Below are 288,358 nucleotides of genomic sequence, written 5' to 3'. Positions count from 1 at the left end.
GGTTGGTGACCACCTGCCAACCCATTCTTTCGTCGCCGTCTTACATCTCCGAGGAGAGTTCGTCGGCCATGCGTATATCGGCCATGCCGGCTTAACGGGCTCGCTAGACCTACGTGGCGTTAGGCCGCGCGTGGCGCCCACTTGCGATGCACAGAAAAGAGGCTATAGAAGTCCAAAAAATGCTGGCCTACCTTGTCCAAAGCTATCCACCGATTAGGGTTAACCTCACGAATCCGATAATGAGCTTCAATGCGTGGTCCTGCCAAAAGTGCCTGCAGAATCATTCAAAAAGACGGAGCCGATGCGGGGCACGTCCGCTTTCTTCAGCTTCTTCTTCTTGTCCCCGTCCAGTGACAGTGGCCCCTTTTCCATTTTAGTATGCTTCACCGCAGTCCAATGCTTAGGCTTCACCGCGAAATAATAGTGTATTGCGAGAAAGATAATCGTAAAAAGCCTAATTATGCAGTTTCTTTTGTAGCTTGCTACACCGCAATACAGGGGTGTAAATAAGCATCTTGCAGTAAAGCATACTAAGAGTGGAAAGGGCACATTGGTTTACACTGTGCCCATTATTTTCAATTGTGACATAATTTGAAAGTGCATCTATGCTCGTGGTAAGCTTCATTGACAATTCTTCGTGCATTACAAATTAATATTGCAGGGAAGCTTACTAAAGCACATTCGCCATTATGGTACGTGTTATCCACCTTTAATGCAGGAGCACAATGCGGATTCTTGCCCCTGCTTTTGGCTGGACTGCACATGCTCTTTGAGAATTGATTCATTGTTCATAAGTGCACTGGTACGTTACTCTAAACTGGAGGGCTCAAGTTGATATGAAAGCACAACTTTTATTAAGGGGACAAGATGTTGCCGAGATGGTTGCAGCACAGCTTTTTGTTTTTCTTCCAGGCACCTTTTCTACTTAAAGCTTCCATTGCAGTGTTTCGAGCCTGTTTGAAGCAGCACATAGTGAATACAAATATTGGACACTGATTGGGAACATCACCTAAGTTCATGCCTATCTGTAGTAAAAAGATGTAGCACGATCAGACAAAATAAAAGAAGGGGGTGAGCTGCAGCAATATTAAGTGTTAAATGGTGCTTTATCCTTTCCCTTGAGTTTTCTGTTTTTGTGATTTTTATGGATCCTTCGTAGTAACCACGCGAGTGCCGAACTTGAGCTTGTTGGTTTCAAGTCTCATGGTTGTTACTAACAGAACAGTGTGATAAACAACAAGGGCTTCGAGGCATCCGTTCACCTTGCTTGCCTCATGGTGCTGCTTCATAAGCACCGTGAGCATCCAGGCCAACTGGGAAGGGAGGTTTGTTGCAATCGCTTCTGAACTGTATTACCACCAAACCAAGAGTGCTCTCAATGACAGCTTTTGGAGAATAGAATGCTTGCACCCAGCAAAGTCGTAAGAAGGAAGCATTCAGGATGTGCAAAGTGGGCTTTTGAAGCTGGCAGCATTGCTAAAGGGGCTTTCCCATCTGCCCTCTTTATGGATACACAAAGATGATTTCCTCATTAAGAGGGATTGTTTCAGAGGTTGTTACGTGGCAACAGTGTTGGGTGTTTAGTAGCTTGTCTTTGCCCACTGTTAATAATCTGTTCCTTCTACAGTGTCCCCGTGAAGTGCCTACTTTTTGGACACAATGTGCTCTCCATGCATGCATGCATGTTTAGCTTGTAAAGACGTCTATTACCCCTTGCCTCAAGCTGGTCCTTGCTGATGTCACCCAAGAAGGCATTGGGGAGTATAACAATGTACACTTACAAAGCACTCTTGATACAAGTGAAACCAAATTAATGGAGCTGCTGTTCTTTTTTTGTCCACTCCATCCTTGTTAGTTACAATGAGCAATGTCCGAACAGAAGGCATATGTAGTTGGTCGTGCATAGCCTGCGCACTAAGACTTGTTGGCATGTTATGATCTTAGCACAGCGTTTATATGTAAAAACCTTCTGATGTGTTGATGACTTCCTTCTCTTTATCATACTTTGCCTGATGGAGCCAGCAAGTGGGTCAACGAGATGTTCAACAGGCTTCCCACTAGTTTTCCCAGTCTCCTTTACCAGGGTGCTGCTCATACATGTTTTTTGCACTGCACTTCAACCATGGCCACACCTGCTAAACATATAGCATGCGATCAAAAAAGTGCTATAAATCATGTTGCTCTAAACTCGCGACATGTGCTACAAGGCCTTGAGGAACACCCTTATTTATTTACGCCCTCATCATACTGTACGAAGCTTCGCATGGTAAGGGCGACAATTAACATCTGCTGGTTTTTCAGTGTTATTCCTGTCCAGCTTGCTGAAAGCTATCCTGAGTGATTCAAAAGCAAACGACCGCTGCTGAAGTGCTTAAAACAAGGGTCGTTATAACCACATATGTCACACGAAATGAAGAAGGCCACTGAGTATACAGGCGGTTTACTTGATATCCAACAAGCTTGGTTTTCCCTTTGCTAGTGAGTAAACTCAACTTGCCCCGAATACATGGCTTGTGACAAACTATGTGCCAGATGCTGTGTCCCCTGCAAAGCTAAAGATGTGTATGAGATCCTGACACCCTGCAGCGGCTTCTACACTGGGCAAACAGGCTACTATGAAAACGACTGCCTTTACTAATATGCTAATAACATGAAAACGGGCAGAAATTTGGCTGTTCATTGAACCCAACTGCAGGTGCAAGCCACTCTTCCACCAGATGTGTGTTCACAGAAACTGGAGCTATACAAATGCACATAAAAACAATGATGTTTCAAGGTAGTAGAGTTGAACTATATTCTGCACATCAGTGCTACCTGCAGCGCTGGTACCATGTAGCCACAATTCATGGCTGCACTATTCTTGAATTATTAACTTCTATTATATTTATGGTGGCCATATATTGCAAATACGTATCATCCACATTGTGTGCAATATGGTTAAATGTCAATTATGATAGCCATTCCTAATCTGAAATCCAACAAAAGAGCAAATATAGGCAACAAATTGCAATTCAAAGAGACAAAAGACAACCAGTGCACAGGTTAAGTGACAGACTTCCTTTTATTGAAAAGAAATGTCGCATGTGTCATGCCACCAGCAGTGGGTAGGAATCTTTCAAGCTTGGGTTCCACGTTGTAAAACGGCCTTGGACACAAAAAACCGACATCATATTGTACAGAATGAAAGCGCAAGACTCCATCTAAGAACAGTCTATGGCACCACATACTTGACATGGTGTAAAAAATGTTGACATGCCCTACCCATAAATAAAAAGCAACAAACACAGAAAACACGCCTTAAAATGCAATGTGCAGAGTCTGAAACCAAGAAAAAATAATCCGAAAAAGGTTTTGCTAAATCTTTCAACGATTAAAATTGTCAAACTGTCTCATCACTTCTTAATGAACTTGCACAGCTGAAAAGGAAGGAAAGCCCAATAGCGGGGCTGCAGAAAATGTCACCGAATAAGTATACCTTGCTTACCAACTTGTGGCAAAGAAAATTGCAGCTTCATAATGTGAAACGATGCAGTAGCTGGTGAAATATGTGCAGAAAGCTTGCTTCATGCAGTGTTTCTTGAAGTGAACACTTGCCAATGGAAGTCGGTAATCTCCTTAAAAAGTCAAATAAGTAAGAGTCGTATTTATTTGTGGGAGTTGTGCCTCCCAGTGTTGAAGTGGAAAGACTCGGCTTTTCTTCCTCCTCTTTCATATCCGGACTTGGCCACTGGTCTACACCAAAACAACCCTTTAGCTTCTTACAGCTGAATTCGTTTTGGTTTTCTCAAATGTATATTTGGGCTACCCATTGCTAGTTCTCACGCTTAATCAAAGAATGAATCGATTCTCAAAGAGCATGTGCAGTCCAGCCAAAAGCAGGGGCAAGAATACACATTGTGCTCCTGCATTGAAGGTGATTAACACGTACCATGATGGCGAATGTGCTTTAGTAATCTTCCCTGCAATATGAATATGTAAGGTACAAAGAATTGTCAATGAAGCTTACCGCGAGCATAGATGCACTTGCAAATTATGTCACAATTGAAAATAAAGAGCACAGTGTAAACCTATGTGCCCTTTCCACTCTTAGTGTGCTTTACTGCACGATGTTTATTTACACCCCTGTATTGCGGTGTAGCAAGCTACAAAAGAAACGTTGCATAATTAGGCTTTTTACGATCATCTTTCTCGCAAAACAGTAATATTGCGCGGTGAAGCATACTAAAAGTGAAAAGGGGCCACAATCACTACATAATAAGAGTTCTTTAATTATACACTCGCGCACCCGCCGCCTCTCAGGTCGCCTAAGTGGACATACTATGCTTGCTGATAGCGGCCCCCTCTTACTTTTAGTATGCTTCACCGCGTAACTAAAATGTACTGCGGCGAAGAAGCCCTACATTTGTATTGAGTGAATAAACAAATGGTTTTTACAACAGTACAGAAATAAACGCGCACCATGCATCAGTCTACCGCACGGAAGAGCGTAGCAACATACGGTAGCTGATTCACACAGGCCGTGTAGCCCACTTATCAGTCGTAAAGGGTATTATGGGCAATTCAATATTTCAGACACACATGTGTTTATGTTTACGTTCGCATCCTTGCGTAATAAGACTCCCAGAACTTCCACAATACAAAATAATTTACAACACACAAACGCAAAGAACACAGGCATATGTCTCGTTTTCAACTCGGCCGTCATGCAAATGACATATAGCGCGGAAAAACGTGAACATGCTGTGTGTTAGCGTCAAACTTCATACTAGGCAAGGAGCTAGCACACCACAATCCCGCGACAGCCGCTAATGAGACCATGACGGGAGCACATGTCTGTGAACGCTCAAACGAAGCCCCTAAGCCACTCTGCTCCTCCGCCACCCCTGCTGCACGGCTGCACCACTCGTTTTAAGCACAGCACATCAAACACACATTCAGCGCTGAACAGTGGGCGGTCGACGCAGTTGCATTTACATGACTTGCAGCGAGTAGCACATCCCTCGATGTCCGTTAAGCAAAGTCGGACACGGCGACGCCACATCGCGGTTCGCAGAACTTCGCTGCCGAGGCGCTAGGCCAGTTCGATATTTCAATTGTCACCACCGCCGGGTTCTCAAGAAAGCACGGGCGACACAACGCAGATTCTGTACTGCCAGAGCTCACCGAGGCCAAAGCCGCACTGCCGCACCGCCACTACTCACGGCTTTACGCCAAGTAACACAGAACCTACAACCAATACACAAGCAACGCAAGCATAATCAAATGTGCAATGTTGAACAACGCGCGGTCCCGAGAACGATCACGCCGAGGACGAACACGCCACGGCGTCGCTCGGCGCCAGCATCGTGCCTTCTCAAAAATCCCTAAACGATGCTGCAAGGTAAATATACCTGGTAGCGAAGCTTCCATAGGAGCCCATACGTACAAAACATGGCGGTCCATCGGCGGTTCATGGGGCTTAGCGCCATCTGTATGTGGTGAGAACACTTCCGGCGGAAGAAAAAATAATGTGATGCCATGTCGGTTAAAAGCATAAGTGACGTCATGTTATTTCCGAAGGCGCGAAATTTGTTTTGTTGTCCTGCCTTTGGAGCTATATATTCAAGTGCCCCGCCATTCGACTTGATGGGCGTTTCGAGCTTTCAGCGTGGAAAGCGATGCAGGAAAAGGTCAGCCGTACAGTTGTCGAAATCGCATCCATGCCCAGAACATACTTTCTTGGATGCCGACGAAAGCTTTAGGTGTAGAGTGCTGATCCTATTGTCGGATGCGAAACCCGTCGGCCAGCGCAGTCGCGCGAAAACTACACAATTAGCTGGCGGTCGTAACTCACTACTTTTGACTGAACAGATTAAGAAGCGATGAAGCTACCCGCGTCACCAAATTCAGACAAACTTCGACAAGCAAGAAAGCACAAACAGTGAGGGCGGCGTATTTCAACAGGTGAACTTTACGAGTGCGCCTTTCTGCCCATTTCAAGACGTGCATTGCATTGCGAGTGATAGTGGCGTCAACGCCCCCCGTAGCGATGGCCGCTGTAAAGAAATGCATTTATTAATAATAATAAAATTAAATTTGTATTTTCTTAACTATTCACCAATATATAAAATTGACTAGGAATTTTATTTTCGTTGAATGAATCTAACTGTGTCTCGCTTGAATTGAAGAACGCGTTTTTCTGTCCCAATTTTTGTTCCCTCCAAACATAGTCGCGCTTCAATCGCTGCTCCCATGCTGATGTCGGTGACAATCTGTACTGAACCGCTTTTCGCCCGAAGCTTCGCGACCTATTTGAATCGACCTTGGTGTGTACGTATTTGGTAAAAAGAGAGCGTCCGTAAATCTTTCTGTGCTTTCTGTTTGCCCAAGATTAGTATTTTGACGGTAAAGAATTTCTGTCGTTTCGAGAATACTTACAGAAATGTTCAGCAAGCTCCCACGTGGTATTTTTAATGAGCGCCGACAGTCAAACCGATGAGGAGCGCGTCGCTTTTATCCCTCATATTACGCAAGGGAGGTGCTTCCAACAGATGGCGACTCCGTAAGTCCTCGCCGCCAATAGTATTACAGTGGCTGTGATCATTACGCTGCACCCAGCGGACTTTGATGGTGAAATGCGATCACACATGTGAAATCTATGCATCTCATCACATATAAGCATTGTTTTTATTTACATATTTCAACCGGTAGCACCAGTTTCGGCCCAAGCATACAGCGTCACCTACTCGCTATCGTGGGACATCGACGGAGCGAAGCATTATTCGTCTATGTCCAGCATTTTAAGGGTGGCTGCCTGTTTCCCCTTAATTCAGTGCACCGACTTCGGGATCGGCTACCGTCATGCCGGCGTCGTGGTGCCGTAGCCCGGTAGATGTCACCGTCTTTGTCGTCATCTAGGCGTTTTCACCACGCCGCTGTCGTCGCCGCCATCATGCCGTCGTCGTGAGGTCATCGTCGTGCCGTCGTTGTCTCTGCATACACAAGCCCACGTCACACACTGTTCGCCTTTAGCTGGAACCGCATGGCGCGATTTTTGGCGTGGTTGACGCGCGGCGGAGGCGCTTGGGTGTCGTTTCGACGAATGCGCGCACGGAAATCGCGTAGCCGCGTGGTACTGTTCGGAGTAGAAAAGCGCCGCGTCGCATTGCCGCGCCCGCGTCCACCAATGAGAGCGCTGCGCAAGTGTTGCGTCATGCTATTCGCCACGCTTTAGTTACCTCAACACCACCAGACGGTGCTGCCGTCCGGGCATCTCGGGGGCGAGCTCCACCACTGGAGAAGCTGGCGCTGCCGTCGGTGTGACATGCTATGAGGGATCACGTGGCCCCGTCGGCTGCTTCGGAGGCGCCGAAGCAAGCTGAGAACTAAAGTTTAATGTCTTACCTGCGCTGCGGCTCTGATTAATAAGGTGGGGAGGTATTCCTGCTTCAGTTGTCTGCTTGACAACACTTGAAACACTATAATAGGTAGCGGCATGACGACGGGACGCCTTCGAGGGGAACGCCAAGCTTTAGAAGAACTTCAGTTTGGCCTTGTTGGTGTTTACTACATATCATATTGACCACAAATAAAGGCGGGGATAGCGGAAGAGAACACATAAACAACACGAGCAGTAACTTTCAACTGGTTTATTCACGGCAGCCCGTGGACATATATCGACAAATACAACATGCGCAGAACGCAGCAAACAAGATCACTCATCAGCCTAGCGGGGCAACCAATTATCAAAAAAACCTATTTCCGATTGAAACAACCTGATGGAAGTGTCACTAACACAGTCTTGGCCTTTCTTTTTTATGTGATAAGCCTCCATCAGTCTGGTCCTGGCTTCTCCCTAGAATATTTATCTCCGTACAAAGAGGTGCACAGCGACAGGCATTGCAGTGCGCAGGCAAGTGCACCAATTCATCGTTCGTTAACTTTTGTTCGTGTCCCCTGGCTCGATCATTCAGGCACCGTCCTGTCTGCCCTATATAGGACATGCCACACGCCAGGGGGATTTGGCACACGACTCCTACATTGCATATTGCATACGGCTTGGTATGGTTCTTGCCACAGCCTTGCCTTCCTTCTTCTTTTGGCCTAGTTGGTGTTTACTGCATATCATATTGACCGCAAATAAAGACGGGGACAGCGGAAGAGAACACATACACAACACGAGCGGTAACTTTCAACTGGTTTATTTCACGGCAGCCTGTGGGCATATATAGGCAAATAGAATATGCGCAGAACGCAGTAAACAAGAACGCAGAACCATACCAAGCCGTATACAAAATTCAATGTAGGAGTCGTGTTCGAAATCCCCCTGGCGTGTGGAAAATCCTACATAGGGTAGACAGGACGGTACCTGAATGATCGAGCCAGGGGACACGAACAAAAGTTATCGAAAAATGAATTGGCACACTTGCCTGCGCACTGCAATGCCTGTCGCTGTGCACCTCTTTTTAAGCAGATTGTGGCAACGAGCGACCACGTAGACCGGTCAAGTCTCGGGCTCTTGCAGGAGAGGAAGAACCGACACTCGATCTCTTAGCCTAGCATTCCTTTAATAATAATCTCTTTCGGAACGCTAGCCCGTGCCGGAGCGTGCCAGCCGCTCGAGCCTCGTGTAGACGCGAGCGTTTACGTCATCTCACGTGCGACGCCGATGCTGCTGCCGCTACAGAGGGCTCCCCGCCCCCATAGAGAGGAGGAAAGTTCGACGAACGATGAAAAGTCCACGTGACGTGGCTTGTCTTGGCATTGGTCTTGGGTGCCACGGGCGCAGGCGGTGGCGAAGGATGCAGCAGGGTGGCGTCGCATATTGGTGGAGCTGATGGCGCGGGTGCTTCGATGTAAGCGGGTTTGAGACGTTCCAAGGCAATTGTCTGATCGGCCGTTGACATTCACAACAAACGTCGTCGGACGACGCTCTAGAACACAATATGGCCCGGAGTAGTGTGGTTGCAAGGGCTTTCGCACGGCACAGTTACGCACGAAAACGTGGGTAGCAGAGGTGAGTGCGGGAGAAACGTACGGGGACCTTGCTTCTTGTAAACGTGTAGGCACGGGGCGTATCTGGCTGAAGAAAGCTTGCAGTTCGGCAACGTAGTCGGCAGGTGATGGCATATGCGTTTTGGGGGTGGCGACAAAGAAATCGCACGGAAGGCGTAGGTGAGTGCCGTAAACTAGCTGAGCACAGGAGCAACCTATGTCGCTCTTGAGTGCAGTTCTGATGCCAAGTAAGACGAGGGGCAAATGTAGGACCCACTTCTCCGGCGATTCATGTGCCATAAGGGAGGCCTTGAGATGCCGGTGAAAACGTAAAACTAGTCCGTTGGACTGCGGGTGGTAAGCAGTTGTGCGAAAACATGTCGTTCCGAGTAGTTTGAGTAGCTCGTTGAAGAGTGCTGAGTCAAACTGTCGACAGCGATCTGTGATTATTGTGGATGGGCAGCCGAACCTTGCGATCCACGTAGACACGAAAGCTGCTGCAACAGTGGGAGCTGAGATGTCAGATATAGGTGTAGCTTCTGGCCACCGTGTATAACGGTCGATGCATGTCAGTATGTAGCAGTAACCTTTCGAAGATGGGAGAGGGCCGACGAGGTCCAGGTGTACGGTGTCAAAACGAGCATCCGGTGGAAGAAAAGACTTGGCAGGCGGAATGGGGTGACGCTGGATCTTCGAACGTTCACACGACAAACAGCAGCGAACCCAATCGCGAACTTGCGCGTTTAGCCGAGGCCAAACGAAACGACTGGAAAGAAGCTTCTGTGTCGCGCGTATGCCAGGGTGCGACAGGTTGTGCACGGTTTCGAATAGACGTCTTCGGAGGGATGCCGGAATGTATGGTCTAGGTTTGTCGGTAGAAGTGTCGCAGACGACGGACGTACCATCTGGGGTCACAACGACGTCTTTTAATTTCAGGGACGTTGAAGAATTCTGGAGTGTACGAAGTTCAGTGTCGTCACGCTGTTGACTGGCGAGTAAGTGGGCCTCGATGATGAAAGGTTCCGATGTCAACGTGGAAATGACATTGACACGACTCAGAACGTCAGCTGGAACGTTGTCGGTGCCCTTGATGTGGCGGAACGTTGTTGTACACTCGGAGATGTAGGAAAGGTGTCGAATCTCGCAGGGCGAGTAACAGGACGCCGAGCGATTCGTTGCGTGCACAAGGGGCTTGTGGTCAGTCAAGACAGTGAACGCACGGCCTTCGAGGAAATGGCGAAAATGCTTGATAGCCAGGTAAACAGCGAGTAATTCACGGCTGAACACGCGGTAGCGGGACTGCGCAGGCTTCAGTTTCTTGGGAGAAAAAAGCGAGTGGATGCCACGCATTGTCGATGAATTGCTGCAGAACGGCACCAACGGCGGTGTTTGAAGCGTCGGTCATGATGGCAGTGTGGCTTTGGGTGTCTAAGCAGCGTGGCGTTGGCGAGGGCAGACTTGACTCTTGCGAAAGCGTCGGTGGCCTCTTCAATCCACTGAAGCACTTGTTTGCGTTTGTTTACCAGGAGAGTGTCTAGCGGAGCCATAAGTCATGCGCACTCGGGAATGAATCGGCAGTAGAAATTGACAAATCCAAGAAATTGGCGAAGCTTGGTGAGTGTGGTCGGTCGGGGAAGGTTTTCGATGACGCGAATCTTGGACGGCAGAGGTCGAATGCCGTTAGCGTCGACGATATGACCGAGGAACTCGAGTTCGGTTTGACCGAATTCACTCTTGGCGGCGTTGATGACAATTCCTTTACTGGCAAGGCGTGAGAACAACAATCGCAAGTGGTGAAGATGTTCTTCTACTGAAGAGCTTGCGACGAGAAGGTCGTCAATGTATGCAAAAACGAAAGGCAAACCTCGGGTGACGGAATAGATGAAACACTGAAAGGATTGGCCCGCGTTCCGTAAGCCGAAAGGCATGCGGAGAAATTCGAAAAGACCGAAGGGTGTGGTGATGGCGGTCTTGGGAATGTCTTCTTCAGCGACCGGTAGTTGATGGTAGGCGCGAACGAGATCGATCTTAGAAAAGATCGCCGCACCGTGCAACGCTACCGTGAAGTCCTGAATGTTCAGTAGAGGGTAGCGATCAGGAACTGTGACGTTGTTTAGTGCCCGGTAATCGCCACATGGGCGCCAGTCTCCCGTCTTCTTAGGCACCATGTGAAGTGGTGATGCCCAGTTACTGGAGGAAGGGCGGATGATGCCAAGTTGCAGCATGTGTTCGAATTCCGCGCGATCGATCTTGAGTTTCTCCGGGGACAATCGCCGCGGTCGGAAATAGACCGGTGGGCCGGAGGTGACGATGTGATGGCACACGTCATGTTGCACCGGTTGCGTCCAGTCCGGCAGGCGCGTCAAAGTGGGAAACTCGCGTAGGAGCGCGGCGAAAGGTTCGTCCAACATGGCAGAAATGGGCGCTATGGGCGATGTGCCTGATGATGGGACGCCGGGAACGGATAGCTGGGTCACGGAGTCGATGAGACGGCGTCATTGGATGTCCACAAGAAGTCCGTAGTTATGCAAGAAGTCTGCTCCAATGACTGCATGACGGACGTCTGCAACCAGGAAAATCCAGCGGAACGCTCGTCGAAGGCCAAGGTTTAGCATGACGAAGCGTGACGAGAAAACTGGAATCCTGGTACCGTTGACGGCTTGCATAAACGAGACAGGTGTCGCTTTTCGGTCGGAGTGCTTTGCGGGAAGAATTCTGACGTCAGCACCTGTGTCGACTAAGAATCGTTGTCCCGTAACTCTGTCCGTCACGTAGAAAAGGCGACTTGTGTGCTGGGCCGGACCACTCCGTTAGAGGTCGGCCGGCCCGTTTCCCTGCCAAGCGCAGGGTCGCCGACAGTGACGAGCGTCGTTTCCAAAACGGCGGTGGTAGTAGCAAACGCCAGGCGTTGTAGTTGAGGTTTCATTTTGGGTGCCCGTGCGTCTTGATCTGCGTGAACTACGGCTGCGTGGGCGATGAGACGCGCGGCGATGTTCCGCTCCACAGATGATGCGTTCCAGGCGTTCGCACAAGGAGTCGAGCGGAGATTGCACTGCGGAAGAGCACGGAAGTTTGCTGAGCGGTTGTATTGTCACCCGGAGACGGTGCCGTGGCTGCGATGGTTGGGGTGGCTACTTCCATGACTTTGTCGGCCAAAGCGGCAAGTCCGGTAAGGTCTATGGTAGATGGTCCTGGCTGTCGCCAGGACCATCTGCACGTTAGCCGGGAGTCGTTGCAAAAACAATTCGCGCAACAGCGTGTCGTCGATGGATCTCGCGTTGTTTCCGAGCAGCTGGCTCATTCGGCGAAGAAGTTGACTAGGGCGTCGGTCGCCGAGTTCTTCAGCGGACAGAAGCTGCTGGATGTGAGAACGTTGTGAGGCTGCTCTGCGCTGTAGCAGTGCTGCCTTGAGGTCGTCATAGGCGGCGGCAGACATTGGGGAGTTCAACAAATCTGCTACCTCGTCAATGGCGGCGGGCGAGAGCGCTGCGACGGCGTAATGGAACTTCGAGGCTTGAGAGCGGATACCAGCGACTTGAAATTGCGCTTCGGCCTGAAGAAACCACGCCGAAGAATGCTGGTCCCAGTACTGTGGGAGGCGGACAGCGACGGCGGAACAGGAGGGCTCACCGCGTTCCTCGGAAGGGTTCTGGCCTTGAGCTCTAGTAGCGTCGGTCTGGTCCATGGTCGTCTCTACCACAGGAGCGTATGGCAGTATCACGTCCGGAGTCACCAAACTGTGGCGACGAGCGACCACGTAGACCGGTCAAGTCTCGGGCTCTCGCAGGAGAGGAAGAACCGACACTCGATCTCTTAGCCTAGCATTCTTTTAATAATAATCCCTTCGGAACGCTAGCCCGTGCCGGAGCGTGCCAGCCGCTCGAGCCTCGTGTAGACGCGAGCGTTTACGTCATCTCTCGTGCGACGCCGATGTTGCTGCCGCTACAAGATAAAGATTCTGGGGAGAAGCCATGACCAGACTACATGCGAACTGATGGAGGCTTATCACATAAAAAAGAAAGGCCAAGACTGTGTTAGTGACACATCCATCAGGTTGTTTCAATCGGAAATAGGCTTTTTGATAATTGCTTGCCCCGCTAGGCTGATGAGTGAGCTTGTTTGCTGCATTCTGCGCATGTTCTGTTTGTCTATATATGCCCAGGGGCTGCCGTGAATAAACCAGTTGAAGGTTACCGCTCGTGTTGTTTATGTGTTCTCTTCCGCTGTCCCCGTCTTTATTTCCGGTCAATATGATGTGCCAAGCTTTAAGCACCTACCTTGAGGCCACCAAGAAAACAGGAACGCATGGGTCAATGCCCCTAGTCAAGTTCGAATGACGCGGACAAGGACAAAGGGAAGCGGGGAGAGGTAAGAGAGAGTGAAATGGTGATTACTGCCGGCGACTCAAACCTGGGTAGGTGCTCAGAAGTAATTGTGGAAAGGGTGAAAGACGATAAAAAGCGGCGGCAGGGACATTTCCGGGGCGGACGCTGAGTTCTCTCGTGGAGCGAGCAAAAGCAAAGCTCGCGGAAAATGCCCACGTGCGCAACATTGCCGTTGTAGCAGATGGGCTAAATGACGTCTTAAACAGGAAAGGGACAGGACTAGCCCAGCGCTTGGCGAAGGATGTGGACGACTTGCGCGAGCTATCCCCTCAGGTACAGATCGTGGTGTGCACGGTGCCGGAGGTGCCTGTGCGTGACTGTCACGTACAAAGAGCCGTAGTGGCTGCTGATATGAGATTGATATGGAAAAAGAGCCGAGAGAAAGGCTTCGAAGTTGTCGAAGTAAACAGGGAAGTGAGAAGGTGTGGTGGTTCTCAACGAGACGGGATCCACTGCAATTACAGGCTTGCACAAGAAGTGGGCTGGCGACTTGCTGGTCGCGCTGTTGCTTTTTTAGGGGGCCCACGGGCGCTCAGGGGGCCAGACTAGGTAGTAATGAAAAAGGTTCTAAGGGAACCTCAGTATAGCATCGCCGTCAATAACAGAAAAAAATGAAAGCAAGAAAGAGAGCTCGCAGTGCAATAGGCTACATAAACATGCAGGGCGGCAGAAGAAAGGGAAAGTGGGCAGAGATTGTGTAGCAGTTAAATAGAGAACAAATACGGGTGTATGCGGTTACATAAGTACACGTTAGAGACTCGGAAGAGCCACCAGTGATTGAGAATCATGTTTGGGAAGGGTGCAGCAAAACTAAGTCGGAAAGAAAAGGAGTAGGAGTCGGAATGCCCATCCTTCAGGGAGCTAAATGGAAGAGAGTAAATTCAAAATGTCAGGAGCATCTTTGGTTATCAGGTACAATGAGTGGGGAAAAAAAACTTGGCTGGGCGTTACATATTTGTGGGCCGCATATAATTGCACAGAGAAGAATCAAGAGTTAGTGAAATGCATAAGTGCTGATGTTAAGGGTTTCGGGAATGATGCTGAAATTATCCTAATAGGTGACAAATGCCCACATACAGGATTTAGATGGCTATACCGACAACGGGAAGTCAATGCTAGATCTTTGTGAGCAACATAACCTCGTTAAAGAGAATACAGGGCCTAAGTGTGAAGGGTAGATCACGTGGGAAGTAGGAAACCGGCAATGAACCATTGATCACTATCTGATGACAGAAGGAATTCATGATAAGTTGAGATAAGTGGTCATCGATGAGGAAGGGTTTAGCAGCATAGGGAGTGACCATAAACGCATCATTTTGAAAATTGGATATGTACTTGGGAAAGAGAGCAAGGAGAGCAAAATGGCCAGTCCAAATTTGAACGCTGAACAAATAGCAAATATAGTCACTAGAGTCGAGGAAGAACTTGGCAAATCGCCAAATAAAGAGTGGGAATATATAAGCTTCTAAGTGTAATAACAACAGAAATACGGAAAGAGAAACAACATGTTCGTTGGAAAGGGAAAAAAGAAACCGAAAAGCTGGTGAAACAGGGAGATACGAGAAGCGATCGCCGAACGACAGAAAGCATCTCGAGAGCACAGGCAGGCAAAGAAGGTTCAGTTGCCGCAGGATGAAGCAGCCAGTAAATGGGAAATATACAGCGAGAAAAAGTTTAGAACAAATACTGGTGCAAGCACACATAAAAGGTGAAAGTGAACGTTGGTTGTCAGAAATAGGTGAGAATAAGAAGACCGCACGTAGAATATTTCGGAACCACATAAAATTATCAGACAGCAAGCCTGCAACAATATAACAACATATCCTAGGCGAAGATGGAAGCAAACTGGAAGGGGACGCGGTATTAAATTACTTCCGAAAAATAACAGCCAAATCTTTCCAAGGCAATGACGAGATTGTATTCGAACAAAAAAAAAACATGAAAGAGAACCAGATGGAAAAGGAGCTGGTGCTGACAAATTTCAACTGGAAGAAAGCCGAAGAGAAAATTCCCAAGCGCACAGCCAGTGGGCTAGACGAGGTTCCCGTTAGGCTGATTAATAAACTAGGACCAAGAAGTAAGGAAGCTCTGGTGAAAAGTGGAAAAAAAAATTTAGAAGATAGACGAATACCAGACAGTTGGCGACAAAGTAGAATGAATTTAATTTATAAAGGTAAGGGGGAGAAAAATAGAATTCGCTCGTATAGACCGTTGGTCATTACGTCGGTAATCTACACGCTAGCAATGCAGGCAATCAAATTAAAGCTGCAAACATGGGCAGAGATTAATGGCATTTTGGGAGAACTTCAGAATGGCTTCAGAATGGATGATAACTCATTTGTTCTTACTTAGTGTATTGAAATATCGAGAGTAGAAAGCAGACCGTTATATGTGGCCTTTTTAGACATTACAGGAGCCTATGACAACGCAGACCGCAACATTTTGTGGGATATTCTGGAAGGGGAAGGATTAGGTGATGATCGTCTACAGCTTTTGAGAGAGAGCAGAATTAGCTAAAATTCGGTTTGCTTTGAATGGGAAGGGATGAGGAGCGAGGAGAAAGTTGATATCCACAAGGGACTGAGGCAGGGGTGCCCTTTATCCCCGCTGCTGTTTATGATGTACTTGGTAAGGATGGAGAGGGCGCTAGAAGGAAGTAATATCGGGTTTAATCTCTCATACAAACATGCGCTTACAGTAGTAGAGCAGCAGCTCCCAGGTTTATTTTATGCGGACGACATTGTATTGCTAGCTAACAAGCTAAGTGATTTGCAACGTCTGGCTAATATCTGTGGACAGGAAGCAACAATTTAGGTTTGACATTTAGTGTTAGGAAATCAGGTGTTATGGTATCCAATGAAAACAGTGAAGAGACAGTGGCGATACAGGACAAGGGAAAAACCTCTGGTAAGAGAATATAAATACATTAGTGTACGGATAAACGAAGGCAATAGATGTATGGAAACACAGAAAAAAACCATAACAGTAAAGGGGAATAGAAATTCAGCCATAATGAAGCACTGAGCACTAAGGGGATACAATAGGTACGAGGTCCTCCGAGGTATGTAGAAAGGTGTAATGGTTCCAGAACTTACTTTTGGAAATGCGGTTGTTTGCGTTAAATCAGGGGTACAATTAGGACTCGACGGCAACCAAAGGTCAGTGGGTCGCCTCGCATTGGGCGCTCACGGGAAGACTATAAATGAAGCTGTGCAAGGTGATTTTGGCTGGACTAGTTTTGAAGTGAGGGATGCTCGCAGTAAAATTGAGTATGAAGAACGGCTGAGGAATATGGAAGAAAGTAAATGGACTGGGAGAGTATTCAGGTATCTGTACAGGAAAAAGATTTATTCACAGTGGAGGAAAAGAACTAGGAAGCCTACTAGCAAGCACGCGGCCTCTATGGTGAGCAACACAGCAACAAAGAACCTCAAGCGGAAAGTCAGAGAGGTTGAGATAATCTCATTGGTGGCGGCAATGGAAAGGAAATCTGCCACGAGTAGCTACTTGAGAGGTAAAAAAATTACCGACGATTACGTTACTTCCTAATGCGAAATTTGAGCGCAGCAAATAAGCTGTTTCACCTTTTCGATAGATTGAGGCAAAGAAATCGAGCAACACATGTATGCGCTATCACAGAATTTTTTTTTTATTTTTCACACGTATTCCTTTAACAAAGACTCCACTAGGTAAGCTTCTGCTTCGGCGGCACGCACCTCTGGATTCTGACGGCGACGGCGCTGGGCCTCTGCTCTGGCAGCTCGTTTAGCAGCAGCAGCAGCAGCAGCAGACGGAGGACTTCCATCGGTCGTCTCGCTCATGGCTCAGAAAGAACTGGCAGATAATTTCGCAGTGGCGAACGGCAGCGGCAATTTCGGCTCGGGCGGTGCACATATACAGATCCGCCGCCACCGATCTGGCTCTCTGATTGCCACCGCACAGGGGTTGCATTGGAGGAGGAGCGAAGAAAGGAATTAAGTTCGAGCCGGCGCTTTGACAACCGGAGACTCGCAGGAAGAGGGGGGAGGGGGGCGGCGTGTACACCCAGCGGCAAACGATGGGGGCAGAAGCGCGCGCAGCAAGCGGACAACACGATAAAGGGAGGAGGGAAGAGATAGCAGCGACTGACTGATGCCGCTGAAGCCGATAGTGAGTCAACCCCAGCTGCGGAGTTGGTTTCAGGGACAACGCCGCCGATGCCGACACAAACAATATGATACCCTCGCTTCCGCAGCGCTAAGAACCAGGTCTAGCCGTGGGAAGGTGGCCACGTATTCGTCGACGTGCCGGGGCCTACGTGAAATAACCGGCGCGTCGGCAACTGAAGAGCACCCTATCCGCCACACAAGAACAGGGGGGGGGGGACCCTTTCCTCCTCTTTCTGCATGGCGGCGACGGTGTTCTATGCAGTCACGTTATCTTGACTCTCTAGCGGCGTCAGCGGCATCCAGCGGTATCAGTCGGTCGCTGCTAGCGCTGGGGGGATGAAAGGGGGGCGGAGCTGGTTACGAGGCCGACGACAACGCCGACGACGACGCGAAACCCAGGAACGGACGCCAAAGAGCTGCGCTCTAAAACGAAATTAGGGAAGAAACATTTATAATAACTCAAAGGAACGCGCATTACTTTTCGAAGCGAGATCGGGATGCCTTAGAACACGCACCTATAAAGCGAGATATAAGGCGGAAGAACAAGCATATGCTTGCTGCGCTAAAGCTAGGGAAGCGATAGAGCACGTTTTATTAGAATGTGTAGACATCTAGATGCCGAGCGGTCGATTTAGGCACCACTGGCCTTCTTGAAGTCCTTGGGTTCAGCGGGAGCAGGGAAAAAGTAAAGATGTCCTCGATAGAGATTAGTAAGAGGCGACTGGAAGATTGGTGTAAGTAGGGAAACAACAAAAAAACTGAAAAGTACAAAAGCAAAGTTCGCAATAGGGGATCTGAAAATTTGGTTGTGGGGGTTCATCGCGTTTATTTTTCTTTTCTTTAAATGTAGGTGGGGCATTAGGCAGTATAACAAGCAAAAGCTTGGTGGCGCAACCGACCGCCCCGTTGCAGAGGGGACGCTCGTAGCATCCGTCCATCCATTGGCGGAACAGCCGGACTGGCAAAGGAGCCCGCCGCGCCCCCGCTGTCGCGTCAGCGCGGGCGTTCGACGCGCGCCGTGCTTTCGCGAACGAAAAGCGCGCCACGGGGTTCCAGCTTTACGCGGACACAAGGCGCCACTGGGTGACCCGCTACGGAGAAACCGAACGCGGCTACATGAGCAGCTACCCGCAAAATGGCGCCAAAAAGATTTAAATCCTGGGTTTTTACACGTCCAAAGTACGCTATTCTTATGATGGCACGCCGTGGTGGGGCGACTCCGGGTCAATTTTGGCCACTTGCAGTTACTGAACCCAATGCACGATGCACGGGCGTTCTTGCATTTCGCCCCATGGAAATGTGGCCGCCGGGGACGGGATTTCAACCCGCGACCTCGCGCTTAGCAGCGCAACGTCAAAAGCCACTACGTCACTAGTACGGGTGAAAAATAGCTTCGCATGACGTTGATTACCGCAGTGCGCAAATGTGTAAATTTTTGGCATTCGACATGTATTGTAAAGCACCCATTTGCGTGTGTTCATTGCGTTTATTTTTCCCTAGTTTACGCGGCGATACGTTGATGAAGCCCTGAAAAAAGGAGAGCAAACAAAACTGGACAGCTTCAAGCAGTCAGCAGAAGTGCCGGCACTCGTCCAGCAGAAGCAAGGCGCCCCGCTGTCACGGCCCGGGTGCGACAGGTCGCCCACTGACTGCTGTGGAGCGTGTTTCGAGGGCGCTGCTTTCTGACGCGGGCGTACGGTGAGCCACGCGATACGTCCTTCATTTCTCTTTCTTTATCAGCCGAAAGAAATAAACGAAAAAAAACGTGCCTTAAAACATGCCAGTTCTAGCTTTTCTTTTTCACCATTGAAGGTAGCGATTAAAAAATAGCTAATTGCAATTACTTAATAAGTTCAATGGCATGAACAACAAATCAGCGTGTGCTCTACTCGACTGCGAACAATATGCACATCGTTATTTTCCCGTATAGAACAGCCCGTCCCTTCTTAAAAAAAACGCAATGCATGATAGCTGGGGCACCCTGTATACAAGACGTTTCCTAAAATATAAACCTCGTTTAGTTGAAACTAAACCACACGTGTCATCCGATTGCTTGTCCTTCCATCGATCCGCGGTGTTTGGATGTAAAGAATTCCAAATATCTCTTGGTACGCCTAATTTTGAAACGGGAAAGAAAACAGAGAGCGGCGGCTTTTAGTCTTGCTTTTCGGTACATTGGAAAACCAACACATTTCATTATTTTTTTTTTTGCGGTGTAGTAAGAACGTGTTTATGGCGATGACCTCAAGGTCTGCTAGCGGATAGGGTAAAAATATCACCGCACTCGACCATTCACAATAGGGAATCTAGGCCGGCCTCCCACACGGAAAAGACGAGTGTGTGATACGCGGTTCCGGTCAGCCACGTCTGTAAGCCATCTTCGTTTTGCAGGCTGACTATGGCTTGAGCGGCATGACAACGTATATTATTGGTTTTAGCTGTGCAAGTCCACAGCAAGTGAGACGTGCCACGGCCTCGTCATTTCTATGGCAGAAGGCGCAGCTGTTGGTCGATTTGCTGACTTCACCAGTACTGCTGTTTCCCTTCCAACTTTCCCGTGTCGTGAGGTGTTAGGGCGACACCCAAGCAAAACCTGCGTAGCATCACCTCATCTTCCCTGGTCTGTCCTCGAGGGATGGCCACAGAGCAAGGAGGAATTAAGGCACGTGTCTGTAGACGGAAGTGATTTTTTGCGGGCTAGGTGTTTGCGGTCAGTATATGTACAGGGGCGAAGCGGTAGGTTCCGTTTGACTTGCCTGGAGAGTAAGTCTGCGGCATTCTTTCCGGGGATGGCGCTGTGGCCCGGAACCCACTCTATGCTGATTTTGCACTGGCGTTGTCGGCTGAGCTGGTGGACCTCCTGGGCTATACGCAGCGTGGAATGTAGGAGCTTTAATTCCGCTAGTGATTGCGTTGAGCCTATTTTAAGCACAACTGCTCCTCTGTTGTTTACTACTGCAAGTGAGATCGCTTGTATCAAAGCCGCGGTATGTCCCGTTGTTCTTCCCTTCTGTCGACGTCAGCGTTTCCTGCTGGAAACATTTTCTTAGTTGCAACGCGAATCGAAATTACCCAGGCAGACACTATACGAAAAAAAAAAAAAGAAGTCGCCCCGCAAGAAGTCAAAGCGAGTCCAACGCACCGAGCAAACCAGTGCGGACGGCGGGCGCGCACCGTCACCGCGGCGTGGGGAGCAGCAGCCTGCCGGGCTCCGGCTGGCGCGATTCGAGGCGCCCCCAGCGGCTCGGTGGCCAGACCCGGTGCGACGCCCTGGCCACCAGCAGGCCCAGGGCCACGGGGCCGAACCGGTTGCTGTCCAGCGAGTGGGCGTGGTTGTCCCCCTCGAGCCAGCAGTGGCCCCTCGGGACGGTCATCAGCCGCTCGTGGTAGCCCATCGTGCGAACCGTGTCGCCTTCCACGGCCACCACACGCTTGATCAGCCGCTGTGTCGGGTCACGTGGGGACCTGCCAGAACAGACGACCTTCGCTTTACTCCACGTTGCGGTCATTAACTGCAACACTTTTAAAGCAGTACTGCTGACATAGTATTTTCAACGTACCATTTTTACCCTTAAATGAAAGCCCTCGGCCTCGAAACCCCGAAAGAAACGTACCGCCTATCCTCAGAGCGCCATAAGTATTTAATTGTAATAACTTTTACACGAGCCAGTTTCGATTTCATTTCGCAGGCAACGAATGCGTAACGACGTCACGTGGTGCTGGACGAGGGATGTGGTCGTTGTGGCGGACGGACGTGTCTTTCCAGGCCTCGGCAGCGGCGACGAAAACGTAAGTGCTTTGAGCTTGCTTCTGCTTTTGATTTGCTGTTTTTTTAGCCGTTAGATAATAATTATCTAGCTTTCTCTTTTTATTTTTCATGTGCAGGGGTGTGTTTCATGTATATTTGGTTTTGCAGAATAGTCGGAGCGTCCTTTCGCGCCACGTACTTCAGCACGTGTAACCGTATGGGACGTTAAATGTTTATAGCCTTTAAATAGTACTTTGGAAGTGGCAAGATTGATAGCTATTAGTGGTTTTACTGTTGAGCATTGGTATCGGGAATATTGCTGTGGTAGGACAGTGAGAGTGTGGCCGCGTGCTTGTACACATGCGAACACGTGTCTGTGCGGCGTTTATTGCTCCTAAAACATTGGTGATATATAATTTGCGGTATTTTAAGGAATTAGATTCTGTGCGTATCGGCTTTTGCTAGAAAGCACGTGCTCTGGAAGCTTCGGCGTTTGCATTAGAAAGAACTACGTGCAACACACGGCACAAAAGACGGCAACGCGTGCAGTGCGCGGGGGGCACCACCTCAGGGCGGAAGAGGCGACGGATGAGAGCGGAGAGAAAACCGAGTCAATCGGCAGTCACTGTGATGTCGATGCTAGGCTAAAGAAAATGGAGGATTTCCAGCATGAGCCTTTGAAACAGGTCGAAGAGCTCAAAAATGAGCTAAATATGCAGCATTATGCACGAAAGGCAGTGGAAAAAAGGGCTTCAAGCAGCCGACGATAAGCTGAACAGGGCCGCCATCGTGACAATGGAACGCAGTCTCCCGACGTGACAGGGCAGGGATTGTCAGCAATGCACGTGGAATGCGTACAACGTGGGGTGGGAGCAGCTGGAAAAAGCTGCACCTACCTTGAGGACGTCACAAAGGAAAAGCAGGAACGCAGGGGCCAACGCGCCTTGTCAAGTCCGAATAAGGAGGAAAAGGAGAACAAAGGGAAGCAGGGAGAGGCCTCGGCAGTAGGAGAGCATAAAGGGGTGATTACTCAAATGACATTGCGCAACAAAAAACGACACGGATTACCAACTTGCGCGGAATGCTGCTCTCATTAAGGGGTGATTATCGCCGGCGACTCAAACCTGTCTAGGTGCCCAGAAGCACTTGTGGAGAGGGTGAAAGGCGATAAAAGAGTGGCGGTAGGGACATTTCCAGGACGGATACTGGGTTCTGTCAAGGAGCGATCAAAAGCAAAGCTCGCGGAAAATGCCCACGAACGCTACGTTGTCGTAGTCCCAGGTGAGCTAAATGACGTCCTAAACAAAAAAGGGATAGGCCATGCCCAGCGCCAGCGAATGAGCGTAGATGACTTGCGCGAGATGTCCCCTCAGGTGCAGATCGTGGTGCGCACGGTGCCGGAGGTGCCTGTGCGTGACAGTCACCTACAAAGAGCGATAGTGGCTGCTAATGAGGTGGTATGGAAAATGAGCTGAGAGAAAGGTTTCGAGGTTGCCAAAGTACACACAGAAGTGAGGTGTGGTGGTTTTGAACAAGACGGGATCCACTTCAATTACGGGCTTGGAAGAGAAGTGGGCAGGCGACTTGCTGGTCGCGCTGTTGCTTCTTTATGGGGCCCACAGGAGCTCAGGAGGCCAGACTAGGCAGTAATGAAGAAGTTGCCCCAGGGGACCCTCAGAATAGAATCGCCGTCAATAACAGAAAAAAGAGGAAAACAAGGAAGAGAGCTCGCCATGCAGTAGGGTACATCAACATGCAGGGCGGCAGAAGAAAGGAAAAGTGGGCAGAGATTGAAGAGCAGTTAAATAGAGAACAAAACAAATAGTGGTGTATGTGGTTACAGAAACAAACCTTAGAGATTCGCAAGAGCCGCCAGTGATTGAGAATTGTATTTGGGAAGGGCGCAACAGAACTAAGTCGGAAAGAAAGGGAGGGGGAGTCGGAATGCTCATTCATCAGGGAGCCGAATGGAAAATAGTAAATTAAAAATGTCAAAAGCATCTTTGGCTATCAGGTACAATGAGTGGAAAGAGAACATGGCTGGGCGTAGCGTATTTGCGGACCGGAAACAATGGCGGAGAGAAGAATCAAGAGTTAGTGGGATGCCTAAGTGCTGATATTAAGGGTTTCGGGAATGATGTCGAAATTATCCTATTAGGTGACATGAATGCCCATATACAGGATCTAGATGGCTACACCGACAACAGCAGCAAGCAAGTGCTAGATCTTTGTGAGCAGCATAACCTCGTTATCGTGAATACATGTACCGGCCTAAGTGTGACGGGCAGACCACGTGGGAAGTGGGAAACCGGCAATCGACCATTGCTTACTGTCTGATGACAGAAGGAATCCATGATAAATTGAGAGAAATGGTCATTGACGAGCAAGGTTATAGCAGCATAGGGAGTGACCAAAAACGCATCATTTTGAAAATGGGATATGTAGTTGGGAAAGAGAGCAAGGAGTGCAATATGGCCAGTCCACATTTGAACGCTGAACAAATAACGAATATAGTCACAAGACTCGAAAAAGAACTTGGCAAATGGCCAAGCAAATAGTGAGAATTAGTCAGATTCTAAGTGTAATAACGACAGAAATACGGAAAGATAAGTAACATGCTCCTTGGAAATGAAAAAAGAAACCGAAAAGCTGGTGGAACAAGGAGATACGAGAAGCGATCGCCGAACGATAGAAAGCATCACGAGAGCACAGGCAGGCAAAGAAGGCGCAGTCGCCGCAAGATGAAGTAGCCAGAAAATCAATCAATCAATCAATCAATCAATCAATCAATCAATCAATCAATCAGCTTTATTTCCTTGGAATAGGAGGAGTACGGGACTAAAAGCTTGAGCAGCTTGACGAGGTCCCGACCCCTTTACAGTTGGCAAAACAGCAGGATGACGGTCAGTCATGCACAAAGAGTTCAAATAAATCAACGAATATTACATAAGGTCGAGCAACAAAAAGAAGTTTTGTAACAAAGCGCAAGAACAATACAACCCAATTGCATAGGCTTGAAATGGCATGAACATGAAAAACAGCGATCGACAAGTAGAGGGAAAAGAATTCGAAAGGATGTACCAATCCTGAAAATAAATGGACTGGGCAAAACGCTTAATGAGAGAATTTTGATTACACGAAGGATCAAAATCATCATGGTTTAATAGGTTCAGAAGGTAAAATAGCTTATAGGACAAAGATTGTTCATCATAAGAAGTTCTAGGGGTAGGTACAGTCCCACCCCTAAAAAAAGGGGGGGGAGGGGGTAATATACCGGGACAAAAAATCTATGGCTCAAATACTGGTGCAAGCAAAGATCAAAGGTGAAACTGAACTTTGTTTATTAGAAATACGTGAGAAAAAGAAGACCGCACCTAGAATATTTTGGAACCACATAAAATGATGAGACAGCAAGCCTGCAACAATATAACAACATATCCTAGGCGAAGATGGAAGCAAACTGGAAGGGGATGCGGTTTTAAATTACGTCCGAAAAATAAGAGCCGAATCTTTCCAAGGCAATGACGAGGTTGTATTCGAACAAAAAAAAACATGAAAGAGAACCAGATGGAAAAGGAGCTGGTGCTGACAAATTTCAACTGGAAGAAAGCCGAAGAGAAAATTCCCAAGCGCACAGCCAGTGGGATAGACGAGGTTCCCGTTAGGCTGATTAATGAACTAGGACCAAGAAATAAGGAAGCTCTGGTGAAAAGTGGAAAAAAATTTTAGAAGATAGACGAATACCAGACAGTTGGCGACAAAGCAGAATGAATTTAATTTATAAAGGTAAGGGGGAGAAAAATAGAATTCGCTCGTATAGACCGTTGGTCATTACGTCGGTAATCTACAGGCTAGCAATGCAGGCAATCAAATTAAAGCTGCAAACATGGGCAGACAATAATGGCATTTTGGGAGAACTTCAGTATGGCTTTAGAATAGGTAGGGGTTTGGATGATAACTTATTTGTTCTTACTCAGTGTATTGAAATATCAAGAGTAGAAAGCAGACCGTCGTATGTGGCCTTTTTTAGACATTACAGGAGCGTATGACAACGTAGTCCGCAACATTTTGTGGGATATGCTGGAAGGGGAAGGCCTAGCTGACGATTGTCTATAGGTTTTGAGAGAGATTTACCTAGAAAATACCGTTTGCGTTGAATGGGAAAGGATAAGTAGCGAGGAGAAAGTTGATATCAACAAGGGACTGAAGCAGGGGTGCCCTTTATCCCTACTGCTGTTTATGATGTACATGGTGTTAGGAACAGCCGGACGGGGTGGCAACGTGCCAGCTATTTCAGCCAGCTGCACGTGTTCCAATCCAACCGGGACGGGGCGCACTTCAGAGAACTGCGGATAACCGGCAGCCACGTGGCGCGGGGTCAGCTCAGGGGAGTTCTCGAGGGGAGGTAATTGGCGTAACCTCCCCATGAGCTTTTAGAGACACCAGACAATGTGCTACCCGGCGCGCCACCAGGGACGGAGCTGAGTTCTACGAAGCCCCTCTGACGTCGGCTCCGTACCTTTGCACCAGTGTGTGTGTGTGTGTGCGGCACGTGTATGTTAGCCCTCACCCTCCTCCAAGTCGACAGCCCTCATCCTCCTCCAAAAGGGCGGGTCATCTTGAATGACGTCGAACTATGACGTCGAGCGGAGAGATTATAAGCAGCGATTGTCGGCTGCTAGGGTGTGCTCGTCGTCGTGAGCTGCGTGCTCGTTGTCGTGCTAGCTGTATGTTAGTCTTGCGGGCTCCATATGGGAGTCACGCTAGACTGTCGATGTATGTCTTGTCTAAGACGTAAATAATGGAAATAAATCCTGCTCTCCTAAGTCCCGACGAAGAGTCAAGCTCCTTCCTACAGCTACGACTGCCAAATCTGACAATGGTGAGGATGGAGAGGGCGCTAGAAGGAAGTAATATCGGGTTTAATCTCTCATAGAAACAGGCGGGTACAGTAGTAGAGCAACAGCTTCCAGGTTTATTTTATGCGGACGACGTCGTGTTGCTAGCTAACAAGCAAAGGGATTTGCAATGTCTGGCTAGTATCTGTGGACAGGAAGGCAAGAGTTTCGGTGTGAAATTTAGTGCTAGAAAATCAGGTGTTATGGTATTCAATGAAAACAGTGGACACGCAGTGGCAATACGGGGCCAGGAAATACCTCGGGTAACTTGGTATACGGTTAAACGAAGGCAATAGATATATGGAAACACAGGGAAAAACAATAACAGTAAAGGGGAAGAGAAATGCAGCTATAATGAAGCACAGAGCGTTATGGGGATACAATACGTACGAGGTGCTCCGGGATAAGTTGAAAGGTGTAGTGGTTCCAGGACTTATTTTTACAAATGCGGTTGTTTACTTGAAATCAGGCGTACAATCAGGACTCGATGGGAACCAAAGGTCAGTGGCACGCCTCGCATTGGACGCTCACGGGAAGACTACAAATGAAGGTGTGCAGGGTGATATGGGCTGGAGAAGTTTTGAAGTGAGGGAAGCTCACAGTAAAGTTCATTATGAAGAACTACTGAGGAATATGGAAGAAAGTAAATGGGCTGGGAAAGTGTTGAGGTATCTGTACATGAAAAACATTGATTCACAGTGGAGGAAAATAACTAGGAAGATTACCAGCAAGTATGCTGCCTGTAAGGCGGGCAACACAGCAACAAAGAACGTCAAGCGGAAAGTCAGAGAGGCTGAAATAATTTCATGGGTGGCGGCAATGGAAAAGAAACCTGTCATGAGTAACTACTCAACCCTTTCGGCCCTGAATTTTTTATTTCGACAGCAGATTTCTTTCAGCTCTTTCTTGTTTTTATTAGTAAAATTACATCCCCAGAAATAATGAACCTTATAAAAGAAGTAGTTACCGAGTTAGCGATATTGCGTCAAAATAGGACATCGGAGCTCAAGGGTTGTAAAATGAAATTTTTGCATGCTTACACCACGAATGCAGCAGTGAAAAGTGGACAAAATTGCCGAAAGTTTGCTACTTTCAATCAATATTATTTCGTATAAGCGCGTTCTTTTAAAAAATGATTGCCCCAAACACAAATGCCAACACCACCCGAGAACGATGCAAATACTATGAGCACGCGTTATGAACAAAAGATTTTTATGGCGCCAAACGACGGGGAAAATGTGGCGATACGCATTCCTCTCGGCTGCCATTGCATATGGCTGCTCATTAGCATAATTCGCGCGGCTCGTCACACCACAAATTATGGCGGAAAATCTCAGCAATGGCGGCCCAGCGCAACGTTACGCATCGTCAAAATTACGTTTACGAAGCAGCCCCTCCTGTGACGCTCCTCACGGGAGATTCCTTCAGCCAATCAGCAAGCTGACATGGCGGCTATCTTGGATCGCCACCACATATTCGCGAAATTACAGGTGCATTGCACTGGTTCTGTACGCTACCGCTCACTTTATTTTTGAAGCGCTAACGTCGCAATATAGCTTCCAAGGACCAAAAAAATGTATTAGTCGATGAAATTTGCAGCTCCACGTCACGTTTCGTCATCTTGATAACAACGCAAAGTTGCATTTCGCAAAACTTCCGTTTCCCGGAACAAATTTCAAGGCACGTGAGCTCTCCACAGCCAATCAGAGTCAACATGGCGGATAATGGCGGCCGTGCAGCCGCCATGCGTGTCGAGAATAGCGCCCTTTGTAAAGGTGGCTAGGATGGGGAGGTGTGAAGACCGCGGCGCCTCCACCATTGCCTAGCGAGGCACCGCTGCGCGTTCCTGCCGCTGGGGGAAAATCTGACGCTCCCGTCGAGGGCGCCGTCAGCCTGTCAGTCTCGTAGGCCACGGTACTGCGCAAGGTAGCTCTCGTGGTCTACGTGGTCCAGCTGTTTTGAGCTTTTACAGCATGGCAGGGAAAGAGTAGCACGAGAAGAAATGTGTTCCCTGGACTTTTGGAATCCCTGCTAGCGGAGTAGCAGCTGCTTCGAGAAAATGAAGAAACAGCCCAGGACGACAGTGCACTACCTGCCGAAGCAGTTGCCTTGGACCATGTGGACTATGTGGAGAAGCACAGTGATTCGCGCCTGGTTTATTCCATTGCGGTGTACGTAGCCAGGAAGCGCATCATTTTAACTGATTGCAAGGCATGCAGGGATGCCTGCCTTGCGACACGAGAAAGTGTACCCCACCAATTGCCAGCAGAAGCTTGCAAACGGTGGGACATGGGAGTAGGGGACGTCTTGTGCACCCATCATTCTGTTTCTACAACCTTATTTAGACCCTCGAGGACAGACTCAATCGTGCATGTTGCAATACATGACTACATGCAAAAGTGCTCAAGCTTGTTCGGTTCTAGCAGCTAATGTGCCACAGACTGGCTGCACCGAGCATTTCACCACTGTAACAGGATCGGTGGCTAGGTTTTACTGCATCACGTGTTCGCTTTTTTCTCAGAAGGCTAATACAGTGGGCTACTCACAAGAACGTCTAGGGGGTTATAAGCCACGTGTTTTCTAAAAATGTGGTGCTCTGCAATTACTCTGCTATTTGCAATAAACTCGCATTAAGTTATCAGCGTACTGTACTTTTTAGAATTTTTTCCCCATATTGCTGATATATTGCATTAACTTCCTCCCTTTAAAGTGCTATTACAATCGCAAACATGTGACTAATCTGCGGGCGACACATTCAAAGTTGTTCCAACGCGCTGTCCTTCCACGGTGATTCCTATGAAACGTACTTTGGCAAGGCATAAGCGCGCCAATCTCGGCAAGACGTGGATGCAAAAAAAATATACTTGTCAGCATGAGAGCTTTCAAGCGCTAAAACTACGCGCGACCAAATCATTTACCCGCCCGGAGGTATGCAGACTCCGCGAGAAACTACGGCGCCCTTATGCAAGAAAAGGTGAGGCGTGCAGACAGGACACAAGAGAAGTGGACAACACGAACGCCGTTCGTGTTGTCCACTTCTCTTGTGCCCCGTCTGCACGCCTCACATTTTCTTGCATAACGAATCCTTACCAACTTGCTCAAGCTTTCTGTCGTTCTACGGCGCCCCTGCCAGCAACGCCGTCACGCGGCAGGAACGCGTTTTGGGGCCAGCCTCCAGAAGCCGGCCTTCACACCTCTTAATTCTAGCCCCCCTATCTTTGTGGCCGTTAGCGTGAAAACAGGACGCCATCACTCATGTCGATGGCAGTAGGGATTCCTGAAGGTCATCACGGAAAAAAATGCGCGGTTTTCGTTTCAGTTTCGAAGCGCCAAGGTGCATTTTTACTGGTGGCGTCAATTGACGCCAACGAAATCAGGAAAGAAACAATTTATGATAACTCAAAGGGACGCTCAATACTTTTCGAAACGAGATCGGGACGCCTTAGAACGCGCACCTATAAAGCGAGATAGAAGAAGGAAGAAGCATGTGCTTGCTGCGGTAAAGCTATAGAAACGATGGAGCATGTTTTATTAGAATGTGAAGACATCAGCCCACCGGTAGGCACCACTGGCCTCCTTGAAGCCCTTGGGTGCAGCGAGAGCAGGGGAAAAGTAAACATGTCCGCAATAGAGATTAGTAAGAGGCGATTGGAAGATTGGTGGAAGTAAGGAAACGAGAAAAAACGGAGACGCACGAAAGCAAAGTTCGCAATGGGGGAGTCAGAAAATTTAGTTGTGGGAGTTCATAGTGTTTCTTTTTAACCTAGGTGGGACATTAGACAGTATAGTAGCAAGAGCTTGGTGGCGCAACCCACCGCCCCCGTTCCAAAGGGGACGCTCATAACATCCATCCGGCGGCGCCCTCAATAAAACGGTCTACACGTGTGCGTGTTTTCATTTCGCGACGCGGCACATTCCAAACGGAGCAATGTGTTCCACCTTTTCTCATAGCGCGACGGCGCATGCGCCATAGTCGCGCGCGAGAGAGAGAGGCAAACAACATCTATTTGCACCCGCCAAAAAGAGTCCCGAGGAGTGAAGAGTCCTTCTGTCTCTTAGGCTTGCTACTCCCCTTTCAGCTGGCCGATGCTTCTTGGAGCTCAGCGGTGTCCAGGGCCATGCGGATGCCTTCTATTTGATCCTCTTCCTTCGAGCTGGTCATTAAAGTCTCCCAGGATTGTCTATCCCTACCTGGTTTATTGTATCTAGGACATGCCCGTATTATGTGGATCATGTGCGCCTTTGCCCCGCAGTGTTTGCAAGTCATGTTCTCCAGTGTTACCGTGCTATCTCTTCAGAATGTAGGGGTTACGATCACCCCCGCTTGGAGTTGCCTCCATGTTATATCTTCTTGCTTACTCAGTTTCTTATGCGCCTCTGGTAGTGTTTTCCTTCCCATTCTGTTATAAGTAAGAATTTCGCTGTGTTTATGGCTTCTTTTTGTTGGGGCTCCCTGGCTGGAGGGACTGCATTGGTGTACCGGTAAATAAGCTAGCGGGTCAATGCGTGCGCTTTCTCGTTGCCGGGCACGCCTTCGTGTGCAGGAGTCCACATAAGGTTTACTAATTCTTCTGGAATTGGTCCTTTCTCCAATATGTTGAGTGCCTCTTTGGTGATTCTCCCTGCGGCACAATTCCTGGTGGCTGTTTTGCAATCTGACACTATGATTTTGACCCCTTTTTGAGTCAAAGCTAGTGCTATGTATGGCCACCTCCTCTGCAACCTCCACTCGCGAAACGTTTTGAATGGGTCGCACGCATCGCTGTGCGCCGCAAAGTCCCCGAAAAAAAAATTAATAAGCGCTCGGACGCATGCCACTGCAAACACTCCTGTAATGTACCGCGTTGAAACTCCAGTCGTAACTCAACGTCGTTGCGGTGCCGAAACGTGCGTAGCGTAAGACTGCAGCTCCCCTTTAAAACAGAAAGCGGCCACGTCCGAGTGCTCCGGACTGCACCGTGAGCCAGGTAATTGCCGCCTTTCACTGATGGCCATCAGATTTACCGAAAAACGCGTGCGTTACACTTGGGCGACACTTAAGAACACCTCGTTGCTGATGAGGTCTTCTTGCAGTGTCGGTCCTCACTTGCTGATGTTGGCAGCGCGTGCCTTGCTTCACGCAGTCGTTTAAGGCGCGGTAACACTGGGTCGATACGAGACCGACAAAACAGACGCTCATGTCAACGATTGACCGACTATTCAGGACAGTGCATCACTGAAAGCATTTTATCACACCAGGCCGACAACGACGCAACCGACGAGCGCGAGTTGCCGCACTGCCACGGGCTTTCTTGTCGACTGCACCGGCAAAATCAGCGTACCGACCATCGTTCGACCGAACCGGCCCTGCGCGATCGGCCGTCGAAATGACATCGCGAGAGCGACAGCGCCTTCGCTTGTATATATAATCATTCGCGCTAACAGTGAGTGAAAACATGCCCTACAAAGCTGAAAAGCACAAGCTTCAACCCTATCAAGCCGTGCACATGAAGTTTGAGTAAATGTTGATCCTGTTCAGCGATGGTTAAGCCTGGCGCCGTCGTGTTCGTGCACCCGCTACCGGCGGACTTGGACCGAAATGCAAGCAGTTAGAACGAATGAAACTGCTTTTATAGTTTAGTTTTGTCCTTAGCGATTTGAAATCAACTACACCTCACGAATTCGCACGGCGCGTACACAATAAGCGGCGACACAGCGGTGAGCCAACATCTGTACGTCACCGTATACCCGACTGCCGGTCGCATTCGCTATGGGGAACCAGCGCTGGATAGGCGGCGCGTCGAAAAGAGTGCGTTGCACGCCGCCCTGGCGACGAAACGCGGCATATTCCAGCCACACAACCAGACGACACACGCATACGCAGCCGTATTATAGTTCGTATGTTTCCGTTTTCGCGCCGCTTCAAGTGGAGTTTTTGTAAAGAAGCTAGCGCCATCAAGTGAAGAAATGACGAAAGAAGCTTTTTAAGCTTTATACATTTTTCACAGTGCGTCGCGGCGAGCACGTGTGTTTCTTTAACGGTTGCGTCGTGTATCGATGCCATGCTTGCGTGGCTGCCTGCCTCGCAAATCTAGCAGTTATGGCTCCGGTCGTGCTGCGCTATGGTTTCGGAAGTATTAGTTGGCCTGAAGATATTCCATATTTCTCTGGCTAGACATAAAAAATTCTGATGTTACTTCGCCACAGCAGTCAATGGAGAAGAAAGCTTTATCGCATCAGCTGACTCGCGCAAGCAAAGGTTTGAGTGCTCGGCTGCTTGATCCGTAACAATTCTGGCTACATTTAGCACTAATTACATTAATTTGCCGGATGCATCTCAGCGCCGAGTCCTCATCCGCATGCGCATATTTATAAACACATAGGTGGCTTAGTCGCGCGTGCGCCGGCACTATGCGCATACAACTCGTATTACAAGGCAGCTTCCCTCCTACATAATTCTTGGCAATGAATGGATAATTTTTACCTTTCGTATCGTTCACTTGGTGCGGTGGCGTTGGAAGGGGCTTGGCGGTGGCATTGCGAAGGAAAAATGGTACATATGCCGGATGGTGCATGCTATTGCTCATTTTGTTTCCGACGAAATACCGACAGCAGATTCTGCTGTTTGGTACTGTCTGCCATGGCTGACCGTCTTCACTATCGAATAAACCAAGGATACACACAAAATTTGATTTAGAAACCAGCCCGACACCGCTTGACAGGGCGACAAGACGGGAGCTTACTCCGCTCGCCTGACTGCTTGGATCCAACGCCGCCTCCGTTTTTGTTCGTAGGGTTTAGATGGAAAGACGCAGAAGGATACATCCTCCCTCATCCCGACTTAGTTGTGGCACTTGTATACGCAACAGTATCGTCGGCGCCCTTTTGTTTTCCTTCGACTTTAAGGGCACGCAACGCAATTTTCGTCCGCGGGGGAGGCTGCATTGTGCACGTTCAGACCGCCAGGGCGGCGCTTCAGGCGCCGTGAAAACTCCAGCGCTGGTTCCCCATACGTACAGGCGCAGACAAAAGTGGTATACTCCACGCAGCGGGAGCCGGAGCAACGGATGGATGGATGGATGGATGGATGGATGGATGGATGGATATTATGAGCGTCCCCTTTGGAACGGGGCGGTGGGTTGCGTCACCAAGCTCTTGCTACTATATATACTGCGTAATATCCTACCTAGGTTAAACAATGAAAAAAGAAAAAAAAAAACACTCGACTACCACGCCCGAATTTTCTGATCCCCTATTGCGAACTGTGCTTTTGTATGTCTCCGTCTTTTGTCGTTTCCCTACTTTTCTTCCACCAATCCTCCAGTCGCCTCTTACTAATGTCTATTGCGGACATGTTTGCTTTACCACTGCTCCTTCTGAACCCAAGGGCTTCAAGGAGGCTAGTGGTGCCTGAATCGACCGCTGGGTAGACGTCTTCACATTCTAATAAAACATGTTCCGTCGTTTCCCTAGCTTTACCGCAGCAAGCACATGCTTCTTCGTCCTTCTTATATCTCGCTTTATTGGTGCGTGTTCTAAGGCATCCCGATCTCGCTTCGAAAAGTAATGAGTTTCCCTTTGAGTTATCATAAATGGTTTCTTTCCTGATTTCGTTTTTTCCTCTTAAGTAGTTACTCATGGCAGGTTTATTTTCCATTGCCGCCACCCATGAGATTAATTCAGCCTCTCTGACTTTCCGCTTGACCTTCTTTGTTGCGAATCCCGGCCACGGCGGCCGCATTTCGATGGGGGCGAAATGCGAAAACACCCGTGTGCTTAGATTTAGGTGCACGTTAAAGAACCCCAGGTGGTCAAAATTTCCGGAGTCCTCCACTACGGCGTGCCTCATAATCAGAAAGTGGTTTTGGCACGTAAAACCCCAAATATTATTATTATTATTATTATTCTTTGTTGCTGTGTTGTCCACCCTACAGGCCGCATACTTGCTGGCAAGCTTCCTATTTCTTTTCCTCCACTGTGAATCAACGTTTTTCCTGTACAGATACCTGAACACTCTCCCAGCCCATTTACTTTCTTCCGAGACAGCCAATGGGTGCCCTTTATTATCTGCAGGCATGTCGATCCCAGATGCCGCATGTAGATGGCGTCGCGATGCAGTGTGCCGCTAGAGTCCCTGGAAAAAATGGGATTTTTCCAGTGACTCTAGTGTGCCGCTGCTCCGGCTCCCGCTGCGTGGAGTATACCACTTTTGTCGGCGCCTGTACATGCATGGGTGGGTCTGTACGTGCTCTTATGCTGTTACATTTCTCATATCCAGAGTACTGTTTACCTCTGCGTCAAACAGGAAACAAGAGCATTCGGTATGCAGCAGTATAAACAACCGTCTCGCTCAGTTATACCAACGGTATCTAATGGTATCCACGTTTCCGGGAAAGAACAATACGGCTTAAAAATGAACACTTAATTTATGCGAGCACAGTTTTCTCTAATAATGTCTTATGGTACGCGCAAACTGTAAGTATGATGGAGTTAAAAAAACGCAAGAATCAGAAATAAATAAACAGCCCATAATATGTTATCTGGATCACGGTTGCCGTTGTTTAAGTGGTTCGGCCGCTCATATTGACTCGTCTCAGGGTGGAACAACGCGGCACATATGCACTGACATGCACGTTTTGCTACGTTTTGACATTATTTCATATCAGCGACGTATCTTTTTCCCAATATTAGACGCTAACAACGATCAGTGTCTTTAGATGTCGATGTAAACAAGTGCACCGCTTCGATAAATCCGGCGCGGAAGGCTGCGCTCGAAGACTTCTTGAATATGCGAAATGTCTAAATAACGTTTAAAAAGAATACAAAAAGCGAGCTCCAAGTGCATAAATCAGCGACAACAAACTCCAAGACATCTGTGCCGGCAAAGGGAACTCAACGTGCCATTATCGGCCGCAATGTTTGCACAACAGCGCATTCGGGCCGTCTCAGCCAGCAGTCGAGTGCTTCGGAGTGCCCGGAGAAGCCATTAACAACAATTCGCGATCCACGAAATGCTAAACTGACGCGCACTCAACGTGGGCGCAGGTATACAAATTAACCGGCGAAAGCCCCGGCCCCCTTCAAAACGTTTCCAACGGCGTGCGGCAGAGGGCAGCACATGAAATTGAAAAAAGGAGGAATCGCGAGAAGCAGCGCGTGTGTGACGCGTGCGTGCGATTCACAGCAGCCGCCACAGAAAGACCTCTGCTCATGCAGCGCTTTGTTTCCATAGTGACAACGCGCGCTACTCTGGCGCCATCGTCACAGCCCACCTTGCGCGGCACTAGGCTTTTCTTCTCACGCTGTCGTTCCACCAACGACGAGAGCGGCCCTATGTCGCGGGCAAGTCAGCGGCGACAACACCCAATGGAGCATCACGTCGAGCCTTACTCGCAGTCGCTCACCATCGCCACTCGCAGTGATGCCCGTCACACACGCTCGTACCGCGGACGAGCGGCGCTATCCCCACCTTACGGCACCATACACCTCCGCCCCTCCTCGGAAGCGCAGATGAGATCGCCCACGCGGATGCCTAGGCTGCCGGTAACTCAGTGCAGGCCATCTCCCCTTCGCTTCTCCGCCTCATGGTTCCACGGCACCCTCCTCCTGCGCCGCCACCTTTCTTTCATCTCCCGCGGCTCTTGTTCGCTCAGTTACACCGTCGGACAACGCCGACGCTCGCCGCAAGAACGGGCGCACCGCGCTCTGAAAATATTGGTAAGCGAGTGTTCACTTATTCTGCTAACGTTTGACTGCACTGTCCGCTAGTAGCACTATCTTGTCCGTATGCATCAGCCCAGGAACCCTCTGTAGTGCTTCTGTGCGTTGTCGGCCTGCCCAGGCGGTGTGTACCATTACCCCCTGATGCGTGTACCCGCTTGTCGCTTCCCTACTGGCATCGTGCACTACCGATGGCGGAGCTGCGAACTGCGCCCCAGTGACGTCAGAGGGAGGACTCGTCTTTGTCGCCTGCTACGCTCAGGCAGGGATAGCTTCATTTTCATGCCTTTACTCGCGCTCTGACTGCGTACTCGCGTATGGCGGCGCTCTCCAATTACTATCTGTATTCTTTCTCAGTGTTAGTTTTATTATTGGAAGCATTATGAGGACACCAAATCTTAAATATTAAATGTATCTTCCATATAACCACGCGATGTGATCACCCAGTGGCTCTGGCGTTGTGTTGCTTAGCACGAGGCCGCCGATTCGACCTCTTCCGCGGCGGCCGCATTTCGATAGGTGGAAACATGCACGCTCGTGTGCACTTAGATTTAGTTGCACGGTTAAATGGACGCTAAAGCGAAACAGTAAGTAAGTTTAGACTAATGAAGCATTGTTTGAGAACCCTGCAGGCAGTCATTCAAAAAGAAATAGTTTGATTATTACATGAGAAAATGAAGGTCCAAGTATCAGTATTTGAATTTCGCGCCGAAACCCCAGCGCCGGTACGTCAGCGTGACGTCAGGGATTCCAACGTGTTTTCGCATTTGGGCCGCGTTGGTTGAATAAAGGTTCCCGAAACATGCCATGTTTAATATTTGGTTCCTTTAGAACACAATGTAGTCAATCTGTACCGCTATGTATAATTAGCATGCCCTAGGAGCTGCCATCAAAATCCGAGACGTCACGGCCCGCAGGTGCGGGACCTAAGTAGGCGTCGCCACCCGTATTTCTTTATTGCGCTTTTTCTGCGCTTACCAAACGTCTTAGCGTTGTAAGAGTGGTGTTTTTGGTGTTTTAGAACGGTAATTTACTGATGCAGAAGAAATCAATTTTCACTTTAGTGTCCCTTTAAGAATCCCAGGTGGTCAAAATTAGTCTACTACATGCCGGATAATCATAGGGCGGTTCTGGTACGTAAAATGTGATATATATATATATATATATATATATACGCAGGAAAGAGACGACGAACTTTTTGGGAGACTTCTTTTTCTTACTTAACGTTTTCGGCTGGTGGACCAGCCTTCGTCAGAGTACAGTGTATATATATATATATATATATATATATATATTGGTTTCTATGATCCCATCTCTCGCGGGCAGGGGCAAGATCTCGTGAATAAGTCATAAAACTTCCCACCGAGCGAGCAAATGAGTCTACTCAGCTTTGGAAATAAAGCACGATCGCAGGGCTCGTGCGCAAAATTTGACAAAGCGACATTGTAGTTGAATGCGAATTTCACAGTGCGCTCATATTTCCAGCCACTTGGTGTTGCAAATATTAAACTTTTTCTCACAGCAAAGGTATCATTATTTTACTGCGAAGCGGTTTACCTTGAAGATTAGTGGAGCGCCACGCGCTATCGTTCGCAATTGTCAAGCATGTTTTGCAGGGGTTTCTCAATTTCTCTACTCCAAAGCGTTCGACAAGGTATGTCATACTAAGCTACTTATGAAACTTGAGACTATTTTCAGAAGTACACACGGAAACCAATTGCTTGGCTGGATAAGAGACTACCTGCATCTGCGGTCCAAGTTGGTTTCATTTAATCAAGAGCACTCATCTTCAGTCGGTATTTCCTCCGGTGTCCCACAGGGCTCCGTATTAGGAGCACTTTTATTCATTGTTTACATTAATTATGTCGTGAATTTTCTTACTAACACTGCTGTTAAGCTCCGTTTGTATGCAGACGACTGTGTCTTGTACTCTAAACATTACCAGTGTCAATCACAAGGAGATGCTGAATAATGCGTTCTATACTTTGTGTAACTGAAGTAAGACCTGACAAATGGAAATTAACTTCAATAAACGGTATCTGACCTCTTCGAACAATAACAACCCCTGAATTTCGCCTACAGTAATGACGGGAAGATTTTGACTTACGTCAGCGAGTGCAAGTACCTTGGCTTAACTTTTTCTTCCCTCTTAAAATGGCACAGGCACGTCGATTTGTTCCAGAACACTAAAGCGACTTCGACATTTAGAAAGAACACTAAAAACAGCAACCAAGGAATGAGAACTAGCACCTCGAAAATCCCTCGTGAGGCCCACTCGAGAATACCCACCTGTTGTCTCGTCACCTCGCATCCAACGTTATCAAAGCGTGAGGCTGTGCAGAACAAAAAGCTGTTAGATTTATTTCCAACTGATACTGTCACGTGGTAGTGACGGCGAAGAAAGCAAAACGGCGAATGGCGAAACTAGCGTTTTATTGGGCGAACTTGTGCCCACAAGAGCAAGTCACACTCAAAGGAGGGCAATATAGCGGCGAACACGATCGGCGGTCGTCGAAATCTGATCAGCGGGTCAAGCGCGTCGGCCTTTACACATCAGTCGTCAAATGTTCCAGAGTAATCGCTGGAACCCGCGTGCCTTCCACAAAGTTCTACACAATTCGCGTCGCGCATACATGCCATCAGATTACACGAGGCTCGGTCACAGACAGCGGACGGGGCCATCGATAACATCCCAGAAACCTCCGATACATGCAGGCGCGCCCTGAGCTGTGCGATAACTTGTGTTAGGCGGTGAAACGTGCTCACCCGATAAAGATAAACAAGTACACGTGTCAATATGATCGCAACTTCTCCCCTTCTCTGCATGTTGGCCTGCTATTGCATTAGCCGTTGGTACATAGACGCACGTGCGAAAGGATTATAATATTGCACAAAATTGTACATGCTTCTGTTTTCATCGATGTACTGTGACATTTGTTAGCTCTTCTGCGCGAAGAACACAAAGAGCCAATCCTTTGAATATTCTTTCCCTTCCGATCTTACTTAGATAGCTTAAAATTTTATTTCTTGCCTTTTACCATTGAATTGTGGAATAACCAACATACTTATCTCCGGGAATTGCCACACGAGCGCCTTGTAAAGGAAGTTTCTTTAGATGTGACACGTTGATTGTATGAACGAGAAGGGGGTTAACCGAGGAGCCTGATTTTTATTAAGCATCTCATAAGAAGCCAACAAACACTGACACTAAGACAACATATGGGGAATTACTTGTACTTATTAAATGAATTAAAGAAATGATAAATTAATGGAAATGAAAGTGGATAAAAAAAACAACTTGCCGCAGGTGGGCAACCATCCCACGTCTTTGCATTAAGCGTGCGGTGCTCTACCAATTGAGCTACCGCGGTGCCGTTCTCGTTCCCCACCTGGGCAAAGTTTTTTTTTATCGACTTTCACTTCCATTACTTTATCATTTCTTTAATTCAATTAGTAAGCACAAGTGATTTCCCCTATGTTGTCCTTGGTGTCATTGTTTGCTGGCTTCTTATGATATGTTGATTGTATATTGTATGAATATACTTACATCCTCCTGCTACGTCTCAGATCTGAGATAGCACTATTAATAAAATAAATAAATCGCATTGCTACTTTCTAACGCAGAAAAAGAATTGGTTGTTTAGGTTAGCGTGATACTATATGTGTTCAACATACATTCCGACTACCGGAAACCAATCGGAAAACATTACTTTATGAGCGTAATAACAAAAATATGTTCAAAAAAGCGCAGAGAAGCCTGTGAACATTTCGCATTTATACGTCCCCCCCCCCCTTCTTCTTGCTTGTTTAGCGCTCCAGCAAACTTAAACTTATAATTTTTCTTGTTTTCATTGTAAATAGGCATGACCCGCTTACGGAGCAAAAAATAACGGAAACGGTGATGTAAGAAAATGTAGTCGCCTGTTTTTGTTACGCGATAACGCTAACTATCATCGCTGGACGAATCTAGCCCAGGAAATGCGCACGCTGGCCACGGTCAGAGCAAGGAAATAAAGGGTTAACCTGACCTGACTAGCATGCAGGGGCGAGCTATGTCACGGTGGAAGTAATCCATTTTTATTTTTAAAAAGTTATGCGAATGACAGCACTGCAGCACGAGACTATGTAATGTTGTTCTGCTCACTGGGGAAACTATTTCTGGCACTACTCTCTAATTACTGCCGTTATGTGCGTCCCGCGTGTATTACCGATGCACGATCCTCGTGGGAAACTGCGATGAGTCTGCTGTGCGTGTTCAGATAAGGACAGTGGCAGAAGGGTTCCAAAATATTATTCATTTTCACCATATTTGTATTAGGCCGAAGAATCCTTACACATAACGAAATTGAATCTTTTGGCCAAATCTTGACTGAAACAAGGTGCATAAATCTCGTTATCGAGTTGCAAGACGTTGCAACATTAAAAAGCGTGTGATATGGACAGTAGTTTTCCACGCAGTAAACGTTTTGCTGTAAATCTATACAAGCTGTTTCAGGGCACATACAATACCTACAGTACCTGTACGCCAGCCTTGGGTTACGGCTTATGCCACCAAAGGTTTGGTTGCATAAGGCCAGCCTAACCAATTGGCCCAACCCATAGAGTTTCTCACTATAACACCTAGAGGGTAATCGGGCGCCACCGTCTGTGGGAGGAGTTTCTTAAGGGAGCACCGTACCGTCATAGGAATGACGGTATATGCGTCTGCGAGGCTCGTGTTGGCTGGTGTTGTAAGAGGCTTCGTCTAATACGTGGATATGGCTACGCAAATAACGCGTTCTCAAAGTAAAATCTTCATGAAATGTTTCCATTCACGCATATTACATCTTTACTCACCTACAATGCATGACCAGGCGAAGAAAAGCAAGAACAGACGACCAACTGTTTCAAAGCGAGCGCGAACCTTGTAGTCTGTTTTTCAACTTTAGCGGCCCGCTGATACTTTTTACGTAACATGAAGTCGCACACACAATAACAAGTTCTCATAGCTAAACAAAACATGTTTTCGCGTAATAATAAAGCTAAAACAGCTTTTCACGTGCTGTTCTAGTAGAAAATGAATCATTGTGACAGACGGAACGGTACTTGCCAAGCGCGTCTTCAAGATGGAAAGTGTCTGCGTTCACCCGGTCGACGGAACGCAGGCGTTAGGTTCACCCAAACGTCACGTCCGGGATGTCGCATTCATTCTTTGTTTTTCGCGTCCGTGATGTCACATCCGTCTTTGGTTTTTGGCGGCAGAATGGCAAGCTCAAAGGTGAGCTACGCTGAAACAACTGGACAAAGATGTGGATCGTTTATTTTTCGGGGCTTGTGCTAGCGTAAGCTATCGTAAGTACTTCACTTTTCCATTCGATGTGCCTCTACTATGCAAACCTACGCTTTCGGCTGCCTGATACTTCATTTCCAGGTTCCTTACCAGCTTATTTTCCTTGTGACGCATCCCGCGGACCGCCGCACCGATCAGCCAGTGCTACAGCGTTCGTTTACATAGTAATATGAGCCTTTACATAGCAATATCGCTGCGCTGTCAACAGCCATTCTCTGGTAACCTTTCTCCGCAGCGTAACGCTCGAGTGCTCTGTGCAGATGTGACAAAGGTTGTGTATGCGGTCGGTATTTGTGATTTTCTAGAAAGAAGCTTCATTACAAAGTGCATGATCAGGCTGCGTGGTCGTCCATTCTACTAGAGCGGGACAATCAATAAACGATACAAGCATGGACATACATATGCTGTTGCCAAATAACCCTTATGGTGGGTCCATTTAATACTGGTGATTTAATCGTGGATGAAGACTGGGATGTTCTCTTTATGTGCTTGCTTAAAAGTATGATAAATCGAAACGTGGCCAACAAATTTTACTAGTGTTATAAGGTTTTGTGAGAAAGGGTGTTGTGTATTGCTTTGTAACGAGTGACTTTTAAGAGTGTGACATTGTCTCCCATCGCACGTGTATATCCCGGCTGGAAGTTATGTTCATGTGCTCAACAGTGCTTCAGGAACCCTCTGAGCGCTTACACATTGATATTACAGCCACTTGTGAATTCTGGTCCTAATGTAAGCATTAAGGGGTTTTAGCACTCCTCTTAGTGATAACCTTAGACGTTAATTCTATAGTGTATATTGTTAACTGACAAGCTGGGTCTGGTAAGTTTTACATCTTGACACTAAGAACCTGTGGCATGATGAGTTTGCGCAAAAGAACAGTGTAGGTGCCATCATATATACATTCATTGGCATTCACGCACACTATTGAAGGGACTCCAATCTACATTAAGTACAGCGCAATCGGCGCCAGTACCAGTGGTTGCTCAATGTGTGGTTTGGAATCTACGCCAGTGCAATAATCAGTACCATCTTCAATCACGCACTGACTGGACAGCGTTATGTGAACGATATCCTTGAAGGAGTGGTTGATGAGTTTCTCAGCGAAGTCCCGCTGTCACATCTTCCACTTCTGCTGTATCAGCAAGATGGGCCACCTGCATGCAGCAGCAACCGAGCACGAAACTGGTTGGGTGCTACTTTTCAAATAGATAGGAAGGCACGAGCCTGTAAATAGGCCGGCTAGGTCACCTGACCTCTCTCCGTTAAGTTTCTTTCTTTGGGGTTATCTGAAAGATTGTGCCGGACGTCAGATTAGACGGATGTCAGATTGGTTCAAGGTAAGGATAATGGATGTCTGCCATGGAATTCTGGCATCGGTCATCAAGAAAGCCACTAAAGGTGTGATAAAATAGACAGTACTGCGTAGCTGCAAAAGGAGACCTATTTGAACACGTCCTGTAGGCTGATGTTCAACGGGGCTTACGAATTAATAGATAGTAAAAGCACACAGTTTTTTTTTGTCTGTGTGTGTGTGTGCCGACATTCTGATTGCCAGTTCGGCTCATAGAAGCGGTATATTTAATTTCGTGAACGCATTGGTTTTGCCTTTTCTCTACAAGTTGGTCGCTTTCCAGTCTGTTTATTTCGCTTTTATTTGTTGACACGAACCTGTTTTTGCAGCACGTATACACTTTCATGAAAAATAAGATGCTCACTTTATATTGGCTTTGGTCCGAAGCAAGTTTCTGGTGTGAAATATAACTTCGCCCGCACTCTTTCGATGCGGTGCGAGCAAAGTCTGGATTTTGAAACATTCTGTGCCTATTACATTGCTCTTCACATTTCGTGTGTGGTCAGAGCTGCACTTTGGCTGCGTTATCAAGGTGCTTTTGTTATCATTTATCAGTCAACCTTGAAAGAGAGATAATAAGTGTGACGTAGAGAGAAAGGAGAAGCTGCGAAACCTGCTGTTGGGGCTCCTTCCGTACCATTATCAAGGTGGTGCGCTGTCTCTTCAGGTTTGCGATAGGCAATGCAGTTACTTTCAATCAGCTTATTTGAGGGCACTGCTTTATGATGCGGGTGAGAGTTCACTCACATGGTGTTTTTCATAGTTCGTGAGGTTATTTTCCAGTCGGTAAAATTGTACGCAATTAGTATGTGGCTGAAAACACTGCAGTTAGATGTCATTTTGGGATGCCAACAAATGCCTCATTGACACATTGAAAATTATGAGAGTACTTCTCGAGTTAGATAATTGTAATTACCAAATTAAATCTCAGTAACGAAAGAATTACTGGCTACTACTCCACTTTACTGGAAACAATATGCACTAGGTTTTCTTCGAGTAACGGAACTGTTTTTTTTTTTTAAATCTTAGTGCATGATAGCTGTGGAACACTCTCTCTCTTCATCCCTATACCCCTTTCCCCAGTGCAGGGTAGAAAAACGGACATGCGTCTGGTTAACCTCTCTGCCTTTCCTCTCTTCTATTTCTCTCTCTCTATAATTCACTCAGTAACCGTAATGAGGCCAAGCCAGATTCACTCGAAATCAGAATCAACAGCAGTCATGTGCGGCAGCACTTATGCTCGGACTAGCAGAAAAATAAGAGAGGCTGCAGTTTTGCAGAAAGGCGAAGCAGTGTTAGTGATAGCCAAGTATGCGACAATTACACGAAGGAAGATTACACCAGCAAGGGGACTCAGGCTGTGAAATTGAACTGTCTCCTACTATGAGGTCTTGTATATACTTAGCGCCGTCACTTCAGCGCTGAAGTCTTCGAGGTCAAGCGAAATTTCTTGAAGTGCAAGAAATATATATAGATGTATGTATCATAAGGAACTGCTTTATTCCAGCCAAGCTCGGACTACTACCTCGAGGGTTAAACTGTGCTGCTGGTGATGATATATGCAGATGGAAAAGATGTGCAGATGATGAAGTTGAAAGTCAGGCATGTGTTGTGCCCATGCTAATTCTCTGTCGCTGTGGAAGCGGCCGCCTGGCAGCGCGTAAGTACTATAAAATGCGTCGAGTATTTGGTTTTAAGCGGGAGACATGCACTATCTCTGTGCCACAGCAACGGGAATCGGGTGGCGTTCTAACAAACGAGACATGGTAATTGACAGGTGATGTCTGCTCAATGACCGTGGAAAGTCGAATAAAACACGAGAAATTTTTTGCATAAGCCAGGAATGCACACAGGAGTCCAAAGAACTTCGTCACCAGGAGAAAAAGTCACAGCACAGTGGGTCCAGTCGTAACGAAACTTGCGAGCGTCCTGGGAGACGCCGGTGTTAAGCGGGGCGAGGCGTCTGCACTCTGCGAGGCGAGACACAAACTGTTCCAAGAAAGGAACTGATGGGGGTACAGGAGTCGAAAGGAATGATATATCAAGAATGAAACTTGGTGAACAGCCATAGATGAAGAAAAAATGTTAAAAGCCAGCAGTACGTTGCGTAGCCATGTTATAGGCGAATGTCATGAACAGCAGGATTGCATCCCCCTTCGTGTGGCCAGGGTGGATGTACGTACATCGCAATCATGTCAGAGAGGGTATGGTGAAAACACTCCGTCAACCTTTTTGGTCTGCGGATGGTAACTGGAAGTCGTCTTGCAAATTGTGTTAGAGGCGCACAGAACTTCGGTAAGGATAGAAGAGAGGAAGACTGCTGCGGTCACTGAGGAGAACGCGCGGAGCGCTGCAGTGTAAGATAATGTTGTGTAGAAAGAAATCGGCGATTTCAGCAGCAGTCCCGGATGGTAGAGATGCTGTCTCCGCATAGCGTGTTGGTCTATGGCCGTTGCAATCCAACAATTTCCATGTAAGGTCATGGGAAGAGGACCGTACAAGTCTATTCCAACTACTTCAAAAGGCGAAGCGGGACAAGGCAGAGGTTGTAAAGAGCCAGAAGGAGCTGTTGGGTTTGCTTTGACAATGAACGCAGGGTGCAACATACTTTGCAACGGCTGAAGATGGGCCAGGCCAGGAGCAGCGACTTCATATTCTGTTGTAAGTCTTGTGGTAGCCTAGATGACCAGTCGTCGCATGATCGTGAAAGGCTTCAAGCACCTCACATTGCAGAGAACATGGTATGACCGGGACCCATTTGTTGCCATCGATCTGATAAATGTTGCGATGTAAAACCCCATTGTGCAGCTTGAATTGATTAAGTTGTCGACGAAGTCTGGCATTTGGAGGCGACGAAGAATCTTCCATGCGTTGGAGAATAGTTCAGCAGTATGGGTCGACGCGTTAGTGGGACACAAGGACAGATGGGCTGTCGTGTCTTAGCCATTCGAGGGTTACAATGGGTAAAGCCGATGAAGAGGACTCGGGACGTACACAATCACGGAGAGGTTATGGTGAATTGTCATGATTCGGCAGAGGGTAGCAAGAGAGAGCATTGGTGTCTTGATGCTTCTTTGCAGCCCTGTAGGTGACATTGAAATCGTACTCCTGTAGGTGAAGCACACAGCAACCCAGGTGACCTGATAAATTCTTTAGCAATGAAAGCCAGCACAGTGTGTTATGGTCGGTAACGACTGTGAAATGGCGGCCATGAAGACATGGGTGAAATTTTTGCACTGCCCAACAGCAAGGCACTCCTGCTTGGTTATGGTGTAGTAATTTTCTGCACTGGTTAGTGCACGACTAGCATAAGCAATTACTCGTTCGCGGAATGTGTTGTCACATTGCAATAGAATGGCACCGAGACTGACTGCTAGCGTCGGTGTGAAAGATGGTGGGCGCGGTCGGATCAAAGTGGCACAGTACTGGGTCTGACGTCAGGGCATGTTGCAAAAGCAGGAAAGCATGTTCACATTCGTTGGACGAAACAAAGGGCGCATTACTGGCGAGGAGTTGATGGAGCGGGGACGTAAACGTAGCGAAGTTGCATATGAAGTGCCGGAAGAAGCAAGTCCAGGAAAACTGTGCATGTCTTTTTGACGCAGTGGACACAAAATTTGAGGATGGCAGTAAGCTTCTCGGGGTCCGGTCGAATACCTTCTTTGCTGACTATGTGCCCCAGAACTTTGATGGCCTTGCTGGCCAACCTGCATTTGTGTGTGTGTGTGTGTGCGTGTGTGTGTGTGTGTGCTGAGCTGCAAACCAGCATTTGCAAAACAGGCAAGGACTTCATCAAGATGTTGCAAATGTTGTGAGAACATGGTTGAAAACACAATGTCGTCGAGATAGCACAAACAGGTTTTCCATTTCAAGCCACACAAGACTTATCGATCATGTGTTCGAATGTGGCAGGCACATTGCAGAGTCCAAAAGGCATCGCACTGAACTCGTAGAGCCCATCAGGGGTAGCAAATGTCGTTTTTGCTTTGTCGGATTTGGACGTCGGTATTTGCCAGTAGCTTGGTCTAAAGTCAAGGCTAGAAATATATTCAGCACCGTGGAGTGAATCTAGTGCATCATCCATCCGTGACACGGGGTAAACATCTTTGCGCACGATTTTGTTCAGCGCACAGTAATAGACGCAAGAACACACTGAGCTGTCTTCGTGACAATTGCAACGACATGAGTGTCAACAGCTCAAGTGACAGTTGATCCACGAGGCAACAGTTGGGGTTCGATTTGGTTTATTGCAGTAAGCAATGCAGACCCCTCAGAGAAGCGAATAAGGCCAGGGGTAATCAGAATTGCTCGAGATAGGGTATGGTTATAGGGTAGAATGAATACGCCGCCATCCACAATGTTACAGGAGTCGACACCTATAATCTCTTCTCTAGGTGGCCAAAGAACGTAATCGGAAGAGGTGACGAGACAAATGTGTTCTTCGAGGTTAGGAAGAGAACTGCCAGTGGCATCCAGTTGTGTGAGGCGCTGACGACAAGAGATAGAAGCGAACGCCAAAGATAAGAAGTCCCACCCCAAGATGAGTTCATGGGTCACTCACGAAATACCGCAAAAGCAATGTAGTGAAGAATTTAGTCTATGGACACACGAACAGTACACGGTGCGATTGGACGAATAATAACGTTGGCCGCTGCACAAAGAGAAAGGCCGGAGTAAGGCAATTCTTGTGTTTTATAGAGTCCCGAACAGTCGCATGGCAATAATCGCCAAGCGTCTTGTAACAGGGAGCCACCTCAGAATTGCACCAAACAAAGATGATGGATGCAGCCAGTCTTGCCAGATAACTACATTTTCACTATTCTGTATTGTTTGCATTTTTTGTGCAAAAGGAGTTCTCGCAGAGAGTTTTATCTTCAGTGGCCTTCAGTTGACGTCATCTGCTACAACTAGCACATAAGTTAACTCCATAGCACCACTAGGATGGAGACATTGTGTCATGGGATGCTTCCTTAAAAGTGGATAAGAAGATTCTAAAGGAAAAGTGTGAGATGGTCACAGCAATAACCAAGGCATTTGGCATGGGAATGACCCAGCTATGAAGGTATTATCAGATGTGGACAAGCATATAATACTAAATGGCGCCTTGCACGAGCCCCAAGTGTCAAATGTAATGAGTATTGTGCATTGAAAGGGCCAAAAATGTTTTGTACATGCAAGGGAACACTATGGGCATTTGATAGCAGTTGCTTAGATGTACCACATTAACAGGAACCAAACAAACTCCCTTAGACATAAGCATGCAGCAAATTCAAGGACTAGATGAAGCTTCAAAGAAGTGACTGCATTTCATGTAGGATAGGTGTGAATGACTTTGGGCATGAGATCAGTGACAAAAACACTAAATGAATGCAGTACAGTGTCTGTATCATATCTTGTGCAGACCAAACTAGCCTGGAGTTTCAGCGTTCCTTGTCAGTTCATTTAAATAGGCACTACATTGTTCAAAGTGCAATATTGTTCTACAAAACATAATATGCAAGATGTAGCATGCTAACCCTCGTGGCTCAACAACTACTGAGCCGAAACCTCAATGAGCAGTGAAGCTTCCTTGTAGTTTTCATCGTAACCATACTTTTGCTCTTGAAAGTGAACCTCTTTAGTGAATTTGCTTGTGTATTAATTTTTCTTTAGGCAAGTATTTTTTATACATGTTAATGTCTCAATCCTGCTTTCTCTTTCCGGAGCTAAACAAAATGCCTCTTATTTCAATTTGATCTTTTGACCTAGGAAGCCATCATCTGGTGCTGTGTACAGCAAGCACATGCTTCGGGCAAGGAGGGAGCCAGCACCATATCTACATCAGCAAGAACCTCGGTGCTCAAAATAAACATTTTCTGTGCAAATAACTGTCTTTTTATACTTCCAGCATGAATTAATAAGTTTCTTTTGCCTTCACATGCAGGAAGGTTTATAGGAATAAATAGTGACTGTTGAATGCCCAGGAAAAGCCTTGAAGCCATTTTACTTGTACAGTGATAAAGTACATGTGTACTTGAACTTGATAGTACAGAAACGAAAGGCGAAGTAACAGGCAAAATGCTTGGGGCAGCAGTCGTGTAAATGGTAGATGAACACAGCTAATTGTGCTGTCCAGTTTCATTCAGTTTGATCAAGTGTTGCAAGAATTGCCTTCAATATGAATCATTCAGTTTAGCCAGCTAAAGTCGAACTCGTACAAACTTTGGAATGTCTGCTGAGAATTTTAGCATAAATGGTATGTGTGCATCCTTCAGCAGCACTACAAGCCCAATAAGGTTTTTGCGTTACTGTCCCCCCTCCCTTGGTATTGTGGCAGTGTCTACTTCAAGTGCTTGAGGGTATAATGGAGAATGACTCCAATTTGCTATAAATATGTGCAGTGTTGATGCAGAAATGAGAAGGCTATATAAATATGCAGGACAAGAGCTGGTAGGCCTGGTTATAAGCATGAATTAGAAATTTATAGACCAAAGGCAATATGAATACAATATGTTAAATTACATCCATACGTGGGAACTGCCCACATGAAAGGAAAGAAAGTGCAATACTTGCAACCTACCAACAGAAACATCAGTCTAGGGAAGGATTCTGTAAGGATCCACTAAGTGCACTATTTCAGCACACACTGATTAGGTAGCACTCTAAGTTGGTAGAGCAAGCAGCAATCGTCACCGTGGGCTCTTGTGCTCTATTCATTCAGCGTGTACTGGAATGGACAGTCCACTTAGTCAACACTTACAGACTAGCCCCCTAGGGCTGTCGAAGCAAGCAGTATATTAAGCTTAAGTCTGGAGTGCTACCTCCTACTTATGTGGCAAGTCCTCCTGTTTACCTGTTCCTTTCAACTGAGAGCTGAGCACCACCTAGGTTAAGTCAGACAAAGCAACCAGCGTCCATAGAATTCAAACTATTACTATTTGCCCTATAAAAGGGGACAGTGGAGCCTAAAATGACACTTGACTTGGGCCATATTTTTCGCGATATGCCCGAGAATATTGGGATTTCCCATAAATTTTACCCTTCCTACATCACATAGCGAACAACCTGAAAACTTAACACTGTTGCGCACAGCGATGAAGGGTCAGGATTTGAGCGAGAAAACAACACACGACACCTGAGCGCAAACTATGAACTGTTTTTTTTTTCTGCAAGTGAAGCGTACATAAAGCCTACACGCATGCACAGGAGTCCTCTTCCCGGTCTACCTACACCCTCTATTGTCAGCGATTATGCTAATCTCTTTATTGCTGAGTGAAATAGACGGCGGGCTGACACATGAACCCTGTGGGTCCACCTTGAGGTTTTATGCTTCCACGACTTCTCTTTTCCTTTGGTTCCTACTTTTCAGCAGAATCATTGTCTTGTGATAATCACCAGTTGATAGTTTGTGCTCAGGTGTCGTGTGTTGTTTTCTCGCTCAAGTCCTGTCCCTTCGTCACTCCGCACAACAGTGTTAAGTATGTCGAACCAACTAGCCCACTGCACAATTTTCCTGAACTTGAAAACAATTGTAAACTAAAGTCCGTGAGAAACGAAGTGTTCTGCCATGACATACAGATTTATGCATGATCACTTTGCTATATGAAAATACAATTTTAGCCAACGTTAACAAAGAGCTTCACTTTTGGAGTTCACTTAAATAATGTCTGTGATGCATTGTGACAGTACGAGGTCCTGGAGATGCTACTGTGGAGATATGTCAACATTGAGCCTATTCCTGTTTAATCTATGGATAGATGCCTTCACGAAGAGTTGGAGAAACTGCACAATACAATGTTTTATATCACATGTAATAATTATGCTGTGATAAAGTGTACACGCTGAGCTTAATGTTTTAGGAAAGCTCAAGAAAAGGCTCCAGAATAGGTATGATGGATAGGCAACCTTTTATTTGGCTCTCTTCATAGTGAAGTCTGGACGCATCACCTCAGCCACACTTAGTAAAATTTGTGGGCTCGTACTGCCCATGCCTTTACTGCACAAGTTGCCTTGGTGCTCCCAGTCTTGACAGGTAACACTTAAGCACCCTCTCATGCACATGTTTGTTTCAAAGCTACAGTTGCTATAAGTAACTCCCACATGCGATTCTGTAACTCTAGACCTAACTGCAAAAATGCATGCAGTACTACGAGTTTGGCATGGAGTTCACATGACATGTGCACAACTTCAAATTTCGTATAGGCAACAGATAACTAACTGGTAACCTGTTAGAGTAACAAAATGGATGCCAAGGAAAATTCACCCAAAGCCTTAGGCAGGAAAATGAGGTGTTGTGATGAGATAAATAGCAATCACATTTGATCGACTGACTAAAAGCTGGCAGGGGTATTGCATTTGACATGATTGAAATGAGCTGCAGCATGGCATGGTAACTGTGGCAGCCTTTACAATGCCGCACTCTCTGAATTACACTTGTGTGCACCCATATGCTGCAGCGACCAACTGTTTTTATTCAAGAAAGCCAGGTTTGTGGTTCAGCACACATCATACCCTGGCAAACTCACTGATGAGTCAACTCCCTCAGATCATCCCATGAGTCTGAGTGAGCCCAGCTGAGCAGTATTTTGGCGAGTTCGAGCCCGAGTGAGCTCGGCTGAGTAGTATATTCTTATGAGTTCAAGTGAGCAGCTAAGTATAATTTTGGCGAGTCTAGATAGGGAGTTCCGATTATTTTGCCAACATATATATGGTCCGTGTACTTTCGAAATTCAGGTACGACACTTGCGCATAGGTTGGAAATTAAGCTTCTCGCCAAGTGACTACTGCAGAAATGATCATAGAGCTAGAGAAGAACGATACGCCTTAATGATGCAGCGTGCCGCGCGGGATCCATGTGTGCAGCGTGCCAGTGGATGGGTGCGTGTTTGGGAAATTAAGGGGTTTCGACCCATCCACAGATAATTTCCATAATACCTTTCTCCATAGTGTATTATTGCGATAGCAATTTTTGGACACCCCAAGCGAATTTTCGCCATCGCCCTGATGTTTGGTTTAAAGTCCAAGTGTGACAAAAATTATAGTGCCCCCTTGCATCCCACATGCTGGGGTTAATTGCGAATGAAAGGGTGCGAGGTTGAGCCGAGAAGGATGGCAGCTTTATGCGCGCTGTCCACGTCCCGTGATCAAGCGCGCGCTAGGGTAGGAGAGCGCGCGACGTCTCTTGCCCGGCCGTGCCCGTGCATATATGGCTGTCCGCGCGCAGCAGAGTGGATATACACGGCCCGCGCGTGCCACATTTTTTAAAGTAATTTGCGGCCGGTGTAAAGGCGGCAAGCCGACGTGGCTGCTGGTTTCAAGAGTGTTGGAAGTAGCGTTATCTAAGTTTCTGACGAAACTTAGAGAACAGTGACTTAAAACAGTGACTTCCTTAGAGGGGCCAAAATTTTGGGGCGTATGAGCGGCACGTATAGTAGAATGCAGTGTTCCATTGTAAAAAAAATTTTGATGTAACAAAGTAGAGTGCTGAGTGTTAGGTCTTTGTTACATCAAGGTTCAACAAAAATTAAGCGCTGGAAATCAGCGCTGGACGCATATGCAACTCCTTACTCCACACTGAAAACATTTGAGAAAACATTTTTTAAAAATACTTTGTACATTTGTATAAATCCCTACCTGCAGATATTCCTCTGGTTTAGCCTAATTATGTGCTGCCTACTTACTGACGCAGCATACGTATCATTGCGAAATTTATAATTTTTTGCTTTTAGAAAAAGCATCGAGTTATTGAATTTTGCGAACAGAAAAAAAATTGCAACTTCCAATATAGCGCGCTTCCTAGGCTATTAAATAGCTACAATGTTCAAGGAACGTACTGTTTCCATGAGTGGTTTACTCATGCAGTAAGATGTACTGCTCCTACACCTTGTAATAAAAAGCATATGCATCGACACATAGCAGCTGATATATTCTTGCTTATTTTCTCATCACAGAGGTAGATGGGGCACATGAACCTATATGCTCACACAAATCAACGTGACCAACTACTGCGGAGACATGGCAACGAATTCTTTGTTTACGTTGTACACCACAAGTGCGAGGTTTGCGCATTAATTTGACTTCATGAAACCCTATTTATACTACAGGCTTTACGGCAATGCTTGCATGCAGTGCGGTGAAGCGCTCGACAAAACTGCACATATTATATGGTTTGTTTGATATTAACTCGAGATGCAAACGTTTGTGCAGGCAGGCAAGCAATGTTTCCATTCACGCAGCGCACCAAAAGAGCGTGGTATATGCATTGATCTGGTTTCATGACATCGTACTTTTGCCACTAGCTTTACGGCAGTGCTTGTGTATAGTGCTGCGAAGCACGACGGAACTGCACATTATTATACGGTGTGCTCGAAATCCACTCGAGATGCAAACGTTTGTGCAGGCAGGAAACGAATGATTTAATTCACGTAGCACAACACGAGAGCGCGCTCTATGCAGTCCTTTGATTTAATAAAACTCTATTTCTGCCACAGGCTTCACAGCAATACTTGTGTAGAGGGCTGTGAAGCTCGACGCAGCTGTAACAACATCCCACGGTACACCCGATTTTTACCGAGTTTGTTTTAAAGGGCCCCTCACAGGCTACATAACAAATTTTGGTTATACGCTGAAAGTTGTTACGTGCCCTCTAAGAAGTGTTCTACCGCAAGCATTTTTCAAATTGGTTCATTAACAGCAGATAGAGAATGATTGAAGTGCCGCGAACACATGATTTCAGGAGGCGAACGTCGCCGCCTATACAAACACTCTCTCGACTTTCCCCGTTTCGCCTGTGTAAGCAAATTTCCTTCACTGCGTTCTCCCATACCGGAGCCGAGGGGTCGCGCGGCGGGTATACCCTGCCGTCTTCTTTTTTTCACCGTCACCGGCACACTTCCGGTGACGGTGTCGCGCGAGCTCTTGCGCTTGTCTCGTTTCCTGTAGCGGACGATAATGCGCACTCTACACGAGAACACGTGATTAGCGGTATAAGTCAGTGCCCCAGCACTGAGGCAAACGCGAGAGGATGAAAGAGCATGATCGCAATGCTGGAACACAGTAGACAATGACGTATAGTTTCGTTCTCTGCGCGCGTGCAAACGTCGGAAAAAGGAGACGAAACGGAAATTCATCTCTCTTAATTGCTACAGTGCGAAGTAAAACAAAAGCACCCAGACATTCGGGTTGTATTTTTCATTATTTCTCTAAACTTTAATTAGTCCACTGAAGCAACAGATTCAACAAATAACTGATGCTGCCTTGAATCTAAGTCACGTGTTACTCTGAGTGCCATCACAGCACAGCCTGTGCTCCTATGCAGCATCAAAGTTACGGGCATTCATCTGCTTGCTGCTGCGATAACATTATGACACTTGAACTCAGAGGTACGATTTTTGTTGTGTGAGGTTATAGATAGCCAGTAGGCTACTTGTCTGATGTTAAATGCTATGACCCACTGGCAATCCACGATGCACTCAATGAAAACGTTTTTATGCTGTGTGCGGCGTGACTCACCAGTGACCCACACGCAAGAATTCTCGCTCTTGTGTTGCCATCTAAGGTTTGAAATTGCAACAAATATATCTTTTTACTGCACTGGTCATGGGGTGGCATGTTTGTTTCGGAGGGTGGAGTGGCGGCAAATTTCTCAGTTGGGTTTCTTGCAAACTTTTCGCCGCAGTTCTTGAAATACGTGCCGTTGGAATAAGTACCTGCATTTTTCTTGCTACTCCCAAACTTTTCAGCGTGTCTCATAGATAGATCCTCATGCCCCTTATGGATGCAAAAAAAAAAAGCACAATGCAGACGAAACAAATAAACTTCGTTTTGGGCCAGAAGAATGCACCAGCAACTTCGCGATCACCAGCGGATGAGTCAAGTGCTTCAGTGTCAGATGTTCAGCAGTGGACAGACAGTGAAATCAGTGAGAAAGATAGTGTTTACGAACCATCACAGACCTCAGCCAGCATGTCGAATGGAGAGCCAGACCTGACTGATGATTCTGAGGTGAATGATTCAGGATACGATGCTCTCATTTCTCTCAGCCCATCTCTAGAGAAATGGACACCAGCAACAACCACTTCGCCTAGTGTGACACCACACTCTAGGCCGCCCACTATCATTCAGTTGCCATCTAGCCGTTATGCCCCATCTTTATGTTCACTGTTTATTACGGATGACATTTGGCAAATGATGGTCAATGAAACAAACAGGTTTACACAACAAGTGTTGAAGTCAACTACTCCTATATCTAAATCACGGTTGAAAAATTGGACGGAAACCAATGCCAAAGAAATTAAAGCATTTATTCGAATACTGATTTGTATTGGTCTCCTCTGTCTTCCTACTCCCAAATCTAAATCAAAGTTGAAAAATTGGATGGAAACCAATCTCCAACAAACGAAAGCATTTGTTGGAATACCAATTTGTATTAATCTCGTCCATCTTCCTATCTGAGTCACTACTGGGCAAAAAGTAACCTGTATGGTGTTGAACTCATTCGTCAAAATATGAGCCGTGACCGCCTTTTCCCTACTTTTGAGGTTCCGGCATTTTACGGACAATTAACTGGTTGCAGAGTTGCAGGATCATGTCTTTAAGATTCATCCTCTGGTAGAGAAATTGAACCAAAATATTTGCCACTGTGCTTGAGCCGGGAAAGGAGGTTGTGATAGATGAAACAATAGTGCCATGGCGTGACAGAATTTCGTTCTTACAGAGTCAGGCTGTTCAAGGCATGTACCAAAGACGGTTACAGGCTAAAGGTTGATGTATATGCCGGAAAGTGTGACTGAACAGTTGGCATCGGACATGCCGAAGATGTATGCTTGAAACTCCTGCAAAATTACAAGGAAGTCGCGTGCCCGCTGTACGTAGACAACTTCTACATGAGCTTGCCGCTCACTCTTCACCTTCTAAAGGAAGACACTTTCATTCGTGGCACAGTTCGCTCAGTGAGGAAAGGGCTGCCAAAAGATCTCACTGAAGTAAAGGTTGCAAATGGCAGTGTTACCGGACTTCAGTCCAAAAATGGAGTGAAGGCACTGAAGTGGATGGACAAGAGGCCTGTTCTGATACTCACACCTGTCGCCAAATATGAAGCAACTTTGGTGGACAGTGGGAAGAAAACAAGGGACGGCGCACCAATCATGAAACATCAGGCCGGTCTCGATTACAATGCAGCAAAAAAGGGCGTCGACTATAGTGACCAAATGACGTTATACCACAACTGCTTTAGAAAAGGACTCAAGTGGTACAGAAAGGTAGCTGTTGAGTTGCTTGTTGGAAGTGCCATCATAAATGCGTGGAACATTCGTGGCATGCTTGAAGGAAACTCTACGCCAATTATAAAATTTCAGATGAACTGGCTCATTCACTGTTCGGCCCTCGTCAAGACAACATCGAAGAAACTCATGGGAGAAGTGTCCACATGCTAAGAAAAACTGGCACATCGGCACACGACACTCAGTGGCACTGCACTGGCTGCTATGCGGCCAACAGTACCAGCAATAGCCCAAACACTATGGTGAGAGTGAGAAAAGTGACCACTTTCTGTGAATAACGCTTCGGCAAGCCATTCATCTGTTTGTTGTGCTTTAATTCTAAGCACAAGTAACCTGAGAAGCAAGCTAGCTTCAACTGTAAAATGAGTAGGATGAAAACTTCAGCACATGGCTAATGTTCATACTAAATTTTAACCTTTCTCTGACTAATAAATATTTCTAACACAGGAACTGACTTCTTGTCTTTTCTAATGGCAAGCACTTTGTAGTTCAACATAGGTTTCTAGCATCTTGAATCCATTGAGGGGCTACAGAATGTATTAAAGAAAGATAAAAATGCATAATGTTGTGCTGAATGTGATCAAGACACATGTACAAGAAACTATAGTTATTAGTTCGATGAGGACAGTAATGTGCTTTAGCAAGTTAGAAATTTGTTACCAACTTGCCCACATTCACATCTTAACAGATTTAACAATGTTTCCACTACGTGGAGAACCTTGATCTACAGTGCTTTTATCATCCTGAAGAAGGTTGGTGTTCCTATTATAACACGTGTACTTAAGAAGCTCAATCTCTCAGGATTTCATGTTGTTTTACTTGACATAAGCTTACGAGGCTTACAGATTACGTGGTCGTATCTCAACGTAAACACTAACTTCCTTTTCAATGATTTTCATTTCTGTAAAAGCACAGTAAATTTCGTCAGACGAGAAGTGCAAATGCGTTTTTTATTCTTTCATACTTGGTGCTTGCTATTATACAACTTACTTATATTACAACTTGCTTGTTTAGAAAACTCATAAAAACACTCCCCCCACCTTTTTTTTTTCTTCTTTTACTTTCAATTGACTCTGACTTTCATTATGTTAATAAACTTCAGAAGAGCTTGCTCTCAGGCTAGTTTGTACACACTGCTAAGAATGAAAAAATGGAGAGAAATTGGGACAAGAAAGAAAGGCCTACAGAATGCTGATTTGCGCACGGCAATTTATATCAAGGATGGGGTGCTGGACTAGGGAAGCTAAGAAGCCGCCACAACAAACTAGGGGAGCTAGGTAAATGGCTTCAATGTCCACACAGAAACATAAATATAGGCATGTTAGAGAATGCTGTGTCATTCAACAACCCAGTGAATGTTGAAAAGTGGGACAGTGATTAGCTGAAAAGAGTTTCAGAGAGCTCCAGGGAGTGGGGAGATGGATACGGTAAGGGGGCTAGGGTGGTGACGCGCATTAAGGGCATCAAGAATGAAGTGAAAAATTATGGAACATAGGGGGATTGTCTCATCACTGCTCGATCGCTCTACACCAGATAGCCGTGGCCAGTTGCCTTAGCCGAGATTCACCTACCCTGTCATAGCATGTGCTGTGCTTGCTGCTCTGCAGTCTTTAAAATAGGCAGGTGTCAGGGAAGCATGCCCATAATGCCTGCAATTAAGTAATAGGCGACTTGCAAAATAGTGCCCGCTCTCTTCCATACACAGCCATGGCTGAACCACTCACTAGCAAATCTGGTAAGAAAATAACGCTGACCTCCACTGTTACTTGGGCTGCAACAAGTCTGGGCGGCAAACAAGGAGACACAAGACAGAGCGCTGTCATGTTTTTAGCACAGCTCGCTTTCCTAAGTAATGTACCAACAACGTCATAATATACATTATATAAATACATCAATTTGTAAACAAAACATTATTTTTAATATAGTCATTTTTAAAAACAGCACAAGGATGATAGCATAATTTTAGGCGTAGTGGCTGCATGCCTTAGCAATGAAAAACTTTTGTCAGAAGTTAAGCAAAGTTGTTTTGGCAACGTAAAAATGTGCATTCTCATTGCTAAAGCATTCCTGTCCAGGGAGTGCTAGGAGTTTGTCTTGGTGTGATGTAAAACCCTCCACACATTTATATAGTGCAAGAGAGAGAGGTGATGGGGGAGTGGTAGTGGCCAGTGGAGAATCCTTCCCTGAAATAAATTTCTGGCTACGTCACTGAATGTCTGCAATGCCTTGTAATAGCAATAGGTCTTCGATGGAAACACTATAGATGATACCAGTGAACCTATTGAGCCTATTCCTGTTTAGTGAGATGATGGATGTTTTCCCAAAGAATTATATAAACTGTACAATGGAATGTTTTGTACCACCTGTAATAACCATGCTGCAAGAAAAAACAGAAAGGCTGAGCTTAAATGTTGTAGGAAATCTCTCAAGAGGCTCGAGGATAGGTATAGATGACTAACTCCCGTATTCTCCACTCAACACTCCACCTGGATTCAAATGCACAGCAGCCCCGCTCCTTGACAGAGGCGGTTGCTTAGCTTTAATTAAACTTCATGTCAATTACTGTGAAACACAGCGTCGTCTTCAGTCTAGGGGTGGCACTGCGCTCAGCTCAGTGGAATGAAGCTTCCAGCCATAGATGGTTTCAGAATACAGGGTAAGTGACCTCACATTTTACTCTCTTCGTCGTGAAGTCTAGACACCAAAGCCTCGGTTTGAACAAGTAATGCTTTAAGCGCTCTCTCATGCATATGTTTGCTTTAAGGCAGAGTCAGCTTACTATTTCCTGCTTCTCCCACATGGAAATGACACAAAAATATCTCAATAAAATGATTGTGATTTAAGTGGTACACACTCTCTGCAATGTGATTAAATGTTTGTAATAAAAGAAGCACTACTCATGTGCTGGTCAGCATCTGCAGCAATATGTTCACCAAGATATTTTTTTTGTCTCAATATATTCGATATTGTTGCAAATTTAAGAGGTTTTGCAGCTAACATGTAGCTGTTTACTTGTGTCTCAAGAACATACAGCTTTAGGTGAGAGGAGAGCTATATTGCATGAGACAAAGGAACATTTTTAGACTGCTTGTTTTATTTTTGTGCGAAAAACAATTGTGAAGGTTTTAATTGCAAAGTAATACAGTAGGTGTTGGCAACGCGAACAAGCCATGCAAAGTGTATGCATTAGAAATGAACTATCCAGATGAGGACCCCCCACCCACTGATATATGTCAATGCTATAATATCAAATGCTGTGACATTTAACACATATGGTAACTAAAAAAAAAGGATAACTAAAGCAAGAGCAGCATTAATAAAACAACAATATCAACTGCAAAATTTATATAATTTTTCTCAAAACTTTTATCTTCACATAAACTGTGGCCTCACACACTGTGGGCACCTTTGCTAACAACCTTCACATTTCACTAGTGCTAATTCTAGCTTCCCTCTAGCTTCTAGCTTGATTCTAGCTTCTAGCTCAACTGCAATGTTTTGAACGTCAGGGCATGTGCAAGTGAAAATTAGTTTGTGATGGCCATGTGGATCTGTTTCTCTGCCTGAATAATAGGGAGAGGAGGGCAATATAATTGCCTTGAGAACTATTAAGCAGAAGCAGCATGGTGGATGAGGAGCAGTGGCTGGGATAAAACATTTCAGGAGTTCAATGTAGTAAGGATACAGGAGTAATATGATTAACTTCGCAAGAATATGAGGCCATTATAACACTAAGGGAAACAGACTGGCCCATTACAATGAATATTCAAATATTGTAACTGATCTAGAACACCTTGCACGGCTGCTGTAATTAGGAAAAAAAAAAGTAGCATTGTCTTAAAAAGACAGCTTTTTTGTTTGTTTACTCTGCTATGCCACTGCACACATTATTACTATTACTTTTTTTTCTTTTGGAACAGAAAGTCACCATATGCCTGGAGGTTTTAGATCACCTTATTGGTGTGCTCCCGATATATGAACAGTTCGAAAACATTAACATTGTTGCTTGGTTTATTGCCCAAGTAGACTGGCACGGAACGACTGACTAAGGAAGCAGGCATGTGAATATGCACACCCTGTATCCAATCAACCCCTATATCAATCAATTTTGTACAATTAGACCTCCATATATTGAACTTTAATGTAACAAACCGTTTTACTTTGCAGAACTTATTTGGTGTGCATATAGAAATCTTCAATTTATTGTATTAATTTCTGTTTATCTGCAATTTCAATTTACTGAAATTATAAATTCTTCTAAAATTTAAATGAGCATATGTGTTGCATTTGAACTGTAAATTCTATAGACGTACAAGCGCTTTTCGGGAGTAAAGCTTCACGATTTCCTTCCCAAGTTTAGTCGACTTAAGGACAAAATTCTGCAGCAAAGTTATAAAACGACCACAGGTGACAAGCAGCTGAATGCGAGGTATCTGGTACAGACCGACGGGGGAAAACTTACAAATCACAATAGCACACATTCAGGCGAGTATGTAAACAGGCGAACTAAGCAGGGAACAAAAACAACACAGCACTGCTTTCATAGGTCCCGAATGATCAGAGTTTCGTCAGAGTTGGTGCAAGCACGCATCCGCAGACAAAACGGTTCCCACCGTGGATTGCCCAATACTTCGAGAGCTGACGCCTACACAACCACCGGGGTAGGTTATAGCACTTGTTTCTGCTCTGATCGTATAGTGTTCGAATGATGTCGCGACAACGCAAGTACTTGCAATAGGGGCGACGACCTTCCACAACTCCAGAACATCACAAAAGACCGTTTGCACATGTACTAAACAGCCAAACAAACTAACCACGGCAGCGAATACCACTTAAATCGAAAATACAACGCAGAAACACCTTGAAAAGGTTTCATCATAGAGAAAGGTTACGCCCTGTTTCACAGACGCCCACAAGAAATTCAAGAAATGTCCAAAGCGCACTACCGCCGCCTTTTAAAAATCCAACGGGAGCCAAGCCAAATCAGTAACAAGTTGGCTATTTGGGTGAACGCAACGCACCCGTTCGAACCACCGGGTACGCGCAACGCCGGCCCTTCAAGATGTCTTGTCTCTCCGAGAACGATGCCAATCCGAAGTCACAATATACCGGCATTCCCATGCATACCACAGCGCAGCAGCGCCAGATTTCCCTCTAGGAAATGTCTATGGTAATGTAGTGAGAAACTCATAGAGTTTCTCACTATAACACCTAGAGGGTAATCTGGCGCCACCGTCTATGGGAGTTCCTTACGGGAGCACCGTGCCGTCATGGGAATGACGGTATATGTGTCTGCGAGGCTCGTGTTGGCTGGTGTTGTAAGAGGCTTCGTCTAAAACGTGGATATGGCTACGCAAATAACGCGGTCTCAAAGTAAAATCTTCATAAAATGTTTCCATTCACGCATATTACATCTTTACTCACCCACAATGCATGACCAAGCGAAGAAAAGCAAGAACAGACGACCAACTGTTTCAAAGCGTGCGCGAACCTTGTCGTCTGTCCTCCAACTTTAGCGGCCCGCTGATACTTTTTACGTAACATGTAGTCGTACACACAATAACAAGTTCTCATAGTTAAATAAAACATGTTTTCGCGCTATAATAAAGCTAAAACAGATTTTCACGTGCTGTTTTAGTAGAAAGTGAATCATTGTGACAGACGCAGCGGTACTTGCAAAGCTCGTCTTCAAGGTGTCCTGTCTCTACGAGAACGATGCCAATCCGAAGTCACAATATACCAGCATTCCCATGCATACCACAGCGCAGCAGCGCCAGATTTCCCTCTAGGTAATATAGTTAGAAACTCTATGGAGAAACTTTATGCTATGGCCTAGAGTCACTGGTGACTCTACTATGGCCCAACCAACAGCGCCGCCGACTGCGACGGTGCTGCCACAAATCTATGCGGATGTCGTCAGAGATCTTGGAGGCCTAGCATCCGTTTTGTAAAGCCCATGACGACGGCAGACCTACCGGCGAGATTGTCCAGAGCACCATACAGGTAGCTACGTCAATTTTTCGAGTCAGACAAGCATCTCCTTGAGAAACTCTGGAAGCCAGAGATCTACGCGCAGAGAAATTTCTCTGGGCCGTTGGAGCCGCATGCAGCACTCACTTGATGGCGACTACTTCACCACGCTGCACCTCACAGCTTCGCGACGCCCACCGGTTGAGGAGCACGTAGTCGGAGAATGCCTCGGGCTCCGGGTTCAGCTCCGGCTGCATAGAGACGCCTTCGACCTTGGCGACGTACGCGACGCAGTCAAGAAACGCCACGGCCACGGGAAGGCCGAACGCGGCGCGACGGAATACCAGAAAGAACCGCTGACCCCACATCGCTGCCTCTCGGAGATCTAGCTGGGGCCACGAGGAGCTGTTCGGCTCAGCATCACCGCTGTGCTCTTCGCGGAACGAACGCCTGCTGCATCCCGGTTTTGCTGCATCAGCCGGCGCTGCGTCAGCTGGGAGCTGCCATTTTGCTCAACGGCGCTGCTGCGGTTGATGCCGATCGAGCTTGTGCATCTCCGAAAACGAAACAGCCGCGTATAACCGCAGCTACCCCACAGAACGCTACCCCGTCTCATGTTGGTCCCCTCCGTGCAGCGCAGTCAAAGCTTAAATCATAGAGGGAAATCGTGTCAGACAATGCATTTCTTTCTCTATGGACAATGCGGGGAATGAACACGTAGCCTATGGACATGACCGCCTGGTAAACTGCCGTTGAACGCGGTTAAACTTCCGTGCCATCTTAATCGTATGCTGGTGCGCCGTTTGAAAGTCGGCTAGCTGGAAGCTACCAGAACATTATTCCGTTGAATGCGAGGCTATCATGAACACTCTTCAAAAAGTTTGCACCTTTTGAGACTTGCCTTGTCCCGCAACAATAATAGTCATTTGTCTTGCGTTTCCTTTCTTGAGGAAACTGCGCTCGCTACTTTCCTGTCGAAAATATGCCATGTTACGCTGATAACCTGGAAGTACCGGGCTGGCAGCGTTAAAGGAAACGCAAGCTAGGCAGATGAAGATTATCGTTGTGGGACAAGATACGCCCCAAAGGATCTATCTAAAAATTCTACACCCTTTGCAGCTTGTCCCACAACGATAATCGTCATTTGCCTTGCCCGCATTTCCTTTCAACGCTGCGAGCCCGGTACTTCCGAGTCACGAACGGCTTGCGCGTTATCGACGTGACACAGCATTCTCGACAGAAAAGAAGCGAACGCCGAGCTTTCAATAAAGGAAACGCAAGCAGGCAAATGATTATTTTTGTGGGAATAGAGTGCAGCACTTTTAAGAGTGAAGGACTTATTTTTCTACAGCAAAGCTGCAATGGGGAGTTCTGCAACGGCTTTCGTGTGGCAGCGTAGTCGATATGGGATGTAAATGCAACTCTTAACGTTTTGCTTTAAAATGTAATGTTCAGCTATTTCTTTTTTAAATAAAGGTTACCTTACGTACACGTTTGAATAGACAGCAACTTGAGGCGCATTTTTTTTTAACAAGTAATCCATTGTTCTTTCTCACGTTGTATTATACGAGTTCCACACTGTAGGTCAGCCAGGAGTTCGTGCAGGCAGTTGCAGCTCCAACAGGGCAACTGTTGTGCCGCAATACAGTCTACGTGCGAGTTGCCTTTTTTTTTTTTTCAAACAACCAGTCATGATATACACATTTCATAGCATCACCACAAAATTATGTTAAGTGCCTGGGTCACATCATCAATGCATATAACCACTGTGTACATTGTATATACTTATCATTTGATATATTATCACAATTAGTTTATGTGTAACAGTGCATTTCCGTTTGTCTACATTGTTATATGTGAGGCCATGTGGACACGGACATTTCTTTGAAGACGTGCCGTGCATAGAATGCTTCGTACTATGCACTTAATTGTTATTGTCCTGGTGGAATTGTGTGGTCACTGTTACTCAATGTTTGTATTGTCCTTTGTTGAAATAAAACTTTTTCCAAGCATCAGCCACAACTGCACTCAAACACAGCAGCAACGGCTGCTTCAAGCGAGGTCGTAAGCCAGCAGTGTTAGGATCGGCCTGCAGCTATTTCAGCCCGCTGCAGGTGCGTCGATCAATCCGGGGTGGCGGCGCCCTTCGGAGAACGAGCGAGGACGACGAGGCTAACCGGCCATGCGCTGCGTTTGGAGGATCGGTGACGACAGCAGGGCTGGCCACGTTTGGTGCCCTGTGCATTGTTGGTTAATTTGCCAGATCGTCATGGTCTCTCTGTGGCACGGGGAGCTACCTTGGCAAAAGGATGCTTTGCAGTACGGGGGCCCCAGGATTCGTCACAGTCTGCCGACACACGAGGCGACCAAGGAGAAAGGCAGCTCTGGAATGTAGAAGCGCCGAATGAGTTCGGCGGGCCGACTATTGTTACCCAACTCCCCAACGCGGACCTGATCTGCTAAGGGTGAGGGAGTTGCCGCGGGAACGTCGTCGTAGGCTCCTTCCCACGCGCCGACCAAGACGCAAGACAATGTGCTACCCAGGCGCGCTACCCGGGACGGCTCCGAGTTCTACGAAGACCCTCTGACGTCGGCTCCGGACCATTGCACCTGTGTGTGTGTGCGTGTGTAACCCGTCCCGGGGAGAGACGGCCTGTTTACAATGACTGGACGAACGTTTCCGTCCCCTTGGAATCAAGGGGGGACCAAGTGCTTATAAGCAGCGATTGTCGGCTGCTAGAGGGTGCTCGTCATCGTGCTCTGTGCTCGAAATGTACTCGTGAGCTGTGTGCTCGTTTGCTGTATGCTTCGTCTTGCGGGCTCCATTTGGGAGTCACGCTATACTGTGTAAATGCATCTCATGTTCAACTGTAAATACTGTAAATAAATCCTGCTCGTCTAGTTCCTCCCAAGTTCCTCTCTACGACCTTCCACTCCTTCAAATGGTGGCAGCGGCGAGATCTTCCGACAACTCCTACAGCAGATGATAGCACTTCCAGAGGGGAATGGTACCTCCCTTGTACAACTGACCACATCAACACTTGCTATACTTTCTCTACGTATCATTTGTATAAATCTTGTGCTACAAGCATAATTAGTATGACCCACCAACTAGACCAAACTTTAATTGCTACAGAATGGTTTACGCACATATTTTAAGAAGACGTGCTCGTCCGAGTGTGAATTCAGATGAAGCTGATTGTTTAGAGATTTAATGCTTTGTGTATTGGAACTTGCTCTGCATAAGGCAATCAGTAAAGTACCTGAAATATGCCTGTCATAACTATTATTCTACACAACCTGTTAACAATAATTGGTTACAGCAATGACAATTCTCTGGAACCTCAACCTTGTTTTAGATGTGTATGTCTGAAAAATATCTACTTCATTCGGTGGCCTCCAAAATACATTCACAGAGGCCACCAATCCTAAAGTTTATGTGGTCCACAAAGCCCCTAAAATTGCACAAGCTGCATGACAGTGCAGTGGTTAGTGTGCCCGGCTTCCAACTGCCCACTGCTGTAGATGCACAAGTTCACAGAGACTACACTCGGATCGCGACGCGGCAGATGAGGAGGCCTGATGTACAAGGACAATGGCATAACAGAAATAATGGGCCGACACTCCAAACCCAGTTCAGGCCCATAGTATAACAGAGAACAGGAGATGCACTGAAATGCATCGAAGGAAATAGTCAAGCAATTAAAGAACAGTTAAGATGGGCTCCACGAGAGGCAGTGAAGTGAGGCTGGTGCTCAATAGAAATTTTTCCCAAAGAACTTCAACTGGAAAATGTCGAAAGAGGAAGCACCAAACGGCAAACAGGAATGGATGGAATGCTGACGAAGCTGGTCAATAAAATGGGGCAAAAAATCCAATTATTCCTGAAATCAAGGGGCAAAAATCATACAGGACAAGAAAATCCCAGATGGCTAGAAATGTAGAATTAGTTTAATTTACCAAGGAAAGGGAGATATATACAACATCCATTCCTGCAGACTGATAGCAATACGCTCAGTAGCATACAGGTTAACAATGCACACTGTAAAGCGTAAGCTTCAAACACTGACAGAACAGAATGAGGTACTGAGAGAATGACAGGGCAGGTATATAATACAGATATAGAATGGACTGCATGGAGAAGGCTAGATGCAATCTTAGTAGACAATATTCTCTCATATAAACAAGATGATCTAGTACAGAAGGAACATCTCGCAATTTGTTGTACACAAATGACATTCTGTTTGCTGATAGTTGAAAGATATTCGCCTTGTGGTAGATATTTACGGAGAGGAATAAATACAGAGTTTGAGGTTCCGTCAAAATAAACCAGGCTTCACAATGTTAAATGAATGATGCAACTGATGAGCTGGTCAAAATAAAGGGGAAACGAAATGCACAGGGTTGAAGAATGCAATCACTTAAGAGTAAGGATTGAAGAGGGAAAGAACAGCAGAATAAAGCATGCACAAGTACTCCAAATGAAAGGAAAGAGAAATGCAGCCACGAAAAAAAAAGTGTTCAGGAGCCACCACAAATTGATATTTGTGGTGGCTCCTTAGCACTTTTTTTTTTTGTACGAGGCATGTGGAAAGGAGTCGTGGTTCCCAGAATTACAAATGGAAACCTGGTGTTGTGTTTAAAACACAAAGTTCAATCTGGACGAGAGATTAATCAAAGGGCTTTAGGTGCACACAAGAAAAAAAAAAAAGAACGTAGCACAAACAGCTGGGCATATCCTTCAAAATATGGGAAGCGCTGAGAAAAATCTGCCTAAAAAGGAAACAGAAAAATGAAGAAAAATAAATGGACTCTCTTAAATCTTAAGCACCTATATTTAGAAATCACCAAACCCTGCCTGGAAGCTTACCGCTGTAATTGAATAGTCTACAATTATTGCACTCTACTGGTGCTACCACGAGGCAGAAACTTGGAGGATACCTGAAAAATGTTAGGTGTAACATTGAGACAGGAAGAGAGCGGAGTGGATCAGTGAGCAAATGGGCATAGACGATATTCTAGTTGACATTCAAGACAAGGAATGGAGCTAGGCAGGCCATGCAATGCATAGCCGGTGCACCATTGGAGCTGCAGACTGGAAGTGCAGTCGAGGAAAGCAGAAAACTAGGTGGGGTAACGAAATTAAGAAATTTAGAGATGCAAGTTGGAATCAGCTAGCGCTAGACAGGTAACTGATCACAGGGAGAGGCCTTCGTCCTGCAGTAGACATAAATAGGCTGATGATGGTCCCCAAACTGTTGTTATTCTGGAAATTGATTCCAATTAGATATGCCTTGAAATCTCACCAGCTACAACTTTTAAATTGCATTATGTGCAGTAAATTAATTGGGAATTAGTGCATTTTTATTTAGTCAAATATGTCTCGATTTCTCATGGAAGGAATGTCTGCCTTCGTTGAATAACCCAGATCAAGAACTACAATTATCTGCAGCAGCCGATTAAAACTGCAATTCAAAGAGCAGAGCCCTGCTGCTCAAAGCCAGCACAGGACGTGATGGTTCAATGGCACAAGGGCCAGGTTTGGACAACGAGCATCAAGACGTCCGAGAGCATGGTGTTAAAGCAGAAAATGTGCGAAAGATTATTATATGCACAAGGATCGTAGAGCATGCTTTGTTAGTGTATTGCAGCATCCATCAAGCAGTAAATGATGCAGTTCGCCTATCCAAGACCACTGGCTTCAAAAATTCTTATTAGAGGATGAAGGAATGAATCTGGCAGTGAATATTACTACAAGATGGCTGGTGTACTGGTGGCGTAGAAGCAAGGAACACAGTGAGAAGACATCACCAGTCAGGGAAATATATTTCACTAAGATTGCATGGCTTGTTCACAGGAGCCACCAACTCAAAGACAATGCCACCTCAATTCAAAGGGGATGCCTGTAAAATTCACCCAACTACTTGCAAATTCGTCCATTGCCCTTTCTGTATGCATTTTCGTTTTCGTACCATGCTCTTTTGAAACACTAGACACAGAACAGGACACAGGAGTGAGAACTAACAACTTTATAAATAGAACAGAATAACCCACCCCCAAATATCATGCTTGCGCATTGGTTTCCTTTCCGGTGCCATACATTCAGTCGATTGCAGTATGTGCATGTGTGCGTGTGTGTTGTTAAGGAGTGGGTTTTGTCTCATACCTATTTATATAAATTAATCTAATGCTAACATGTGGGAAATAAAACGATTAGTTTGCACTCCTACCCATGTCCTGCTCAGCATTCTGTGTTCCAAAACAGGGTGGGTAAGGAAAGCAAGTAATATGTACAAACGTATAGCCCCCAGTTACAGCACTTCCATATGTCTTTCCCAGCAATAAACAAGGATTTTCCAAAAACTTCTGAATTATGCATTATTTCTTTTAATTATGAGGTTTTATGTGCCAAAATCACGTTCTGATTATGACGCACGCCGTAGTGGGGAGGTTCCGGAAATTTGGACCCCCTGGGGTCCAAATGGGCGACTTCAATGCAAAAAATGCGTGGCAAAATCAGGCTGATGAACAAGCAATTGGCAACTACCGCACTGATTCTAGGAACGCTAGAGTCAATGCTGATAGAATTCTCGGAAAGGAATAAGCTGTGAATAATGAACAGCTTCTTCAGAAAGCATACCGACAAAAAGTGGACCTGAAGAAGCCCTAATGATGAAACAAGGAATGAAATTGATTTCATACTTTCTGCTGATCCCAGTATAGTGTAGGATGTAGAAGTGTTAGGTAGGGCAAAGTGCAGTGATCATAGGTTAGTGAGGTGTAGAATTCACCTCAATTTGAACAGAGAGAGTAAAATTGGTCAAGGAGAAACAGGCCAACCTAGAAGCAGTATGGGTAAAAGCGGACCAATTCAGGCAGATACTTGCAAACAAATATGCAGCCTTAGAACAGCGAGACGAAGATGACATAGAGGTAATGAATCAAACTAACTAGGGGTGTGATTGAAGATGGTTGTTCGGCGCATTCGTTCGGTTACCGGCGCGCACGAGTAGCCTACTCTGCGCCGACGTCGCCAGCTGCAGGGTGGGGCGACGTTTTTGGTGACGTTAAAATGACACTCCTGTCAATCATCCTCCCACCGAGCATCTCGTCTGCTAGGCGCCGAACCCGACGGGAGTTGGGAAGTTTGGAGCGATCATATGGCTTCGCATGGCGCTTCTGGTGGATTGGATTGGATCCAACCGGCGGCTGCGGCATGGCACGTTTGGATCCAATCTATAGTTTAATTCTAGAAAATGGCGCTTTCGTTGGGAATTTAGGTTGTTGCGCTGGCGTTTCTAGAGGAAGGAGGAGAGCGGGTGGCTGTGTGAAACGCGTTTGAAGAAATGGCAGAAAGTGAATTCCGGCGTCGTTCTCGTTTCTAGAAACAAATAATTCGTTGGTTGTACAGCAAAATCGACCCCATCATCGGATCCAGCGAGCCACTGGAATGTTGTCGCTACCTCTTGAAAAGTGCGCCACTCTTCCTGTCGTTTCTTTTTCTTTCTTTTTCTCGCTGTGCGCGACACCACCTAGAGACGACGCAAAGAAGCTAATAGTTATAAATTGCAGTAGTCACACGTACTACTATTTGAAAAAGTGTTTGGGCTTGAGAAGAAAAATACATTTTTTTAGATAAAGATTTCATTCATTTGAAAGACGAGAAACATTTCGTTTTGTAGTATACTGCCTGCAAGCAGATGACAAACGAGGGAAGTAAACTTCCGGGGAAGTCACCGCTTCCTGATTGGCTGCTCTCTCCGCCCTGTTGTCACAAATTTTGCATACTGCCACATTGTGACGTTGCAGCAACCGAACACAACGCGTATCGAACAAAATATCTCCGATCGCGCCCCAGGCTGGCTTCAGAAGCAGCAACTGATGTGGGAGGCAAAGCACCGAGGCAACCAGTAGGTAAGCTCTCCCAAGTAACAAAGTACTTAATAAAGAAATGACAAAGAATGAAAGTGTCCAACTCGAGAGATAAGATAGAATTCACAGAATGTTCAAAACTAATCAACAAGGTGGAAATAAGTGATATTCAAAACAATAACATGAGAAAGACTGAGGAAGCAGTAAAAAATGGACGCAGCATGAAATTTATGAGAAGAAAGCTTGGCATAGTACAAGCCAAGATATATGCACTGAAAGATAAGCAGGGTATTATCATCAGCAATTTTGAAGATATAGTAAAAGCAGCAGAAGAATTCTATACTGACCTGTACAACACCCAGCAACCAGGGTATCTCCACTGTACACAGTAATCAACAGGCTACAGTAGCTCCTTTTATAGCTTGCGATGAAGTTCGAAGGGCCTTGCAAGGCATGGAACGAGGAAAAGGGGCAGGAGAAGATGTAATAACAGCCGATTTAATCAAAGATGGAGGAGACATCATGCTTGAAAGGCTTGCAGCACTTTATAAGAAATGTCTCACGACTTCAAGGGTCTCAGAGAACTCAAAGAATGCAAACATTATACTAATCCACAAAAAGGGGAGACGTTAAAGAATTGAAAAATTAAAGGCCCATTAGCTTACTCCCAGCACTATATAAAATATTTACCAAAATAATCTCCAATAGAATAAGGGCTACACTGGACTCTAGTCAACCAAGGGAACAGGCTCGCTTCAGGAAAGGTTACTCTACAATGGATCACATCCATGTCATTAATCAGGTAATCGAGAAATCTGCAGAGCACAATCAGCCTCTCTATATGGATTTCGTAGATTACGAAGAAGCGTCTGATTCGGTAGAGATACCAGCACTCATAGAGTCATTACGTAATCAAGGAGTACAGAACACTTACGTAAATACTTTTCAAAATATCTACAGAAGTTCCACAGCTACCTTAATTTTACACAACAAAAGCAGGAAGATACCTATACAGAAAGCGGTCAGACAGGGAGACACAATCTCTCCAATGCTATTCACTGCATGCTTGGTAGTAGTCAAGCTATTAAACTGGAAACAATTAGGAGTAAAAATCGATGACGAATATCTCAGCAACCTTCGGTTTGCCAATGACATTGTTCTCAGCAACAATGCAGACGAGTTACAACAAATGATTGAGGACCTTAACAGAGGGAGTGTAAGAGTGGGGTTGAAGATTAATATGCAGAAGACAAAGATAATGATGAATAGCCAGGCAAGGTAACAAGAGTTCAAAATCGCCAGTCAGTCTCTAGAGTCTGTGAAGGAGTACATTTACCTAGGTCAATTGATCACAGGGAACCCTGATCATGAGAAGGAAATTCATAGAATAAAAATGGGTTTAATCGCATACGGCAGACATTGACAGCTCCTGACTGGAAGCTTACCATTATCACTGAAAAGAAAGATGTACAATTAATGCATTCAACTGGTGCTAACATATGGGGCAGAAACTCGGAGACTGACAAAGAAGCTTAAAAACAAGTTAAGGACCGTGCAAAGAGCGATGGAACAAAGAATGTTAGGCGTAACGTTAAGAGACAGGAAGAGAGCAGTGTGGATCAGAGAGCAAACGGGGACAGCGAATATTCTAATTGACAATAAGAGAAAAAAATGGAGCTGGGCAGGTCATGTAATCCGCAGGTTAGACAACCGTTGGACCATTAGGGCTACAGAATGGCTACCAAGAGAAGGGAAGTGCAGTCAAGGATGGCAGAAGACTAGGTGGGGGGATGAAATTAAATTCATAGGTGCTAGTTGGAATCGGTTGGCGCAGGACAGGGGTAATTGGAGATCGCAGGGAGATGCCTTCATCCTGCAGTGGACATAAAATAGGCTGATGATGATGATGAAATCTAAGTACACCAGATGTTTTCACATTTCGCCCCTAATTAAATGTGGCCGCCGTGGCCGGCATTTGATCCCGCGACCTTGTGCTTAGCAGCCCAACACCATAGCCACTAAGTAACCACGGCATGCAATTATGCGTAATGTCCTTTGGCTCTCGATAGACATGGCAAGCAGAGAGATCCAGGAAGTACTATTTAAAAGCAGCCGTGGGGAGCTGGACTCCATGTGGCATTTGAAACTTCAGTTTCAGTTATGCATTATTTCAATAAAAAGGTGGCAAAAAAAAAAAAAAGATTAAGGAGTTTTATTTGTCAAAACCAAGATACGATTATGAGGCATGCTGTTGTGGGGAACTCCATGTTAATTTTGACTGCTTGGAGTTCTTTATTGTGTACTGAAGTCTAAAAGTACATGAACGTTTTGGTATTTCGTCCCCAACAAAATGTGGCCAGCACGACCTGGAGTTGAACCTGTGACCTTGCACTTAGCAGTGCAATGTCGTAGCCACTAAGCCAGTGCAACGGGTACAGCGCTGCAGGAATATTCGAATTATCAAGCAGGTCCAAAATATCAGTCTGCAACCATAAAAAAATTTTGTCTTTGGCTTGCCTTGGTCACGAGCCATGTTAACTTCAACAAGACTTGCCTACCGAGACTGAAACTGTTGATTTTACATTTCAATATTATTCACTTGTTTCTAATTACTCCAAATATCCAGAATACTGAAATTCGAACCAAACGGAATATCAATTAGCATAATACTCTACCGACCATTGGAAAATATTTATTATTCTTACAACTCTAGCAAATAAGTGAAAGGGACTCCCATGTCATCTTAATATCCTACTTTCTTTAGAAAGTGGAAATGATCAAGTATCCCAATGTGATATTCAAAGCTTTTTTTTTCCCGAATATTCGTATTCAATTAAAAATTTTGGCATTCCAACCCCTCTATTTTTAAGCTAACAGAATAAATGGATATAATCCTGTCCAAAATTTTGTGCCACTAGTAGTGCAGGTAGCAAGCGGCTCTGTTGAACTCTATCTACCCTTGTCACCTGCAATACAAGGTCTTGTTGACCTGAACACGACACACACGCAAAATGGTCCAGCCAGTGGGCAAGGCAAACCCTTGTGCTCAGGTCACCAAGAAAAGGAGAGGGATCCCAGCCTGCACATACATTTCACTTTCACACAAGTGCTGAAAATCCTGCTTTATAGCACTGACACACGGCCAAGTTTGTCAATGTAATTCAGAGTTCCCACGCAATTTCATTTGTTCTCCATCGTATGAAACAAGCACATCTTCAGTTGGGTCACTTCATAACTTCGCCACCCAAACAGCACTACCGTGTAGCCACGACAGACACGGCAAGCACCCTGGACAAGTCATAGGGCCTACGTGCACTGCTGTTCCTCAGTCTCGGCTGTCGTGTTCCACTGAAGATGTGAACTTGATGAGGGCTGAGGGCACAACAGCTAGAGTGCAAAACCAAGGGGAACAGGTGGACACAATATGGGGGGAAAAATGCTCTTGCAATACAGTCATTACAGACTTGCACTTCACACACATAATTGCACTTATCACGCACACATTGCTTAACAATTTGCAACATGCTCATTTTGTATGCGGTACAACTTGAGTTGCCACAGTTAAGTTTTGCCACTGCCTTCCGACAATATTAGGTGACAAAGCTAGACATTCAACTGCCAACAAACACAGAGAACCAGACAAAAGACATGAAACTCTGAGCACTAGCCCAATGCTTTACTTCGTCCCTTAACACGTGCTGTTACTTAGACACCAGGCAAAGACAACAATCACAAACTTCATTGCTGATAAAAATGACAGGACTAGCATCAGTCAGCTGTGCTTGCCTTTGGCCTCCACCACATGCACTGTGGGGGTAAATTCTAGCACAAGTTCTATGCCCATGGCTTGTAGCAATTCTTCAGCTTATGCATAAACTCTCAACAACATGCTCTTCAAGAATCTGCTAACTGCTTCTGTAGCTTCTCATGATAGACACATGCATGAATACGAAAGCGCGGATACACAGAATGGCAATGGGGTATCACGTCCAGGTACTGCTACAGGATGGCTGAGATTTTTGTTTAAATGCAAATATGTGAACACACATGAAACACACATAAAAAAAGAAAAAAGAAAGCTCCTACTGCTCAATCACAGAAGCCTGCCATGAAAACATCAACATTGTGCTGGATGGCTTGTCAAAGGCACACAGCAAGTGTAGGAATCAATGGTAATATCCTTCCAGTTCTAATCACATTTCCGCAAGGCATGCACAAGGTACAAACTCGAACGCACTTTAGTTCTGGCTAACTGCACTGTTTGTGGCAGAGAAGCTACGGCATGTGGAAGCTGCAAGGTGCAAGTCCGATGACATGAAGTGTTTGTACACCGCTGTCAAGAGTTCCTGGCAGCCAGAAAAGCCTCGAGGAACTGGCTGCGCGAATCTCTCACTTGGAACCGTGCCTCAAACTGCTGCCCTCCTTCAAAGCTGATCCTCACGCCGAAGCCACACTTTCTGAACTCGTCCACGGAGGCCACGGAGGCTGGCCAGTGCTCGGGAAGCTGCACGTCCACCACAGGCAGGGCGACATTCCACGTCTGCTCCACTCGAAATGGCTGCACTACGCCGAACGTGTCCTCGACCACCACCACTATCTCTTTGCGCACCACAAGCACATAATGTATCATTCCTGCATCAGCACCATTCGAGAGCATGCGTCCACAATACCGAACATCGGCAGCTGACATTGCACCTGCAGCCACACACTCCACGTGCGCCGGGGCAAACTTGTCTCGGCACTCCAGGCCAAACGTGGCAGCAAACTTGCGCATCAGATCATCCGCCTCCTCGGCTGTAGCAGGCAGCAGGAGCGTACCACTAGCCCTAGACTGTAACTCTGTCCTCAGCTCGATGTAGCTCCGGTGTGGGCCCCTGAGAAGACGCTCTATCCGTGAGGGTGCAATGGTTGTGCACTGTCCAAACTGTGGCACCACTGCTCCGCTGCTGCCTTGCACTTGCTCCAGCTCGAGCAGATTCAAGCCGGTGCAGTTGGCCACGATGCAGACCACAGTCGTAGCCACAGTTGGTGCCTCAACCCGTGTGCACCAGGCAACCCATTCCGGAGCAAGGCCCTTGGCCTGAGCCTGTAACTGGTCCTGGAAGCTTGGCTGCTGAAGACCGGTCCGTAGAAGCCAGTCTGGAAGGGCGAGTTCCCCAATGGGCTTCTCGCAGTCTGAGCCACTCGGCGCTGCTGGCAATGACTGTGCTGGCTGTACAGGGTTCAGCTGCATGAAAAAATCATGTGGCATCATTAGTATTTTTTAAAGGTACAAGCATAATGCGAGTTGCTTCAGGCACTTTGCATTACATTTAGGTCCATGACAAAATAACACGTTTGTTTGTTTTCATGCTTCAAACCGCAATGAGCTCAACCACTATGCACCACCACGATTGCTGTGCCTATGGATCTAGCCCCTTTGCACATGCATGCGGTGGGCACCACCGCAGCAATTAGGGATACCAACTGTCGCAAATTTAGCGGGACAGTTGCGACTTTTCAGAATGTTCCCTGTCCAAGCTTGACTCACGTCAAGATGGCCAAATTGTCATCAATGACATTGTCAGCGTTATGTAATGTAACAGTATTACTGCCACAATCAGGAGAGGTAGCTAGCCAAAACTTTCTAGGGTTAGTGCGTAAAAGTGAGGGCAGATCGGTGGAAAAATACTTCTTTTTTCGCTTCAGATATTGCAAGATTATAAGATTTTAAACAATCTTTATATTTAGACCATGACCAGAAACATGATAGCCGTTTAGCAGAAGCGTATAACCTTTATTTAATTTCTGAGTGATCTAAGCAATTTAGTAAACCATGGGTTATGTTTGTCATTAGATATAGCGACTAGTGGCACATATTTATCTAATAGAAGTGACATAATATTTCTAAATGAATTCCAACTTACTTCAACAGACCTGTTTGTAAATGATGGAAGAAATGCTTTCTGAAAGAAAACCTCAAATTCATCGTTCATTTGTTTGTAATTTGCCTTGTTATACAGTAATCTGTGATAACATTATATTCAACACCAGCAAATTCACAGTACACCTCTACCCATATTGGTAGCCATTTTAGATAGGCAACTACCGCAGCTTTCTAATAAAGTACATGGTAGGACTAAAAATGTTGCATGTGTAATGAGATTTATTTACAGGTGGTAATTAGTCTAGCAGCAGTCTAGCAGCAGTCTAGCAGCAGCCTAGCAGCAGCGAACAGCCTGAGCTCTCTTGCAATCACAGCACAAGTCGTCGTCTTCGAGCTAAGCACGTGTACACTAAGCACGTCTGCTTCATTACATTGGCCGCGGGTGTGAAATGGAGCCACGCTGGTGACTTGGGGAACAGACAAGATGAGGGGGTTGCAATATGGCTTTAGCCGTCTAACATGCACTGTCTCACGACCCCAACAATAAAGTTCCAGCGATGGTGTGACAGGCTCCACAATATAGTTCACAGGTAAGGTGGCATTGATGATATGGAACAGACCGTAGTACTGAACAACTAGTTAAGAAGAAAGGCCAGGGGTGTGAGGCGGTATCCGTAGCCAAAGAAGGGAACCAGCGGGGAAAGTGGGCACAGCCTGATGACTATCATGTCTTCTGAATTCCCTGATCCTCACTGGTCAGTGAACGAGCCAGCTGGCACCAATCTTCAGTATATTGGGCAACTTCTTAAATTGTAGTGCACTCAGAGGCATCAGGTCTGCAAGGCAAGACAGTATCCAGTGGACACGAAGGCTCACATCCGTACAAGAGAAAAAAAGGTGAAAAACCGGTGATCGCTTGCTTTGCGGTGTTATACGCAAACGTATTGAACAGGAGTATGATGTCCCGATTGGTGTGGTCGGGTGAGACCTACGTCCTCAACATGTCTCCGAGTGTTCGGTTGAACCACTCCATGAGACTATTCGTTTGCGGGTGATATGTGGTCGATTTCCGGTGTATGACCTTGCACTCGTGATGGAGGGATTGTACTTCTTCTGACAAGAAGACATAACCCCTATCGTTGAGTAGTTCTCGAGGAGCACGGGGCAAAGGACGATGTTACGAAGAATGAACATTGCAATGTTGCGTGCAGTCGCAGCAGGAAGGGTCACGGTCTCGGCGTAGCGAGTCAGGTGGTCAACACCAACAGTAATCCAGCAGCTTCCACATCCGCTGTAAGAGAGCAGGCAATAGAGGTTGATGCCGAAACGGTCAAACGGTCGAGTAGGACACGGTAGCAGCTGTAGTGGGCCAAGAGGACACTGTGGAGGGGTCTTTCTTTGTTGGCAGGCAGTGCATGGTCAAACGTACTGCTGGACTAGCCAGAACATTCCATGCCAGTAGTATCATTAACGCAGCCTTGTGAACATTTTTAGGCGCTTTGAGGGTCGGCTTGGAAGTATGGAAGTATGTGCAGATATTGGAGCGCATGTGACGAGGGATAGCCAGAAGCCATTCCTGACTGTCAGGCATATAATTGTGGTAGTACAGAGTGTTGTCTCGCATGGCAAGGTAGGCTGCTTAATGGCGTAGCATCCACGTTGAAGGAACGACTGATAGAATGGAAAGGTAGCTGAGCAGCAGGGCAAGTGATGGGTCCTCGCACTACTCTGAGGGCATATCAATGGCAGTCAGCAGTGGAGGGTCTGAGGTCGTAGAGGGAACGAAAAGAGAAGCCACATAAGGTGTCATCAGAAATCAGAAAAGCGCATCAGCGCTGGAATGCTTTCGACCAGAGTAGTATAAGACACGAATGTTATAATCCTGCAGGCGAAGTGCCCAGCAGCTGAGGCGGCTTACCAGGTCTTTCAAGGAGGAGAGCCAACAAAGAGCATGATGGTCAGTGATGATGTTGAAAGGACGACTGTAGAAGTAAGGATGAAACTTGCCCAATGCCCAAATAATGGCTAAGTATTCTTTCTCTGTAACCATGTAATTCAAGCCAACTGTCTTAAGAGTACGGCTCGAATCAGCCACAAGGTATTCTACGTACTCTTCATTCATGGCTTTCCATTGGGCCAAGACCACACCAAGGCTGACACCACTGGTGTTGGTGTGGACCTCTGTCTGTGCAGTTGGATCGTAATGCCGAACAATATGCAGTGAAGTCAGCAACCCGCGTAACTTTTCAAAGGCTTCATCGCATGCTGATGACTATGCGGAAATGCCTTTGCTAACAGCAACAGCGGCTTCGTCAAGGGTGCAATGATAAAGGCGAAGTTCCAGACGAAGCGTTGAAAATAAGAGCACAGGCCTACAAAACTTCACAGGGCCTTCGAAACTTGGCGACTGTGCAAAGCTTGTTGGTATTGGGAAGGATGCCATCTTTGAAGACAATGCAACCCAAGACAGTTAATTTTCTGGCAGCGAAATGGCACTTCTTAAGATTGAGCTGCAGGCCAGCTGAAGTGAGACAGGTTAGGATGTCATGCAGATGGACGACCTGTGTCTGAAAATCCTTTTAGAAAAGCACTACGTCATCCAGGCAACATAAACAAGTCTTCCACTTTTGTCCACAAATGATGGCAGCGCTCGAAGGTAGCGGGCGTATTGCAGAGCCCGAATGGCATAACGTTAAAACTTGTAAAGACCATTGGGAGTGATGAAAGCCATCTTTGGGTGGTCAGCTTCAGCCATGGGGACCTGCCAATAGCCAGAGCAGAGATGTAAAGACAAGAAGTGTTCGACACCTTGCAGACAATCAAGAGTGTTGTCGATTCGAGGGAGTGGGTAAACGCCTTTTCGAATAATCCTGTTCAAGCGATAATTGATACAAAATCGGGTGAAGCCATCTTTCTTTGTGCACTAGAGTGATATGTGATGACCAAGGGCTTTGAGAAGGCTGAATGATGCCACACTGCAGCATGTTTTCCAGTGATAACTTGGTGCTATTCTGTGAAAACAGGACATGCACACTGTCACAAGAATTGCAATGTGGGCTTGTTGGTAATGCATCTTCAACGGGTGTACTGCAGCGCAATTAAAAGATGGGACAAAAGAAGACACACAGGAACACACACAGCGTCTTCTTTTGTCCTGTCTTTTAATCGCGCTACTGCACACCCCTTGAAGATGTCACAAGGAAGCAAGGGAACTGGTGTCGATGGTACGAGGGACACCTGTGTGCCCCAAGGATAGCTGGTTGCAGTCGAACGAAGAAACAAACAAACTTGTTAAGGAGAGTAAGAAGTTGGATGTGATGAGACGGCGAAAGGTCTGCAGCGATGGTGCAGTCAAAAACTGCTGAAGGTGATGTTCATTAGATGGAAGTTATGGCGCCCAGTTTTAAATGGCTGGCGCCACCGTGAACGTCAAGGTCTTCAATACATGTGGCAGCTTGCACAAATCTTAAGGTCTCACCATTGGATACCAGTGCAGATTACATGTGGGTATCAAAACAGATTCAGACCTAACAATGAGGACAGCAAACAGGAGAAATAAGTCCTTGAGGTGAGCAGGCATGTCAGATGGTGTACACGCCACAGCTGAGTCTGGCACAGCAGCACAGAACAGGGTCAAAGCACCGATGTCCCCCGAGGTAGATCAGTATGAGCATCAACGAAGACCTTGCAAACACTGCGGTTGGCGCCGAACGATGGCCAGTCACATAGCAGCGAAAGAACCACTTGCACATGAGAGCAATTGATGATGGCACTATGATGTGACAGGAAGTCCCACCCAACGATGAGATCATGAGAGCAGGATGGCAACACAAGAAATTTGATGTTGTACAAAACATCTTGGATGACTAGATGGGCAGTGCATACAGCTGTAGGATGAATGCGTTGTGCATCAGCAGTGCAGAGTGCCATGCCAGATAGAGAAGTTGTGACTTTTCTCAGCTTGCGACAAAAATTTTCACGGATGACGGAAACGGCGGCCCCTCTATTCACAAGCGCCTGTGCGGATGCTCCCTTAACATAACGTCAAGATATTCTGTGGTGAAAATTATGAGGTCTTGGAAAGTTCAATGAGCTTGCAGTTCTTGCCTCCAGAACTGCACTAATCAGTTTCCCTCGGCAATAGGCCACCAACGACGCATAGGTGACAGCGACCATCGACGTGGAGAAGGCGGCGACTGTCTGAACCGCGGTCAAGATCAAAGGGTCTCAGTGGTGAGTCAGTGGCATCTTGGCAAAGAATCTTGGTGGTATGCTGTGGCACATAGCAAAACTAGTCGAAGGCACCTCGGTTAGCGGACATGTTACGACGACAGAAGTGCGCAATGTTACCAGCAATTCCATAGGCAATGCAAATAGGACTGTTGCCTGCCGTCCACCACGTATCGGCTTGACGAAGAAGCTGGGGTGACTGCCGAGGAACGGGAGCAAGGGAAACCCGGTGCATTTGTGGTGGGATGGAATATGACGGTGGGTGTGGCCTTGCTGTCGCGGCGCCATAGTTGAGTGGCGAAGGTGCGACCCGAAATGGGTAATCGGCACAGGAGAGCGATGCCATCACAGAAGCTAGTGGGTGAACGGGGGAAGTGCACAAGATATCTGGGCACGGATGGCTTGTTGCACTGCTGGAGTCGGTGTTGGGGCAGGCTCCTGGCTATGAGGGAGCGGCGATACCTGGCGGGCCACTTCCTCTTGAATGAAATCTTTCAGCTGAAGTAGGAGAGCAGAAGGATTGGCATGGCCATCGGCAAATGTAATGGCCGAGACGGAGTCAGCCTGTGGGATGTTTTGGCAGGTGATGTTACATTGGCGGCGCAATTCGTCAAAACTCTGAACACAGATTGAAGAGAATGACACTGGTTGGTTGGAATCTTCACAGCTGTATTTGAAATGCATCGTCCACAATACCCTTCAGAATATGTCTGATCCTCTCATCTTCCGTCATTGTTGCATTAACATGGCTGCAGAGATCCCATACATCTTCAGTATAGCTGGGAAAAGTCTCGCCCAGCTGCTGTGCTTGCTGGCACAGACTCTGTTTGGAGTGTAGCTTGCAGGCAGTGGGGCAGCTGAACACTTCAGTGAAACGCATCTTGAATGCAGACCAACTCGAGTTGTCAGATTCACGATTTTTAAGCCACAGGTCTGCGAAGTCAGCAAGCTACCATATGACGTTATTCAGTTTTTCCTGGTCACCCCACTTACTGTGAGCGCTTACACGTTCATAGGAGGAAAGCCAGTCCTCAACGTCATGTTCACCAGTCCCACTTAAGATGGCCAAGTTGCGCTAATGGAGGACACCGGCGCAAATGACAGGGGCAGCCATGGGTTCAGTCGGTGCACTAGTCGCAGTGCTGGTGGGCAACATATGAGTGCGGAGCTTCAAGGTGACTTGAGGGATTCTAGCAGCCTTCACCAAATGTAATGAGATTTAATTAAACGTTGTAATTAGTCTAGCAGTAGCCAACAGCCCGAGCTCTCTCGCAATCACAGCACGGGTCGTCGTCAAGCTTCTAGCGAAAACACGAGGCATGTCTGCTTCATTACATGTGTACAGACTGGCAGCTCCTGGTACTGACAGTGTTGGTCGTCAGGATGATCGAGTGCTGAGAAGCTGACTGCGCATCTGTCAGCAATGCATTGTGGCATGGCTGGGCTCACAATGAACTGCCAGTCACGATCACAACCGGGCCTTCATCATGCTTCAAATGCTTCCTATTGACCGAAGACAGGAAATTCCCTTAAAACTTCCATGACAAATTTCGAACGAATTTTCAAAAGCGCAGAATTTTTTTTAGTACTGCATATCTCGTGCCCATTTTTTCTAAAAAGTATGATACCGGGAATGCCCATTGCATTTTTACTGGTCTTGTAAAATAAAATAGTGACAGTTATTCGGTATATTTTTAGCAATTACAAAAACTGTGCATGTACACACGTGCAAAATTGTGGAAAGTTCACGAGTTAACTCGTCATCAGCAACACAGGAAGCTTGTTGTGAATTACCTCAAATTCATCTCAAATTGAGCGAGTCAACAATTCGAAGACGAAAGAGGCACCGTGATTGGATCTTTAAGCAGCAGCTGCTTGTAAAGCATTTTATTAGCTCAAGCGTGGCCATTACCCAGCAATCAAGGTGGACATGGCATACTTTGCCCGTACATGTCTCAACCAGTCATTGTCTATCTATGCATGCCGAAGTCATCCAGCTCAAAGCAAGAAAGCTCGCACATGACGCCATTAACTCGTAAGTGCAGAAGTTTATGAATCATGCTACATTCTCACTTTACCATAGCCCATTAGTTTGTCAAAAGCTCCCAGTAGTGTACGAGCTAAACTACAGCAAAATGGTTAATCTGAATTTCATGGGGACGCTCACCAAATTCGAATTAAACGTAATTGGAAATAACAAAAGTGATAAACAGAAAGCTATATTTCATAATGAAAGGAGCAGACACACATAACCATCACCTTTTACTTATGAAAGAAATATGTGATAATTTTCTTTTCTTTCTCTGAAAGCAATCACTGTAAGCTTATCTTCAAAAGCCCGAGTGAATTTGAGAACATCTTCCTCATCCTCTTCAAAACTGAAGAACAACAACACGTGATTCACTCCTTGCATCACCTACAATGACAAAGGCTGCGCCGGTGCTTCCTTTGCCTCATCTGCATCACTGTCATGTTCCACCGAGTGGTCATTGCCAATTACTTGGCCAATGATGTCATCCGCGACAGCATCGCATACCACAGCGCAGCTGTCGACACTTGCATGGTCTGCGAAGTCCAAGTCACCCAACGCTTCTCGTACCTGAAGAGGAACGTGACTGTGCTCATCTGACTTAGTTTGTGGGAGGAAAGAATCGGTTATTGTTTCTGCTTGTTTACTTTGTTTCAGGCATGGACAAGCATAGGCAGCGCAGTAAGGAGTGTCATAGCATAGACCTTCTCATTGTCAGCGCACATAATTATATTCTCTAGATCATCTTCTCCTAAAGGCCCACACATATTACATTACATATATAAATAAGCTTGCTCACCTGCTGTGTCGTCTGTTGCTGCTGGCTCATGCGGTTGAACAGTCGTAGCCAGTCAGTGCCCCCAAGGGTCCGCATTGTGGCCACCTGCTTCCGGAATTCGTCTGCTGCTGCGTCTGGCCGTTTGTCCATGAGTGGCCCACTCAGCTCGGGGGCACCGCCTTCTACTTGCGCCAACGCCATGCCACATGTGAGAAAGGCGTTCTTCTAATTGTCACACATATCAGCACCACAACAGTTCAAGTTCCCACTGGAGGAACTTATGATATCCTTCATTTCATTCCTCCTCCTCGTCCTTAAAGCAACTACTAGTGCTACTATTTCCCGACACTGTGCAAGGAACACTGTGGCCCGTAGAACCAGCGTTCAATGCAGAATTATTGCACTTTTGCAACCTTGAAATGCTACGAACTGCTTTAAAAACAACTGCTCATACTTCTTGCATTCCTGCTGTTGCCTGCTAGCCATCAGGGTAGCCAATGAATGCTAAGCTTTGTGCATAATTTAAAATTAAATTCTGGGGTTTCATGTGCCAAAATCATGGTATGCTTATGAGACATGGCATAGTGGGGGACTCCGGATAACTTTTGACAACCTGGGGTTCTTTATTGTGCACCCAATACACATTACACAGGTGTTATTGCATTTTGCCCCCATTGAAATGTGGCTGCCATAGTCAGGATTTGATCCCACACCCTTGGGTTTGCAGTGCAAGGCCAGAGCCACTACTCTGCCACAGTGGATTGCTCTGTGGATGAAGAATTCAAGGAACGCAAAGCGTAATTACATAGAATGGATTATGCCCGAACAGGATGCCACTGGCATGCAGTCTACATGTGGAGGTAGATCAATCTGATGCTGTTTTATGCATGGGGAGGCTAGAAAATTGAGAAAAGGTGCCAATCTAATTTTTCCACCAGCCAGGCCTCCTCAACATATTTGGTGACTGGTGTTCCATCCGTCACAACTGCTTAGTCTACACCAGAACAGTATGTAAGGTGGTGTTTAGCTACATTATTATTGTATGTTGTCACATGTACATTGTTTTACAATTTCTCATTGACAAAATTTCACTGGATTAGTATACCTGTTATCAAGTTATTGCTTAGTGCAAGCTTATGTCACTGTATCTGAATTTTGTTGCTTATACCATGGTGAAAAAGTCCTGTCTAGTCAGATAGTGACACGAATAGTGTCATTCTCAGATATACACACATAACAGCAAATACTCTTGAATGAATGGCGATAGATGCGTAAATACAGCAGGTAGACTTGACCTGCACGTTCAGATTCGATGACCAATGATTGAGCTTGCTGCTATCATTCTCCTTTGAGTATTGCTTGCCTTCATGGGCACAAGTCTGGCCAATAAAGAGAATTTCTTTACTCAAGGTCTTGGCAATGTTTTGCTTTTTTAGCGTTATTGCAACATGATAAAGAAAATTGGTTACCGAAAGAAATTATTCACACTAGAATACACACTTATATTGACTCAACAGCATCAGACAATTGCTAAATTTGGAGGAAAAGGTGAGGCCTGCCAAAATCCTGTGACCCTCATCAGGCTGAATGAGAGAAGTGATGTGTTTGGGGCACCAGGTTCAAATCTATACAGGCGGCTGAAAAGCCTAAGTGTGTATTGAACTCTGTGCTGCTGCCAAGGATGTTGACTTAGCATTTTGCAAAGCAATTCTTGGGCACTATTTGCCATGACGAGATCTCCTCCCTCCCCTTGCAACTAAGAAAGAGCACACGGCGTCATCTACTAGAGTGAGTGTGATGGTGGGAAGGACTTCCCTGAAGGGCCAAGGAAACCCGAACAATGCAAGCACAGCCAGTGGAGTGCACACACAGCAAAGTACACCTGTGAGCAAAAGTATACAGACTACAGAATTGCTGAAACAGGGCGTCTACCAAGCTGACATTTCCAAATTCCCTGAGCACTTTTGCTAAATTCCCAGAATGAGCCAGAACTTTGTTTTATGTTAAGACAGGCTGACACCATGTTGCCCGATGCTGTCACTCTAGTAAGCATATTGAAAAAAAAAATGACTTGATCCAGTTTGAATAGTAAGGAGTAATATCTATTTTATTCAAAAAGAAAACAGAAGGAAGATGTTAGTAAAATGCGCAGCAAAAAAAATGGTAAAAGCCATTCCAAATTGAGTCGAACATTTTCAAATACGAATGAAAAGGAGATGCATACGTAAGTAAATATTTTTGAACATGAGCTATTTCTATCAACTGATAGCAAGCTCATCGGTATGAAGCCTGAACTTTGTCACAACTAAGATTCTCTCTCAGCAGCCGGCAAGTCAACATCAACTGTCCTGACATACTCTCAGCCCGTACACGACATCTCAGTGTTGGGTTTCACTGCTTTAAAGAGTTTATTTTGGTTTGGATGAGGGACACCTGTATCTCGGCGTCAGCCAACACTTCGTTTTTTGAGCTCAAGCTCCTTCAAAAAGGTAGCGGCACGCTTCCTTTCCTGTAAATTCCTCAGTGCGTCGATCCTTTCTGTTCTCATCCTCCTTCTGCCCCGCTTTCACCAAATGGATCATTTGAAGCATCCTCTTGGTCAGTTGCACAGTCCACGTCCGATTTTTCGGACTCACTAGGGGCCACAAAAACATCCGAAAAATCGGGCAGTCCGAAAACAATGAATGCATGACTTTAACTGCCCCTAAGGGCTAAAATTGCCACAGGCACGTCCGAAAAAGCTTTTAAGGCCTGCCAGTACACTTATTAGGCATATCAGTGCTCGCACTGTGACAGGAGATGGGGGAGCACGCGTGTATAATTATGGAATACATACTGTGTCCCGTGACAATTGCCCCTTCCTACGCTTGTTAAGCTTCACCGCCTAACACAGCTGTACTGAAGCGAAGCGAACTTTCGGAGACCGGCATTACGCAACGCGCTGTGCTCTGCGAGCATCGAGGCCAATGGCGAAGATTACAAACCTGGTGTTGGTGCCATTGCTGACAGCGGCGAATTCTTTCAATAAAAAACACGGCACCACACGGCAAGAAGCTTAACAGCGAACGTAGAAGCAGCTAGGCCTAACGTCTGCCGGCGGATCTGCGTGCCAGTTCGAGGCGGCGAGATAATCAACATGGCGGCGGTGGCGGCTCTGATTAATGCCATTTCAGACCTGCAGTCAGGGCAATATACATTGACTATATGGAGTACGTGGTGGTGCCGTAAAGCCGTGAAAATTATCGGGCATGTCCGAAAAAGCGTCTGGAAAATCGGTCGTTAACTACTCTGGCAATACATCGTGCCGATGACACGGCGTCAATGACGATTCGTTGCGATTCCTCTTTTTCTGGAGCCAGCATTAACACGACTTTCGTTCCCTTTCAATAAAGTTACAGCTAATTTTCCCTGATAGAAGCACAAATTCCCTGAGTTTTCCCTGAGTTTTTCCAGACTGTTCAAGTTCCCTGAGAATTCCCGGTTTTCCCGGTTGGTAGACACCCTGTGAAAGTATTTTTTTAAAGTGAAGAGCTTTCTTTGCTCCTGTTGCCCGTTTTCGTAGTTGGTCAGTGGTCGATGGTTGATAGCCAATGGTTGGTATACAGACTCGGCAAAGAAAATATTTGTTTCTTCGTTTGCTTGCTTGTTCATTTGGGCTATTCATTTATGTGCTGACCTAGCAACACATCGAAAACGACAGTGACGCACGTTCAAAATATGGAAGCATGTGCACCGTTTCCTACAGGATGACACCTTGCTGCACGTGCGCTCGTGACATAGCGAATAAATAAAGATGAAAACAATGGATCTAGGAACACCATAGAAGAGCACGCAGTGAATTTGCAAATAACGTGTGGCTAAAGCAGCCTACAAATGGAGCAGAGACCACGTCAGCGGGAGAGATGGAGCTGAGAGGCGGAGCAAAGACGCATTGGCTTGGGTCGGACGCCAACGTTCGGGAGGCCAACCGCTGTCAGAGGAACTGGGTCGAGTGCGAACGCACGAGCAAATGAATATTTTTTCAGTGGGCTTGGTGGTACTGCCCGGAGCACTATGACCTACTTTGTGCTGTTCTTTGTACAGATCCAACAGGGCTTATGCGGATGCAGCACTGGTTCCTTTTCTGTCTCGACAAAGGCGACGGCGTCGATCATGCAACAATCCATTCCTGCTGCACTGGGCATATCGCCGACATTGATACCGATGTGCTCACGTCACGTTAATTCCGTACCAGCTGAGTCACACCTGGATCGTTCTTTTGGCTTACCAGCGACCCCTGGAACATCGGTGGACCAGCTCAAAAGAAAGCCCAGCAGTCACGCGCGACTCAGTGGGCTTGGTGGCACTGCCCAAAGAACTACGACTTACTTCGTACAGGTTGGTAACAAATGGCGTTCTTGTGCCTGCGTTAAAAGCAATGATGTCTGTCTAGTAGTGCTGCCAAGCCCACAGTACGTACTGCTTTGTAGTTTGGAATCATTTCACATTATTCTCAGGCTATTGCAGCTGAGTGGTGACCTACAGCAATATCCTGGCCCCGATAAATTAGATGAAATATTGCGCACTGTAACTGAAATTCGAACTTCACACCTGGCCTTAGAATCCGGTTTGCCAAATGTGCAGCAGAGTCTTTCACAAATTGAAACGACCCTCTCGTCACTCGAGCAATGTCACGAGACAGTTGACGAGTGTGAAGCAACTGTGCACGCCATGCACGGCGAAGTTGCCGAAATGACTAGAAAAATGGATGACTTGGAAAATAGCAGCTGATGCAATAACCTTGTCATATATGGCGTGAAAGAGCCCGTTAAAGAAAAATTCTGCAGCATTGGAATCGCTCATAACAAAAGATATATTGCATAATAATCTAGGCGTACATTTGGTGCACTGTGGAACCTGTGCACCAAATTGGCTTTAGTAAGACAGGTTGAGATCGACCAATCATACTACACTTTTAGGACTTTGCAGACAAAAAATGACAGTTCTTCACAATTGTTTCAAACTGAAAGGAAAGAAAATTTAAATTTCTGAAGATTTTTCTGCAGACATTCCTGAAAAATGTGGGAAGCTATGGAAAGCCTCAGCAGGTAGTCGGGATAACAGCGATAAAGTCACACTGCTTTTTGACAAAGTGAGGACTAATGAGGACCTGTATGTCTGGGATAGCGATTAGAACAATATGGCCGACCCTATTACTACACTCAAAGCTCAATGCTAGCACTTCCAATGAACGACCAATACAAATACTGCATCACTGACGTTATTGTGCTTTAATGTGAGAATCACTGTCAATAAACTTGAAAAATTTGGAGAACTGCTGCTGTTGTGCAGCCCAGATGTAATCATTATTACAGAGACAGAACTCTGATATCCACGATTCTGAAGTGGTTCCTCCATCCTATGCATTTTTACGCACAGATTGGGACGATCGTGGTGGAGGAATTGCCATTGATTTTAAGCAGCATTTGTCTTTTCACAGAGAAACTGGCACTGCTGATCATGAGAGCGCATGGTATACAATAAAGGTCAATGATGTTACTTTATGAATCGACGGTGTCTACAGATGTCCAGGTCCTCCGGACAGCTACCTTGTAGAACTGTACAACTTCCTGCATAACTGCATCAACCAAAGAACGAAGTTAATTCAAGCTGGAGACGTTAACCTGGGAGGAATCGATTGGGATAACTTGTTAATTGGCAATAAAAAAGTCAAAAGTTGTGACCTTTCTGATATCATGCAGAGTTTCTCGCTAGCTCAACTCGTGCACCAGCCAACATGCGTTCAAGGGCAAGCGTGCTCAGTGCTACTCCTTGTCTTCGCATCTTTAACCCCCGAGGTTGGCATAGAAGAGGGTATATCCAACCATAAAATGATTTTATTGACGGTTGACAATCTTGTCATGGGTGCAGGGCACCCTTGTACTGACACCAGAATTATGGTTAAGGATTACAAAAGAGCAAATGATGAAAGTGTTGATTTTTTAGAAATTATGCAAGATGATTTTGATGACAACACATCAAATGCCAACAACCTATGGTTAAAATTAAAAGGTGGGATTTCACATTGTGAAAATAATTTTATTCCTACCAAGCAGAAAAGGCTATGGGTTGCAAGAACTATCATACACCTGAAAAGAAGGCTACAAAGGATGTGCAAAAAAAAAAACATAATTCCACTATGATTAATCAGCTTTCGCGAGACCTAAAAGAAAGTTTAAGAAGCCCGAGAGATAACCTCTTTTCTAATACCTTAATTGAGTTCATGACAAATCAGTCTCAGAAATTTTGGCAGTATCTATCAAAGCCGGAAAGTGCTCCAGGCAAATTGGAAATTGATAGTGTAGAGGTTGAGGATGCGCACACTATCGCTAACTCATTCAATACATATTTTCATTCGGTCTTTTCCCATGCTCATGTCACTAATATGCCCTTGCCAGAGTACGAATCATCCATGCCCAATATCTTGATAACAGAGTCCAGCATACTTGCTGCTACAAAAAGACGTTAGAAAATCTTCTGGCCCTGATAATTTATCAAGCACTTTCCTCAAGCGATACACAGGTCAGCAGCTCCCTGCACGAAATTTTCAGTGTGTCACTTGAAATGGCCGTGCTTCCCACGGAGTGGTTGTGTGCAAGGGTCGTGCCAATTCGCAAAGGTGGAAACAAGCAGCTTCTAGACACATACAGGCCAATATCCCTAACCAGCACATGTTGCAAACTAATGGAACATAGAATAAATAAGGCTATGGTGACTAATCTGGAAAATAACCTATTATACTTCAGACAGCACAGCTTCAGGCAAGGGCTTTAAACTGTTACTCAACTTTTAGAAATTATACATGACTTCGCTACCATAATCGATCCAAGAGTGCAAGCTGACGCAATTTGTATCAATTTCTCAAAGGCTTTTGACTGTGTTCTACATACTTTGCTAATATTCAAACTCAAATCAATTGGTATTAACTACAACATTATTTCATGGATTTAAGCATATCCCTCGAATCAGGCCCAGTTTGCATAAATAATGCTGAATCAGACCCTCTTGATGTTCTTTCTAATGTGTCACAGGGATCGGTTCTGAGGCCAGCTCTGTTTCTGGTGTATATTAACATCTATACATGTGTAGAACCAGGGATTACAATAAGGCTTTTTGTGGACGACTGCATAATTTACACAACTGTTAAAACGGTCGAACAGACAACGTTTCAATGTATTACGTAACATGAACTTAAATTTCACATATAAATTAATGAATACATGAATACTTCTGTGGAACGAGTTGATTCAGTCAAGTATTTTCGTGTAACGATAACAAGATCATTGAAATGGGACTTGCATATCAATAACATCTGCACACACGCCTTCAGACAACTCGGCTCTTTATGTAGAAAACTAGCGACAGCCCCCACCCTGGTGAAATTAACTGCTTATAAGATTCAGCTTAGGCCCATGTTAGAGTATGGCAGCATAGTAGAGAACCCGCATCAAAAATATTTAAACTTGGCATTAGAAAAAATTTAAAACAAGGTACTCCGATTCATATACACAAAATATTCAAGGTACGACAGTGTAGCTGCGCTTTGCACCCAAGGAGGCCTACGAACACTTACACTTGTTGTCCGGAGGAAGTTGGCATGTTTCAAGTTTCTTTATCTTTACCATGACCTCATAAACTTAACAAAATCCCTCTACTTGGTGCCCTCTGGACATCACTCAAGTAGAACTAACAATGCGAAATGTACCAGACAATTTTTTTTTTCGCATTGTAACATACTAAAATACTCTTTTTTCTTCAACAGTAGAGCTTTGCAATTCCCTTCCAAGTGACATTGTTTGTTCACAATCTGTGCACTCATTCATGTTGGCACTCGCATTGCACTTCTTTTTTTTTTTTTTTTTGCAGTGGATGTTGCGGCGGTCTGAACAGCGTCTAATTCTCCTGCAATCTATTCCCAGGCTGACTTCTGCATGCTTTCGTGGCCATCTTCACGTGCGCCCATATCAACTGCACAGCACCACCTAGTGTGGGGCGCGTCACAACCAGCTGCGTCTGTGTGGTCTAGCTCCCGGGACAAACTATAAAGAACCGCTGCAAGGCACCAGTCTTCATTTGACAGTAGCAGTTGCGGCGGTCTGAACAGCGTCTCATTCTCCTGTAATCAGTTCCCAGGTTGGTTATACGATCTTTGTACACGACTCCAACATTTTATTCGAGCCGCAACTGCTGCCCAGTTATACTTTCTTGCTGCCTAGTTCTATTGGCTTGCGCTAAAGGATGCCGTCAAACGTAGAACTAGCGAAAAAATTTATATGCTTTAATCATTGTTCAATGCAAAGATGGAGACCTTGGTAACCGACCTAGCATCGAAAATCAAGGATCCACTGTCCAGCAAGGGCTTGATCCAGCATATTACCCTCAGGGTGAGTGTCGAGCACCTGAGCGACATCTTCAATGAATTGACGACGAAACAGGACAAGCTGCTTGCAGCGAAGAAAGCCCTGAAAGCACACAATAACGAGCTTGAAAAAAAAATTGCGCATTTCTAACAGTCTTCTCGAACTAATTATGTCGAGATTAAGGGTGTCCCGTCCACCTATGGGGAGGACTGTGCCGCAATTCTCAAGTTAATGGGTGACGTGATTGAATGTCCTGTTTCGCCCTATGACCTAGACACCGTACATCACGTGGCTACGAAGTCTGGCGAAAAAAAACATAATTGCCCGCTTCTGCTGCCGTGACAAGAAAAACGAATTCCTGCACAAAGCACGAAAGGCCAGCCTACAAACCAACCAAATTGGTTTCTCAGGCTCCGTTCCACCCCCAGCTCCAGTCTTTGTAAATGACCATTTAATTCCCAACAACATGAGGCTTTTAGCGAAGGCACTCGCCCTAAAGAAAGATAACTGGCAGTTTCTGTGGACAGATAATTGCCTCGTTAAAGCTAGTAAGAAGAGTGACAGCAAAGTATTCCGCATTTCATATGAGGCTGACCTGCGCATTTTCACCTAACCATCTTTTATTCATCTTTTCCGTGCGCCTGCACACCTTAATCTGTCATGTCTTTGATGTCCCAGGAAAGATCTAAGTATCAACTTTCGAGTAACAATCGTTCACTGATCCATTTTAACGCTCGAAGCCTTAGGAGGAATCATGATGGCATTAGTAACTTTATCACCATTCTTGATCACTCCCTCGTTTATTTGTATTTCTGAGACCTGGCTTTCTAACAATGATTTTAACTTAATATGGTTTTCCATCTTACAATTCTGAATACTGTCATAGTTAATCTGATAGTCATGGAGGTGCTGCCATTTTCATTGCTCCGGACGTCACTTACACCTGCAGGCATGACCTTTCAATAAATGTTAGTTCCTGTGAGGCTATTTGGATCAGGGCTGAGCAACTTTCTTTGCACATAATCGTAAAAATCTTATTCTTGGTTAAATTTATCGTTCCCCATCGTCTTCTGTCACTGGATATAACAAACTAATTGAAATAGCAAAGCAATCGTGATTCCCTTTGAAATTACAATAGATGCCCATGTATTAAGAACATCATTTTAACGAAGCTAAAATTTCCTCACAATGGGCATAACGAATCTTTTTTTAAAGCGTAGCTCTTTGGGGCCCGTTCCTGCGTTTCGCGGCACCGTTGTCCCTCGCCATAACCAGCTCCGTAGCCGGGGCCAGCGCACTGCTCTAGCTGAGCGCGCTTCTGGTGCCAACTCTCACACACGACGCGAGCTTTGCTTTCTTCGCTCCTCCTCCAATGCCACCCCTGTGCGGTGGCAATCAGAGCGCCGGCTCAGTGGCGGCTGATCTCGATGTGCTGCTGCCCAAGCTGAAACACATAGCTGTCGTCGTTTGCCACTGCGTATACCCCTTCCCCCCCTCTCCTCCGTGGCGCGACCGCGCGATGTTCTCCGGTTGCTGAAGCGCCAGTTTGGCATCAGCAGATCACGGTCTGCGCTTCCCCAACCAAAACGCAGAGCCTCCTTCAGCTGACTCGCTAGCAGCATCAGCGGCGTCAGTCAGTCGCTGCCATCTCTTCGCCGCGCAACGTTCCCATGCGCCTACACGCTGTTTCCCGCAACCTCTAGATAAGCGAGGCAGCTGCGTCGAGCTACGCTCCGTTTGCGGCGGCTGGTGCGAAACGCTCCGCAACAGATGGATTGTCCGAGGCTCACAGACGGTTTATATTATTATATAATCCGTGTGCCTATATAAGTAGTTTATTCTCAGCCAGTTCTTTCTGAGCCATGAGCGAGGCAACCAGTGGAAGTCCTTCATCTGCTGCTGCTGCTAAACGAGCAGCCTGAGCAGAGGCGAAGCGCCGTCGCCGCCAGAATCCAGAGGTCCGCTACACCAAACCAGGGATTGGTGCAGCAAGTCTAGCATATATCCATCTATTTCTCTGACCATAAAGCTACCTTCACGACAATCAAGAACTGGGAGTGGAGTGTTTCTTGAAGAGGTGAAGAATAAAAACTTGTAACTGTACATACATGCCTTGCTCGAATTACTTGCCTCAGTATATAGAAAAGGGGAAACAGCTGAAGAGCTGTGCTCAAATTTCGCATTAGGAAGTAACGTAATTGTTGGCAATTTTTTTTCCCCAATGAGCATTTACTGACTATTTTGGTACCCATCAGGTCGATGCCTTATAGCACGCAATGCTCACGTCCCTCGTGCGCGTGTCCCGGCCTTCCCCTTTCCCATGGAACTGGTGGACCCACCCGCTCTTTTGCTGCGTGCGTGGGGCGGCGCCGACTGCGCTTTTTTGTTGCTTGTCGTTGCCTCCGCGCACATCAACAATATCGGTGTTTCTATCGGTTTGTTTGTGCGAGTTCCCGCCTACAGAAAGGAGATGGCAAGCAGAAGCGCAAAGTGGCATCAATTGAGCAGAAGGTGGCTATACTGGAAGCCGTCGAGTCCGGCGTGAAGAAGGAAAAAGTGGTCGAAGATTTCGGTGTAGTGTTGGGCACGCTGTTGACGATTTTGCTCAGCAAAGAAGCTGGCTGTCACCAGTGCTGCCGCACATGGTGCAAAAGGCAACAGAAAGAAGCTGCGAGCCTCTGCTTTCGAAGCTGTAGAGAAGGCTGTCTTCCAAGTGGTTTCTGGACACAAGAGCAAGTGGTACTGCTGTGAGCAAGGCACTGTTGCAGCGCAAAGCGAGATACTTCGCGGGCGCGACGATTTTGTGACGAGTGTTGGCTGGCTGCAGCATTTCAAGGAGCAACACAACATCGTCGGCAGGGCTGTCAGCGGGGAAGTGTAGTCTGTCAACCGCGAAGCTGCAGTGGCGTGGGTGGAGACAAACGGACAGCTGCTAGAAAAATGCAGTGCCAAGGATTTGTTCAATGCAGATGAGACAGCCCTGTTCTACCAGATGCTGCCGCAAAAAACCTTGGCCCTCAAAGGTGAACACAGCCAGGGCGGTAAGCTGAGCAAGGTCCGCGTAACCGTGTTGCTCTGTGCCAACATGGATGGGTCGGAAAAGGTGCCAGCCCTTGTGGTCGGCAAAAGTGTGTCACCACAATGCTTCAAAGGCAAATGAAAGCTCCAAGTGAGTTATGTGTCCAACTGTAAGGCTTGGATGACGAGAGTAATTTTTGCAAAATGGCTGCGGGAGTGGGACGAGTGGCCAGGCAAGCTGAACCAGAAGATATGCCTCGTACTGGACAACTGCGCAGCCAACCACACTGCCGCTGTGCTCAAAAACATCGAGCTATGCTTCTTGCCACCAAACTGCACTGCAGTTGTGCAACCCTTCGACCAAGGAGTTGTCATGAACTTTAAGTCGGGCTACCGCAAGCGTGTGATTGACCGGATTCTGCTCAATATGAGCATGAAGCGCGAGTCCATGATCAGCTTGTACATGGCGATAGAGATGCTACAGGCTGCTTTGATGGCTGTACCGGCAAGCACAATCACCAATTACTTCTGGCATGCCTCATTTGGCGTCAGCGGTGGCGGTTACAACAAAGATCTCGGTGCTACCACCACAGGCCACAGGCGACCAAGCCCTAGCGTCGTAAAATGCTCTCTTTGATACCGGTGTTGTGCCCGACTGCGACATCTTCTGCACCTATGTCAGTGCCGATGCTGATGCGGTGACGACGGAAGAGCTAACGGAGGCGGAAATTGTGCGCGCGGTGACGGGGGTGCCTAATGACGACAGTGACGAATGTGTCGACAGCAGCCTGGAGCCTAATATTGGCGAACCTGATGTGCTGATGCCCGCACAAGTGCTGGATGCAGTAGACCTGCTGCGCCGCTTTTTTGGTGCTCACGATGACGACGAGGACGCACTCAAAATAGTGGCTGCAGCTGAAAAAGTCATCATTCGCTTGAAGAAGACTCGGCAAAAATCGATCAAGGACTTTCTTTCTGCAAAGTGAGCCGCCAGCTGGTGTGCTATTGATCCATCAGTGATGAGCCGTTTGGTGTGAATAAAGTAACAGTTTCTTGCTGTCCTTTTCTGCTTGTTTTCTTCCGCGTGATGGCCATTTTCTTTTTCGCGTGGCAGGCTGCTGTGAGGTTTGATGGTGAGTACATCCTCTCTTGCTTGCTAATTGTGGATCGAAATGGGTAGTGGCTATAATGAACTAATGGTTATAACAAAGTACTTACGACCCCCCCTTCAACTTCGTTGTAACAAGGTTTTACTGTACATAACTCCATAAATTGCATTCCGCACTTTGGCTAAATGTCTGCTCTGTCCTTTGATGTTCCATATTCTAGTGAATATTCAGTTTAATGAATGTTCAGTTAAGTGAACTATTTCTTTAGTTCACTCAAGTGAGAGCTGTACATTACAGACGTCAGCACACATCGTATACACTGTGCCCGTCTGTTTAAAATGGCCAAACCTGGTGATGGGCCCTATAACAGCATGCTCACAGTGAACTCATCATAATGTCTTCCACCTTTACTAAATGATGCACAAGACACTGCTCAGCTAGAAGCAACACTGAGCTCTCTCTCTCATCTTCCATGCACAGCATCAGACAGAAGCAATTTAATCCTGTCACTGAGTGACTAGTATTGTACAATGTTGACTGCTTTTTTGTATGCTTTATCGTTCTGAAACTTGTAAACCGGTAATACCCACCTGCATGATCCAGCATTGAGTAAGTCAATAATCACTGAAGACATGAGAGATGCTCAAGTAGATAATGAAGTAGTAGTACTGACGTTTTCAGCGTGGCATTTCTTTCTTCGTTAAAAAACATCCAAGTTCATTTAGCTAAAAAAAAAACAATGGCAAACGTTGGAGCTTGCTTTAGATATTTTACTATCGCAGCACTTGTTTTTTTTAGACAGTTTCGGTACACAGGAAAAAGCTCATTCCCTTCCTGTGATCACTGCCACATGCGAGTGCAGCCAGAATTAATGCACAGAGCACTGCAAGTTTATTTATGAGCAACATCATGTTGTCAAGCATTACTGCTACATGATGTCAGCAGATTTTTCTGTGTCGTGACATCACAATTTCAATGATCACAGTTCGGCATTTCAAGAACATTAGAATAAAATTAAAAATAACAGACTGCAATGGTGCAAAATGTGTGCACATATTTTATCGCTGTTCCCACGTATCGTATCGACACGGCAGGATGTCAAAAAGCCATCAAAATGTGCAGGAGACCCATTGTTGGCACACTTGCGTTTCTTTCACACAGACCAGATGCCAATTTCTTTCTCTCGCTGATACTGTATGTTTACGTATAATATATACTGAATATACCGAGGGTATTTTTCTGGCCTATGCGTCTCCAACTTCGTTACAACAAGGTTCGACCCTGTTTTCTTGTATGGGGGCAGTTCTCACTCCGTAAATGTCCTCGCAAGTTACAAACTTGTCTTTGGGTCCGTTTGAACACAATGTAGTCCATCTTTACCAATGAAAAGTTAACTAGGCATGAGAAGCCGCGCTCAAAATTCATGGCATCATGGAGACCTAGTGCGACACCTCCAGGTGGTGCCACCGCCTGCCGTTTTTGCAATGTTGTTGGCTAATGAAGCCTCCTCTCGTTGTATTTTTATGTTACTCTGATGCGTCTAGTTCACTTCGATTCTTTTATCGACAACTGTCTGTTTTCACCAACTGTTTACAATTCCTTTACAAACATACTTTACATTAGAGAGTTTTATCTTGTTCGGCGTTCCAACAAATGTAGGCAGACTGGGCATATCACCAGATGGGCGGGAGGCATGAACGTGAGCTGCTTGACAGGTGCCCCTGTCACCTCATGAGGCAGAGCTGAACCAGGCAAACACAGAGCTGACACTGCATCAACCAAGTGTATTCTATTTTGCTGCTGATGTAAACTTTTGGCAGCGGGAAATCATGACCAAATTGCGCCTTTGCAAAAACTTATACTAGCAACGAAAAAGAATACACTTGGTTACTGCAAGGCTAGCTCTGTGTTTGTCTGGCTGAGCTCTGCACTACCAGGTGCCTGCACCACTCCGGCCGCTCACGTTTGCTCCTGTGCCCCTCCGGTAAAACAACAAGTCTGCCTGCATTAACCGCAGTACTGGACAATCTAAAACTCTATCTTATCTTTCCTACCTTCCATGGAAAACCTCCCGACAAAGGGGCATTTCAGATGTCGAAGTACAGTAATTTACAAACACAGCTCAACCTATTCTTGTTTTTGGTCTCTCTCGAATAATCAGAACTGAAAGCTTAGTACACAAGCATTATGCATGGCACCCCCACGAGGAGAATGCAGCTGGCTGTGTCCGGGAATCGAGCCCGTGACCATGCACCGAGCCACTGTAGGCGGGTAGCAGGAAGGAGGGACCAGTACCTGGGGCACAGGGCTGCAGGTTGGTGCTGGGGCAACCCTTGACGTCGGACCAGGGTGTTCGGAAAGCAGGGAGAGAAGCAGTACAAGTACTACAGTCACACTTAATGCCAACAGCAAGAGCACGAGCGAAGAATACAGCAGGCGCCCATTAAGGCGGACCTGGTTAAATATGAGGAACAATGTGTGAGCTTGGTGGTCCAATAGAGCCAATACAGCATTATCCACCTAGCACGAACCTCAAGTTCAGTTTCTGCAACGACCGCTAATGCCTGTTAGTTGGCTCGATTAGAGGTCCAGCTAGCAGACTTGGGAGAAAGCATCTCTGGCAGCTATATAATATAAGCAAACGGCATTCCTGTAGGCATAAACAGCTATACCAGCTGAAATGCTGGCTTTTGTGACAGTGCACAGGTATGTACAGCGCCACCAAGCAGGAAATACTCAATAGCTTAAGAGTGCACAAAATGTGCTTTTTGCCAAAGCATCATAAAATGTTACTTTTTTACTTATGTCTTCAGGTTTTAATGATTCATTTGTTCAATTGAATTGTGAATATTTGGGTGTAGCAGCAGACATTGACTTTTGTGGAATACTTCGAGTAGGACAAACAATTTCTGTGGTCCCTTGAAGTTTGTCTTAACAGGAGTCTACTGTATTTTGGCCACAAGTTCGTCAGGAAAACTGCACATTAGGGTAGCCTGCCTAGTAGCAGGCTTTGCTCAAATTATTTCACGAGGTGCATTGGACATACATGTTAATCACCAGAAATAATAACTACAAACAAGTGATATTTCAGCTTGCACACAGACTCATCAGAGAATTATTAGATGTGCCATGCAACTGGTTTTACTGGAATGTGTGCCTGAATTTCAAAGGAACTACTACCCCATTTACTAGCATAATAGATGCACTCAGATAATAAATGCCATCCCCACTTTACGAATAAAAAAAAAATTTCGGAGAGACACTTAAGGCTGCTTACGTGTGGGAATGAGGAAGCGTTATACTGTTTGTTGATCGCGGAATGTCATGAGCATGCTCATTTTGTACATGCATGACGCGGTGCCACCTACTCCCCATTGGCTGCGCCGTCACACGCCCAATTACGCACACACTAGGCCGCACCTTTAGTCGGCCAGAACAGCGGAGTTGCCGTGGCATTGGGGAAGCGTGCTTGCCTCGCACCCCGGATGGCCAGTTTCGATTCCCACCCAGACCAAAATGTGCCCATTTTTCTTTCCAAGCCATTAATTTACTTGCATTAATTTTACAGGAACCTCCCTGCAAAATCTGACATCAATCCGAGTATTTTTTGCAATATGTTTTTACTCTTTGTGCCATTGGCCATTTTTGGTACCATCTTTCGGTCACGCCAGCTACATTGGATTTTCCCTCAATGGGGCATATACTGCTTTCACATCAAAGGCACGTATCTTTCTTTTTCTCGCATGACTATTGCACCCTGAACTTGCTGCCATGAGGGTTGTCGGGTCAGTCCAGCTGAACATCGGGTGCCATCTTTCAAGCACCATGTAAAACTGCTGTGCGCAGTATGGCTTTCCTGAGATTTTACATACCGCCACTCTCAGAGAACACTTTCCAATATTTCTTAGTGCTACCTAGCGTCGCTTACAAAAAAAACAGTATTACTTCATGCAAGTGCTTCTTTCCTTTATGGTCCCATGTTTTCTTTGTCGATTTGATTGGCCCGTTCATGATGTTTGCACATGTGTAAGGTAATTGAATTGCCCGTGTTTATTGCGTGCTGCAAATGGGGTGATATGCAAGCTGTAATGTCTGCTTCAAGTTTAAAGCTGTCAAATATGCTTTGGGGAATGGCTACTATGCATCGAGAAGGCAGTTCAGCACCTATGAAGTACACATCCACGACTGCAGACAGCAATATGAAAAGTTTTTTTATGTGCAGGCGTCCAACCCGACTTGCGCTATGCATGCTCCAACATTTACTGGAATATGGCATGTGACGACTCAGGACACAGGACATGCATCACAACGAGCGAGTGGAATGTAATACCGGTGTCACACGGCCATTTCCGATCATGATCAGAGCCTGATGCGGATCGAAATTCGCGACCACTACTGGCTCCCTCCTGCAGGTTGCACAAGGGAGCCAATCGCGACTGAAAAAATTCCATCCCGACCAGGCTCGATGAAGGTGCACCGTGCGACGCCTGCATTAGCTCTAGCCTAACCCAGCGTTTTGGCTTGGACGCTCAGAAGGTTTCATATCCTCGTCGAGAAGTACAAGAGAAACAACTTTGCACAATGCTGCATTACTTTATGTGAACACTGTCAACAAAATCACACCAGCCCGAGTCCCAAGCACTTCACAGTGGCGCATTGTCTACTGACTGCTCTGATAGGCCTAGCTCGGCGGACACCGTTGGCAACAATGCCTGCGATACAGCCCAAGCTCATCCAAGGGTGCTTATTTTTGCCAACACAATTATAAATTGTACGCTTATGTCACACATAATTAAATACTATTGGTTTACTCAATATTGTCGACTTGAAGAGCAAACGTGCAAGCCTAGCAAGCAACCTTGCTCAGAGTAGGGTCAATGTGTGCTAACGCATTACGGCTCCCAATCTCACCAATGGCTAAACGCAGCTTTACACAACAGGTGAACTTTCAGGATAATTTTATTAAATTAGTAACTACTTCGTGCCAGAAAATTTGTAGCAGATCTTTACGACGGGTTAAACAAGAAAAATCTGTCCAGCTCATCACACTCCAGGCGTCCAATTTGACACTACGGCATGACAAAATGCCTCGAATCTGGCTGCCATTCTGGCGCCACAGAAGCCATATCAAACACTAAAATGGACCGTGTGTCTCCTACTTTAGAGGCAGCAGCAGAAAAAGAATCACTAAAAATTTTACCCTGCATAGTGAATGCACCTCCCAACTTTGCATAAATTTTTCAGGAAAGAAAGTGCCTCCATAATGCGAGTAAATATGTTAATAGGTGGAACAATCCAACTTAACTTTCCAATACCTAGCAAATGAAGCAAAACTTATTTGAAAAGTTGGAGCTCCCCCCTATCGTTCCATCGACATCCAAACATGCATGACCACATTGCAGACCTTGAAAGCATTTGAATTGTGTCATTTGCATGAATTGCACTGAACGTTACAGCTTTAATATGCAATGTGAAAATGAATGGTGACAAAAAAATGAATGTAAATGTGACACTACCAAGCTTAGCGAGTGGCATAAAACATTGAGCATCACTGCCAGGGGAGCCACCTAGATATAAAAAAGTGTGGTGTGGTCGTAACCTACTTGGTGCACAGTATTGCACACAAAGTAGCTTATGCGCTCTACTAGGGGTCTACAAACAATAAATAGTAGATTTCAAATTGCATCAAGAAAGAAATACCCAACATCGAATAAAGCATTGAATGCCACACATACTCACGTAATGCACACTTTGCCTAACAAATGCACCCCCAACTTAGCTCTTGAAAATTTGTCTTTTTGTTTTCCCTTGCGTAGCAATCCCACCCCCAACTTTGCTACTGTGCATTCAAATGATTGAACGGCCATGCTGTAGTTTTCCATAGAGACTAGAATCTTTCCCCTTCGCCCATGTGTTTGAAGCAAGCACACTCAAACTCAATGCCCGTTGCTCTGTTGGAAATACTTAATAATGATGCCACGTGAGAAACGCCGGGATCACACGAATGAAATTCTGCAGCCAACACATCCGCACTAGCGGCAAGCGTGCCGTGGTGGCACAGGAGCAGGGGGCAGGCATGCTTGAAAAGCCGAGGGAAAAACACTGGCGGTGAGCGTGTGACAAGAGCAGGCTGCACACTGGCACAGTCCTCACTTGGGACCCGACAGACGCTCAGCCTGTCCTCACAGCAACCTCGCCGCCAGTGCCAGGGCAAAGGCACCTCGCGGACTCTAGACAGAAGAAAGAAACGCAAATGGCTCTCTGCAACAGTTATCAATAGATGAAGCGCCAATAGTGACGGCACACAGGAAGGAATACAGACAGGACAAGGCGCTTTGTCCGATTACTTTATGCAGTTTACAGATTTTGCACTGACATAATAGGAAAGCGCGCATAATGCATGGCCAGACGTGATGCACGGGAGAGTCCAAACGCAGAAGAGGCGGCCGGCGCTTGGTCGACATAGTTGGGCACAGTGCCAAATGTGTCAAACAAATACAGTGCCTGCCTGTATTTGTTTTCAGTGTGCACAATGGGCCCCAAGTCGAGCTGTACACCTGCTGCGGGAGAGAGGGTTTATCTGCTCACGGACTGGAAACTCTGATCAGACACCTGTAACCTCTGACATGCCGATAAACAGGACGGTTGAGGAAAGAGAACGCACACAGGGTGGTTGTCAAAACAGGTGCCAAAAAGGAGCAGTTCAATATAATGATTGCGTTAATGGCAGACGGCCGGAAGTGGCTTCGAGGATCAGCTGTTGTGAATGCAAGATGTGAATGAAGCAGCCAGCAACTTGGATGACAGGTCTGGTGGTTTCAATGCAGAGTGAAGTGCAATAAAAGGTTGTTACGGTTTGCGCATAGTTTATGTGTATTTTTACTACAAGGATAAGTTATCTAATGCATTTTCAAATCATTACCAGGTTACTTATCAATTTTGGCTGTTTAGAAAAAATTTCCATAATATTTACCTCACATAACAAATGTACCTCCAAGTTTGCTTCGGTTCTTTTGCAGAAAAAAGTGCGTTCCTTACACGAGTATGTACAGCATAAGAAAATTTCAAGAGGTCACACACCACATTTTTGAGCAACAATTATGCGTTGCATATGTTCAACACTTCGAATACCACGGCAAGCGGGCAAAATTTGAGTGTATTTGGAGCAATAGAAAACTTACATTTGAATTTCTTTTATATATCACATATGAAGTGTAAGCAGTGTCGCAACAGTGACAGAGTGATAAAATAAAGAGCACTTCATGTTGTTAATGAGTGGTGTCCAAATTACGTGTGTCCAAGGGCCCAATATTAAATTTTTGCAAAAGATACTTAGGCCTACTGGCCACCCCTACCCTCAGTTTATAAACTGAGGTCAGTTGGACAACCGTGCCATGCTGTGCCACTAAAACCACCAGTGCTCGACACAAGCCACTTAATGCTGCCTGTGAAAACACTCGACCAGCCTATCTGCTTAAGGATGGTAGGCTGTAGTATACTTGAGAAATCGTGAAAGAATGCAGATTAAAACGTCGGTATATAACTACCGCCTCTGCAACTACAAATTGGGACACCCAGGCACTGCAAAAGGCTTTGGAGTTGGTTTCAGCCGCATATCAATGATCGACGTTGCCCCGGGCCATCTGGTGAATTGGTTTACCTTTGATTGCATGGCCACAATAAACATGACAAAGACTAGTGGGCTTGTTTACACATTACATCTTTTTGAATTCAACAAAGGCTTCCTCAACCTCCAGAGACCCAAATACAGCTATCGGATGTAATTGCTCTTCAAGCTGCTTTTTTCTTGTCTACTGGTATGTTACAAATGTGAAAAACATTTCTTACAGCAAAAGTTGTATATGACTAACCTTCCGTAGTTTTTTCGGCATCCGGCAACAGTAACGAAGTTGGCGATTTCTAACAAACCCATATGGGTGCAGTGCGGCGGCACAGATGTCAAAATGCAGAACAAATTAGAACGCTCGCCGTGAACAATAGTGTGACATCAAAGTTATCACAGTGCATAAGCAGGAGAGGTATTGGAACTATAAAAACAGCTGCGTTATCGATGGGGTGGACACACATAATTCATACACCCGAAGTACAACATGCGTATGAGGAGCGCCAGAGAGAACAGCAATGACAATGTAAACGGCGCCAGCGCGTAACGACCACCGACGAAAAACGTTCCCACAATGCTGAACGAAATGACAACCACTACACTCTCTGAAGATGGAATGGCAACGAAAGCACTTTGCTTTTTGTTTGAGACCTTTGATTGTCGTCAGCGTTCACTGCTATTCCATCTACACAGAGTGGAATGATTGTCATATCTTTATTTTAAATACTGCGGTTAGATGGCAAAAGCTGCACCTCCATGTGTATGGAAGAGGTAACCATTTCCTCATGTTTGCTACGGTAAAGAGTGCATTTCACTGTTTTAGCGGAGACATGAAGATGGAACTACATTGTATTACATTGGATACACTGCTGCTGCATCCTGAATTTTCTTGCAATCTCAAACAATTCGAAACACACTTCAGGGTTGCGCTCCACAGTCTACAACAACACAGAGCTCTAGATCAATTTAATGTGAAATTTCTCAAAAGCAGATGACAAGAATATGAGTAAACGACTTCTGTACAGCTAAACACGAACCATAGAATTCATATCCAGAATGAATATTTTGTGTAATTTCTACCAAATAATTTTAAAACAAAGTTGAATGCAATGTGCAATAATTTATAAAAGGGGCCTTAGGAGTTAAAGGGGACACTAAAGAGAAAATCTAAATCAGTTTAGACTGATAAGAGTATTCTTTCAAAAGTCCTGTTTGTTAATTTTATGATAAGAAGTTGACTGCTAAGATAGAAAATGAAGGTTAAAGTTTTATTTTTTGAACCTCATGCCATATCCACAGCACGTCAGTGTGAAGCAATGGATTTCAAAATATTCTCTTCTGCAGCTCCGTAAAACTCCCCGAAAGTTGCCAAGTTCAGTCTTTGACACTTTTGTAGCACTCTGAAGTCTATACAGTCGAACCCCGCTACAACGAACGTCGCTTCAACGAAATTTTCGCTTCAACGAAATATTTCCAATTCCCCGTCAGCTCGCTATACAAAGTAATGGAACAAATTTCTCATCACAACGAACCATTTTTTGGGCGCGTTTCCGCTTCAACGAAATTTTTGCTATGCGAAGCTCGATTTAAAAATATATCTTACAATAAAACAAGCATATCGCCGCCCATCTATGTACTTCCATAGGCCCACGCTGCTTTGTTTCGCTAAACATTCGCTGGACCAAACTAATCCACTCACTGAAACGCACATGATCACCGCCATAGCTTGGTGTTGATGACTATCGGGCTGGCTGCCTTGCGACAAGGCGCGGGGGCAAGCTCCCGTTTTCTTCCAATCCAATTCAGAGCCGCAACCAATCCGTTGCCAAAGGACGCAGCAGCCTGGCAACAGCAGCGCGTTTGCCCTAGTTTTTTTCACTCGTGCTTGTGCTGCTAGTGCGCTGTAATGAATGCGAGCATGGCGACTTCATCTAGAAAGCGGAAGTTCCTCCCGCTTGAAGAGAAGGCACGGATTATCAGCGCGGCATCCAGTGGCAGGAAAAAGGGAGATGTTGCAGCGGACTTCGGCATCTCACAGAGCACGCTGTCAACGATCTTGAAGTCGAAAGACGCGATAGCGCAAGCTCTTTCTTCGGGGACATCCGCGAAGCGGAAAAAGCTGACGCAAGCGGCTCATGAGGACCTTGAGAAGGCTCTGTACACGTGGTTCCTCGACGTGCGCGCAAAGAAGATGCCGGTCAGCGGAAACATGTTGCAGCAAAAGGCACTTGGCTATGCCTGTATGCTGGGCATCAATGATTTCAAAGCCAGCTCAGGGTGGCTGACCCGTTTTAAGGCCAGGCATGAAATCGTCGCTAAAGTGCTGTGTGGGGAGTCGGCCTCATCAGACGCCGACGCTGCATCTGCTTGGGCATCAGCTACTGTGCCGGAATTAATGGAGAAATATGCCACATCAGACATATACAATGCCGATGAAACGGGACTTTTCTTCGAGCTCCTCCCCTCCAAGACGCTTCACATGAAGGGCCAGCCATGCAGCGGAGGGAAGCATAGCAAAAAGCGTGTGACTGTGCTCCTGTGCTGCAACATGGACGGGTCTGACAAGCGCTGCCCACTGGTGATAGGCAAAAGTGCGAAGCCGCGGTGCTTCAAAGGTGGCAAGAGCCTGCACGTCAAATATGTTGCCAATAAGAAGTCTTGGATGACACGGGCCGTTTTCAAAGAGTGGCTAACCGCTTTCGACCGTGACATGACGGCAAAGAAACGTAAGGTTTGTTTGATCATCGACAATTGCTCAGCGCATAACGTTGAAGACGTTCAGCTTCAAAGCGTGGAAGTAAGATTCTTCCCGCCGAATTGCACGGCTTTAATCCAGCCGCTGGATCAAGGTATCATCAATAGCGTTAAAAGCGCTTATCGACAGCGACTGATTCAGCGGCTGGTGTTAAACATCGACACCGGTCGGGCAATCGAAGTGGATTTGTACATGGCTGTACAGATGGTCTCAGCAGCGTGGACGGCAACCAGTCGCAGTATCATCTACAACTGTTTTGTGCACGCCGGCTTTCACTCCGATGCTCAACTGGCAGCGAACTCCACGTCGGACGAGGAAGGCTGCAGTACAATTGCTCCACCCTCCACAGAGGCCAATGCGGCATGGGCAGCCCTTCAGGACTCCGGAGATGTGCCGGCCGATGTTCACATCGGCGACTACATCGCTGTTGACAGTGAAGTGCTAGCTCACGAGGAGCTGAGTGACGAAGCTATAATTGAGGGCGTTCGCCACAACGACGCATCATCGGATGATGACAGCGACGCGGAGGACTTAGCGCCACCACCTGCAATAAAAGTGATGGATGCTTTTGATGTGATCCGCAGATTTTTCGGTGCTCACGATGACGACGTCGCGATGCAACTGTTCACCGAGTGCGAAAGCCGCGCCACTGCACTCGTGGCAAAAAAAAAGAAGCAGAAGAAGCTGACCGACTTCTTTGGAAATAAATGATGTTTTGGGACTATGTGGTCCAACCTGACAGTGTTTTTGGCCTGTTTTCGCCTCAACGAAATTTCGCTTTAACGAAATTTTTCGCGCGCCCCGTCAGTTTCGTTGTAGCGAGGTTCAACTGTATATTAGAAGTTACACTAAGCCCGAGCAGAGGCCATCAGAACCTATAACATAACGGTAAGCTGGTGCAAGAACCTGCAGGTAGCGTCGCCATCTGTACTTAATTTTCTAGCGTTTTCTGGCTTACGAAGCTTTTTCCTATATGGCAAGAGTGGCATTTGTGGTACTGTAGCAGCGTAATTCATTATACTTCTCTTTAGTGTCTCTTCAAAGCACAGTACAACAATGCAACTAACACATCCCATAAATGAACGCCACCTGGCCCTTCAATGGGGCTCTACAGCGAGTGCCGCACCCACTAGAAGCCGCACGTGGGATAGCAGGCAGGTTATGACAGAGGCATTCAGCTTGTGTCCTATCACTTTCTTTGTCAGCTGCTTGTCTTCATGGTGCTACCGATCATGGACGGTTACTAAAATCTGCATTTTCTGCATCAGAAGAGCTGCAATTTTTGCAGCTCCTGTGTTGGAAATAAAGGTTTCTATTGCTGCTGACGGCACCTTTACAAACATTTATCATGATTATATTTCTTTAACTATGCAGAATAGTTCAACCAGAAGTGCCAGCAAACGAATTGAAATTTACCACATTCCGTTAAACCTCGATATAATAAATTTCAATATAACGAAGTTCTTGGTATAATTAGTTATTTAACTTTTTATAACTTCTTGTGCATACAACACCATGTATTTAGAACCTCAATATAACACAATTTGTTTATACAAGATTTCAATATAATGCAACTACACTGCTGCCGCAAACAGAGAGACAATAAATGAAAACTTCCACGGATGCAGATGGTCAAATAGTTGAATTACAAGTGATTGCCTTGCGAAATCGTGCGCTCCATGAACGAGAGTGACAGCCAAAGTGGAGCAGCATTGCGTTTCCTATAAAGTCCGAGAGCACTAACATCACGTCTCACCCCCCCCAACACTGTATGCTTTGGGTGCGAGTGAAAATGCAAGGATCAGCTGAGAAGAAGGGCGGCTCGATGAGCGCAGTCTTCCTGTAAGAGCAAAGGGCGTCTGCTCGCAGTAATGCGATTAGGAACTCGCGTGGGTGAAAAGGAGGGGGGGTGGCAGGCTGCTCTTTTTGCAGTTGGGCAATGGCTGCGCACGGCTGTCAGTGTGGCCGAGTGCATACGTAGCGCACGCACCCTGTTCTAGAGACAATCTGCCTTGTGTGCAAAGAAGTGGGCATACCGAGATCGCGTGGCATTATGCTCACCGTCTTCCCTTGCGTTTAGTAGTGGAGGTCGCATAATCTCGAGTTTCAGAGACGCATCAAAGTGAGAGGCAGCTGAAGCATTCGCTCCCCGCTGCCAGCACTTTTCATGACAACATCGTCCCGCTGCAGGCAACACCATGAACCACGGCAATAGGTGCAAAAGCGTGGCTCACTTCACTTGGTACTGTCAATGTGAAGGTACTGTTGACACAGCATGAAACCGTACCTTTTGGCGCCAACTCCCAAATTCAACATAATTTTTTTCTCATTGAAATTTGCCTTTTTCAACTGCCTGATAATTTGGGAAGTTTTTCCGCCCCGTTGTGTAAGAAAACTCTACAGGCAACTGTGCTTATTTGCATAAAACTTCTAATTTCAATATCATGAAACAAAGTGCTGATATTACAGACTGCATAATATCGAGGTTTAACTGTAGTTTCAACAACAGTACACAACATGCAATGCATTTTATTAGAGCAATATTATGAAATTCAGTACCCTTAGAAATAAAATTGCAAACAACTTTGCCCTCTCTAAAATGGTTTTATCTTACAAGAACTGTCTACTTTTTTCCTCTTTGTGCAGTCCTCTAATAGTTCCAGATAAAATATGTGATAGTTTGATGCCATTGTAAATGTTAATTTGCGAATAGTTTGCGAATAATTGTCAAGCCTGTCATGCCACCTATGGACCAACGCTATCGTGGTCGTGAAACCGTCCACATACAACGCCTGAAGCCGTATTACGACCCCATGATTCTGTGTTCACCATGAGTTGCCAGGATGGCTCTTTTTCCTATGGGGGGCGATTGTAGTGAAGAGGAATGCCCAGCGCTGCAGACACATCGCCAGTCGTCCGGGAGGCGCGGGCTTGAGATTGCCTGAGCTGCTCTGGTTAGGACACGCTGCCTGCTGCTCTCTTGGACCGTATTCATATTAGAGTTACAATTCCTTTACATGTGATTTAGTCCGCATATGTGAAGTTAATGCTTCCCAATTACTGTGTTCAAGGTAATAGGCAGGAATGAGTTTCCATTAGTTATGGCTATTGGCTCAACTTTCTTGTGCGATCTCTTGTGCCATCTTCCCATTCGACTGGTTCCTACCACCTTCTGACTCAGTATCCAGCAACATGGAACCCTCTCGAGATTGGAGCCTAGCCAAATGTTCAGCTACTCCTAGAGCAACTGGAGGAGCCACGTGATCGGAATTCTCTCTGATCTCAGCTGCGTTCCATGCTCGAAGCTGAGAGCAACTCAATCGGCTGAATGTAAAGCGCACTGCTACAGCACCTTACAGTACTTAAAACTGACCAGTTGAGTGCACCGCATTAGCCACGCACGAAGGAACCCAATCAAAAACAGCCCTCCACAGCTACTTGATGACTTACCGTGGCCGCTGTATTGGTGGGGGGTCGCCTATCCTTGGCTACTTGCAAGGCACGCAACACGTTGACAGTGTCCAGTTCCTTCTGCGTTGCTTTCTGCCCGTCAAGTACAACCTGCATTAAGGAGTGCTCTCAAGTCGGAATGTGCTCAGGTCTGTTTGGAACAAACTTTTCAGTTTGCGCTGGCAAGAACAACTCTCGAAAGAATGCTTTCAGAGAACAGTTGGCACTATTGCATTCGATGCGAGCTGCAATGCCCGAGCTGTGGCCACAGCCATGCTCTTGAGAAAAAAAGTGAAGAAGCTTTTCACCTTCTTGCACGCAATGCGCATACCCTAGTGATTTCCATCTGCTTTGTTTGTGTAACAATAATACACTGGTCCACCAAGCAGCACAGTTGTCCTTTGCCTTTAGCGCAGAGTGGCGAGTCACGGCACACCGCTGCCCTAGTTTCCTAACTATTCCTTTTTTTTTTTCGTGATAGAGTGATAGCTGCTCGGTGGACAAATGTATTATTGTTCTGCGAACAAAGTAGATAGTAGAATCTTGATACGAACCTTCCGGGATGGCGCAAAAATTCGTGTCATCCATCCCCCCCCCCCCCCAAATAAAAAAAACAGGCAAATTAAGGGGGAACACGGTTATGAAATGACCAAGTTACTAAAAATTTCCTTAAGATTTTCTTTTATGTCATGGCGAAACATTTGGAAGAAATCCGCTGCACAATTTGAGAAAATTTGACTTTGTAGTGTGTTGTCTTTGAAATCGGGGAATTGCACCACTGATCACGCGAGCCTGGCTTTCCATTAACGCAGTGTCACCATCGGATAAAAGTTAACGGGGAATACCTTAGTAACTTGCGATTCGCTGATGATATTGCCTTGCTTAGTAACTCAGGGGACCAATTGCAATGCATGCTCACTGACCTGGAGAGGCAAAGCAGAAGAGTGGGTCTAAAAATTAATCTGCAGAAAACTAAAGTAATGTTTAACAGTCTCAGAAGAGAACAGCAATTTACAATAGGTAGCGAGGAACTGGAAGTGGTAAGGGAATACATCTACTTAGGGCAGGTAGTGACGGCAGATCCGGATCATGAGACTGAAATAATCAGAAGAATAAGAATGGGCTGGGGTGCGTTTGGCAGGCATTCTCAGATCATGAACAGCAGGTTGCCATTGTCCCTCAAGAGAAAAGTGTATAATAGCTGTGTCTTTCTTACCAGTACTCACCTACAGGGCAGAAACCTGGAGGCTTACGAAAAGGGTTCTACTCAAATTGAGGACAACGAAACGAGCTATGGAAAGAAGAATGATGGGTGTAACGTTAAGGGATAAGAAAAGAGCAGATTGGGTGAGGGAACAAACGCGAGTTAATGATATCTTAGTTGAAATCAAGAAAAAGAAATGGGGCATGGGCAGGACACGTAGTGAGGAGGGAAGATAACCGATGGTCATTAAGAGTTACGGACTGGATCCCATGGGAAGGGAAGCGTAGCAGGGGGCGGCAGGAAGTTAGGTGGGCGGATGAGATTAAGAAGTTTGCAGGGACGACATGGCCACAATTAGTACATGACTGGGGTTGTTGGAGAAGTATGTGAGAGGCCTTTGCCCTGCAGTGGGCGTAACCAGGCTGATGATGATGATGACCATCTTGGTGTCACCATCTTGGTGTCACCATCTTGGTATCACCATCTTGGTATCACCATCTTGGTATCACCATCTTGGTATCACCATCTTGGTATCACCATCTTGGTATCACCATCTTGGTATCACCGTAAACATGAGATTAGACATTCAGACAGCCACCGTGCTGCATTTCTCCATGCAGAAATAAAAGTAACAAAAGCGAGCGTGAAAAGAAAAAACTAGCGTTGCAATTCCTTGCGGCAGTCACATGGCACACAGGGAACGCTCCTGCTGGCTAACGTGAATTTGAATCACTGGCGTGCTTGTTTCACACACATTTTGGCAGAAGCAAGGTGTGCACTTCGCGTGTTCCAAGGACAACATTTCAAGATCTGCCTCGTAATCTCGAGTTTCTTTTCGTTGCTGGGCCCTAGATGCTGAAATATGGTGATAAGGACATGCTTTGCGCAAGGGAATCTTTTCTTTCCGGATATGAAGCTACTTCATATGGTGTGATCTGGCTGGTAAAAGGTAGAAAAGTTTTGAATTGTCATTGAATGCGGAAGACAATAGTGTAGCATGGAATACAGAGATAAGGCTACCCATGGCAGCGGATGTCACCAATCTTGCTTGTGTGGCAAGACTGGATTGCATGTCATCGCTGGCTGCTAATAAAGTATGATATAATAAAGAATGGGTGCCAAGAGAAGGGAAGCACAGTCAAGAACGGCAGATGACTAGGTGGGGTGATGAAATTAAGAAATTCGCAGGTGCTAGCTGGCATTGGTTGGCACAGGACAGAAGTAATTGGAGATCGTGGGGAGAGGCCTTCGTCCCGCAGTGGACATAAAATAGGCTGATGATGGTGAATAAAGTTGCAAGGTGTTTGAAAACGGTCGACAAGTTGCATAATGCTGCACAAAGAAAAATTTTTTTCTTTTTAAATTTTGGTTGAGGGGGGCAGAGGTAGGCCCGCCGATGAAGTCAAGGCTAAGTGGCATAAGCCACCCTGGCGATAGGAACTTGACTGATCTGCTGGCCTGACAACAGCCAGCGTCTGGCGCTACCGGCGCACTGGGTATTGCTGCGGCTCAATTGTCCGCATGATCCGCCCTGGTGTGAAAAGCGGTTTACACCATTAGAAATTTAGCATGTTATAAGCTAATAGACTTGGGCCGGGACTTTGGAAAATTCACATCATTCTGGAATTCCAGTTTCCAGTTGGAATTCTAGTTCCAGTTTCCGAGATTATAATAAAAAGAACGAAGCAAGGTTTCAACTGCTTTAGGAGATGGGTGAGCGAGCATTGCGTAATGTACTCTATCCGGACCAAGTGCTGTTTTTCATCAGTGGCGAGTACTGTAGTGATTTCCGAGAGTGTTAAGGGGGCATTATGCGATCTCTCTGAATTTCCTGTGGTTGGAAGCTTTAGTTTTTCTGCTGATTGCTTATATCTTTAATATGTAGCAGAATAATTCAGTGAGCTTGAAATGTCATGGAAATGCTGTCCTAATACGTCTGCTTGTTCTTCTAAATTTGTTTGTGTGCCTGGGGGTGAAAGTATGGGGATAGTGTAAGAACCGTAGTCGCCCCTAAACTTACAAAGCTGGTTCCACATTCTTTTGGATGTTATCAAGCTATTTATTGAAAATACATTGTTTTTCCAAGACAGTTTTTCGGCATGTCTGCACATGTACCTAGATTTCGCTTCTGCTTTATTGAAAGAGTAGATTATCTTGTGTTGGATATCGCCGAAAGATACCCCAAGCTTCGCTTTGTAGTTTTTTTTTAGCTTTTTGTACATTCATTAGTCCACCAGGGTTTTAATTTTTTCCCTAAGAAGATGGAGGATTGCAGGATCGTCTGTCCTGCTGCAGCAAGTATAGATGCAGTAATATCTTCATTCATTTCATCTATCGTTAGATCAGCGGATATGTCACCCAGACTGGCCTTTTCGCTGAAGAGAGGCCAGTCTGCTACATGCAGTTTCTAACGAGGTGATCTTGACAGTGTTTTCTGGAAAGGAGATATTCTTTTTAAATAATACCTGGCACATGGTCACTACCAGAGGGATTGTCGATAACAACATTTAAGATCGATGAGGAAAGATGGAGAGCACAGCACCAGATCTAGACAGCTCATAGATCCTGTGCTTGGGGAGCAGTAGGTTGCCGCATCGGTGTTTAGAAGGCATATGTCATTTGTAAGGATAAAATCTTCAAGTGTTTGTCCCCTGGTGTCAGTTTTGCTACCCCATATCGTGTTATTTATTTAGTTATTTATTTATTTATTATACATACTTTCAAGGCCCTAAGGCACTACAGAAAGGAGTGGTACATAACAAGCAATGTAATATGCAGACAATGGTATGCAGGCAACGTTAAGCGATAGCGTGGTAGACTGCTGTTTTGAATGAAGTTACATCTGTGATCTGAATGATGGAAGCAGGAAGGTGGTTCCAGTCGACACTTGTGTGGGGTAAAAAAGAATCATGATACTTGTTCATTCGGGAGGATGGGACGGCAACTTTATATCTGTGGTCTGAACGGGATGAAGTGTAGGAAGGTGGGGTGATAAGTTGATTCTTGAGCACCTGGTTTGAGTGATAAACCTTGTGAAATAGGCAAAGACGAGCACATTTGCGGCGTAAAGAAAGATCTGGCAGATTCAGGGTTATTTTCATACATGTAACACTGGAATGGCGGGAATAGTTAGATAAAATAAAGCGAGCTGCTCGATTTTGAATTGCTTCAAGCGTTACGGTTAGTGATGCTGGATTGTTATCCCAAATGGCAGATGCGTATTCAAGTTTTGAGCGAACTAGGGTTTTGTAGAGCGTTAGTTTTACCGAAGTAGGAACGGTAGAAAAGTTACGACGAAGATATCCTAACATACGATTAGCATTAGCAGTAATATAATTAGTATGCAAATTCCATGAAAGATCATTAGTTATGTGAAGGCCAAGATATTTGTGAGCGTTAACGGATGCTAATGAAGTGTCATTCAGTACATATCGACACTGATTGCTATTGCTGGTTTTACGTGATATGCGCATTGATTTACACTTGTTAGCGTTAAGTTTCATGAGCCATTTTTTAGACCAGAGTGATATATTGTGAAGATCTCCTTGCAGTTTATCTGAATCATCAGGGTTAGTAATCTTTCGGTATATTACGCAATAGTCTGCGAACAAATTAATTGATGATGACTTTACACAGTTAGGTAGATCATTAATATAAATCAGGAAGAGTAGAGGCCCCAAGACAGAGCCTTGTGGCACTCCGGATGTAACTGTTAACAATGCAGATGAAGAGTTATTGGTTGTGACATACTGAGTTTGATTAGAAAGAAACTGTTTAATCCAAGACAACACATTTGGGTCAATATTAAGCTGATTAAGTTTATGGATAAGTAGGTTATGACATACGGTATCGAAAGCTTTGGCAAAATCTAAAAAAATACAGTCAATATGGAATCCTTGATCGAAGGCGGCAAACAAATCGTTAGTGAAGCAAAGAAGTTGAGTATCGCAAGAAAAGGTTTTTCTAAAACCGTGTTGAGATGGATGGAAGAACGAGTTGCTTTCCAGGAAATCGATGAGGTGAGAATAGATGACGTGTTCTAAGAGTTTGCATGGAATGCTGGTTAATGAGATGGGTCGGTAGTTCTCGGGACATAATGCGTTACCTGATTTATGGACTGGAACCACCCTCGCCGTTTTCCAGTCTGAAGGAAGCGATGAGCACTGTACTGACTGAGTATACGTTTCAGGTTCCATGTGCTTTCAAATCACCCGCTATTAAAAAAGGTTCAGCTAGCTGGTTTAAAATTAACTCCAGATCTCTTACACTAAAATGCAAATGTGGAGCAATGTACATAGAACGAATGGTGATGGTTTTGTATGCTAAAACAGTGACAGCAATGGCTTCTATGCGACTATTAATGGCAACTTCTCTAGCTGCAATACCGCTTTGCAGAACAATGGCTACACCACCTGAAAGCCGGTTCGCCGAGCACGGTCGCACCGTACAACAGTGAAGCCTTTTAAAATATTTTTGTGTTTTTCGCGTAGGTTTGTTTCCTGTAAGCACAAGGTCACAAGAGAAGTTACTGAACATGTCTTTGATGTCACCTAAGTTGCACAAGAGACCTCTACAATTCCAGTGGATAAAAGCCATATTGAACCCGAAACGTAAAAAATCGCATTAAAAGTGAATAAGAATAAAAAAGATGTTAGGTGACGCAGATCTAAAGAATGCTAACATAAAGGAGCCATAACCTTTAGGTTACCGCCTTTTTATTTGACATAATTATCGGGACTTTGTCCCTCTTTCCATGCTCGAGAGAACGCTTGTCCTTCGGCGTTGACGACACTGGGGTTTTTGGGTCGACCTCCATCGCTCTCTCTGAGGTGCTGGAGGACCGAGAATCAGGCGCCGAGACACGTGTTTTGGGCCTAGGGGTTCGTTTGATTTTAGGGCCCTGTGGAACTGGTGTCTGCAGGCCCTTTGAAGAGGATGGAGCAGCGAATAAAGGGAAAATCAGGCATCCACCCGTTCGTAGCAATTGTGGAGCAGCGCTGGCTACTTCCACCATGGGGGCGGGAGGGGTCGCTGCGGCACCACTGCGCGTGGGCTTGGAGGACTCCCAGGGCCTCTGTAACGCTGCCCCCACCTGCTTCACATCGACATAACTTCTTCGCGAAAGGTACGATAGTCACTTTCTGGCTTCAAAGAACAAGGTTTCTTTTTTTTTCACAGTTAGTGCAATTACCTTTTTCCAGCATGGGCAAGACCGCGAGTAAGTTGGATGGTCTCCTTTATAGTTAATGCAATGTGGGGAAGAAGTGCAGTTGTCAGATTGACGATCATTGGAGCTGCATCTAGCACAGGTTGTTTGGCCTCGGCATGCACGTGAAGCATATCCGAACCTTTGCCACTTGAAACACCTTCCGAGGTTCGGGATATATGGTCTAACCTTTACTTTTATGTACCCTGCACCCAGCAAGGTAGGCATTACACTTGTTCAAAGGTTCGAAAGGTAAGTATGACATGATTTGTCGGGATTTCTTGGCAATTTCTGTGGATGACAATTCTTTGTACTTTGGTCACGTTTTGTTCCTGGAAACCCTCAAGCAGTTCCTCATTGCGTAGGCCAAGAAAGTCTTCCTCTTAGAACACTGAATACAAGCAGGGGTGTGCTATGTGTGGTGAAATCGTCACTGTCGCGTCACCAATGCTGGTAAGTTCCGAGAGCTTTTGTTCTTGATCTTTGTCATTTAGTTCTAAGAGGAGGTCCCCACTAGACATTTCTGAGGCTTTGTATGTCGGTTTGATTTCGTCTTTCAGAAACTTGGCCACTAGAAATGGAGAGAGCTTTCTTACTAGTATGTTGTTTTCACTGTGCACTACATAGTACTTGGGAAATGGAGCATTGCTCCGAAAGAAGAACTGGAATGGTGCTTCGGTGCGGCACCTTTTCAGATGCTGATCATAGACAACAGAAGTTTGCGCTGCCATAAGAAAATGTGTATCTTCGGCAACAGTTCCGACCGCCCACCAGGGAGCCTAACTAGGGGATGCAGCAGAGCTTGTGTACAAGTCTGCACACGACACAAGTCGTACGCTGTCACTATAACTAAATATGGTGTACCCTAAGGTAGGATAGCCACACAGGGTTAACCTTTGCTGCCAAGGAGAAAGGAAGTAAATGGAAGAGAGATGAAAGGTAAGGCCAAAAAGTGAGAGAGAAAGACGAAGATTTGAGGAGAGACAGACAGGAAAAAATGACTGCTAATTTCCCCCGGTTGGGTCAGTCCAGGGGTGCTGTCTATGTGAAGCAGAGGCCAAAAAGGTGTGTTGCCTCCGCCGAGGGGTCTTAAAGGTCCAAACACCAGGCATCGGCTCAACCCCAGGATCCCACTTTCCCCAGACACAGCTAAGCTGCACATGGCTACATGCAGGAGGGTCCAAGCCTCATGCGCTCAGGTACGTGATGTACCCAACTGTAGGCACCAAACGCCTGCTGACGCAGATGCCACTGCGGGGCTGTGCTCGTTGGTGCTTATTTGGCATGGTGATCAATGTTTTCCATCGAGCCTGGCGGGCCACTGAGCCTGGCGGGCCAACCAAGAATATGCCGAGAAGGCGTCCCAAGCTCGTCACATCTCTTACCCCCAGTTTGTTTGTTCAACACAAACAAAATACGTCCAGGCTCAATGTATATGGGGGGTCGCCACTAATAACAGGTTCATGCCTGGTCGACGGTGCCAGAGCCTCGACCACTTCATCTCCCTTTGAAAAATGGCTGGGGCTGAGGCCACGCCAAATGGTAAGCCCATGTACTGGAAGAGCCCCACAGTTGTTAATATCATGACATAGTTCCGGGAGACATCCTCGAGCATCACCTGCTGGTAAGCGTCTCCAAGGTCGAGCGTCGTGAACTTCTGTCTCCTGGACAATGCTGACCATGAATTTTCAATCCAGGGCAACGGGTACTTCTCGACGGGAGTGATGGGGTTGATGATAACCTTGAAATCCCCACAGATCCTGACACTGTCATCTGGCTTGAGGACTCGGAACAATCAAAGTGGCCCACTCAGACGGTTTGACAGGCACCAGGATGCTTTCTCACTGTAACCATTGTGGCTATCGGGTGACCCCGTCCTTCAGGGCTAACGGCAGTAGACGAGGCTTGAAAAAAACGAGGCCGGGCTCCCTCAGGTACATAGATGCCGACAGTCGTGCCGGCAAATATGCCAACGCTCGGCTGGAACAGGGACTTGAACTCTGTCAGGAGGCTTGGGATGCTTTTCACCACATACAGGTAGTCTTCCTGTTACTCTGGCAGACAAACATCCAGTGCGTGTGAGTTCAGTTTCGGCCCAGCATAGTCGGCGAAGACCCCTTGGACCTGAGAGATGCGTCTGGAGTTGCTGCGCAGCATGACGCCTGAAGCCTTGATGGACATGCCAGGAAACGTACGCTTGGTACGCTTCAACAGTTTCCCACCCATGACCGACACGCTGGCCCGTGTCCAGCTCGATGGAAATGGGGTACCCGCAGACTTCGACGGTCAGCATGTATGGTGGCACAGACGATGGAACAAGGCCTGTGTGCCACATGTCGAAGATCGGCAGGCTCGGAGGGACCCGAGCCTGCTGCTGCACGTCCCCACCACATACCCTTGCAATGGCTACCCTGGTTGCAGGCCGCTGTTCGTCGTCCTGCCTCGACATACCCGTTCCAAGGGCCCAGTTTTCCCGCACATGAAGCATTGTGCTTGGGAGAACTGGCACTGTGAGGGGGAGTGGGAACCACCACAGCAACCGCAGGTACCACCCTTTGTTGCCAACTTGTTGACTACCGTTTCAGCCGATGGCAAGCCAGCTGCACGTGCAATCTTGTTTATGCCGGAGACAAAATGGTCCCAGAGCAGCGAGTACAGCTGCTCCACAATAATGCAGCCCCTGGCTAACCCTCGTAGCGCAGCAACGAACCGCCCAAGGGTTCCCAATTCCCAGTGGCTCCTGTTGTTAAAGCCAAACCGCTCCATTAGTGTAGATGGTAACAGGCTGAAATGCGAGCGCAGTGTGGTGAGCAGCTCACTCGGCATCTTAACATGCGGTGTGGCCGGCTTGAGGAGGTTGAGCAGGAGACTGAATATGCGGGCCCCACAGCTGGCCAGGAAAATGTCCCGTTGTTTCACCTCAGGTATGTTGTTTGCTTGGAAGAACATGTGAACTTGCTCCTCGTAGACTGGCAGCCAGACCCAGCTCGCTGAAACGGCTCAAGCGTCTTGTATAGCGGCATGGCGGCAGGAACAGGGGTGGTGTTTCACCACTCACGGTGGTGTGGGTCAATCCGCGAGTTGTATTCATCACCAATGTCATGATCCAGCTGGGTTCGTGGACAAGTGAGGGGTCAAGGCACCTTCCGTCAGAGAGATGCTCTGGAGCGTGGTGGTGGTGAATGACGACTGACTCAGAGCAGCTGTGCTCGTCAGTGTTTATTTGGCATGGTGATCAATGTTGTCCAGAGCCTGGAAGGCCAGCAAAGATTATGCCGAGAGGGCGTCACACATACATCACAATGTGCACACTGTCACGTTCAACAACCACCATATGACTGTTAGAAGGACACCCGAAGCACTTGGTTTAGGAAAGTCATGCCTTCACAGTATGCTGGCAGAAGATTTGGAAGTGAAAAAGGTTTGCACTAAGATGGTACCATGACTGCCGGAGCAAAAACTGAACATTGGTTTCAGTAAAGAACTTGAGACGAAAGTGATGAATTCTTGCAAAGGGTCGGTACCGACATTGAAACTTTGTTTGACTAATACAGTAAGAACTCACAATAACGATGTTGAAGGTGGAGCCAAAATTACTTTGCATAGCTGTTGCTGGTGAGTTAATGCTGGGTGAGGCAAATGAGTTCTGCCCTCAAGATGGAGCAAGTTTTGGGAGAGGAACTACTGTCAACCACCGAACAGCAGCACAAAGCTACAAAAGAAACCCACAGGTTTATGAGAAAGCTTCGCAGAAGGTTGGCACAGAGAGAAGGACAATGTTGGCACAGGAACTGTCAGTCGTCTAAGATGTATCCTTCCAAAGCCTATACAACTACTGCTACATAATTCCCTCTTCTGCTCCCACTTAAATTATTGTTACTTAGTATGCAGCACAGCAACACTTGCCAGCACTTAGAAAAAAGAATTATTCGCTTATATGCTAATTAGTATGGCAGTCTTTCACCTCCAATAGTAGTGCCACTATTCCAAAAATATGCATATGCTATGCTTGGACAGGATATGCTATATAAGAATTTTTCTAGAAATAAAAAGAAAAGAACGCTGGCACACAAGGCAATGAACAACATAACCTCTCTAGATACTTCCTACGACACAGCACAGAACACACATCAAAAACAGAGACCAATTACGAGAAGCATACGTTTGTCTATCAGTCCACAAAAATAATGGGCAGATCCAGTGAGTCTGTGTCGTTAAATATTACTTTAAGGACTTTATAAAGAAGTAAGAGATTAGTTAGATGGAAACGATATACCCTTTAACATTGAATAAATGAGCTTATAAAAGGAAGAATGTTTCTGCCATGAATTACATATATTTTCTTTTCAGGATCTGCATGACATGATTTCATTTATTACAGTCGAGCCCACTTATAACGATACCGGTGTTAACAATATATCTGTTATAACAATAAGAAGCTGCTGCACTGTCAACATTTGTATGTTTTCCACGATGAAATAACCCGATTACTACATTGCCTCTATCTTGCATTATCGGTTATAATAATAAAGTCTGGTTGTTGGGTGTCCAAGCCGACAGGTAGTGAAATTCGATATGCTTGAAAAGGAAAACAAGAAAACCAGAAATTCGAGCTACTGCACGATGGTCCGCTACTCCAACAGCCTCCGCGCGCTAATTTTCCAGCCTTCTTTGTGCGTCTCTCTCCTGTTGCCCTTCCACCCCTCCGAACACGAATGGGCTGTGCCCATAGCTCTACGCCTTGACACCCTCCGAAACACGGATGAATTGCGTGACCTGCGCTGCTCCCAGATTGCTCGCATGTTGCTCGCTGGCTCCTCATTCAGCGCAGTTAGTTCTGCAAACAGCTTAATCGCTCGCAATCGTCTTTGTTGGTTGCGTCGAAATCGTTCCTTGCCACGTGGTTTTGCAGGCTCATTTGACTCGCTGCCGAAATGGAACATGGCTGATCCACCCTCTGATCGTCGGCAATCCATGAAGTTGCCACTGAAAGAAAGCGCATGGCTATAGTTTTGTAAACAAAGTGCTTCTAACCGATGATGCGATTGTTGCGAACATGCTTGCATTGGATAGGGACGGTGACAACGGAAGCGATGGCGCGGTAGGGCAGGCTGCCTCAACGTTGTCCTCACAAGAGGCCGGGCAGATGATTCAGTCCCTCCGGGGCTTCGTTTTTGCAAGGAACCTTCCACTGCACTACGTGGACTATCTGGATGCCTTGGAGGAGGATGTTGGCAAGCTTCACGTAAAGCACGCAAGGCTGACTGACGTAGGGTTTTTTTGTGCAAGCCAGTGAGAAGTATGTGGCGGGATGCGTTTGGCGATTTTGCCTCCACATTGCTTCTGGATTTCTCAAGCTGACAGGCTGCTGCGGCAACCTTCTCGCATATTTTAATAGGCCCTTTTGGGGCCACCTAAGCAATACTTCGGCGGTGGTCGCATATTGCTTGCCCCCGTGACCCCTCGTTGAAGTTGTCATAGCAGTGCCGTTCTTTCACACCGACAGCCGCGGCTTGTTACATGTGATCGGTGCAGCCAGGAAGTAGTTAAATGAGTGAACACAATCAGCAGCCGGATGGAGGAAGGTGGTGTGGAGGGGCACTGGGCCTCCCCGCCATTTTAGTTTTCTCACATCACCTCTGCCTTCCCTCTAGATGGTTTCATGCAACCCGGTTATAACAATTATTGGTTATAACAATAGAATTTTCGTGGCACTTGAATATCATTTTAAGTGGGCTAGACTGTATTTATGTTTTTGCATTTTTGTATTAACCCATTAGCACCCACTGTACTAGAACTAGTACACTCGGTTTTGCACCCTTACCTCTAGGAGAGCTCAATATTACTGTCTTTTGCGTTTCCTTGTACCCAGAGGGTGCGCACACACATACACACCCTAACACAGGGTAGAATCTACTGTTTATTCCATATCTAAATATTCTGCGTCAATTTCAGCAAAACTCCAGACTCGTGATGAACTGGGATGCATACTCACTTTTCATTTATTTCTGCTTGCCTGCTTCATATGTTTGCATTGTGCTTTTCAGTGTTAAACTGTCAAATCTGCGGCTTTATTTTGAAGAACAACATGTATTCAATCTTTGGTGTACTTGATACATATAGCACAGTGGGCATTAGCAGTTAAAAATCGGCACTTTTTTTAGTCGTGCTTCAGCATAGATATATAGTTTTTCTTCAAAAGGAAGCTATTTTGTTGTTTGCGCGATGCTTTGGGTGCAGTTGAAAGTGCAGAAAACATACAAGAGAGCATTGATGTTGTGATTGTGCCGCCAGAATCAGCTGAAGATAAGGATGAGAACGAAGGTGACGACGACAACACCGACACTTTCGCGGTGAATGGCGTCTGCAGTTAGTGTAGGTTAGCAAAGCCTGCAACACCAAAAATGGTTTAACTGAAATAGCACTACTGAGGACACCTTGGCCGCATTCGCGATGTCTGCGTTGCCGTTGCCATGCCTTCTGCACGTTACTATATGTGTATTTGGACGCTCATGATGGACGGTCACCGTCACTATCCCCCCCAAAAAAGAAGGAAAACAGCTGCAATGCCGCTTTTGTCAAGCCTGAGCATCATGGAGATGCGAGAAGTGCATGGCTACTTTGTGCCTCGAAAAAGAGTGCTTCGAAAATTTGACACAAGGACGTAGGAGTGCAATGACAAGCCCCTTGGCCATTGAAACCCCATGCACCCAGTGTACTCCATTGTAACTACAGAAGCAATAAATATTCCTCGGAAATATTTTGAACAAGTGATACTTGTGTTCTTTCATCATTTGCAAACTTTGAGAAAAATTGCACTGGCAATTTTATCATGTATCATAATGGATTAAGACAGATATATCTGCAGGAATTCATGTCCTGTTTCCAGTCTTTATTTCATTTTATTTTGGCAAACAATTAGGACTGTGAGATATTGTGTGTGTGTGCATGTGTGCGAGTGCTGTTGCTGTTAATGCTGTATAAATTTCACGATACTTCTTTTTAAAATTTTTCTTGTGTAATTTTAGTGGTCAGACCTGTAACGCAGCAGAGGGTGCTAAGAATCTCTGAGCCTGGACAGGTTGTCAACGGAAACTGACCCTGTCAACCTTTGATTGCCGAACTCTGTCAAGTGAGGCTAGCTAAGCAGGACTCATTGAGGAACTATCAGACATGGTTTGGGATATCATTGGCTTTAGTGAGGTTAGAACAGGTGAAGCTTATACATTGCTGAATAATGGCCATGTCCTCTGCTATAGAGGTCCCCCACATAAGAAACAATACAGGGTAGGATTTATAATCCATAAGGACATAGTGGGCAACATTGACGAATTCTACAGCATTAATGAGAGGGTAGCTGTAGTAGTAATGAAACTTAATAAGAGGTATAGATTAAAAGTAGCACAAGCCTAGGCTCCAACATCCAGTCACGATGATGAGGAAGTAGATCAGTTTTATGAAGATGTTGAATTAGCAATGAGAAAAGTGCAAACGCGGTATACTGTAGTAATGGGCGACTTCAATTCAAAATTAGGGAAAATTCAGGCTGGTAAACAAGCAATTGGCAACAACGGCATCGATTCTAGGAACGCTAGAGGATAGATGCTGGTAGAATTCGCAGAAAGGAATAAGCTTCAAATAACAAACACCTTTTTTAGGAAGCGCAGCAACAGAAAGTGGACCTGGAAAAGCCCTAATGGTGAGCCAAGAAATGAAATTGATTTCATACTTTCTGCCAATCCCAGCATAGTGCAGGATGTAGAAGTCATAGGTAGGGTAAAGTGCAGTGATCATAGGTTAGCGAGGGCTAGCATTCACCTCAATTTGAACAGAGAAAGGGTAACATTGGTCAAGAAAAAACAAGTCAACTTAGAGGCAGTAAGGGTAAAAGCAGACAAATTTAGGCTAGTACTTGCAAACAAATATGCAGCCTTAGAACAGAGAGATGATGATGATGACATAGATGTAGTGAACGAAACTGTAATGAGGCTGGCTTCAGAGGCAGCAATTGAAGTGGGAGGCAAGGCACCAAGGCAACCAGTAGGCAAGCTCTCCGAAGTAGCAAAGGACCTAATAAAGAAACGACAAAGAATGAAAGTGTCCAACTCAAGAGATAAGATAGAATTCGTGGAAATGTCGAAACTGGTCAACAAAGCGCAAATAAGTGATATTAGAAATTATAACGTGAGAAAGACTGAGGAAGCAGTAAAAAATGGACGAAGCCTGAGATCAATGAGAAAAACTTGGCATAAGACAAACCAAGATGTATGCACTGAAAGATAAGCAGGGTAATATCATCAGCAATTTCGAAGATAGAGTAAAAGCAGCGTAAGAATTCTATACTGAGCTGTACAGTACCCAGAGGACTCAGGAGTACTCTATTCGAAACAATAATGAACAGTGTACAGAAACTCCTCCTATAACTATAGATGAGGTCAGAAGGGCCTTGCAAGGCATGGAACGGAGAAAAGCGGCAGGAGAGGATGGAATAACAGTCGATTTAATCAAAGATGGAGGCGACATAATGCTAGGAATACTGGCGGCTCTCTATACGAAGTGTCTATCGACTGCAAGGGTTCCAGAAAACTGGACGAATGCAAACATTATACTAATCCACAAAAAGCAAGACATTCAAGAATTGAAAAATTATAGGCCCATTAGCTTACTCCCAGTATTATATAGATATTTACCAAAATAATCTCCAATAGAATAAGGGCTACACTGGACTCTAGTCAACCAAGGCAACAGGCTCGCTTCAGGAAGGGATACTGTAGAATGGATCACATCCGTGTCATTAATCAGGTAATCGAGAAATCTGCAGAGCACAATCAGCCTCTCTATATGGATTTCGTAGATTACGAAGAAGCGTCTGGTTTGGTACAGATACCAGCACTCATAGAGGCATTATGTAAGCAAGGAGTACAGAACACTTACGTAAATACTTTTTAAAACATCTACAGAGGTTCCACAGCTACCTTGATTCTACACAACAAAAGCAGGAAGATATCTATAAAGAAAGCGGTCAGACAGGGAGACAAAATCTCTCCAATGCTATTCACTGCATGCTTGGTAGAAGTAGTCAAGCTATTAAACTGGAAACAATTAGGAGTAAAAATCCATGGCGAATATCTCAGCAACCTTCGGTTTGCCGATGACATTGTTCTCAGCAACAATGCAGACGAGTTACAACAAATGACTGAGGACCTTAAAGTATAAACCCTATGCAAGCGATCTTGCACGCGACAGCGACAAGCGACGCGATGGAGATGGCTGTCGTGTTCGCTCGTCGCCTACAAGTCGTACCCCATGCGAGCGACAATTTCGAGCGACATCTCCCCAGTGTTGCCGGTATGAGGGCAGCAATATAGGCACCGAAACTAGCGTGCCGCGTGCTTTATTAACTTAAGTTGATGTGTTTTACTGTAAAAAGCAGCATAAAATATTGCTGAAGGTCTTCCAGTAGGTTCTTATCCTTGCACGTATGAAAATTCAATCGTTTCCTTGTTCCGTGTGACAATTGGAAGTACTTGGGTTATGTACATCCAGTTCCGGCTTTCGCGCTATTGGCTAGTCGCTCATAGCACTTCTGGGCGATGAGCGAAAGATTCTAGATTTGCAGAACCGAGCGATTGCACGACAAGACCGCGCGATCTGTTCAAGCGACATTCGATCCGTCGCTCGAAGCCGTCGCTCATCGCTGTCGCGCACAAAATCGTGCTCATGGGGTTTAGCCTTAACAGAGAGAGTGTAACTGTGGGGTTGAAGATGAATATGCAGAAGACAAAGATAATGATGAATAGCCGGGTGAATCCATCCAAAAATGATGAATCCCATCCTCGTCGCCAGTGTCACGATCCACCCCGGGTCGTGAACAAAGGAGGGCTTGTGGCACCCGCCGATAGACGGACGCTCCGCAGCGTGGTGGTGCTGAACGATGACTGACTGGCGAGCAGCCGTGCTCATCGGCATTTATTATGGTGCGGTGACCAATGTTGCCTGCCGAGCTTTAGCAGGCCACCAAGCTTGGCGGGCGAACCAAGATTATGCCCGAGGGGGCGTCACATGCTTGCTACAAGTTCAAGATCACCAGTTGGCCTCTAGAGTCTGTGAAGGAGTACATTTACCTAGGTCAGTTAATCACAGGGAACCCTGATCTTGAGAAGGAAATTCATAGAAGAATAAAAATGGGTTGGATCGCATGCGGCAGAGATTGTCAGCTCCTGACTGGAAGCTTACCATTATCAATGAAAAGAAAGATGTACAATCCGTGCATTTTACCAGCGCTGACATATGGGGCAGAGACTTGGAGACTGACAAAGAAGCTTGAGAACAAGTTAAGGACTGCACAAAGAGCGATGGAACGAAGAATGCTAGGCACAACATTAAGAGACAGAAAGAGAGCGGTTTGGATCATAGCGCAAACGGGTATAGACAACATTCTAATTGACATCAAGAGAAAAAAATGGAGCTGGGCAGGTCATGTAATGCGCCGGTTAGATAACTGTTGGATAATTAGGGTTACAGAATGGGTACCGAGAGAAGGGAAGTGCAGTCGAGGACGGCTGAACACTAGGTGGAGCGATGAAATTAGGAAATTCGTGGGTGCTAGTTTGAATCGGTTGGCGCAGGATCGGAGTAATTGGAGATTGCAGGGAGAGGCCTTCGTCCTGCAGTGGACATAAAACATGCTGCTGCTGATGATGATGAAATTCATGATGAATTTTAGCAAACCATTAGGATGTGAAATTTCTAGTTGTATGTATACTGTTTCTGTATACTGCTCTATAAATTATTTGCAAATACTTGAATATAATGATAGTAGAAATTGTTAGCATGACTTTTCTAATGATCAGTGCTGTTGTAACTTGCCAAATGGTGCATATGTATGTAATGTGCTGTCAGGCTGAGACCTTTGTCAAGCTTTATGCCTTTAGTGTCAACATACCCTCTTTTCGGGTTACTTATCTTACTTAATTTATCTTACTCTTACTTATCTTACTTTATTTATCTTACGTTTCGGGTTACTTAATCGGGTTACTTATCCAGGGTGTTGAACTGAAACTTTTTCGACTTTAGTTTGGGTTCATGCTTTTTGGTTCAGTTCAGGTTCAGCTCCGGAGTAAGAATCATAATGGTTTGAACCAGTTTGAAGCTTTTAGAACCGATTAATTCGGGTTCAAGTGTGGCAAAAAAAAGCATTGGCGTGCCTCCACTGTTTGGGAAAACACATAGTATATTTAAGGAGACAAGTTTGTTTAGGTATTGCATAGAACCACTGCAAACTGTTTTATTTAGCACGGGCAATAATTTGAAGAACAATATAAGTGAAAAACTTATTGAATTTTGCGCAGCGACTCCAGCATTGGCACATCAGTATGACGTCCCTAATTTCAATATCTTTTTTGAGCATTTGGGCTAATGTACCTCAGTAGAAGTTATTTAAACCTGCCATGTTCAGTCTTTGGTTCTTTTAGAATGCATTGTCGTCCACCTTGACCGATACAAAATTAAGTAGACTCAAATAGACTGTCAAAATCAATGACGTCGCAGCAAGCTGGCACAGGATTTCAAGGTGGCGTCACCAACCACTGCGTTTACGTAGATTTCTTCTTCCACTGCCGGTTCCGTAATCATGGCACGAGGCCTCAATTCCTCGGACGTTCAACCAATGATGGCAATTCAAAATGCGCGCCGAATGGAGTGCAGCTTCTTGGCCTGCAGTTTTGCTTGTAAAGGTTCGTCTAAGACCTCTTGAAAACAGGGGTGAGGTGGTATCACTGATGTACGAGTCGGTGTGGTGGAAGCCACATTAAAAGCTTTAGATGAGAGCATGTGCCCTGGGAAGGAAGGCGAGACTTCAGAAGACCAAGCTTATTATCCAATAAAAGCACAGAGTGAAATAAGGAAGGAGTGGCCTGTGCAACGTACATCCACCTTTTAGCGATGTGTTCATTATGTGGCCTCCACACCAGGAAGACTGATGCATGCTTCAGTGGTTTCCAATACCACATGACCACTACCTGCAGTTATTGTGATGCGCAGAGAAGCCCTTGCAAACAATCTTTACGCCAAGAAGCCATGCTCCATTTATTGCAAGTTTTGAACAGATCACACTAAAAGAGGAGTTTAGTGATTTCTTGTCCATTCAAGGAATTCTGGCACCATACTGTAGTTGCGGGATCAATAGATATCTAATCCAGCAAAATAAGCAATGCTAAAAAAATTTGCATCAGTTCTCGACTACATTTGCTCGCACTCGTCCGCAATGACCTGCAGAAAATATAACTAAGATACCTCACCTAATGCTTACCTTCCCATGAATTTAGCATTCGTTTTTGTAAAAATTAAGGAAGGTGCCTAGTTCTAAGAGAACACGTAATATCATTTGGCAAAAGTGAGAACTCGTAACTAACACAATTTTATAAATACTTCCAGCATCATCAAATAGTATTTAAGGGGGGATGAGAGTCATTAACTCTTTATTATTTTTCAGCATATGTTGCTTAAATTTTGTATGCAGATATATTGTAGAATGCCGATTTCAAATATGTATTTAGATTTCGAATATCTCACTTATAAGGAAAGATATGACAGAATACAATAGCCTTAATGAGGTCATTTCTTACGGGCTTTTGTAGTTATTTTTCATTAAAATAATGTGTTTTTAACAATATGCAGACATTTCCAAAGGCCCACTGCACATCCTAAAGCTAAGCAAATACAGTGAACTCTCACTTGAGTGAACTTCAAGGGACCGAAGGAAATGGCTCACTCAACTGAAACTTCACCAAACCGAACATTCACTAGACCAACATGGCATACAGAGTCTGAAGTGCAATTCATGGAGCAAAGACATGGCATCCATAGTGTTAGAAATGTGTTAAATGGAATTTGTACATATCAACAAGTACAAGGCTCATAACAGTTATAATGCTTCCTTTCTCACTTAGAAAAGAAATCTGTAATCTTCTACTGCACTTGTACTTTTAAAGCACAGAAAGTAACAAAACTGTCCAAAGAGTCAATGTTTTTGTACACTTCTTCTGGCACAGCTTGCTGTTGAGACACAAAGTCGCTCAACTTTCCAATGTACCCTACAACCTCAGCTAGAGTTATAGGGCTTGAAACTGGCTTGGCGATGTTACTTTGTTCATGGCCTCCGAGATTACATGCTTGCTTGTTTTGTGCAGACGATCTCAGAGGCCATGCCTCGTTGCCGTTCGTTCTCAGCGCCGCCGCTTTGCCACAGGGGCACTGTAGCGCCAGCGACGTTACATTGCTGATCGTAGCCTTGGTCCTCTGAGTGAGTTCGTTAAACTGAAATATTGACTGTTCCGAAACTCGTTTAAGGGGGGAGGCTACCCTGGAGACCGAACTTTCTTATTTTTAAGATATCCAGATGAAACTTTCAGGCTACGTTCACACCACCGAACTATGAGGAACTGCGAAGTTTCATGAAGATATGTTTATTAGTTCCAGAGTTATTGAGGTCTAACTAGGTGATTCATGTATATGCCTGAGGAAGAGCCTGGAGAAATTCCAGGACATCGTAGGAAGCTGAAATTCACTGTGATGATCCCTTGATAGATATCCCAGAGGGCTAAAGAGCCCTTTTCTTTAATTTCCCCTCCAAAAAATTTTAAGACAACTTTGAATTTGATGTAGCCAGTAATGACCAACATTCATCAAAAATTAATTGCTTAATATAAATTAACTGCACCAGCTTTCAAAAAAAGAAGCCTGTTACCCCCTGGCAAAGTCATTCAGGAACAGAATAAAAAAAAACGGCATGCAAATCTGAAAGCGGTTCTTGAGATATCGCCTTCCCCAGCACCACTACTAGCGAAAAAATCCATTCCGAGAAAACAGGCCTTAAAGTTGAACCCATGTGTTTTTTTATTAGAAAGCTCCTGCGGAGCTTCTAATTAGCTCATGCGGCTCCAGGCACACTCAGTGTGTTGGATTTTCGACTGGCGACAGCCGAAAGCACAGTTCCGCCGCTGAAAAGCGTCTACGCAGTCGGCACTCGCTGCGGGAGGTCGGAAGTTCGATGCTCGTACAAGACGCATATCGCGCTCCTGTGCACCGAACATCTGCACTGTCTTGGGCTTTGCCGACATCGCGTACAGCGAAGAACTAGCAAAAAAAAAAAAAAGAAGCTGAGCAAATAATCTAAAAGATAGCGCAAGGCGATGAGCAGCGCGCAAGCCCACGTTGAGGCGGTCGGAGCAAGGGGCAACAGCGACACGAGCGCGGCATCAAAGGGAGCAGCCGCCGCCGCCCGCGCAGCAGCCAATGGCAGGCACGCTTTAGCCCGCGGGATTTGAACGCGCTGCTCCGGCCAATCAGCGCTCCGCATCACATCGCGGGAAAACGCCAATAGCGCCTCAACCGCGCCGACGGTGCCATTTTGCAAGGCGGCAAAATAGAGACAAAGAATCCACGGTCAAAACGACACCAAGATGGCGCGGGCAGGCCGCATGGGCCGGGAATGGCGCGCCCGCGAAGTTTGACTTCATTTCGGCATTTGCGCGTGTTTTTTGGGCCGCGGTGGCCTCAAAGGTAGCGTTATTGTTGGTACTTTACGGTTGAATTAGGTGCTGATAATTACGGAACAGGTAGTTTATGAGACATACAACCCAAAAATATGGTTTTTCAAAAATCGACTTTTTCGCAATTTTTCGGTTTTCAAGGGCCGCGTCCCCCCTTAAGTGAAACATTTTTGCATAGAATCTATAAGAAAACTGCCGGGTATTTTTAAAAAGTTCGTTATTTTGAAATATTCGATAAACCGACGTTCGTACAACTGAGAGTTTACTGTACCAATAAAGTATAATTGTAATTATCACAAATAAATATCAAAGTTGGAAAGAAAAAATGTGGCAGTAATTAGCCTGCATTTGATTAATTAATAACCTGTCACATTTAAGAAAAAATAGGAAGCTTTAGGATGTAGCTGTGATATTACTAAAAAAATGATACCTAGTTCACTGAAATGAGTGGATGCAAACATTATTAAAACTTCCGCGAGGCAAGAGCACTTGACGAAAAAAAGAAAGTTAAGAAAATTGCATTCAAAGTTTTACTGCCACTACCTTTTTTGTCTATTGGACATATGGAAAACCTTTAGTCTCTAGCATGTTGCCCAGGTTTTCCTGGGCACAAGAACACCAAATTTACTGAAATCGATTCATGAACTTTATGAAACCTTTCATAAGGCAAGGGCATTTGAAGAAAAAACACATCCAGAAAGTCCCTTCCAAGTTTTCACTTTCAAGCGTCGCTCCAACTGCTGCTTAAATGAAACACCAGCCTCATGATTGGTTGGTTTTGTATTCATGCAATGTTCTTGAAACATGAAACTTTCAGGACTAATCTTGTGAGCTCCTTACAAATATGGAATTAAGATTTTTTTTAAAAGTCAGTAAAAAAAAAGTAGTTACAATTTTTCTTGTGTTAAAAATTTGGCATGCGACTTGAAAAAAATATACTGCAACAGGATAGCTAAAACTAAGCAGGTCTGTTCCTGGATGTTCAAATACTGCAAGTTAGCACTTGCATGTTTGTACCTGTACTTTAGCCAAAGTTATGAAATTCTAAAGTTGCATGCAGCTTTATAAATGTGAATTCTTGTTGGTGATTTCTACAAGATTTCAATATATTTCAGTGTCCTAAGACACTATATCACAGTTCTTGTGCGCTCTTTGACTCGCCTGCATTCAGCGAAAAAAAGAATGATAATTGAATGAGTAGAAGGAACACAGTACTAGTCCCAAAATGTGACACATTAAAAAAGCAATACTTAAAAAAAAATTTAGAAAAAAAACTAGGAAAATATAAATTTCAAGCTTCAAAATCGGGAAATAATAATTACAATATACTTAACGCAAAATTATTTCGCTGATGTAGACATTAGGTGCACGTATAAGGCTCCTAACGGAATCTGGAATGCACCAGCATGAACCCGCGTACGTGCGAGAGGTACGTGAGAAGGCATTGGCATATCATCTGCGGTCTCCAAAGCAAAGCTACACGCAGGGATAGAGGGCAATGGTTAGCTTCGCGGCTGCGTTATTGCCGATGCGGTACGAGATTGCACGATGCAGTGACTTATCTCCGGCGCGATCGTGTCGGCTCATCTGAACCTTGGGATCACCACCTCCTCTTTCTTGCCGTAGGAAGCAGAGACGGCTTTGCACTTTGCTTTTCGCTGCTGTGTGTTCTATTCTGAACTTATTTTTTAGTGTGGGTCGATTTGCCGCTTACGTTCGTAATACCATGAACAAAGAAACGGTGTATCAGCAGTTTTCGAAGCGACCCACTGCCAGGCCTAGCAGACAAGCTCGTCTGCTAGGCCTAATTGCCATAACGGCCAATCAGAAGACGCCTCAGCGCGTTGGCAAACTGAGCCAATAGGAGGGCTGCGTGTATCATGAGCTTCATCAGACCAGCCCCCGATTGTTTTACGTTTGCACTTTTTCTCTGCAGCCATCATCTGCGAGGGTGTGGGGAACTGAAAGGCAGAGCTTTGAGCTTTTGAATGATACCAAGATGGCGGCGCTCAGTGGCGGCGAAGACAAGAAATAGTTCCGTGAACTCCGGTGTTTCGGCACGATTTTAGGGTCGTTTCTCGCCGTCCGCACTGACAAAATAATATTTTTCTGGCACTTAGGGTGTGTTTCGGGGCTGATCATTTTGTTACGTGTAGATTAGGCATTACAGATGCCAAAACAAGTAGTTCCGGAAAATCGATTTTTATTTCCTGCGATTTTCGGTTTATAAGACCTGCGTCCTCCCTTAACTTAGATGCAAAGTCATTACAGAAATAGAAAGAAAAAACTATAATTCATGAAAAATTCACTTAAATTAGTAGTGTAGACAAAAAACCATTACATAGCACAGACACTGAGCAGTGCGACATCTGTTTTAGCCTGGATAAGTGGAGATCTCGGACTAATACAACTCTTTTTGGGCATTCCATAATGATACATGTTCTAACCTGGCTTCCTCCAGAATACTCGCGCAAACTGCCTCACAAACAAACAAGAACACCAACAAAAACCTATACAAAGAGCCAACAAGTACATAATTTCACCATATAGCCTATTAATAGCTGAGCAGAGCAAAACAAAGTCTGCACTCCCTCTTACTTTACTGGTTTATCGCTGTCTGCACTATGCCCGGAAAACTTCTCCGAGGCCTTATCGAGCTGCAGGAGCGAGAAGCCACTGAAAGTGCAATTAACCACCTGCAACAACATGCTTACAGGGCAGCACAACCAATATGCTGCTGTGCCTGCACACAACAAGTGCCACGAGCACAAGCAGTGCTCTCCGCGGTGACGGTGCGTTGGCGATGCTCTGTGTAGACAGTGTGCACGGACTCTGTGCACAATGTACAGTTCATCCGATCGTGCGTGCAGTTGGGCGAGCCAATGCGATTGCTGAGAAAAGCCACACGAGCGTTTCCGATCAGCACTGGACTGTAATGGGGGAGCGGGTAATAGCAGTACACTGCGTGCCGTGCCGCACGGACACAAGTATTGTCCACTCTCGTCAATTTGGAACAAACACTACCTTGGGCTGAACCTGTGGTAGAACCGGTCAGAACGGTTCCACCAAAAATTCCATTTCGGGTTCGGTTCCAAAATGCCGGAAAAAATATTGGCTCGGTTCGGTTCCAGTTCAGCTGAAAATAGCAATTCAGATCTGGTTTTCAGTTCAGTTCCTGCTTGATTCGACACTCTTTAACTGTCACAAGTAGAACTATTTTATCCCCCCGCCATCTATTCATTACACAATTTTGTGGAGACATTATATAATGTAGTCCCTATTCCTGATGCAGTCATCCCGTCCTTTTGGTGCTCGTTCTAATGCAATTGGCATTCCTCTGGGAAGCTCTCCCAGTGTGTCTGTGATGCGTCTCTTGCGCCACTGGGTGTGTGCCACTCGTGCAATATAAATCCTCTGAAATTTATCAGGTGCTACAGGCAGAAACAAACCCGTGTAACATATATACTCAGACATCTGAATGCACAGTCGCATGTGCACCACGAGCGGACTTTGAAGTGGCGGTGCTAGGTGGCGCAGCGTGTCTAGAAGGAAGCACGAGAGAGGCGTCTGGCTGCGAAGCACCCCTCATACGTGACCAACTTAGGTGGGGGCAATACGGTGCGTTGCTACACTGCTTCAACGCTGTAATACAAACATCGACGATCACCCAGAGGTGGCTGCAGCTAGATTTTGTTTTTGCAATTGCAACCACCCAAACTCGGCTGACCGCACGTCTTGCCAATCTATCTTGTGACGAGATGTGGCACAAGCTCTCACCTCGTTTGCGCGACCCCCAAAGAGGAGCAGCGCATGGGCTCGATAGTCGATCAGCTGGTTCACAGGGTTAGCACGCAGATCGAGGCTCTCGAGGCACGGCAGCGCCCCCACGTGACCCACCTCGGAGACGAGTGCGATGGCATTGTGCGACACGTCCAGCTCCACCAAGGAGTACAGCCGCGACAGCCCTGCCACGCAGCAGAGACGACAGCCACAACATTTTCAAGGGCCATGTCACACATTGCGCTGCAGCAGAGCTTTTCTTTGAGCAAAGTAGTAAGACACAATGGTATAGTACAGTTGAAGATCCATATAACAAAGTTGGCAAAATCAGTAATTTGCTTCGTTATATCCAAAGTTCGTTATATTAAAATACAATGTTTAATGCGAACAAATACGGTCGCCAACAGATTTTTATTGCACAGAAGGGGCCGCGAAATTTTCTGAATTATCGGACAAGTGGGAGAAGCAAATGGGAAAGAGAAAAAAATTTCTGGAATTTGAGAGTTGGTGACAAAAGATATGGTGTCATGCCACATTGAGATATCTTCATGTCCGCGGTACGAAGCGATGCCATCCCCGCTTTCACATTGCCCCCGCTGCCGATATTGTTACCTGCAGTGAGACAATGCTATCATGAAATGTGTCGGGGGAGCGAATGTTTAGCCTGTCTCTTGCTTCAACGCGTCTCAAACTTTAGATTATGCAGCCTCCAGTACTGAACGTGTGGGAAGACAGCACACATCATGCCACATCATCTTGGCACACCCAATTGGTTAGCCGAGAAGGATGGTGGTTTTACAAGCACTGTCTTCCTGCATGAGCAAGGGGGGGAGGGGGGGAGGGGGTTGGCGTTCGTCTCCGTTTTCTAGTGTGGCCGAGCCCTTAGATTGGCTTTAAAATGGGGCGCGTTGGCCGTGTGCTCAGCCGTGCTACAAAAAGACCCGCAACAGCCTGCCCCCCACCTCATCCTTTCCACTTGCTTGCGTGAGAAGGCAGCGCTCGTCAAACCACCATGCTTCTTGGCACACCCTCGCATGCCTTCTTTCGCACCCAAAGCATACAGGGCGCTATAGGATCTTATCGCACTAGGACTTTATAGGAAACACGATGCTTATCTTATTTAGCAAAGGTGTTCTTATACACAGAATGAATGTATGCCACCACAGAGCCACTATCGTTGAAAACAAGAATACAACGAGAGATATTAAGATATACCGTTTGAGATGCCAAATGACCCCAACTTGTTTTTTTTTTCTTTCTTTCTTTGATAACACTAAATAGACCAGATTTCGATTTTAATATGTCTCAGTGCTTGTTTACACATTTTTCTTTTGTTGTCATAAATCTAAAGGTGGTTACGTATTTGTCATAATTCTAATTCAGTTTTAGGCCTTCGTCTTTATATTGCCATAAGCCTACTTGTATTGGTAGTCACGTTTGTCAGTACTGCACCTCGTTGCAAATCGCGACACGGAAGGTTCAACTTTGTTCACTTTGCATTGTTCGACATTGTTGCACGTACAGACTGATGGCTCATGGCACTGATAGCGTTGGTCTTCTAGACCCATGTTTAATGGTCGTGGTAAGAAAAAGAGTTAAACCATGCAGTGCATGTCCTTGTGCTGTTTATTTCCTTAAGGGACACAGACCTAGTCAAGCCGATTTTGTGGCTTTTTGTCTGTGCCTGTAACCTGTATGATGTATAGATACGAAATAAAGTTCGAAGAAGAAAATCAGCAGATACGACCAACTTCCTTTCGTTTTATTGCCTTAAAACATTTTATTATTTCTGCACTGTAATCAGCTCAAACACGGCTCTGCTAGGCAACACTGGTAGAAAAGAGGAATGCATGCCAATATTCACTCCCTATTTGTATTTTCTGGCTGATCTCTCACCACCATTGCAACTTTGGGCATTTTTCAATACAATGGAAATAAAAGCTCAAGGGGACACAATGCCAAGAAATTTTGATTACAACAAGAACTGTTCGCATGCTCCAAGTGTTACAAGAAGTATCCCGTATGTACAGTGTTACACACTGGCCACACACCCCTTTCGAGACCTCAGCTCCCTCCATTGCGGAGGCCCTCCTCCTCTATGAACTAGGAGCAGACAAAGTATCAAGTTGCCTCTGGCCTGCCTGCTCCTCTTCTGCTCGTCGACCGCCCCGTCTTTAAACCCACTACTCTCTGTACCTCCACGTAACCACACCCTTTCCTGTGTACCTCATGTTTAATAAACCCAGTTGACCACCATTAACAAACGTCCAGTGTTCTATCGTCCACTATACAAGACATAACGAAACACCATGTGCCATTACACCTCAGTGTAACGAACTTCTCAACATAATGAAGTATAACTTTTATAACTTCTCGCCTATAGAACACCATATGGTGTATTTGGAACCTCAATATAACGAAGTGTGTTCATACTGCAGCCCACTTATAAAAATATCAAGAAGAATGAAAGATCACATCGTCATAACCGATCATCGCTATATCTGGACTGCCCTAAAAAATGTTTAAGAAAAGCTGCTGAACATACCTTTGTAGCTCCGAAACCAAATTTTCCACCTAAGATAAAGAAACTGATGTTGTAGAAAGAAGGCTGTGAAAAATGAAACATTTATTTATACCTCTAAACAGCATGTCAAGCGTTAGGCACACTGAAATAGTCAGAAATCTGCACTTGCTTTCGTGGAAGTTTCAGGTTCACAACAGCGGTGTGCATCGCATCCAACGATGGCGTGAACACTGGCGGCTATAATTTAGCACACATGAAATCAATGAGGGACTCTATCGACAACAGTACGCTTTGCATGTACACTGGAATCGGTGTGACAGACGGGTCACTGTCACTCTCGTCGCCTCTGTCACACAATGCTGCCGTCTGTCGCGACAACGATCGCTCCATCGGACAGTGCTATCTGCACTCAAAAACTCCTCCATTGAAGCACCACCTATTTTATCGCCAGTAGCGACGTGCTCCCTGAGTTCGGCAATGTCAGCGGCTGCCACCATGTTGGTTTCACACATGGGATTTTCGGCCGGGCACAAGAATCCCGCCGGTTCCGTTTATCGGCACGGTCACTGGTTCTAGTGTCCATGAACGTAGCGCTCGCTGTTTTCAGAATCGTTGATATCATCGACTGCGCGAGCTAGCACTTTGAGTCTTGCAAAATTTGCAGATTCACCTCAAGCAACACAGCTTTGCACTTTCTCGAGGCACTTACCGCTGCTTTCGCGGTGTATTTGCACACTCGCTGAGGGAGAGAAATTTCGTAGAAAGAGAGCGCAGGCGCAATTCGCCTCTAGGTTTTTTGTTTTTTTTCTTTTTCTCTGGACGCTTGCCGGCGACGCAGACGCGAAGACTGGTGCCATCTTGCGGCATGCTGTGCCAACTTTTGATGCTCTCCATGGCTTTTGCAATTGGCGCGCTGGCAGGACGCGCTGTGCAGTAATGGTGGCAGATACGAACTCACATAAGCAAACTTTTCGCCCCATTTCAGCTAAGGGTAACTTAGCAAAGCAAATTTCTCTATTATTCTGCATGGAAAACGCTGCCTAAAAGGCAGAATTTCGATTGTTATATCCAATATGTGGTGAATATCATTATGTATGGGCTTTTTTCTCATAGCCCTAATGCATAAGTTGATGCTCTGAACTCATCGTTATAACCGATATATTGCTATATGTGGTGTCGTTATAAGTGGGCTGCACTGTACATGACTTCAATATTACGAAATTGCACTGCCGCCGCAATGAAATACTGAGACAATAAATCGAAACTTCCACAGATGCAGATGGTCAAATGGTTGAATTACGTGTGGCTGCTTGCGAATGCGTCTCTCAAATTGCGCGCCCAGCGACCAAGAGGGACTGCCAAAGCCAAGCCCCATCAAATCCAAGTACGATAAGATCCTATCATGCCCCGCGTGCTATATGTTTTAGGTGATAGTGAAGGGGTGTGAGGATGAGATGAGGAAGTATGCTGGCTGGTTGAGCACAGTGTTCTTGTCCAAGCAAGAGGATAGGGAGGAGGGGAGAGAGCTTGCACAGATTTGTGGAAGGGGTGGGGGGGGGCAAGTTGGCACATGCCTCCTCTTGTAGTGCGGCAGTGCTGCGTATGACCTTTAGCATGGCTGAGCACGTATGCAGCATACAGACCCTGTTTTAGAAGTAATCTGCCACATGAGCCGTGAATGGGCAAATTGAGATGGCGTGGCATAGTGCACGGCATTCCCGCACGTTTAGTGCTGGAGGTTGCGTAATCTTGAGTTTCAGAGAGGTGCTGAAGCGAAAGATAAACGAGGCATTCGCTCGCCCCTGCCGGCGCTTTTCATGATAGCGTTGTCCCACTGCAGGTGACACTGCAGGTGGCATGGCTGGTACAGGTTCACGGCCCTCCAAGGTAGGAGTCCGTCACAGTGGCAGGACCAGGGACAGCGGCCTTGTGGTCCGCAAGACTGGTGGCACAGTGGGATTAGGCGTAGCAAGAAGACTCGACGACGCTGGGGAAAGGACAGGAAAGCCCTCCGGCATAGCCGGCTTGCCAAAAGGTGCCCAGCCGGCCGATTGCCCAAGAAGGGGCGTTTGCCACACTGAGCCTTGGGCAACACACATAAGGAATACTAGGCCACAAGGGTCTGTCACCACTTCGATGTGTGCCCTCGCACTGTAGCAGCATTTATCCGTTCACCTGCCTGGTAGGGAATGAAGTCCAGGTACCAGCTGGTGGGAGAAAAGCTGCCTAGGTGCGTTTCCACAGGGTCTATCGGTGGTGTGGGGCCAGCCGTGTCAAGGTTTGCCTGCGGTTCGTTGACAGCCTGCCCCTCTCCCCAATCACTGCTTCTGGCAACGAAAGGTTTAAAGTCCAAGACATGAGCTGGACCCCTGACTGGTCTCCCTTGGTAGTCAGCCAGCTTGTATACCAGAGGGGACATTTTGGTCTCCACTCAGAATGGGCCCGACCATTTGGCCGACAGGGAGGCAGAGATGCCTTTGGCAGCGTCACTCAAGACATGGCTGCGTGTGAGAACAAGGTTGCCGAAAGCATAGTGCCCATCCTTATGTGACTGGTCGTATTGGGCCTTCTGTCCAGCTCATACTTTTGCCAGGTTGGAACGGGCCAGGTCAAGGTCTGTGTCCATCCGAGAGCGCAGTTCTGCTATGTAGCCGGAAAAGCCAGCTTTCATAGTGCCCGCCCTGCTGCTGGTCTGCAGAACGTGGTCCATGTGGTTTGGCAGCTCTCTGCCGAAGCTGAGGAAAGCGGGCGTGTACTCAGTCGAACGATTCACCGTGGATCACAAGGAGAAGCCTATCTCTTTAAGAAAGACATCCCACTCCTTGTGTTGCTGGGCAAAGGCCGCGAGCAAGGGCTTGAGGTTCCGGTTAATCCGCTCTGTCGGTTTGGCCTGTGAGGGATACATGGTTATCTTGCGGTGCCTAATGCCAAAGGCAGCGCACGCATCCACGAACACCTTGGCCGTGAAGCAGGACGCGTCGTCCAATATCAGCTCCACGGGAAACCCGAAGCAGTTAAAGACCTCAGCCCGCGCGAGGCTTCCCGCATTGGCACATGCGGCATGAGCGGGCATAGTGAAGAGCGTCACACTTCGTGCCTGGCCAGGTAGCAGAGCAGCACAACTTTCGGAAAGTCTTAAGGCCACTCGCATGTCCGGCCAACCGCGAGTGGTGGAAATAGCTCAAGGTGGCTTTCCTTGGACTGTGGGGTATCACCACCTTAAAAGACTCCTGGGGAGCCTCCTCAGATGGGATATAGCGCAGAAGAACTCCATCGGCATCAAGCAGATACGTATCCAACCTGCCCGCAACACTACCAGCTGCGTCGCACTCGGTGCCAACAGCAATACCAGCTGTCCGTGTGCGCCCAATGGCTTTTCCACCCCGCTCCTCTTTTGGGAACTCTGCTCTTTAATCGTTGACAAAATCGATCGCTATGCTGTGCCTTAAGTAATTCTTGCCTGCTGAAGACGATACCCCAGGAAGTAATGGGGTCCACCAGGTCAACATCCTCTTCTGAGGCTGGCAATCTGGGGGTTGCTTTGCCATTGGGGGTCGCGCCATTCGAGCCATTGGAGACACAGGTTCGGGTCTCTACTTCTTGCGAATGCTCATGGGAGTGCGGACAAAAGGGTCAGACGCCGAAATGGGGGCGCGCGACAGTGCGTCAGCCACAACGTTTGAACTCCCTTTCCGGTAACGCACAACAAAGTTGCACTGCTGCAGTGCAACACCCAGCGCACGAGGTGGCCTGAGGGCTCACGCAAGCGCTTAAGCCAGGTGAGTTCCATGTGGTCCATCTCCATCACAAACGGCACTTTGTCGACGTAGCAGTCGAACTTCCGGAGAAGAAAAACTATAGTGAGACACTAACTTTCGGACACGCTGTAGTTGCGCTCGGGGACAATAAGTGACCGGCTGGCGAAGGCGACTGGTCGGAGAACGCCGTCGTGCTCCAGAAGCAGCACAGCCCCAAGGGCCAGGTCGCGTCAGCTTGGTCAACGAACTCCCTGTTGAGGTCGGGCAGCTTCAGTTCGGCTGTGTCCACTAGAGCTTGGGATAGTGCATGAAAGGCGCCCTCCTGCTCAGGACCCCAGCTCCATCGTGCCGACTTTTTCAACAGTGCGTTCAAGGGAGCTTGGAGAGCGGCACAATTCGGGATGAACTGTCTGTAGTAGTTCACCATTTCCAAAAAGCTCCTAAGGACCTAAATGTTTGCCGGCATTGGGTATTCGAGCATAGCTTGCACCTTCTCATTGCATGGCAGAACATGACCCCTGTCAATGGTAAAGCCGATAGGGAAACGCGAGTCTCAGCTCTTTGGATTTTCTTCAGGTTTAGAGTCAACCTGGCGGCACGCAATCTTTCAAGGATGTTCTCCAGGCGGCGGAGGTGCTCCTTGAACATTCGAGAGAAGATGGCAACGTCATCAAGGTACGCCAGCGCATACCACCCCTTAGCATCCCCCAGAATGCGGTCAATCAATCTCTGGAACGCAGCTGCAGCTCCAGAGCAGCCAAATGGCATACGGTTAAATTGGTAAAGGCCTAGAACGACAGAAAGCTGAGCTAGTTGGTAAGGATTAATTATGCAAAAAAGAAGTGAGGCGTGCAGACAGGACACAAGAGTAGAGAAGTGGACAACACGAACGCCGACTATCAACTGAAGGGAGCACTGAGGTGAAAAAAAGAAAGAAGACACAAAACTCATCTGCGCATGCTCAGGAATGGTAACACCACATGTCAATCGGGTACACGTGCCGGTCTACGTGAGAGATAACTGTCAAGGCACTTAATCTCTTCCTTATGTAAAGTAATCGAAGGCTGACTCACGCACGCACATCCACCATTAAAGATATGCCATGCCTCTACCATAAGACGCGTATCTTCATTCTTATGCCTGTATGATATCGCGCATTCATCTAACTCTGGCGTGCAGTTACAATCTCGGCAATGTAGCGAAAGATCAGAAGGCGACCCACCGGTTAACGACCTTTTATGTTCCATTAGCCTCTGATTGATACACCGTCCCGTTTGTCCTACGTAGAACTGGCCACAGCTAAGGGGAATTTTATACACCACACCCATACGACACTCATAAAACTGTTGTTCTTATTGTGCTTCACTGGACAAATATCTGTTCGTTTTTTGCTTTTTACCCGCTCCTTTTTATTCTGTATGGCAGCACATATCTTACCTAGCTTATTGGGAGCAGTGAAAGCAACATTAACATCATATCTACTTGCAACTTTTTTAAGCCTGTGCGACACTGAATGAATATACGGAATAGCCACTACTCTTTTTTTGCTACTACTGCTTTCTGTAATCACATCCGTCCCTCTCGAAACCGACTTCTTTAGGCGCTCAGCCACAGTGGCCACCGCTACACTAGGATAACCTGCTTCTAATAGGCACTGGACCTGCGCATTAAAACTGGCGCTCATTTTGTGCATGCAGGATCTGGTGAGGGAAGACTTAAGGCACGACATGGCAATTCCGTTTTTTACTAATTTAGAATGCTTGGATTGAAAGTTTAGCAACGACTTCGAAGATCTTGGGGAGCACTGCCAACAAACATGGTTTTGTTCGAAGATCAAGGAAATGTCAAGAAACTGAATTACGCGTCGCTGAGGAAATTCCTTGGTAAACTTTAATCCTCCCCCATAAAGTTTAAATTGATCACTTACTGAGGTAGCAGCGGAATCGAATTCTTCCCTATTGCAGAAAATCAGGTAATCATCAACGTACCGAAATATTTTGATAACGCTATCACCTAAGGCTTTCTCTAAGCAGTTGTCAACCTTACTTAGGTAAATGTTGCTAAGAATAGGGGCGACCTTTGAGCCAATACAAATGCCTGATTTCTGCAGAAAAATGCCATCTCTCCACCCAATCAGCATCGACTTCAAGTACATTGAAAGAATTTCTAGAAAAGCTCCCGTGGAAACACCGCATCTGTCAATAAAAGCCGATTCTTGCACTTGTTCTTTAATGCACTCATTTACAGAATTTAGTAGCCCGTTATGCGGCAAGGAATAATACAGGTCTTCGATATCCATACTAAAAGCTGTACAATCACCAGGATTTTCCTCTCTCAAATACTGAACTAGTGCCTGAGAATTACGTAAGCAAAAGGGGACTGAAAAAACTAGTGAAGCTAAGCAGTTCTGTAGGCAACTGGCGACACGGACTTGCCATGTCCCTTTCTCTGACACTATAGCACGAAAAGGAATTTCTTGTTTATGGGTCTTGGCCGAGAAAAACAGTTCTAAGGTGAGGGATTTAGCTTTCTTGACATTTCAGACAAGCCTATAAGATTATGTCTTGACAAGAGGTCAACCGCACGTTGCTTAACTACCGAAGGCTTGAGTTTTACTGGCTGTAAATTCTTTTCTATGGCTGAAATCGCTTTTTCTGAAAACATGTCATCTGGCATAATTACGAAATAACCTTCCTTGTCAGATATTACTGGTGTAAGTTTATGCTCCACAAGGTAATCAACTAACGGTCAGACAGGGTCAGGCGTCTTAAAATGAGCATTTGATTGTTTAATGCTAGCAATGCAATCCGAAATACAGCGTGAGCGTTCTTCTTCCGGGACGAACCTGGTTATGCAGCGCGGTATGCTTAAAACGCTGATGGGTTTTATGTCAGGCTTAAAACAGTGCTTAGGACCTAAAGCAAGGGTTTTTCTATGGTTATCACTTACGATGGCGTCTCCAAGAACCAGTACGTTATTAGACGGTGAATTATTAGAAAGGTATTTCCTCTTACTTTGTTGAAGCTCCGGAAGTTTCATCCTCCATATTCCATATTTCCATATTCCATATTTGTCCAGTGAAGCACAATAAGAACAACAGTTTTACTGACTGTCGTATGGGTGTGGTGTATAAAATTCCCCTTAGCTGTGGCCAGTTCTACGTAGGGCAAACGGGACGGTGTATCAATCAGAGGCTAATGGAACATAAAAGGTCGTTAACCGGTGGGTCGCCTTCTGATCTTTCGCTACATTGCCGAGATTGTAACTGCACGCCAGAGTTAGATGAATGCGCGATATTGTACAGGCATAAGGATGAAGATACGTGTCTTATGGTAGAGGCGTGGCATATCTTTAATGGTGGAAGTGCGTGCGTGAGTCAGCCTTCGATTACTTTACCAAGGAAGAGATTAAGTGTCTTAACAGTCATCTCTCATGTAGACCGGCACGTGTACCCGACTGACACGTTGTGTTACCATTCCTGAGCATGCGCAGATGAGTTTTGTGTCTTCTTCTGTTTTCGCCTCAGTGCTCCCTTCAGTTGATAGTCGGCGTTCGTATTGTCCACTTCTCTACTCTTGTGTCCTGTCTGCACGCCTCACTTCTTTTTTGCATAATGGTAAAGGCCTGCAGTGAAATTAGAGGTGAACACAGTTTTCACCGCATCAGTCGGCTCCATCTGAATCTGCAGGTAGCCGCGGCTAGCATCCAGGGTGGTGAAGTAGCACACATCGCCTAGGTTAGCCACGATAGAGTCCACATTAGGAATAGGATAAGCATCCTTCCTCGTGACCTCGTTCAGCTGGCAGTAGTCCACACAGAGTCGATAAGAGCCGTCTCTTTTGGGGACAATTACCACCGGTGAACCCCACGGACTGTTCGAGCGTTGGACAATACTGGTCTCAATAAACTCATCCAATGCCTGGTCGATTGCCTTCCTCTTGGCCACACTAACGGGGCAAGAATTGCATTTTCATGGCTGTGTGTCGCCTGTGTCGATCCGATGTCGCACAATAGAGGTGCAACCTGGTCATTCAGTGAACAGTGTGCTGAAACGAGTCAGCAGCAATGACAGGGATGCCTCCTCTTGCACTGACAAGCTGTCAGAAAAAGGCAGCAGCGAGCAGTCGGAGCTGCTGCTTAACAGGGTGGTCGCCGGGATAGCCGGCACAGCGACCGTCATAGCAGCATAATGCTCATGAGAAAGCAGTTCGCACCGACCATTTTTTGGCATGCCGGCCAATGGGCCAGTATTGGCAGCGGAGTGAGGGACACGAGCTAAGGGGGCAGCGCTAGGCCTCCTCTCCTGCTCTTGCGTGGCTTCCGGCATCTGAGGGGCCGCCGTGGCCAGTGGGAGTTTAGCAAAGAGTTGCAGGGGATCAGAAGGACCTGCCCTGAGCCTATACTTGCGACGTCAATCACGATACCCATGCGTGCGAAAGACCCAGGAGCTGCACAAAGTGCTGATGGCACACGCGATTCTCCCAGTGCACAACCAACTGCACAGAGCAGCACGAGGTAACCGTGCCACTCGCAAGGTGAAAGCCAGTGTCGCAGGCTCTAATGCGGACAATACGCCTACGCAAATCAGCAATAACCTCCTCGCCGAACAGTTAGACCGAAGCCCCGCTATCCAGCAGCGCCACAAACTGTCAACAAGCACTCGTGAGGGCGATAAAAGGCGCCGGCGTGGGGAAAGAGTCAATTCCAGCGCGACACGCCATTGGAGCCAGAGTTGCGTTTCCCCACCATGCACTCTTGCTTTCGCTGCCGACGAGGGGGAACTCACTGGCGGCTCACTCTGTTTCCCGACGGGGGAGGAGGCTCTTGCCTCGGGCGGCGCGCTTTGCATGTTCAGGCAATATGACCACGTTCATGACAATGGTAGCAGACAGCTCCTCGGTTCGACCGAGGGGGCCTGGGCGCGTCTCGAGCGCTAGGTAGCTTCCGTTCACTAGCCAAAGGGGCACTGCGATCAGATTTTCCCTCGAGCACAAGGACACGGGGTTTGCGTTCTCGTTGGCCATGCGAGGCAGAATAGCATGCCCGGGTGTGCAAGCAGGTATCGAGAGCACGGTCAGAAAAGCCACGCACCTCTCCGTGTTCTCTCATGGCCGAGGCCACCTCGTATTTCAGGGAGTTACGGGACGACGTGTCACCACCAGTTCACGCACATCAAGGTTCAAGAGAGGCGGACGGCGGTGGCGATGGACGGTAGGCTCTTGCTGCCAGTATGTCGCCCTGAATCCGCTTCGCATCAGAGGCTAACTTGTTTATGTCACGATAACAGGCACTCTGAAGGTAAGCGGCGAAGGTTGGTTGGGCATGACGAATGGCCAGCTCCACCTTCTGGGCGTCAGATGCCAAAGGGTCAGCAAGGAAATAAAGCTCCTGCATAGCCGTGACCAACATTACTAGACTAGCTTCAGTTGTAAAACTCTCCGCCTGTGCACTTACAGCCGCTGTCGCCACTTCTGTGACAGCCACCAGATGGCAGCGCCGTTCCATCGAGCTCTATTGCAAACGCCTCACCGCAGCCTTGAGCTCGTGCAGACGGGCAGTTTGCGCGTGTTTCACGTTCGCTGGCTTTCTCCTTGTCCGAATTAGTGATACCACGAGAAAGTGGTACCACCTATAGCAATAAGGTTTATCGGGCCAGTTGGTTTATACTGAAAGAAGGGTAAACTGCATGAAAGTAAGAAATGCACACAGCGAAACACAGGAGCTGCGTTTCTAAAGGTCGTGTGTTTTTTCCTGTCGTCTTAACCTTTCGCTTACGTTTAGGCTTACGAGCCTGAAGATCTGGCCAAAGTGCGTGATTGTAGGACGATTTTCATCCCTAGTGAAGCTTCTCACCACGCCAAAGAAGCGCTACAAAAAGAAAGATGAGGTCAGTCTTTGAACACGCAAGCCAAAAAAATTAAAAAATAAAAAATCGTCGGCTCTTCCACTCCGTGAAGATGGTTAATCAGCGAAGCTGAAACGTGCAGCCCATGTGTTTATCCCTGGGTTAATCCCAAGGGTTGATTGAAGTATTTCTCAATTATGTGGTTACACACAATCGGCTGCGATGGAGAGAACGACGTCACTGACGGTATGCCCGCAGTCCGCAGTTGTCGCTTGCGTTCGATGTCTCGAGTGTGCTCGGCGGCGTGGTTGCAGCCTTCACCCGCCATTTGCCACTTGTGATTCTTCTAAATTAAATTTCTTCAAAATTAAATCTGTCCGTTACATAAGACAATGAGTGGCTCATACTCCATTGGGCAATGGCTCATACCCTCGTAAATGCGGCCTCCCCGTTACGACGACAGAAGAGAAGTGAATTTCTATGCTGAAATGATGAACGGCAACGCAGCCAGCTGTGGCAGACGACGACGAACGCAGGAGCAGTGGCACGAGCGCGTGCAGTGGATTTCGCAGAGAGTTCCCGGTCAGCACGAGAAATCGCTCTGTACCACGTCGAGCAAAGCGTCGCATTGCTGGGAGCATACAAAAAGTGGTGCGCCGAACTGTCGACATCGTTCCGAAAGCTGCCTATGCAGCCAGGTACGCAGCACGTCGGCATCGTCTGCTGATATTCTTAACAAACTCGACGAAGGCTACAGTTTCGCGGATGATATGCTTGCTGAACTTCGCCGTCAACAACGAACCACAGAATACACTAATGCTGCACCACGTGCTTAGTCCCACCCACGTAGCCGGCTAGTGAGGAAGTGAAGCTGGGCGCGACTGCAGCGCCATGAAGGCGCGGCGGGTGGCGGTTCCGCACAATGGCGCCGAGTTTGAAAAGTGAAGCTAGTCTAGCAACGTTGGTCCTGACATATTCGAGCAGAGATTGTCGGGGTGTTGGGTGCGAAGCTCTAGCTCATGACGCATGCAGCGTTCATAGTCAGGAGGGAGGAATTTGCTGTGGAAAAGCGTCCTAAACTCCTCCATAGAACGAGCTTGGTGGCCGACAAGTTGGTAGTACCGTGCCGCGTGTTCTGTTAGCTAGACGGGCAATACAGTGCCTAGCACCACGCTGTCGTCTAGACACATCGCCTGTTGATAGCGGTGCAGCGCCTCGAGGTACTCTGTAGCACTCATGCGGTCCGAATAACCGCCGTCCTCCTGGAGAGGTACCCGTAGGCCACTTGGCATGCCTCGCTGAGAAGACTGGAGGCCTCCCTTCAGAGCACTAGGCTGCGAGCACGCCGCTTCCATCAGGATTTGGAGAAGCTGTGCGGCTGCGGTGTGCAGCGGCATTTGCTTTGGGCCAGGCGCGGCGGTCTGAGAAGGGCCAACCTGTGCCTGATCTCCCAAATGCACGCCCGACCCTGAGGGGCTGGTTTGCCACTCCGACAGATGCATGAAGCCTCACACAACCGGCAAACAGATCCACAGCGGAGCACGGATCTGTTTGCCGTCGAAAATGTTGCCTAGCTGCGCATGAGGCAAGTGGTAGTCGGTAAGCGCAGCGACGCTGTCGGCTAAGCGGGGTGGCTCGCGTTCGACACTGCCTACCAGTTGCGCTCGGGACAAGGAGAGGCCAGCGAGTGGGTTTGCACCAACAGCGACACAGGCAGGCTTCGCTGCGGCATACCGGGCATCAAACTTCGCTCGGTGCAAAGATGGTCCAGTGAGCAAGTTAGCGCCTACGGCAGAACGAGGGTCTGCTCTGCAGCGAATTCATCCAAGAAAGGCACACGGAACAAAGAGACGCCGGCGAGCGAGTTTGTGCCAGCACCTAAGCAGGGTGGCTCTGATACAGCACATAGGGTACTCACTGCACTCGGGACGAAAAGGGGCCAGTGAACGGGAACAGCACGTTGGAGGGGCCAGTAGGCAGCTGCCTCGTGCGCATCTCAAACAGTTGAGAAAACCCAAAACAGGCATGGCTAGGACTAGGTTACACATCCGAGCGGTCAACATCACCGAAGGGCTGTCCAAAGAAGGGATCGCTCCCGGTGGCCGAAAGCAGAGGGTCGCCGAGGCGAACGTACCTCAAGCTTTCGGTGTCATCCTTGACGAAGGACATTGAAGTCCCTAGCCATAAAATCAAGCAAGAACAAGGGCCATGAAGGGGCCTGCTCTGATGTCATGCCGAAACAGAGTTGGGCGCCAGTTATGTAGAGATGGGTTTGCACAAGGCTCACCCTATGAGCGACAGTCAGGAAAGGGCACGACGCTCCTCCACTCCGCAACGCATAAAGGCGCTACGGCAGGGTTCATCAACTCTCGGACACGGCACAGAGAAGGCTCCAAAGTCAGATCGCCAACAAACGCAGGTTTATTTACCCAAGATACAGCACAGTGCAACAGTCACAGCGCTTACCGGCAAAGGCTCACCGCAAGACCAATCAAGTATGCGCGCCCGCTGCGCTAAGGCTAACCGGTAAGCAGTCCACCAAGCGCAAGAACGAGGAGTCGCGAGGAAAAAATCCCATGTAGCAAACTTGTTGCGGGCCTGCGAGCATCTGCCGCGGTGATGCGCTCAGTGGAAGAGAGCTCGGGTGGAGAGGACACCCGGGGGCTGCCACGCGAGAGGTCAATCAGGGCGCGTCCCGGTGACACTTACTCACGGGGTGATTCGAGCTGGCAAGAGAAAAGCACGTTTGTGCGGGAAATTAACTCCGGTGCAATAGCCGCATCCGCCATGTTGCCGTTACAGTGGTCGTTCCTGGAGATCGAGCTAAGCACAATGCGCCTTTCTGGGATGAGGCGCAGGAAGACACCTCAATCCCCACAACTGTCAATAGCTCTCGTTGAAGAGCTCAAATTTTTGCGCATGGCTTGAGATATCACTTATAAAAATGTTTCACTATGAATGTTTATCTGTTGACGTGGCTGTGACTCATGTAGGGTGAGCGTATCAGTACCAACCTGGTTTTCGATTATAAACATTGTTGGAAGTTAGCACTGTGTGTGTCCCTGTGTGTCTTCTTTCATCTTGTCTTTTAATCGCGCTACCGTACACCTATTCACAATGCGTTACCAACAAGCCCACATTGCAACACTCGCAGATGGCGAGGCCTCAGCAAGGAACTCCTGTGCAACTACTCTGGACTATACAAAGCACTAAGGTGTGTAAGCGACATGAACTATGAAGGAATCCCAGATGGAGACGTGCCATCACCCAAGCACCGATACCACACACAGAGATTGTACATGTTGTGACTCATGTTGGGTGAGCGTATCAGTACCAACCTGGTTTTCGATTATAAACATTGTTGGAAGTTAGCACTGTGTGTGTCCCTGTGTGTCTTCTTTCATCTTGTCTTTTAATCGCGCTACCGTACACCTATTCACAATGCGTTACCAACAAGCCCACATTGCAACACTCGCAGATGGTGAGGCCTCAGCAAGGAACTCCTGTGCAACTACTCTGGACTATACAAAGCACTAAGGTGTGTAAGCGACATGAACTATGAAGGAATCCCAGATGGAGACGTGCCATCACCCAAGCACCGATACCACACACAGAGATTGTACATGTTGTCCGCATAAAGCCATATTTTACGCGGTGATGCAGTCGCATCCCCCAATGAACTATGAAAAGTGTTTTTTTTTTCTTTTTTTTTCCAACTAGAAGACGAATTTTTTTGTCTCGTGTGCATGACCATATAGCGTTTCTATTTTTCTTTCTTACCTAATTTGTGTACCTTCCGTGTATGCCTTGTGTTTGAGCATCAAGTCGATGCTCATAGGTCTGCATAGTGTGCCCAGTAAAAATGGCGAAGAAGAAGACAACATAGAAAAAAAGATCCCGCACCAGCTGGAGAACCGTTCCTTTGTGTCTGGCATTCGTGTCTGGCTGCTGTCTGGTTGAAGCCAAGGCAAGACCAAGCAATGTTGCTTGGTCTTGCCTTGGCACGTGACAATATTGGCATTCTTTGCGGTTGCTATACACATCTGTGGAAATGCGACAACTCGTACAGCTCATTACATGGATGCACGAAGTGCTTGGTGAAACTGTCGACAATGGCTACACACGAGCTGAGAGGCGCAACATCGCATTAAAATGTGTTGAGGGACAGATGCGCTTCCAGGCCCCCACAATATAGCAGCGAAAGCACCTGTGTTTCTCCTGACGCGCTTCTAAGTCCAGAAATTGCGGCGCAGTCTTTAAAGCGGTTTTTCCACTTCAGCCGGCTCCTGAAGGTTGACACAAAACCACTTCAGGTTGGACTGCTTGGCGGACAAGTAGGCGACACTGGCTAAGCTTGGAGATTGTGTTTCACTGCTCCTGACACCATGTTAGGTTCACAGCCCTCGGAGGGCCGTATTCGGAGTGTAGCCTCTGGGGACTCGAGCAAGACCACCAGCCCCCGCCGAACCCAGACAACCACTGTTTAATCAACTATGTGCAAACACCCAGATCATCTAGATGGGGGCGCCACCAACTACCACATTCTAGAGTGGTGGCCTCTACACCATGCATGATACTAACTGTTCTCGGTGTTTATTATTGCAACCATAACGCTTCTGTGCAGTATTGTTTACTTTCGTGCACAAGCCAGATAGTTTCGAAAGGGTGGAAAGAATGGTGTCCAACGCCAACACGTTTCTAAATTTTCTTCAGATTATGGCTAGCTTGGTGCAAATATAGCATGACAACCACATTTTTGCCTCTGTTCGATTGGGCAGCGCAATCTAGACCATCATCGCATTTTCTTAACATGCTGCCAGCCACAGCCATCAGCAGTTGCAAGGGGTAGACAGCTGCACTAAGGCGTGTAACTTCGAAGCTTCCGTGCACAAGCTGATGGCAGAATTTAAAAAGAGTGTTTTTAAAACAAAGGTTAATGAGGCCTTGGTTAACTGAATGATAAAATGGCCTTCTTTCCTCAGGGCTTGTAGCAACAACACACACCACTACGAAGCGAAAGACCTAAAAAATTATGCAGATCCCACGCACTGTGTGAATCTATGCAAGCGAAGCTTTCTGTGCTGGATGCTTTCATAGACGATAATTAGCGGAGATGTTGACGGCAAAAGCTTAATTTCTTCAACGTTTAGGCTAACACGAGAGTGGTGAGTTGATGTTAAACGTTACCTTACGTGCACCACTGCTGTTTGTCTGCGTAGTACACAGAACACACAGGGAGAGCTGTTTGCTTGAGGCATTGTTGCGCGCCATGTTTTATAACCTCTGAGAGGGTTGAGCATTGTCATTGCCTCACATGGCACATTGCATTGTGGCAGAAGTATTACACTTGAATTGGATTATGGGGCTGTACGTGCCAAAACCACACTCGGATTATGAGGCAAGCCACAGTAACGGACTCCGGATTAATTTTGACACCCGTGATGTTCTTCAACGTGTCCCAAATCTAAGTCCACGCGCGTTTTCTATTTCGCCCCTGTCAAAATGCAGCTGCCGGGATTGGGATCAGATCCACTACCTCTAGCAATACCATAGCAGCAAAGCTAATGTGGCGGGCACAGAAGTGTTGATTTAACGGTCGACTGCTTCCGTGGGGTCTCCTGGAGCCTGCGGTGCACTAATCTGGCTCTGCTTCTACACGCCCTGCGTAAGTTGCCCGCTTGACATATTTGCATGGCGTTCATTTTTCAGAAATAGCAGCAATATACTGTACCGTGCCTTGAACTTAAGCTTATCCTGTTTCCCCTAAACCGCTGTCGTACAGTAGTTTGGTTTCCTTGTCTTCTCATGTCACCTCCTCACCTCTCGTGTATGGGAACTGCCTTCTGCCTCTCCTTCTCTTCTCTGTACAGTTCTATTTGCGTCCCCTCTGGCCTCGCACATTAGTAGAAAGGGAAGTGCTGTAGCTTCTGCAATGCTTCTGAATGGAGTCATGGATAATTACAGCTGTCAAGCGGCTAATGTGGCGACAGCCAGGGAGCTCCAGAGGGCATTGTGCACATTCGACGCGGTGGGGTGAAAACAAGCTTCTCCTGTTGCCTTTCCTCTCTGACTTGTGCCTGTCATCTATGTACACGCTCTGAACCACCCCCCGAGGCTGTGTGCGCGACAGCAGCAGCCACAGCAGCAGCAGTGAGAAAGTTGAAGAAAGAGGCAAAGAAAGCTTCGCTTTAAAACCTAATGGATATGTTAACAGGCTCTTCACATGTCAAGATAAGAGGTTGAGGTGCACATTGGAGGAAAATCGAGCAAACTGCAGATGTGGGAGAAACCAAGCACTTATCGTCACACATTTATTTTACACACAAACACTTTTCACACATTTTTTTGCACTTTACCTCAAGTTATGCAGTACCAACTAGCCAACCAGTCTGTTCTTTTGGCTAGTTGTGACATTCTATAAACTTTATCTGTATTGGCAAGCACCTACAAAAGGCCTCTAGACTGATGCCAGGCCTTATAATAACAGTGCAACAGACATAAGTTTCACAGGAATGGTAAATTCTGCTGAAAAACGGCACATGATGACTGCGTTAGTTGGTGACTGCAGATCACCAACTAGGCCAGTTTCATACTTTGCTACATAGTGACAGCGAGATTCATCAAAAGAATAGTTCTGACCAGCCAAAGAGTCGATCTGGTTTCCCGCCAGGATGAGTTGTCGCACATTTCCTAGGCGGGTGTGCAGCGGAGGCAACTGCCGCAGGCTGTTCTCAGCCATGTTGAGTGTCGACAGGCGTGACAGGCACTCCAGGTTCTCCACCTTCGACAGCTTGTTGCCCAGCAGCTCGAGGTGCTCCACTGATGTCAGCAGACGCTGCAGTCAAGCATGCACACTGAGCAAGGCGTCACTGTCGACCAACACTAAAACATCCCAGACGTTTGGTGGTTTCACAGTCGGCTACTACACTTAAATTTGCAGAGTGTGTTTACCTAACCCAGTGGCATTCCACTGAATGTTTGAGGAGTTTTACTGTTCTGCAGCAGAGGGTACATCAACCAGATAAGGCAGCACCTTAATGATAATAAAAAAACACACCAACTTGCCTTACTGAATGAATTACTCATGCAAACTGAAATTAGTTCAATCGTCAATCGTACGTTGTAGCAAGGACACATGTCCAAAGCCACGTCACCATGGCTTTGGTGTCCAGAGCCACTGTGATTAGACCGTGACTGTGCTAGTATGCATTCAATACCTCTACTGGCGAAAGAAGTTGCTCTCCTCAAACAATCTGCACATGGAAGCATTTGCCTTTTTTACAATACGAATTTTAAGTTATACTCTGTGTGCTGTGTGTAATTTTTCATGTAATGTGGTCTGTCTATCACTACTAAAACCTTTCCGAACATTTCTATCAGCACAACAGGTAGAAACTAGCCAACCAGCCCAGCCTAAGAACAGGATAACTTTTCTGCTGTGGCAAACCAACACCAATGCCAAGCATCTCAAGCTGTGCAGTGGCCTTCACTTCAGCACATACCATAGCCATTCACAAGCAAAATTAAGTTGCTTGAGATGTACAAGCAAATGAAAGTAAAAACTGAAACATAAAACTAAAAACACAAAGCCACTGGCAGCAGCTGCAGCAATAGGAGCACACACTGAACAACATTCTTTGCATTTGCAGGTGAGTGGCGTCTCCAGCTCGCCATGATCAGCATCCAATTATGAATGAATGTGTGTGGTTTAGTGGCGCAAGGGCCAGATATGGCCAAAGAGCACCAAGACAGTGTTAGTGATTTCGCGGTGATGATGATGAGTTCTGTGAAGATGTGACTTGGCTGTAAAGGGGCCTAAAAATAGTCGCTGTAAAGTGCGTAAAATCTACGTGCTATAAAATTATGGCGATGACTAATGACGAATACTATGAACATTAATATCCATCGTAGAAGAATGATGCATTATCTAAAATATGCGAGATGCTAAATGGCTTACAGCACTACTGCCTCGCCAGAGCCCTTGAACCACAAGGGCCTAGAGGTATGTGCTATTCAAAATAATTATCACAGTGGCATCCTCTGAAGAGAGGAGGCGCTATGAACAAATGGGGCTAAAAACATGCAACACAACATCTTTCAAAAAACCTAGGACTGCGTTGGTGTCAAAGAGTGGTTCTGGACCATGTAACATAACAGGATGAAGGGGGATGTGCTGCCGGTATGCTAAGAGAAAATGTTTCTTTCAGATTCGGCTTCCCGACACTCCAGTAGGATGTGGAGGATGGTCAGCCTCTCCCCGCATCTACCACAGGTTGGAGGCTCGTTTCCCGTTGAGTAAAAAGTTATGTGTGCCAAATGTGTGTCCTATTCTTAGACGACAGAATAGGACATCTGTCCGGCGGGATTTTGTTACAGGAGGCCAGAAACCTAATTGTGGCTTTATTACATGCAGCTTATTATTTGTTTCCAGGTCCCACAAGCGTTGCCAGTAGTTTCGCAGTTTTCTTCTTAAGAAAGGCTTCAGGTCTGTGACAGAGACCGAAGCAGTAGGATTAACTGCATGCAATGAAATTGATGTGGCCATCTGGTCCACAAGAATGTTACCCTCGATGCCCCTATGTCCAGGCACCCAGCATATAATCACATGTTGTTTAGATATATATGCTTTACACAGTACGGAGTAGAGTTCATTAATTACTGGATTTTTGTGGTTACAGAAAGACATCAAGGCCTTCATAACACTAAGGGAGTCCGTATATATAACTGATTTCTGGAGTTTTGATTTATTTATATGCTTTACGACCGACAGCAGTGCGTAGGCCTCAGCCATAAAGATACTAGTTTCCGGATGCAGTACATCGGTTTCCGAGAAGGATGGACCGACGGCTGCATAGGACACCCCGTCGTGTGATTTTGATGCATCTGTGTACAGTCGAACCCGGCTATATCGAACTCGCAAAAAAACGCCTATCAGTTCGATATAGAGCATAATTCGATATAAGCCTGCTAAATAATTGGATGCCATAAAAGCACATACCATTTATAAAATCACTTTATTGATTAAACTAGCTTAGTTTCGCACGGAATAGTCCTGCATTTTCTTCTGCTTTGGCAATTTCGCTGCCTGCGACGCACGCACTTTTCCACATTAAGGAGTCGGAGCAGCTGAGGCCGCAACTTTCCGCATTTGCGCAGAAGCACCGGACTAGTGCGAGCGCACCAATCACTTCGGAGGATGTGGGCCAAGGACCGTCGTTGCTTTCCTCATTGTGCCCACTTTCACTTGTGCTCGGTACGATGTTGGCAATGTAGTCTTCGTTTTCGGGCTCTCCCGTGGTCGCGACACATCATTTGCGCTCACAAACTCATCCACCGTTGATTCGTCAACAGCTTCCGAAAATTCTGACAGTTCGCTCCAAACTTCGGCAACACTGGCAACAGCTTTGTCGCATTCATAAGAATTTACGGTCATCACCGAGCACGCGGAAGTCGGCACGGCTAAAGCAATTTCAGATTAACCACTCGTACACGGCCGTGCGTACGGGTCGGGCGCCACGGGCACCGGGTCGCGAGTTTGGACGCTTTAGCCCTAATCTCCCCCTTATTCTTCAAGATCGTGCCGAGAGTGCTCCTCGGAATCTTGTGCTCTGCGGGGACATCCGACTTCTCACCGCGTTCGACACGATTTATGATTGCGAGCTTCACGACGAAAGGCAAATTCTTCCGCTTCATCACGGCAACACTGCGAGAGAAGGCCTACAAGGCGCACACAAAAACGGCGAGACAAGTTGCACTTTCGCCATCTTGCATGATGAGGGCACAAGAGCATCTGATTGGCTGTCTGAGCAAGCGCTCTGGACGGGCCAGGATCATTTTTTGCAGGGGGGGGGGGGAGGGGTGCCAACGGCTCGTCCGAGGCAGCGCGGTCGGGTGCGGTCACAGTAGGGAGAGCGGTTGGATGGAGCCGCACAGCCGGGTTTTCTCCGCCACTGCGAGGGAAAGCCAACTTCCGGGGGCACTTTCCGCCGCTTGACGTTCGATATATCGGGTGTCGCTGCTATTTTTGTTCGATGTAAGCGTAATTTTTGCGATATATACTCATTGTAACTATATCGTGTCCAGAAATTGTTCGATATATAGAATAATTCGATGTAAACGGATTCGATATAGTCGGGTTCGACTGTAGAACTCCATACAGGAGTCTTTGTGCTGGAGTTCCTGGAAATGCATTTGGATTTCAATTTCTGAAGCGTGTTTTGTAACTTGCATGAAAGATATATCGCATTGTATCAGCTGCCACTCCCAAGGAGGTAGCTGCTTGGCTGGACGCATTAGGCAAAGCTCGAGGAGTGGGACATGCATTTCATGACTAAGCTCCCTCACACGTAGCAAGAAAGGCTGTCTTACGGAGGGACAATTATGAAAGAGTGTAGCATATGTCATCTCGTTAGCGGTATTAAAACACGGACCATGAACGGATGCTGAGGATTAGAGTGGACTTTCAGAGAATATGTTTGGCTGATGTACGTTCTCTGCAGATGAAGTGACCGCTCATTTTATTCTACATATAAACTTTGTATGGGACCCGTTCTGAAAGCGCCAGTGGCCAGTCGGATTCCTAGATGGTGGACTGGGTCTAGCATCTTTAGTGCGCTCGGGGTGGCAGAGTGATAAATCACGGCACCATAGTCTAGACGTGATCGAATGAGGCTTATATAGAGATACATTAAACACTTCCTGTCACTACCCCATGTAGTCTGGGATAGAAGTTTCATTACGTTCATTGTTTTTAGACATTTTTCTTTAAGATGTTCAAGGTGGGGGACGAAAGTGAGTCTGTAGTCAAGTATGACACCTAGAAATTTGTGTTCTTTGTTTACAGGTATCTGTTGTCCACGCAGTTCTATCCAAGAATCTGGGATAAGTCCTCTCTTTCTTGTAAAAAGAACACAAGAGCTTTTGTTAGGATTGATCTTAAATCCATTCCTGTCTACCCACATTGACACTTTATTTAGGCCATGCTGTACCTGTCTCTCGCAGACTGCGAGGTTACAAGATTTGAAAGCTATTTGAATGTCGTCCACGTAGACAGAGTAAAAGATGGCCGGTGGTAATGAAACACGAAGCGTGTTCATCTTCACGATAAAGAGCGTGCAGCTGAGCACACCTCCTTGGGGTACACCCGTTTCTTGCGTAAAAGGACGTGAGAGTGCATTGCCGACTTTTACCCGGAAGGTATGGTTGGACAGATAGCTTTCTATTATATTAAGCATATTACCGTGGATGCCCATTTCTGACAGGTCTCTTAAGATTCCGTAACGCCACGTTGTGTCATACGCCTTTTCCATATCGAGAAATATCGATAGGAAGAACTGTTTATGTATAAATGCGTCCCGGATATTCCCTTCAACGCGTACGAGATGATCGGTTGTGGAGTGCCCTTCTCGGAAGCCGCACTGATAAGGATCAAGCATTTTGCTCTGTTCAAGGAAATGAATGAGTCACCGATTTGTCATTTTTTCAAACACCTTACAAATGCAACTTGTGAGGGCTATCGGGTGGTAACTTGCCACTGAGGAAGGGTCTTTGCCTTGTTTCAAAACAGGGACCACAATGGCTTCCTTCCATGCGGTTGGAAGGTACCCTGCATCCCAGATGGCGTTGAAAAGTGTGAGCAGTGTAACTTGCGTGTCATAGTGTAAGTTTTTGAGCATTTCATACATGATTCTATCAGATCCTGGTGCGGAGCTCTTGCATGCGCTCAAGGCAGCTCTCAATTCGGCAATACTAAAAGGACTGTTGTAAGGCTCATTGTCTCGACATTTTCTTGTTAATGGCGTACATTCTTCTATATTTATTTATATTTCAGGAAGGATTGCGAATAATGATTTGAACTTGATACGCTCTCAAAGTGCTCCCCAAGTGAGTCTGCCTGATCGTGCAGTGTATCGCCCTGTGTATTTACTAGAGGGAGTGAATATGTTTGTCGCCCTCTAATTCTATTTACCTTGTTCCAGACTTTGGCCTCATCTGTAAACGAGCTAATACTTGATAAATACTTCTGCCAGCTTTCTCTTCTGGCCTGTCAGCGGGTTCTCCTACCTTGGGACTTTACTTTTTTAAAGTTGAAAAGATTTTCTGGAGTGGGCGAAGCGCATAGCAACCCCCACGCTTTTTTCCGATTCCTACGTGCGATTCTGCATTCATCCTTCCACCACGGGACATGCCGTTTGCATGTCGAGCCACTTACTTCACATATGCATTTAGATGTGGCATCTATTATGAAGGCTGTGAAGTACTCCACAGCAGCATCGATTTCTAAAGAAGACATGTCTTCCCATGATATACTAGTTAAGTTTCGGAATTTCTCCCAGTCTGCTGTGTCAATCTTCCACCTGGGAGCCTGTGGTGGATATTTGTTTTCTTTAAGTGTTCTTAATAGTATGGGGAAGTGGTCGCTTCCCTAAGGATTGTTGGTAACTTCCCATTCGAGTTCAGGCAGTATGGACGGGGAAACTATGCTCAGATCAATTGAAGAAAAGGTATTGTTTGCAAGACAGTAATAAGTGGGTTTCTTCTTATTCAGAAGGCACGCACTGGAAAAAAAAAGGAACTGTTCAACAAGACGACCTCGCGCATCTATACGGGAGTCGCCCCACAGGGAGCTGTGCGCATTGAAATCGCCAAGAACAACATAAGGTTCTGGCCATTGATCTATAAAGGATTGGAATTCATGTTTCATTAATTTGTAGTGTGGGGGTATGTAAAGAGAGCTAATGGTGATGAGTTTGTTTAGGAGAACAGCTCGAACCGCCACTGCTTCAAGGGGCGTTTGTAGCTGTAAACACTGACAGGAAATACTTTTATGAATAAAAATGGCAACACCGCCTGATACGACAGCATCATTGCAATCTTTGCGGAACTTGACATACGGTCGGAGAAAGTTTGTGTGTTGTGGTTTTAAGTGTGTTTCTTGTAGACAGAGCACTTTTGGATTGTGTTTATGGATAAGCTCTTGCACGTCATCAAGGTTCCTAAGAAGACCTCTGACATTCCATTGAATAATTTGTGTATCCATATTGAAAGTAAATAAGTGCTGTGTGTATGGAACCGGAGGTGATGCCTTAGGTTACAGAGCTCTTTCGAGGCCCTGTAACGGGGGTTCTGCCCTTTCTGGAGCGTTCGAGGGAGCCTCACCGCTCCTTAGGCGTTTGGTGCGCCTTGAGGACAGGTGTAGTGTCCATTGCCTCTTGTGAGGCGCCGAACACGTGCTCTTGCAAGCGAGAAGTTACAAGAGAGAGTCCCGCCTTGGAGGGCAAGACCCCTGCGCCCACCAGCCCGAAGGTCGATGGGGCTCCCTGAGGGATTTGGCTGTGCCGGCTGTTGCCAGCACTGGAAGGGGCCGAGGAGGTTGGGGCAGCCTCAGCTGCGCCCACCTTCGGGGTCGATGGCCCCGTCTGCTGTGTTGGCGTAGCAGCGTTAGCTGCAGCCGCCACGGGGGCCGATGGCGTCACTGCTGCCTCACTGGGTGTGGGACGGACAGCCGCCGGAGACTGTTGTGGCGCTGCCCCCTGATGCGTCACATCGGCAAAACTTTTCTTGGGCAGGTATGAAACCCGCCTGCGTGCCTCCTTGAATGAGATATTCTCTTACTTTGATAGTTACGATTTCTTTTTCTTTCTTCCAGGATGGACACGACCGCGAGTACGCAGCGTGCTCCCCATCACAATTTACACAGTGGAGAGAATTCTCACAAGCTTCAGATGAGTGTTCATGCGTGCTGCATTTCGCACAAGTTCGGCGGCCTCGGCAGCTCTGCGAACTGTGGCCAAAACGCTGGCACTTGAAACATCGGAGGGGATTTGGCACGTACGGTCTTACACGGAGCTATATGTACCCGGCCTCGATTGACTCGGGCAGGACACTTGAATTGAAGGTGAGTATTAGGTGCTTGGTCGCAATTTCTTTACCATCTCGCCTCATCTTAATTCTTTTGACATTCATAACATTCTGTTCACTGAAGCCCTCCAAGAGCTCAGCCTCAGTGAGCTCCAGCAAATCATTCTCCGAGACAACGCCGCGGGAGGTATTCATCATGCAGTGCGGAGTTACTACTACTTGGGTCTCCCCAAATGATACTAGCCGAGGCAGTTTCTCAAATTGCTTCTGATCGCGGAGCTCTAAGAGGAGGTCACCGCTAGCCATCCTCGACACCTTATATCCTGGACCAAAAACTTCAGTAAGAGACTTAGATACAAGGAACGGGGAGATTGTTCGCATTTGTTTAGCTGGTTTTTCTGCGTGGATCACATGAAAACGAGGAAAATTGTGGGCTTGGCGTCCGAAAAACTGAAAGACCTCTTTGGTGCGCCCGAGTTTCTGAGGGCAATCAGGGAGTTTAGTAAAAGCGTTTTCCATAAGTACAGTTGGGTTTTCGGCCGCGATGTCGACCACCCACCATGGAGCCCAACAGGGGGACGTGACAGAAGTTCCTGCTAGAGAAACCCTGCCAACGCCAGCCGTACATCGCTGCTATAACCAAATACAGCATAACCAAGGCTGGCTAGCTACACAAGGTTAACCCTTGCTGCCGGGAAACTAGGAAGTGATGAGAAGTGATGAGAAGACAGGAAAGATGAAAAAGGCGAGAGAGAAAGACGAAGATTGGAGAGGAGGACAGGAAAAGGCGACTGCCGATTTCCCTCAGGTGGGTCAGTCCGGGGGTGCCGTCTACGTGAAGCAGAGGCCGGAGAGGTGTGTTGCCTCCGCCGGGGGGCCTTAAAGGTCCAAACACCCGGCATCGGCTCAACCTCCAGGATCCCCCTTTCCCCGGACACTGCTTTACGCGGGAGGGTCCAACCCTCGTGTGCTCGGGTACGTGGTGTCGCAACACACCAAACGCCTGCTGACGCAGACGCCCCTGCGGGGGAGCATCCAATTATCAGCTTCCAGATAGTACTGCTGAACTTGTGTCAACTTGTACTGCCAAGCGTGTAATTTCGCTGGGCCTTCCAGGTCTGATCGGGCAACAATACCTGCAAATGCAGAACTTGCAAAAAAAACCAAGGAAATTGAATTCAAGCTTGCTTGGAAACGTGCGCAAAGGTCTTCTTGATGACATCCTTTGGAAATTGCTGCTGAAAGCCAGCAATTAGGCATAAATGTCATTGAAATGAAGAACTAAGAGTTTGGAAACTAGTGTGGAATTCCTGAACAAACTTGTCGAAAAGCTGAGTGCCAAAAATCATGAGCTAAAGGCCAAATACAAAGGTCTACAATCTAATAACCACACTCTCACAAACAAAATTATCCAACTCAAACAATACTTGAAACTCAACAACATCGAGGTTAAGGGCATTCCTTGCACACAAGTTGAGGACTGAGTGTCAGTTTTACAAACTATTGGCAACAAAGCTGGTTGCCCAGTAATGGTCACCAACCTCATCATAGTTCATTGGGTTCCTAACAAAACAGAACATAAAAAAATCATCGCCGGCTTCTGCTTGAGAACGAAGAAAGCTTAGTTTGTGGCGAAAGCATGAAAAACAAAACACTGCCTGGATATTATCGGCCTTGCAAACAATAAAAAAGAACCCTGTTTTTGTGAAAAAGCATTTAGCAACTGAAAATAAGGCTCCTTTCCAAACCTTTGGGCCTGAAGAAAATGAAAGACTGGATATTTGTGTGGACAGACAACTGTCAAATCAAGGCTTGAAAAACAACCAAAAGGCGCATTTTTTGCATCGTAACTGAATCCGACCTTTCAGTGGTAACTATAATCCACCCATGCACCGTGCCTGTCACCTAGGCAACCAGTTAACCAGTTAATTGATCTTTCAAATCGTCAACAATCTCTTGTATTCAAATGCGTGCACTCTGCGTAAACACTTCAAAAAATTTTCTAATCTCCTTTCTACATTCACCTTCCCATTTTCAGACACTGGAATATCTGAAAATTGGTTAAGTGACCCTGATAAACCGTTTTCTGCTTTTCAAATATGGTTGCTGAATACTGCAATCATCCGTTGAGCAACCGTGGCGGCACAGCACTATTTATCTATGCTGACATTACATGCAAAAGAAGGCGCGATTTTGCGCTTAATGCAATTATGAAGATGTTTGTATTAAACTAAAAATGACTTCCTTAACATAGACAACAAAAACCTAATAACTGGTTGCATATATCTTTCAATTTCTTCATGAGCAATGGATTTCTGTGCTGCTCTCCATGATGTTATGGGAATCCTAGCAAATCAAAATGAAATACTTGTAGGTGACATCAACATTAACCTCGCTGACAGTACGCCTTCTAGTGCTTTACTTTGTTCCGAATCTTTTAAAAGCTTTGGTTATGAATGTTTAATTAGGATACCGGCACGATGTGTTAACCACCCCGTAGGTACATTAATTGACCATGCTCTATCAAATTTGGAATATATACCAGATGCAGGTGTTCTAATGAATGCCATAACAGTTCACTATCCTATATTGTTAAATTTTCACTATACTCATGGCTCCAAAAATGACATACTCGAAATTTATGCTAGACAAACAATTTTTTGAAGCAGTGTCAAATCTACAGAAATGTCCGAATAAACAGGTGTCCGAAAAAGCAGATTGGAGAAAAAAAAAGAAGTCCTTTATTTCCATGCACTTATTCGGGCTCGGCAGTAGGCTTGAAGAAATCGTGAATGCGCCATTGCACACTGTTCCGTGATCTTTTTTGGTCACGTTCTCGTGATGCCTGCGGCAAAAAGGACGTTCCACGTCTGCCACCAAGGTCTGTGAGTGGTGGCGCTGGCTAACACTCCCAGGGTTCTACTAGGGCACATAAATACCCAAGAAAGTGGATGGGAAAACAGCGCTGCGGTAGCTCAATTGGTAGAGCATCGCACGCGAAATGCGAAGGCTGTGGGTTCGGTTACCACCTGCGGCAAGTTGTTTTTCCATCCACTTTATTTTCCATTAATTTATCTTTTCTTTATTTCATTTATTAAGCACAAGTAATTTCCCCTATGTTGTCCTTGGTGTCAGTGTTTGTTGGCTTCTTATGATATGACTAATAAAAATCGAGCCGCTCGGTTAACCCTCTTTCTTCAAGTAGTGTCTATGTTATTCAAAAAAGGAATAGAAGGTAGGGGTTAGTAAAATGCACAGAAAATAAGATGTCTTTGAAAGAAATTGCAAATCGAGTCAGACATTCTCAAATACAAATAAAAAGGAGATGCATAGAGAAGCAAATATTTTCGAATATGAGCTATTTATACCAACTGATAGCAAGCTCAGTGGTATGAGGCCCGAATTTTGTCGCAATTCAGAGCCTCTCTCAACAGCTCGTAAGTCAACCTCAACTGTCATGACATACTCTCAGCCAGCACATGACGCCTCAGTGTTGTGTTTCACTGCTTCAAAGAATTTATTTTGGTTTGTATGAGGGACATCTGCATCTCGGCGTCAGCCAAGAGTGTTTTTTGAGCTCAGGCTCCTTCAAAGAAGTGCTCGCATACTTCATTCCCCGTTCATTCCTCAATGCATCGATCCTTTCTCTTCTCATGCTCTTTTTGTCACGCGTTCGCACTACGGACCATTTGAAGCATACTCATGGTCAGTTTACAGTCAACGTCCAATTTTTCGGACCCCCTAGGGGCCGCGAAAACTTCCAAAAAATCAGGCAGTCCGACAAAATAAATGCATGTCTTTTACTGCTCTTAAGGGCTCAAATCGACACAGGCACGTCTGGAAAAGCTCTGAATGCCTGTCAGTACACTTATTAGGCATAGCGGTGCTCCTACTGTGACAGGAGAGGGCGGGTTCACGCGTGTAAAATTAAGGAATACATACTGTGTCCCGTGACAATTGCCCCTTCCTACGCTTGTTAAGCTTCACTGCAATACTTTTGCGAATGCTTCACCGCGTCACACGACTGTACAGAGGCGAAACTAACTTTCCGGAACCAGCATCATGGAACGCGCGGTGCTTTCCGAGCTTCGAAGCCAAAATTATTGCTGACAGCGGAGAAATGGAGAAACACGGCATCGAACGGCAAGAAGCTTAATGGCGAACTTCGAAGCAGCTAGGCGTAGGGTTGCCGCAGTGGTGGCTACGGCTGCCAGCGGATCTGCATGCGATAGCGCCGGTTCGAGGCGGCGAGGTAATCAAAATGGCAGCGGTGGTGGCTTTGATTAATGCCGTTTCGGACCTGCGGTCATGCAGAACGTCCGGAAAATCGGACGGCAAGGAGTTCTTGCGTCCGAAATTTCAGACGTTCTGATACATTGACTCTATGGGGTACGTGATGGTGCCGCGAAGCCGTCCAAATTATCGGGAATCCGGAAAGTCGGTCGTTGAGTCTACACTGGCAACTCCTCCAGCAGACGACAGGGCGTCAAAGACGATTCGTTACGATTCCTATCTGTTACTCGAGCCAGCATCACGGCGACTTTCGACCCTTTCAATAAAATTACAGCTAATTTTCCCTGATAGCGGCACAAATTCCCTGAGTTTTTCCCGAGTTTTTCGAGACTGCTAAAAATCCCTGAGAATTCCCGGTTTTCCCGGTTGGTAGACACCCTGTATTTATTTATTCAGTTTACCGTACAGGCTCGGAGGAGCATAGGGTAGGGGGGTTACAGAAAAAATTATAAATATTTTAGGAAAAAATAGGAACTACACAATAGGAGAAATAAATAAGTTTGTAACATTGGAAAAAAAGGAACGCTGGTAAACATTGAAAAAAATATATACAAAGTCAAGGGAATACAATGGAAAACAAAGTCGAAAACGATACAAAGGCGAATACAATACAGTCATACAACATGCCATGCTGATACGATCTAGTGCAAGCAAATTTTGGTAATAGTGCCAGTAGATTTTATGTAGTGAGAGCAATGACAAGAGTAAGCATTCTGCAATAGTGATTCCAATATTTCGAAAAGTAGCTGAAGATATTTTTTATCAACACATTTTTTTAATGTACCGAGAGTATGGGCGAAAAGCCTGGAAATGCACTTAACCAACAGATTGCATGGAGAAGCCCGAGTTATGAACTATGGTGGTTTATTATTGCAACGGTAACTGTATGGACACTCCAGGCGCACTTATGCCAACGTTGTCAGTGCCACCGTGATGTTCCCTAGTTCGTGCTGAAGCGAGAGGCAGCATGAAAGTCAATTCACACGCTGTTGCTGCCGCACTTCCTTACTCCAGCGAGTGCACGTGGTGATCGAGCAAGATGTGTTCACATTTGCTTGTGTGCGCGTGACACCACGCTTGTTAATTTAGTTAGCAAGTGAACGATTACAAGTTTACGCGACCAATAAAACTACTATTTTTACTTGGTATAGCTGTCTACTAATTTGATATCGCAATCGATTCTTCGCCTTTTGGCTGAAAATACAACTTTTTCTTAAAGCCATTTTGCATAATAGACCAGGGTGATTCCAAAGCACCTAATGCTCAGCTTTCTGATACAACATAAGTCTATTCCAATCTGTTTTTATTCCAAATTCGCTATTAGCCTTTCCCGATGGCTCAAGATGGCTCAGGCCTCATCCATATGGGTATAAAGACAGACTGGGATTGTTTTACATTACACCGGCCATCGGCACAGAGATGCCTGCCTACTGAACCTGCTGTGGTGCGCACCTCCCTAATATCTAGTTTGCTCGCAGCGCCCTTCGCATGATTTTTGTTGTTTTGCACGCAAGCTATGAAGCGTCACGCTGCTCGGCCCGCTCAACTGCATTTTGGCGCACTCTAAGATGCAGCCACCCCGTTTTGATGATACATTATGATGATGCTGATGATATGATACATTGTATGCAGGAGGCGCCTTCGCACGGTGTGCGGAATGTGAATGACTGCACTCTTTTTCGGAGAGCGAATTCACTGGTTGATCGTGACCACTGCTGGAGCATGCATGCCGAAGCCGTTCTGGCACAGCGTGGCGTGCAATTTTGGCAATTCTTCAATGTTTGGCACAGCTTGCCGCGGGAATTTGCATTTGCATCAAAATGCTGCAATTGCCATAAGATTCCCACCCCTGAATGCGGTACACAACTTGAAATTACAAATTGTAAACTCCTTCTTAAATGGGACAAATAATCGCCATACAATACCAGAAATTGCTCATCAAGGCATGGTACTTAAAAACACCAAGGAAATTGCCGATTCATTCGCTGGCTTATTCTTCAGCAGTGAACTTGAGAAACCTGCGCTTGATAATACCGTGCCCTACCGCGTGTCAATCTTTTTTTCTTTTTATTTCCAACCACATCCCAGGAAGTCCAAATGTTATAAACATCAAGATAACTGGCATTGGCATTGATAAATCACACTCTTCTAATGTAAAATTAATTGTATCCTTTATAACTGATATCCTTGTGGACAAAATGAACATCATGTTTAAATGGGGCAATTTCCCGCAGGAACTTAAACAAGGCAGGATCACTCGAATTATTAAGGTGACTGCTCTCAAATTTCTAATTATCACCCTGTCTGTGTACTACCTTTCTTTAGCAAAGTAATTGCTAAGCTTATTGAAACCACTTACCTAATTACCTTACAAACTTTAACATTCTCTCACATTCCAATACAGCTTTTGTCCAAGTTACTTGACTAAGCTTGTTGTTGCACTAACCGATCAACTAAAACTCACTATCGATGAAGGTAATTATGCAGCATCTGTATTTGTGTGTATTTGTGGACTTAACGAAAGTGTTTGAGAAAATAAATCATCATAAGCTTGAATCATTAGGAATTACTCTCCCAGCACTACTGTTACTAAAAAATTACTTAACAGACAGATTGCAGGTACAGTCGAACTCGGCTATATCGAACTCGCAAAAGAATGCAGTTCGATATAGAGCATAATTCGATATAAGCCTGCTAAAGAATTGGATGTCATAAAAGCACATACCATTTATAAAATAGCTTTATTGATGAAACTAGCTTAGTTTCCCCATGAAATAGTCCTGTATTTTCTTCTGCTTGGGCAATTTCACTGCCTGCGACTCCACATTGTTCAAGGAGTCAGAGCAGCTGAGGCCGCAACCTCCCACATTCGCGCAAAAGCACCAGACAGGTGCACCAATCACCTCGGAGGATATGGACAGAGGACTGTCATTGCTTTCCTCATTGTGCCCGCTTTCACTTGTGCTCGGTATGATGTCGGCAATATAGTCTTCATTTTCGGGCCCTCCCATGGTCGTGACACCATCATCTTCACTCACAAACTCGTCGACCACTGATTCGTCAACAGTTTCCGGAAATTCCAACAGCTCGCTCCATACTTTGGCAACACCGGCAACGGCTTCGTCTCATTCATCAGAATTTACAGTCATCACCGAGCACGCGCAAGCCAACATGTCTGAAGCAATTTCGGATGAACCACTAGCACACGGCCGTGCATACGCATTGGGCGCCACAGGCACCAGGTCACGAGTTTAGCCACTTTAGCCTTAGTCTTACCCTTTCTTCTTCAAGCTTATGTTGAGAGTGCTCCTCGGAATCTTGCACACTGCGGGGACATACGACTTTTCAACATGTTCGACCCGATTTACGATTTCGAACTTCACGACGAAAGGCGAATTCTACTGCTTCATCACGGCAACACTGCGGCAGAAGGCCCACAAGGCGCAAACACAATGAACCAGAAAAACAGCGAGACAGCCCGTACTTGTGCCATTTTGCACGATGAAGGCACAAGAGCCTTTGATTGGCTGTCCGAGCAAGTGCTGCGGGGGCCGGGCCAGGATCATATTTGCAGGGGGGTGTCAACGGTTCGCCCAAGGCAGCACGGTCACGGTAGGGAGAGCGGTTGGATGAAGCCGCGCTGCCGGGTTTCCTCACCACTGCGAGGAAAAGCCAACTTCTGGGGGTACTTTTCCGCCACTTGACGTTCGATATATCGGGAGTCGCTGCTATTTTTGTGCGATGTAAGCATAATTTTTGCTATATATACTCATTGTAACTATACCGTGTTCAGAAATTGTTCGATATATAGAATGATTCTATGTAAACAGGTTCGATATAGTCGGGTTCGACTGCAGTAACTATTTCAGGCATTTATTCTAAAACCATGTTTACTAATACTGGTATGCCTCAGGGTTGCAAACTGGGTCCACATTTATTTTTTAATATGTCAATGATCTGCCTAACTGCCTTTCTTCATCGAAATGTATCGTATATATTCGAATCTAGGCCGATAGTTCTTTTTTTCAGATAATCATATACCAAACTCTAGGGTCAGCTTAGATTTGAGGATTTTAAGAAGTGCGCCAGTTTGTAATTGAAAATGATAAATATGGTGCATAGCTAGCGCCATCTAGAAAAGTCAGTATCGCAGCCGCTACTAGCCATGCCAGTAGCCAACTTAAGTACACGAGCAATGTCACCATTTTGACCTGTGGCGTATCAACGTGTGGTGTGACGTTATCATAATGGCACCAAACAGGCGATGCCCCAAATGAAAAGTTTTGCTGGCCACAGAGGCATCATCAAACGTTCATGCCGGGTGGAACTTCAGTATCGATGAGTGAAATGTCTGTCGGTGGTGGGGGCAACGGGAGACGCTTTTTGCCTGTGCTGCAACAAGGAGATGATAGCGATAAGGAAGATAAGCACATGCGAACAGTTCACTGAGATCCCGCCGCACTGTCTGCGCATGCATGGGCATGCATCTGCAAGCGTACGGGGGTTAGCAGCGATGACGACATAGTGAGTTTGGCACGTTCATATTAAATACTATATTTACACGCACAACGATCGCACTCGCGTAATGATCGCACCGCTGAATTTTGTCATCAAAATTCAATTTTTTTAATTTCCCATGTAATGGTCGCACCCCGAACTTGCCGCAGCGATCTGTCCTGTGCCAAGTCTAGCTAATAATGATCGCGCTTACCATCTGTCGAATGCTACGCGAACGACTCTTCAAGACAAACCAAGCGGCCTGCACGCACCAAACCTTCTTAGGCAGATGCCCATTTCATTCCTTTCATCACTTTCCACACTTCTATGACAAAAAGAGGTACAACCAAACTTGCCTTTATTATGTGTAGGCTTTATAATGGTTGTGGTCCACAACAACAACAACAAAAAAGGCATCTTTCGATTCTTCTCGCCTGCACTCGTGGGCACGCAACAAACCACGAGCGGCAACGATAGCAGCCACGTTTACACTGATACGTTAGAAGTGTACCCTATTCACACGCCAATGCTTGTAACACAGCTAAGATATTCGCCCACCCTTAGCGGAAACGTGCCATATTAGGATATAGTGAAGACAAATGCCGCAGTTTCCACAGCAGGCCCGCCATGTGTTTCTCTGTCACAGGCAGCTAAGCACGCCCATCTGTTTCTGTCCCCTCAAAGTGGACATGGCAATGTCATTGCCGCAAACTTGCCAATATCAACAATATTTTTCATTACTGATATGGAAGAAACTGTTTCAATGTACGTTATGTACTCATGAGAAGAAAAAAAAATCGCATTCAGTGCAATTGGTTTCCTCCGCCAGCCGCCATTCTTGTTTTGGTGTTCCGCACTACATACAGTGGCAGCTGCCTATTTGTTGACCTGTTGTCATCCCGCAGCAAACGCGGGATGAAAAAAATTTTTTTTTTTTGCGGGAAATTTAACCCGCGTAATGATTGCACCCCTGAATTTGTGTCAATTTTTTCTGACAAAAACGTGCAATCATTATGCGAGTAGGTAAATGCTGTTTTCATTTTGTGTATACTGCCCTCTCTTTTTTGTTCGGCTTACATTCGAGGTAAGTTTTTTAATCTTTTTCTGGATTCGGACATTCGGGGGTCGGCTTAGATTAGGGGCCAGCCTAGATTCTAGTAAATATGGCATACTTTATGCAGACAATGCTACTGTCATCAACTGATAAATGTCTTACAACTCTGATATCTAACCTTAATGATGATTTGTACAGCCTGCTGGAGTGGTACCATACTAACTAGCTGCAAATAAACCTGTTGACAACAAAATTTGTTGTATTCACTTCACACCAACAAGCACTTCACTCCATTTCTCCTATATTTCTTGGCACCAGTCCTATCCCTGCAAGTTCTTCCTGTAATTATACGTAAACCTCATTATAATAAAATAATGAAAAAACGAAGTAAATGAAATTCCCCTTGAAACCCCTTTAGAGACGTGTATTTAAAGCCTTGTTTTAATGAAGTGAAATTGTCTTCGCAATGGGTATACCGAAACAGATTCTTCTCCAAAGCCAAAATTTAACTGACCGTTGCGCCCCAAGTGCATCGCTTTCCGCGTGGTTCGACATTCTTTCACCGTGGCAGTTCAAAGCTCCCACTTGCCCATGTTGAATGAAGAGTCGAGCAACATTGGTCTTTCTCACCACCTCACATAGCTGCACACCTGCGCACAAACAGCATATCACTATAGACGTCCGCACGCCAAGTTCGTTTCTGCGGAACGATTTCCCCTCTCACAGGTGTACGTTCCTGCCGCTTCACTTCAAGGTCGCGCTCAAACTTAGTTCACGCCGAGCGCGAACTCTCTCTGGTTTATGACTGCGCCTCTTCGGATGACTGGAAATTATTATTGTGCTAACTGTCACGACAGCTATGTAAACATGAAAGCATTGATGCCACCAGTGAAATTCTGCCGATTCACAAGACAATGGTATGAAAAAAGCAGACGACACATGGATTACTGCGGTGCACTGAATGAAATAAACAACTAGCAAACGAAGCGATCTCGTTCATTGATCACTCGTGAGTGCATGACTGTTTTTACGTGTAATGCACATGAATTTCATGATTACTGGTTATATAATCCTTTTATTCATATAAGATCTTTCAGTTGTTCGACCAGCGCTTGTCCTGTCTTCTTTCTCAAGTTTCGTTTGTGCGCTGCCCAAGAATGGTAACCACTTTTGTTACATGCGCTAGCAGTGGCCAGAGCTCACGCATGCCGAGAAATTGAATATGTGCACAATGTACTGAACATGACCGGAGTAACGATAGATCAAGTTACTGGACGATACACGCCCACGTCTTGGTCGCGCCGGCATTACCGAAGCAGAAATGATTACTAATACAGTGAAACCTCATTAAACCGTAGTTGGCCGGAGCTTGGAAAAAGTATGTGCTAAATGGTAGTACTGTTTAGCGGTAGTGTTGTGACATCATCAGTCATTTGCGTGGCATATTTGTGTGCTCGCAAGCTACTGCTCGCTCCGCATGTGCCGAGAGATAGTGTGTGCTTATACACAAGCCCAAGTATCATTACGTGTTCTCTTCTTGTTGTCGAGTTGAGACTGCCAACGTGCACCTCTATAATAAAGTATCTTTGAACTTGTGCCTGGTGTCAAGCTACAACAGTCTATTGACCTGCGAGTGATACGGAGTGGCATGGTGGAACTGGCAGGCAGACAGACGCAGGATCGTTTCAATGATTGCGATGAGTGGACGCCCGCGGTAGATCATGACGACCCGTAGAGGACCGTGACATAGAATTACGAAGCGAAGCATAAACTGCGATACGGGGAAGGCCGTCACTGCAGGTATTGCAGCAGTTTCTGCATAGCGCGTCGGATGGTCGACACAGATGGACGACCCATCGATTGGCATTCTGGCATACTTTTATTGCATAATGGGCCGAGGAGATCGACACTAACAGCCTCAAAGGAAGAGTTAGGGAGCGATACAGGATGAACAAGTCCGCTCGGCATAGAGTGAAATCTCATTAAACCGTAGTTGGCTGGAGCTTGGAAAATACTTACTAAACAGTACCGTATTTACACGATTGTAAGTCGACCCCTTTTTTAAAATTTGAAAGTCTGAAGCTGGGGGGTCGACTTACAATCGAAACCAAAACATGGCCCCGCCAAAAAAAGCCATACCAACGAGAGCTACAACCTAGTTACAATTTTATGTTTACTCTATGGCCCTACCCGTATCTTTTCGCTATCCCGCGTGTTTGTTCGCTTTTCGGAAGAGTTTTTCAACATTTTTGAGAGTCTTACAGTGCATGCAACACTCATGGGGGGGTGTCGATATTTGATAAAAGCGCCGCTGTTCCCATTTGCGGCGGCACCCTCAGAACAGCGGCGCTTGCGGGGAGTATCGGTAGTTCATGGAAGAGCAGACACCGGTTTCTCTTTCTCTGTTTAAAGGCATTGGTATTGGTTTGACTAACTTCTTGACGCGCTCCACTTCGGCTACGTGCTACTTCTACGCTTCCCCAGTCGTCATGAGTGCTGCAGGCCCACTAATCTTTCGGCACTCGTTCACAGCAGCGTTCAAGAGGGCTGCCATCCTTTACACCGAAGAAACAAATCACTGTGCAGCGGGCCGCAATTTCGATGTTTCTAAACGGGTGGTGCGAGAGTGGCGACTGCAGCGAAGCGAAATTTTCACCTGTGTGACGGCAAGTGAGAAATTTCCCACGTGCCGAAGTATGGACGCTTTCCGGAGCTGTAGGCTAAGCTTGCAGCGTACGTCGCTGAAATGCATGATCGGTCCCTGCCAGTGAAGTGCGACGTGGTCATGAAATAAGCCCGGACCTCCGCCTTAATTTTAAGGTTCTGCTCCGCCGTGAGTACAACGAGTGGCTGGCGGCAGAAGACTGCGAAATTACGCCAACCGGACCTGTCAAAAGAGCCTCCCTGACGGCTGAGTGTGGTTGGGTGCATTTGGCGTGGGCTGCTGTTCTGCAAGATGTCCTGGTGCGGTCGTTTGCCAAATTTGAAATTTTGCTGGACCACGACGAGCTGTGGGACCGCAGCAACGATGACGATGGCAGCACTAGCGAAGACGAGTAGTCCAATGACCATGTCAGCTACTAATAAATTTTCGTTATCAAATGCGCCCTCGGGTTTTTTTTTTTTTTTTTTCGATCAAGCGATATGGGGGGGTCGACTTACATTCGAGTCGACTTACAATCGTGTAACTACGGTAGTACTGTTTAAACGAAACAGCACGAGATCGCCAACTTACCTGTCAAAAACAGAACTCTGGGAGAGTGCGATGAAAGGGTAAAAAACAGGCAGTATTTATTCACTCTGCGCGACAAAAGTGTTATTTTCGTTTGATGTTGCGGCGTCCTAGCAGCGACGACAGCAGCCTCAAACTTACTGAAGCTGCGAGCTACCAGCCCCCTCTTCTCGGCACACACTCGCATGGCAGATTCCTCACTGGCATTACGTATTCTCCGTGCACGCGCGCGGTAGCGCTGCAGAAGTCACGGGGCACCTTTTTCATTGAGGGGTGCTGTTCTCGTTGCGCCGATTGCATTCATGAGGCTGACGTAACGCGCAGCTTCTACCCCTGTCGGGCCTGAATCGCCCGTGCAGACGCTTTCCGTGTCCTCCTCATCACTGTCGCTAGTTAACACTTAGGCAACAACAGAGGCAACGATGGCGAAAAGTTGAACCTTGTAGCCGACATCTCTTCACGGTCGCAGCAGCACCGCCGAGCAACTTCTTCGCATTCCAAACGCCACACACAATAGTCAACGGCAGATCCCTGTCGCGTGCTAGCACAGACTTCTTCGTGTCATGTTCGATAGCACGAACTATGTCTAATTTTTCTTCTGTGCTGAGCACCTGTCGTCTTTTTTTCTTTAATTCGAGCATCGGCATGACACGAGTCCTTGGTTGCACGACATCACAACTCTCTCTAGTGCGGCGCCGAAATGATGTTGATGTGGCTTCATGCGCAAACACGCAGGGCGCTTGGAGGCCGTTCTGATCTCTCAGGCTTGTTGTTCTGCCGGGCCACCCGATGCAGACAATGCACCGCCGTGTTTGCGCGTCGAAATGTGGAAGCACTACGCGTTAACCGATATGTATGCAATGAGCTGGTATGGTTGATGATGATGATATGTGGTGTTTAATGGCGCAAGGGCCAGGTGTGGCCAAAGAGCGCCATCTGGTATGGTTTATGCAGATATAAAACACATTATGTTCAATGGCCGCTGAGTCGGGGATTTGACTTTACTACTTTTTACACGGGTACGGTTTAAGCGGGTACGGTTTAACGAGGTTTTACTGTACTTTCAACTTCCGTCTATTGAGCACTATTAAAAAATGGCCAAGATTTCTGCATTGCTGCCTCTATTATATATATTGTAGGGGACGTACTAGTTAAAGTTGCGTGCGCATGCCGTATTTGTACTATGCGGCGATATATTTTGTATATTTCCGCACAGTGTCGATGGAAGTTGGTTGTTGCGAACACGCATATGTAGCAGACATTTTGCGGAGAACTGCAAAAATGACTTTAGCTAACACGCATCGTATAAGTCGACGATTCTTCCGGCGGCACATACAATGTCGTTTCCAATTACCTGCTCAATGTCACTTACATAGCTAAGCAGACGCTGCCCTTTCACTGCATTGCAGCCATGAAAATGATCATCAAACGTACCGATCTTCTTAAAGGCAAATAGAAGTGCATACATCGTCCTTCGAATAAAACGTCCACACACACACGTAGGCACACACCGCGCGAGGTACGAAACGTGCCCAGACACATGCAGTGCAAGAGGCAGTCAAGGCCGTGTGAACGAGAGATGGGAGACGTGTACACCCACTAGTTGAATTTTCACCACTGTTGATATTTCTGGCTTGTTGTACACACTCATTCTTGATTATTTAATGGTAGCATGACTGATATTTGATGACGCTTCTCGGGGGGTCCGCTTCTTTTTCTGGGATGCCAAGGATGCTGGAGGCTGAAGAAAGGTGCATGGATTAGCCTCTGGATGAAACCTAGGTTTCTTTCGGATGGTCCACGATTACCTCTCCTCTAAGCTCACCGTAGTATTTACCCGGTTTTATTATGTCGCCCGTGAAATGCTTCTCGCAGACGTAATCTCTCAATGTGAGCTCATGGCTGTCCCCAGGAATTGCCAAAGCCCATGCTTGCAGTCGTTCAGGATCATTCGGAGCCTTGAACATGCTCACCTTTTCCCTCTAAGATTTGTACCCACTTTTTCAGTTTTCAACGAAACACCTGTGTCCCATCTTAGGCTAGCAAATTACGAAGAAAGGCATTTGCACGTAGCAACTGTTAGTATTGTGGCCCTATAACAGACACTGACAAGAACTGTTGCTGTTTGAGTTAAGGGCACACAAACAACGTTACGGCGTGCCCACAGAAGTGAATGTTCGTGTCTTCTGCTTGTTGTCTGCTTTGAGCGGAAGACATGGGTGCCGCCTAAGAGAGCACGCTTAGGCTGTCTGTTCGAGTGTCTGTTTCTCACCTCCTCCCGCTGTGGCTTGCATGATGCACCGCAAGGCGTCGCCACCGACTGCGCCTCCGTCAGCGTATGCTATTTTTTTGTGACGTTATCTGGTTGCCCACATGCGCCTGCACTGACGGGAGTTTCAACTAAATATTCTTCGTCCCTGCCCTGCAGCAAGCCGGGCAGGCTGGCAGCTGGGCGTGGCCTTCAAGATTTCATTGGCATCAGTGCACTCTCAGAGGTCACGAGCCGGCCGAGCAAAGCCAGTTCAGCGACTCCTCGATCAAACAGCGCCAGGCTGTGTTGTGTGCCACGTGCTGCTAGACCACGACGAGTCAAATGAAAAGCAGGCATGAAAGATCACCACACTGGAACAGAAGACACCTATCTAAAGACTGTCACGTATGGTGCTAAGTCATGTGTTGCACACAACGAAGAGTCTTTTGTGTTTTCTTCAAATGTCATCGCATGTGTGGCTGTGTAGCAATTCCACAGGCCACTAAGCCACCTTCTTATTTCCATGTTTACAATTGTGCACACCATTGGACATATATTGCATTAAATGGCAATGATGACTATAACGAAGTAATGGATATAACAAAGTAATTTAAGCTCCCCCTTCAACTTATTATAACGAGGTTCGAGTGTCTCTTGGTGTATGTTATGTTGTGTGGGGTACTGAAATGCGGTGAGCGGTGTCCGTGGTGCTGTGCGGTGCTTATATGAAATGACATGAGGACGACAAAGAAGACAAAGCAATGAGGCTGCCACATGGCAAACGGAAGGAAAAAAGAAGATGAACGAACAAATTCGACCAATAGCAAACTAACTCGCGCAGAACGAGACAAAGGAAAAGGAAGTGCTGGGTGAGCTTCATGGAGCAGCACAGGAGCACGCAGTGCCAGGCTGCAAGAGCTCATCTGGTCCCAAAACCCAGCTGCTGCCTGGCTACTCCATTTACCTGGCAATCCCTTAGCCGACCCCGGTGCGCTGCTCTCGGACAAGGATGAATTCCAGCCCTGGGCCTTCCATTGGTTGTCCGGGACCAGACAGTGCCAGGCCTGCCCTGTCATTCGTTCCTAGGCCTCCTGTGACCCGTCCGCCCATGCCACACTTATCCCTGCCATCATCGTGAAGCGGAATCTACCAACAGCAGACCGATGTGCACAGGGTGAACGCTCACAAACATTATTTATCGCGGCGTGAGATTATATTCTGTGGGACTTCAGTGGTTGATTTTGAGTGATATTAGGCAAGTGTTTAGTACTTGCATGTTTTTCTAGTGCTTCTCTCGCTCATTCTTGTATTAAAACAGTCACTAAAAATGCAAATGGCCTCGTTCTTCTCGGCAACGAAGGTTTCGCCTCCATTACCGTGATTTTTGAGCTATCCCTCACAATGTAGAACTTGACAGAAATTTTCAATTTATTGAACAAATATTATTTAAAGTCAAGCAAAAGGTTATCTGTGGATTCAGCACACTAAAAGTACGAAACATATTTAACCATCAAACATTACTGTCCTCTACTTGTTGGGGAAACACTTACGCAACCCATATAAACTCATTGCAAAGCCTACGGAACCAGGCTGTTATGATAATTATTTTTAGCGCATACAACCACAATGCCACATCTTTTACAAACTAATCACAACCTTTCAATTGCAAAACTTGTTAAACAAAACTTTGATACCCTTTTGTTCTGCCAAATCAATTTCACTTGATGCGATAGCTTGATAAGCTAATCTTCGCTAATAAATACCAATGTTACCAGGTTTGCAACAGACAGAAACTTGCTTTTACCCAAAATACGTACTAGTTATGGTAAGCAGAGCTTGTATTTCTCCTATGTCGCTTTCTGGAACACACTAGCATTAGATATAAAAACATAACATTCACAAAACTAAGAAACAACTACTAAAAGAGTATATTCTTTCAAAGCTGATGCTTAGTTTACACTCAGAACAATTCTTTCATGTGCCTTCATTTAGTTTTCATTGTGATACCATTATGTTGTTGTTTGACGTCCTTGTTATGCATATATATTGTAGTCTGCCAATGATGCACATCATGTCATTGGTACTGTTAATTTGTTAGTGTATAACGAGATTATGTTAGTCTTCTTTAGTGCGCTTATTATTTATGCACATTAACTTCTTTAATTACACTGTTTATGCTAAAAAACCTGTAATTGTTCCTTGCTCGCAACTTGTTGCAACTGCTGTAATCTGTGCTTTATTATGTTTAGTTTAGAAAGAAGGTCGCATTGCAGTTTTTTATTCTGAGTTGTTCTGAATTGCTTGTTTAATAAAGAATCTTAATAATATTTGGGGTTTTACGTGCCAAAACCACTTTCCGATTATGAGGCACGCCGTAGTGGAGGACTCCGGAAATTTTTACCACCTGGGGTTCTTTAACGTGCACCTAAATCTAAGTACACGGGTGTTTTCGCATTTCGCCCCCATCGAAATGCGGCCGCCGTGGCCGGGATTCGATCCCGCGACCTCGTGCTCAGCAGCCCAACACCATAGCCACTGAGCAACCACGGCGGGTTAATAAAGAATCTTGTCACCAAGTCTCGTAGTTATCGGAGCAGTAGAAAGGAAGAAAATAAATTTTTTTCACAAATTGGTGGCGTGCATTTCCCGTCGAATGCGACTCTGAACGCTGTTTTTCCAGACGCGGCCGCAGTGGGCAAGAAACGAAACACAAAGTGAATGCCCAGGTTAGGAAGTTTGTTTTTCACGCTTTTTTGGCACGGAGGACCTTCTATCGAGAGTACACCGGAGCACTAAGGAATAGCAAAAAAAGAAAGGCATATTTTTTGCCGCGGCAACTGCAGAGTGGCTGGGAAACTGAAACCGAAAATCCGATTGGCGGAAACGTGCCACGTGACCCCGCAGCACTGTTTTCGCACCGTTCAGTATCTCTCTCGCTTTGGATGCATTCTGTGCTGGTTGTAGGCGTCTTTTTTTTCCTCCTACGACTGTTGGAATGTGCGGGTGGTTGATGGCTGGACAGAAAATGCCCGTAACGAAGTCGTCTACATGGAGAAGCTTGGGAAAGCGTAAACGCACCGCAACAGTGAGAGGCCTAAAGAGCACTGGGCTCCGCACTTGCAGGCGCTCCGCCTGCAAGTGCGGAGCGCCTGCCTGGGCATTCGCAAGACCTGCCGCCGGCGATCAAAGCGAACTCTTCAGGCTCCGTTGATGGTTCGTCATCTGTGGAAACTACTGGTCCTGCCAAAGGTAATGAGTGCCAATTGACAACATTTGAAAGGAAGGTTGCGCTACTTTGACAGTGTCCCGATTCTGACGACAAGACGGAAGAAACGGCGGAGCTGAGCAGGTACCGTCTCGTGAAAGTTACAGCAATCAAGGCGTTAGTAACATCACTTCTGTGTCCGCGTTGTCATGGAAATTCGTTACATTTACAAGAAACCGTGGTGGGTGTGAATCTTGAATTTGTCGTGATGTGTAGCAGATGTGGGGAAGTCAAGAAGGCTCCACCTGTGAAGTCTAGTGGCCAGCCTGAGCTTTCAATTCGTCTCATGGTTGCAAGCCGTAACTGTGGCATGAACTACAGAAGCATGGCAAACTTTTTTGCGGGCATGGTTCCTATGCACCACAAGACATACCAAACAGTAGCAGAGAAGGTGCACAGAGCTGCTATGGAAGCAGCAGGCAATGTGATGCGTGAAACCGGGGCTGCTGTGAGGGCAATCAACTCCATTGCTGCCCCCACTGATCTTTTGGATGTGTGTGTAAGCTATGACGGAACTTGGCATAAACGTGGCCATACTTCGAACATTGGTCTCGGCATAGCTATTGAGCTAGAAACGGGCTTGGTGCTGGATTTTTCTGTGCAGTGCAACTATAGTCATGGCTGCAACTACGGTCCAAATGAAGGCGAGGATGGACATGAAGATTGGAAAAAAGTTTACAGTGAGGTCTGCCTGAAGAATTTCGCTGGCTCATCTAATGCCATTGAGGTTCAAGCTGCAGGCACAATATTCAGTCACTCTAAGGAGCGTCACAACATGCAATATACCACAGTGCTCTGTGATGGCAATAGCAAATCATTCCTGCATGTCTCCAGCCACAAGCTATATGATAAAGAGATTCTGAAAGAGGACTGTATAAACCATGTTGCAAAACGAGTGTACGCTGGAATTGAGAAACGAAAGAAAACGACGAAAGGTCTAGGAGGCAAGGGGAAGCTGACACACAGTGTTGTAAAAAAACTCACTGCTTGCTGTGCATGTGCCCTGAAAGACAAAGCTCCAGATGTAAAAAAAAAATGCAACGAGGAGTATTTGCGACGCTTTTTCACTCCTACTCAACAGTCCCACGACATGACGCTTGCCCAGTTGGTGAGCACTCTTGGTGTCCCTACAATCGGCACAGAGCCCTAGTTGCAGCGGACAAGTCATCAGGGCCAAGATCCCATCGTCCAGCTTTCAGCAGAGACGTTGCCAAAGAGCTGGTGCCTCTCTACAACAGGCTCAGTAAGCCAGAGCTTCTTGCACTATGTTTAAGGATGCAGACACAGAATGCAAACGAGTACTTCAATGCTCTTGTATGGAAAAGGCGCCCAAAGACAGAATTTGCATCACTGAGAACAGTGGAGACTGCAGCAGACCTGGCTGTGCTAGAATTCAATGAAGGCGCACGTGGCATCAAGAGAGTTCTTGACAAGCTGGAACTTGAACATGGAGTCCAGACGAATAAGCACGTTTGGGAAGCAACAAAGCAAGCCATTTCACGAGCGCAGGCAACAGCGATGGATAGCTCTAAAGCTGAAAAAAAGACGCCTTGAAGCGATTGCCGCAGAGCAGCGTCGTGTTGAAGAGGAGTGCCCAGCATATGCAGCAGGGCACTTTGAATGAATGAATGAATGTTTGGTTTTTATTGGCGCAAGGGCCAGGTATGGCCAAAGAGCGCCAAGCCAGTGTTGATGAATTCGCAATGTAGTTATGAGTTCAATGAGGTTGATGTGGCGTGGCTGTAAAGGGGCCTTAAAAATAGTCGCTCTAGAGTGCGTAAAACCTATCTGTTATAAGATTATGTCGATGATAATGGCATGGTCTATGAGTAATAGAATCCATCGTGAGAGAATGATGCACTATAAAAGATATGTGAGATGGTAAAATTACCTGGAGCACTACTGCCTCGCCAGAGCCCTTGAAACACAAGGGCCTGGAGGCATGTGCTATACAGTATGACTGTCACAGCGGCATCCTCTCAAGAGAGGAAGCGCTACGAATGTATGGGACTAATAACGTGTAGGACAACATCTCTGAGGAAACCTAGGCTAGGACAGTCTTTGTATTAAAAAGCGGTTCTGGACTGAGAAACATTACAGGATGAAGAGGAATGTGTTGACGGTATGCTAAGGAAAAATGTCTCCTTCTCTCAGATTCGGCTTTCCGACACTCCAGGAGGACGTGGAGCACGGTCAGCCTCTCCCCACATCTGCCACAGGTTGGAGGGTCATTTCCGGTGAGTAAAAAGTTATGGGTGCCAAATGTGTGTCCTATTCTAAGACGACAGAATAGGACATCTGTCCGGCGTGATTTTATTGCAGAAGGCCAGAACCCTAATTGTGGCTTTATTACATGCAGCTTATTATTTGTTTCCCTGTCCCACAAGCGTTGCCAGTAGTTTCACAGTTTCCTGCACAAGAAGGGCCTCAGATCTGTAACAGGGACAGATCTGTAACAGGGACTGCTGCGGTAGGATGAACAGAATATGAGGCAATTGATGTGGCCATCTGGTCCGCCAGAACGTTACCTTCGATGCCCCTAGGACCCGGCACCCAGCATATGATGACATGCTGGTTACATATATACGCTTTACATAGGACGGAATATAGTTCATTGATTATTGGATTTTTGTGCTTACAAAATGACATCAAAGCCTTCACAGCGCTTTGGGAGTCCGTACATATAACAGATTTTTTTAGTTTTGTTTTCCTTATATGCTTTACAGCCGACAGTAGTGCGTAGGCCTCAGCCGTAAAGATGCTTGTTTCCGGATGCAGTACATCGGATTCTGAGAAGGATGGGCCGACGGCTGCACATGACACCCCCTCGCGTGACTTCGATGCGTCTGTGTAGAACTCCATGCAGGAGTGTTTGTATTGGAGTTCCCGGAAATGCATTTGGATTTCAATCTCTGGAGCGTGTTTTGTAACTTGCATGAAAGATATATCGCATTGCATCATCTGCCACTCCCAAGGAGGCAGCAGCTTAACTGGAGGCATTAGGCGATGTTTGAGGATGGGGACATTCATTTCAACACTAAGCTCCCTCACACGAAGTGAGAAAGGCTGTCTTACAGAGGAACGATTACGAAAGAGTGTATCATATGTCATATCGTTAAGGGTATTAAAACACGGATGTTCAGGATTAGAGTGGATTTTCAAGAAATATGTTTGGCTGATGTATGTTCTGTGGAGATGGAGTGACCACTCATTTGATTCGACATACAAACTTTCAATGGGACTTGTTCTGAAAGCGCCAGTGGCCAATCGAATTTCTAAATGGTGAACCGGATCTAGCATCTTTAGCGCGCTCGGGGCTGCAGAATGATAAATCACGGCACCGTAGTCCAATCGTGATCGAATGAGGCTTTTGTTAAGATTCATCAAACATTTTCTGTCGCTGCCCCATGTTGTATGGGATAAAATTTTCAGTAAATTCATTGTTTTTAAGCATTTCACCTTGAGATACTTTATGTGTGGAATAAATGTTAGTTTAGAGTCAAGTAGGATACCTAAGAACTTGTGCTCTTTGTTCACAGGGATTTGCTGGCCATACATTTCGATATTGGGATCTGCAACGAGGCCTCTCTTTCTTGTGAAAAGCACACAAGAACTTTTGTTCGGGTTCACTTTAAATCCGTTTTCGTCTGCCTATTTAGATACTTTGTTCAAGCCCTGTTGTACTTGCCTCTCACACACTGCAAGGTTGCAGGATTTGAAGCCTATTTGTATATCATCTATGTAAACAGAATAAAAAATGGCTCGCGGTAATGAAGCAAATGGCTCGCGGTAATGAAGGTAATGAAGGTGTTCATTTTCACGATAAAGAGTGTGCAGCTAAGCACACCTTGAGTTACACCATTTTCTTGTATAAAAGGTCACGACAATACATCGCCGACTTTCGCACGGAAGGTACGTTTGGACAGATAGCTTTCTATTATGTTGAGCATATTTCCACGGATGCCCATCCCCGACAAGTCTCACAAGATCCTGTATCACCACGTAGTGTCGTACGCCTTCTCCATATCGAGGAATATCGATAAGAAGAACTGTTTATGTACAAATGCATCGTGGATATTTGCTTCAATGCGTACAAGATGATCAGCTGTGGACCGCCCTTCTCTGAAGCCACACTGATAGGGATCAAGCATATTGTTCAGTTCAAGGAAATGTATTAGTCTACGATTAATCATTTCTTCAAATAGCTTACAAAGACAACTTGTAAGAGCTATCGGGCGATAACTTGCCGCCAAGGAAGGGTCTTTACCCAGCTTCAAGATGGGAATAACAATAGCTTCCTTCCATGAGGATGGGAGGTATCCGGCAGCCCAGATAGAGTTGAAAAGTGCCAGAAGTGTCATTTGTTTGTCTTCGTGTAAGTTCTTAATCATGTCATAGATGATTCTATCAGCTCCCGGTGCAGAGCTTCTACATGTGCTCAATGCAGCTTTAAGCTTGTCAATGTTAAAAGGACGGTTATATGGTTCATCCGGACAGCATTTACGATCAAGTGTCTTAAGTTCAGCTAAGTGTTTATATTTGAGGAATGATTTTGTGTAATGTGTGGAGCTTGATATATGTTCGAAGTGTTCGCCCAGAGTGTTTGCCTGGCCCTCCAAGGTAGTCCCTTGGTCGTCCACTAAGGGCAGAGGGTGAATTTGTTGCCCCTTTATCTTTCTTACACCATTCCAAACTTTACATTCTTGAGTGTAGGATGTGATGCATGAGAGAAACCTCTTCCAGCTAGTTCTCCTTGCCTGTCTCCACGTGCGCCTCCCTTGTGACTTTGTCAGTTTAAATTCTATGAGGTTTTCTGCAGTCGGGGAGCGACGCAGCAAACCCCACGCTTTGTTTTGTTTCTTTCATGCCAGTCTGCACTGTTCATTCCACCAGGGTACCCGTCTTTTATAAGAGAGGCCTTGTGTTTGGGGAATGAACTTTTCAGCTGCGTCGATTATAAAACAAGTAAAATATGCTACTGCATTGTCTATGTTAAAATCAGTGATAAGATCTCGTGATAAGTAAGTTGCTTCCTTAAAATCATTCCATTCGGCGGAGGCTAGTTTCCACCGGGGTGTGTGTAGGGGGCATTCATGTTGAGGCATTGAATTTAACATTACAGGAAAGTGGTCACTTCCATAGGGATTTTTTATTACACGCCATTGCAAGTCTGGGAAAAATTGAAGCCGAGCCAATAGACAGGTCTATTGATGAATATGAATGATTATGAATATTATAATAAGTTGGCTCCTTGTTGAAGAGGCATGCACCGGAGTTCACAAGAAAATTTTCAATGAAACGGCCTCTCGCGTCACATCGCAAGTCTCCCCACATGGTGTGGTGGGCATTAAAATCGCCTGCGAGTATGTAAGGGTCCGGAAGCTGGTCAATTAGGCTATAAAAAATCACTTTTTTCCAGATGAAAATTAGGGGGTATGTATAAGCAACATACAGTGATCAATTTATTAAAAAGAATTGCCCGAATCGACACTGCCTGACAGGGCGTCTGAAGGGCGGCGACCTGGTGACAAGCTACCGACTTGTCTACAACTATTGCTAATCTGCCAGACGAGGTATTCGCCTCGTTGCGGTCTTTATGGTAGATGGCGTACTGACAAAGAAAGTTTGTTTGTGTGCATTTAAGATGTGTCTCCTGAACACACAGCACCTTTGGGTAATGTTTGTGTAAGAGTTCGTTAATGTCATCGAGGTTGTGTGATAAGACCTCTAACGTTCCAGTGTATTATTTGTGTAGCCATATTGTTCGTGTTTTTATGCTGTGTGTCAAGAGGAGTCAAGTCAGAGGAATGACTTACGGAGCCTTTTCAGGCCCCGTGATTATGGTACGAGTTTTGTCTTTTTTGGAGCGGTCGCGAGACTCGCACCGCTCCCGAGGTGCTAGATGCGCCTTCTGGCTCGGGGTTGTGTCCATCGACTCTTGGGAGCCGCTGGACTTCCGCTCACATGAGCGGGGTGTTTTCCCTTTAGGCCTTGCCTCGAAAAGCAGGGCCTTGGAGGCCACCAACCCAGAGGTCGATGGGCCCTCCTTCGGGGACGGCACAGCAGCGCTGGCTGCTGACGCCAGGGGGGCTGGTGGCAAGGCCGCAACCACACTCGTTGTGGGCTGGGCCGGAGCCGGAGTCTGCTGCGATGTTGCCCCCTTGCGCACTGCACCAGCATACCCTGAGGTATGGAAAAAGGAAACACGTTTCCGCGATTCTTGAAATGAGATGTTTTCTTTGATTTTCATTGTTATTATGTCTTTTTCTTTTTTCCACGAGGGGCAGGTTCGAGAGTATGCTGCGTGTCCACCATCACAGTTGGGACAGTGGGGTGTGCCATTACAGTTGTTGGATTCGTGACCGTGTTCGCCACACCTTGCACAGGTCAGTCGGCCACGGCAGCTTTGCGAACCATGGCCATATCTCTGGCACTTGAAGCATCTTTGGGGGTTTGGGATGTAAGGCCGGACTCTAAGTTTGGTATATCCTGTTTCTAAGGTTTCTGGTAGAACGCTGGATGCAAAGGTGAGGATGAGATGTTTAGTTGGGATATCTTAGTTGTATCGCTTGATCTTTATTCTTTGCACCTGAATCACATTGTGTTCTTTCCAGCCCTCCAGGAGCTCTTCCTCGCTTAGGCTCAACAGATCTTCATCAGAGATGACTCCTTTAGACGTGTTCAGTGATCGGTGGGGGGTAACAGCGATTTTCACATTACGGAATGCTAAGAGACTGGAGAGTTTGCCATGTTGTAGAGTGTCGCAGACCTCAAGAAGAAGGTCGCCACTGTTCAGTTTCGTCACTTTGTAGCCAGCACCTAGTGTTTCAGTAAGGCATTTAGCTACGATGAAAGGTGAGATAGTTCTGACTGTCTTTTCAGGATCTTGACTGTGTATTACATGGTAGCGGGGGAAAGTTTCTTTGCGCTGGCTGAATAGTTGAGAAGTTTCTTCGGTGCGCCCTCTTTTTGAAAGAGGACGATCAGAAAGGGAGGGGAATGACGTGTTAGCCATGCAGAATTCATTTATTTCAGTAGCTGTGCCAGCTGCCCACCACTGATCCCAACAAGGGGACGCCACGAGTCTGGGAGGAAATGCAGACGCCAGCTGTACGTAGCCACTGTTACCTAATATAACATACCCAAAGTTGGATACATACACCAGGTTAACCCTTGCTGCCTAGAAATTTGAAAGTGAGAAGAAGTGATAAGAAGACAGGAAAGAAGAGATAGCGAGAGGGAAAGCAAAAGATTGAATAGAGGGACAGGAAAAGGCGACTGCCGATTTCCTCCAGGTGGGTCAGTCTGGAGGTGCCGTCTATGTGAAGCAGAGGCCAAAGAGGTGTGTTGCCTCCGTTGGGGGGCCTTAAAGGTCCAGACAACCAGCATCGGCTCAACCTCCAGGAAGCAGGGCACTTTGATTTTTTCTGATCATAAGAATAAATGCCATGCTCTGAAATAAAATCTTTGAACTGATTTTTCTCAGTTCGCACTTTTTGCAAAAAAAAAAAAGAGCTTTAGGAAAAGTATAATTTCTGAACTGCTTCACTAAATGCTGCTTCTAACGTTTTTTCCTGACTGAAACATTGTGAGGAACAAGATAAAGTACTTTTTCAGATGCCTAAATTTTTTCCAACATATAATATTTAGCAGATCTTTGACATGTAATGGCAGCGAAAAAAATAAACTTCATTTTCAGAATGATGGCATTTTTACAGAAATAACAAAAAATGTGCAACTGACCTTATCCTGCACTATAAACCATCTATAAGGTATCTAATCACAAATAATTTGTATATTTTCATTATATTGTAAACGATAGTTTTCCTAATTTTACACACAACTTTTTTCTCGTTGCGCTAGGGTGCTGATATTTGGAAGATATTCTAATGACAACAAGATCAACTACCTCTGAAAATTTCATGAAAATTGCTTGAGTGCTTCAAAAGTTGACCCTTCAGCCTAGCATCCCCCCTTAATAATCGAGAAATTGAGGTAAATGCAGGACATGATTAGGGACTCCCCCGGGGCATTCAAGCATTTGCCCGATGACGAAGGCATTCCTCAGTTAAATTCTGTCACTAGTACTCAACTACTCATTGCAAAAAACATCCTCGTATTGTATCGTATTGTATAAGAAGATGAAATAAAATGCTACTTCTCCAGTTCCATTTCATGCTCAGAAAAATGAACTCATTGAAATTACCCTTGCAATGACGTGGGCAGTTGAAAGGTTTCGTTTTCACTAGACTCTGTGCCGCCCATGCTATTGCGTTTCAGTACTTCCCTGATCGCGTAGTGCTGGTTTTGCTGGCTCGCGAAACTTGCACAAACTGCAAGTAGCAGAGAATTCAGCTTCCATGTGATGTCGCGGGATGCGCGAACGGTCTACACCACTTGACCAAGAAGCAGGTGCAGCGGCTAATCTGACACTCTGTCTTGGCTCAGTGCCGCTGTCTGTCGGGCGCCGTTTTACTCACCGACGGCACCAAAGCGCGGTAATGGCTTATGAAACGTCACCACTCCACCGGTTGAGTGCCGGGATATTTGAATTTTGAAAAAGGTATTCAGACCCTTCAGATACAACTTTCTCGTAAGCTAAGTCTCTTCTGGGCACCAAACAAGTGTTTTGAGGTTTCTGGAATGGCATTTAAACAGTCCAAGTCAACTTAGTATTTGCCTTTAGTGTCCCTTTAACATCCTGTAATCTTTATAACCACCACAATAAAAACGATTCTTATTGTGACTGCAGGAAACGAAAATGATGCACAGCCTCACAGGTAATGGCTCCAGATGCCACACCATTCGAAGCTAAGCAGTAAGGGCTCATTCAGAGACTGGTGCATATGACAGAGGAACAACATGCACAGGGAGACATCACTAACAGATGGCTAATTGTGTCATGAACAGAGCACACACAATTTCATCAAGTGTTCAGTTCTCCCTTTGATAACGCAGCAAGGAGTAAGAAGGGTAAATGAAACTGCTCATGAAACATGGGTAGCATGAGCCGGGTGAGCTCTCTGAGCCAGTTTTATGGAAGGTACAACAATGGAGTTTTTTTTTTAACTAGAGCAGGAGCTCCAGCTTTGAATGAAGCACCTTAAGGAGCACCACGAGAAATCTGCCCACACATGATCCCTGCTTATCACGATTGGACTGGCCTGCCAGGCCTGGAATCTGATAAGTTCAACCATATGTTCCATCAGATGCAGACACAGCTCAGGGTCTTAGCGGAGGGCAACCAGTTTGCCGACCCAACATAGTTGGCCAAGGCAGCAGATGGCCTCATGGAGTGTGCTTGGAGCTGGTTGCAGTACAGGCCAGCAAAAACTGACCAAGTGAGTACTGACTACTGGCTAGTTGATTTATGATGCAGCAAGTGCGCTGTGTGCCCGTTTATGCCTCACTTTGTCCCATTGTGCGCAGCAAGTTATTCATCAGCACCAGGCTTAGCCCCGCTCCTCTGGGACGGCAGCCATAAATATGCAGTCCTCGTGCCACCGAGACGAACGGCACAGTCTGGCCGTCCAGCCGTCCAGCAGTCGACATCTTGCCCCAAGGACAGCCATGCACTGCCAGAGAAATACCTGATGACCTCTGAACATCACTATTTATAAAAATCTTGCGCACTGGACAATAGGGGGAAGAAGGCAAGAAATAGCAAATACAGTTAAACCTCAATATAACAAAGCCGGTGAAATCGGCAATTTGCTTCGTTATGTTGAAATTTCGTTGTATTGAAATTCGACCTATTATGCAAATAAGTACGGTCACTGACCAATTTTTCTTACACCGAAAGGGGCTGCAGAATTCTCCTAATTATCGGGCAATCAAAAAAAGCAAACTTGAATGAGAAAATCACTCATTTTGATAAATTAGTGAGTTGGCGACGAATGATATGGTTTCATGCCACGCCCGTCGACGATATCTTCGCATCGGTGGTACGAATTAAGCGAAGCCAGCCACACTTTCGTGTGCACTCTGCTCCCATGACCGATAGCGTCGCCCACACTGGGACGGCACCATCAGGAAAAGCACCCGGAGTGGAAAGCGAATGCTTCGTCTGCCTCTCATTCTAACGGGTCACCGAAACTCCAGATTATGCAATCTCCAATACTAAATGCACGGGAAGACCACTTACATGGTGCCATACCATCTCAACATGATGCCCACACTTAACACATGTGGCAGATTACCTCTAAAGCAGGGTGTGCGGCTGCGTATGCGCTCAGCCATGCTTAAGCCACGCGCAGCCACGACCGAAATGCGTGCCAGCAATCGAGACACGCACCAACTTACTCCCCACTCCACCCACTCCGCCGCATCGAGCACGCCTGATACACTACCGCGAGCTTGCTTCCCTCCCTCTCTTTACCTCTGCTCGCGCAGAAAGAAGTCACTCGTGAAGTCATCTTTCTTTTCTCCCCCTCGCACACTTTCGCATGCACCTAAAGCCCTCAGTGCGTGGAGAGTGATAGGATCTTGTCGCACTTGGACTATATATGGAATATGATGTGGGTCCACTTCAGCGGTTGCTCTTGTCGCGCAGCACACCATTTGAGAGGTGCACTTGCAAGAAGCCGCTTGTAATTCAATCATTTGACAATCTGTGTCCGCGGAAGTTTCCATTTATTGTCTTGGCATTCCTTTGTGGCAGCAGTGAAATATCGTTATATTGAAATTGCATACAAACACACTTCATTATATTGAGGTACCAAATATGTGGGGACAAGATGTTATGAAAAGTGAAATACTTCGTTATATTGAGAATTTCGTTATATGGAGGTTTGACTGCACTTTTAAAAGGTTTGTAATGAGACCACTACATGCATACTTTAATGACAAGGATTAATTTTTAGACAAAGACACCTGCGGCAGCAAACTTGAAACTGACATGCAACACACTGCCTTTAGATTAGTGACTTTTTTTCAGCAACTTTACTGTCACCATGGTCTGAATAATTTTTTTCAAAGCTAGTTACCCTGTGGAATATGACGCCTTGTGCTGCCACAAGAGGGCGGCGCAGGTATCATCACCATTTCATTTCTTGTAGGTACACTTGGCAACCTTGAGCCACCACCCTATCTTTCAACACTTTTAAAAGATTTTTTTGAACAGAATAAATTTTTTTTAACTTGACAACATTTGTAAATTCGTAGAATGAGTTGCAATTTGTAAACGATGAAAAATTCGAGAGTGTTCGTGCATATGAATAAATTGCCACTGCAGCAGAGCAGGGGGCAGCTGGCTCACCACCGTGCTACAAGTCAATGCACCAGTTAGCCTCGACGTCTGTGATGTCGGCAGCATGGCCATTCCCACTACAATGCCAGAGAAATGGCAGATGCTTGAAAAGTTGGCATTTAGTGAACTTGTGCCCTTGCCCACTTCTACAGCAGTAAGACATGCCCTGTCGACCAGCCTCACTGGCCATTTACTTGAGCAAAGCCCCTTGAACTCACCACGCTGAGGTCAATCGTGTGGAGGCCGTTGCGGTTGAAGCACGCCCTCTGTACCTGGGGCCACGCTGCTGCTTGCCAGATGTCTCCGGCGACCAGTATACACGACAAGTCCGCCATGGGTGACAGTGCACTTTCGACAGCCAACTCCCGCAAATGTGGCCGCAACACCTCCAGCCCTGACAGCTGGCCACGCACCTCGCAACCTTGTAGCTGCAGCGTTCAAGCACATCCCTTTAGAATCAAGAGGCAGCCATGGGACTTCCTTACACTGTAACAATCTTGCCACACTTGCAGCATGCCTGGTTTCCACTGCCACGACCATCACTGGTGGTTCTCAACACCTCGCCACTGTTTCGGGTAATTCTGAATGCCAGTGGTGTTTGTTGGTACTGTGGCTCTCAACGCAACTTGCAATAATGATGCAATAAAACCCTAGGGATTCTTTCGGATTTCACAGGACCAAAACGCAAACAAAAAATATCTGATCTGGACTCCTGAGTAATTGCATGAAAGTTCAATGTGTAAATGCTAAGCAGCTGGTTTCCAAGCAAACAGTACTGCAAAGTGTACAATTTGGAGTCTGAATGGAGCCACTGTCATGAATTCAGGCAGACATGGAAACGCAACAAACCATTTAAGCCGTTTTTGATTTGTTATTGTTTGAAATTATGTTGACAGCGCATGGCATGCCACTAGGGTCTTGGCTGCCATCACATGACAACAACACCGAGGAATTGCACCTCTCTCGCCTAGCAACAGAAAAATCGTGCTTTCTGGTTCGTGTCCTGCTGCGCTCTTGTTATAGAAGGGATGCCATTTCGGAAGCTCACCCGGAGTGTACGGAGGCTCCGAAAAGGGGACAGGTCGAATGGCAGGCAGCTGGGGCGCACACTGCTGGCGCCCAGGCAGCCTGGCTCGGCCACCACATCGAGGTGCCGCAGCTGGGACACAAAGTCCAGCACATGGGCTAGGTCTCGCCGTTTGTCCTCTGAACCTGCACCAGAAACACCCTTACCTCAAACATGCAGTTCTACAGGGATAAGGAGAATAAAATTATTTCAGTTGAGTTAGTAAATTATGCTTCTGCAATACCAAGAACTGTGAAAAGAAACTTGGCAAGCCAGAAAAGAAAAAAAAAAAAGAATGCCGGTGTTGAGGGCACCTTCCCGCGCCAGTTCGTGCCTCATTAATTAATCGATAAAAGACTGACTGTATTGCACTGAAAAAGAGCCAAAGATCAAACTTGGCAAGTACAAAGAACTTTTACGGAACAAGAGCCAAACTGCAAAGAAATACTTACCACTCTGTTATGTCACGTTGACATACAAGTGCCAAGGTTTCAGAGCAAAATTTAAGAAATGAAACTCTCACCTTAATTGGAGAGAAGAAGAAGAAGAGCCGACCAGTGCGGACGGCTGAATATCGGCTCCCGCTTTGTTAAATGTTTTTGGCAGGTTCTTTGATCTGCCACGTTACACAATTGCATTATTCGACGCGGTTGGTCACAAGGAACCGGAGGACACCGAACTTTCACCGGTGGGTGCTTTTGTGACTTTTCTCCTAGCTGTTTTCTGGTGGACCACGCTGGCGCGCCGCTAAACCTAACACACTCAGCCTAACGGCAGAGTGGTGGCCGCTCGGCAAGACGCTCGCTCAAGACGCTCGGCGAGTCGCAGCGAGACGTGGTGTTATGGCCTCCAATCCAAGCGTGGCAATTGTTGAAGGCATGGATATTAGTCCAGAGGATGCGGAGTGCTCAGGCTGGGTAACAGCGCTGGGCAAAAAGAAGAAGACCGGGCCGGGCGAGCCAAGAATGCCGGGGCCCGAAGTGACGAAAAAAGGCGAGCCATGCGGCAGCCGCACTGCCGCACCACGGAGCGCGTTGAAGCGTATCGTGGATGCCTCGAGGCTCCCCAGATTACCGAGAGAGCAATTCGAGATCATCGTCTGACCTCGAGGGGGGCTGGACTTGAAGTTGGATTTGATACAACTCGCCCGGGCGCTGGCCATGGCGGCGGCCCTGGCACCGACGCAAGTGCGGGATGACACGGTGTGCCCCAATGGCATCCAGAACATCCTAGTTGTTTGCACGCCGCATGAAGCGAATGCGCGCGCCTACGCCATGATCCAGAGGATCCACACGAAGGTGGGCCCCTTCGACGTGGCAGCATACGTGCATACTCCCTGCAAGGGAGTGGTGCGGGGGGGGGGGGGTGGACCCCGAGATCAGCGACGCCGATCTAAAGGCGCTCATTGTCAACCACCGAAACCCCGAGGCATTAGAAGTACGAAGGATCAAGAAGACCCCCACGATCGTTGTGCTCTTTGAAGGACAAAGGGTGCCGAATCACGTGGTCTGCGGGACAGTCATGTTGCCTTGCGCCCTGTATCGCAGGCAAGTAGACGTTTGCTACATGTGTGGAGAGCTCGGCCATAGAGCAGACGTCTTCTGCCCTAACGGCGAAGACAAAAGGAAATGTCGCGGCTGTGGCATGGTTTCCCCACCAGAAGATCATCAGTGCGAACCAAAGTGCGCCATCTGTGGAGGCGCACACCCGATGGCCGACCGCAGGTGCAGCCAGCGCTTCCAGGTGCCGTACATCGTGCATCGGAGGCGGCGGCGCCGGCGGCGCACTCGGGAGGCGCAAGTGGCTGCTGGATCACGTGATGCCAGCGTGGCAGGCGTGGGCGTGGCCCCTTCCCGAAGCCTGTTGGCAATAAGAGGGCGCTCCCGATCCAGGGAGCACGCCGACAGCAGAGCGCGCTCCCGATCCAGCAGGCGCCCTGTCAGCAGAGCGCGCTCCCGTTTCAGGGGACGCTCGCGCTCCAGTGTTCGCATCCAGGAGAGGCCTACCTGGATGGACAAGGTCACGGAGAGACGACGACTGGAAAGAAGGTAACACATGGTACACTGCCAGAGCAGATGGAGGATCCGCGTCTTGCAGCTTTAAAGCAGAACGCACAGCTCAAGGCAGAAATGCGTAAGTTGAGGGCAGACCTCGAATTGATTTGTAAAGCACAGAACGGTCATGGCAGCACGTCGCCCGCACCAGCACTAAAACCAGTGCTGGGTCAGGCAAAGCGTAAGGCGCCCCCTCCCGAGTCGACCGAGGCTGTGGTGGTGCTGATGGAGGAGGCGTCCGTGTCAGCTTCCATGCCCACCACGACCATCGCAAAAGGATCGCTTGCGGAACTCCTCGATCAATTAGCAGAGGCGATTAAGACACAGTCTGAAGCTATCGAGCTGCAATTCGAGACCATCAAGAAACAGTCTGAGGCCATTGCTACCCTCAACCACAGAATGGGGATAATGGAGGCTAAACTTGATGTAAGCAGACTGAAGGTGGCCGGTAAGGTTAAGAAAGCACACCAGGATTCCGAGGCGTCGGGCAAGTGCACTGCGCTCAAGGGGATGCTAACTAAATAGAGACACGATGGCGGACAACACAGACAAATTATTTGTGTGGCAATGGAACTGCGCCAGCTTCAAGAGGCGCAAGGCCTCGCTACAACAGTTTGTGAAAGCACAAGCGGACAAACCCTTTGGAGATCCTTTGTCAGGAGGCGACCTTCTCGGGTTACCGCGTTGTCTCGACGAAAGAAGACCGTAGGAGAGGGGTAATCACGATGGGTAAGAAGGCACTTTCCTTCCAGGAGCATGAGATCACAATAGGCAGAGCTGATGCTAGCACTAGACTGGAGGTGCAGCTGGTTGAGATAATCTGTAGTGGCAGGATCAAACAGAGCATATTCGTCCTCAATGTGTACAGCTCTCCGACAGATCAGCGGCAGAGTTTTCGCGGACTCCTAGGCAGGGCAGTCGCCACAGTGGGTGACAGCTCTCTGATAGTGGCAGGGGACTTCAATGCCCCGCACATGGCCTGGGGTTATAATAGACAAACGGCGAAGGGAGTCAACTTAGTGAGCACGGCAGAAGACTGCGCGTTGACCCTAGTGGCAGACCCCCGCTTTCCCACGAGGATAGGCACCTCGGTTTTGTGGGACACGATGCCAGATCTGGCTTTTGTTAGAAACACAGACGCAGCCTGGACTAACTTGCAAGAAAATTTAGGGAGCGACCATCACATTGTAGCGTTATCAATCAGGATCAGAGCGGCCCCACTTAGTATATTTAAGTATGTTGATTGGGATCTCTTCTGAAAGATACAGGACGAATATGAGTCGGAGTACAGTGCACTGGAGATCTACTCGCACAGGTCAAGAGAGACGTTGAAAGGGCCACCAAGGAAATATCCACGGATTTTAAGACCCCCAGGATGAATGCGCGCCTGGCGCATCTCCTAGAAGCCAAGAGGTCTGTGCTGGAGAGGTGGAAAATGCAAAGGCTAGACTGCAGGCTGAGAAAGAAGATCGTGGAGTTTAATCGCAGCATAGAGGCACACTGTCTGGAGCTCAACAGACAACAATGGAACAAAGCCTAGAACGACAGAAAGCCGAGCTAGTTGGTAAGGATTCATTATGCAAATAAAAGTGAGGTGTGCAGACAGGACACAAGAGTAGAGAAGTGGACAACACGAACGCCGACTATCAACTGAAGGGAGCACTGAGGCGAAAAAAAGAAAGAAGACACAAAACTCATCTGCGCATGCTCAGGAATGGTAACACCACGTGTCAATCGGGTACACGTGCCGGTCTACGTGAGAGATAACTGTTAAGGCACTTAATCTCTTCCTTATGTAAAGTAATCGAAGGCTGACTCACGCACGCACTTCCACCATTATAGATATGCCATGCCTCTACTATAAGACGCGTATCTTCATTCTTATGCCTGTACAATATCGCGCATTCATCCAACTCTGGCGTGCAGTTACAATCTCGGCAATGTAGCGAAAGATTAGAAGGCGACCCACCGGTTAACGACCTTTTATGTTCCATTAGCCTCTGATTGATAAACCATCCCATTTGCCCTACGTAGAACTGGCCACAGCTAAGGGGAATTTTATACACCACACCCATACGACAGTCAGTAAAACTGTTGTTCTTATTGTGCTTCACTGGACAAATATCTGTTCGTTTTTTTCCTTTTACCGGCTCCTCTTTATTCTGCACGGCAGCGCATATCTTACCTAGCTTATTGGGAGCAGTGAAAGCAACATTAACATCATATCTACTAGCAACTTTTTTAAGCCTGTGCGAGACTGAATGAATATACGGAATAGCCACTACTCTTTTTTTGCTATTACTGTTTTCTGTAATCATGTCCGTCCCTCTCGAAACCGACTTCTTTGCGCAGGTCCGGCGCAGCGGTAGCCACTGTGGCAGAGCACCTAAAGAAGTCGGTTTCGAGAGGGACGGACATGATTACAGAAAACAGTAATAGCAAAAAAAGAGTAGTGGCTATTCCGTATATTCATTCAGTCTCGCACAGGCTTAAAAAAGTTGCTAGTAGATATGATGTTAATGTTGCTTTCACTGCTCCCAATAAGCTAGGTAAGATATGCGCTGCCGTGCAGAATAAAGAGGAGCGGGTAAAAGGAAAAAAACAAACAGATATTTGTCCAGTAAAGCACAATAAGAACAACAGTTTTACTGACTGTCGTATGGGTGTGGTTTATAAAATTCCCCTTAGCTGTGGCCAGTTCTACGTAGGGCAAATGGGACGGTGCATCAATCAGAGGCTAATGGAACATAAAAGGTCGTTAACCGGTGGATCTCCTTCTAATCTTTCGCTACATTGCCGAGATTGTAACTGCACGCCAGAGTTAGATGAATGCGCGATATTGTACAGGCATAAGAATAAAGATACGCGTCTTATGGTAGAGGCATGGCATATCTATAATGGTGGAAGTGCGTGCGTGAGTCAGCCTTCATTTCCTTTACATATGGAGGAGATTAAGTGCCTTAACAGCAATCTCTCACGTAGACCGGCACGTGTACCCGATTGACACGTGGTGTTACCATTCCTGAGCATGCGCAGATGAGTTTTGCGTCTTCTTTCTTTTTTTTGCCTCAGTGCTCCCTTCAGTTGATAGTCGGCATTCGTGTTGTCCACTTCTTTACTCTTGTGTCCTGTCTGCACGCCTCACTTTTATTTGCATAATGAACAAAGCCTGCTTGGCAGCAGACGGGCGAATGCGCACGGGGGGAAAATGGAACCTTCTTAAGCACCTGCTCGATGATAAACAGACCAAGGGTAATCAGAGACTCGCCGTAGATAGACTAGTACATAAGCAAAAACAGGAGGGTCATTGCGATGTGTCCGTTCTCCGAGACCTGGCAATGAAGTATCTTCGGGTAGGGAAGGATGAACTACGGGAATGCCCTGAGTACGTGGGGGAGGACGCCCCAAAGCTTGATGATCCGTTTTCTGAGGCAGATATTAGGGAGGTGCTCCACAATCTCAATGGCAGGTCGGCCCCTGGGCCGGATGGCATAACCAGCCGGGTTTTGAGGAACCTGGACGACCGGTCCATTAGCACCATTGCAAAGGAAATCAACAAGGTATGGGAGGAAGGTAGTGTTCCGGACTCGTGGAAGCAGGCGACGGTGGTACTGATTCCTAAGCCTGGAAAGCCCCCAAGCCTGGACAACCTCCGGCCCATTTCGCTCACGTCATGTATAGGTAAGGTTGCCGAGCACGGTATACATAACAGGATCTCAAAACACATAGAGCGCGAGGGGTTGTTCTCGTACAATATGGTAGGGTTTAGACCATCTCTTTCCCCGCAGGATGTCCTGCTACTGCTAAAAAGACAGGTTATTGACAACAGGACTAGAGACGTCAGGGACATTCTTACACTAGACTTGCACAAAGCCTTCGACACCGTGTCGCGCGACTTCATTTTAAGTTAGATTTCGGCATTGAACTTGGGAGGTAGATTTTTCGCGTTTGTGGAGTCCTTCCTGAGGGGCAGGACGGCTGTCGTCAAGGTGAAGCAGACCAAATCAGAACCATTCTCGCTAGGAAACAGGCATGCCACAAGGGGTGGTGATCTCCCCCCTCCTGTTTAACATTGCAATGCACGGATTCTCGAAGCGGCTGGTCGCCGTACCAAACGTGGGACACACGCTGTACGCCGACGACATTACAATCTGGTGTCCGGGAGGCTCGGAGGCGGCCGTGGCACAGGCGCTCCAGGAGGCCTTGGACGTGACCCAGTCCTTCCTGGAGGGCACGGGTCTCCAACTCTCCCCGACCAAGTCAGAGCTCATGTTATACAGACCGGCAAGGCAGGGGGTTCGGGGGCTCGTGCCGCTCGAGCAGATTCCCATAGATGTCTATACGCGGGATGGTCAGAAGATCCCCAGGGTTAATTCGATTAGAATTCTAGGATTGTTGCTCAATGCCAGAGGCTGTAATGCCAAAACCATTGTGCATCTGACTGCCAAAACCGAGAATATTCTCAGATTAATCATAAGAGTCTCCAATAAGAAGGGGGGCCTAGGCGAGGACAACCTACTTAGGGTGCATCAAGCTTTTCTTATGAGCCACATCAACTGTGTGGTCTCGGCCCTGCAGTGGACTAAGACTGAAAGGGAGAAGCTTGACACAATGCGGAAAAGCGTCAAGAAGGTACTGGGTATTCCGATCACGGCGAGCACGTACAGGCTAATGCAGCTCGGTGTTCATAACACCACCCTTGAACTCATAGAGGCGCAACGAGCGGCGCAGATCACGAGGTTTTCGGGCTCCTCTTGGAGGTGGCGCCTCTTGGAGGTGGCGCCTCTTGGAGGCGGCGAGCTTGCAGCCGCGTTACAGTCACAGCGAGGCGGTTCAGCTGGACGAGAACTCCAGAGGGACTTACGTCGTCGGTCCCTTCCCTAGAAACGTTCACCCACAGCATAATGCGGGCAGGCGAGCAGCTCGTGCCAGGGCGATAATGAAGAAAACGGTCGGCATGGAAGCCTTCATGGACGCAGCTCAATATGGGTGCTCCGGTAAATTCACGGTCACGGTGGTCAGCAAAAAGGGCGAGCTCCTATCTGCGGCCTCGGTAGGCGCTGTGACGGCCAATGTGGCAGAACAGGTGGCGGCTGCGCTGGCGATGCAGGATTCAAAAAGGCCGTATATCTACAGTGACTCACGCGTGGCCGTCAGGGCTTTCGCTTCGGGAATGGTTGCGAGACAGGTGGAGGCAATTCTGAAAAGCAAGTCCAGAACTAATTGTGACCCCGTGCATTATATTATATGGTTCCCCGCTCACATGGGCGACAACATGCTGCCGGGCCGCCCGAACCCAAATGAGATTGCTCACTGCCGTGCGCGAGAATTAATGTGCCGCAACGGCAGTGGGGCTACATTGGATCCGGAGGAGCTCGGCCACAGCGATCCCTTATTAACCTTTCATGAGATCGTCTCCCATTATAAAGAGGAACACAGGCGCTTCCCGCCTCCACACCCGAATCAATGCAGATCTCAATCGATCACGCTTAGGATGCTTCAGACGAGGTCATATCCCTCGCGAGGTTTCTTGAGCAGGATTTACCCAGAAACTGACCCACAGTGCCCGGATTGTGGGGAGGTTAGCACTCTACCTCATATGCTCTGGCAGTGTCCTGCGTTACTGGATACGTCCTTCACCAGCGAACGGGACTGGGACGAGGCCACATCTAGTAACGAACTCAAGCTCCAGTCCATGGCCGTCCAGAGGGCCCGTGAAAGAGCGGAGAGGCTAGGCCTCCCGATTCCAACATGGGAGCAGCCAGCGGTGAGCTGGGGGCCCCAACGAGTCTCCGCCGGCTAGTCCCTCAGGACCTCAATAAAAGTTCATTGTCTGTCTGTCTCACCTTAATTTTCTCTTCTTATAATCAATGTATTGTTACCATGAATGAACAGAAATACAGTTCAGTTTTTAAGGATTACTTTATCTGTCTAAACTGACTTCATGTTAGCCGTTAGTGGCCTTTTCCCCAATTAAATTTTTTCTTAGCACTAGAAATATGCTCATTTTCGGTGATAGCATGCACTAGTTGGAATCAGTTGGCTCAGGACAAGGGTAATTGGAGATTGCAGGGAGAGGCCTTCATCCTGCAGTGAACATAAAATTGGCTGATGATGAATGAATGATGATGATGACACTTTAACATTTTATTCCAGAATGTAGTAGTCGCAATGTATACCGTGACACCATATTTTCAATACTACAGGTCACACCACTGTTATTCGAGAGGGAAGAGAGGCTCACCCGGAAAACTGTCTTTCTTCGATGTCTATCGCTGTTGAGTTGGCTCAGCTACTTCTGTGCAACCATGCCCTGCTTTAGTACCACCTTACAATAGAGCCCTTTACTTAACCTTGACCTTACTTTGTAGGCTGCACTACTTTCTGCAATGGCCCACATTTTTAGACTGCACTATCTCCAGGATCAGCCCACACGCTTTGTTGAGTATAGCCACAATTCTGGTTCCAGTTTTAGGTGCGCGCAGTTTGAACAAGCGCATCCGAGTGTCATTTTGGTCTTTTTTCGCTAATTGTACATTATTACTGTTTCATGCATAGTTCTTGGTGCATGTCTATTTCATTCCAAACTTCATTTTGATGACTTTTTCGTTGTCAACGGCCTTATATAGACTAATTTGATGGCACAAAAGTGGTTGATCTCAACACACCTTACCTTCAAAAAAGACGTCTTCAAAAAACGCCTTGTCTTCAAAAACTTGGGTAGACACACTGAAGGTATTTGAGTACTGTACTGTTAGCTAGAGAAGGTATAGAAAGCACATCAAGCAATAGAATGAACAAAGCAACAGCCAAGATTCTTCATTTGTTTTGCCGACTCAGGCCCAGCAAACATTAACAGACGTCTCTTTGTAGCTTCAAGCAACCCATCACACGACTAGCTTTGGATTTACATGGCGGGCATGACAGTGTCATGTCCCGGTTGCATATGTTGGAGATTCATACAAAAGAAGACAAAGAATACTTGCTAACACTCCTGGCACATGCCCTTATTCTTCACTTTATGCTACAATAAACACCGAACGAGGAGTAGAAGGGTCTGCGACTTCTGTCATTTCTAAAAGTATGGTGCTGAAAACATTACTTCCAACAACGACGACCTCACTGAAGGGGACCTCTGAAGAAGCTGCCCTCACAAAGATTGACTCAGCTACGTCCACTAATGTCCACACCTGGCACCTTCTACCACTACTATCCGACCCTGGAACAGCAACTAGGCCTACAATCTGCGCTCACTGCAAATACCGCCACGAGCCTATGCAAGAATGGATCGCCGTAAGAGGAAGCGGAGTGCACTGCAGGCCGGCGTGACAAAAGTCAACAACGACCTCACCTTGCTAATCTCATATGCTCAACGACTGTTGGAAAGCTGCAAGAGAACTTGAACATTCTACTAATGAAAGAGGGAGCTCTATGAGAATTAGATAGCACAATTGAACAATTGGTAGAGGACGAGCAATTTGAATCAGAACTCGAAAGCGTGGGCCTCTACTAATCTATATGTTTGGCAAAGTCTAAATTTATCAGACATATAGAAGAAATGCAAAAATCAATAAGCGATACTCAAGCACTTGGGCTAAGCAGTGAATGCAAAATTTGTGGACAGAACAGAGAATTTTGAGCTACTATGAAGCTTCAAAAACTGGAGATCAACAAATTCAATGAAAGTGTTCAAAGCTGGTGCTCTTTTGGGACCAGTACGAGTGTTCTATACACAAAAACTGAGCATATGTCCAGTGTTGATGTATTTAAGTACAGTGAACTCTTGTTAAGACGAACTCAGTCTAGCTGAATTCTCACATATAACGAACAAGATGGGAACATTTGTTTCGTTTTCCACAGACTCAATGCAAAAAAAATCCGCTTAAGACGAACCGACTCAAACGTGCTCTTCGGTTAAGACGAACATTCGGAGTGACCACCACCACTACTGATCCCGGAGGCTAGGGTGCCTCGATGCGCTGCACCCAAGGGCGCGCAAGTGGAGGCACCATACTGGAGGCCTGCAATGCACATCGCCCATAGACGGAGGCAAAAGCAAGAGGAGGAAACAGTGACGTTTCACTTCGTCAATGCGAGTGACGCGCAAGCGTAAAGGTGCTATAGCACATACAAAGCATTCGGCCCTTGGTGCGCCTAGATTGTCCGCATCGCAGAATGTATGCAAGACAGGGATCATGCAGCCGTGCCAACAGAGCAGCCGCCAGAGTAGAATGTCCCCTTGTAAACATTCGCTTACTAACAAAACGACAAGCATGGTGTAAGCGCGTAGCTGCAAACATGAACACATCACTCGATGACCACAGACGCTCGCTGTCAAAACGCTGGCATGAGGAATCGCAGCAGTAGCAGTGAGCGAAGTTACCTTCGCACTGTCTATCACTTCAATACAAATTGAGCAGTGAGAACACAGTGCACGTAAAGCTATGAGCCATCAGCCCACCTAGACTGTGTCCCTAAAGCAGATCACGTTTGAAATATAAAGCCCGCAAGACCGCACGCGGCCAATGTACAACGCCCTCCTCAGGTGCCATGCGCATGACGGAAGACAGTGCGCTTCCTCCCTTCCCCCTTTTGCTCCTTTGCGCATGCGAGATTGAGCAGTCATCGTCGGCTCACTGTCACGCTTTCACTCATACACACAGCGTATCCCGTGCGAGGACGATGTTATCACGAGACGAACCCGGTACATCCATATCACAAACGAAACCTCTAGCAACTGCCAGAAGAGTTCAACACAGCGCACCTCCGCCTACCTTTCTCCTCCGCGATGCTTGGCGCTGAGAAAATGTACGTAACGCAAACATCACAACGAGGTTCTACTGTATTTGAAGAGCTACCGTATTTGAAGGCAAGGCAGAAGACAACGTAACTGGTCTATCACTGACAGAGAGCAATTATGAAATTGCTGTAGACATGCTCAAAGAATGTTTTGGAAGCAAGGAAGTTGCCGTGAATGATTACACGAGTGAACTGCTTCATTTAAAGCCTGTGGTTTCAGCTGACCGCGTGATTTCTTTGAGACTTCTTTATGATGAAATATTCAAGAATGTTTGAAGTCCTGAGGCCCTACGTGTAAAGCAGGAAGAGTACAGCACCCTTTTGAAGGTTGCTGTAGAAAGGTGTCTACCACCGGAGACTGTGCTTCGCTATTGCCAAAACAAGTCCAACAATGTAGATGAAAGTAGCAGTTTTCCTGAGCTTATGTTTTTGAAGAGGGAAGTGACTAACAGACTAGAAGCTTTCCAAATTGCTACGAGATTTTCAGGCCAGAAATTCAAGGCAAACAAGACGGAACTTACTCCACGCCGTGGAGCCTCAGCTGCTGTGTTAATAACCATGTGACACTTCCAAAATTATGCAACTCGTGGCACCCATGGCAACCACAAAAAGGAATGTCTGAAAGACAGCAGCTCAGTATGACCCATACAGCTTTCTTTTTGCATTCACAGTGAAAGCCAAATTAATTTTCCAACAGTTGTGGAAGAAAAAGCTGCATTTGGATGACCACCTTCCAGTTGAAATTTGTGGCTCTTGGGGAAGATGGTGCAAAGATCTTCATCTTTTGAACGTGATACATGTCGCAAGTATAATCAATGCTGCAGAACTGTCGTGCAAGCCCATCTTCCATGTTTTTTTCAGATGCCAGCACATTAGTATATTGAGCTAGCCGCAGTTTATGCATGAACAGAGGCAGAGAATTCAGAAATAACGACTGGTGATCGTGAAATCAAGAATGGCACCACTGAAAAGGTTAACGCTTCGGCAATTAGAACCATTGGGAGCTCCTATGGCAGCACGACTCATGCAGACCGTGCATAGAGGCACATCGACAGACTATGAAACGCACTTGTGGTCTGACCCAATGGCTGTACTTGGGTGGATAAATTTACTCTGATAAATGGAAGCCTTTCGTATCGAACAGGGCAAAGGAAATACAAGTCCCAAGTTTACCAGGTCAATGGTGATATTCTCCATCAGAACATATCCCAGCAGACTGACAAGAGTCTTCAAGAAAGCACACTTTGGTGGAATGGACCTGAGTGGCTGATTAAGAAAGCCTTGTTTTGGCCAATTGAAATTTTCAAGGCTCCTGAGAAAACTGGAGAAGAAACAAGAATATTACAAGTGACAACCAAGAATACATCTCCTTTGCTCGGCCTCTCCCGCATTAACAATCTTACCCAATCCCAATGGCTTGGACATCACTGCTTGGATTTCGGAAGCAAGGATAACAGGGCCACTGTTAACGATTGAGACAGAAAGAGCAAAGAAATTTTGGATCTCTAAGATACAAGAAATTACGTTTGACAAAGGTTATTCATCTAATACAATCGCAATGAAAGTTGCTCTTTACAAAGATGAAAACAATTTGATCACAGTGGGCGGAAGAGTTGAGAATTCACGAATGACAAGAAGCATCCTATCGTTCTTCTGGTAGAGCAAGAATTCACGAAACAAGTCAGAAAAAGAGAACGCCGACGCCTTCTACATACTGGAATCCTTGACCACCAACTCAATTAAGACAGAACTACTGGATCATTAGAGGTTGACAAATGGTGAAAGAAATTATTGGTCATTGCAGCGTATGCAGAAGACTTGCAGCTGAACCAATGAGTGAACCGTTTGCACCTCTACCCAAAGATAGACTGACAGAATGCAAACCATTTTCCACTGCAGGCATAGACTTTGCAAGTCCAATGTACTAGTACCATGCAACTACTTCCAGCCCAATGCTAGAATATGTTGTTATCTTTACTTGTGCTGTTGTACAGGCAATTCACCTCGAACTTGTATCCCGCCTCAGTACGGCAGACTTTTTAGTTGCATTCAGACGGTTCACAGCAAGACAAGGTCTCTCTGCAGGACAGTATTCCGACAACTGTCTCACATTCAAAAGAGCAGCAAAAGAACTAAAGGAAATCAGGGAGCCAGTTCGAGATGAACGTGTGCTGCAATACTTCAGAGAACAAAGGATTAAGTGGAAGTTTATAGCAGGACGTTCACCATGGCGGTGCGGTTTCTGGGAACTACTCATACACACAGTCAAGGTAGTGCTACGAAAATCTTTACAACTTTTCTGAACTTTGTTGAATTAGAGATTGTACTGACAGAGTTGAATCACTGGTAAACTCGCACCCATTGACAACAGTATCGACTCAGCTGGAAGAGCTGCCACTTACACCAGCTCATTTTCTGATCAACCGAAGGCTAATCTCCATTCCTGACAACAGTACTACGGAGAAGGAGCCAAATTCTACAAAAGAATGAAGGGACGATGGAGACAAAAAAAAAAAAAGAAGAAGAATAAGCTTGTCTCGATGCCTTCTGGAAGAGATGGCGCATAGAATATTGTTACATTGCAGAAGTCGCATATAAAGATATATTTACAATATTTAGAAGAGAGATAACGACAACATGGCTGTCGTGTCATCTAATCGTCTATCAGCTATTTTTGCCATTTTCCAACGTGCCGGCCTGCAGTTGAACTCATCCAAGTGCCACTTAGGACATCGCCAAATTACCGTTCTTGGACATCTCATCAGTGCCGCTGGCATTCAACCCAACCCTGACGAGGTTTACACTGTCCTGAACTTTCCTGTTCAGTCTTCCACTGCAGACGTAGAAGCTTTGTTGGGCTACGCTCATATTTCATTGTTTTATCAAAAATTTTGCCAAAACTGCATGCCTACTCATCGACTTAAGAAGGATGTTGCTTTCACGTGGGGCCTTGCTCAGACCAAAGCCTTCTCCGCCCTTGTTCACTTGCAAACGGCTCCCCCATTGCTGGCTCACTGTGATCTGTCTGCCGTCACTGAACTTCCCACAGATGCCAGTGGCCATGGAATTGGGGCTGCACTTGTTCAATGGCAGCATAACACAGAGCACGTAATTGCATACGCCAGCTGCCTCCTGTCACCCGCCGAGAGGAATTTTTCAGTTCCAGAACAGGAGTGCCTGGCTTTAGTTTGGGCAGTCACCAAATTCTGCCCCTACTTGTACGGCCGCACATTTTTTCGTGGTTACCGATCACCACGCCTTGTGCTGGCTCTCCTTGCTTAAAGACCCCACTGGACGATTGGGTAGATGGGTGCTACGGCTCCAAGAATATTAATTTGCTGTTTTATACAAGTTGGGCTGTTTGCACAAGGATGCCGACTGTCGACTGCTGACTGTCCTGTCAACTGCCCTGAATATGATGCGCATGACCCCCAACTCTTGTGTCCGGGTCATCTGCACGACATCCGCACTGAACAACGGCATGATGACTGCTTACGTGTTATCAATCGTCTCGATTCTATACATCCGGAGCCCATGCTGCGCATGTTAGTGCTCCGCGATGACATTTTCCATAGTTACAGCTTATACCATGAAGTACCAAAACTTTTACTCGTTGTGCAATGCCAGCTCCAGACATCAGTTTTTGAGCAGTTGCATGACGCCCCTACTGCAGGCCACGTCGGCATTTCGCAAACTTATGAATGAGTATGGTGCCGCTTCTACTGGCCAGGCCTTTAACGCTCTGAATTGCTACGTTGCAGCCTGTGTGCTCTGTCAGCGCCACAAAAAAACCTGCTGTGCTGGCCGCTGCACGCCTTCACCCCATCGATGTGCTCTCAGAACCATTCTTTCGCATCAGCCTTGATCCTCTCAGCCCTCTTCAAACATCGAAATATGGCAATAAGTGGGTCATTGTCGCAACTGATTACATGACCCAGTACGCAATTATGCGAGCTCTGCGCACAAGCTGTTCAAATGAGGTGGCAGATTTCCTTTTACAGACATCCTCCTCCATCACGGCGCACCCTGGCAGCTCTTCACTGAGCGCAGCTGCACTTTCTTGTCCTGAGTAGTTGAAGACCTACTTCGCTCCTGTTCTGCCGAGCACAAGCTTTCCACTGACTACCACCCACAGACAAACGAACTGATGGAGCGGCTCAATCGCAAGTTGACAGGAATGCCGTCTATGTAAATTTCCGACAACCACAGTGATTGGGACAGCATGTTACCCTTTGTGACCTTCGCCTATGATTCGTCCCGCCGGGAGATCACTGGCTTTTCAACCTTTTACCTTCTGTTCAGGCGCCACCCATTTTTGCCCTTTGACGCGCTGCTTCATTTGTCGACGAACACTCCCACTGAATATGCTCAAGACATCTTCACCCGAGCTCATACAGCATGCCAGATTGCTGGCTCCCAGCTCACTGAGTCTAAGGTCATGCAAAAGACCCGGTACGACAGGCAACATCAGGACGTTCGATTTTCCTCCTGGCTCCGTTGTCTTCCTATGGACTGGACGCCATGTCACTGCGTCGGCTTGTGTGAAAAGCTGCTGCCTTGCTACACAGGCCCCTACACAATACTGCATCAGCTTGGTGATGTGAATGACGAGATCGCTCCGCTGGACTAACGTGTCCCCATGGATGTTGTGCATGTGTCACAGCTGAAGCATTACTTTGCCGCGAGTTCACCTCCCTTATAGTAAGCACCGCGATGGCGCCTTTACAGGTGGGGTTATGTTACAGCGCCAGTCAGAAGAAGACGATTAGACGTGTAGAGGTGGAATCAGTCTCGACAGCCGTCTTGCTTATGCATCGTTGTCTCTCTTGTAAATATTGTAAATACATATTTGCATGAGACTTCTGCAACGTAACAATATATTTTGCAGCTACTATCAGCTCAATACGTCAACGGCACTTCTTGCAGTACAGCAAAAGTAGGCAACGTCATTCTTATTATGGACGAAAAAAATTCCACAACTTTTGTGGGACCTGGCTGTAATCAAGGAAATTTCCTGGTCATAATAATTATGTTAGTCGATGTCTCTTGAAAAAGTCTGACAAAAATAAATATGTCGGACTGTGCAGCATCTCTACCACTTGCAGGCTTCAAACTAACCAGTGTGCCGGTGAGAAGGTGCTTGAGATTCACATAAAAGAAGACAAAGAATACTTTTTAACGCTCCTGGCGCATGTCCTTCACTTTACTGTTACAATAAACACCGAGCGTGGAGTGGAAGAGTCTGCGATTTCTGTTTTTCCTTAAAGCATGCATTTGCACACAGATGGTGGATGAACAAGGAGACGGAAGGCGGGAAGGTGTTGTGCGAGCTTGCCGCAACCCACCATATTTCAGAATCTTTTACAGGTGACAAATCACGCTGAACCTGACAATGAAATGTCGCGCATGGCATCTGCTCTTTACCAGCACTCCTGGCTATGCCTGGAGTGGTGATGGAGTCACATGATGCGTGGTCCTTTCGTCTGTCACAAAGGTTGGCCTTGCGATAACCACCTGATGTAAAGTTGACATAGCTCTGCTGTATTTTGGAGCGAAACTGAAAAGCAGACCTTTCTATGCAATAAAAGATTGCTGAAATACCCAGGTCCACTATTTAACTGATAATTTCATTGGTGTTCAGTACAATAGAATATCACTAATTCATTAGCTTCAGAGGGGGGGAAAAAAGACTTCAATAGACATCCTATTGATAAAAAATTATTTTCCAGACTTTCACACACTACAACTGAGCTGGCTGTAATCGGCATTGGCATGCTCATCAGGAGTTCCTCTTAATAAGAGTAGACTGTACTCTATACATATCTTGATTTCTGTGAGCCTAAGTTACCGATAGCTTGCTAGATTCTTGTTACACAATGCTAGGAGACTTGAGCATGTGAAGCAACACATTTCTTGCTCAAAATTTGCAAGCATTAGATTAAGAGAAAAATTTTCTGATACTCAGTTCGATATTTCGATTCTTTTTTCTTGATTCCATTCTGTATCTGATTTGAAATTTACTATTCCGTATCTGCACACCACTAGTTATGTCAGACTGCATATTATTTGCGCCACTGTGTACTGGCCATAGGCGATGCACAATGTTTCGGTCATGATTGCAAGCAGTGCACTGCGTCACTCCGTTCCTTAGGTAGCAAACAAGTTCAGACATGTGCCTTCCATGTAATAATTAAATCACATTGTGTGACAAATTTACATTTCACATCTAATTACACAATGCATTCCAATCTCTTTCATAACTGACACTATTTTTTTGGTTCGCAAATGTGAGCAGTGCGAGGAGTCCCTCCTGCTTGCCAGTTGAAATGGAGCGTAGCCTTGAGGAGGTGTGACAGCACTCACTGCAGGTGGGCTCAGCCAACTTGAGCCTCTCGGTGAGGCAGTGCAGCTGCAGTGGGGTGGTGCAGAAGCGGGAGTCACCAGCCAGGGTCTGCTCGCCCGTCTCAAACAGCTGCTCAGCCAAGTCGGCTACAACAGTGCGCACCTCCTGGACCACAAACACAACACAGCCACCACTGTGACACAAGGCAATCAAAATAACCTGAACGGTTCAAAACTGCAAGGAAAAGCCTAGATGGGAGACAAGGAACCAGCAGCATTCTTGTGCTATCTCCCTAAGGTTCTCTGTTTGCAGTGCAGATGCTAAACAGTGTACTAACATCTTTGATGTCATTATTTTGTGATAAATGAAAGTCTGAGCCCTCTAAGCATTAGAAAAAAATGCTGGCAAGCTCCAACGCTAATTCTAAACAACTCGACAATATTTGTTTGTATGACTCACTTTCAGTTTTGATAATCAGCCGATGCATGTGTCATGACATGACTCCATGGTTGGCTTCGTTCCTGTGATTGCTGTGGCTGCCCCACATGAGCATAGGCATAAGACATGCATGTAGCACTTGTGTTTGTTTATTAAGGTGAAAGCCTTAAGTGTCTATGTTGGCTTTGACCTTGGCAAAACTGCCCCGCGACGGAAAATGGCCGACGTCGGCAAGAGTAAAAACACGTCAACAAATGCTCGGATTGAAGTTGCATTTCTTAGGGAGTTTCCTGCAAACAAAGCAAATTAGTGGCTTTGAAAATAAAATGTGGTACATTTCAAAGTCTGGGTGGGATTCGACGCCGGGCCTTCAGGGTGCAAGAGAAGCACACTTCCCTGAAGGCACGGCTGCCCCCCCCCCGGTTCTGACTTACTAAAGGTGTGCCTAGTGTGTGCATGATTGCACAAGTCACAGGGACACACTCAAGCCACTGCTCGCACGTTTGTCATCATCGTCTTCTTCCCCACATCATGCCAGCATTTGCGAGGACATGTAATGCATAGGGTGGATAATCAGTGGTCTGTTATGGTATTATAGTCACAGAATAGGTGCCAAGAGAAGGAAAGCGCAGTCAATGACGGCAATCGGAGATCACTGGGAGAGGCCTTTGTCCTACAGTCAGCCAATGACTGCAGGAAACCCCCCCCCCCCTTCGTTTCCCACGGAACAAAGTTTCAGGAGGTAGGCTCTGAAAGAATGACATGGATGAAAGGGAAAGTCCGAAGGGGGAGAAGGGGGTTGTCATGTCACCGTACCTAAAACAAGTTCATCCAGTTTGCCCATGACCACTGTCGTGTCTATAGCAGCAGCATTTGGTTGCCTTCTTATGTCACCTTTTCTCTATCCCTTCCCTCCCTCCCTTGTGTGAGAACTGCGAGCAATGAGTGGCAAGGCTGTTAATCACTCATTTCATGACTGCATCAGTTCTACCCATTCTCTGCCTCCCCTTCCTCCCTCTACCATTCTATTTAGCTTCTCTCTGGACTTGGGTATAGTAGAAAGGTAAGCTCTGCAATTTCTAGTGGTTTTGCGGGGGGGTCACGGATAATTACAGCTGCCAAGAACCCAATATGACGATCAATGCCCAGGGAGCTCCAGAGCGCATTTTCCATATTCGATGCGGCGCAAAGGTTCAAACGAGTTTCCCTAGTCTTCTTTCCTCTCTGCCACGCTCATTGCATGTACATACACACTCTGAACCACCCCTGTGGTGGGCAAACTTTCGAGAAAAAAAAAAGCTTCGCTTTAAAAGAACGCCGATTTGCGCACAGCAAAATATATCAGTGAGAGGGGTGCTGGGTCAGGGAAGCTAAGAAACCGCAACAAAAGATAGGTGGGAAGGCAGGTAGGAGAATGGCCTCGAAATCCACGCAGAAACAGAAATATAGAAATGTTAGCAGCCGCCGCGCCGCTCACCAAACCGGTGAATGTTGCAGAGTGTGAAAGTGACTAACAGAAAAAATTGTTAAGGGGAGTCGAGTGATGGATCTGAGGAAAGGGGACACGCATAAAAGGCATCAAGTACGAAGTTGGCAGAGAATTATGGACATAGGGAGAGCGTCTCGTAACTGCTCGATCGCTCAACACCAGGCAGCCATGGCCAGTCACCTAGCTGAAGCTCACCTAGCACGTGCTGCTTGCTGCAGAGAGCCTATCAACCTAACTAAACCCATCGGCCGGGTCTCAGGAAACATGATGCTTTCAAATCTTTCAGAGCTATTGGCCCTTGTGTTACTGCAAACAACGGCTGCCGTAATTTCCACAAAGGCTTCTAAACAGCATGCAACCCTGCTTCGGACTATCTCCCTCATCAGTCCCCTAGTGTGACCAAATAACAATATGCGTCGTGTAATGACTGCAATACCATGATCGCATGTTACTTCCAAACATCTCTTATAACAAGTCAGACAGCAGGTCACCAAAAGTGAGTGAAACTTGGATCATATGATATTGAAACGTGCAAGCAGAGTTTGGATGAACAGGAGGACGAAGCTGCTTTGCTGGCTTTTGTGCAGCACTGTGAACTGCTTTTGCTGAGCGATACCTTTGCATAAAAAAATTATGGGGTTTTCAATGCTAAAACAATTTTATTATGAGGCATGCCGTAGTGGGGGACTTCGAAAATTTGGACCACCTGAGGTTCTTTAATGTGCACCTAAATCTAAGCACACGGGTGTTTTCACATTTCGCCCTCACCGAAATGCAGCCGCCATGATCGGGATTTGATCCCGCAAGCTCGTGTTAAGCAGCCCAACACCATAGCCACTGAGCAACCACAGCAGGTGAAACTTTTGCCTTCTTCATCTTGTAAATAAACATGATCCATTGTCACAATTGTGGTGGCAGGTGCGGGGTAAGCCAGCTACTACCTAGTGCTACCTGAGGGACACCGTCTGCCAACGATGAAAGCCCAACAGTACGAGGTTCGCCGCAGCCGTTCACTTGCAGGCTTGGCACTACTACCTCAAGAAATGATTGGTGATTGATTGATGATTGATGTTTAATGGCGCAAGGGCATATAAGGCCAAAGAGCGCCAGGACATGTGTTTTTGTTTAGTAAAATTGTGGGTTTGGTACTATGACGTAAAATAGAGGCTGTATAGAGGCCTACACGTAAGACAAATCTATAAATACTAGTGAATGAATTCTAAAATTATGAAGAGAAATATAAAGTCTTAAATGCATTGGTTATAGGCACACATGGTAAATTGTTGCAGATTGACCGAGTCCCTTGCTGTACAATTCTTGCTCACGCAAGAAGTGCAAGAGAGCTCAGACATACTTATGTGCATCAGATTGTACTTCATCTGTGAGGCACAATCCGATGGTTAGCATGGAATGAGATGATATCTAGAAAGTTAGCTTGAGCAAGATAATTAAGCACTCTTTTAAAGTTAAAAAGAGCCTCCTCTGATAAGAACATCGAGGGATGGGGTGGTATATGGTGTGTGTAGAGTTCCTTAAAATGAGCTGCTCGCTCTTAGTGAAGTTCGGGACATTGAATGAGGACATGTAGGACGGTTAAGTTCTCACCGCAGCTTGTGCATGTCGGTGGGTCAGTTGCAGTCAATAGGTGTTTGTTTGTGCCATAAGTGTGTCCTATTCTGAGTCGTGCTAGGGTGACTTCGGTGTGTCTATCAAGCTTCAGTGGGAAAGGTTTGGTTAATCGCGGTTTAAGCAGGTGCAGGTTATTTTCCACTTGCTTGTCCCACTCATCTTGCCAATGGTTATGAAGCACCTTTCGTACCGCAGCTTTCATATCTACACCAGGTACCCAGCTTACATCAATAATATCCCGATGAGCCGCTTGTCCAGCATTTTTGCCTGCCATTTCATTGCCTGCGATCCCAGAGTGTCCTGGCACCCAGCATACAAGACCAAGGTTTTGTTTATATGCCACATGAATGTGTTTAAGGAGCATGTTTAATACAGGGTTTCGGCTTGCTTTGCCACAGGACAGGGCTGTGACAACGCTTAAGGAATCTGTGTATATTATGGACTTTTGTATGTCGAGCTGCACTATGTATTCAACAGTGATCAGGATACCGTACGCTTCGGCTGTAAAAATGCTGCTATGGTTATGCAAGGTTTTAGTGTTGGAAAAGTTTAGGCCATGGGCTCCACATGATACCGAAGTTGCAGACTTTGAAGCATCAGTGAGAAATTCCATCGATCTATACTTGTCTTCAAGGGCCAAGAAATGTTGCTGGATAAGGGCACTTCGACAACTCTTTTTGTTCAGTTCTGTAAAGGACAAGTCACAGGTAATTGTACATTGCTCCCAAGGTGGGATGGGTTCAGCATTGTCGCTTTCCTGTAGATCTGTGAAAACTACCCCGAGTTTTTCCGCAACAGATTTTACTGCCAACGGGAATGGCGGGGCGTGTGAAGGCCTGTTTAAGTACAATTGATTTGTGGACTGATCACTTATGAGTGCTTTGCATGGATGTTGTTTTAATGACATGATTCTTATTGCATAGGTGACTCCCAGATATGTACGTTGATAATTCAGCGGCCACTGATCCGATTCTGCATATAGACATTGGACGGGGCTCGTACCAAAGGCACCAAGAACTAGGCGGATACCAAAGTGATAGACAGGATCGAGTAGCTTAAGTGTTGTCTTTGAAGCCGACTGGTAAACAATGCATCCATAGTCTATGCGTGACAACACAAGGCTTTTAAAAAGAGATAGGAGGCAATACCTATCTGTTCCCCACGACTGATGAGATAAAATCTTTAAAAGGTTCATGGTTTTAAGACATTTCAGCTTCAATTGTTTTATATGCTGCATGAAGGTTAGCTTACTATCGAAGATTACACCTAGAAAATTTTTTTTCTTTTCTATTTATCAGGTTTTTCCCATGCATCGTAATACAAGGGTCAGGACATACCCCTCTACACCTGGAGAACAGCACACAGGAAGTCTTTTCTGCATTGAATCTAAACCCGTTTCCATCTGCCCATTTCGCGAGCCGGTTAACACTGAACTGTATTTGGCGTTCACATATGGACAGGTTGCAAGATTTAAAGCTGATTTGGATGTCGTCCACATAGACAGAATAAGACACCATTGGTGGTATAACAGAGCGGAGAGAGTTCATTTTGATTATAAAAAAGTGTGCAACTTAGTACTCCTCCCTGTGGTACTGTTTTCTTGAACAAAGGTGCGCGATAGTACATTGCCAATTCTTACGCGGAACTTTCTTTCAGATAAGTAATTTTGCAAAATATGCAGCATACTACCACAAATTCCATAGGACGACAGGTCTTGCAGAATACCGTGTCGCCAGGCAGTATCATCTGCCTTCTCAAGACCAAAGAATACAGATAGATAGTATTGGCAATATACAAATGCATCACGTATATATGATTCAAGGAGAACTAGATTATCGGTAGTAGACCTCACTCTTCGGAAGCCAGATTGGCGAGGGTCCCAATATATTATTATATTCCAAAAAAAAAAACACAAGGCGACGGTTAACCATCTTTTCAAATACTTTAAGTAAGCAGCTAATGAGTGCAATTAGTCTGTAACTATTAACTAAGGAAGGCTCTTTGCCGAGTTTGAGTATTGGCTGCTTCCAAGATGAATGTATATGACCAGTTGTGAAGATCTTATTGTAAAGACCTAAGACGCAGTTTAGGGTCTCATAAGGGAGATTCTTGATTATGCTGGCATGCTACTGACTTTTGGGCTATGATTGCCACACCACCTGAAGAAGAATTACCATTATTTCTATCTTTATGGAAAATTATGTACTGTCTTAAGAAGTTCTTGTGTGTAGACTTTAAATGTGTTTCTTGAACACAGAACAGTCGTGGCTGAAATTCCTCTAGTAGATCTTTGACCTCATCTAGATTATTAAATAGGCCTCTGGAATTCCACTGAATTATTTGAGTAGCCATATCGAGGAAAATTTTTGTTGTCTGTGTTCAAGAGCACATGTTAAAGATGAACAGCTACGTATACAAGGACGGTAACCGTTTAGGTTACCGGTCCCTTTCTTTGAGCAGTTACAGGTATTTTATTTCTTCTAGCGTGCTCGTGAGGGCGCTGATCTTTCGGCGTCGATGACGCCGGGTATTTTCCATCGACCTCCATAACCTTCTCGGAGGCGCTGGAAGATCGTGAACTAGGCCCTGAAACTCGCGTCCCAGGCCGTGGAGTTCGGATTAGTTTTGGGACCTGCGGAACGGAAGTCTGCAGGCCCACCTTTGATGTTGATGGAGTAGCACTTGCTACTGCCACCAAGGGGGCAGGCGGAGTGATTACCGGACCACTATGAGTGACCGCAGTAGACTCCTGAGGCATTTGTGATGCTGCCACCTGTCGCGCCACCTCGGAAAAGCTTGTGTCATCTAAGTACGAAAGACATTTTCTTGCTTCGTGAAATGTTATATTTTCTTTGACTTTTAGTGCAATTACTTCTTTTTCTTTCTTCCATTTAGGGCACGTCCTAGAGTAAGCTGGATGGCTTCCATCACAGTTCACGCAATGTGGAGATAAGTCACAAGTGTCTGATGGATGATCGTTCGAGCTGCATTTCGTACAAGTCTGCCTTCCTCGGCATGTCTGGGATCCGTGCCCATACCTCTGGCACTTAAAGCACCGTCGAGGATTTGGGATTTACAGCTTAACACATACTTTGATATAGCCTGCATCCAATGTACTAGGCAGCACACTAGTACCAAAGGTTAGTACAATGTGCTTTGTTGGAAGTTGTTCATTGTTCCTGCAGATTAGGATTCTTTCTACCTTGATCACATTTTGGTCCTGGAAACCTTCAAGCAGCTGTTCATTACTAAGGTCCATGAAGTCGTCTTCAGAGATTACTCCACGGCTCGTGTTCATGGTTCGATGTGCCGACACAGTTACTGCTACATCACCAATGCAATTCATGTCATTAATTTTATCATGTTGAGTTTTATCCTTCAATTCAAGGAGCAGATTTCCATTGAACATCTTTGTGGCATTGTAGCCAGGTTCGATAGTGTTTGCGAGGCATTTCGCCACCAAGAAGGGGGAGAATTTACGCACGCTCTTGGTGCCTTCACTGTGGATTACTTGGTACTTAGGGAAGTGTTCTTGATTGTTCTTCAAAAAAATCGAAACGTCGCATCGGTGCACTCTGTTTTTAGAGGACGATCAAGGGAAAGTGGTTTCCTTGAAGCCATATAGGAGTCTTGAGTTCGGCAGCAGCGCCAACTGCCCACCACCGAGCCCAACATGGGGATGGAGCAAGTCTTACGAGTAAGACAAGCCCTCGCCAGTTGTACGGTGCTACTATAACCCAATCTGGAGTACCCAAGGTTGGCCACCCACACAAGGTTAACCCTCGCTGCCAGGAAAGTCGGAAGTAAATAGAAGAGAGGAGAAGGCAGGAAAATTGAAAGGAAGAGAGAAAGACGAAAAATGGAGAGGGGGACAGGAAAAGGCAACTACCAATTTCCTCCGGATGGGTCAGTCCGGGGGTGCCGTCTTTGTGAAGCAGAGGCCAAAGAAGTGTGTTGCCTTGGCCGAGGGGCCTTAAAGGTCCAAACAACCGGCATCGGCTCAACTCCCAGGATCCCCTTTCCCCAGACACGGCTAAGCCGCACACGACTACACGTGAGAGGGTCCAACCCTTGTGTGCTCGGGTACGTGGTGTCGCAACACACCAAACGCCTGCTGACGCAGACGCCCCTGCGAGGGCGGACAGACAATGTTACAAACAGCGGTTTGAAGGACCAGTTGTACAGCCGTGCGCACTCAGAAGCAGGAGACCAGAAATACCATTTTGCCAACAGCACCCGTTAATTTACAGGGAAAGTAGCAGCAAAAGAAGAAACACAACATTAAAGCCTGGTGACATAACGCCGTGGGTGGGGCATCACCATAGGCTCCGCCTCCCTCCGTCGAATCGGAGGACGTTGAAGACAAATGAGAGATATAAATATTCCTCTCATGATATCTATGCTCCTGCTAGGTCTTCTTAAAAAATTATTTCGATCATATATTCCTGGGAGGTACAAAACTTGTCCGAAGGTGCTTTTGAGGCTTCAGAGAAAGTTGGTTCAGGGCCCCTTTAATAGAACGTTCCCTGTGGGGATGCTGCCTCGAACAACAATAGCGATACTTCCCAACAGACTGCTCAAGCGCTCACGTTCCTTTTTTAGGACAGTAAAACCTTTAAGAAAATGTGTATTTTTGGGGCCTAAATTTGTTTCCTGAAGACAGAATGCCACTGGCGATAACTTATCTATAATGTCTTTGATGTCACCTAGATTGTAGATTAGACCTCTGCAATTCCAATGAACGATGAAAGCTATATTAATGGAATTGAAAAAATTTACTTATGTGCATGAGCTTATATGTTGTAGGTGACATTAAAAAGTTGATTAATCTCATTAAGGGTGGTAACCCTTCAGGTTACCTGTCTTTTTTTCGGTGCAGTTACAAGAAGCTTGTTTTTCTTGGCATGCCCCAAGGAGCATGCATCTTTCGACATCAATGACGCCGGAGTTTTCGGGTCGACCTCCATCACCTCCTCCGAGGCACTGAATGATCAAGAGGCGCCAAGATGTGCGTCTCAGGCCATGGAGTTCGATTCAACTTTGGGCCCTGCAGCACTCCAGTCTGCCGGCCCGTCTTTGATGATGATGGAGCAGCACTGGCTGCAGCCACCAAAGGGGTGAATGGAGTTCCTACAAGGATGCCAGACGTGGACCCTGTAGACTCCTGAAACCGGTGTGGCGCTGCCCCCTGCCACGTCACACTGGCATAGCTCACTTGAGGTAAGTGCCCTATCCTTTTTCTCGCTTCATAGAATGAAATATTTTCCTTTACAGTAATTGTGATGATTTCTTTTTCTGTTTCCAGCAAGGGCAGCTCTGCGAGTAAGCTGGATGATCACCCTCGCAATTGACACAATGTGTGGGAGCATTGCAGTTTGGTCATTGGCACTACACTTCGCGCATGTTTTTTTGCCTCTGCATGATTGTGATGCATGCCCGAACCTCTGGAACTTGAAACAACGTGTCGGGTTCGGTATGTACAGTACGACGTTAATTTTCAAGTATCCTGCATCGAGTGAATTGGGTACAGTGCTTGTTCCAAATGTCAATATCGTATGTTTCGTGGGGATCCGTTGGTTATTTCGTCGAAGTGTTATTTTTTGCACTTTAATTACGTTTTGCTGCTGAAATCCTTCAAGGAGCTCTTCATCACTGAGGTTCAGGAAGTCTTCTTCCGAAATAACTCCCCTGCTTGTGTTGAGCGAGCTATGTGGAGAGATTGTCTCTTTAATGTCACCGATACTGGCAAGTTCAGCAAGCTTTTCAAGTTGATCTTTCTTGGTCAGTTCGAGGAGGAGGACTCTGCTGGCCATCTTTGAGGCTTTGTAGTTAGGTCCAGTCTCATTTACTAGGCATTTGGATACTAGAAAAGGTGAATTTTCTTACAGTTGTGTTGCCTTCACTATGAAGAACATGGTGTTTTGGTTTCAGAAAGAACTGGAAAGTTGCTTTGGTGCGCCCTCTTTTTGGAGGGAGAGGGGTAAAGCGTTTGCCATCTAATCCTTGGGAAGTTCGGCGGCAATGGTGGCCACCCACCATTGAGCCCAACAAGGAGATGCTACAAGGTTGAGAGAATACCTGCAGATGCCAGCCATGTATGCAACAGTGCACTATCTTGTTTTTGTACAGCCCCATTTTTAGCACCGTTTGTTTTTTGTAAGTCATGTACCAGCTAGGCCATTGACATACATTATATAAATGCATAAATTTGTAAACAAGATTCTAGTTGTTTTTATTAATAATACTGTAATATTTAAACATAGCATAAGGAAAGTGGCTGCAAAACGTGCATCCTCGTTGTTAAAGCATTCTTATTCGGGGAGAGCTAGGAGTGTTTGCATGGTGTACAACCTCCACTATATATATATATATGTAATCGAGAGCTACAGAGAGGGTGAAGGAGGGGAAGGAGTGGTAGTTGTGGAAACACCCCCCACTTCTCCGCCACCCTGAAAATAATTTCTGGTTTTACCATCATCATCACCATCATCATCATCATCAGCCTGGTTACGCCCACTGCAGGGCAAAGGCCTCTCCCATATTTCTCCAACAACCCCGGTCATGTACTAATTGTGGCCATGCCGTCCCTGCAAACTTCTTAATCTCATCCGCCCACCTGACTTTCTGCCGCCCCCTGCTACGCTTCCCTTCCCTTGGGATCCAGTCCGTAACCCTTAATGACCATCGGTTATCTTCCCTCCTCATTACATGTCCTGCCCATGCCCATTTCTTTTTCTTGATTTCAACTAAGATGTCATTAACTCGCGTTTGTTCCCTCACCCAATCTGCTCTTTTCTTATCCCTTAACGTTACACCTATCATTCTTCTTTCCATAGCTCGTTGTGTCGTCCTCAATTTGAGTAGAACCCTTTTCGCAAGCCTCCAGGTTTCTGCCCCGTAGGTGAGTACTGGTAAGACACAGCTATTATATACTTTTCTCTTGAGGGATAACGGCAACCTGCTGTTCATGATTTGGGAATGCCTGCCAAACGCAGTGGTTTTACCACTGCAACATAAATAGGATGATGATAATTTCAGACATAGGCCACTCACAAACTGGTCAAAGTGGAGGAAGCGTGCCAGGGGCAGTGGCAGGCCGTCCGCAAAGTGGTGCACCAGCGTGACGAGGTAGTGCTCGAGCTCGGCCTGACGCTGCTGCACAAAGCTGGCCGCCTGGCGCCCTAGGACCTTGCCGGGCGGCAGAAGACTCCGCTCCACGTGGTAGTTGCGCCGAAGCTGCACAGAGGAACACCTCTGTACTGAGACGTCAGGTAGTACCATAGAAGCCTGTGTGGCAGAGACAGAGAGATACCTTTATTTTGCCCAAAATGTGGTTAGAGGAGGGAGCAATGATAGAACTCTCCCCCTCCTGCTTTCAGACGGCAACCAGCAGCCCCTGGGCAGCGGCAGTGTCTTCAGCCATTTGGACTAGTCTTGCTTGAACATCCAGGTCCGAGCTGAGCAGCACGGTCTCCCAAGGAATTGAATCTCGTACTATTAAAGTTGGTTGCTGTGTTTTTGACTTGTTATTGTTATTACAGAGTTTCTTTGCGCATGTGCAGATTATCTGTTGAAGGCCTTGCTCTGTTGTTACAGTGCTTACACATGTCTGTGTATGCACCTGAGTGATAGTGACTAAAGGCAATGAGGTTGGGGAATGTGCTGGTTTGTATTAGCCACCAATTTCCACTTGTTTAACGAGCAGTGCACTGCTGGGTATCTAGCCTTGGCTAGCCTGTAATGATTTATGATTTCCCTATAGGACACCAGCCTATCTTTGCCTGGCCAGTGGATTGCAAATGCGCCCATGCTGATGTAGGTGATGCCGTCTCAGTCTGTGAAACGTAGAGCCACATCGTGCGCATTCGCATTGTGACAGTGCAGTGAGGAAGGCCAGAAGTGAACACGTTGGGTGCAGAAGAGCCACCACAAGAACGACAACAGGTGACAACGGAGTGCTACCCCTAACTAGTTCTAATGGTGCTTGGTCAGTGGCAATATATGTAATAAGCTAAGGGCTGAACAATAAACAAGCTTAATTCTCGAGAAACCTAGCAGGCAGCTGACGGTTCAGGTTGCGAGCTGCTGTGCGACGTCCCACGGCATTTTTATGCAGTTAAACCTCTATAGCAAAGCATGTAAAATCAACAATTTGCTTCATTATGTCGAATTTTCTTTGTATTAAAATTCGATCTTATATGCAAATAAGAATGGTCACTAATGAATTTTTCTTACACAGAAGGGGCTGCAACCTTTTCCAAATTATCGGGCAATCATCATCATCATCATCATCATCATCATCATCATCATCAGCCTGGTTACGCCCACTGCAGGGCAAAGGCCTCTCCCATACTTCAACAACCCCGGTCATGTACTAATTGTGGCCATGCCGTCCCTGCAAACTTCTTAATCTCATCCGCCCACCTAACTTTCTGCAATAAAACAAAGCAAGTTTGAATGAGAAAAAATTTTGTTGAATCTGAACGTTGGCAGCAAAAGATACAGTTTCATGCCATGCCAGTGACATCTTCAAATCAGCGGTACAATGCGAAGCCAGCCATGCTTTTGCATGCACTCTGCCCCTGTGACTGATAGTGTTGCCCACAGTGGGATGACACCATAATGAAAGGTGCAAGCAACGGGAAGCAAACGCTTTGTCAACTTCGTGCTTCAACGTCTCTCCAAAGCCTGGATTACGCAACTTCCAGTACTAAATGCAGAGCAAGGCAGTGCACGATGCCATGCCATCTCACTTCTGAAATGGAAATCACGGGCTGCATACGTGCTCAGTCCCGCTGACAGCCACGCGCAGACATGACTGTGCTAGAAAAGGAGACGCGCCAACGCCCACTCTCGCACACGCTTGATTGACTTAGAGAGAGCGAGCTCCCCGCACTCCTTTAAGAAGATGGCGCTCATCAAGCCACCACCCTTCCGAGCTCAACCTGCTTTCACCTGCACCCAAAGCATGCAATGCAGGACACGATAGGATCTTATTGCACTTGGACGTTATAGGGAACATGATGCTGCTCCACTTCGGCAGCCGCTCTCAGTCGCGCGATTTAAGAGGTGCGTTTGCAAGCCGCCACGCGTGATTTAAACACCTGACCATCTGCGTACGCGAAAGTTTTTATATATTGTCTCGGTATTCCTTCACACCAGCAGTGGAATTTTGTTATATTGAAATGGTTTATAAGCACACTTCACTATATTGAGATTCAAAATAAAGGTTGTTCTATGGAAAATAAATTTTCCATAGAAAAGTTCATTATACTGAGGTTTAACTGTACAGGCCATGCCTCTCTGCCACTGGTGTTGCTTGGACATTGTCACGTCTGACAACACAGACATCATCTACTACGTCAGAATATATATTGGTGCTGCAAATAGAGCGGCTTATGTCTTATACACATTTGCCAACTTTCCATTTGTCTGAGAGACTCCAGAATTCTGAAAAATCCTTCCAATTCCAAGAACACGGACCTAAATGTTCTGCAAATTTGGCCCAACTTGACCGTAGAAAAAAAGGACATCATGCAACACGGACACTTTGTAATTGTATTATGTGCTACGTAGCTACTTGAAGTCAGATTTAAATCCAAGTTATTTGTGTGTAGGCAGCGTAGGCTTAACTCAGTTTACTTCAGATCAAGACATGCGTTGAGGAGTGTGCACGAGGCAAATGTCTAATCTGCATTGCATCCATTCCTGGGCAGCACACATCAAAAATGAAACACGAGAAAGAATGCAGGGCAAGTGCATGTACTGTATTCTTTCTAGTGTTTCGTTTTTATGTGTGCTCGTCCGCTTTGGAATCCTTATGCGCTGCAAAATGTCCAGTCTCTAAAGTTGGCTTTGTTACTTTACAGCCATGTCTTGCAGTGAGGCACATCAAGAGAGGAAAGTGGCCACTGTCATAGGACATACGGTACGTATTCCTTAACTATACATGCATGCACGTGCTGCCCAGGACCACAGTGCGAGCGCCGAGATGTCTAGTAACTGCACTGGCAGCCACTGAGAGTTGTTTCCGACGTTGCTCTGGCGACTGGAATCCTTATTTCGCCCATTTTTCATGCCTCATAAATGAGACTGATGGGGCCTAGTACACATTTCTAAATTATATGCGCATGCATGCTGTCTCTGGTTAGAGCACGAGCATTGAGACATCTAATAACTATACTGACAGCCATTCAGAGCTGTTTCCGACATTGCTGTGACCTGGTAAAATATGATTTTTTTTTTACTTTTGCACAATGCGGCACGCATCAATAAATTTACAGACGTATCCCTAGTGCACCTGTTTCACTCAACAAGTAAATCTAAAATGATTGTATGACCAAAACATTCCCAATTTCGTTTAGTATTGCAATATAATAGCCTTGTCTTGATTGCCTTGCCTAGTCCTTAGTCTTGGCTGACATACACAAGATTCACAGTGTGATCACAGATGCAACCTATGTGCTTGTTTACCCACCTTTCACGTGTGACAGCGCTTTCAATTCTGCTACAGCCAGATTGCCCTACATAAACTTTACCACATATCAGCAGAATTTGGTACATCACTCCGATGCAGTATTTTGCATATAGCTTCAAGTGTTTCACGCCACGTTCATCTCCAATGATCACCAAGTAGCCCAACGGCACATTGTTTTGGAAAGAAATGCCAGAACAACTCTTAACTGATTAGCCCTAGGCAAAGAAGGCATGAGTCAATGTGGAGTCAACATTTCGATACATGGAATTGTTCTCATGGCAACAGCTGTCCTTTAGCGTCTAGGCAAAAGCAACTGTTGCCCTCATGGAGAGGTCCCCTTACAAAACGTTTGCTCCACTCTGGCACACGTTCACTGCTGACCAATGTATCTTCCTGTGGCACTTGTGTTGTTTCGATTTCAATGCGACTGAGATGGTGCAGTCCTATTGGTTTTAGCACTCGCAAAAGACAAGAATAAAGATGCAGCACACATGAAGTAATACATTCAACCGGTTTATTTCAAGAAAAAATAGATGCTTCTGTAGATGCATAACATACACACATAGCAGAAAAAAACAGGGGGAAGGTGGGAGATAGAAATTCAAGATGAGGAAAGCATATGTTGCCTCGAAAAAGACCAGTCCACTAGTCGAAATGTTTGCTCCCGCTTTATATATATACTGTCCCGAGGAAAGCATATGTAGCACTGAAAAAGACAAGTCAACTTGTCGAAACGTTGGCTCCTGCTTTCACCTTGTTCTCGTTTTGCTCACACATAGCAGAAGAAAGACAGGAAGACTACAAGTGCTTCAAGACAAACAGTGCGACACCCTCCGCTGCGCCCGTGATTTTTCGCTCACATCTGCCACAGCCAGAGCTGTTCTGGCACACCACCACGATGCAATTTCGGTTGTTTTTCCGCTTTTCGTGCAACCTGGTGCAGCTATCCACACGAGTATCAATATGGCACAATTGGCGCAGGATTCGCACACATGTTAGAGGGAGCGATTTTCAAATAAAAATTTCGAATTAGAATGAGCGCTGAGAGCCTAATTAATTTTTCTGTGTATACTACCATAATGGGCCCTCAACTCTCCGTTACAATGATAAACTGAATATTTGGACGACCAAAATGTGCTTCCTTTCAGAACGAAAAATCAATGTGATCCAATACTCCGAATAAACAGATGACGGGATATGATAGATGTGGATATTGGGGGCTCCAAAATATTTTCGACTATCTCTGCAGCTGTGATGCCACGCTCACTTTTTATGCTTGTGCAGGTGTTGATGGCGATGCTCGGTTCACCGTCGGCCGTCGCACTGCAGCACCTGGGTTATCCATCAGAAAATACCGGACCTAATGAAGACACCGAGCTGAAAGGTTTACGTTGGATGCGCAGTCAATCGTCGAGTCCATCACCGGATCAACCACCAGTTCTGGATACGACTGCATTGCTCGGCTGGCAACATGGAACCTTATCTACGACATGCACAGTACTAAAGCACACCCATTTCGACAGCACTTCGGGCCACGACACCGCAGCTGTGATGCCATGCTTACTTTTCATGCTTGTGCAGGTGAGCCTAAATGGTGCTTTTTCTTTTCGTAACAACGATGTGTTCTTATTAGCGGTGTCGTGGCCACCCGATTCAATGAAGTGTTTTTGTGATTGTGTCTTGCATCTATGGCGCCTTTTGCTGCTTGGGGGCGACGTAGAGGCAAACCCGGGTCCCATGACTAAACCACAAGAAGAAAAACTTGATTTTGTATTCAGCACTGTTTAGAGACTAGATTCTAATAGTATAGGTATTTTAGAATCTGTTAATAAGGTACTACAAATCCATATCGGCATAAAAAGTGACCTAGACCAACTAAGTCGACGTGTTTCTGAACTTGAAACTAAAATTCTGTCCAATGTTTCTGAGAAAGTAGCACTTAACTGCGAAGAACGCTTTTCTAAAATGCAGAATCAACTCGATGATTTCGAGCGAAAGATAACTTCAGGGGAGGCTAATGCGCACTTCCTTCCAACTCACGAATTGAGCATCTCCAAAATAGAAGATAAGGTCGACGATTTAGAAAACCGCTCCCGCAGGTGCAATTTACTATTTTACGGGCTTTACGACTCTGAACAGAACGAACGATGGGAAACTTCTGAGCGCCTGGTTCAGGAATTTTGCGACAATCATCTTGATATGAAAGTGTCCTCAATAGCAAGAGCGCACAGATTAGGTCGTTTCTCTAACGATAAAGAGCGACCGATTATTGCAAAGTTTTCCAATGACAAAGAAATTGATGCACTACTTGGCTATGGTTACAAACTAAAAGATAAACCTTTTAGCATTTCCCGTGACTACTCTGAAACAGTGCGAAATGAACACCGCAACCTTCTGCTATTTTCCAAAACAATACGAAAGGAAGGCGATCGTGTGCGACTCGTGTTCAACAAGTTGTTTATTAATAATGACGTTTATATCTGGGATAGCGATCAGAAATGCGCGAAGCGAGTGTCTGAAAGAGCTACAGAATGATGAGTGTCATGTGATCACACTAACCATCAATCCACTGGACCGATATCGAGGAAGAATGACGCCCAAGACCGCATTCCTTTTCTTTACAAACATAAGAAGTGTCATTTCTAAAACAGTACAGCTATCATCCATCATTGACTCATGTTCAGCATCAATAGTGATCCTAACTGAACCATGGCTCACCGATACTGTCCCCGATACCTGCATTCTGGAAAGCTGGACTTCATTTAACTACTTTCGATGTGACAGGACAAATCGAATAGGTGGTGGCGTTTTGGTGGCAGTGCAAAAAAATCTTTTCACCACACGTATTCACCTTGACACTTTTTTAGAGTGTGTGTGGGTTTCCATAAAACATAAAGCAGGCCTTATAATCATTGGTGCTTTTTATCGACCTCCCGACATGGGCAATACGTTTTCTCGTGAATTCCAACGGCTCCTTGAAATCATTACTGTTCGTTTTTCTAAATCTCTAGTTCTAATTTTCGGTGATTTTAATTTCCCCGAAGTTGATTGGGCTAACCTTTCAACAGCAACCTACCTATCTGAGGCCCACAGTTTCCTGCAGTCATGTCTCGACTTTTCTTTAACACAGCTTATCACCCGTCCTACGCGATCTTCGGCTACATCCGCTAATATTTTAGATCTAGTATTAACCACTGATCCTGACGCGTGCTTCGACTTAACTCATCAAGATGGGCTATCTGATCATGCAATCATAACAGGTAGTCTTGCAGTTTCCCTTCGAAGACATCCGTGCTCTGATAAGTACATCAGATGTTACAATAGAGCCGATCTTGACAGCATACACTCCGCGCTATCTGACTTCTCTTTACGTTTCCTCAATAGATGCCAATTTCAAACCATCGAACATAACTGGGCTGAACTTAAAACCACTCTTACTGAACTAATTAATCGGCTCGTCCCTCTAACAAAAATAACCTGCACCCCGACAGCCCCGTGGTTTACCGTAAAGCTTCGGCGCCTTAATAATAAGAAAAAGCGTTTATATCGTAAAGCCGATAAAGCCCGCGACTCAGATTCCTGGCACCGTTATGAGACCTGCGATAAGCAATATCAGTCACTGCTAAAATCATCTAAACGACATTTCTTTGCCCATGACCTATATTCTATGCTCACTAACAATCCTCAACATTTTTGGCGCGTAATAAACCCGAAGAGCTATCCAGATTTAACACTAGTTGATGAGCACGGTGATATGGTCCACCACTCGGAATGTGCTGATTTATTGAATAGCGCATTTTCATCTGTATTTACACAGGAAGACACCATATCTTCACCAACCCTTGACAATCTCATTAACATATCAATGCCAGAAATAATTGTTAGCGAAGCAGGTATTTCTTTACTAAATAAACTTAAAGTTTCTTCCGCCTCTGATCACACTGGCAATAATAAAGTGTTAAAACATTTGTCACCTAGTTTATCACCTATATTATGTGCACTCTTCTCGCAGTCTTTATCAACTAACACTATTCCGCACGATTGGAAGGTGGCAAAAGTCATACCCATTTTTAAGTCCAGAGACCGAACTCACCCATTAAATTACCGCCCCATCTCCTTAACAAGTACTATTTGTAAATTACTTGAACACATCTTGTATACTGAAATCATTAACTACTTAGAAGAGCACAAAATTATTGTTGATTACCAACATGGCTTTCGTCGTGGTTATTCATGCGAAACACAGTTAGCCAGCTTTTTACATTACTTACATTCATACCTAGACCTAGGGTTTCAAGTTGATGCTGTCTTCCTGGATTTCTCGAAAGCTTTCGATCGGGTTGCTCACCATAGACTAATACTGAAGCTAATGAACCTTAATATACACCCAACCGTTATTGGATGCATTAAGGATTTCCTCTCATCCAGAGTACAATACACGTCTGTTAAAAACAATAATTCCTCTTATACCAAAGTAACCTCCGGTGTTCCGCAGGGCAGCGTTCTTGGCCCTTTACTTTTCTTAATCTATTTTAATGACCTGTCTAACTGTGTGTCTTCCCACATCAGACTTTTTGCCGATGACTGCGTAATATATCGATTAATTTCATGCGACAATGACAAAGATATTCTTCAAAGCGATCTCAACGCTATTAACACATGGTGTTCAACATGGTTGATGACTCTTAATACAGCTAAAACGAAGTTATTATCATTTACTAGGCGCAACCACCGTATTCCAACATCGTATGTAATATCTAACAACATAACTGAACTTACAGCTTCATATAAGTACCTTGGTGTTCACTTACAGACTGATCTAACGTGGCATCATCACATCCGCCTGACGTTGGCATCAGCTAACCGCTCTATAGGCCTCCTCAAACGCAACCTTAAGCATGCTCCAGCTAAACTAAGCAGACTAGCATACATCACATTAATACGCCCCAAAATTGAGTATGCATCAGCAATCTGGGATCCTTTTCAAACATATATCACCCAAGAAATCGAATCACTGCAAAACCGCGCGGCCCGTTTCATTTTTTCTGATTATTCACCCTATACTAGCATTTCAGCACTAAAAGCTCGCGCTCAGCTTGACAACTTATCTCATCGCCGCAGAATTGCCCGCCTCTCACTGCTGCACAAACTTTATCAACATCCGCACCTTCACCGTATCTTCGAACCAGCGACAGCCTTCTTTCCACGTACGGACCACATCTTCAAGATAAAACGCATCAGTTGTCGCTCAGCTAACTATGCTAACTCCTTCGTTCCCCAAACAATTGTTGCATGGAATAACCTACCATCACACATTGCTACTCAAACCGATTTCGCAACTTTTCAGGAACTTTTACGCAATAGTTACGTGTAAATATCCATCATGTACCGTTTCTTCATACGTTGTTCAATGTATATATTGTTTTGATCATTTGTCTTACCGTTCTGCGTGCACATTGTACAAGTGGATTCATGTCTCATTAATTTGTTAACGTGACAACTGACGCAGTTTCGAGCAACACCCTATTTTACTTCTTTTACATTGTAGCTATTTAATTCCCTTAATTTATTTTCTCAGACAGTTTTGTAGTTTCCATCTGAGTTTCACTTGACTAATGTATTTCGTATATTGTTTTACTTGTGTATTTTGCTAGATATCGTACTTTTGTATAACTTTTGTGTTCTCTTTTGCAAAAATTTTGTATAAATTTTGTGTACTTCAGTTGTTTTTTCCGTAACGCGCAAAGCTCACATTTTTTCATGTATCGGTACCCCCTATGTAATACCCCTTCGGGGGCCTTTAGGCGTATTATTATGAAATAAATCTCTGACTATTTAATGAACACCCAAAATGGACAGTACACGAGCACTTTTGCCATCTAACCCCACCAGAATGCGGCTGCTGGAACTGGGAATCGAACCTGCGACGTGGCGCTCAGTAGCACCATGCAATAGCTAACCTTGGCAAATGCCCTCAGGATGCAGCACCAGAGGAGCACTAGAAAAATCATGCCCAATGCAAGTAATTTGCAATTTTTCACATGTCACTGTCTTCCAGCAAAAGTTACATAAGCCAAACATGGCCGACATATTCTGAATGAAAGGCTCAGGGAGCACCCCCATTATGTGTGAAGAAAAAATGATCAGATGGCCATTCAGTGTAAGGATTGCTCATGTGAACCAAAATTAGACGTGTTCATTCATACACTGGAGTGAGGACATGTGTGTAAAACTGGGCCCCTCTATTAACCCCCTTTCTTCTCGTTCATTACATAACGAGGGTCTCAAATCCGGCAACATTGATGCCTTCAGGTAGCATGAGTGGGTTTACTGACCAGTTGATTTCACCCAAAAAGGTCACATACTCGTGACGCCTGTGGCAGAAAGGATGTTCCACATCACCGCTGAGGCTTGCGAGTGGTGGCATTGGCTAACACTCTCAGGGTTGGTTCTAGTAGTAATACATAAATACCCCAGAAAGTTGATGGGAGGACAGCCCACGGTAGCTCAATTTGTAGAGCATTGCATGCGTAATGCAAAGACGTGGGATCGTTTCCGACCTGCGGCAAGTTGTTTTTCCATCCACTTTCATTTCCATTAATTTATCATTCCTTTAATTCAATTAGTAAAAATACTCTCCCCTGTGTTCTCCTTGGTGTCTGTTTGTTGGCTTTTTATGCTATTTTAGCTGTATGGCACACACTTCCACTGCGGTTTTGCACATTCTGCATTGGATGATTTACTGAAGTTGTGTGCCATAATCATTGACATTGCAGGCAGCACGTTTGACGCAGAGGCATTTATGCATGTGACCTTGCTTCTCCGACAGGAGTTCCAATGAGAGAACGGATGCAGAGGCTTTGAGTCAACGTTTCAGCTGTTTTCTCACCAAGCAGCAGTACGATACTTTGCAGACATAATTGTCAGCATGTGATCCATGCACTACGCTTGTTTGTTCGCAATGCACAATTGTGGAAAGTGGCCACTTAAGCATGAGCTCAGCTGTTCCTATGGCACCCACCTTGTTATGGAGCTCCTTGAAATCACTGTACCGGTGCTTGGCCACCCAGCAGTAAGGGGGGATTGTCACTTGAACCCGGTACACCTGCACCAGTCCCCAAAAAGGAAAGCATTTATGTGATATCGAACCTGTATTTCCCCACCCCCCCCAACCAAATATGGGGGGGGAATATTTATTTTATTTTTGTACTACTATTTTATATTTATATTTATTTAGCAGGGGAGAGTTATTAGTAGAGTTTGCAGAACAGAATAATATGCGGATAATGCATACCTTTTTCCGCAAGCGGGATAGCCGAAAGTGGACGTGGAGGAGCTCGAATGGCGAGACTAGAAATGAAACCCTGGCATCATACAAGATGTCGCACCACAGTCCTATTCCATGGTTGATTTACCTCAAATCACTGACATTTGTATAACTGAGGAAGGTGTGTTAGCTCTTCCTGCTCAACTTAGACACCAAGGAGTCGCCAGGTATTGATGAAATACCCAATACCTTTCTAGTCTGGTATGCCGAGTGGTGTGCGGAGTACTCACCCTTAGTTTTTAAAATATCGCTAGAACGCTCAGAGTTGCCGTCAGATTGGAAATTCGCAAAAATTACTCCGATTCCTAAAGAACGAAACCTGTCAGCACCTTCTTCCTACAGGACGATTTCTCTTCTGTGTACTTCTGTAAAATTGCTAGAACACATCATGTGTAAACACATAACCAATTTTTTCGAGGAGAATCGCGCTATTGATAACCGATAGCATGGGTTCCGTCGCGGTCTTTCCACTATTATGCAACTGCATGGAACTGTCCACGACCTGGCAGCAGTATTAGATAGGCAAAGTCAAGTCGATATCATTTTTCTTGATTTCGAGAAGGCGTTCGACCACGTATCACATCACAAATTATTGCTAAAATTAAAACCCATATTGGAACACGATTGCCTTCTCTCGTGGATTGAAGTCTGTCTTTCGCACAGACGTCAAAGTGTAGTTGTCAATGGTGTCCTTTCTGATGCGGTCCCAGTGGATTCCGGTATTCCGCAGGGCTCTTGTCCTAGGTCCCCTTTTCTTTCTAGTGTTCATCAACGACATTGCTGAAAACATACATGTTAAACTGCTACTGTTTGCAGATGATTGTATAATTTTTCAAGAAATTTCTAGTCCTGACGATCAACTTTTTTTAAGCGATTCCCTATCTACAATAGAAAATAGGTGCTTGATGTGGCAAATGACTGAATTCGAAAAAGACCATAGCAATGGCTGTCACACGTAAAAAGAATCCCTTAAGTTTTACATATTGCATAGCCAACAAACCTCTCTTAGTTGTAAATACCTTTAAATACTTATGAATTCACATAACCTCTGACCTTCGATGGAATGCGCATATCTCGTATATAAAAAAAAAAAGCCCTAAGACAACTGCATTACTTGAGGGAAACACTAGCACAATCTACTCAAGAAATAAAGCTTTTAGCCCATAAAACCTGTGTACGACTGCTATTAGAATATGCTGCGGCAGTATGGGATCCCTGGACCGAAAGTAACAAAGTGAAACTAGAAAATGTCCAACGCAAGGCAGTCAGGTTGATATTTAATTGTTACAGCTGGAATATAAGCTCAACAGCCCTGCTGCACACCACAGGACTCAAACAGTTGGACATCCGACGTCACTGAGAACTACTAAAATTATTTTACTCACATTATCATAATAAAACAAAACTAGAGGAACGCATTCTAGTTGAGCACCTTACCCACTGCCCTACGCGTTCCTATCATTCTAAAAAAGTCTGCACATTTTTGTGTAAAACAAGTGTTTTTAAATACTCATTTTTTCCCTGCACCATTGTTCAATAAAATTATCTGCCTGGAAACGTGGTCAGTTCCGAAACGGTGAATTTGTTTTTACAAGCCCTGAGTGAACAATAGGGCACACATGTAATTTGTTTTGAGTCGAGCATTTTGTTTTTTTATTCTACTGTGTTTTGGACTCTCATCGAGTCTCGTTGTTTGCTTCTTTTGCTGCAATGTACGTTTCCTCTGTTCCTATTATTTCTGTACCCCACTCCTGCCTAAGGCTTGTAATACAGGCCGGCAGTATTTGCTAAATAAATAAATAAATAAAATGTGGGCGTGCTCGGCAAGGTGCGCTGCAGTGACCATAGAATGGTAAGAACTCGAATTAGTCTACACTTCAGGAGGGAACGGAAGAAACTGGTACATAAGAAGCCGATCAATGAGTTAGATGTAAGAGGGAAAATACAGGAATTCTGGATCAAGCTACAGAACAGGTATTCGGCTTCAACTCGGGAAGAGCACCTTAGTGTTGAACCAATGAACAACAATCTTATGGGCTTCATTAAGGGGTGTGCAATAGAAGTCGATGGTAACTCCGTTAGACAGAATACCAGTAAGCTATCGCAGAAGACGAAAGATCTGATCAAGAAACGCCAATGTATGAAAGCCTCTCACCCTACAGCTAGAATAGAACTGGCAGAACTTTCCAAGTTAATCAACAAGCGTAAGACAGCTGACATAAGGAAGTATAATATGGATAGAATTGAACATGCTCTCAGGAACGGAGAAAGCCTAAAAGCCGTGAAGAAGAAACTAGGAACAGGCAAGAATCAGATGTATGCGTTAAGAGACAAAGCCGGCAATATCATTACTAATATGGATAAGAGAGTTCAACTGTCTGAGGAGTTCTATAGAGATTTATACAGTACCAGTGGCACCCACGACGATAATGGAAGAGAATAGCCTAGAGGAATTAGAAATCCCAGAACTAACGCCGGAAGAAGTAAAGAAAGCCTTGGGAGCTATGCAAAGGGGAAAGGCAGCTGGGAAGGATCAGGTAACAGCAGATTTGTTGAAGGACGGTGGGCAGATTGTTCTAGAAAAACTGGCCACCCTGTATATGCAATGCCTCATGACCTCGAGCGTACAGAAATCTTGGAAAGACGCTAACATTACCTTAATCCATAAGAAAGGGGATGCCAAAGACTTGAAAAATTATAGACCGATCAGCTTACTGTCCGTTGCCTACAAAGTATTTACTAAGGTAATCGCAAATAGAATCAGGAACACCTTAGACTTCTGTCAACCAAAGGACCAGGCAGGATTCCGTGAAGGCTACTCAACAATAGACCACATTCATACTATCAATCAGGTGATAGAAAAATGTGCGGAATATAACCAACCCTTATATATAGCTTTCATTGATTACGAGAAAGCGATTGAACCTCAGCAGTCATGGAGGCATTACGGAATCAGGGTGTAGACGAGCCGTATGTAAAAATACTGAAAGATATCTTTAGTGGCTTCACAGCCACCATAGTCCTACATAAAGAAAGCAACAAAATCCCAATAAAGAAGGGCGTCAAGGCAGGAAGATACGATCTCTCCAATGCTATTCACAGCATGTTTACAGGAGGTATTCAGAGACCTGGATTGGGAAGAATTGGGGATAAGAGTTAATGGAGAATACCTTAGTAACTTGCAATTCGCTGATATTACCTTGCTTTGTAACTCAGGCGACCAATTGCAATGCATGCTCACTGACCTGGACAGGCAAAGCAGAAGAGTGGGTCTAAAAGATAATCTGCAGAAAACTAAAGTAATGTTTAACAGCCTCAGAACCACTTTCAGAATGTCAGGCTTACATCCGTTGCCTTTTCAGGTCACGTTCACCGGGGTCGTGTGTTCCAGACTGCTTGGTTCGTGCCATGTTGCTGCAGAGGATTTGCTTCCAGCATGGCCGTCATGGTTGCGCAGGACGCTAAGCTTGGATACAGCCAGCCAGCTCAGCTGGCAACATGGATCCAGCATGACTACGGTGGACGCAACCGGCTGCTTTAATAATTGTCAGCTAGCAGCTGCTTCACTTGGGCATGACACCACTTCCAGAATGGCAGGCTTACGTCCTTTTCCTTTTCAGGTCACGTTCACCTGGGTCATGTGTTCTGGACTGCTCGGTTCGTGCCGTGTTGCTGCAGAGGATTCGCTTCGAGCACAGCCGCCATGGTTGCGTGTGAAATGTGCTATGCCTCATCTGCAATAACACTAATGCTGTCGGGAGACGTTGAAACAAATCCTGGACCAATGACTAAGGCTCAAGAAGAAGCTTTTGTTGCTGCACTAGAGGCTATCTAGAAATTCAAAGACGCACACTCACACTTGCTTTCTCAACTAACTAGTGTCAAAGCCACGGCAGTTATAAACAAGTTTCAAAAGCCAGAAAACGAGCAGGTAACACTACTTGCTGACCTAAAAATTTCCAAGCAAAAACAGGAGGCCAAGATCGCCACGCTGGTAGATACTCCCGCATCTGGAAGCTCGCCAGTTACAGCAGGTGCTGATATCCTTGATGGTGTGTGTGATCGATTGGCCACAATTTCTTCACAGTGCAATGGCACTGAGAATAGAATGTGACGCTCAAACCTGTTCTTCTTTAACATAGCGGACGACGAAAAAGAGGACTGGGCTGCGTCCGAGCAGAAAATTGTCGATTTCTGTGCTGAAAAACTTGACTTAAGCATATAGGCACGCACTTCAAAAGGGTGCATAGATTAGGCAAGCACGCCGATAACAAAAAGAGACCCATCATAGTGAAGTTGACCTTTTATAAGATAAAGAACGCATCTTGTCAGCTGCGCGAAAGCTTAAGGGCTCCAGGTTTTCGGTATGAGAAGACTTCTCCCAATCTACACGAGAAGCAAGCAGAAAACTGATCGAATTCGCGAAGGCGAAAAGAAAGTATTTCGAGCTCAGTATCGACAGAATGCGCATAGATGACACAACCTACGTGTACGACGGCATCACTAGCACAGTAGTGCAGCTGAGCAGATAGCTGAAGCATAGCACTCAAACCGATGACTGCCAGCAGGCACCAGAACCTCGGATCATACTGTCACTATCAATATCATTTACTAATATTCAAAGGCTTGTGCGCAAGCTCGATCAAGTCTCTTCTTTCCTAGACGATACAGGTTCTGACATTATCATCTTCATGGAAACATGGCTCCATTCTGATATTCCAGACAATGAAATAAGTCCCATACATACCGCGTATAATATTTACCGATGTGATCGCACTAGTAAACAAGGCGGAGGCGTACTTATAGCCGTTAGGAAGACGGCAACATCTTATTTAATTGATTTCGACACTAACCTAAAAATTGTCTGGGTTGCGTGCATGACTCGTTTTGAAAAATTATTGTTAGGTTGCTGTTATCGTCCTCCTGACTCAAGTGTGTTGTTTGTTAGTGACCTGTGAAACAGCATAACTCACGCTGTTAGGGCTTGTCTGGCTGAAAGTATTTTTCTCTTCCGTGACTTTAATCTTCCCTCCATAAACTGGAAGTAGTTGTCATCGACCTGCCGCCTTTCTTCAGACTTCATTGCCTTAACATTGGATTTCAACCTGTCACAGATCGTAAGTCAGCCCACTCATGATTCCAATATACTGGATCTAGTATTGACAACAGTCCGTAATACCAAGGTGGAAGAATAAACTAGGTGTCTGAATGGCGCCGCCTTTCCAGAGGGCGACATTGACACCCGCCGGTTCGCGTTTTCAAGGAGTGTCGTGAGATGGCGGTAGCGGTTTAGAGGGTTATCAGGCAGCGCGCACGAGTGCGGGTGACGCGGGCGACCGCAGTTGGCCTTTGCGCTTGTTGTACGCCACGTGTCTTTTCTTTTGCCGATTGTATTTTTTGTCGTACACTCGTATAAACTGTAGTGATGGGCAAAAGCTGTTTTGTTCCCCGCTGCTTGACGGGATACAAGTCCTGCCATGAGAAGTTCTGACTCTTCTCAGCACCAAAGGATGAAGAGCGACTAAACGTGTGGCAATGCACCATCCCAAGAAAGGACAGTCTTCTGCAGGCTACGGACTTCGTGTGTGAGCGGCATTCCGAGCCTCATCTGATTTTGAAGACTTAGACCGCAGAGCATAATGGACACGTCCTGGTAAGCACGCCTCATCGCGCGTTATTGGCAAAAGACACTGTGCCCACGAGGTTTCCGATTGTCCTGCTTATTTGTCTAAAACGTTGAAAACTAGGAAGCGGCCAGCTGAGAGACAGCTTTTCACCCCATTGAAAAAGAAAAACAACTCATCGTGTGTCAGCTCCAGTTGCGACAGTTCCAATAAGATCCAGGACTCTTGCATGCCGTCAGCACCAGTGCATGGGGATGAACGCGCGGACGAAAGTGTAGTGCAAGAGGGAGCCTGGCCTTCAACTTTTGATATGCTGTTCTACGACCCGTCGCTCGTATGCCTGCCCTCCAAATCGTGGGGATATCATCGCATTGAAATGGGTGACACGAAGAGCATCGTTTTCCTAGAGCTGACGCGACCTAGAACCCCTGAGAACCACTCTTCCAAGTCAGCCCTTGCGGTTGCAGCATCTAGCACAGCGAATACATGTCCTCCCAGGAATATCGGTGCCGGCGGTTTGTTCACCGCTCCGCGGCTTGTTGAGATCGACGAGAGAATGGAGGCCCGCACATTGTTGATGTGCAAGTCTGTTCCTAAATAAGAGCTGCAACATTCAAACAGTTTGTTAACAGTTGAGGACGTGAAGTTTTTTCTACAGCATGTGCACAATATCAAACTTTGCGCTGGTGGACCAAGCACTGCTGAATACCCACAAGCAGAAACAAAGAGTGTCTTCATCGACATTAGCAGCGAGTGGCGCCACAAGAAATTATGAATTCTTCCTGAGTGCGGATGTGTCAGTTTGCCAAAAATGCATCAGCCTGTCGGACACTGCGGATCCACCAAACATGAGCACTGAAGAAGAAGAGCACCTTAAGGACAGCTAGTGTTCATGTTTCGCGTTCCCACCAAAGCAGTGAAAGACTTGCTGCTCTGCGGCGTGCAAATTGTGCCCTGAAGAGATCAAGAAATCGCCTCCTTAATCGTTTTAAGGATCTTTCTTCGAAGCTAAAGGAAGCCTGTGAATGCTTGCAAAAAGTTTCTGAGGGAGAGCTCGAGACCAAACTTTGCAAGCTTAAACTTCTGAATGTACAGCTAACTGCTATTAAGGAATGCTCATCTGCAGCAAGGCTCGCCAACAAGAAAAATTGTTGCTACACTGAAGAATGGCTGCTTATGTGCCTCTTGTTGCATATAAGGAGCCCATCAGCGTACGCATTCTTACGAGAGAACAATGTGCTCGCTCTTCCATGTGTGACGACAGTGCAGAAATATCTAAGCATGATCAGGGTGAAATGTGGATTTGACAGCAGGTTTTTTGCAGCATTTAAAAGGAAGATGGCAACCAAAGACGAGTATCAGCGCCACGGTATCTTGGTTTTCGACGAAATGCGTGTCAGAAAGGAAATGCGTGTGCATTCGAAATCACTGACTCATGTAGGGTTCAGTGACTCTGGTGACGGTGCAGGGACCAGTGATGACCTTGCTGACCACGGACTCGTGTTTGCCTTCCGCGCATTTGGAGACCAGTATTCTCAGCCCATTGCAGTGTTTGCCAGCAAAAGGCCAACAAAAGGAACAGTGCTTGCACAGCTCCTTTTGAAAGCTGTCTTTATGCTGGAGGAGGCTGGGGCTTGAGTTCATGCAGTGGTGTGTGATGGAGCAGCCACAAACCGCTATATGTGGAAAGAGTTTGGTGTAAGTGGCAGTCTAAACTGCACGAACAGCTCCTTCACGCACCCTGCTGATGAGAAGCGCAGCACTTTTGTTTTTTCAGATGCTCCGCATCTTATGAAGTGCGTTCAGAACCGTTTGCATGCCCAGAAAGTTTTGAACTTCCATGGTGGTCGTGTCCAGTGGGCACACTATGATAAGCTGCTTGTTGAGGACAAGAAGCAGCCTGGACACTTGCGTGTTTGCAACAAGCTCACGTATGCTCATCTGAATCCAACGAATACTGAGAAAATGTGAGTAAAGCTCGCTACCCAGCTCTTCAGTCGAAGTGTTGCCAATGGGTTGGAGTTTTACTCACAGAGAAAAAAGCAACTGGACTGGAGAATATTGAAGAGACAGTGGAATTTACATTGAAATTTAACGATTTGTTCAATGCACTGAATCACAGCCATCCTAAAGAAGGCATCACAGCGGGAAGCAAGGACTTAAGGGTTCTTGCCTCTTTCTTGCATGGTTGAACAAGTGGTAGGGAGAAGTGGTGGCCAGAAGCACGTCCCGTGCACATTTTCTCACAGAGCAGGCTGCAGAAGGTCTGTGAGTCAGTTTTGTCGGCTTTAGAGCTGACAAGATATTTGCTGAAACACTGGTTTTAAGCATGTCTTGAGTGGAAAATTTAACCAAGATGTACTGGAGCGTTTTCTTTGGACAATCTGCCAAGCAGGAGGTCAAAATGACCATCCCTCCTTGCCTACTTTTCTTCAGCTGTACAATATGCCGTCAGTGCACAGTTTAATTAAGCCACCAAAGTTTGGAAATTGCGAGGTAGAGCGAGCTCGAGAAGCACATGTGCTCACTTTGGCAGATTTGGAGCTTGCCTTTCAGGCAGGTGAAAAACAAGAGACTCGTCTTCAGGAGCTGAAAGCCAAAATGGATGGTTTGGTTGCCGCTGACATTTAGTGTGATGAGGCGTTTGTTGAGATCTGCACAGAGCCAGAAGCAGTTGATTGCATTGTGTATTATCTTGCTGGGTTTATGTGCAGGAAATTGCTCAAGTACTCAACATGCTCAGTGTGCCAGCAGAGCCTCGTAGAAGAGACAGGCTCACGCTCAGCCTGTGAGCACACTTGTGGATTGTAAAACGAGAGGTGGGCTGCTGCACCCAAAGATAAGCCTTTTTCCTTTGCTGCAGGTGGCCGAAAAAGAGTTTCAGCAATATGCCACGTGCAGGACTGCGTATGAGCTGACGGTAGAGGCTATGCTAGAAAAGCATACCTTCTCATGCAAGGACCACAAAGATGACATCATGGCGAATCTGCTGCACTATTATATAGCCATGAGGATGACGCAGGTTTGTAAACAAACAATGATAGACCACAAAACAAACATGCAACACCTTAGGAAGCTTTCAAAGCTTGTCTAGGATGGGAAACAACCTTCAGGGATTCTAGAGCTACTTCCACATTTGTTACTGTGTTACTGTGTTACTGAGGCGTGCAGTGGTGTGAAGTAATAAAAGTTCCTTTTGTGTGTCCCCGGCTGTCTTGCGTGAAATTTCAAAAGCACTGGCCACAGAGTTTACCTGGCATGCATGTGCGCTTGCAGTAAACACGCAGAATCTGCAACGCAGAGTATTTTAGAAAGGTACAGCTACCCGGAGTTCGTCAGGGACCATAATTTTCGCTTATATATGAAGTTGCAGAGCAAAATATCTACTTCTGACGAATAATGCAGAAGAAAAAACTTGTACCAAGAAAGATCACCTTCAGTCAGCAGGATCTCGTTTATGTGACATCCGTGGCCAGAGATAGTCCAGACATCCAAATCTCTCAGTTAGGCCGCGATTTGTAAAGGTTTTGCATCCCACAATAGCCATAATGTTTTACATTTGCATCGAAGTTGAGCACTAGTAAGCGCGCCGTCTCTGTACTTGACTCTTATGAGCTCGAATCACATTTAGGTGTGGATAGCGCTACTAAGCTCAGATATTTAAGAGGATATAACAATGCTTGCTTCCCAAAGGCTCGCCAGACACTTAAATTGGTACACAGGCATTTACGGGGCAATTTACTAGCGATTCTTCTACGCGCGCGCATGTTTGAGGAGCGCTGCGCGCCTTGCCAGCTGTTGCAGTTGAACCCCCAATGATCCGCACCATCTGCCGAGAGATACGTAGACCACCAACGAAAAAGTCGTCGGCGCGGCAGCCTCGTTCAGACACCAAGTTGCTCTTCCACCGTGCCTAATACTGTTGAAAAAATAACATATTTAGATGGTTTCAGTGACCATAAATTAATGCAAGTAAACCTTAAAGTCCTATCCCGTTTTTCTGGTGCCACATCTAAGATAATTCGTGACTATAACAGAGGAAATTACAGTGTTATTAATGCTGAACTTGAAACAATTCTTATTAGTGTATTAGTTCCTTGTTTCAGTAACCGAACAGTTCAAGATAACTGGGATTTGTTCAAAAACAAATTAATAACGCTGGTTAGTCAACATGTTTCGTTAATTAAAATAACAAATTATAAGCGCAACCCGTGGTTCACTAAGTCACTTAACAAACTGAGAAATAAAAAGAAATGATTGTACATGACCACAAAACGCGCGTGCACTCTAATATCTTGGAAAAAATACAGCAACTTCGTGAAAAGCTACTGCTCTACAGTATGCGCTGCCCGAGATAAGTACTTTTCACATGATTTGTCATCCCTGCTCACAACTAACAAAAAAATTTTGGGAATCAGTGTGTCTGGAACGACAAGACAGCAACATCATCTTGCATGATAACGACCACATTCCAATTCCAGACCATGACTGTCCAAACGCATTCATTTTTTTTCATCAGCATACACCATAGAAGACAATTCGAATGTGCCTGAGGTAGCTGATCTTGACTACCCTTATTTACAGCCTGACATTACTGTCGACAGCATCGCATCAATTATAAATAATCTTTAAGTGTACACATCAGCAGGCGTTGACGACATAAACTCAAAGATACTAAAAAACACGATATCAGTCTCGGGTAAAATATTATCTCTTACATTCCGGCAATCACTATCGACAGGGATGCTTCGCCAAGACTGGAAAATCGTGAAGGTCCTCCCCACCTTTAGGTGTGTCAATAGAAGTTCACCACTAAACTACAGACCCATTTCACTTACTTCCATCTGCTGTAAGATGCTATGGCATATAGTCGCCTCCCATATTACAATCATTTAGAGAATAATTACTTTTTCTTCACGAACCAACATGGATTTAGGAAGGGTTTATCATGTGACATGCAACTACAGTGAAACCTCATTAAACCGTAGTTGGCTGGAGCTCGGAAAAAGTACGTACAAAGCAGTAGTACTGCTTAACCAAAATAGCATGAGATCGCCCACTTACCTGTCAAAAACGGAACTCAGAGAGAGTGCGATGCAAGGGGAAAAAAGGCATGCAGTATTTATTCACTTTGTATGACAAAAGCATTATTTTTGTTTGATGCTGCCACGGCCTAGCAGCGACGACAGCGGCCTCAAACTTACTGAAGGTGCGAGCCAGCTTTGCAGCCAGCCCTTACTCGGCAAACACTCACATGGCAGATTCCTGGTTGGCGTTGCATGTACTCCATGCACGCGGGCGGTAGTGCTGCAGAAGTCGCGGGGCGCCTTCTTCATTGCGGAATGCTGTTCTCGTCGCGACAGTTGCAGTCATGAGGCTGACATAACGCGCAGCTTCTGCCACTGGCGGGCCTGAATCGTCCATGCTGTTGCTTTCCGTGTCATCCTCATTACTGTCATTAGTCGACACTTCGGCAACAACAGAGGCAACGATGGCGAAAAGTTGAACCTTGTAGACGACATCTCTTCGCGGTCGCAGCAGCGCTGCCAAGCAACTTCTTCGCATTCCAAATGCCACACACCATAGTCAACAGTAGATCCCTGTCGCGTTCCAGCGCCGACTTCTTCGTGCCATGTTCGATAGCACGAACAATGACTAATTTTTCTTTTATGCTCAGCACCTGGCGTATTTTTTATCCGAGCCACGGCATGAAGCAAGTCTGCACGACACCACAACGCTTTTGGCATGCCGCCGAAATGATGTTGATGTGGCTTCACACACAAACGCACAGGGCGCTTGGAGGCCGTTCTGATCTCTGAAGCTTGTTGTCCTGCCGGTCCGCCTGATGGAGACGACGCAACGTAGTGTTTGCGCAATGAAAAGTGGAAACACTATGTGTTAACCGATACGTACGCATTAAGCTGGTGCGGTTTATGCGGATACAAAACACATTATGTTCAATGGCCGCTGACTCGGGGATTTGACTTTACTACTTTTAAAACGAAACTACTGTTTAAGCGGGTACGGTTTAACGAGGTTTTACTGTATTTGAGTTCACGACTGAATTGCATTTTAATCTGGACAAAAACCTGCAAACTGACTGCATATCTTTAGACTTTTCAAAAGCCTTTGATCGCGTAGCTCCCTGCCGACTAATTTCTAAACTGTCTTCTTTGTCCTTAGATTCACTAACGCTATCTTGGATTCGGAACTTTCTTGCCAATCGGCAGCAGTTCACCGTGGCTAACAATTTTTCCTCCCCGCTCTCTTACGTTTCCTTTGGTGTGCCGCAGGGCAGTGTCCTCGGTCCACCACTTTTCCTAATATATATTAACGACTTACCGAATAACATATCTTCTCATGTGCGGATTTTTGCTGACGATTGTATAATTTACAGAGAAATTGCTAGTACTGATGACCTCGTAAAAATTCAAAATGATCTTGACCTTATTAGCAGTTGGTGTAGCACGTGGCTAATGTCACTTAATCCAGATAAATGTAACGTAATGTCTTTCACTCGCAAACATTTCCTTTCCAACTTTTCATACTATATTATTAACAATCCTGTGTCTGTAGTTACTTCAGTAACCCCAGATCTAGGCGTTCAAATACCTAGCCGTAACTCTGACATCAAACCTTTCCTGGACTACACATCTGCAGAAATGCCTCTCGATCCTTGGGATATTTACGCCGGAATCTCCGTAAGACGCTGACAAATGTCCGCAAATTAGCCTATCTTACATTTGTTCACCCTAAACTTGAATTTGCTTCTTCAATATGGCCCCCCGTTACATTTATTTAACCACTATATTAGAATCAGTTCAGAATAGAGCCGCTCGATTCATCTCACAAAATTACAACTGCAACAAAAGTATAACGCAAATTAAAAACGATTTATCGAATGCTTTGAACACTCGTTGTGATCTAGCACTTTTATTGCTGTTTGACAAGTACGTTCACGGACGAAGGCCATCACCAATAGCTCTGCAAGTTTCTCCATTCACCTCACGAAGATTGCATAATCATGTTTCTTTCACTCGCATCTGTGGTAAAACAGACGCTTTTAACTCATCTGCACTTCTACGTGTCATCCGCTTGTGGAACGACCTTCCTGATATCCTGGTAGCTGAAGCTAACAAAGAAAAATTCCGTGACAACATAAACATTCATTTCTTACTTTTAAAAAAAATCTTGTCTGCGTTGCTTCTTGTATGCCTTTTTTTCTTTTTCAGATCTGAGAATTTTAGATTGTGTAAACTTGACTCTTCGTTGTATTATTATTAACAAAGCGCTTTATGTTCTGTATAATTGTATGCTCTTTATACTATGTAAAATTTTTGAAGCTTCCCTTACCCAATGCCCATTCTTCGGGCCTGAAAGGTATTTTGAATAAAATTAAAAAAAACAGCAGTTTACGATAGGTAGCGAGGCAGTGGAAGTGGTAAAGGAATACATTTACTTAGTGCAGATAGTGACCACGAATCAGGATCATGAGACTGAAATAATCAGAAAAATAAGAATGGGCTGGGGTACGTTTGGGCAGGCATTCTCAGATCATGAACAGCAGGTTGCCATTATCCCTCAAGAGAAAAGTGTATAACAGCTGTGTCTTACCAGTACTCACCTACGGGGCAGAAACCTGGAGGCTTAGGAAAAGGGTTCTACTTAAATTGATGACGACGCAACGAGCTATGGAAAGAAGAACGATGGGTGTAACGTTAAGGGATAAGAAAAGAGCAGATTGGGTAAGGGAACAAATGCGAGTTAATGACATCTTAGTTGAAATTAAAAAAAAAGGAATGGGCATGGACAGGGCATGTAATCAGCAGGGAAGATAACCGATGGTCATTAAGGGTTACAGACTGGATTCCAAGAGAAGGGAAGCGTAGCAGGGGGCGGCAGAAAGTTAGGTGGGCAGATGAGATTAATTTATTTATTTATTTATTCAGGTACCTACAGCGCCCAATAAGGGCATTTTTGTAGGGGGGATACAATTCCAAAACATACATCGTCATGTAGATGACACTGTGTAAACAACAAACAACAAACAAAAAAATACAACGCATTCCAATACTGAACAAACTGATAACAAGAGAATCATGAAAGCAAGAAAGACGTAAATATTGTCATATGAAGAAGCGTATACAAAGAATTCAAAAAATGCACAGCAACACAGCACAAAAAAAATTAATTCAAGAAAATTTAATTCAACAAAACGCGTGACAGAGAATTTGAAAAGAAGATTGCGAGGCTAAGACAACTTCTTCTGGCAATCTATTCCAGTCATGCACTGTTTTGGGAAAAAATGAGTTTTTAAAGACATTTATATGGCACTGGTATTCTTGCATCTTTAAAGAATGATCTAAACGGGATATATAGCTGGGAGGTTTCATGTATGAATCTTTAGAAAAACCTGTTGCACCTATAAAAATACTGTAAAATAGCTTAAGTCTAATGTATTTGCGTCTGTCTTGCAATAGAGGCCAGCCCAAATTTTTGCACATCTGAGAGCTACTTTTGGTGAAATCAGTTTGTGGACACAAACCTTGCTGCTCGCTTTTGAATTCGTTCAAGTTCGCTGATAAGTGTTTTTGTTTCAGGGTCCCAAGTCGCACAACCATATTCTAATATGGGACGCACGTTTGTCAAGTAGAGTGTTTCCTTCAAATCAGCAGGTGCCTGCTTGAAATTGCGTTTTAGAAACTTTAACACATGGCTAGCTTTGGCAGCAATATGGTTTACGTGGTCGTTCCAAAAAAGGTTGTTTGCGAAGATAACACCCAAGTACTTGTAATTCTTAACAAATGATAAGTTTCTATAGCAAGAATACTGGGTAGGTAATGGATGCTTTTTATTTGTAAATTGCAGAACTTTACATTTTGAAAAATTTAATGTCATGTTCCACGTTTTGCACCATGCCAACGAGCTATGGAAAGAAGAATGATGGGTGTAACGTTAAGGGATAAGAAAAGAGCAGATTAGGTGAGGCAACAAACGCGGGTAAATGACATCTTAGTTGAAATCAAGAAAAAGAAATGGGCATGGGCAGGACATGTAATGAGGAGGGAAGATAACCGATAGTCATTAAGGGTTACGGACTGGATTCCAAGTGAAGGGAAGCGTAGCAAGGGGGCGGCAGAAAGTTAGGTGGGCGGATGAGGTTAAGAAGTTTGCAGGGACGACATGGCCATGATTAGTACATGACCGGGGTAGTTGGAGAAGTATGGGAGAGGCCTTTGCCCTGCAGTGGGCGTAGCCAGGCTGATGATGGTTATTGTAACAGAACTGCTTGTTGGCCTAGTTGGTGCTTGCTAAAAGACATGTTTTTGCCGCAATTGAACGCACACAAAAGACACATAAAGACAACACGGGTGCTCGACATGATGATGAAACAATGATGTCGGGACCCCGCACCGCAGGATGGCGCACGCAAAGGTCGGCGCCATGAAAGAAAGCGCATAAGCTGCACACTCTTCTGGCCCACCATTAAAGAGAAGCGTCTATTTAGCAAGACTCCGTCTTCAATCTACGTTACATTTTTCTGGTGGAGGTGCAGGGTACATGCGACCACGCCCAGATCGAACACTGTCGACAAGCCCAATATGAAGTCCGGTCGAGCAAACTCCTGTTCACGTACTGACAAACCGCCGACTTCAAGGACTGCCACCTGAGCACGAGTTTCTACCCAATCGAGTCAGAAGGATGAGTACATCGGTTCCATCTTCTTCGTCAACCGCACTGACCTAGGTCGTCCTTAACCAGCCGCGAATCCCCATGTCCTTCCATGCAGACACCTTCGAGGATGTTGAGGTATGGCTCGATCACTTTAAGCGTGTCGCAGAATTCAACGGCTGGACTCCAGAGCGCAAGCTTACACAATGCCTACTTTGCCCTCGAGGACTATGTGCGGACATGGTTAGAGAACCGTGAGGCGGCCCTATCAACATGGGACGAATTCCGACGTCAGCACATACTCCAGCCTCGATCGCAAAGAACAAGCTGAATCTGCAATCAGGCGAGAGTACAGCGGCCGAACAAAAGCGTCGCAATGTTTGTCAAAGATATAAACCAACTTTTCCGACGCGCTGATCCATCCATTCCAGAAGAAAAGAAGCTCAGGAACTTGATGCACCGTGGTCAAGCAAGAATTATTCGATGGCCTAATACACAACCCACCAAAGACTGTTGCAGAGTTTCTTGCAGAAGCTATATCAATGGAAAAGGCACTGCAGCAGCGAACAAGGCAGTACAACCACGATGTGTCGACCCTATCGTGCGACCCTCTCGCTATACCCTTGGACAATACAGACGCCTTGCGGGAGCTCATTAGGCTTTTTGTCTGAGGAGAGCTCCAAAAACTTCAGGTGGCTCCGGCATCAGTACAGCGACTCACTCTGGCTGAGGTCATCTGGGAGGAAATCAGGCAGGCAGTCCAAGTCCCAGAGCGAAGCTAGACACCACAGCACGAGGTCCGGTAGCCACAGCCTCGCATGTCATATGCAGAAGCTGTGCGAAGTTCGTTGTCCCTGATTTTTCACATGTGAGCGACGTCCCAGACTTTCATGGTGTGCGCGCCGTTGAACAAGCAACTGACGACTTCAGGACTCGCCGCATACCATTCATGGCTGAAACACGACCACCCCGCGAGAGCAACGTATGGCGCACTGCAGACCGGAGGCCCTTGTGTTCACATTGCGGTGAAGCCAATCACCTCTGCAGGGCATGTCCTTACCGCCGAGCTGGGCTCTGTAGATTTTCACTGAATGCGCCGTGCCCGCGAAATGACGAATGCCCCCTGGAGATTGAAGCCTACTTCGTGGAGGCCAGGACCTCGTTTGCCCCACAATTCCGTGATCCCCGATCACAGTCACCCACCCGAAACAGGTCTTCCAACCCCGTCTTCATGCCGAGTGCCACAAGGCGTCGCTGACCCAGTCCTGCCTCCCGGGAATACCGAGTCCAGCGACCTGTGGAGGTGAGATCAATGACGTTCCCAACACTGAACATCCTCCACTACGAAGACCACGATATGACATAATTGAGACGCATAGAAAGCAGTGTAGTTCAGTGTCAGTATCTTTTGATGTACCAGTTACCATAGCTGACCACGAAGTCATGGCGTTAATCGACACGGGTGCGGACACGTCTGTTATGAGCCAGAATCTCACGTGTATACTGAACAAGGTTTCAACGCAATGGACCGGAACTCAGATTCGTGCTGCCGGAGGGCACCTCATAACTCCAATGAGCCGGTGCATGGCACAAGTCAACATTCAGGGCTTCACGTACATTGGAGACTGTCATTCTTCCTGAATATTCAAAGGACCTTATACTCGGCATGGATTTCCTTCAGGCGAACGGTGACATCATCGGCCTGCAAGAGTCTAGAGCCAGCTTCGCTACTGCACAAACCATAGCGATAAGTAATGACAACCGTGACATCGCGCTTCGTATAGCTGACGATCACGTCACATTGCCACACAAGAGCAGCATGCTTACCCTTGTCCGATGCGACATGGAGGATGATGCCGAAGGAATTGCTGAGGCAAACATCCCCCTGCTTCTTGAGCACCACATCTGTATAGCCAGAGGGCTTCTTCAGGTGCGAAACAAATGTTTAGTCATTTTGCTAACAAACTTTAGCAACGAATATCGGCATGTACCATGAGGAACGACAATCGCATTTCTTCGCAAAATCATTGATGTTACTGACATTGCCACATTGGAAATCGCATCGTCTCAGCAATCCGAGTTACCCAGCTTAAAAGAACGGATTCACGTTAACGCTGCTCTGCCAGACCATCAGAACGACCGTCTACTGAGTCTCGTGAATGAATTTGCAGACTGTTTTTGAACTTCATCCAAAGTACGGCACATGTCTATCACAAAGCACCGCATTATTACGGACGAGTGCGCACGTCCTATTCGTCAGCATCCTAACAGAGTGTCTCCAGTGGAAAGGGAAGCGATCAAGGTGAAGCGACCCCATGAGCCCGATTTTGTGCGCGACAGCGATGAGCGACAGCTTCGAGCGATGGATCGGGCCGTCACGTGAACAGATCGCTCGGTCTTGTGCAATCGCTCGGTTCTGCAAATCTAGAATTCGTCGCTCGTCGCCCGGAAGTGCTACGAGCGACTAGCCAATAGCGCGAAGCCGGAACTGGATGTATATAACTCAAGTACTTACGATTGTCGCACGGAAAGAGCAAACAATTGAATTTTTATATGTGCAAGGATAAGAATCTACTGCAAGACCTTCAGAAATATCTTATGCTGCTTTTTACAGCAAAACACATCAAATTAAGTTAATAAAGCATGCGTCAGGCTAGTTTCGGCGCCTATATTTCTGCCCTCATACCAGCAACACTGGGGAGACGTCGCTCGAAGTCATCGCTCGCATGGGGTACAACTTGTAGGCGACGAGCAAACGCGACAGCCACCTCAATCGCGTCGCTTGTCACTGTCGCGTGCAAGATCGCTTGCATGAGGTTTATACTTCAAGCATCAGGTGAAAGAGATGCTCCAAGATGACGTGATCCAGCCGTCCATAAGCCCGTGGGCCTCCCCTGTAGCGTTAGTCAGAAAGAAAGACAACACACTACACTTCTGTGTAGATTACAGAAAGTTGAACCGTGTCACCAAGTGCGATATTTATCCATTGACACGTATCAACAATGCATTGGATCGTCTACAACATGCCAAGTTTTTTTCTTTGTTGGATCTTAAATCAGGGTATTGGCAAATCGAAGTTGATGAACAGGATAGTGAAAAAACAGCGTTTGTGACACCTGACGGGCTTTATGAGTTCAAAGTTCTCCTCTTCGGTCTCTGTTCCGCACCTGCCACCTTTCAGCGGATGATGGATGCCGTGCTTGCTGAACTCAAATGGCAAACATGCCTCATATACTTGAACGACATCGTCGCATTCTTGAGCACGTTTGACTAACATCTCGCACGACTCGAGAGTGTCCTCACTGAGATCCGTTCTGCCGGCCTCACCATCACGCCTGAAAAATGCTACGAGTTCCAAGAGCACAAATTTCGTGGCCATGTCGTTGGTCCTACACGCGTCCGATCAGACCCCGACAAGTTAGCTGCCATCGCCGAGTTTTCACCACCCACAGACAAGAAGGCTGTCAACGTTTGCTTGGTTTGTGCACATATTATAGTCGCTTCATCGAGGGATTCTCGAGAATTGCTGAACCTCTGACACGGCTTACACGCGACAATGTGCGTTTCATTTGGGCGGACGAGCAGTAGCAGTCGTTCAATGAATTGCAAGTGTCTGCAAATGGCCCCAATACTTGCTCATTTCAACAAAGACGCTGTCACTGAAATTCATACTGACGCCAGCAATGCGGGTCCCGGCGCAGTTCTTGTGTAATAGTAAGCTGGTGCGGAACGCACCATTACTTATTCAAGCAGCAGTCTCACCAAGGCTGAGAAAACCTACTCAACCACTGAAAAAGAATGCTTAGCGATTGTGTGGGCAATTTGTAAATTCCGGCCCTACTTGCACGATAGACCCTTTAAGGCTGTCAGCGATCACTACGCCCGGTGCTGGCTTGCCAACCTCAAGGATCTTTCAGGCAGACTAGCCCGTTGGGGCCTGCGCTTACAGAAGTATGACATTACAGTTGCCTAACGATCTGGAAGGAAGCACAGTGACACTGACTGTTTGTCACACGAACCACTCCCTACAACGTCATCGGACCCTGCCCATGACTTGCCATTTGTCAGCGTTATCGACGCTGTAAAGATGGCGGAGCACCAGTGTGCTGACCCTGAGCTGCTGCCACTGATCAAGCACCTTCAAGGAGTTGAAGGCGTTTTACCCTGCTCGCTCGTGCGTGGCTTATCATCATACTATTTTTTATTTTATTTATTTATTTGATACTGTCAACCCCGTTTTTGGGGTCATTACAGGGAGGGTGATGTGTCAAGAATACATGATAGATAATTTTCTATGTAATATACAAATTCACTGGCGCTCTTGGTAGTTAACAACAGCAACAACGAGAAAAAAAAAGGAGCAAATAACAGTAGTTATACAAAGAAAAGTCAACAAAAATCTTTGTAGCAAAAATTTAGTATACATCCTCGCAAAAGAAAGTATAACGCATTTTCAAATTCGGCAGAGCCTTCGTTGCTCACAACTCAACTGCATTAGGCAATCTGTTTCGCATTTCAATCGTGTCAGGAAAAAAGGAGAAACGAAAAGCATCAGTATGCGTTCAATAAGGTTCAATAGCTCTGCTATTGTTTAGACGATCGCATCTCCTTCCTGGAGGGCGTAGATGTAGATCCTTGTTTATTTTTGTTCGCCCACTCATGATTTTAAAAAGAAACTTTAGCCTATGCTTACGTCTGCGTTCCTCCAGAGGCTCTAGTTCACAAGATTTTAACAAGGCTGTAACAGACTCCATGCGTCGGTATTTACCGCATATGAAACGGACTGCCAGTCCTTGTATTCTTTCTATTTTTGCTTCAGGACTATCTGATGAGGGGACCACACAACACAAGCGTACTCCAACACTGGTCGTACAAAAGTTTTGTAGGCTGTTAATTTCACGTCCTGTGTAGCGCATTCCAGTTTTTTCTTTAAAAAGTATAGTTTTTGGTTTGCCTTGGAACATATATTATCAATGTGTGAGTGCCATCGCAATGTGTGCATAATAGTGACTCCTAAGTATTTGAAAGAAGCTGCATTATTCAGAGGATGGTTTCCGATGTGGTATATGAAGGAAAGTTCACTCCTACTTGAGCGAATATGCGTAAATGTTGTTTTGCTGTAGTTTATTTCCATGTCCCATTTTAAACACCATTCATCTAATGCCTGTAAACGTCTATTCAGATTAATTTGGTCACCTTCGCAACCTACTGGGGAATAAATGAAATAATCATCGGCAAAAAGTTTCATTTTAACAGGCGTCCTGTACGGGAAAAACTGCGGAAGTGGTCCAAATACCAACCTCTTTGTCGTGCCGTCAGCACTGCGCCAAGACATTTTGCAAGCCTGCCATGATGAGCCATGCGCAGGACACCTGGAATTCGCTAAGACATTAGCAAGGATAGGATAGAAGTATTACTGGCCCCAGTTTTTTTCTTCTGTGCAACGGTATGTGAAGACCTGTCGTGACTGTTAGCACCGCAAGAAACCACCAGTTAAACTAGCTGGCTTTCTGCACCCTGTGGACCCTCTTCATGGCACCGCTCCAACAAATAGGAATGGATCTACTTGGGCCATTCCCAGTGACCTCTTCGCGCAACAGATGGATAGTCGTCGCTACCGACTACGTAACCCGGTACACTGAATCTGAACCTATTCCCACAAGGAAACTCCTATAAAGTGCCCAAGTTCTTTGTACACCATATCGTCCTACCACATGGTGCACCGTCTGTTCTCATCACCGACTGCAGTACAGCATTTACAGCCGAACTTATGCAGGACATTCTCCAGCTAACGCATAGCTCTCATCGCAAGAGCACTGCATATCACCCTCAAACCAATGGATTGACGGAACGTCTGAACAGAACACTGGCTGATATGCTCTCCATGTATGTCGACACAGAGCACAAGATGTAGGACGAGATTTTACCCAATGTGACCTTCGCGTATAACACTGCTGTAAAGGAGACTACACATTTTTCCCCTTCAAACTTGTATACGGGCACATCACATCAACACTTGATGCCAGGCTACCTCTGGCTGATAATAGCCCGACCAGCAAACACGTGGAAGAGTTCGTACAAAGAACTGAAGAGGCCTGCCAGCTTGCTCGGCATCGTATCCGGAGCCAACAGCATACCGACACCCTTCGATACAACCAGGGTCGACGCGACGTCCATGACAATACCGGCGCCTGCGTGTGGGTCTGGATGCCCATCCATCGCCGTGTACTCTCGGAAAAGTTGCTCCGCCATTATTTTGGTCCCTACAAGGTTACAGGCCGCCTCAGTGACGTGACTTATGAAGTCGTCCCCTGCAGTTCTGACCCTGGTTCGCTCCGTTGTCCTCCTCGTGCTGAAGTTGTTTATGTAGTGCACATGAAACCACACTATTCGCCTACGTGAACGCCGAGATGCACCTGAGGAGCTCCATCTCTCCTCGCCGCTGAAAGAACTTGGTGACGCGACTGAGACGGCCGCTTTTCACATGGGGGGCAACTGAAACAATGATGTGGGGCTCCCGCACTGCAGGACGGCGCATGCAAAGGTCGGCGCCATGAAAGACGAAGCGCGTAAGCTGGACGCTCTTCTTCTGGCCCGCCATTAAAGAGAAGCGCCTATTGTGGAAGACTCCGTCTTCAATCTATGTTACAATATAGTTCATGGTGTGGTCAATGGCAAAGGGGATATCGCACATGGCTGTATAGTGGCCTAAGAACATTGACAGTAAAGTGCTTATAATGTATGCATATTAAAATCATGACTTTGACATGTAGGGTGTAAAGTGATTTGTAGATTGAACTTAGAAAATATGCTACGAAGGGTTGAAAGGCTAAAATGTGTCAGTGGCAGTAGCTCTACAGCCTCACAAAGCTATTGGAACGTAAAGGCCTAGGCATGCACTATACAAAACGCTACCAATGCAGCAGCGACCTGTCAAGAGAGACTGTGCTACAAATTTCTTGGGCTGATACCCTATTTATTTGATTATAAGGCGGTCATGATGATAAGGCAAGGGTACCAGTTGGAGCACCCAAGGAAAGAAAATATTGTCGTATAGTGTGGCTTCACGGCATCGCGTGCACACTGCCATAAAGCCATGCTATATGGTGAAGTTTACGCTGCCATGAAGTCGCACCTAAAGGCAAAATTTATGTATACAGCGGGAGGCAACTTCAAGACTAAAGATTCTGGGAAAAAAACCTCGCCTGATATTCGAATAAATATGACATGTAGTGTGGTGACATCATATAAAAAACTTAAACTGACTTTGTATTAAATAATGGTTTTTTACCAAGAAACATTGCTGGATGTAAAGGGTAAGCTGTCCGTAAGCTGCTGCAAACTGCTTTTTCTTTCAGCATCTGCCTCCCGACAATCCTGTAACATGTGGAGGATGGTCAGCCTTGAGCCACATCTATTACAGATAGAAGGCACATTGCCAGTAAAAAGGCAATAATGGGCACCATACGTGTGCCCTATTTTCAGTGGACACAAGAGGAGATCACATCGTCGTGACTTTGTTATTGATGCACAATTCCCCAAGTGTGGCTTAATTACATGGAACTTATTTGATGTTTCCACGTCCCACAAGTGTTGCAAATAACTCCTCAGTTTTTTACCTAAGAATGGCTTCAAGTCTGTGGCTGTAAAAGGGATGGACGGACTGCTAACGTTTGTTGTTGCGGAAGTAGTATTTCACCTGCAAGGACATTGCCCTCGATGCCTCTATAACCAGGTGCGCAGTATATTACGTTTTGCTTAGGTGCACAAGTTGTGCAAATCAGCGAATAAAGGTAGTTGAAGAATGGCAGATTGGGCGAGTTTGTGCTTTTACATGTTTAAAAACAGTGCAAATACATACACCGGACTAAAGAATAAAGTATGGGACACACACAGTGCTGACATACAACTGTAAGTCAGCACCGTGTGTGTCCCATCTTCTGTTCTCTTCTCCTGTGTACGTCATTGCGCTGTTTTTAAACATTAAAGGTAGTTGATTACAGGACTTTTCATGTTTTTGTAGAGATCTTAAAACATTCACAATGGTTAGCGAGTCTGAATACAATGGTTTTTTCTAGCTTCAGTTTCCCAATATGTTTCACAGCTGCCATCACAAAATAGGCTTGTGCTGTGAAGATGCCAGTGTCAGGATGCAGGATGTCAGATTCTGAAAACATTGGACCTATTGATGCATAAGAGATGCCAACATGCGACTTCAATGTATCCGCATCTGTGCAGAATTGCTTGCAATTGTATTTTGACTGGAGTTCTAGTGCATTTGTATGTGTAACTCTCGAGCGGGCTCAGCAACTTCAACAAACGACATCTCACACTCTATGAGGTGCCACTGCCATGGGGATGGCAGCTTCGCTAGAGCCATTACATGAAAATGGAGGAGTTGTACTGCCATTTTTTTCAGCGAGTTCTCTCGCATGCAGAGAGAGTGGCTCTTTTTCAAGAAGTTGGCTGTGAGAAAGTACAGCAGATGTGTAATTTACCGTCAGATGTGAATGATGTTCGCAATTTGATTGTACTTTTCGAAAATATGTAAAACTGGAATATGTCCTCTGGAGATGCAAAGATACTCAGCATACAGGCTCGGCATTGGACTTGTTCAGAAGGCACACGTTGCGAGGCAGATACCTTAACGGTGAGCAGGATCCCGCATCTTCAAGCTACTTGGTGTAGCAGACTGATACACTAAAGCGCCATAGTACAATGTGTACATACGAGGCTCTTGTGCAGGTTCATCATTCACATTCTCGCTACTTCATGCAGCGCAGGATAACATCATAAGAAGGTTTATTGTTGTTAGTCATTTTTCCTTAAAATGTAATATGGGCAATGAAGGTTAGTTTTGAATCAAGTAAAATGCCTAAAAATTTGTGTTCTTTGGTAACCACTATTCGGGATGAACCTTCTATTTTGTGAAGAAAGAACACAATAACTTTTGTTGGGGATGAGTTTAAAGCTATCTCGTTCTGCCCATTTTGACACTCTGTTGAGGCCAGGTTGCACTTGTCACTAGCACACTGTGAGGTTACGAGATTTGCAACCATTCTGCACATTGTCCACGTACATGGAATAAAAAATGACCGGAGGTAATGATGCTCAAAGCAAGTTCATCTTTACAATAAAAAGGGTGCAACTCAGCCCGCCTCCCTGAGGTACCTGAGTTTCCTCACCCCAGCCACCCCACCCCCCCAAAATGTTTTCGTGCTGTCATGCATCGCCGACCACAACCCCAGGCGCTGGAAATCATTCTATATTTTGTCTAGAACGCATTTTTCACGCTCGAAAAGGCATTTCGGCACGAAGATTGTGAACTCTGACTGGATTTCATGCCAATGCCCATACACCTGGAGTCGCATAACGCAGACAGCCCCATCCGAGCACAAAGTTTCAAGGGCGTTTTGATGGCGAGCGGACTTGTCGTGGCATCTTGCGCAGGCCGTGGAATCTACGGAGCACATGGATTTCAATTCCTATACCTAGTGGGTATAAAGATGACAAACTTTTGATGCGAAAGGTGCATTGAAATTTCCAAAGTCATGTTTCAGATTTCCAATTCCGGATCCTTGCGAGTTTATTGTGCTCATAAACATTTGATGTCGAAGGTGCATTGACTTTTCTGAAGTCGTACATTGGACCATACAACGGACAAGCCAAATCAACACACTATCAGGTAAGTTGACAAAGCATGTGGCCAGGTTCAATTTGACAAAGCGTTGTGATGGTTCATTTGTGCTGTCATATCACAGAAAACATTTTTTTTCACCTGCACCAAAGCCTCCATGTCAAGACACTAAAGCCAGCAAAGGTTACTAAGTTCTTATTTATTTTTTCTACTTTGAATTTTATTCGCGAGGACACATTGAGCCTCTTCAATTTTCTTGTTCTCGCTACCCGCGGGCTGCCAGAGCCAGCCAGAGGTCATAGGTTTTTCACGTGTTGCCCTAACAACTGCGCGGCGCATTTCGGTGCGTATTCGTTTTTCTCTCGCCGAGTGGATTTTTGTCTCAAGAGTTTTGGACGCTTTCTGGCTAGCAGATGAGAAAAAGAAGCAACGGTCACTTGCCGTCACCACTGTGGGGACTCAACAGGTTGCAACGCGTTTGCTTGAGGGCATCCCCTTCATTTTGATGTTATCGCAACCTCTCCAAAAAGTATTTCGTCTCACCAGTGTAGGATAACAAGCAACATGCATACGGTTCTCTGTGCACCAAGCATCTAACATTTTCTTCAACATTCCTTCAGTAGCCACATAAGGTGCCCAAAGTAGGCATTCAATTGTGGCCAACATGCTTTCCTTTGCGTTTTTTCATTTCCGTGCTGCCGCCCCACACACACACAAAAAAAAGACATTGTTGTGGCGTAGCAAACTGCCACGTGATGAAAAATTTTGTTACTTCTTTTATGGAAAGTAATGGGCCATGGGACTCTTCAGTTGCCAGATACTCACTCCTATTATATTCAGGGTGTCTACCAAGTTAACACTTCCAAATTCTCTGAGTCTTCCAGGTTTTCCCTGAGTGCCTTTGCGAAATTCCCTGAGTGATGCAGAACTATTTTTTATGTGAAGATGGACTGAAACCATATCGCCTGATGCTGTCACTCTCTAGTAAGCATACGAAAAAAAACCCGACTTAGTCCAATTTGAATACTAAGGAGAAGTGTTTATGTTATTCAAAAAGAGAATAGAAGGGAGGGGTTAGTAAAATGCAGAGCAAATAAAATGTCTTCGAAAAATATTGCAAATCGAGTCGGACATTCTCAAATACGAGTAAGTGGAGAAGCATACAGAAGCAAATATTTTTGAATAGGAGCTATTTCTATCAACTGATAGCAAGCTCAGTGGTATGAGGCCTGAACGTTGTCACCATTGAGATTCTCAACAACTCGTAAGTCAACCTCAACTGTCCTGACATAGTCTCAGCCCGGGCACGACGCCTCAGTGTTGTGTTTCACTGCTTTAAAGAGTTTATTTTGGTTTGGACGAGGGACACCTGCATCTCGGCATCAGCCAACACTTTGTTTTTTGAGCTGAGCAGACCTATGAAGTGGCAAAGAGGCAAGACCTCGACGTTTGATCGTGGGAGGCCTAGGCCCAGCTCACATAACTGCTAATTCTCGTTAAAGTTCACTCTCTCTCTATCTCTCAACTCCTTCAAAACAGCGGCAGCACGCTTCCTTTCCTGTTCATTCCTCAATGCGTAGGTCCTTTTTGTTCTTGTCCTCCTTCCGCTACTCGTTCGCCCCACAGACTACTTGAAGCCCCTTCTTGGTCAGTTGCACAGTCCACGTCCAATTTTTCGAACTCCCTAGGGGCCGCAAAAATGTCAGAAAAATCGGCCAGTTGGAAAAAATAAATGCATGTCATTTACTGCCCTTAAGGGCTCAAACCGCCACAGGCACATTCGAAAACGCTGTGAAGGCCTGCCGGTACACGTATTAGGCATATCGGTGCTCATACTGTGACAGGAAATACCGGGTGCATGCGTGTATAATTAAGAGCAATACATACTGTGTCCAATGGCAATAGCCCCTTCCCGCGCTTGTTATGCTTCACTGCAGTACTTTTGCGTAAGCTTCACCAAGGGACATTTGTGTACGGAGGCAAAGCTAACTTTCAATAACCGGCATTATGCAAAGCACCATGCTTTCCAAGCTTCTAAGCCAATCGCGAGGACCACAAAGGCGGAGTCCGCGCCATTGCTAACAGCAGCGACTTATTTCAATTAAAAACACGTCATCCAACGGCAAGAAGCTTCGTAGCGAACGTCGAAGCATCTAGGCCTAGCGTTGCCGCCGTGGTGGCTACGGCTGCCAGCGGATCTGCGTGCGAGAGCGCCGGTTCGAGGCGGCAAGGTAATCAAAATGGCAGAGGTGGCAGCTTTGATTAATGCCGTTTCGGACCTGCAGTCACGGCAAAACCTCCGGGAAATCGGACGGCGAAGAGTTCTTAAGTTTGAAATTTCAGACGTTCTGGTAGATTGACTCTACGGGGTACGTGGTGGTGCCGCGAAGCCGTCCAAATTATCGAGAATCCGGAAAGTCGGTCTTTGACTGTACATTGGCAACTCCTCTCCAGCCGACGACAGGGCGTCAAAGACAATTCATTACGATTCCTGTCGGTTACTCGAGCCAGCATTACCTTGACTTTCGACCTTTTCAGTAAAATTACAGCTAATTTTCCCTGATAGAAGCACCAATTCCCTGAGTTTTCCCTGAGTTTTTCCAGACTACTCAAAATCCCTGAGAATTCCCGGTTTTCCCGGTTGGTAGACACCCTGATATTATTGTGATAGCAATTATATGGACACTCAAGGCGCATTCCAGGCATCATGTTCCGTGTGAAGTCCAGCAGTGATAACATCGTCACCACTCGCCGCATACTGTATGTGCGAGTGAAAACTGGGGGGGGGGGGGGGGGGGGGAGCCGACAATGGCGGGTCAGCCTTGTGTGCGCGACGGATAAAAGTGGAGGGAGGAACTGCACCGCCTTCCATCGCACGCGATGCATCGGAGGAAGTGGAGGGAGGTGCGTGGGCCTTAGGGTTCTGTGATCTGTCGATCTGTGGTTGCGCAACATGTTTATTGGCCTTGTTTGCTGCATTATACAGGGTGTTCCAGCTAACTTTAGCCAGAGTTTAAAAATATGCCGATACACTCCGAGAGGATGCAACCAAATGCATGTTGCTCACTTTTGTATGCAGTGTGTCACGCTATTTTTTGTATTTTGTTTACTTCGATAATTAGTCAAGATTAATCGACCAAGTTCTGAAGCAGTGAAGCTAGGAAAAATATTCCAATTACAAAGTTGCAGAACGGTTTGCAAAATGTATGAATAAACAGTTTCTGTCTTTCTATCTATTAAGTATTAATGTTTTTCAGCTTACTGCAGATGCCCACAAAGTAAAAAATAAAACAACATGAAACGAACTTCTTCAATGAAACGAACTCTTAACTTACCTGATCTTTCGTCACGCCGCAAATCTTCCTGTCTCTCCCTTTTTCACAAAGTTTTTCACTTGAACCCCCTTTTAAAAGAAACCCTTCTTGCCCCTCCGTTTTATACTTCAGCCCTCACTGACCACAGCCTTAAAATCGGGGTGCCATTGTGCCGTACAAACCGGTACAGTAACTCATTCATCCCCAGGACAAGCACGGACTGGAATCTCCTTCCCGCATCAATCGCACTCATCACCGACCCTACTAACTTCAAGACCGCCGTTCAGAATGCCCTTTGTTAATATTTTTTGTTAATACTTTTTGTTTGTATTTTTACTGCATTGCTTCATGTTTTGACTCCACTCCTTTCTGTAACGCCTTCGGGCCTTGAAAGTATGTGAAATAAATAAAAAAATAAATAGGCATACCCGCTTGCGCGTCGCGATTGCACTGCTCCCAAGCGTTCTGCGCATAAACAGCCATAGGTTCGCTGCCGCTTAAAAAGCAACAGGGCAACGACACAAGCGCTGGCTGTTCAATTTAAGCTAGCAACCGTTATCGCTTGCGCTGCATAAAGAGACTGACGGATGCGATGGTTGTGGTAGTTCCAGACAGCGACAAACAGATTATCGTGCATCGCCTGTTAAAGCGCGAGTGATTTCGCGATGCCTTTTTCCAACGAGGAAAAAAAAGCAGACATGATCCTTGCCCCAGGAGCTGCATGCACACAGAGACGGCAGGCTGCAAGAATATTTCGAAGTTGGCACCCGGGTACGCGACCGAACCCGATGACAATGTTCAACACCTACGAGTCGCTGAAGCAAACTGGCAGCTTCACAAGAAAGAGGCAGAGAGCTTCAGTCATTTTGCTCCACTGTTTTGTCCTTCATGATGGCTAATCCACATGCTAGCACGCACAGCGTGCATGCACAGCTCTGTGTGTCCAATTGAAGTGCCTGTAGGATTTTGAAAACTGCTGGACTGCACCCCTATCATCTGCAGTTGCATCAATGCCTGGAGTCAAGGGATCTACAAAAGAGAGTCGACCTTGCGAATTCGATTTTGATTCAGGAGGAGCAGGATTCTGACTTTCTCACCAAGGTACTCTGGACTGACGAGGCGAACTTTTCCCGAAGTTGCCAAGTAAATATTCACAACGCACACTATTGGAGTGATCAAAATCCCCACTGGCTAGGAAGATCCTGCCACCAATATCAGTGGTCATTTAGCGTTCGATGCGGAATATATGACAGCACAGTCATTGGCCTGGTGTTTTTTAACAACACTGACCGGCAAGAGGTATGTAGGCGAGTTCCTCAGAAGGCCGGTGGAAGACTTCTGCTGCAACATGCCATTAGCCTGGCTTGACGCAATGTGGTATCAACACGATGGGGCCCCAGCCCACAGCTGCAGTCAAACAAGAGCATGGCTGGATGTTACCTTCCCAGGGCAATGTATAGAGAGAAACGGGCCTGTCCTGTGGCTGGCAAGGTCACCTGACCTCAACCATCTTGATTTCTTCTTGTGGGGCTATATTAAGGATCATGTATACATGACAGAAACGGCAACTCCAGAAGCCTTACAGGAGAAGATAACTGAAGTCTGCCACGGCATTTCACTGATGGTGCTCAAAACAGTGACATCAAGCCTTCTCAGAAGATCCCAGTGTTGCATCACTGCAGAAGGTGACCTCTTCGAGCATTTGCTGTGAAAGTGCATAAAAAATAAACGTAAATTCAGCGAAAGACTGCATCTGGCCATTTAGGATACTTTTATTTTACTATTTTCAGCCTTCTGAAAACTAAGTTTTTTTTATTTAGGGAGGTTCCATTTGCTTACAGCTATCGTGAAATGACGGACCTGATGCTCCGGCAGCACAAGCGATAACCACTGCGTCTCCTTATCGCTATAATGAACTTTCACAAGTGGAGCACATCACTGGCGTAAATGGCACAGCCAACGCCTACATCGCTGCCCCGTCAATTTTTAAGCGGCAGCACGTCTATGGCTGTTTGTGCGCGGAACGTTTCAAAGCAGGGCAATCACAACGCGCAAGCGGGCATGTCACGGGTGTTTTGTATTTCGCGAGCATCATAAGTAAGGTGAAATACACTAATACTTAATAAATAGAAAGTCAGAAACTGTTTATTCGGACATTTTGCAAACCACTCTGCAACCTTCTAATTTGACTTTTTTCCCCAGCTTTGTTACTTCTGAAGTTGGTTAATTAATCTTGACTAAAAATCTAGTTGAGCAAAATACAAATAGCATGACATACTACATACAAAAGTGAGCAACCTGCATTTGGTCGCGTCGTCTTAGAGTGCATTGGCATATTTTTAAACTCTGGCTAAAATTAGCTGAAACACCCTGTATACAGTTACTTTTGCTTAAATACATAGATTTATTGGAGACTTATACGCACATTTAAATATCTTGTTGCGAGGTTTTGTGGATGCATGCAGTGAACTTTGTTTTCAGTAACACTTTTCTGCTCTTTATCAAGCTTTATCTTCGCATTTGCATATTCCATTGTATCTTCGCATTTCTAATGTATATTTGCAGAACTCCTGCTTTTTATATGTAATCTCTGTTGCGACATAATTTCAGCGCAATTACAATACATAACCGGTGAAAGCTGCTCCTGCGCAATACATTGGAAGGAAGGACAGCATCATTGATATTTTTTCCCGGGTCGTTGCATATGTACAAAAATGTAAACAAGGTTCTTGAATGACAAAGTTTCATTAAAATATTTGTCCTCAACTTGCTCATTTCATGGCCTTTACGTTTCTCATATCAGCGGCATGCATTGCTTTGCTGGTTTCGAACTGATATAGTTCTAAGGTTTGCGTGGTTTTTCTATACTTATTAATAGGCAAAAAAAACATGGAAGCATGGATATCAGTTATTCCTGGCAGAAATTTTGGGACATACAAATATATTCTTTTATGAAAAAATACATATTTTACTTGTCTTAGCTGACAGTGCGCAGCGTCCAAGAATTGGTTTGCAGCATCTTTGGCAATGACAATGTATGTATTTGATCCCTCAACAAATACTGTAAGGAGGAGGCCGAGCTCAAACGTCTCGGCAGACTTGACACAAGCTAGACTTGGCACACGACGTATTGCTGCGGCAAGTTCGGGGTGCGATCATTACACGGGAAAGAAAAAAATCTCATTTTGACGACCAAATTCAGGGGTGCGATCATTATGCAAGTAAATACGGTATGTCTTTCTTTTTTTCCATGTGAGGCAAGTTTGAGAGTATGCTGGGTGTCCACCGCCATAGTTGGGACAGGGGAGCATGCCACTACAGTTGTCGGATGCATGTTCTTGTTCACCACAATTTCCACACGGCAGTCAGCCTCGGCATACCTCTGACACTTCCGAACACCTTCGGGGATTTGGAATGCAAAATCTGACTTGAATTTTGGTGCATCCTGTTTCTAGGGCTTCCGGTAGCGTTGCCAACGCAAAGGCGAGGATCAGGTGCTTCGATGGAATATCTTGGTTGTCCTACCTGGTCTGTATCCTTTGTAGTTGAATCACATGGTGTTCTTTCGAGCCCTCCAGGAGCTCTTCCTTGCTCAGGCTCAAGAGATCGACATCGGAGATTACTCCTTTACTTGTGTTGAGTGGTCAATGTGGGGTAATAGTTATTGGCACATTACCAAATGCTACAAGCTTCAATAGTTTACTGTGTTGTTCAGTACCGCGCACCTCAAGGAGGAGGTCGCCGCTGCTCATTTTCGACACTCAGTAGCCAGTACTTCGTGTTTCAGTTAGACCTTAGCCATAGTGAAACGTGAACTAGTTCTGACAGTCTTTTCAGGATCTTTACTATGTATAACATGGAAGCGTGGAAACATTCCTTTGCGCTGGCTTACCAGTTGGAAGGCTGCTTCGGTGCTTTCTCTTTTGGAAAGAGGACGATCAGGAATTGGGGCGAATGACGTTTCAGCCATAGAGAATTTATTTGATTTCGACAGCTATGCCCATCACGAAGCCAAACAAGGGGACGCTACAAAATCCAAAGAAATGCTGACGCCAGCTGTACGTAGCTACTATAATCCAATATAAAATACCCAAGGTTCAATGCACTACACCAGGTTAACCCTCACTGACTAGAAAACCAGAAGTAAAAGGAAGAGAGGAGAATACATGAAAGATTGGAAGTGAGAGGAAGATGACGTAATAGTTTTGCGGAAACCCACAAGGTCTGGAGAGAAGTAATTAATAAGGGGAAAATCGGACATCCACCTGTTTGCAGCAAGTGCTACAAAGGAAACCCTGGCTTTCCTTTGTAGCAATTGCTACGAACAGGTGGATGTCCGATTTTCCCTTTATTAATCATGGAGATAAAGATCAGAAAGGATAGGAAAAGACAACTAATGTTTAGGCTCTACAGCTACATCTAAAAGGCAACTATCAACTTCTCCCAGATGGGTCAGCCCGGGGGTGCCATCTATGTGAAGACGAGGACAAAGGGGTGTGCTGCCTCCACCAAGGGGTCATAAAGACCCAAACACTCAGCATTGTCACAACCCCACTGGATCCCCTTTTCACCAGATACGGCTAAGCCGCGCACGGCTACATGTGATGTGGGAGGGTCCAACCCTCATATGCTCGGCTCCGTGGTGTCAAAACGCACCAAACACCTGCCGATGCAGACACCCCTGCGGGGGAAGTACCAGTTGATGCTGCCTGTGGTTGTTCAAGGCCGCTGAGGATAAGATGAAGCTTTACAAACAGAACATGCAAGACTATAGAAAAGACAGTGACCCATCAATACTACTGTCTTCTTGCATGTTCTAGATGGGCAATAACGTACAAAATTTATACCAACTAGCTCATCAGTCTATCCCATTAGACAAAATGTTGTGCCCTACTATACTTACAGCCAAACTGCATTGATAAAAATCTTGACACTTGCTGTGTTTGTGTTTCCGTTCGAATTGTTTAAACATTACAGGGTGCAGTTGTACTGCTTCTACAATGCCTGCTTCAGTTTCCTATTGGGGTAGCAGACATGCTTATTAATGTAGGTACACGTGGCTATTCCTTCGTGACATCTGCATTCACCACATTATGTTGAACTCAGTTGACTAATTCCGATAGGATTATCACGCAACTGCCTGGGGATAAACGGCAACCTCTAAGGTTGCAGCCAGAACCAGTTTCGCCCACAGCTAAATGAAAAAATGGACGTCTTCAAATTTATTTCACTGGCAGCGGCTCCCCGACATTAAGCATGACGGGAAATAAATAAGAGTAAGAAAACGTATTCCCGCCGACAGTTTGTCACGTGCTTTCAAGCAGCCTATGAAAAGAGCGCGCCGGGAGAAATTCTGAAAAACTCTCACGGCACATTTGTAATATTCTGCATTCACCAAGTTCAGTCGGCGAGGCGCTCTGTGGTCGCGGTGGCTTTACGTGTGCGACTCGGCCTTGTCATCTAAAATGATGCCATCCGCCCCTTGACGCCTGGCGGACTGCGCGCTCGCCGCTTTAACACGCGCGCACTACGACCGGGAGGCAGCGTTCACACGCTTTCGGCCTGTTGAGCACGCACCCGCCGTCACTCGGGCAATATTTGGCGTATTTCGAAAAATGTACCTGCGAGGGAGACCGGGTACATCGCCGGCGGGCGGTTTCGTTTTCCACCCACAACGTTGCAATGAGGTCTGAACTCACCGTGAACCCATCGCCTTGTTCGGTGCCAATGATTTTGACAGCTTCAGATGCCTTCATCCAGGACTGGACAGGTTGGTATAGTGCCATGCTTTGCACACAGACGTCTGCTGACTCGCCGGCGTGCGGATTTGCGCCCGGTGGGCAGCGGATCGGTGAGCAGCGGATGGCAATTGGCAGACAGCGCTGCACAAGGCTTTAGACGAAAACAGTAGCACGTGAGCACAACCACCAATGGTACGTCATCTAAACCATGCAAATGTTTCGTCCTCCAATGCTGTTCATGGCTCTGACCGGCCCTTACAAGCAGCTGTGCTGGCGCCGTGCTGAATGCCAGGCTTGGACCTGTGAAAACAGCGGTTTTGGATTGCTCCAAGCTCCTGCGCATGCGTGAACAAGAAAAAAACGTGCGTTTATGTTTCACAAAAATCCCTCACATGACGTGATCCTAGGTGCCTAGGGACAGGATCGTTTAAGAAGGCGCGATGATATGGCGCCAAGTGATGCCGTGGCGCCAAAGTTGGTTTGTGGCGCGTTGAATCTGCGGCCCACGCCGACCGCTGGTCGTATGATATCTCCCCAGTGGGTTCAGTGTTTGTTGGCGAAAAGTCGTGCAGTAGTAGTGGTGTGGCATGTCGGCTTTTGGTCTCGGTGAAATCTGGGTGTGCGAGACTTGTATTTCTGAAGAATTCAGTGGTGCTGACGATCGAAATATTGAAGTGGCGTAGCGCCACTGCAATGCAATTTGTGAACCGGCACTGTGCAGCAGCGTCATCACATCGCACATGCACCTTTACTTGACGGGCGTCGTAGGCGGAGGTATTGTACGTGTTCTTCGCCACGAGTTACGTTACGTAATATAATGCTTAAGGTGGTGTCTGCTCACAACTGTTCATGCATCCCTGAAATGGGGCAGCGCGTTTTCAATCGTACGTGCTCAGCGCTAGTGCGCCATCCGTGATTTCATGTGATTTACTTTTATTGTGGGCTTTACGACAGTTATCGCGTAGTGCTGTGAACTTAACGAAGCTTTAGTGACATCACATGGTCTGCCAGAATTCTACGATCTAAAATGCAAAAAAAAAAATTATGGGGACGTTTTACGTGCTAAAACCACTTTCTGATTATGAGGCTCGCCGTAGTGGAGGACTCCGCAAATTTCGACCACCTGGGGTTCTTTAACGTGCACCTAAATCTAAGGGTAACACTGAACTTAGTGTCACACATTACTTCCCCCCTCTCCTTTGGCTTCTGGATTGGATTGGCGCGGCTCGCTACGTGCTTACGCGCGCTTTTCTGAGCGCAGATTGATGTGCGCCTGGTTTCTGCACTAGGCTTTTATACAGTCGCTTTTTCGAGCGCAGATTGGTGTGCGTCTGGTTTGTGCACTGCGCTTTTATACGATCGCTTGTCGCTGCTTTCCTTTTCTCTGGCTTGATTCGGTGCGGCTAGGTGCAGGCGCGCATATTTGGTGTGCGCCTGCTTTCTTGCGCTGGTCTTTGAACACATCGCTCGCTGCTCGCGCTTATATATAAGAAAACGCTGCGCCGCTGGCGTACCGTGTACGTAAGCGCGCAGCAATGCCGGGAAACATTCATACAAAAGCAAAGGGTCAGAACACTGCGCTTTGTTTTTCATTACTTTGTCATGTACCTTCACACTGGGTAGCGCCGAGCGATCGCTTCTAACAAACGCAGAAATGAGTCTTTGCAGCGCGTGTGGCCATTAATTGACTACCCAACACAGCCATGTAAGGTGCGACTCCAGGCGGAGAGGAGGTGGCGCTTCACTTTCTGCATGCCAATAACTTTCCATTTTTTGCGTGTGAACGCCCGTGATCGGGTCCACAAATTTCATGCTGTCTGGTTTAGTTTCCCATTGCAGATTGAGGCTCACTCCGTTAGCATCCGCTAAGTTCGGGATGCCGTTGTATGCGGCCCATTCATCACTGTGGATGGTGGCCCCCGGTTCAACGTTGGCTGCAATAATGGGGCCTAGCGTCGCCGTGTCTCGTCTGTCGACCTTGAATAGTCGGAACTGCCCGGTGGTCACGCAGGTCATGCCGAATACCCATGGTCCAAGGTCTGCAATGCCGCCGTGATTTTGCCGGCTCGGCGGAACCTTGTCGCCCGTCATCAGGCGGCCTAGATTGTGTTTTCGCTTGCCGCGAAGGAGGCACATCAATTTGCACAATCCTTCGGGGCCACCGAGTGGGTGTCACGCCAGCAGCTCGTCCCGCACGACCTCACGAGCTATCACGGGCGTTCACACGCAAAAACTAGCAAGTTAATAAACTGAAGCGCCACCTCCTCTCCGCCGGCTGCAGGGTAACTGCACCGCTGCTGAAGTCGCACCTCACATGGCTGTGGTGGGAGTCAATTAATGGCCACACGCGCTGCAAAGACTCATTTCTGCGTTTGTTAGAAGCGATCGCTCGGTGCTACCCAGTGGTAATTAAGGTACATGACAAAGTAATGGAAAACAAGGCGCAGTTTTCTGGCGCGCTTACATACACGGTACGCCCGCGGCGCAGCACTTCCTTATATATAAGCGCGAGCAGCGAGCGATGTGTTCGAAGACCAGCGCAAAAAAAAAAGCAGGCGCACACCAAGTATGCGCGCCTACACCAAGCCGCAACGAATCAAGCCAGAGAAAAGGAAAGCAGCGACAAGCGATGGTATAAAAGCGCAGTGCACAAACCAGACGCACACCAATCTGCGCTCGAAAAAGCGACTGTATAAAAGCCTAGTGCATAAACCAGGCGCACATCAATCTGCGCTCAGAAAAGCGCGCGTAAGGACGTAGTGAGCCGCGCCAATCCAATCCAGAAGCCAGAAAAACGGGGGAAGTAATGTGTGACACTAAGTTCAGTGTTACCAATCTAAGTACACGGGTGTTTTCGCCCCCATCGAAATGCGGCCGCCGTGGCCAGGATTCGATCCCGCGACTTCGCATTGCGACGCGTGCGACAGCACCGATTTTCGTCGTTGCAGTCGCAGCATGTGAAACAGCCTTAACACCATAGCCACTGAGCAACCACGGCGGGTAACTAAAATGCAGAGTAGATGCTTAATATTATTCGTACTAAGAGCGCGATAAACACAGTGAGGTGGAGCTTAATATCGTGCCGTTATGTTCAGCTGCATCTCTGCCCGTTTTTCGCGCTCTTAGTTTTAGCAATGGGATGCAAGGTTCTGTGTAAAGTTGGGACGAATGAGTGTTTATATGTGCGTCTTCAATAAAATCACCGCAACACTTTTGCGTAATGTGATGAACCAGTGTATTGTGGTGACGGGATGTATGGCAGCCCTAGTTCCACCTTTGATGTCCCCGTTACCCTGAAGCTACTGCCTCGCCCGCTTTACTATAATCTCAGGTCCTCTTGAACTCTCTATTTGCCGGTATTTTTATTTTCACATGCTGAATGGTCCCACCACAATACATATATGTAGTGAGGTGAAGGTTATTAAAGTTGCCAAATGCTTTGACAGTGTCAGACCTAACAGTTTTAGAATGACATGGCCAATGCAACAGCCCATGGCCAATGCAACAGCCCAGACTTTCACTTTAACAATTTTATTAGGACTGTCAAACTAATCTTACGGAACAGAAAAACAATGTAAACACCTCAAGAGTTGATTAGCAAGTAGTACTGGAAAGCACAAGTCTAGTGGCCAAATGAAGTGCTTTAAACTCTCAATCGACACACCTTAACTGCTTAAAAATTTCTAGCATATTGATGCAGGTTGATCAGACTTACTGCGATATTGGTTGCTTTACAATGAAAATAATAGCACTGGATAAGAGGATGCAAGCGACTTGTGTGCTGCTGGGTTATGCAAACCACATGGGTCCCAGAATTACGCAGACAGGATTCTTGTTTATGCATGCTATTTGCGTCTACTATTCTAAAGCTTTCTAATGCCAGCAGTATAAAGAGAGGCTGTAAAAATAGGACTTTGAACTTCACAACTCCAATTTTGTTTCTTCTATATTCATACAACCTGAACACTACGCTGTCGTGAGAGCATTCGCCTAGCTCATTGCCACATTTTGCGACGGAAGCAGTCATCACTCAGAGTTGCCTGTCCTCATATTACTCCAAGAATTCTTTAAACAGTTCATATTTTAAGCACGAAGCGTGTCATGCCCAACTAGGAAATTAACCACTCAATAAGCTCCTAGAAGTAGCTAAAAAATCGGCAGCCTTCTGAAGTCAGCTTGATTTGCAGCTCCTATAATTGGCTGTCATTGAATTAGGGGAAGGAAAGAACAGCCTAAATAAACATATGTCTGATCAGAAAGTTGTGGTGGTGTGCTGCAGGCTAAGGAAGTGAAAGGAAGTCGTTTTGGCATTGGTCTACCTCTCTCCCACAACCAGGCACCGCAGCCGAGGCGACTTCACTTGGCTTTGACATCTTCAAATTTCTTTCCTGAGCACAGAATACTCGGTCAAGGTGAGCTCAATGCCCATCACCCACATTGGGGATGCAAAGACGTGCGGCCAAGAGGATGCCACCTTGATGAAGCAGAAACCACAGACCTCAAATTAACAAATGATGCCAACTGTACCAACTGCCACACCCTCCATTAAAACCAGCATGGGCAACTGGGGTCTTCACCCAGAGTGTCGGTGCGACTTTGTCCCAAGAGGCAGCGACCATTATCCAGTATAACACTTGATGTAGGGGTGAAAATGTGCTACATTCACAAAATCAGGGTTTTAGGCTGGGACCATTTCCGTGATGCACTTGAGTCTGCAGAATGTGAAGGTGTTGAAGAATCGCTAGCAACATGCATCCTTTACAAACTGCAAAGAGAGATGCGAACTAGAGCTTACTGGGGCAACATCCAGCCCTGACAAGCACCTGCTGCAACTTTGGGGTGAGCAAGCCAAACTGCATGCTGCGTACTTAAATTGTGGCTGCACGCAACAAACCCTGATCAATGTTCTGCACAAGACTGAGCAGGCAAGATATCATAGTAAGAAACTTGCCAGAGACTAGTGGATAGACCACTGCGTGTCATTTGAATGTATAGGTCTCAGTAAGATGCGACACATTCTCAGCTATAATAGGATGAACCAAATACTGTAATACTACTGAAAACACACTGCTCAATCTTCCGTGCACATCTGAGTAATTTGAGGAACAAGCTGCAGACGCTTTCCCCAACCACCTCCCAGTGACTGACCGTTGCCAGAGTTGTACGCACCGATGGGGGCGAAATGCGAAAACACCCGTGTGCTTAGATTTAGGTGCACGTTAAAGAACCCCAGGTGGTCAAAATTTCCGGAGTCCTCCACTACGGTGTGCCTCATAATCAGAAAGTGGTTTTGGCACGTAAAACCCCAAATATTATTATTATTATTAGAATTGTACGCACCTTAATGACCACTTGCCAAGGAAGGAATGGAAAGCCTCTTTATGATGGCAGAACCTGTTGTTGCTCTTGAACATGTCAACACTTAAAACGCACATGGCAAAGATGGAGTCATTTTGCAGATGTTGAGGAATCTTGCCGAAACGAGGAAGCAAGCACTATTCCTTGTAATCAATGAAATCTGGAATATTGGAATTCCCCACAGAGTGGAAACACTTGGCCATGATGTCACTACCGAAACCAGGCAAGAAACCCGACACCATAGCCAACCTTTGATCAGTCTCACTCACATTGACAGTGTGCAAATTGACTGAAGGAATATGCCTCGCGAGGCTGAACCACCATATGGGAAAGACAAGACTATTTCCACCTGTGCCAGATTAGTTTCTGGCCTAAGCTTGACACAAATGACAATAGCCTCTTTCTGCATCAAAGCTTTGGAGGAAAGATATGTGGGTTCTTAGTCACAGTCGAGCCAAGAAGAATGTTGAGCACAATCTGCAACGAGGAGGTACTGGTGGCCTTTCGTGAAGCCTGCCCAGGCATTAGGGTTGCCAGTGTTGCGAAAGCCTCTTCTGCAACCAAATGTTTGAAATATGAAGTTACAGTAAACAGCCAAAGACTTCTACCAACTGCACAGGTGGAAATGCAGGTAAAACCCGAACCAGCAGATTTGGTTGCAGGAGTGATTCGCTGATGAGCTAAGAAGGTGACTTAACAGTTGGTGATAAGGTATACCGAAATGTGCAGTATGTATATGTACTGCAAGGCTGAAACAGATGAATTTTCTCCAAAGCAATATCAAAAGCTAATCTTCTTTTTCAGGATGCCACTCATGTGCTTTAGGCAAGTGTGGACAGGGTTATATAAAGCTGCATAGGCAAAATGGTATGGCTAGATACAGCTGTTAAGTGTAGTATGTTTTTCTGGGCTAAATTCTTGCTCCTTGAACTTATTCGAGATCCTTAACTGTAGCACCAAAGTAGTGGACTACTACCAGAACAAAGGCATATAGTGTGCCCATCTCAATTCTTGTGCTTGTGCCAGTCTTCTTTTTTACAGCTATAGCTGCTATGGGCTAACTCCCCTGGTTGTTTTGACATCTACTGGTGTTATCACTGGAATTCCCAAATTTCTTGCTAGAATATTGCAAACAAGGTTCTCATTCTGCTGCGAGGATTCAAAAATACAATCAAAAGATTGGCAGTCCACAATTCTATATTTTAGCCACTCTGCTGAAGGTACATTCGTGGTGAATACTGATCCTGGAGAGCGCAATCAAGCCAACGGGTTCCATGATCGACTAACTCCTGCTCAATGTCTGCGTGCTGTATATAGAGCTAGCGTCCACACCTTCAAGTTCTGACATCACCTTCCCACTTGTGAAGGCAGTGCTATGTTAATTTTTCTTCTTAAATGTAATGACAGCGATTGGGTGCATCTGCTTCATTAATCTTGGCTTCTCAGATTTACTGGATGGAGCTGTTGGTGTCTTGTTTTGCTCAAGCACAGCGCGAGACCTAGCAATGGGTAGCCCAAATGTAGATTTGAGAAAACCAAGACAAATTCAGCAGTAAGAAGCTAAAGGGTTGTTTTGGTGGAGACCAGTGGCCAAGTCTGGATATGAAAAAGGAGGAAGAAAAGTAGAGTCTTTCCACTTCAACACTGGTAGGCACAGCTCCCACAAATAAATACGACTCGTACTTATTTTACTTCTCTAAAGGAGATTACTCACTTGCACTGGCAAGCGTTCACTTCAACAAGCACCGCATGAAGCAACCTTCCTGCGCATATTTCACCAACTACTGCATCATTGTTTTACGTGACGAGTGAAACTGCAATTTTCTTTATGCCACAACTTGCCTAATTTTGTGTTTTGCACTAGGATGTTAGCTGTGCTATTAAGGCACTTAAATACTCGTGAATAGTAGTAGAGAGAAAAAGAGTAAGAAAGCAGTGGCTTTTTGTGCATAGACTATGCATACACCTGGTGCTGTCATGGCCATTTCTTCCCTATCTGCTAAACCATTCTAAACAAGAAAAGCTTATACACAATTATTGTGCAAAGTCAGACCACAACTAAACCGGAGGTATCCTTGGTAAGCAATGTATATTTATTTGGTGACATTTTCTGCAGCCCTGCTATTGGGCTTTCTTTCGTGTTCAGCTGTGCAGGTTCATTAAGAAGTAACGAGACAGATTGACAATTTTAATCATTCAAAGATTTAGTGAAACCTTTCTTGGGTTGTTTTTTCTGGGTTTCAGACTGCACATTGCATTTTCAGGAATGTTTTCCTTGTTTTTGCTTTTGTTTATGGGGAGGGCATGTAAACGTCTTCTACACCATGTCAAGTATGTGGTGCCATAGTGTGTTCTTGGATGGTGTTGCCCTTTCATTCTGTACACTATGATGTCTGTTTTCTGTGTCCAAGGCCATTTTACATTTGAGGGTAGCATTTTGCTAAGTTTTACCTCTGTCACCCAAGCTTGAAAGTCTGCTGCCCACTGCTGGTGGCATACTTGCACATGATTTTTTTTTTCAATAAAAGAAAGTTTGTCGCTTTCGTGCGCACTGGTTGCCTTTGTCTTTTTGAATTACAATTTGTTGCCTATTTTTGCTTATTTGTTGCATTTCAGATTAGGAATGGCTATCACAGTTGACATCATTTAACCGTATTGCACACAATGCGGTTATGTTCTTGCAATAGATGGCCACCATAAATATAATAAATAGAACTTAATAATTCAAGAATAGTGCCTTTGCATGGTCGTGCAGCTATGAATTGTGGCTATAAGGTACCAGCACTGCAGGTAGCACTGCTTGTACAGAATATAGTTCCTCTAATACTTTCAAACATTTTTATCTGCATTTGTGTAGCTCCAGTACCTGTGAACAACATACATCTGGTGGGAGAGTGGCTTGCACCTGCAGTTGGGCCCAATGAATAGCCAAATTTCTGCTAGTTTTCATGTTATTAGCATATTAGTAAAGGCAGTAGTTTTTATAGTAGCCCGTTTGCCCTGTGTAGAAGCCGCTGTGGGGTGCCAGGATCTCGTACATATCTTCAGCTTTGCAGGGGTCACAGCATCTGGCACATAGTTTGTCACAGGCCATGTCTTCGGGGCAAGTTCAGTTTACTCAGTGGCCTTCTACATATTGTGACATATGGGGTTATAGCGACCCTCGCTTTATGCACTTGTTGCCCGGCAGCAGTCTTTTGCTTTTGAAATACTCAGGATAGCTTTCAGGAAGCTGGACAGGAACAACATTGAAAAACCAGCAGATGTTAATTGTTGCACTTTGCGAAGCTTCATATGGCATGATGAGGGCATAAATAAATGAGTGTGTTCCTCAAGGCCTTGTAGCACGTGTCATGAGTTTGGAGCAACATGATGTATAGCACTTTTTTGATCGCATTCTATAGGTTCAGCAGGTGTGGCCATGGTTGAAGTGCAGCGAAAGGTCAAGAAAACAGATATTTATGAGCAGCACCCTGGTAAAGGAGCCGCTGGGATAACTAGTGGGAAGCCTCTTGAACATCTGGTTGACCCAGTTGCTGGCTTCATCAGGCAAAGTGTGAAACAAGAGAAGCAAGTAAACACATCGGAAGGTTTTTATATATAGGCACTGTGCTAAGGTTCTCAGGCAGGTCTCTGTCATAACACGCCAACAAGTCTTAGTGCGCAGGCTATGCACGACCAACTACATATGCCTTCCGTTCATACAAAGAACTGGTCATTGTAACTAACGAGGATGGATGGATGAAAAACTTTATTGGGGTCCTTTAGGGCGGGCACTAGCGCGCAGCGGGCCGCTCCCATGTCGGGACAGAGAGGCCGAGCCTCTCCGCCGCGTCACGGTCCCGTTGGACAGCCCATAAACGAGGATGGAGTGTACAAAAAAAAAAAAAAACAGCAGCTCCGTTAATCTGGTTTCACTGGTATTAACAGTGTTTTGTAAGTGTGCATCGCCATGCTCCCCAATGCCTTCTTGGGTGACATCAGCAAGGACCAGCTTGAGGCAAGGGGTAATAGACGTCTTTACAAGCTAAAAATGCATGCATGCATGGAGAGCACATTGCGTCCAAAAAGTAGGCACTTCACATGGGCACTGGAGAAGGAACAGATTATTGACAGTGGGCAAAGACAAGTTTCTTTGCTGCCAAACACCCAGCACTGTTGCCATGTAACGACCTCTGAAACAATCCCTCTCAAAAAGGAAATCATCTTGGTGTATCCATAAAGAGGGCAGACAGGCAAAGCCCCTTCAGCAATACTGCGAACTTCAAAAGTCCCACTTTGCACATCCTGAATGCTTTCTTCTTAGACTTTGCTGGGTGCAAGCATTCTAGGCAGGGAGATACGATCTCTCCAATGCTATTCACAACGTGCTTACAGGAGGTATTCAGAGACCTGGATTGGGAATAATTGGGAATAAGAGTTAATAGAGAATACCTTAGTAACTTGCGATTCGCTGATGATATTGCCGTGCTTAGTAACTCAGGGGACCAAGTGCAATGCATGCTCACTGACCTGGAGAGGCAAAGCCGAAGGGTGGGTCTAAAAATTAATCTGCAGAAAACTAAAGTAATGTTCAACAGTCTCGGAAGAGAACAGCAGTTTACGATAGGTAGTGAGGTGCTGGAAGTGGTAAGGGAATACATTTACTTAGGAAAGATAGTGACTGCAGATCCGGATCATGAGACTCAAATAATCAGAAGAATAAGAATGGGCTGGGGTGCGTTTGGCAGGCACTCTCAGATCATGAACAGCAGATTGCCATTATCCCTCAAGCGAAAAGTTTATAACAGCTTGTCTTACCAGTACTCACGTACGGGGCAGAAACCTGGAGGCTTACGAAAAGGGTTCTACTTAAATTGAGGACGACGCAACGAGCTATGGAAAGAAGAATGATGGGTGTAACGTTAAGGGATAAGAAAAGAGCAGATTGGGTGAGGGAACAAACGCAAGTTAATGATATCTTAGTTGAAATCAAGAAAAAGAAATGGGGCATGGGCAGGACACGTAATGAGGAGGGAAGATAACCGATGGTCATTAAGAGTTACGGAATGTATTCCAAGGAAAGGGAAGCGTAGCAGAGGGCGGCAGAAAGTTAGGTGGGCGGGTGAGATTAAGAAGTTTGCAAGGACAACATGGCCACAATTAGTATGTGACCGGGGTAGTTGGAGAAGCATGGGAGCGCCCTTTGCCCTGCAGTGGGCGTAACCAGGCTGATGATGGTAATGATGAAGCATTCTACTGTCCAAAAGTTGTCATTGAGAACACTGTTGGTTTGGTGGTGTGGCGACACACTCCATGCACATTTCTGCGCACCCTCCATCTTCTTATCATCTGGCCCAGCATAACACAGCTGCACGCTGGACTGCTTGGTCGATAAAACATAGCGCCACCGCCACGTCACCCGAGGTATGCGTCATCGACGGTGGCTATAAAAACAGGCTATGTCGTCGCCCACCTCGATGCCCGCTACGCCAACGAGGTCCGGGATGTCCTTGCCAACCCACCAACGGCCAACCTTTACGAACAGCTCAAGACTGAACTCATTCGCCGCCTGTCACTCTCGGAAGTCCAGAAGGTGCGACAACTTCAGTCTGCAGAACTTGCCGAGCGCAAGTTCCTCTGCCACATGTGTGCTCTCGCGGGCAACATGGAAGTCTAGGATTCGTTACTGCGAAGTCTTTGGCTTCAACGACTTCCACCGCACGTCCAAAGAATTCTGCAGGCTCATCTTACGCTACCTCTCGACCAGCTTGCCTGGATCGCTGATCGTGTCATCGGGGTCTCCGTGCCGCCATTGTCACCCACCGTTCAGGCTGTCGCCGCCCCGCTGAACACCATGGAGCTTGCGCTCCGTATAGACGATATCAACTGACAGCTCAGCTCCATTCAACAACGACTGGATCAACAGTTGCCGACGCGCCACGCGCAAAGCCGTGGCCAGAACACTACCCCGTCACAGCAGCCTGGTGACGACGACCGATGCTACTACCATCGACGCTTCGGGGACAGAGCACGACAATGTCGACCACCCTGCTCCGCTAGAAATCAGGGAAACGCCAACGGCAGCTCGTAGCCATGGCTAAGAGCTGCCAACCTGGAGGCCGTCGCATCTTCGTCACCGACCAAATTACGAAGCAGCGGTTCCTTGTCGACAGCGGTTCCGACATTTGCTGCTACCCGCGAGCCCATCTGCAAGGTCCCCGTCCTTCTACGTCTTTCGAGCTCAGCACGGCAAACCAGTCCACAATCAAAACTTACGGCTCGCTCCGCCTGCACGTCCAGCTTAAAAACCTACGCCATGACCTTCATTGGAATTCTGTCATCGCCGACGTCACCTAGCCAATCATCGGCTCAGATTTTTTGCCGCATTACAACCTCCTTCCGGACTGCCGCCACGACCGTCTCATCGACGCGACAACAGGACATTCCGCGCCAGGACAGCAAACGACTTACCCACCAGCCAAGCTTCAAGGTACTCAGTGTCGAACATAATTCACCGTACCACGCCATCCTCATCAAATTTTCCGGTTTGACGCGCCCCAGCGGGTTGCCACGTGATGTGCAATACACCACTGTGCACTACATCCGGACCACCCCAGGCCCCCCGGTTTTCTGTCGCGCCCGTCGCCTTGCCCCGGACTGCATGCGCATAGCCAAAGCAGAGTTCAAAGCCACGCTCCGGGAGGGAATCGCCCACCCCTCCAACGGCCCATGGGCCTCACCACTTCACCTCATCCCGAAGAAGACCGAAGGCTGGCGGCCCTGTGGGAACTACCGTGCCCTCAACGCCCGCACCATTCTGGACAGGTACCCCGTTCACCATATACGGGACTTCGCCCATTGCATTTCTGGCTGCCACGTTTTCTCCGTCCTAGACTTGGTCAAGGCCTACACACAGATACCCGTCAATCCAGACGACGTCCCGAAAACTGCAATCATTACTCCTTTCGGCTTGTTCGAGTTTCCCTTCATGAGCTTTGGCCTGAGGAACGCCGGACAAACCTTTCAACGCTTCATCGACGAAGTCGTCCGCGGCCTCGACTTCTGCTTCGTCTACCTTGACGACATATTGGTCTTTTCCCGCAACACCGACGAACACCACAGGCACCTTCGTCTGCTTTTCCAACGCCTCGATGACCACGGCCTACTCATCAATGTCCCAAAGAGCACGCTCGGCGCTTCAGTCGTCAAATTCCTCGGCCATGAAGTTTCATCAGAGGGAACTCGACCCTTACCTCAATGCATCTCAGACATGCAAAATTACACTCAACCAACCACCGCTAAAGACCTTCGCCGTTTCCTTGGCATGCTGAACTTTTACAGGCGTTTCTTGCCACACGCAGCCGAGTACCAGGCTCCCCTCCATGATGCCTTGGCTGGTCTACGAGGAAACCAACTTGTCACGTGGACACCGGCTTTAACGCAACTTTTCGAAAAATGCAAAGCTGCTTTTTGCACCGCCACACTTCTCTCCCATCCTGTGCCAGACGCTCCCTTGGGGCTCTTCACGGACGCCTCTAGCATCGCCATAGGCGCCGCCCTGATGCAGCGCGTAGACGACACCTGGCATCCCTTGGCGTTCTTCTCCAAGAAACTCTCAGCTCACAAAACGACCCCTTCTGCGGCCAGTCCCACCGACGAAACCACGAACCCCGCCCCGTCGAGTTCGCCAGCTTACTACAGAGAACTTCTGGCGATATACGAAGCAGTTCAGCACTTTCGCCACATTCTCGAAGCACAGCACTGCACTATCTACACCGACCATAAACCTCTGACCTACGCCTTTTCTCAACGCCGTGACAAACTCCTGCCGGCCCAGCAGAACCAGCTCTCGTTCATTGCCCAGTTTACCACCGACATCCAACATGTCAGCGGGAAGGTCAACGTGGTCGCCGACGCGCTTTCACGTGTGGGAGCTATTAGCCCTTCGCAGATAACAGCTGATGTCCTCGCCAAGGCTCAGACTACAGACGCCGAACTGCAGGAGCTTCTTAAGGGCGGGTCCTCGCTACAGCTGCAGCAAGTCCCCATACCTGAATCGACAACGACTATCTACTGCGACATTTCAACAGCACGAAGCAGGCCTTACGTGCCCCTTTCCCATCGCCGTGGCCTCTTTAACCAGCTACATAACTTCAGCCATCCCGGCATATGCGCCTCTGCACGCCTCGTGGCCGATCGCTATGTCTGGCCCTCAATGCAGCGGTATTGCCGCACCTGGGCGCGCTCCTGCATTCAATGCCCGCGCGCTAAAGTCACCAGGCATGTCACTTCACCACTCGGCGCATTCCCCCAGACCGGTGGTCGGTTTCAATACGTCCACCTTGATATCATAGGGCCCTTGCCTCCAGCTGGACGCTATCGCTACTGCCTCACCGCCATCGATCGGTACACCCGATGGCCTGAAGCATGGCCCCTCGAGGGAATCACTGCAGAAGATGTCGCCCCGGCCTTCTTCGCCGGCTGGATTGCCCGCTTCGGGTCCCCTCACCGCGTCACCACCGACCAAGGATGGCAGTTCAAATCGCACCTTTTCCGGCTGCTCGGGCTGACCATCGGATTCGAACGCTCGCGGACCACCAGCTACCACCCATGCGCCAACGGGATGATCGAGCATTTCCACCAACAGTTCAAAGCAGCCATCATGTGCCACCCGGACTCAACCTGGCCTAAAGCCATCCCAGCCGTCGCCCTAGGTCTTCGCGCCACCTTCAAGCCTGACATTCAGGCTACACCCGCAGAGCTCGTCTACGAGGAACCCCTCCGTCTCCCAGGCGAATTTCTTGCTGCACCGTCATCCACCACTGCGACGTCAGATCCCACCGATTTCATCGCCCGGCTCTGACACACCATCGCTGCTCTCCGCCCGTCACCTGCAGCTCACCACTGTAAGACTGCCCCCTTTGTCTTTAAGGATCTGGCAACATGCTCGCACACTTGTCTCCGTGACGACACCGTCCGCCGGCCTTTACAGCCACCTTACAGCGGACCCTACCCAGTTCTCCGTCGCGACGACAAAACCTTCACCCTGCGCATTAAAGGGAAAGCTGTCCGCGTCTCTATTGACCGGCTGAAGCCGGCCTACACCGATTCCGCCGAACCAGGGAATACCAGTGCGTCCACAGACGTCCATCCACGACCACCGACATCGCAGCCTGCTTCTGTCACTACACGCAGCGGACGTCGGGTACACTACCAGATTTTACAAGCCCTGATGGCTCTCCACTCCGCGGGGGGGTGATGTGGCGACGCACTCCGCGCATATTTCTGCGCACCCTCCATCTTCTTATCATCTGGCCCAGCATAACACAGCTGCACGCTGGACTGCTTGGTCGATAAAACATAGCGCCACCGCCACGTCACCCGAGGTATGCGTCACCGACGGTGGCCATAAAAACAGGCTGCCTGGCTGAGAAAGGCCGCTTTCTACCTTCCACTACTGGGACGAAAGTAGCGTTGGTATGCCCGTCCGCTGCCATCATTAGTTGAATAAAGAATCGTTACGTTTTTATGTTGGGATTCGTCCTTCGGCAGACATGACATCCCACAGTGGCAACACAGTTCGCAAGTGATTGCAACAAACCTCTCTTCTTAGTTAGTCTGGAGGCTCATGGTGCTCATGAAGCGACACCATGAGAGAAGCAAGATGACTGGATGCCTCCAAACCCTTGTTCGTTTATTACACTGTTCTGTTAGTAACAACCATGAGACCTGAAACCAAGCTCAAGTTCGGCACTCGCGTGGTTTCTGTGGAGGATTTATAATAAAAAGCACAAAACCAGTAAACTCAAGGGAAAGGATAAAGCACCATTTAACACTTAGAAAGTATTGCTGCAGCACATCCCCTTCTTTTATTTTGTCTGGTCGTGCTACATTTTTTTTACTATAGATAGGCATTAACTTCTCCTGTGCACAGCTTACTGCAGAGAGCATTAGGTGATGTTCCCAATCAGTGTCCGATTTTTATATACACTATGTGCTGGCACAAAGAGGCTCGAAACACTGCATTGAAAGCTGCTAGTAGAAAAAGTGCCTAGAAGAAAGAAAGAAGCTGTGCTGCAACCATCTTGGCAACATCTTGTCCCCTTAATAAAAATTGTGCTTCCCTATTAACTTCACCATTCCAGTTTAGAGTAAAGTACCAGTGCACTTATGAACAATGAATAAATTCTTAAAGAGCATATGCAGTCCAGCCAATTGCATGGGCATGACTTCGCATTGTGCTCCTGCATTGAAGATTAATAATGCATTCCATAATGAAAAATGTGCTTTAGTAAGCTTGCCTGCAATAGGAATTTGTAATATAAAAAGAATTGTCAATGAAGCTTACCACGAGCAGATGCACTTGCAAATTATATATCACAATTGGAATAAATGAGCACAGTGTAAACCTATGTGCCCTTTCCACTCTTAGCATGCTTTACTGCACGATGCTTATTTCCACCCCTGTAGGGCAGTGTAGCAAGATACAAAAGAAATGTTGCATAATTTGACTTTTTATGATTACCTTTCTCGCAATACACTAATGTCTCGCGCTGAAGCCTAAGCAATGTACCGCGGTGAAGCATACTAAAAGTGAAACGAGGCCACTGTCATTGGACATAATAAGACTACTTTAACTGTGCACTCGCGCACCCGCCGCCTCTAAGGTCGCCTAAGTGGACATACTATGCTGGCTGATAGCGGCCCCCTCCCACTTTTAGTATACTTCACCGCGTAACTAAAATGTACTGCGGCGGAGAAGCCATACATTTGTATTGAGTGAATAAACAAATGGTTTTTACGACAGTACAGAAATAAACGCGCACCATGCATCAGTCTACCACACGGAATAGCGTCGCAACATACGGTAGCTGATTCACACAGGCCGTGTAGCCCACTTATCAGTCGTAAAGGGTATTATGGGTAATTCAAAATTTCAGACACACATATGTGTTTATGTTTACGTACGCACTCCTTGCGTAATAAGACTCCCAGAACTTCCACAATAGAAAGTAATTTACAACACACAAACGCGAAGAACACAGACGTATGTCTCGTTTTCAACTCGGCCGTCATGCAAATGACATATAGCACGGAAAAACGTGAACATGCTGTGTGTTAGCGTCGTAAACTTCATACTAGGCAAGGAGCTAGCACACCACAATCCCGCGACAGCCGCTAATGAGACCAAAACGGGAGCACATGTCTGTGAACGCGCAAACGGAGCCCCTAAGCCACTCTGCTCCTCCGCCACCCCAGCTGCACGGCTGCACCACTAGTTTCAAGCACAGCACACCAAACACACATTCAGCGCTGGACAGTGGGCGGTCGACGCAGTTGCATTTACATGACTTGCAACGAGCAGCACATCCCTCGATGTCCGTTAAGCAAAGTCGGACACGGCGACGCCACATCGCGGTTCGCAGAACTTCGCTGCCGAGGCGCTAGGCCACTTCGATATTTCAATTGTCACCACCGCCGGGTTCTCAAGAAAGCACGGGTCACACAACGCAGATTCTGTACTGCCAGAGCTCACCGAGGCCAAAGCCGCACTGCCGCACCGCCACTTCTCACGGCTTTCCGCCAAGTAACACAGAACCCACAACCAACACAAGCAACGCACGCACAATCACATGAGCAATGTTGAACAACGCGCGGTGCAGAGAACGAACACGCCACGGCGTCGCTCGGCGCGCGCCTTCTCAAGAATCCCTAAACGATGCTGTCCCTAGGCACTTAGGATCAGGTCACGTGAGGGATTTTTGTACGACAAATAGACGTACGCAGGCAATAGAGCGTCATTCTGGCTTGGGCGTGGCTGCCACGTCCACCCGATACAAAGGGTTGGCCACAATAACATCATCATCATCAGCGGAAATGCGAATTTTTTTTTTTTAGAGCATTATCCAATATGGCCGCTTTTCGCCGGTCGTGTACGCTTGTATCCGCTCGTACGCGCCGTACTCGCCCCGCCGGCTATGCGGCATGCCTCGGCTGCCGCGTAGCTGGTGCGTTCTAATTGCTAGGAGACCAAAGAGCCTCTACTGACGCCCATACAAACAAGCGACAAGTGAGTGAACAGAACGTGCGACTTTATTGGCAGAAGACAAGCAGTGTACATTAGATACGCTGGAATCTTTGACGCGAGCTCGTAAACGGCTCACCGTCGTCGTCGCACGTGGCGGTCTAGTAACGAGCGACAACCAGCGGCAGTCGCCGTTAAAATGAGCAACTTGCATTGCGAAGCAATCAGGTGACGCAGGCATCTGCTGCAGCAACCAACACAGCGAAATGGACTATCCGGCGTTTTAGCGTTCACTCCTTTCCAACCTGCACGTTACTTTTCTTTTGAGGGCCGCTAATGTGTGGCTCACATTTGGTGTCCCACATTACCTCAATATGGACAAATCGCTTTCGTGGGCATCACCTTCATCAGCCACTTTTGCGGGCCTTTGCACCCAACTTCACACACGTCGGACCATGTAAGCACGCATGCCAGTCTCCGTTCGTGCTTAATCGCGGCCGAGAAAGGCAACAGGCACAATTTGCCCATAGCTGCAGCAGGAAAGGCTGAACGGGGCGCACGAATCACGGTGTGTCTAAATTGGGAGTCTATGTCCTTGTGTAGACTGCAGGAGCGAATGCTTCTTCGAGAGACTGCTTCCCAATGGAACTGACCAGGCCGCCACATTCGAGAAGCATAATACGGCAACCATAACCAAGTGACATAACAGCGAAATTAAACAGCAACCAATCACCGCATAGGGTTCAGACAATACATTATACATTGGCTACGAACTATATGGCAACAGTGAGCATTCACATCGATGCATGTCTCTTAGGATAGATTCAGCCGCCTACTTACAGGCATAATGCTTGCCTTCGTCGCATGTGGTGGTCTGGTAACGAGCGACAACCAGCAGCAGACACAGATTGGACAGTGTGTCCCACCTGTTTGCAGCGACATTCGCCATTAAAGATGAGCAACTTGCTCTGCGAAGCAATCGGGTGACGCAGGCACATGCTGCTGCAGCCTACACAGCGACACGGGCTACCTGGCATTTTAGTATTGACTCCTTTCCAACTGCACATTTCTTTTCTTTCGGGAGCCGCTAATGTGTGGCTCGCACTTGGTGTCCCGCATTGTCTCAATATGGACAAGTCGCTTTTGCAGGCATCACCTTCATCACCCACTTTTGCGGGCCTTTCCAACCAACTTCATACACGTCGGACCATGTAAACACGTGTGCTAGTCTCTGTTCGTGCTTAATCGCGACCGAGAAAGGCCGCAGGCACAATTTGCCCGTGGCTGCAGCAGGAAAGGCTGAACGGGGAGCACGAATCACGGTGTGTAAATTGGGAGTCTATGTCGCTGTGCAGATTGCAGGAGCAAGTGCTTACTTCGAGAGTCTGCTTTCCAATGCAACTGACCAGGCCCCCACATTCGATAAGCATAATACGGCGACCGTAACCAAGTGAGATAACAGCAAAAATAAACGGCAATCATTCACTGCATAGTGTCCAGAGAATACATTATACATTGGCTACGAACCATATGGCAACAGTGAGCATTCACATCGACATGTCTCTTAGGATACATTCAGCCGCCTACTTACAGGCATAATGCTTGCCTTCGTCGCATGTGGTGGTCTAGTAACGAGCGACAACCAGCGGTACAAACAGATTGGACAGAGCTTAGCACCTGTTTGAACCGACAGTTGCCGTTGATGATGAGCAACTTCCATTGCGAAGCAATCAGGTGACGCAGGCATCTGCTGCCGCAACCAACACAGCGAAATGGACTATCTGGCATTTTAGCATTCACTCCTTGCCAACCTTCACGTTTCTTTTCTGTCGAGGGCCGCTAATGTGTGGCTCACATTTGGTGTCCCACTTTGTCTCAATATGGACAAGTAGCTTTCGTGGGCATCACCTTCGGCAGCCATTTTTGCGGGCCTTTCCACCCATACGGCTATCAACTTCATACACTTCGAACCATGTAAGCACATATGCTAGTCTCTGTTCTGGGCAAATCATGGCCGAGGTAGGTCACAAGTACAATTTGCCCATGGCTGAAGCAGGAAAGAACGAACGGGAGCACCAGTTACGGTGCGTGTATACTGGGAGTCTATGTCGCTGTGCGGACTGCAGGAGCAAATGCTTATCTCGAGAGACTGCTTACCAATGCAACTGACCAGGCCCCTACATCCGAGAACTATAACACGGCGACCACAACCAAGTGGGGCAGCAAAACCAGATTCTGCAATCAATCATTCCGTGTAGCTTGCGCAAAGACCCAGGCTATCGAGGAAGAAGAGCAATCATCAACGAGACTAGGAATATGGAAAATGAGAAAGCTTGCATTGAAGAGAGAAACCACTCTGCTCTGCAAGCATTCAAGGCCAAAAACATCAAGAAAAGTAAAATGGTGCATAGCAAACGGTGCGCAGGTTAATGCAAGACACATGTCGATGTTGCATCGGCTATTTCAGGAGAGGAATTGTGCATGACAACATACACTAAAAGGTACTGCTACAGATGTGTTATGCTACTAGACAGTGACTGGTATTAAGTATCAGCGAAGAATCGGTTGACCTTTATGTTTGGATGAGGATAAATGATCTCTAACGAGAATGGGCAATGAAAAAGCTTGCATATATAGAAGAAAAATTACACTTGGCACCAATGGAATTGACATGGCTAGGAAGCTGATTAAGGGCAAACTGACGGAACTCTTTTGGCCAGCATCGTCCGTGCTTGATCAGAAGTTGCAGGTGCATCTGAAGACGAAGAATTTCCACAAAGTCCTTTTGAGTTACCTGGATGACTCAGCCAATTTGTCCGTGCTGGTGGAATGGTGGCTGAAGCACTTTTCAGTCTTGACACAGTGCTCTGCAGACTTGATATCTCATGAAAATTCTTCTGCATGCGCTTCTTTGTTTGTTGTGTAAGAGCCTTGCAAATTCGGCTCCAGCCCCTTTCTGTTGGTGTGGATAAGAGCTCCTGTGATGACCAAGATCGATATGCTTGGCATGGACTCTGTTGGGGCAGAACGGTGACACGAGATACAGCACAGATTAGCCGAACTCATGTGTGTTTTTTTATGTTCGAACCAATTATACTGCACCATAAACATGAACAAACATTCATTTCTGCTGCAAACAAATGACGTGTATCTCAAGACTAGCAAGCCAATACAGCATATATCAGGCATATTTATTTCTGAACCATGTGTTGTTTACCTTGTAGTAGCAGCCAATGTCCACACAATGGCCTTGTTGCAGCAGGCAGCAGCTTCTGTTCAGTGTGTGGAGTGTGTTGCTTTATACTGGTGCCATCCTCATTACTGCATGTCTGGAACAGAAATTTGGCTGAATCAGAAATTGAAAAAGCACAATTTTGCAATATGAAATGCAAAAAGGTGTGACATATATATTGTAATGTTTTGCGACTACAGAACACATGCAAATGTACACTGTCTGTTCTAGGGTGCTTAAGCAGCACGTTAAATAAACATTGCTATTGTCCATCCAGCTCCTGTTTCGATGCAGACGTGTTCCGAATGGAGCCTCTAGCAGAAAATGTTAAAACTAACGTCGAAAGTGGACGTTAGTCGAAAGTGGACGTGGAGGAGCCCGGATGGTGAGACTAGAAGTGAAATAGACTTCATACTCTGAGCGAACCCTGGCATCATACGAGATGTAGACGTGCTCGGCAAGGTACGCTGCAGTGACCATAGGATGGTAAGAACTCGAATTAGCCTAGACTTGAGGAGGGAACGGAAGAAACTGGTACACAAGAAGCCAATCAATGAGTTAGCGGTAAGAGGGAAACTAGAGGAATTCCGGATCAAGCTACAGAACAGGTATTCGGCTTTAACTCAGGAAGAGGACCTTAGTGTTGAAGCAATGAACGACAATCTCATGGCCATCATTAAGCAGTGCGCAATAGAAGTCGGTGGTAACGCCGTTAGACAGGAGACCAGTAAGCTATCGCGGGAGACGAAAGATCTGATCAAGAAACGCCAATGTATGAAAGCCTCTAACCCTACAGCTAGAATAGAACTGGCAGAACTTTCTAAGTTAATCAACAAGCGTAAGACAGCGGACATCAGGAACTATAATATGGATAGAATGGAACAGGCTCTCAGGAACGGAGGAAGCCTAAAAACAGTGAAGAAGAAACTAGGAATAGGCAAGAATCAGATGTGTGCGTTAAGAGACAAAGCCGGCATTATCGTTACTAATATGGATGAGATAGTTCAAGTTGCTGAGGAGTTCTATAGAGATTTATACAGTACCAGTGGCACCCACGACGATAGTGGATGAGAGAATAGCCTAGAGGAATTCGAAATCCCACAGGTAACGCCAGAAGAAGTAAAGAAAGCCTTAGGAGCTATGCTAAGGGGGAAGGCAGCTGGGGAGGATCAGGTAACAGCAGATCTGTTGAAGGATGGTGGTCAGATTGTTCTAGAGAAACTGGCCACCCTGTATACGCAATGCCTCATAACCTCGAGCGTACCGGAATCTTGGAAGAACGCTAACATAATCCTAATCCATAAGAAAGGGGACGCCAAAGACTTGAAAAATTATAGACCGATCAGCTTACTGTCCGTTGCCTACAAAGTATTTACTAAGGTAATCGCAAATAGGATCAGGAACACCTTAGACTTCTGTCAACCAAAGGACCAGGCAGGATTCCGTAAAGGCTACTCAACAATAGACCATATTCACACTATCAATCAAGTGATAGAGAAATGTGCAGAATATAACCAACCCTTATATATAGCTTTCATTGATTACGAGAACGCTTTTGATTCAGTCGAAACCTCAGCAGTCATGGAGGCATTACGGAATCAGGGTGTAGATGAGCCATATGTAAAAATACTGGAAGATATCTATAGCGGCTCCACAGCCACCGTAGTCCTCCACAAAGAAAGCAACAAAATCCCAATAAAGAAAGGCGTCAGACAGGGAGATACGATCTCTCCAATGCTATTCACAGCATGTTTACAGGAGGTATTCAGACACCTGGAGTGGGAAGAATTGGGGATAAAAGTTAATGGAGAATACCTTAGCAACTTGCGATTCGCTGATGATATTGCCTTGCTTAGTAACTCAGGAGACCAACTGCAATGCATGCTCACTGACCTGGAGAGGCAAAGCAGAAGGGTGGGTCTGAAAATTAATCTGCAGAAAACTAAAGTAATGTTTAACAGTCTCGGAAGAGAACAGCAGTTTACAATAGGTAGCGAGGCACTGGAAGTGGTAAGGGAATACATCTACTTAGGGCATGTAGTGACCACGGATCCGGATCATGAGACTGAAGTAACCAGAAGAATAAGAATGGGCTGGGGTGCGTTTGGCAGGCATTCTCAAATCATGAACAGCAGGTTGCCCCTATCTCTCAAAAGGAAGGTGTATAACAGCTGTGTATTACCAGTACTAACATATATGGGGCAGAAACCTGGAGGCTTACGAAAAGGGTTCTGCTGAAATTGAGGACGACGCAACGAGCTATGGAAAGAAGAATGATGGGTGTAACGTTAAGGGATAAGAAAAGAGCAGATTGGGTGAGGCAACAAACGCGGGTAAATGACATCTTAGTTGAAATCAAGAAAAAGAAATGGGCATGGGCCGGACATGTAATGAGGAGGGAAGATAACCGATGGTCATTAAGGGTTACGGACTGGATTGCAAGGGAAGGGAAGCGTAGCAGGGGGCGGCAGAAAGTTGGGTGGGCGGATAACATTAAGACGTTTGCAGGGACAACATGGCCACAATTAGTACATCACCGGGGTAGTTGGAGAAGTATGGGAGAGGCCTTTGCCCTGCAGTGGGCGTAACTAGGCTGATGATGATGATGATGATGAAGCATCCCGAAGTGATTGTACTATTCTGATTTTGTTAGCAACAGCGCGCGGTCGATTTTTTCGCCCTCTGTGGCGATTTGTTGAACTTGAGACTGTGCGGGGCACGACCTACTGTATAAAGGGCGACCTGCGCATCCCGTGGTCGCCTACGGCCATATTCTCTAGAGCACTGTACCTACGGTAGGGTGGCTAGAATGGGAGGTGCGAATACCGGCGGCGAAAACGTGACCCCACAGCGCACCGATGCCGCGGGGCGGCGCTGTTGACCGAGGCGCTGTTGATAGGCTTCGTTAATTATTTCAGCTAGCTCCTCAGATTCTTGCATGGGGTAGGGAGTGACAATTCTTTATTTTAGTTTGGGATAGCGGTAGAGGTCGGCTTTGCTTGAGTGATTTGGCGAAGTTCCTCGTTGGGCCTCGGGAAGTAGGCCTAGCGATGAAATCGAAGAACGCGAAGGCCGCGGGGGACGGGGAGCAAGTGCAGTGCGACGAGTGCCTGCGATGGTGCTTCCTCGACGAAACTAAGTTCCAGAATTTAGCAGACGCGGAGGGGTCTAGCTTCACGTGCAGGTCGTGCGAGGGCGTCAGGGAAGCCGTCCAAAAACTGGAAGGGAATTGGGCGGCTAAGTTCGACGAGCTTAAGGCAGAACTGAGGGAGGAACAGGAGAAGCGGGTAGCACTGCAGGCGAAAGTTGACAATTTTGTCAAGGTGGAGGCGGCCCAGGCCGCGCAGTTAGTAAGGACCGTGGCCGAGCTTGAGGCAGAAAAAGAAAGGAGCGCCGAACTGGAAAGGCGGCTCGACGCGCTGGAGACGCGGGCAGCGGAGAAGGTCGGGTCAGGACAACAAAGTGTTGGCAAAAACTCGGAAAGTAGGGTAGACCCTACAGGCGAAGTGGGAGGCAGGGAGCCAAAGCAAGCCGTCGTCAGCTCGCCGCCGGTGAAACGGCGTAGTTATAGTGAAGCTGCACAACGCGCCCCGAGTGAGGCGACGCTGCAGCCACAGGGGCGCCAGCGGGCGCAAAGGGAGGGGCAGCAGGCACAGGCTGCAGTCGAACGGTTTGCACGTAGAAGGGTCCTGGTGATAGGGGACTCCAATGTGGGGAGGGCCGAACAGGGCGTGATGGCGAGAGTGAAGGCGGACGGGCGAGTACAGGTGGAGGTGCAAGCGGGCAAGGGTATGGCGGAAGCAATGACCAAGGCGCGGGAAGTAATTGGGGTCAGCACGGAGAGCGACAGCTTCGTCATTATGCATTCTGGGCTCAATGACGTGCTTAAGGGGAGAAGCCAGGACCTTGAGAGGCACATTGAGACTGGGCTGAGTAAGCTTAGAGAGGCCTCCGGGAGGGTGCATGTGACCATATGCACTATCCCAGAGGTCCAGGGCCAGGCTTACCAGGTAGAAAGGAGGGTGGTTGAGGCCAATCGGGTCATTAGGAGTCTGAGCGGACGACTCGGGTACAGCGTGATGGAGGTCAACAGGGACGTGTACGGAACCGGCTTCCGACCTTTTGTGCAGGATGGTATTCACTACAGTGGTGCCACTGGCAAAAGGATAGGGGGCAGGATGGGTCGCCAGGCAACAGCTTTTTTAGGGGGACCCAGAGCCCTGAAAGAAGCAGTGTAGGCGTGGACGATTCGAGGCAGGAGCCACAAACACGCGAACATCGGTACTGTAGGAGAGGTGACAGGAATAAGCGCAAGAGCCAAATTAAGTCAGACATAGGGTTCATTAACATGCAAGGTGGCAGAAATAGGCTAAAATGGGAGGAAATCGAAGAACAACTAAGGCAGGAGAACTTAATGGTTTATGGGTTTGTAGAGACACATCTTAGGGACATGGAACAACCGCCCTGTAACCCTGATTATGCATGGGAATACTGCAACAGAGTGCAGGGTAGCAGAAAGGGTGGGGGAATTGGAGCATTCATTCATAAAAATACAAATTGGCAAAGGGTCAAACAGGAATGCAAGGAGCATTTATGGCTAGAAGGAAAAGTAGCAGGGGCGAAAACACTTCTGGGCTTTGTATACCTTTGGACAGGATCAAATGCTAAAGAGGAAAACAAAAAAATGTTGGA

At 46.3% G+C, this 288,358-nt stretch overlaps 2 protein-coding genes across 6 annotated transcripts; both read right to left on the bottom strand.

Moving 5' to 3' along the window:
- Positions 1-6,642: 6,642 nt before the first annotated feature.
- LOC142567839 (mitochondrial inner membrane protease subunit 2) lies at positions 6,643-62,532 on the bottom strand. The gene is made up of 3 exons (XM_075677992.1): positions 61,908-62,532; positions 20,649-20,971; positions 6,643-6,971 (listed from the first exon to the last, which is right to left on the bottom strand). Exons 1-2 carry the CDS (start codon positions 62,126-62,128, stop codon positions 20,683-20,685), a joined length of 510 nt encoding a protein of 169 aa, XP_075534107.1. The 5' UTR covers positions 62,129-62,532; the 3' UTR covers positions 6,643-6,971; positions 20,649-20,682.
- A 9,292-nt stretch (positions 62,533-71,824) lies between these two features.
- Positions 71,825-263,410, bottom strand: LOC142567838 (nischarin-like). Of its 5 annotated transcripts, none has more exons than XM_075677987.1 (12): positions 263,028-263,408; positions 228,776-228,859; positions 218,331-218,564; positions 207,742-207,886; positions 190,508-190,671; positions 189,678-189,887; positions 152,399-152,594; positions 133,630-133,817; positions 108,891-109,001; positions 97,357-97,393; positions 82,557-82,717; positions 71,825-74,859 (listed from the first exon to the last, which is right to left on the bottom strand). In XM_075677987.1, the coding sequence occupies exons 1-12, from the start codon at positions 263,112-263,114 to the stop codon at positions 73,969-73,971; spliced, it is 2,508 nt and encodes an 835-aa protein (XP_075534102.1). In that variant the 5' UTR covers positions 263,115-263,408; the 3' UTR covers positions 71,825-73,968. The 5 variants fall into 5 exon arrangements, with proteins under 5 accessions (XP_075534102.1, XP_075534104.1, XP_075534103.1 ...); XM_075677989.1 differs by having other exon boundaries at positions 218,331-218,513; XM_075677988.1 differs by lacking the exon at positions 263,028-263,408 and adding an exon at positions 262,232-262,384.
- Positions 263,411-288,358: the final 24,948 nt, after the last annotated feature.

This window comes from Dermacentor variabilis, unplaced genomic scaffold (genome assembly GCF_050947875.1).
Source record: "Dermacentor variabilis isolate Ectoservices unplaced genomic scaffold, ASM5094787v1 scaffold_14, whole genome shotgun sequence".
NCBI lineage: Eukaryota > Metazoa > Arthropoda > Arachnida > Ixodida > Ixodidae > Dermacentor > Dermacentor variabilis.
This window is presented reverse-complemented; position numbering and strand designations above follow the sequence as displayed.

Coding starts and splice junctions, on each gene's coding strand:
- LOC142567839 (XM_075677992.1), bottom strand. CDS start 62,128: ATGTGGGGTCAGCGGTTCTTTCTGGTATTCCGTCGCGCCGCGTTCGGC. Junction 20,972..61,907: donor GGTGAAGTAGTCGCCATCAA/GTGAGTGCTGCA, acceptor CTGTTCTGGCAG/GTCCCCACGTGACCCGACAC.
- LOC142567838 (XM_075677987.1), bottom strand. CDS start 263,114: ATGGCACTATACCAACCTGTCCAGTCCTGGATGAAGGCATCTGAAGCT. Junction 82,718..97,356: donor CCTGCAGCCCTGTGCCCCAG/GTACTGGTCCCT, acceptor TGGCGCAAGTAG/AAGGCGGTGCCCCCGAGCTG. Junction 74,860..82,556: donor AGCAACAGACGACACAGCAG/GTGAGCAAGCTT, acceptor TTTTTCATGCAG/CTGAACCCTGTACAGCCAGC.